The sequence below is a fragment of the Netta rufina genome (genome assembly GCF_964035555.1).
Source record: "Netta rufina genome assembly, chromosome: 2".
Lineage (NCBI taxonomy): Eukaryota > Metazoa > Chordata > Aves > Anseriformes > Anatidae > Netta > Netta rufina.
In genome coordinates, this window is record NC_140124.1 from 123,336,698 (window position 1) to 123,546,650 (window position 209,953).

Sequence of the window (209,953 nt, forward strand, 5' to 3'; positions counted from 1 at the left end):
CAGCTGTCATTTCAAACACATTCACCGCAGGTACTAGCACTCGTCTTTGGGAATTGTCTTAACAAGAAGCAACTTTTAAATTTCTGTCTTGCTTGACCTGAATATCACAGATGATGACAGCTAAAAATAGAAGTATCATATGCTCTTAATACTAATTTATTTCAGTAACAGAGTAATAATGACAGGTACACATCAGATCTTTACTCACTGTTTTGTATTTTCTGACACTGGTGCTAAATCACTTGCTAGCTTTAGCAGAAGCAAACAGTTCCTTGGAGTTATAAGACCACCCATTTGCTACCTTAGTTTTGGAAACCTGCTTCTTTTCTAGAGACAATAAATGTTTTGTTACTTAGGGGGAGAATGAATACAAGAGTTAAATTTATTTGATTCACATTTACTAAAAGGTGACAAAATATAAATGGTATCAATACACAAAATATTAAATGCAAAAAAAGCAGATCCTGATTTCCTTATGCGGGAAAGATTCCTTTCTTATTTCAGAGAGGGTCTCAAGCATGAGATGTTGAGCTGACATTCATACAGAGACACTCCACTAGGAAAGATTTCATTCCAGGGGCTATTTACAGCCCATGCTTTCCTTATCTGCACATCTGGATTTTCCTATATCTGAAGTCTTGAGCTTCATTTAATTACTCAAACTAGTGCAAAGCAGCCAAACTCAAGTCCCAGCTACTTAAGGCAGAATTTGAAGTCAAATTCATTTGTAATATTCCCAACCCCAAAATTCATCAGTACAGGTCTCATTAATGTCATTGAGCCTTCTTTTCAAACTACTCCGCATCATTTACTAGAAAGTGGAAAAATTAAAATGGTGGAAAATATATTTTACAGATCTTGTACAGATCTTCTCCAAAATCATGTGCTAACAGCTCCTTTTTTTTCTTGCAGTACGAGACCATTAGCATGCCTCTTCATAATTATTAAGAGTATCCTACACAGAAGGACCCAGCCTCGTGACCTCACTCAGGTCACAAACCAGGTAAGACAGTAGCTAAAAACAACTCCTTTTTTGAGGAAGTTTAAGGAAAAGGCAACCAGTTTAGCCAACCAAGTGCTAATATTTTTACATGCTTATAACACAAAACATTGCTTCTAAATAAATGGGCCGACGCCTCGTATTGTGGAATGGTCTTAAAAGGCAGTGTTAAGTTCAACTTCATCTTGTCTGGTTTTAAGATTAGAAAGACACAAATTACATATCCAAAGAGATGCCAATACCTTTCTTTTTAAGTTTTGAGGAAGAAAAAAAGAAGAAAAGAAAACAAAAAAAATAATGACCGACTCTGTGCATCCTGTAACTTCTGGCTCTTAGAATTCAGCTGAGTTTTGCCGTTAATTCAGGCTCCTCCTCAACCTACATGAGAGAGATCAGAGAAGACAGATCAGATCTTCGTGCCAGAACCACACCAAAGTCACTACAGCTCCTGTCTTCATCAACATGTCTCAGGACCACTCAACAAACTTTCTACAAGTTTACAAACAGTTTTACCAAAAGCTGCAGATGAAAAATGAACAAAGTATGCATGGTCTTTCCCTCTGGTGAGGAGATCAGGTGAAAGCCCTTTTATTTTTCAATCCCAAACTTGAGGGCAGATCAATCTGAATTGGCATTATTTGCTGATATGGGGTATTACACACACCCTTAATACAAAATCAATCAGCTTTTTCCACATGCAAACAGCACAAAGTGGTGATAGTTAACAATTCTGGCACATAAACCTGTACCAAATACTGTTAATTTTCAAGTTCCACAAGAAATCTTACTAATAGTCAAAGCAATTTCTCATATAAATGAAATCAGATAAGGCTCAGTCTTTTATTCCAAAACATTTTACTACAAACTCTGTGTAACTGATTATACACAACCTTACTGGACATGCAATCAGTGATTAATATGATACTGTAGTATACTAGCTCTCTGAGAAAGAAAGATTGTATTGTTCCAAATCTCTTTCTGAATTAAAATATTAGTCTATTGTATGAATCATTTCACAGCTGGCTCTGATTTGTCTTGGTTTCGATGCAGCAATTAATTCTGCTCAGAATTAAGAGAACAGAAAGATACAGTTATTTCTGGAGTCTCTGGTTACAGCGTTATTTGAGATCAAGAGAGACTCAAATACATCTTTTTTTAGTAGTGAACCCTAAAATCCTTCAAGGCCAGGTGACTTAACAAAATAAAAAGAGTTTTTTGTTTGTTTGTTTGTTCCAATCAAAGCAGAATGTATTGGTTAGTCACAACATCTATCACATAGTGCCAGTAAATAAGCAGGTTCCCATATTCATTGATTCCCTTCAGAGCTCAGTTAGTCAGGGTAGGCACTTTGCACAATACACCACAATAAAAAGTCATAAGAAAAACAAGGGAGAGTTTTCCTTATCTCCTTACCTTCTGACTTGCAGTGACACACTGTCATAGTTTTAGCTGGAACGGAGTCCATTTTCTTCACAGGGGCTCACACAATGCTGTGCTTTGGGTTTTTGATCAGAACAGTGGTGATAACACACTGATGTTTTTAGCTGTTGCAGAGCAGGTTTGCACTGAGCATTTTTCAGCCCCTCGTGCTGCCCTGCCAGCGAGGAGGCTGGGGGTACACCAGGAGCTGGGAGGGGACACAGCCAGAACAGCTTTGCCTAAGGAACTGGCCTTATCTCAGCCCATGACTTCTCGCACTTTTATCTTCCCGATTCTCTCCCCCATCCCACCAGGGAAGTGAGAGAGCAGCTGGGTGGCACTGGGCTGCCTGCGGGGTTAAGCCACAACACAATCCTATGCTAAACGATCTGAGTCCTCATCCTGAAAAATCACCGTGTGCGTCTTCAACACTGACTCCACTTACTAGCCGTGTGTAGTTTTTTTTCCTTCTGCCCCAATGTCAAAAGTGTGGGATTGTGTGGCTTTTTTAACTGTATCACGGGCAGTTCTCTGCACTGCCTTCTACCCACGTATGCTAAGAAATATAAGGCATTAAATTAACTAATATCTAATAACACCTGAAAGACAGATATGCAAAGATACAAGTTTTTATTTTACTATCCTAAAGTAGTACTTTGTTCCTGAAACAGGTTTGATAGAGCCATTTGCGAAATAGAACTCATATTAAAGTCGCTGGATAGCCCTCTGTATGTGCATTCTGCTTAAAAAGAAAATCCAGAAGCGCCCAGGTAATTTCTGGACCTACTGCTGCCTGACAAGTTGCACGTGCCCTTTGGTCTTCTGAGGTCTGGGGGTAACACACCTCCTGCAAGAGGTGCCAGGCGAATGCAAGCAACTGTGCTCCTGCCAGCGTGCCAAGCAGCAGGCACACCCCTCCCGAAATGAATGTGCCTGTAGGATATCGGGGCATCCAGACACGGAGAGGTGTGCGTGGTCCAGCTGGTAATCAGCTCCTGAGGAGATGCGTGCTCTCTCTCAGCTATTCGAGAAAGGATTTGTTCTTTTCAAAGGCTCAGTGGGTCTGTCAGTGCATTCTGTACTGCATGAAGTGTTCTGTACTGCATCTAAGGATCATTTTCCTCTTCCCCAGTTGTGGGCACAGCCAGCAGCACAGGGAGCTGGAGCGAGGGAGCACAGGCAGAGGAAAGAACGGCAATTTCCAAATCAGCAGCCTCTAGGTAAGCAGAACTCATGGCCAAGAAGGGATGCCTTTTATCACTGTGATGTGGAATGCTGTGGCAGTGCTAGGTACTGCAGGTTTAGTGTACATAAAAACTGCTTTTTTGGAATTACCTCTCCTGAAATTTAAGCTTAGGCAGAAGATAATGGCATTTTATAAAATTTTGCATGCTTTTATTGATATGGCTAACTTTTGCCTTCTAAACCCATCAGGAATTAATTATTATGAGCCGAATCACTCAGCACCACATTCAGCCAAACTGAATAAAACATGGATACAGAAAGTACCATGAAGGTATGCCATACTGTAACATTAATTATGGTCCTACAAATGCACTTACCTTTGAAGGTACTGCACATCCTCCAGAAAAAGGCAAGCAACCACCAAATTGGCTGAATTGCCCCCTGAAACCTTGCAGGAACCACAGGAACCACAGGAACCTACATATACCTGCTCTCTGTTCAAATAGCTCTGCCTCAGCAACACATTTCAGAACTTCATCTATTCCTCTTTTAACTTCAACTGACCTAGCATTACGCTGACTCCCCTCATATCCCATCTCATGGCTCTCACATCCCATCGATGGCAAGAAAATTCCTCCCATTTCTCGTCCCCAGCCTTCATAATTAATTGCTGATTGATACTTTCTAGACCTCCCTAAGAAGATGTTTACATTTTTCCTTCAACACCACCACCAAGGAAAGGCAGTGAGATGGGATGTAGCTGCTGCAAAGGCGCTCCAGGCCTGTTGAAAACATGCTCTCAGCTCTGCCAAACTGCTCCAGTTGCAATTGCCAAATATTTAACGCACCTAATTCTGAATAGGGTTGGAGTGCTTGCAGGCAATTCAGTGGCCAGATGCAGCTCTGGGATGTAGAACTAAAATTTCCCTTATTTTTATCTTAACTCTGTATTTCCCCTTTTTTTCCTGAAGCCAAGGCTGAAGATATTCTTTGAGTGTTCAAAAGTTTGCTGAAATCGATATTCAGTAAGAGAATGATATTTAAGGTTGTTGGAGGTACTGTTCCCTTCCCTCCCCCTCTGTAATATGAATTAAATGTATCTTTGGAAGTTATGCTTTGGGTACACGATCATTATAATCTCAGTACCAGCCCTTTCCCCCAAAACTTTGATGAAATAGGCCTTAACAATCCTATTTATTGTATCGTCAGTCAGGTTTATATAAACTAAAGCCCAGTACACACGTAGAACATGCACGTTCCTACCTGTTATTGACTATACATGTAATTTACTCTGTATAGATTTCAGGTCACACAAATCATCTCTAGGCATTTATAAATATCTAATAAATAAAATAAATAAATAAATAAAACGGTGATAAGAGCACCTGCCTGAGAGCTAAGAAGATGCAGACTTAAGGAGAAGGAGAACTAACACTGCCACCTAACAGGTTCTTCCCCTTTGAACGAGAACTATACGGTATGTACGGGGTGGCTCCGAGTGTGGCTTATGTTTAATTTAGCTGGCCCAGTCCAGGGGAGGTGTTACGTGCTGACTGTATCATTTAAATATATTCCCATATTTCCACTTACATACCATACACTGGAGAGACAAAAGGTGACTTTCCCACCAAATTCTGAATTGCAAACCCATTACAATATTTAACTTAATAAGCAAGGAAGTGTGGGCAGAAAGTGCTGGTTACAGTTTAAGCTTACAACATCAGAATTTCAACAACTTCTCTACTCAGGGAAAATTAATAACAGTGTTTCCCATTGGAAGGTATTAGGTGTCTTTAAAATAGTTAAGTTATTTGTTTTCTTTTAATTACTTCCTGCCAATATCTCTAAGTGTTCAAAACTAACTTCTAAAATCCAATATGAAATTGCTATTGTTTTTATATCATCAAAAAAGAAAGATTAATGACACATTTCAGTAATCCAGTAATAACTGGCTTTTTTCATTGTTCAAGCTCTATGTAATCCTCAGTGGATCTTAGATGTAGGTTAAAAAGGTATTTAATGCCTGTTTTTCAGTTGCCAAGGGTCAAACATCACCTAGCTTGTATAAAGAAAGAGGAAACATCTGTTGAAATAATTTATTTGACTAACACAGAGGGTAGGATTAAAATTCACTGATTTCTTTGGTCTGATACTGAATTTCAATTAAACAATGTAAGTATTTGTTTGGTTTGACAAAATTGCCTTGGCTTTACATGTGGGCACATGTATGCATGTCACTAATTACTGGATCTGACTAGGGAATACCGTGATTTGCAATTACTTCATATCTGCATACTCTCTGAGAAAGAGTATTCTTGTATTTTGACTTGATTCTTTTTCCCCGAAATATTTTAAAGAATTCACAAACCTTTCACAAATTCCCAAGACTCTTCAGTTTCCATGGAATTCCACTAGTAACAAGATTAAAATATGTCTTAAGGTCAGTGATTACACATGGACTTGTGATGTACAGCAACCTTTAGCATCCAAGATAATAGTCCTGTTTATAACACTCGTTTTTGTAAATAATAAATGCACGTCATCTGACTCTGGTTCCTTATAATCTTTACGTGAATCAAAGCTGAACCTTCAAGACTAATTGTGAAAATATTTCTTCTTTTACATCGCTATTTATATATTCATTTACATTTGCAAATTAAACAAAGACAGATATTTTATTCCAAACATGGAATATTCAATCTTTGCCTTTCTAGGGTCAGAAGGAATTTCAACAGGCCAGGACAGTACTCCAGCTTCCTAATAGGTGATTTTGTGTTATTTTTTTCAGGCAAAGAAGCTCCACAATTGAACAGCTTTTTAACATAATAGAGTCGACTCAGCATGCTTTGTTTAAAGGTGGATAGCAGAAGATCTTTCATTGAAGAAAATAACTCAGAGGTGCTGTACACACATGTTCCGTTTTTGTTAGGACTAAGGGACATGGTAAGTGAAAAGCTTAGTTTCATTCAGCCTGGCTCAAAAGACAAAATGCTAATAAAGATGAAGTGCAGGCTGACAGAACACTTGAGTGCATTAAGCTCATTTTAGCATTGAATTCCTGCAATTCTTGTTTTGAAACTTCTCCACTGCTACGTACCTTCTCTGCAGCAGGAAAAAAAATAATCAAGAATGGGCACATTTGTGAATTCACTTTCTTTTTAGGACAGAATATATCTATTGCCTTATGAAGAACAAAAATAACAATTCTAAAGGGATTTGTAATTCCTTTTCCCTTCTCAAAGGAAAGGCAGAACAAATCAGTAGGAACAAAAGAAAAAGGAATGGAAAGCGATCAGTTGATAAAGAATAAAATAGTGTTAAATGTTGCTCAATGAAATTTTCCAGCCTACTAATAAATTCTGATTCGAATGTAAAATACAATGCTACGTTTAATAATTTAGTTATGAAATAATAGCTCTGTCAGTTGAATTTATTTATTTTACCTACAACATTGCTTTATTTTATTTTATTTTTGTTAGCCAGTAGAGCTGATAAGTAACAAGAGTTAATAGTAATAATAGGTAATATTAAAAGTCTGGAAGGAGTGGTGTTAGATCCCACATACTGATCTAAACAAAAACACTACTACTGCAGGTTACACTGTTAAAACGATAGGTCCCAAACTGTAAATCCCTATTTGGAGATTTTATTCCCACAGTTGCATGAGAGCTCACAAGGATGCTGATATGAATAAGGAATACATATGCTAAACTCCAAATTGTTTAAGCTCATCTAATGTCTGAATGTCTGTAAGGCACAGACATCAGATTTCCTCTCTTGATTATCTTGATGGTCTTAAGCTGATGCTACAGGAAAACACCAATCAAGTACATAATACACTGGAACATGTCCATTAGAAATAAGCTACAATAATGAGAAGCAATGGTTTCTCCTTCGGCATATCGCTGTGTGTACGGTATCAGCCTTCACCAACGTTGCTGACAGTGACTGTACTTTCAAGAATTAACATCATTTTACCTTTGTTGAAGATGACAATCCAAGTTATACGACAAACTAGTAACACTGAAGTAAGGTTATTACCATCACCTACTCTGCTACACACTAAAATCTATTCTGTCTTTTACGAAACAAAGCCAACAAACATGACATCATTTTAAAAAGAAAAAAAAAAAAAAAAAAGAAAAAAAAAAGATTTCAGATGAAATTCTACCTTCATGTACTTGTTTTCCAACTGACTCAGCACGAACTGTACAAGCAATCACCAACAGCACAGTGAGGAACATACCTGAGTTTTCCTCTGATTTATTTTTTTTCCGTGGTTCTTGGCAGAGGTTCTCGTCTGCGCATCTCGGACAAAATTAAAAAATTTGGTTTTTGTTTCAGAGATGGACTGTAGTAAAAGGGAACAATAGGATACAGTGTTTCAAAGCCAGCTGCAGAAACCAAAGAAAAAAGAATTCAGTATTCCAAGTCAAACCATATCTATTTTAATATTCAGGAGGACTGGTCACAGGTTCTTATTACATAAGGTTAACATCTTATTTATTGCATAAAACAGTACAATAAGACTTAGAGTACAGTACCACAAATCTGATAATTGAGAATGGAAAGAACACTTCATAGGAAACTATGGGAAGTGCTGCAAACACTGATGAAGTTTAATATTCAAGCAGATATTCAGTCAGAGTATTGCAAGTGAGTTTACTTCTCTTGTCATTTCTCTTTAATCTTATCTAATAATAACCAGAAGTAATTGCAGTTAAAATATTACATTGCAAACACAAAATAGTCTTTTATCTTTTAACACTGATACAACTCTTTATGCTTTACTGCCTGAAAAATAATTATTTGCTCTGACGAGAGATTATAAAAGCAAAGACCAAACTAAAAGCCTTTTGACTTTCACTGGTTTATAAACCCCATGGGTACGAACCCATCACAGCAGACGAAAAGAATAACACATCTCTAGGTGATCAGGTAAAGCAGGACAGTTTTATCCAACAGAACCAAGAAATGGAGATAAATAAATCAGAATTCCTACAAGTTAAATGTCTTTAGTCTCACAAAAAGAACAACAACAAAGAGAGAATTCACACAGTGCTTTTCAGTTACCATAAAATGACTGGCATGAACATGAACAGCATTATCTCAAAGGGAATAACTTCAATTCCATAGCACCTCCCCATATTCAGAAGACAGAATATTACTTTCAGAACCACTGTGGTTCACATACAGCTTCCAAGCATTGAGCAGACTGCAGCTTTCTTGGGTCTCAGACTGACAGGCTGAGCACTTTTCACTCCACGTCTTCAAAATGAACTGATCTTCATGAGATTTCATGAAATAATAATTTGAGATGATATGGCTACAACGAACGTGCTTTCTCTTGCAAATTATGTATTGCAGTTTATCTTGGGAAAACTAGAGCGTAACTGTCACCAATTTTATTTTATAAGTATGGTTATTCAGATCATTTTGAGTAATTTGAAGTCTAACGTCTGTTTCCAGATCCTGCAAGACGGCAAGACATGCTGTTAAATCATTTATGTTTTAATCTGCAGCTAACTCAATTACAACAACAACCTCCACCCCACCTCACACCAATTTTTTAAAGACCCTAAAGTTTACTTCAGGTTTTGTTTGCATTTCAAAGCTAATTTGTTTTCCCACTTCAGGAACCTGCTGCCTATTCTTTTAGGTTTAAGGCTTTTTTTCTCAGATATTTCTTTTTCCCAAGGTTAAAACTTTTACTTCTGCTAGCCATGTATCTTGTAAACGTCTTTCACAGGATTGGCAATATAAACTGATGAAATAAGTATCAACAAAGAGTTTTTAAAAAAGTCTGCTGTATTTCATTCCAGAATGTGCCCCCCCCCCCCTTTTTTAAAACAAACAAACAAACAAACAAACAAACAAACAGATATGCAAAGCAATCATGGGTATAGGGTATTTACAAACATCCAAAACATACTTGCTGCTCCTTTCCATAATTCTGGGCAGCTGCAGTGGTGAACCAAAAAAAATCCATTAACTAGCACTAAAATTAAATTTTACATTGGAAAAATCCAGTTGCTACTCGTGTGTTTTTGTCTTACCACCAGTAAAAGTCTCATTTCTATTATATTTACTGTTAGCTGCTATTTCAGAGTTTCTATAATATTGCAAAGTATTGCAAAGTCATGAAGTAATTGATTAGTTTGCTTACAAAAATGTTGATAGTCTGCGGGTCCATTTGTCATTCTTCCTCTGCTTTTTTTCCTGGCAGCTTTGGAGGCTTTCCAATTCATTAGGAACTGTCTTTCCATTTCTTTAATTTCCTTCCCATCAAGGAATTCTGTCAAAGGGAGGAGAACATTTTCTGTGATACCAGAGGTTAACTAAAAGGCTGAACATAACTGTATGCAATTTGTATTTGCTCTTTTTAATCTTTTGCTAAAAACATAATAATAATAAAAAAAAAAAATCCAGTGATACATTACAACTTGGTACTCACATTTAAATTAGCTGCAAGAGGGAGTTGACATGTTTTAACTACAAAAGAAATGACCTATTATTTTTATAGCTTTCAAGGGAAATATACATATTTATATTCAGTAAAGTTCTGAAGAAACAGCATGATCTTACACAAGATATATCCAGAAATTCAGGATACGAGCAAGCCTGTGTAGCTTGGTAAAGAAGGAATCCTACTGATCACGAAGACAGACAGATTTGTCTCTCTAAGATTAACTTTACTCACTTTGATGCCATGAGGCTTATGTTCTACATTGCCTCAGTTGCATCTGCGTTTTTGAGTCAGACCAAAACAAATACCTCATTTGGACACAGATCTAGATTGCATTAGTACTCTCTAAGACCCTGTTATTTTTATTGTGCAGATTGTCTTTTCCTTTCTATTAATAGTCAATGCTTTGTACTCTCAGAAAAAAAAGAAAAACAAATTCTGTAATTACTACTTAAAAGGTGCCCCCTCTATCCAAAAAAGTAAAAAGTGAGCAGGTATTTTTTGACTTTTTTCTACAGTATGAGTACTTGTATACCGAATACTAAGTTGCTTCCTTTTATGCTCAAATTGTCTGCATCACAGATAATAAGCTGCATCAAATAAACTACATCACAGGAAGGTTAAGATACATTTGAAACATAAGTGTTAAAAGGCTGTTACGATGAAGGACAAATGTTATATAGCAGGAATTCGACCGCAGTAAGGTATGAACTGAACAACTGTCACTGTACAACTAAAACACCTACGTAACTCCTATGGGCTGATAGAGGGGCAGACTAAAACTGTCTTTGAAAAATCAGTTTCACATCTGGAGTATGAACACACAAAAAAAATCGTACTGTTTTATAACAACCTCACTAATCACCTATTACTAAAACTAATGTTTACTATGACTACAAGCAAGAGCTGAGTAATAAACTTTGTGCAGTTGATGACACAAAGAGTTTTAGCTACATTACTTGTACGTAAAGTAAAAATTTATCATTTGACGTAAATATGTATGACAGTAATTGTGTTTACAGACAGTGCAATTCAAGAATGGATAATGGGTCAGTTATTTTATAAAAGAGTACGGGTTATGAGTGGGGTTTGGGGTTGGCTGCTGGTTTTATTTTTTACCTAAAGTTTGAGACTGTACAACAATCCTGTCCCTGTACTTTGGTTTGTGGCAGATGGGGTTTCCTGCAAGATCCATCCTGCGTAGCTTTGGCCATTTGTTTAATACAGCCTCCAAATCCTGCAATTAATACAAGAACAGAACGCTGCAATTATTTTTCCCTCGCCAGCATAGAATTCAACAGTAACGTAATTTGTTCAGTCAGGCCCAAATCCTGCATACAGAAGTAACTTGAGTGAGACCATTCATGTACTTTAATTAAGAATGTGCATTTTCAAATAGAGTGGCGTATAGCATTCCCTCAATATATCACAATTGCACAAAAGAAACAGTGATGCATTTGGAAAACTCTTTCCTTTTAAGGATACAGTAATGCCAGCTATGGAAAATTACTACTGCAGTCCCACCTGTAAGCACCTAAAACAGAAGAATCACCACCTGAAAGCTTGTATGATATATAATGTCTCTTAATGCATCCCCATGGGCTCACAGAGCCCTCAGAGTATCACAGCGACCAACTAGATTTTGAAAAATTTGTGGAAGAATAAATATTTTACAAAGAATGGTGTATATAAAAAAACATAAGCTAAGGTAGATTGCATCTCTATTTACACATATGAAAAATTGTATTTTACAGAAGGAATGGTAACCCCCAGCCTACAGTAACTGTGGGTGGTCAGTTATAGCATTGGCCCAAATAGTGAAATTTTTGAAATATACCTTTCTCCATCTGGGTTTCTGTCTGGTTACCCAAGGGCAGTATGACCCAGATGAAACTTCCTCTGTCTTTTAAGCACAATAAATTCAAGCTAAAAGGATGCAAAGCTTAGCAGATTGGTCCTTTTTACTCAGATACCCTACCTTCTGAAATAGATTATTTTCAAAATTTCACTTAATTGTTGTTCTTGTTACGCTTCCTTATATGTGTGAAAAGCTTAAGCAAGGATTCAAAACAATCTGCATGAATGCAAGGGAAGAGACAATTTATTTATGTTGTACAGTTATAATAATTTGAAAATAAAAATCTACTGATTGTGATCTGATAGAGTCTAACTTGTGAAGTCTACAGAACTTTGTAGCTTGACACCAACAATTATATTTATAGCAATGTAGATATCTCTTAGCTCCTTCAAATCTAGGAAATCACGTGGCTAACGTGAGCATGGAGAATTCTGGTTTTAGGCTAGGCCATTAAAAACAAAATAAGATTTTGCAATTGTATTTATTTATTCTTACCTGGCCATTCAAGCATTGTTTTTGAAATCTCTAACACGTTCTGGATTTCACTAGAAATAGATTTTTTCAAGTAATAGTTTTGGAATACAAAATTGTCTACTACTGAAATAAAATGTATACAGTTTAACTTTGATGAATGCATACAAAGAGTCCTGTAGATTTTTGTTAGCTGTTACTTACTTGATAAATGACCCAGAACATGCTTACTCCAGTGTATGTTTATCTAAGAGCACACTAATCCTTTGCTGAAATATGATTACCCTTTCGATACGCTCTAGTTGTTCATTGCCTTCCTGTCTCTAATAAAGTGCTTTCACTTCCCAGCCTTTCAATAAGCTGTACTAAAGGGACCAGACACTCTTCTGGGCAGTCTCCGTTTGATAAATGATCATGTCATGCTATCACTTTGAGGTCTGCTACAAAATACCGACGAGCAAATTATATTCCATCTATGGGGGGGAGAGGGGGAAGGGCAAGTGCCTTAGCAGGCAGCTGGGGTGCTGGCAATAATGTTCTTACCAATTAATGATGGCCGTTTACGAATTGGTGTTTGACCAGTATGCTGCAGTTTTTATCGGAAAAGTCTACTCCAACTGCCCTAACTACATCTACAGACAGCAATTTGTCACCAGTTTGACTGCCTGTCATAATCTGTTTGAGAAAATCTATACTTTCTCTCTTGTTCCTGACTCAATTCTGAAGTGAACGAATTCATCTTTTGTGATATCCTCTTGTCATAATCAATACCGGGCAGAGGTTGAATAAATTAAAGACTTAGGAAATACAAATTTTCATAGGTATTTCTAGCTATATTCTCACTATCTATCTATCCATCCATCCATCCATCCGAACACTCACATAAGTAATAATCTTCCCAAACCTAACGTGTAGTATTTATGTACACACATATACATACACTCTGGCCTTCTGTAAACAGGAATAGTTTATTAGGAATAGCTTTGAAAAAAAAAAAATTCCCCTTAGTATTCCTACCTAAATATACAAAGGCCTAGAAGTCCTCATGAAACTAACTGAAGTAAACAAGAAGCTCAGGGAGTTAAAATAATTGCAGTAGCAAGCAACAGAAAACAAAGAAAAGCCAATTCTATTAAAATTGATTATATTCTTGATAACTGGCATAACATTTTTTTAACTTGTGGTAGCTAGTCACAGTCAGTTATTTTGTATGAAGTGGGGAAAATTACTTAATTTCTGTTCTGTCTACTGTTCAGACTACATTATATAAACTTCAGTCATGTGAAACAAGGTCATACGCCTTGATGTCTGTTAATTATGCTAACAATTCCCTGAATTAGCCAGAACCTTAAGTGCCTGAATTTACTAGCCCTAATTTTCTACTATGCTGAAATCAGCATAGCATCACTGAAAATTGAGGGAGCATGGTTTTGATTTTTTTTAAATAAATATGTGAAAAAAAATAGATAAATGTTTAAATATAAAGTAAAAATACTAATTATACAGAAGTGAAGAAAAGTGAGGAAAAGTGTTTCACTCATTTGTTAGGGTTTCACATTTCCCTCTTTTGCACAGATTCCATTTTATTCCTGCATGCCATCTACGTCTGCTACACAGATCACTGCTGTGAGCATCCCTGCTAAGATCTGGGTGGCTCCTCTACAGCTTCCTTCCCGCTGGGTGCAGCAGAGCTGCAGACTTGCCACTGCTCCTCTGTTTTGTGGTACCACCGTGGTTTCAATGCCAAAAATTCCTGGGGATGTTCTTGATGGCAGTGATGGGATAGTGGGGATAGGAAAACAGGGGATTTAGAGCCTTTGGCATGCAGAGGAGGTGTATTTCGGAGTTTTGAAAACACAGCAGCAAGAGAGAGGGGTATGCAGGCAGATTGTGTCGGAATGAAAGAGCCTTTGCTGCAAGCAACAAGCTCAGCCTGTAGAAGCTATTAAGTGCGTGTAGTACAATTGTGTAGTCACTTTTTTTTTCTTCCAACTATCACAGTTGTAGATTAATGTAAGCCAAGGAATCATGAAATTCAGGAGTGCAAAAAAAATGAAACATACTCAAAACTTCTCTCAACTATTTTTTTTACAGTTAGTGAATGTATAAGAGCATTCTCCTGGTAGCTGTTCAGTATAAGTTAAAGCATTTAACCAGAGAGAAAATTGGCATTAAAAAAAACCAAAACTTTGCATGGCCTACTGCTTATTCAATGCTTTTTTAATTTAAATAAGAATTTGTATGTGTAATAACTAGATGTACTAGTATCTCTGAAACAGTAAATGTAGCTGGCAAGCTGGATATCCAGCTGTGTTACCCTGTATGTTTGTCACATTTAATACGGTCATTAATTTTAAAGGTCTCAAAGAACATGAATAGAAATACGCTACCTGCTCCATATTTTCAAAGTTTGGAGATTGTTTACAGAAAACATAGGACAATCACTTTCAAAATTTATCACAGCTTGATCCAAGTGTAACTGATAGCAGGAGTAGCAAATAACTCAAATGCTAACTACGTAATTTTCCAAAAGCTGTGACCTTATAACACAGAAATTTAATGTCTAATTGATTTGGATAAATATTAATTCTTGCCTATCTGATGATAGAATAATGAAATGCAATAATTAACTAAATACCATACACACAGTTACTGAATAACGCAGTCTTTTTATCCACTTATTCTGTTTCAGAAGATACCGTTTTTTTCCCTCTGAGACACTGAAAATTCTGTCTTTAAACTGGCAACCTCATTCTTAGTAACAATCACTTGTTTGGCTATGACAATCTTCTTTAAGATCATCACAACTGAAGTCTCTTGTACTTAAGGAAGAAACAAAGCCACTGTACTAAGCTTTCATTTGGATAGACTCATTTTTGAGAGGAGTCCTTTTTGAAAGACTACCTATTTTAAAAAGCTTTCAGTTATTTTGATGTAGCCAACACATTCAATATGGTTTTAATTATCTAGCGTAAGCCTACATGAATTGTACTTCTATATGAATTCAGTCACAACCACCAGCCAGAGACACAGCTTGAAATACAAGACATTAATAATGCTCTAGTAAGAAAAAAAAAAAAAATGCATCATTTTTGAATATTAAAATATAAAAAAATAAGGGTCCAAATAAAGTCTATTGACTTTATTTGCTAAATTATGCACTAGAGCACTAAAATATCCTCACTAGCAAACAGAACTGCCAAATTCAATATATAAGGCATTATGTGTTCTAAGAAGTAGTAACCATACTTCTTTTAATGATTACTAACCAATAAAAGTTAACTTTTTCTAAAGAAACAGAATGTACTCAGTTGATAGATGCATGCACAACTGCTCTTTGCATAGGATTACAGGACATTCGGACATCCTAGATAAATGGTTCTCTATTTTTAATCTCAACGAGATATTTGGATGAGAAAAGCATACTCGGAAAGTCAGAGGTTCAGTAACTGTAGAAGTAAAGTTTATTTTTACTCATCTTTATTGTGATAAAGATGAGTTTGACTATTGTTTTAATCATCCATACTAAATAGTACAAATATTGATTTTAGTACCTTCATATGTTGAAGTTGATTGTCAGCTGCTCTAAGATATGAAAGATTTTCCAGAACTGCCAGCTCTTCTAATTCATCAATGTTGTTATTGCTGATATTCAACACAGACAAGGATTTCTGGAGGAAAAAAAAAAGCAGAAAATTTTTTCATGCCATGCATGACTCAATTGTAAATTTTTACAGAAAATTGTCTTAACAAGCAAGTGAATGAAGCAAAAATGCATAAATGCAACTACCTCATACACATTGTTTTCTGTTGACTTTGCATCTTGTCTTAAAATGCTGCTCATTTTGATTTTGAAGTCAACCCAAAGTAAGATTATTTCTCTTTATTTATTATTTCTACTACTTCAGGAATTCTTAACAAATGCAGATTTTTTTTTTTTCCTAAACATGTTCAAATGCTTTACAGAGTTTTGCAAGTGTTGCTAACTTTATGTTTGAAGTAGGTAACAGACACAGAAATTGACTGTTTTTTCCATGGCTACATCTGAACCACCTAGAGCTCAAAGCCATATCTGATACCCATGTAGTCTCATTTAACAGCTGGACTATCCTGTTACTCATTCAGGCTTGATACTGCCAGCTTCGCTGTATACATCTCTCTATTCTTTGCCCCTTGTTTGGAACAGTAGTGAGTCACATAATGCACTTTTGCCTTTGCTAACAGGCAATAGTTACAGAGATCTTTACATTCTAGATAAGAAGTAAATGTGTTTCAGGTATTTATCTCAGGAAATACCTAATGTAGTTTCACATAAAAGCAACAAGAAGCTTGTATCTCCAGAAGATGAAAAAGAGCATCTAATCCATTGAGTTTAGAATTATACCAGATATAGTACTTACTGTTGGTTAGAAAATGTCTGTTTCAGCAGTATATATCCGGAAACATAACCCTCTTCTAAAATCTGAGCTACGAACAAGATCTGCCCTTCAGACAATATCATCCTGATATACATAGTGTAACGAGTTCCTCAGACAAATGATTCAGGATATTGTCATTAGCAAAACATTTGCTCATAGTACACTGAGAACTACATGCCCCTATGTTTCTGGCCCAAAACAGGAGAAGATGACAAAGTAAGAAGTGATGTCTTAAAAAGGGACAAACAGATAAGCACCTACAGGGTTAAAATAGAATGTTTTCACATGTAGCTTTTAAAAAGGTGTTACATGGTCAAGGATGAAAAGTGTTTCTCAAAACAAAACAAGAACAACACAACACTCCTCCCTCCCCCAAACTTAAATAAAAGCTAGGAAGAACAAAATGCTCCTGAGTCTATGCCAGGATGCTGCAAAACACTGAAGTGTATGAGTTACCATGCTGGGAAAATTGCAGCTGTATAATATCTCTCCTTTCATCATCTCTCCAGTATAGAGGGAACAAAATAAAAGTGCTGTCACAGGAATGGCCCATTTCTCTTAGAGGAAAATAGCAATACATGTCTTGGGTTAATTCTTTTCAAACCAGCATGAATTACAGCTAGGTAAAATGTTTATGATACACACATGAAAAGAAGTCACTTCTCAGTGAGCATTCTTTGTTCATCTTCACAAAACAGATCATCAAGCTCTGACTGCATTGGGAGATGCAGCAAGATGATTTTTATTGGAGTATAAAACTACAAACATTAGTAAATAAAGTCTACCTTTTTTTTTTTTTTTTTTAACTTCAACAATACATTTGATGTTTACTGAGCAATTAGCATGTTGACTAAAGCTGACTTTCCTGAAATCTTGGCATACTACAACAGAAAAACAGCAAAACTAGAACTGAATGCTTCAGATTGTGCTCTCAATATCCCCCCCAAAAGTTGTTTGCACCCTTTTTTGCCATTGCATTCTCTAGAGAAATGAAAAAGGTGGTGAATAAATTAATGTGGCAATCAAATCAGAGAAGCATCAATAAACTAATTAATTACAAACTAAGTAGACTAAAATAATTTATTCTGATAAATTCCGACCCCTTTTTTTTTGTTTATTCATATTTTGTTGGGGTAGTGCATCCATACATTTCCTTACTTCCTCTTTATTCCACCCTTCATAGAAAAAATAAATGAAGTTGTTAGAATCTGCTGGACTCCCTGCTCATATTACAACTGGGATGGGAGTCCCTTGGTAGAATTTTTAAGGCTGCTACCAATTAGCAGGAAAAGAATACACGCAATGATCAAGTCCTAATTACTTCTCCTAAAAATACTACCTATTGATTAACAGCCCATTGAAAACCTCAAAATGTACTTACTGCCAAGGACCTAAGAGATCTTGGATCAAAGAGAAGCTTTTCACCAAGGGGGAGATGTTGACTTTCAATATGCAGCTCCCTTATCTCTTCTAATTTATCCAAGCCCTCTACTACAGTGATGTAGTTACCCCCCAAATACCTGAAAAATAGAACCCAAAATAGATTTAACATCATTTGAGTGTAAAAGTGAACACAAGTCTTCAAAATACTTAAAAAAAAAAAATAAAAAAATAAGCACAACATGCAAGTAGATCATATAGATGACAGATCAAAGTCTGTTTTAGAAATTTTGTGCATTGATTCTATTATTAAATAGCTGAACAAAGGAAAACAGTTTAAACGTCAATAAGTATATTAAGATATGTTATTACTTCACTCATTATATCATAAACACTTCATTAAAAATTAATTGAAATGTGAAATTTAACAATTTAAGGGACATTAAAGGCTACATAATTTTTGAATTTCTTAGTCTAATAACTATCCTTTTACCAGTAAAATACATGATTTTCAACTTACAGTTTTTCAAGGTTTTTCAGTGATGAGAGATTTTCTATACATGAAATACAATTGTTTTGAAGGTAAAGGTGTGTTATATTTGCAGCAAAGCCCAAGTTCTGGATTTGACTGATTCGGTTATCGTATAAATACAGAACTCTAAGATTTCTACACAAAGAGATATCACCCTGAAATTAAAAAACAAAACAAAACAACAACAAATTAGTGCTATAAAAAGCATATGCACTACCTGCTTCTGGAAGCTGTTGATTGTTTTTATGTTTAAGTTCCACTGCATTATTTATACATTTTCATTTTTAACAAACACTTTAAACAATAGTTATCCTAGAAAGAATGACTTAGAGTCAATAACAATCTCTGGCATAGATTTATGACAGAAATCTGTCATTACAGTTCTGCTGTGCAGAAGCTGATGATTACTGCTGAGGATCAGCAGGTAGATCACATTCTGTGTGACTTCATTCCCTTCCTTGCCTTCATCTGAATGATTTCAGAAAAGCCCAATTGTTAGTGGAATCGTTTCCATCAAACCTCAGTGATGTAACAAAAATCATTTCTTGGCAAAGGAAAAATGATTCCTACAAAAACTTTCACATCAATGTATTTTCATATATTTCTGATTCTAAGATTTCACTCAAATGTCAAGTTTCTTTCTGAGTATCCTTCTTAAATAACCAAAAAATAGCATGTTTTTATAAGGGTTTCTCTAAAACTTCTCTATTGCATATGATGAACTAGTACTAATCAAAGACTGATCAAATTAACAACTCACTATGCCAAGGAGTGAGCTGAATAAAACCATTTGCTTGCATGGGTGTGTTCCCATGGAACAAGGTATGTAAATTTTGACTGAAATCACACTTTAGTCTTTTAAACAGAAAACCATTACACACAACAATTCAGTTTTTCGGTGCTCAGCAATTTCAAAATGTGCTCCGTATCTTCTTGAGGGAATTTGAATTAACTCGGGACTTACTGAAACCTTATAAATTTCACACTGTTAAGCTCAGAAGGTGGACTGGGTTAAATCTGCAGGCTTAGTCTTTGAAAATAAAAAAGGTCATGGATTATTTTGTAAATGAGTAAGCTCCAGGGAGCAATTAAAAAATGTAGATTTTAACTTCTCTGATTTTAAACAGCCTTTACACCAGTCCAAATCCGTTAACCTCACTTGGTTTATATCCTGTTCCTGAACTCGCCTTTCCTTTTTCAGACTTCCCCTGAAATCTCAGGAATAAACCACAGATTGAAAATATTTCACTGCAAATTAATAACTCTTTGTAAAATTACCAAGAATGGAAAAAATACAGCATTAGAGAAAATAAGCACTGCACTTAATAGAATATAATATTATTATTACATCCTCCAAAAAAAAAATCTGATCTGCAAAATTACTATTTTCTTACATCTCCCTTTATTTCACACTCTGTATTTTTTATAAATGTAACCATCAATAAATACAAATCTTTAAATCAAAAAATAAACTGTTGCTGATAATCTTTTAATTTTTATTTTATTTTATTTTTTTTATTGTTAAGCTCATACCTAAGGTCTCCAAAAGCACTACAGCTAGATTTCAGTGTGGCTAGAGCACTGCCTTCAAAGTCCTGCACCTACTGATTCAGTAGCAACAACCTGGCTGTGTTCAGTGGCTAAAGAGGTAAGCAAGCAGAGCTATTATTTGTATACTGGTGATTTCCTGAAAGGCCCTTTACAATGTAACAACTGTATAAAATAATCAAAATAGCAAATTGTTTACTTTTTTAGACCTGCAAATTTTGATAATAGCTCTGTGAATGACTGCAATAACATTTCACTTTAACACTTCAGTTCACCTTTTTCTTGTATCATTGCTTACATGGATTTTCTGTTTTTTAATGATCGGCAAAAAAATAATGCACTGATAATATCTTTCTTGTCTGCCACATAGTTGAATATATTTCTACAGCTTCCAGTAGGTAAAATATTTCAACAAGATTTTTGCAACAGAAATAAAAAAGTGTCAGGTCAAGAAATAATTTATTATTAATGAGTAATAATATTGTTGGAGTTATAGTCACTTGCTTTGATGTTTTATATAAAAATTTACAGCTAAAAAGTTGTTTACGTGTTTCAGATGCATCTGCATTTAAAATCAATTTATTCACTTTTAGGTACAAGCAGTTTGTTACAAAATAACACCACTTTAAGCAGTGTATGGTGAAGCATGTTTCCACACAAATAGGCTTAACTGCAAATAAATGTAAATGTTAAAAAACATGTAACTGCTGCAAAATATAAACTTTGCTTGCAAGTCTTCACAACTACAAGCAACTCATCAGAAGAGTAACAACAAAACATTTGAATAGACAGGTTAAAAGGAATAAAGCGAAATAAATCTTACAATTGCATCTATATTTTTATCTGATAAGTTCAGATGAGTTGTTTTTCGCAGGTACTGTCCGAAGTCCTCTTCTTTGCGATTCTTGTGACTGACGTTTTTAGCAATTAGGTCTGTTGTTAATTGAACCATAATTCCGTAATAGGCCAAACTGCTCTACCTCTTTTAATATCACTAAGCGTATTCCATGTGCTCTTCCACGTAGCTTTATAAAACGCCTTAAAAACAAAAGCAACATGTTACACAAAATGTTACACTACCAGGTCCTACGCAAAGCTGGTGTATATCCTTCAAGTCTGACATTTCCCAACTCTTTTTGCTTACCATGACACATCCGTGTAGTGTTTGCTGCTTATAAAAACCTCACCTTTATTGCTGCATTTTTTTTTCCAAATTTTTAGTGTATTCAATAGCATTTAAATGCATCATTGTGACTTTTGTTGTTTCAATGTTGTACCTTATTCTTTGTCTTTTTCACGTGGAAACCTGAGCACAGTGATCCAGGGAAGTAATTCTCCTCCATAACTAATTAATAGCAGCTGGGGAGCTGATAACTAGATAAAATCCACAGAGCTGCTTGTGGCAGGTTTTACAGGGCTGTGACAACTTGGAGGAGCGGGGTTGGGGAGGGAAGGCAAGACACGCGTTTTGAGCTGGCTGTGTAAAGTCTGGAGATGAAAACACCACAAGGAAGGGAATTTGACCAGGCAGTACAAACAGGCTGGGTTTTTTTTTGGCCAGTGCATGATACAGCCCCCCCCCCCCCCCCCCCCATCAGTGCTATCAAAACAACTGAGGAGGGAGCAAAAAGCACCCAAACACTCATCTCATGCAGCTACATAAACCAAGGCACGGAGAACCCACCTTATCGGGATTACACTGAGGAGAAACTGAGGAAAAGCGAAGATTAAAACCGTATAGCCGGAAGAAACTTCCTTCCTCCCTCAGCAAGGCTGAAGCTCAGCAGCCTCTCTCTACCACCCCCCCTCCGATCCACGCGCAAAATAGATACTTAAATTTTTTTATATAAAGGTGAAGAGAGCAGAAAGGACATAATTTCGTTTTATTGAGGAGCGCACTTCTTGTTTTTTATCACGAAAATACCTCCCGGAGCCTTTCCGTAGACCGGCTCCCAGCAGCGGCGGGGGTGGGCGCTCCGTGAGGGCTCGGGCCGCGCCGGGCCGGTTGCCACGGCAACGCAACGCCAACAGCGTAAGGTGGGGGGGCCGGTCCCGCCGCCCGCCCTGGCCACCCAATCAGCGGCGGGGAGCGCGGCTGCGCAGCCGCCAGGGCGCCGACGCTGTTTGCGTAACGGCTGTGGGCAGCGGGGCTGAGGGGGGTGATGGTGGCGGGGTGCTGGTTCTGTCAGCGGGGTCCCAGTGGTCAGGAGGTTGTCCAGAGGAGAAAGTGGAAGCCCTGAAACCCGTTAAAATAAATGAACGTTAAACAGTATCACTGTAAAGAGCTCGTTGCCTCGCTAGCTTTTTAATAAGACTGTGGGCACTTAGGTTTTGGTTAGCTGTAGGTTTTCCATCTGGTGTTGCCCCTTCTTGCTGTGTGTCAGCTGCTTCTTGCACGCACAAATTCCCGGCAACAGCAAAGCTAAACTTGAGGGGTTTTTTCCCCACCATGCGTAAAAGAGATAGACTGAATACCATACTTTTCATAATCATTTGATTAGAAAAAGGTTGGGTAATGTTTAATAATATGCTTTTCCAATGAGGAAACGTATTTTTTTAAACATACCAACCTTTTTGGTGCCTGTTTTAATGAATTAGTTACTTGCTGATGACACAATCTGGTATGCGATGCACTAGAAGGCTGTACTGCCACCCATAGCAGCCTCAACAGGAACCTCATAAAGTTCAACAAGAAGTGTAAAGTTCAGGCATCAGCACATGCAGGGGCTTTGCACAAAAGGCCCTGGGTGTCCTGGTGTGCACCAAGTTGAACACGAAGCAGCAGCGATGTGCCCTTGCCCCAAAGAAGGCTAAGGGTATTCTGGGCTGTGTTAGTGTTGCCAGCAGGTGGAGGGAGGGGATCCTTCCCCTGTTCAGTGGAGCCCAGTGACAGGACAAGAGGCAATGGGCACGAACTGGAACATGGGAGGTTCCTTCTGAACATCAGAAAACATTTTTTCACCATGTGGGTGACAGAGCACTGGCACAGGTTGCCCACAGAGGTTGTGGAGTCTCCCTCCTTGGAGATCTCCAAAAGCCATTTGGTCATGGTCCTGGGCAGGCAGCTTTAGGTGGCCCTGCTGAGCAGCAGCATTGGACCAGACGGCCTCCAGAGGCCCCTTCCAATCTTAACCAGTCAGTGATTCTACAAAACAAGCATATAAATAACTCACTGCAAGTCAAAAAAATGTATACAAGTTGTGCAGCTGTTGGATTGGAACATAAAAGTGCATCAGTTGAAGTCAGTGGCAAAATCTATTGCTTCAAATGCAACCAAGACTAGGACTTTATTTCTCTTACATCTTGTAAAGAGCAAGCGTGTTTTAGTTTGACCTTTGTTAGAAATGCAGACAAGGTATAAAGAGTCCTGTCCTTCCAACCTGGAATTTCCTATATTCTTCTTTCAGAGGACACAAAAGATCACAAGATGCCCTTATTTCAGCAGTGGAATCCAAACCGAGCATGCCCTGGAGCTGCTTGTTCTGGGAAATGTTTCTGTTAAAAAAGTACTTTAATATTATGAAAGTTAATTTTGGACTTAGTCTGGTCTCCCTCATAGCTGTAGATTTTGCAGGTGTCTAGGACTGTCTGCTAGTAATTTGATTTAAATGCAGACAAAGCTATGAGAAGTTTCGGAGAGAATATTTATTCATTAAGATCTGAAGTAGGATTCTCATCTAGTGGCATGGAGTATTAAACAATCATCTGTGTACTCTCAGTATGGCAGTAATTTGGCCAAGTACAAGAAGTCCTTGTCTTCAAAACAGCTTTTGGAAATACCTGTATAAAATCATAGATGGCTGTAATTCTCACAATTCTGGATTGGAACATGGAACTGAAATTTATTTCTATGGACATAAAACACCTTAAGAGTCTTCTTTGCATAAACCCAACCCAATTCCCTGTGCTAGGCAAGTTTGAGAAGCACTAGTTTTGAGCACTTTCCCCGCAGTGCCTTCTTCTTAGCATCCTTCCAGTGGAGGTTACATGATCTTCATTGGGTAGTTGACATTAATTGATTTTACTCCTTTCATGATCTAATTTTTGTTTGGGATTGGATAACAATTTTGTTCATACCGACTGCTGATATCAACAGAACTGTGCGAGCCTAAGCAAAACCTAAGCTAAGAGAGAAAATTTCTGAAGTCACTGAAAGTGACTTCTATGAAGACAAGTTGAGGGAGTTCGGGTTGCTCAGCCTGGAGAAGAGAAGGCTCTGGAGAGACCTTACAGCGGCCTTCCAGTACCTACAGGAAAGCTGGGGAGGGACTCTCTGTCAGGCGGTGTAGTGACAGGACAAAGGAGAATAGCTTTAAACTGAAAGAGGGGAGGTTTAGATGAGATATTAGGAGGAAGTTCTTCACTCACAGGGTGGTGAGGCACTGGCACAGCATGCCCAAATAAGCTGTGGATGCCCCATCCCTGGAGGTGTTCATCCAGGCTGGATGGGGCTTTAGGCAGCCTGGTCTGGTGAGAGGTGTCCCTGCCCATGGCAGGGGGTTGAAATTGGATGATCTTTAAGGTCCCTTCCAACCCAAACCATTTTATGTTTCTATGAAGTGAAACAGATTGCTGTTACAAAAGGTTCTGAAATGATTCCCGCAAATACAACTAAATTAAAATTAAAAGAGGTCCAACATCAGCATTAAAATATATTAGAGCCTGGAAGGAAAAATGAAGTTGAAAACTATTTTTGTTATAAGCATCTTTATGATGCTTACCGTGGGTCTTTATAAACATTGTATCTTACCTCCAGCAGAGACTACAATGTTGATTTGGGAAATGCAAGATTCAGTCTCCAAACATCAGCAAAATAAATGAAAATGTCCTTTTAGTTTTCCACCATAGAGAAAATAGCCATTAATTGTGCTGTAAATTTAGCACCAGACAGAGCTGAAGAAGATAACAGATTTCCAAATATTGTTATGAAGTTTGGTAGATAAATTAGGAAGAGAAAGTAAAACTTACTATATGCTGCTAATATTCAGAACAGTCAGAAGATGTACTGGTATCTCAGCATTATTTTGTCAAACACTGTAAAGCAAGTGATCATGAGTATTCACACAGTCTTTGTTCTTAAAGAGCTGTAAGATGTTATCTACATATTACTTGTCCCTGGCTTTTATATAAATATTTGTGTTAAACCATTTTGGCCACTTTGAGATTTTTACCTAATTGTCATAGGATTTTTTTTTAAAAAGGAAAAGGTAGATGTTCCACCAAAAAAAAAAAAAAGTATAATGAGGAGCTGGTTTGGTGTTTGTATCACAATAAAAAATGCACAAATCTCACTTAAGGGAATATTTGCTGATTTAGTACCTCCACATTTCTCCAATTATATCTGCAGTTTTGTGGGACTCGGACTGACAATATCTTCCTTATGAACAGGTTAAAAATACAAGCTTAATTCTAACCTCCAGTGATGTGTAAGTGAATGCAACTTGCCTCCAGCTGGAGAAAAAAATCAGATGGTTGTAATTACCAAAGATTGCATGCCATTAGATGCAGGCACATAAATTAATTTCAGTTTTTAATAAAGTAATGCCACGGCAGCTATACACAAGCCCTAAGGTAACTGTGTCTAAAGCAAACAGAGAAATTCACACAGGAAATGATGGACAAATTGCATAGGAGTTGAATGCATGTTTCAGCTGAAAATTAAGAGTTCCTAAAACAATATATTTATAATCCTCTCAAAGGGCTTAAGCACTTCCTATCCAAGATAATCTAAACAGACAAACTATGCAAAATAGAATAAATATTCTTTGCTAACAGTATTTTTGAGAATTGAGGTGGTTAATATCAGGCAAACTGGAGATGTGGCAATGTTTTTTAGTACATGAAATGATAATACTTGCATATCCTTGTTCATCTGTGTTTTTAAAAGGCTAACGATCAGTCTCATTATTTCATGGAGAGGAAAACAGACACTTGCTCTGGCAAAAACGCTTTGCTAAAGTTTATGCAATCCTGGTTTGTGAGAAGTCAGGAAGAAAACCCAATTCTCCCGAGATGGAGTCCTGTGACCTATCCAGTGGACCATGCTACTTCCCAGAATACTGTAGTTTTCAGAAAGCCCTGTATGAAGCAATTTTTCATAATTAAAAACAAACCAAACGTCACAGCAAATATTTCATATGTTAGAAGTTTCATCTGAAGGTCAACATTAACGTTCCTAAATTACATATTTCCTTATGGATATTATTCCTAGGCTCTGAAAAGTAAAACTACAGCTCATAAAAAATACACCCTGAGGAACAAGTTACTTCATTAATTCCTTAAAGGTTTAGCATAATTGTTTTTAACTCCAGAAAAATCCTTCAACCAACTGGAGGCTCTCTGATGTCTGCTCTTGAAGACTTGACACAAGCTGAAAAAAAAACCCTACATGCATGCAATTAATCTTATATATTATCACTACATATTTTAGCAATTTTCACCTCCTAGGGACCTGCACCCTTACAACAATGCTAGCTCAACTCTTTAGTATTGAAATTTTGCCTACTTCTGGATTCTTGAAAGCATTTGCTTTTATCGTTTTATCTTAACCTAGTTTTACAAAATCTTGTATATTAGGATTTCAATAAATGCTTTAAATATTAACATATGTATATTAACATACGATGTTAGCAGCATAATGAGAATCCAATTCTGGTTTGGACTCCTTGGGGCACAAAAATAAAAACAGAGAAAATAAATGATATGCTTATCAAACAGAAAGTAACATACAGAGCTTATTTTCAAACACTGACCTGAAATAAAGATCACCAAAAAAATCACCACACCCCCCAACACAAAAATTTACCAAAGGGGAGAAACTAAATGGGGTGATTAATGCCTAAGTCTATTTACTATATTTTTAACCTAATTTGGTTAAAATAGTAACATCAGCAATTAACTTTACACATTTTTTCCTTTTTACTAACAATCATCTTTTGTTTAAAAATAATTGAAGCTATAAATGTCTGTATATACAATACCATAAGAACTCCAAATAACCCTCAGAACCCAAACTGGTCCTATTATCTTGCTGCTGCCTAGTAAGCTGGTTACACTAACAATTGGAAAACAAAATAAAAAATACTTTTCTACAATCTTGTGTGAGCAAATTGCAACAGAACTGGCATTATGGTTCACACTAAATTGAGAAGTGCTATGGAAGCACCGTGTGCCTTGCAGCAACGTTCTACTGCTGTGCAAGAGGGATCCAGCGCCCAAGCTCACGGCAACTTAAAAACTTCACAGGCTATTACTGCATCTGTAGGAAGTCTGCCTCACTGCAATTTCATGAAGGACAAGGCAGGCTGAGGTAAAAACAGAATGTCCAAAACCAGTCACAAAGCTTTACAAAGACATAAGTGCAAGAAAATTAAGCTTGGTCTATTCAATAGGAAGATTAAAATGGCTCGTTCGTATTTAATCTGAGATTGTATGCATAAACTACCACTGTATCATTCTTGAGAGCACCTTTATTCATGATTTTTTTTCTAAGTCCCCAAACTTCTTGTTAGAATTATGGTATACTTTCTATGCCCGAATGATTCTCCATTGTTTAGGATCTGTGTATGTGTGAACACACTTGATTACTCACTTGTGGTAGCCATTTTCAATAAACAGAATTCTGATCTCAGTAAAAGGCAGAGTTCAGAACATTGCTAACATTAATGATGGTTGATCAAAGACAAGGGAATTCCTGAACACTGCAGAAAGGGTCCTATACAGGCCACAGATAGAGCCAAACTCACGGCTAATTGTAAATTTGCTGTATGCTCAGCAAGTAACAAAGCAAGTAACTTAATAGACAACTTTATTTGCATCAGCATTTAGGGGAATTAATATTGCTATAGTTAATAAGACAACTTGATATTTTAAAGCCAACTGTGACTAAAAACGTTCATTGTAAGCCTGTGTGTGTTAAATCTCAGCTTGTGGCTATTGTAAAGGAGGACAGTTTAAATATGCCCAATAGACTAATGAGATTAAGCTATTATTTTATATTTCAGGTAGCCACTAGATGTATCCAAAACTTTTGTACCATGTTATGCAGAGAATCCTACAAGGTGATAACCTAGATTATATTTCCAAGTAGGTATCTATCTCACAGAAGTTGGATACTTTATGAAGTATTCACATTCAGAGTGGGACTATGGCTGTATACTACAATTTAGTCTCAAAAACACCTACGGATGAGAGAAAGTAGGGAAAATTACTGGCTAGGTACATTGCTGTGTCTTCCTTCAAGGGTACTACTGTGGGCTTTTGCATTATGCTTGCTTGCATAGAAGGCTGTTCTTGCCATTCCCAGAAAAATTAATAACCTTGAATATTAAAACACCAAAGCATTCTTCTCCTGCCTCCCCACCACCACTGCCATGCTGGAAGAAACATAAAATCATCCTTGTATCAAACTGCACATCTGATAATTATCTGAGCTTGACTTGCTCTGATTAAATGTATTTTCCCTAAACTGTTAGATGCTGCTGCATTAAAACTCTTGATGAATTTCTGCTTCAGGGTATCTGTATTTCCTTGCTGAATGATGTTTCCATTGTATAACTTGCATCTTAGCTTCAAATACATTGGAATCCATTTGAATGAAAAGCCCCAAATGAGTAATAGCTATTAAAATTTCCAGACCAAAACAAAAACAAGACCCACATCAAGGCATAGTTAAGGTTGAAAAGGAATATTAGTTACTGAAGGTATAAAGCATAATGGCATATTGTATAAAGCATGTTATAAATTATCCCAAAAGTAAACATTCCAAAAAACCCAGGAAACTCAGGATTAAGGATAAAAACTTAAAAGAAAACCAAACATCTTGAATTATTGAAATGCAGTATGGAAACCTCCAAAACAAACTTAGATCAGCCCTGCAGCGGCACCATGTTGTAAGACAACAATTATGATTAATGCATTTTGGTATCTGTGGCCCTAAATTAAGCTAACTCATATTTCAGAGATACTGATTTTTCTTCTTGGTCCTTTGCAGGCAGCAAGTGACTACAACAAGCAATAGATGGTAAGCAGGAGAGAAATGGCACTATGTAAACTTCTTGGTAGTTTCATAATTTTACTGCCTACCTGTTTGTAGTTCATATCTAGAAATATAAAACGTCCATCATAACTGTGAAGCGAAAAGTAAAATATCGTTGTATCATGCACAAATGTTTCTTCAGGGTGAGAAGAAACCATTTCTGGCTGGGCCAGGAAAGCTAAACCAGGAATGGCTCCATTAAATTTAGTAACTTGTTAAAAGATCATCAGATGGGATTTCAATTCTTAAAATTAAACATAGGAATGAAAATCCGAGACGCATACTTCTTATAATGCATAGGTTACCCATTTAATCTAAGTGGACAGAGCTTTTCTACGGAACAATAAGAAAAAGAGATTAATGTTTGCCAAAAAATTCAATCCCCCAAACACTCGTTCATTTTTTAAATTGTTTTATTGCAGTTGGATAATGCAGATAAATACCTAAGAGCAAAATCCAGTAAAAGTCACATTTATTTTAATTTTGGAACAATTCTCCAAACTGGTTGTGTTTTATGATAAAGAACAAAAAGTTAAACTACATTTCAGAACATTTTGTTCTTTAAAACTGGTGAGACAGGTGGGAAATATTAAAGTACTACAAATTAAATGAACAATTTTCCACTCCAGCTCTGTTTCCCAAATTGAACAAGTCCAAGTGAAAGAAACCATGACTTTTTCTGCTTTGGAGATGCGTATCAGCTGGCGATGCACTTCAAGCTATATTAATTTGATTAAAAAGTTTATCCTTAATAACCTGAGACATCAATCCATGTATAGCTTCTATGGTGGTCTTGCAGCTGAAAAACAAGCATAAATTCAATGTTGGGTAAACACCGAACTCCACTGTCATTTTATTTGAAGATATTCAGCTGTTTTGGAAGTTCAGGGTGCCCATAACCCCATGAATCTTCCCAACTGCCCAGAAAGGAAAAGTCACACACAGCAATTTAGCCATTGTTGCCAATAGGTTTGAAAAGCCAACTGACCAGCTCTAGACACACAAAGACCAACCCCAGAAAACTTCCTTGTCTAGCAGTTTAGGACATCTCACATGAACAACAAAAAATGAGTGCTGTGGTCATCTGAACAAAAAATTCCCCCAGAACACTGGGGGTGAGAGCTACCAGCTTCTATCAATACCTGAAGGCTCTCCTTGTTCTCTGCTTTATCTCCTTTGCCCAAGCACATGGTAACCAGAGCTCCTCTGAGAAACCGTTTTACAGGGAGCATTCAAGGAGAGTTTATAGAGCTCATCAGGTAAAACATGTAATATGTATATTTTTCAAAAAATAAGAAACACAGAATTAAAAAAAAACAAAACACAAAACACAGCTGAGAGGATTCCTATTGATCCAAGTTTAATTCAATGCCTGGCTTAGAGAAAAGTACTGTCACACTAACAAAAAATATCCTGAAATACAACAGAAAAATACAAAAGATGTATCATCCCTGAAGGCATGAAGAATAGATGAAAAATTACTACTGGACAGATCAAGCAATCCTAGGCAAACGAGGCCAGTTTGGAGAACAGTTTGGCCAATGAATATGTACTCTTATAAAACTGCTCTCAGTAACATGTATGTACAGAAATAGAACATTTCATATAGCCAAGTGTAAATAGCTTTATGGTAATGTCTTACAATATTTTCCCCTAAAACAAGTACACCCAACTTATTCAGCTTTTAGCAAACTTTGCAGCCCTATTTACCCTCAGGGTAATTTAGGTGTCAATCAATCAATTGTTCTGGTGCCCCCACCAGGCTACTCCTGGCTTTTTTTGCTTTTCTTAGGACAAATAACTTTATATTTTCAGAGGAAAGATTATTAGCTGAAGAGAAAGGTGCATCCTTAAAACTTTTAAAATTAATTCTGGGAACTACAGTAGCCTATGTTACACAGGAAAGCAGCACTGAAGAAAGACAACAGCAATCTTTTCCAGTCTTACAATTTATAAACTAACTAGTAAGAAGAAAAACGGGAAAGAAAAACGTCTGCAAATGCTGCAAGAAACAGTAACGATAGGGGGATGCAAAAATACTTTTTAATTTCTTAAAATTTGAAAATAAAATGCTGTCAATCTTCTGGGACACCATATAGATGAAAATCAAAGGCAAAGCACATCAGCAACTCTTTCCTATTATCTTTAAAGTGTTGCTATTGGAACTGTTTCACAGCAGGAACTGGAAAGTATCACTTAACATGAATTAACTATAGCCCTAACTTCACTGGAAGGGTGCTCTGCAAGTGAAGTTGTCTAAATGGATATTAGCTTCTACAAAGCAAAAGAAAAAAAAAAACAAACCAAAAAGCAAACAAACCCACCAGCTCAACTATGTTTGTTGGAAAACTTGTCAGAGCTATTAACTTTCCATAACAAGGACACAGAACACACTGCCACAAGAACATCTCTGATTCCACTTAGTAATGACCATATTACATTTGCGTGCGTTCCTCCCACTGCCTACGGTGAAACAAGCCCTTGACCAACAGCAGTGTTTCAGACTCCTGCTCTTGAAGGCAAAGTCTGTGTTCAGCTGAGTTGTATTGAGCAAGATCTTCCTAGACCTGCCCAAAGTTTAAAAATCAGTCTCTTTACATAAGCCTTCCTTTTTTTTTTTTTTTTTTTTTTCCACCCACCATTAAACTCACTACTCATCTGGTACCTCAAAAATCAGTTTATTCCTTAGTAAAGTTTGTACTGTGGCACATACTGCCAACATGAAGGAAAACAAATAAACAAACATTAAAAAAAAATACAATGAAAACAAAATCATTCAAGATAAAAGGATGAGGAAGAGCACCAGAAACCTCCAAATCTGAAAAATGGAACCTCCCATATTTTATTCAATTTTTGCTGTCTGTTCCAAGTGATTCTATAGAGCTGTTCCTTACTAAATTGAATCATATCTCACACTGAACATTTTTAGGAAGCATGCAGGTGAGTCTTATGTATTCCTGCATTCTCCATAGATGGCCCAAATATTAGCAAGTACTTTTTGGTTTTCGGAGTCTAGAATATGCCAAATACAACATTGTTAACAGCCCACGATACTGTATAACTTCTGTTGGATATTTTACCCAGATTTTACCCAGTAAAAATGGTGACTATAACACTGTATGTTCTAGGCACGTGTATCACTTGACTGTTCATTTGGAGAGAGATGTATTTGTGAGAAGCCATTTATGTTTACTTTTATACTTCAAAACAACACAACAAACAAACAAACAAGAGATAATTACAAATAAGCATGAAAGGAACACTAAGGGAAAACACTGATTTCTTTGAAATAATGCTCTTACCCTATGATTATAATTTCATTAACAGACAAAAGATGATAATTTGGCGTCAGGCAAGGCAGTGAAATATAAAGGCTACAATTTCTGTAACTAGCTTACAACAAACAAACAAAACCACAAAAAGCAAAAAAACACCCTTCCCTATCTGTCAGGAAAAAAAGATGTAATAAGAAAAATGAAAAAAGGGCAGTTCTTGACTTTTAAATAAAAGTATTAGAGAAGTATTTTCTTAAACCTTCAAAAATAACTGGTCCTATTTGGAGTTTCTCATTCTTACCTAGAATCTAATCATTCTTATCCATAATCTTTTAGGTTACAATTTAATTGGTAGGTTAAAGTTAAAGTCTTGGTTATAAAAGTTTAAAACAAAATAACACTTTTTTTTTTTTTTTAAGAGGTAATGCATTCATTATCTTACCTGTCTCTTGTTGCTTTAGCAAGTTTGTCTTCTGATTTCTTATCGTGAGTTTCTAAACCCAGCATAAAACTGCCCCGGCCAAGCTGAGCTTCTGACTGTTCTAGTTTTTCAGACAAATCAAAGACCTGTCCAGTGGTGTAGTCAGCATTCTTAGGAGAAAGAGAGCAATAAACATATTTAATTCTAAGCTATAAATTCAAACATTTATATACAAAACTCAACAACACCTGGAAAGAGTCTGAAGTACTGCACATTTTAACTTGTATCTGCAATTTCAGTACTACAGAACACGAGTGGTACATGAGTGGTGGCTGAGAGAGCAGGAGCTGAACAGCTGAGAAATACTCAGACTGAAATTGGTACCCACCTTTCACCCACTCCCTAAGCAACAGGACCAAGAAAGTGAAAGTAAAACTCAGCCAATTTTGGCTAAGAGAAAAGTTTTCAAATTGGCTTTTGCAGATGGAAAGTTTTGATGCTGCACTGTTCCACTGAAGATCTACCTTCACTATTTCTCTTGCACCCTCATTTTAGCAGTTCTATCTATTAGGTATTAAAAAAAAGCCACAACAGAAGCATTTACCTATTCACTGACATTATTTTAAGGCATACTATTCATTACAGTGCTGTCACATCATGTAATGTTAAAAGGTAAACACTTTGCCTTAAACAAGATAAAGTCTAAATTTATACAGAACTTAGCAAAATTATACATAAGTTATTCCCACCTTTTAAAGAGCAGATATAAGGAACATTTAAATATTTAAGATTAGGGAAACCTTCCTTTATTGCTTAAATGTGACAAACAGAACCTTGATGTGGAATCTGTATGACCTGTCAGTGTCCCAGTAAGCATTTTATAGCACAGGGTCTGTCTTTCAGCACTAATTAATTAAATGTATGCACAAAATAACATACTATGGTACTTACAGTAAGCAAACTTGAAGAACTGAGAGTGTTCACCCAGTACTTGTTCCACAAAAGCTCAAGCAATTTACGATCCAAAGATGATTTAAAGTAAGAGACTTCTAAAGCATAATACCTTTAAAAACAAACATGCACACAAGATAAGCTTCCATGTACCTTGTTGGGCTCTGACACCCAAATGGCATCCCTCTGAAAAAGTCCTTATCAGTGGCAAGTATCTGCAGAAATTCAAAGCACTAAACAATAAGTTACCCCCAGTTCCAATTCTAACTCTACAAGATCGTCTGTAAGTACTTCATTTACAGCTTTAATGCAGGTTTACACTATCCCCATGCATACACTGTGTTCTACTTAGGAGACTGCAAATGCTTTTATTAATTTCCTAACAACTTCTTGTACAATGCAATGATGTCCCATGCTTGGGGTCTTCGGTATAGATTTTTTTTTTAAATAGATGACTAATTTTATATATCTCACCTCTAATTACCTTAGGGACATTTGATAACAGTAAATGTTACTAACAGACAAATAATCTTAAGTTCTATCACAGTTATTTTGAAAGTCAGGCTTTACTGATGCTACAGAATTCACAAGAAATGACAAAGCAGATAGAAAGCTGAGTCATGCAAAATCACTTGTGTAGGCGAATTATAGCAACACGAAAGCCACATGTTAAATTTTATTTTGATTAGGAAATTCAGAAGGGCAGTAACAGTCCTATTATATTTTGATTTCTTTGGGAAGTTCCTTTGCTTGACATTTCTCTAAGACATTCCATGTGCAATAACAACGCTTTACAATCTACCAACACGCTGCACTTTAATATTTCTGTGATAGGAAGTCTTAGATAGACTATCCTTCTGTGATAGATAGCCTGATTTCACATATGATAAGAAAAATGAAGTCAGTTGGTTCAAAGAAATGCGTGCCAGATTCAAAGTAAGAAATCCAACTCATGTGAGAAATAGTGAAATGAACTTAAAAAGACTAAATGGAAGCAGTTCCACATTGGACATTAAATACCAATTACGGGAGAGAAGTTTGACTAAGATTATCCAGACTGTTACTACAAGGCAATCAGTAGTCACTGGCATTCCAAACAGACAAGCTTTAAAAAATAGCTTTTAAGAGAAGTCTGCTTTCCCAGAAACACTGCCAACTTAAAAAATAAAAAATAAAAACAAAAATCAACAAACAAATTAATAATTTGTTTGTTAGACCACCTCTAATAAGGAAAGGATAAAACATAAGCTTCCTCTCACACATAGAGGTGTGGATTTATGGGCAATGCCACGCTTACAATGACTACTCTGAAATGACAGAAACATTACAGTTCAACAAAGACTTCTGTATGGCTGCTGTTTTATATTTTTTTTCAAATTATATAGGTAAATCAGTTCTCATTTAAGTTCGTCTCTTCAGGGTCAAACTCTACATGAACTATAAATGCACTGAAGAACAGATACCCATGCACCAAAACCATGAAAAAAAAATAGGCAACAGCCTACAAGACATGCTGGTGTCAATGAGATCTTCAAATTTTCTGTACACAGTCGCTTAAGCTGTACTGCTTGGCAAACATCTGAAGACAGAAACAAAAACAGGCTCTGTCATTGGAAGAAGCAGTCCCAGCTTTCCCTGGCTGTTCTTCCCAAATACTTCATCTTCACTATCTGCCTCTGTTTTCAACCCTACCAGAGCTTAACCAGCAAGAATGTGTGTGCTGCCACAAGTTGAATCAGATCAGGAGACTGACCTGGCAAAACAAGTGTCTTGCCAAGCATGTAAATGTATGTATGGAGTAAGGAACACACAGCTGGGGACAGAAGAATGGTTAAAATTAAACTGCCTTTTCAAGGAAACTAAACTAGCAGGAGAGACAAAGCTGCAATGCTTCCTGTTGCTGATGGTATCTGTGAAGCAGCTCCACCTTACAATACTACTAGAAACACAACTGAAAAACTGCAGCCCTGTAACTGTAGGATGAAGAGATGCACTGCAGTTGCCACCGCTCAGAAGAGCAGCAAGATAAGTCTACCTAGTCCTACTGCTATATCTACAGCTGACCCTTTCCTCCTTGCCCTAAGAAAGCACCACCACTTAAAAGTGTTCAAGAACCAGCTGCTAAAGCTTTTAACCAAGTTAAAAGTAACTTCATCTTTAAAACGGTTCTCCTTTTAAGCATCTTCTGATAAATGACAGTTACACTTTTCCACAGAACCAACACTGCTAAAGCAACGAAGAACTTCAAGATTTGAAACACTCCAAGAAATGCAGTTTTCCATAACGAATCACTAAGCTATATATATAAAAAACTTTATTTATATATATATATATAAAAGAGAACTTGTGCTGCAGTTAGTAATTTTTATGTTACTTACTGTTTACAATGTACACCAAAGTCTTCTATTTTATTAAGTGGAATAGTTTGGTATTCAGAGGGACCTTCATCTGGAGGCTTATACCCCTAAAATTAAACAAAGAAAGGGCAAAGGTGATACAGTAAGACTGGGACTTCTCAAAATGACGAAGCTCTTTGAAAGCACTTCACAAAATTCTCATTTATGCAAAGGAAGATACTTTCCTAAGGTAAATGAAATTTCTCCCAGTCGGGGGAATTTGGGATTTTCTTGGATTTAAAGTTTACAGTTGGCTTTGCTAGAAGTTACTGTATTTGCATGTCTATTGAAAAGCATGTTGGAAGCAACCTGGTGGTCATAGTTCAGCTTTTTCTGACAGGGCATGTTATGATTAGATCATTTCTTAGATCGGAGAAATAAAGAGTTTCTAAGATAAGACTTCTCTACCTATTCTTGGAAGTGATTTCAATCCTCTTTGGAAAGAAGATAGAAGGTATGAGAAGAGGGAAAAACTATGCCTTGAATATGCCCTAGGGATACCTAAAACTTCAGTTATTTAGTCAAAATAATGCCGCTCACAGCTACTGATTAGGCAGGAACTGATCACAGAACACTCCGTAACAAATACCCCTCGTGCATTTATAAACACCCTCTGTGCAAATACAAAATGTGCATTTTCTATACAGGATTTGGTTTTCAGGCACAGGATTCTTCTCCACCCAAATACTCAAAGCATTTATGAAGTGTTTTTGCCAATCGAAGTAAATACTACTCTGAATCACAAATTGTTCTAGGGAAATCTTTTGTATATTTATCAGCACAAAAATAATGCTTGAATGCAACTGGGAACCTCTCATAAACATTTTGTTAATTACAGTTTTACTGAATGACAGACTAACGTTCTTGATAAGCCAATGATAACTGGAAGTTTGAACAATACAGCTGAACTTCATTAGACTGAAGTAAAATAGCATGATTACATGAGTCGGAAGAGAAGACTGCAATTGGAGATCTAGATCTCCACTATTTATGTGATTTCTTATTTTTTAGCCCAACTCTTCCATGCTAATTAACCTCTTTTGTACATTACTTTGTGAAGATTCATGATATTTATTTAAAAGATTTAAGTAGACAGTTTCACATGATATTTTTCTAAAATGAAAAGCAAATTACAACACATCAAAACTTGGTAGCATGTTTTAGGTCTAAAAATGATAGAAAAATATTAACAAATACTTAAATGAATGTCACCTAGAACTATATCCATTAAAAAATTATATATTAAGGTATATAATTTTAGGACAGCTTTCTTATCTAGATGTCTATTTGATTTAAGGCTGCCAAAAATCTATGAACAACCTAATAGAAGTCAACCTTTCTAATGGTAATCAATATCCAAAGGCACACAATAACCAGCATATCAGCATGTCTTCTAGAATGAACAATGATATATAGCACAGCAAAGTAAATCGAACTGTTAGATGAACAAACCACTAATCTTTACAAAGAATCAATTACTTATTTAAAGACAGTTTATTGATCACACACTAGATTATTTTAAATATTTACCTTAGGATATGTCCTAAATGCGCCAAGATTTACTTTTCCTGCAGATATTGTTCTTGTTGGATCAATCTGTAAAAAATATAGGAAATGCTTGTTATGTAATGTTTTATGAATTACTATAGGCATAAATTAATAGTAATTGCATTTCAGAAGCATAATTAGCGTAAATTGGTTTAGTTTAGTCATTAAAAGTACTTTTTCAGTTGGCATCCATTGATGTGAGACTCTAAACACAGGGAGTATCAATGGCTATGGACCATTTTTTCAAACTCATTTCCTCTTTCCCAAATACTTTAAACAAATCACACTTAGAGCAAGCAACAAACTGCAACAGAAATCCACATTTTAATCTTATAACCATTAGAGCTAAGAAAGAGCATTATGCAACCTACTGTGTTTTGGTGGAAGAGAAAAAAGACTAATAACGGAGCCTCCTTGATAACATATTTATAAATACTCTGCTTCAACTTAGAAGTAATAATAAAAAAAATAGGTCCCAAGGGAAATGTTCTGTATCTGTGAAATGATGTCATAAAATAGGGAAACATGGTGGAAATACTTTTTAGGGGTGATCTATCCTTGTATCCTTGTCTAATGTAATTCTACCATCAGAATTATATCCTTTCTTTCTCACTAATTTCAGTCTTTTTTTCCTTTATTTATTTATTTCCTTTATTTCCTTCAGTAGCAACAGTAGTCCTAGTCATACTTAAAGTAAGGTTTACTTTGATTTAAAATGGGAGCTGATGCCTGGAAGAACTGAAGAACCTGAAGGATTTCTTCAGGTTTTTTCTTCAAAGACTTCCTAGAATCTTCTACCTTGTACTATGCCATTCATTTCATCTAAAAGGCATTTTAGCTTCAAAGTAACAGGACTCTGTGAACATGCTTCCCTCTACTCTTACAGAAAAGGCAACTAAGAGAACAAAAACTGATTTTTGTTTTATTGCGGGAGCTTGAATATGGATTGCTCAATGAATTTTTGCAGAAGTACCATCCTCAAGTTAAGAGTAGCGTATAGATTTTTGCAGAACTACAACATGTGGAACAACGTAGTGAAAACAGCCTCAAAGAACAAGACTACTGGCTTGACTAGCACGTGGCCAACAAAGCAAAAGGGTTGAAACTGATTTAAGTGTTGGATCTAACACTTCCATCATGCAAACCACACACTACTAGACTGTTCATAGACAAAACCCTTAGTTATTCCCCTCTAAGCATAACTTGCTATGCAGTTTTATCAACTATCAGGCAGTACTTACAACCACTGCTACAAAGGGTTCTTGAAACTGCTGGTTAAGCATCTGAGTACTGACATCGATCCCAGAGAGCCAGCAGCCGTAGCCTGGGTGACTGTGATACCAGCCGATTGCGTTTTCTAGACGACCAACCTAGCAGCAGTGAAGGAAAACAAATCCAGTGTTAATTTCCATCCTTAAGGTATCGGCTGCCCTCTGCTGGGCCTGCCAGCATATTACAACACAGTAAGAGAATAAAAACAATAATACACACAGGACCTTGCTATGCTAACTTAAAATACTAAATACACGGCTTATTTTGCTGAATTGTTTTCCAGAAACCATACATTATGTAGTATTTGCTGTTACAGCTACTATATGCTGTTATATACTACCACAAAACAAAGAATTTTAGCTCCAAGGACCCAGTAACAACTTCACTGACAGCTGAAATACAACAGAGACTCCACATGCTGAGATAAGTAAACAAAGTCTTGTCAGCATGGAAATTTTTTAGGGTTGATACGATGCAAGTAATATATAATCTCATATAATGTATAGTAAATTCACAGAGAATAAATGTTCACTATTTAGTGCAACAACACATCTCAGAGGCATATAGTGAGATCATTGGCAGGTTTGCAAAATAGCAGCTTACATAGATGCACATTTTTGACCACCAAAAGTGACAGAACTCATTGCCACAGTATGCTGTGAAAGCCAAAAGATGATTTCTTGAGATTTTTGGGAGCAGAAAAACTCACAGTAGAAGTTTCCAAATAATACTGCTGGATAACTCTTAGATTACCCTCAACCCCCCAAAAAAAAAGAAACACAAAGCAAGCAAGCAACCAACAACAACAACAAAACACACCATGGTTCATCAAGGAGAATGAATACCTATTGCACCTAAGTTTACTGTAATTCATTAGGATTTGTTTCCTGGCTGTTCAGTACTGAGTTGAATGATTTTAGTCTGACTACCCTACATGCCAGTTCTTAACCGAGTGCTTTATGTTTCAATACATCAGCTGCTTCATTTTGCCAAATACTAGGTATGTCAGGCTGAGATAGAACACACAATCTACCTACCGAACTGAACGTTTATTTTGTTTTTGAAGTGGTGAATAATATTTATATTTTCTTGCAACTCTCATTTAAGAGAGTCAAAGAGAACAACAGCACACTAATGCACATATATTATTTTTCAAAGCCAACTAACACTTTCTTTTTTAAAACCATGGCTATATCAGATCCTGCTGATAGAGAAGCAAATAACTGGAACGTTGACTTCTGTGAAGTACTTATGCAGGGGGATATTATCAACTTGCAAGCTAGTAAAAAAAGTTATTCCAGGCACAACTGCTTGCCAAAATCAAATGTGAACAGTTTGCATGCAAACTCTGTCAGAGCACCAGTAAAGCTGAATTACTGTATTTGCACACAAGTTCAATTTCAAAATAGTGAAACTATACCTGAAACTGCACAACATAAACAACTGGAAAAAAAATCTTATCATATGAGCGCTCCCACATAAGCATGCACTGTTTTCAAAATCTAATGAAGTAATTGCATATAGAAATACTCATATTATGATATATAGTTATTAAATTGAAACCCATTATTTCTACCTAAGAACTGGATACTACAAATACATCTTTAGATAAAAACGTCTTTTCACATTCCATACTTTTCTGCAACAGCAATATTAAAATCATGATGTTAAGTTCCCAGATAAACCAGATTAAATAAATTATTTTGAAATTTTCTCATAAACAGGGACGAAAACTTCCCTCCCCTCAAAAAAGCCCTAAAATATACTTTCCTTTGTATTGTTTACTTTTTTCTGACATTATGATCCAGCCTAATTCACATTTATTTAAATATCTTTAACTAGATATAAAGCTGTGAACAGAAGTACAACTCTACAAAATAACCCAAGTGCTTGCTCCGTTATCTCTAGTGACTTGGTAAGGGTTCTCTAATTTTAGCTGGTTTATAATACTTCTGGGATTAAAGGAAAATCAAAGGATAAACTAGGCCTCAAACTATTCGAGCTTGGACAGTTAAGAGGGATTTCAGTGCTTATTCATGGTGTAAGATTGCCCTGTAGTGGAAGAAGCATACCAGTAGGTACTCTGATATACCAGCATGCTGGTTTCTAGATTGGCCGCAGAGCATGTTTGTATTTCTGTCACCCTTCTGCACGTGAGATTTTTTATGGCATGCTCAGGCTTAACCTGACATGCCTAGGAGTACAAGGTGAGGAAATGGGGACAGACTTTGAGTTAATTATATACATTTCTGAAGTATAAATCTGGATAATTAGGTCGCACTGGAAGTTATTTATCCTTTCAGTGGCTTTTTCCTCCAGAATTGTGTTTTGTTTATAATGATAGAAAACAGCAGAGCTGCTAGGCAGTGAGACTTCAGAAAGCAAGAAGGTGCGAATAAATATCATCTTACTGATCTATAAATAATAAAATACTTTTTGCGAGAAAATTACTACGCTATATTTAATTCCGCAAACTGCTTTTAGAGAAGACACGCGTGATAGTTTAGAAACACGCTCCCTTCTTGTTCCGTTGACAAGCCACCAGCCACAGAAACACCTTCTGAGCAAGATGAGTTGTGAGGAAGGCGTAACCCAGGTCCTGAGGAAGGAGTAACCCAGGTTGTGAGGAAGAAGTAACCCAGGTCCTGCGGAAGGGGCAACCAAAACCGTGAGGAGGGCAGGCAGTCAAGCACCTGCTGACCTGCTAATGGAAACCAGCGTGTTCAGGGGGCCCTGCCACAGCTCCCCGGCCACATTAGGGCAGACACAAGGCAAATGGGCCACCGGAGCAGCACGGGGAGCAGGCAGGGGCTCCCATGGCACCCATGCAGGCGGTGAGGAGCGTCTTTTACCTGCTTGGCGTTCTCGATGTAGGCCGCCATGTACTCGTAGGCGGCCGCCTGGGCGTTGACGCGGGTCTCGGTGCCCTCCACCGGCAGGGCGAAGCTGTCCATGATGATCATGGTCTCGCCGTCCACCTTGCCCAGCATGAGCCCCATCACCTCCAGGTTGCCCCCGGACCTGGCGTGCATCACCATCTTGAGGAGGGCCAGCGCCGAGATCTTGCAGTACTTGAAGTAATGGTGGCTGAAAGAGAGGGGCGCTCAGACACAGCCCCAGCCCAGCCCCCCGCTCCCCCCCAACGCGGCCCCGCTCTCACTCCTTGGTCCAGGGCTTGGCCGCCAGGATCTCCTGCTGCTGCTTGCGGTCGTACTTGTAGATCTCGTCGATGCTCTGCGCCTCCTGCATGTTGTTGGCCAGCTCCCACGTCTTCTGCGCCATCCCGCTCCCGGAGCCGCCGCTCCCCGCGCCGGCCGCCGCCGCCATCTCCCCCCCACCCCTCCCCGAGCTCCCGGCCCGGCTCGGCTCGGCCTCACCGCGGCCACCGGCGGAAGCAGGAGCCGCTGGGGGAAGGCGGAGGAGGAGCGGCGGAGCCCTGCGCCCCCAGCGGGCGGCGGCCGCGTCCCCGTCCCCGTCCCCTTCCCCGCTGCGGGGCCCGCCGGAGCCGCAGAGGGCGCTGCCGGCTCCCGGCCGCCGCTTTCCGGGGAGGCGGCGACGGGAGCTGAGGGCTGCCGCCGGTGAGCGGGGCGGTGGGGAACGGGGAACGGGCACCGAGCACCGGGCACCCCCCCGGGGGTGGTTTTATGGGGCCGGGGAGCCGAGGAGGGCTCGGGCGGCCCCGGTGGGGGGCAGCGAGCCCCGGGCGGCTTCCCGGGGGGAGCCGCTGCCTGCGCGGCCGTTGCCTGACAACGGGGCGCCACCCCGCAGCGCCTCAGCGTGCCCCGGGCAGGGTCCGGTTTGCTTTGCTTTGTTTTATTTTGTCTTATTTTGTTTTGTTTTGTTTTCTTTGGGTTGGGTTTGTTTTGTTTTGGTTTTGGTTGGGGTGGCAGCAGCAGGCCGAGGGAGGGGGGAGAGGCGTTGCGCCGAGCTGCCGCGGGGGGAGAAGTGAAGCTCTTCCTCACCCAGAAGGTTTCCCCAAATCTCCTTCTTTTCGGCCCAAAAGGCGGGTTCTGGAGGAGGCAAACTCGTAGGGTGAGAGGAGGTAAACCGGTGAGGCTCGCCGGCGTGGTGCGTTGGTCATTAATGCCCTTCGTAGTTGCGAAACACCTCGTTTTTAATCGGAGTTTATTCGTGAGCATCCAGACCGTGGGTGTTTTGTGCTTTTTCAGATAAGAATCAGAAAGAAAGGAAGGTGAGAGACGCAAAACCCACTCTTCTGACAGCGAGAGGTTCTTCTGCGTGCTACTCAAAGGGAGGAGAGAGAAGCAGCCAGTGCTGCCTGGCCTTAGCGTTCAGGAGGCTCAGGGAAAGCTTTAAAAAATATTTCTGAGTGAAGCAATTATGAGGCCACGTAACCTGTAAGTAGAATTACTACACATGACATATAGCAGCTTCTTTGAAACACTTCACTCCCCTGCTGCCCTTGCTGCAGTTTATTTATATGGAAGGGAATTGCCACTTGTCTGGCTTTCCCGATGCACAAAGTAGACAGGATCTGCCCAATGACATGGGCTGATTTCAAGTCTTCTGCCCTTGCTTTCTTGAGCAAACACAAGAGGAAGAAAGAGTAAAAAGGTGATATTTCTTTAGGTGATAAAATAGATGCACAGTATGCAAACAGGTACAACACACACAAAATAATACATATGCTAATAGGTGGTTTGAATGTCCTGAATGCAGACATACATTATTAATTGTGTTTGGGTGTAGATCCAATATCCATCTCTGTTCAAACTTGAACTCTGTTCAAACTCTTGAATGTCTGTGTGCTTTCCACTCCCTGGTGTATTTGACCAAGTTGAAGTCTATGTAGCTGGCTTTGTAATTATTTGGAGTTGCTTTTATGAAACAATACAATTTAAAAGAAGTAGGCCATGAAAAAATGAATTTATATCTTCTTGAAAGTTAAAATATATAAAATATATGTTTTCTTGGGGGCTTTTTCCAACACTAGTTGAATAAATAGTATATTTAATGTAATTTTCATTTGAATCATACAGTGTTTTGCAAGTGAAAACGCAAGTTTTAAACTGACAGATTTTTGCTGTCAAAAATCTATACTTTGAATAGTATTTACAAAAATGCTGTTTTCCAAAAAAAACAATGAAAAATCTGTTGTTTGCACCTAGTAATTTTGGGGACTTGCAGTTTATTGTTAGGTTTTCACGTGGTCTCACTTTCCCTTCTGTTCTGCACACGTGCCCAACAAGCAAGCAATGCCTTCAAACTTAGTTTTGAGCCTGCTACTTTTGCTGGTAATAATTGCAGGGGTCTAGAAATTCACACAGTCCATTCAGACACCTTGCTGGACTGAAAATAGACTATTTTATTTAGAGGTGAATTGGTTTTAAGGTGGCGGGCTCTACCTCACTCAGTTTCTGCAGTCATATGAGGCCAGTTTGAAATTAATAGTTCACTGTGAATTTAGCACAGTAGCCTTCAATGTAGTTCATTGCGTAACTGGGGGCTGTGATAGCACTCTTTTCAGATAGAAATATATAACTTCTAATTTTTTACTCTTATTAATCAGGATCTCTTTGCTTGATACAGTAGGTCATAAAAATATAATTATTCAGTAAGATATTTGCTTATGTATGTTTTCTGAACTCAGCAATGTGTCACATTCCAATTGTCAGTGCTTTGCTGATAATATATAAGAAAAGGTCTTATTTTTTTCTTTCTTTTTCATTCTCTATCAGCATAATACACTCTTTTCACATATCTCAAAGTTTCCACTCGTGCATGTTGTAGGAAAATGAAGCAGAAGGATGTAAGACATAAAACATCTAGGTATTTTCTGAGATGCATTTGGCCACTTTTCCTTGTTACTTAGCAGGTGTGCTGGACCATCGGTGTTGTAGCGTTAGTTGTCTTAGTGTTCTTTAAGGCCTGGAGTTGTGAGCTTTCTTCATGTCAGCTGAATGTGTAGTTCAACTTCAAAACACAAGGACAAAATAGTTAGGGCATTATATTGCTCTTATAAGCAATATGAAAAAAAGTGTGGAGTGCTACAATATTCGTTGTGTTCCTCGTGCCAGATAGAAACAATGCTGCAAATATTCCTTTCCTTATGTAATAGCTCAGGTTAGGTTTGGTACGGTACCATTCTAATATGAATGTTAGTGTAAATAGAGATTAAAAATTCAGACTTTGGAGTCACTGAGCCTTTGGGAAGTCTTTCTCACAGTGCCTCCTCCACACAGTAATTTATTTTCCTGTTGGTGGGTAAGTGATGGTACCAGCTTGTAAGCTGTTTAATATGACAAGTTGTTTTTTTCCATTCATAACAGGTTTTTCATTACTCTTATGTAACTTAATAGGCTAAATAAAAGTCATCAGTGCCTGGAAACTTATTTTCTTTCAGATTTCTTTTATCTGTTATCACTATTCAAAACTAATGAGATTAAAGATTTAGGACAAATCAGATGGGGGAAATTTATTTTTGGATTTGCTTGTCCTGTATTATCACTAGGAGTTGTAAATAGGCTGTCCTAGTTCTGCCTCCTTTGTAACAATGTTAAATTTCATATTATGAATCAAAAAGAGCACTAATGTAAGACACAAAGTTTAAACCAGATGTATTCCTTAAATTCAAGTAATTGCGTATTAGCTTCATTTATCTGCAGAGGTTTTGACATTTTCTCTTCATCTTATTTTTCATAGAAAACATTTATATTATCCTCCCTGAACACATTATTCTATGTTTTTCTATTTAGTGTCTTATTCTGCTGGGCTTTGTGTCTGCGTTTTTTCATTTCCTTGATTTTCTTCCTGAAAGTGTCTCCTAATATGTTCTTATCATTGGCTTATTGCTTATTTCATATGATCTATAAGCTTTAGGAGATACTGAATTAGCCTTAATAAAACTGCTCTTCAGTCTGTACTTAGATACTGGATGTGATGGGATTGCTTCCTAAGACCTTCCTAAGCCAATGCTGGAGTTGTGTGGTTAGCATTAGAGGGATGTAAGGGTCTTAATTTTCTTCTCAGCTCCATTCTTCCTTTAAATGTAAAATATAACAGATTTTTTTTTATATCCATAGGCTTAGTTTCACATGACTTCTCCAGTGGAGTTGGTGAAAAAGCTGAGTGGAGATTAGGATGAGTGGGCTTCTGTGCAGTGAATCTTCTTTTTTCTTTTTTCTTTCTTTCCCATGGTTACTTAGCAAGCAGTTTTACAGTACTTCTCCTTCTGATAAGGCTGTCTAAACAAAGGATATTTGAAGTCTTTGTGCATGCCCTAGCTTCTGTGCCATTCCATTTTCATTATTTCTAGTTGCATTGATTTTTATTATCGGGTTATCTAGAGGCAGCAGTGTACAGTAATACAGTGCTAAAATTTCAGCTCTGAAGAGCTTTCAAGTTGCATAGGCAAGATGCACAAGTAATGGAAGAGAGGTAATCAGCTGTTTCCCCAGTACATGTTTTATTACAGATGAGTGGCTTGTCTGATTGTAAGGCAATGCTGATGATATCCATATTACAATTAGTGTAGAATAGTAGCTGTTCTTATTACCTTTGCTGTTTTATTGATGCAGAAGGTAACAATACACTGTCAGCTCCAAAAGATTAGAGAAATATCTTCAGACATCATGATTCCTGATTTTACTTTTTTTTTTTTCTGGTGAAACATCAAGTAATATCCTCCATAGATGGGTTTCGTAAGTCTGTTGTTTATTTAACCCAGCAAAGATCTGAGGGCAATACATGAGCATAACTTAACTACTGCCTTAAGCAACTGTAACAGAGCTTTAAGTTTCTGCTGTTCTGACACAGATGCCTTGTTCTTTGTTGTTTCTATAATCTTAGAAATGATGGCAGAAGATTTAGAAAAATTCATTGAAGATCAGAAGGCCAAGTTGGCACAAGATAAGGCAGAACTTGAAAATGATCCACCGTATATGGAAATAAGGGTAAGAGGATTAAATAGCTTCACTTAATTTAAACGCGTTTTGAAGGTCTTGATTTAAGTTTGCTTTTACTATGCTCTTAAAATTGTATTTGTTGTTAAAGTATATACTAAAGATCTGTCTAGGCAAAGACAATTCTACTATAAATGCTCTGTATCTGCATTTATGTAGATTTTTTAAAATGTGTGTGCCACCAGGCATACACAATAACATTTTTTTTTTTTTTAAACAAGTGGGAAAACTCTTGTAAATGCTTATTGTTCTTCCTTTCCCCTGCAGTGGAGTTGACGAGCAGGGAACTGCTTTCTGCCCACTCACAAGAATGGGTGGTGGGATGGAAGGTGAAAATAGTCTCAACATTTCTGATAAGTCAACTAGGAAATTATAAAAGTTAAATTATTTAATACAATCAGTTCAACAAAATCTGTCCTTAGCATGATTTTCCTAACAGAAAGTTTAGTAACTAATTCTAAAGCTATAAAGATGTTGTAATTTGCAGATCCCTGTTGTGTAATAGTGCCAGTACTTGGTAAAACGTTGCACCTGAATTATTTAGCTACAACATCTCTTAGCTAGCTGGAATTAAGTCCTCTGTTTAAAATAACTAAATAAATATGCTTTTGGGGACTTGTCTCTTTTGCCTCCTGTTCGACTCAGCCCCAAAGTGTGAGCTTTTAACAGCAATTATCATATTCAATTCCTGGTTTTGTTTCATCAGAAGGTTATGGAAATTTATTTCCCTGTGTATGGGTAATGTAAGTATTTTTACCTAATTATAATACTTTTCTCAAAAAAGTTAATTCTTAGGGGGCTGTTGGACTTCATTTTTGCGTCCTCTGCTCAGAGCAAGTTTAAGGAGAAAGAGAGTGTTTCCAGCCTATAGTTTGATAAAGTCTTAAGCTATGTGATGGAAACATAGTTAAAGGGAGCAGATACTTTCATCTTGCCCTGTAATACATTGCAATTCTTTTTTGTTTTCAGGCAGAATGCAATACATCAATTCTTCCTGCACAGGAAACAGAGACAGTATGTGTAAGCTGTGAAAACATTGTGGAAGTATATTTTAGAGTGGTTTATGACATGCAACTTACTGAAGTTATCACTTAACCTGTGATATAGAGGAAAAACTACTTTTTTGATAGTATCAGTGAAATTTATAAGCTGTTCTGTATGTTGCTATCCAACATTGTTTTCAATATTTCTATTCTCAAGTGCTAATAATTATGTTAATAATGTTGTTTTTATGTGTTGTTTCTTTCACTTTGTGATGATACAAACTTTTTTTTATTTTTCCAGAATAAGGAATCTGAGAAGCTTTCTGAGACTAGCAAAATGTTAATCTCCATGTCTAAAGAAAATATACCTCCAAATAGTCAACAGAACTGTCCTTTAGGTATAGTATATAATTTTTGTCTGTCTTCAGGGTTTCAATAGCATTTGACTACCTTTGAGAATTTTTGGAAGGGAATTACTGCTTTGGATTTTTAATTATAAGAAGTTCATTATAATTGAAGTGCTTACGAATTCTTTATTCTTCCAAATGTCTTGGGATTGTGTGGCTTTTTGTTTTTGTATTTAATTAGTTTTTCTGAGATTTGAATAAGGAAAATATGCCAAATACTTTTTTTTTTTTTTTTTTTCCACCTTCTTGTAAAGGTAGCTCTGTTTAAAAAACAAGACCAAAAATTGGTTGCTCGTCTACAGTAGATAATCTGTTTATTTCCTGTTATGTTTTGGGTACTTGGAGGAAAAGCTGTGGAAGTCCATCTTTCATACAGACCATCAGCTTGCTGCCAAAGGGTTCTTTCTTTCTCTGTGCTTTGTGCCAGAGAAGCAAGCATAGCTTTTCTTTCAGCCTCGAAGCTTAAGAGGCCCACTCCAACTTGGCTAAAACAAACACAGTTAAATTAATTTTTCTTTTAAATGCTAAATGCCTTTTAAACTTCTAGGCTTAGAGTACTAAACTGGTTTTGTTGCTTTTATAAGAAGAAAAAGTTGTAATGTAGTTACGCATTATCCAAGGAAAGAATAAGCACTGAGTTTTGGCTGAAGTCTAAACTAGTGAAATGTTTAGATTTGTTTTGCGGCTGTGCTGTGACTAGACAGTTTAATCACCGTTTTCTTTAAAAATACGTATTGTCTCATTTTCTTTCTTTTCTCTGTGTCCTTTGTGACTTCTGTTTGAAAATGTGTCTTGGTGTTCGTTTCTCTATTTTATTCTGTATTGCGACAGCCTTGCTTTCTTGTCAAACCATCTGCTTTCTTTAGGCACCGCTACTTTTCCTTTGTTACAGTTGTAGCTCAGGTTTGTTCTGACAGCTGTTGTGTATCCTCCTCCTTGTTGCGTGGTAACTCTTTTCTTTCCTATGTAGACTCTTTGGCTTTGTACCGTTAATTTCCATACTGTATTTCTGGTGTAATTCTGCAGCATCCAGTAAAAGATTTTCTTTTATTTTAAAGAACATGTGTCAATGGATGTTTGATGTTATTAACATAATACCAATCTAATCTTTTAAATAAGTACTCCTACTACGCTTAATGTTATGTCCTTTCTATAATTTTAACAGAATTTGTTACCAGAAACGCTCATGCCTTAATTTAAAAAGGGAGCTGAATGTTTGAATATGAGGGTTTGAACTGGTCTTAGGTGCATAAATAAAGCCATCTCTTTTATGAAGATGTATAATTGGAACTTCTGGCCATCAGCAAGACAAGCTCTTCTAAAACCTTTACAGGAAAAATTCACTAAAAATGACCTGAAATGATAAATGAATATTATTTGCTGCCAGAATTCATAATTGATAGACTTGGTTAGAGGACAAAACACTCTAATAGTGTCTGCCTTACATTTTGGACAGTTTTATTTTGATCAGCAGGTTAGTCCAGGTGGTGATATTTCTTTGCTTAACTGTGGGAAAACACAATGTGGAAGACAGAACACAGCAGGCAGTGCTCTGCTTTTGTATCCCAATGGCTGTGACAGGCCACTGCATATCAGGCTAGTTTAATATTAAAATAATTTTCTCTCTTGTTGGAGGTCCATCATAACACACACCATGATGTGTTTAGTATTATAAATTGTTTTTTTTTATGTTGATATCTAAATATGTTAATGCACAATGAAATATTACAGGTGAGGGACATTCAAGTGATCTTAAATGAAAAGCAGCAAGTAGGTATTGCTATAATAATCATTTGGATGCTGACCACGCTGGGTTATTAGTGGATTGTTATTAGTGTTATTGGCTGGTTCTGGATTAAAGCAATGTAATTTCCTTTGGGTTAAGTTAGATAGGAGCTTGTTCCATGTTACTGCTATAGATCTAACAGTACATATGAGAAGCTGGCAGAATTGAGTGGGGTTGTTCAGCACAGTTATTTCTCAACATATTAAATGCATGCAAACTTTTATGTGAAAATGCATTTGAAATCTTAACATTTTCCAAAAAAAAAAAAAAAAAGTTCAATATGAGTGTGTGCAGTTAATGGAATGTGAAATAAATACAGTAAATAGAGTAGACGAAAGCAGAAAACTATTGAAAAGTAAAATATCTCCTAACAAAAGAATTCAGATAGAAACGCACACAAGTTTAGGATGAACGTTTGTGAAATGGAGTATTTTTGCCCTGCTAGCCTATCTCCCTTAACTTTTTGAAGTAGGTATTTCTCAGCTATCTCATAAATAGGTGAGATAATTGTCTTATAATTGTCTTCTCAGTGCTTTCCTGATGGCCAACCAAAAAGGTCTGCTGTAATAAAATGAGCTTTAAACCATTTTTATTTGAATCGAAGCACCTGCTTCTCACTTCTTTTTTTGTACTGTATTTTACTGGGTTCTTTGAGGTTACCACTAACCTTGAAAATTCCTCTTTTCCCTCTCAGTCCCTGCTACTTGTTTTTACAAAGACCACAAGAAATAGAAATGCTTTCAGTGAAACATCAGGCAATTAAAAAAACAGTCGCAACCTGTTTCTTGTGTGGTTTTCTGGAATTCGCTAGGTGTCTGTGGGGAGTGGTGAAAATTTCAGCAGAAGTGGCCTTCTCAGGCAGAGGGTGTTTCTTATAAAGTAGTTCAAAATGTATTTTGGGAACAACAAACAACTTCCCCAACATTATATTTTAAGAGTGCAGCTTTTACAAGACAGTAACCTTGGAAATGTACTAAATGTATGTTTTGGGCCTGTTACAATAAAAACACTGAAGTGGGAAGAAGTGAATTAAGAAACCACACAGATTTCATGTGTTTTGTGCTGAAGGAGCAGCTTGTTGCTTTCTGGTTGCTAAGTTTGTTGTATCTTGTGTGGTAAGCAGTGCTTAAAATATCAGAGTAATTTAAGAAGTAACATATCAAATAAAAGAGATTCCTTTGAAACATATGTCGCTAAAAGAAACTATGTAAAATAACCTGAATATTGTAGATAGTTACCCTATTCAAGTTATGTTGCTTGTTTTTTTAGTGGGGAGAAAAAAAATGCAAGGATTAGAGAGAAAACTAGCATCCAAAAAAACGATCCGTTCTTCTAGAATGCATAGAATGCTTTCCACCTAAGTAGTCATACAGAGATGTTTTTTATTTCAGTTGTTTTTTAATTTCTGGTTGTATATTTTTTTTTTTATTGCTCATGTCTAACAAAAATCCAGATGTGTCTTTTGCATTATGTGCTTTGTATTGATACCAAATAGTATGATAATAATATTTAAGAGTTAAACTTTCAGGTGACTATGGCTTGAGTTTACCTCTTGGAGAAGAATATGAACGAAAAAAACATAAACTAAAAGAGGAACTTCGGCAAGATTATAGGCGATATCTTTCTCAGGTAAAGGTTCTTGTCTGGTTGCCTGAGTTTAATGAGTCTTTTACAATGACTCTCTCATTTTAATTGAATATAACAGAACAAAATTGTGGAGAATCTTTATAAGAAGTCACTTGTTATGAATGATGGCTGCTTTAGAAAAGTTTTTGAGTAAAAGTAATTTCAAAATGTCACCACTAGGAACAGTTAAGTATTTTAGTCTTCTACAGGTCTCATTGCTATGAGATTACATATTACACAGTGCTTTTTATTCTGAATTCCTTTATTTGTCTCTTTACTTCTTTTGTAGTTTCTTAAGAATTTAAAATATCATTTGTTACTTCCTCGAATATTCTGTGGTCTGTAAATCAGCTAAGGATATTGCTGTAATCAGTGTGACTCCATTTCCTGGCTTCATTTCAGTTTTAGAAATAAAATAACTTTGATGCTCTGCTTAGCAGAACTTATTATATGCAACGATAGTAATTTAAAACTGAAAGGGTATGAAATGAAATGTCATAATCTTGGGAATATTCCCTATCGCTTCTTAATGTACCAGATCTTAGTCAATCAGGAAAAACAAATCAGGAAGCAAGTAATTTCTGTTGGAAAATGCTTATTATTGGTGCCTTTAGTTCTTAAAATGAAAGAATGGATCTGGTCTAAGAAAAGAATTATTTATTGCAAATTCAAATATTCTTGAATAAAAGACACTTGTTGAATAGTATCTTTTCCCTGACTTTTAGGGTATTTCACAGGCAAAAAGAAAGGTAGGGTGCCTGCAATATCTTGTTTTTCTTTTTTTTTTTTTTTTTTTTTCCTTCAAATTAGTGGCTTTTTGCTTTGTTTGAAAGCTTCATGCTCTTTGAATTTAAAACAAAAATCATTACTTTTTTGTGCTTTGTGTATTTGTGTGCTCTGTAGTGATTATTTGTGATTAACAGCATTGTTTGTGTTGTGCAGAATGATTGCTTATTTATTATTTTCCATTAATATGATTTAAAAACATTTACTGATTGCTCTTTTCCTTTGCAATGGCTATTGTTGCTATCCAATGCTAACTACGCAAAGGTTTATTTTAGTAGACATTTGCTGCAAGGCCTTTTGTAGGTTAGATAGGTGTTATAAGGTCAGATAGCTTTAAGCTGGGATAAAATAATGAGCTCTCAAATATTATAATGCCATTGGAATCAGAGTTACAGCTTTTTCCTTCACTATGGAATCTTGTCAGTGGTGCACAGGAGAGCGGTGGAGCCAGTTATTCATCACCTAGTGGTTCAGAATGCAAGAATAAAATACCAGAGGAACATCTTTATGAGCTTTTTTTTACAATTACAGTAATTTTGTTGTATGTTGTTATACAGTCATGTATATAAGATATTAACTTTCATATTTTTAATGTTGTGTGTCCAGGTTGTTCAGATTAAGCAACTTCAATAAAGGACCAGGAGCTAGTGTGGTGGAAAAACAACCTTCTGTTTTTTTTTTTTTTTTTTTTTTTTGAGCTGTGAAAACATGCCTATGATAGAAATTAACTAGATTAGCACGCACTGACTAACAACAGCAATAACAAAATTAACTGGCTTCTTAACTTTTAATCAAAATGATGCTTACATAATTGTTGCTTCTTGTTTAATCTGAAACTTCAGGTTATTTTCCGAATTAGAATATTGTGTGAAAACCTGAACTGTTTTATAATTCCCACCAAAGTATCCAAATAGCATCATATTTATGTTGACTTTTAGTATTTTATTCTCAACTGAATTTCAGTTTTACAAATTTAGGTATACAAGCTTATTTTTTTGTAAGCTATGAGATAATCTTTTTTTTTTTTTTTTTATTGCATAGAGAGTGAGTGCAACTCTTAGCAGCTCTCACAGTGATATTTTGGTTAGTAACTCACTTAGTTGTGCTTATGTAGAAAATGCAATTTCCATATCAGTTTCTGTGTTTTGGCAAATAACTTTTTAACATCTGAGGTAATCTCTACAGATGTTTGAAGTATGAAAAGAGTTATGGGGTAGAGGCGATTACCGTTCATTTCTTTTTGTCTACTAAAAATACTTAGTTCTCTATTAATTTAGTTTTCTCTGTGTTTGAATATTTGCATAGTTATTAAATCCCTTAGATCTTTTAATGTGAAGTTGTGGAATATAATTTATAGTGTAAATGTACCGGAACAGGTAGAGCTCTTACCTGTTTACATGCCTGTAGGTTTTCAGGCTAAGTTACAGCATAGATAATGGAAGGAAACTTCCATTCTAGTGAAATGCCATAACTAACACATTCCCATCATTGGCCATGCCACAGAAGTAGACGATCTTTTTATTAAATGTAATCAGATTTTATAAAACATTATTTGATCGACTGAGAGTGGCCTGAGGATGCTTTTAGTAAGTGAGTGGTGTACGAAGGAACCACTAGACCTGGAAACGAAGGATGTATTCCAGTATTGATAGGTGTTTGGTTTGAAAGGCTGGTATTTTGACTAGCTGTGCAGCCCTGATTCCAAGCTGTGGCCTGGGGAGCTACACTGATCCACAACACAGTGTGTTCAGCTGGAAGGTCTGTTCTGAAAGTGACTGATGGTCCACAAGGAGCAGCAAGGTTTGGTGATGGATCATTATTATGAAAAGTTTGGCGACTACTGTTGCAGAAAACAGATAGTATCGATACCTATGTATATCAAGTGGTGTCTGTGCTGATATTAGCATGGATTCCATTTGTTAAAATAAGAGGTAGGTGTACATCTGAAGTTAGAGAAGTCAGTTTTTCATCTTAAGTATGGTCATGTCTTGGAAAATTCCTCTAATGCTTGTAATTTTACCCCCCAAATCAGTAATTTTTTGAATATCTGATACACAGGCTACGTAATCCTTGTAATAGTGTATTAACAAAGCCCTTTGCTTTCCATATTCCTTCACTTCATTTTTCTGTTCTGAAAGCATCCTGCATTTTCAGAATGTGAAGCTCATCAGTCTTTTTTCATTAAATCGATCAGATATATTTCAAAAAATATAATTTCTAGCAACTGTTTAGCAATAAGATTTGGTATTTTAAAATATATTGAAGGATGCTTATTGTTTTTTTTAACGTAGAAAAATTACCTGACTACTGGCGAAGTAGATCCTTATACTCAGGGATTATCTCTTCCTATTGATGAGCGAAGGTCTGCCAAGGTGAGTGCCTGGAGGAAATTAAGCTTGTGTATAACCTGAAAGTGAACCCAGATGTTTTAACTGACACAAAATATATTTCTACATAAGATTTTTCATTTTTACATCATTTTTCCAAGTGAACATGTTGGAGGTCATAATTAGAATAATTTTCAGAAACATAGTCTTTAAATATTGATATATTTTTAATACCTATCTGGCTTTTTTAATCCTAGGATACTTCTAGTTTATTTTGTATATAATTAGATGTGTAATTCTATATTGATATCAGCTGGAGGTTTGCTGCTTCTAATTCATACATACAGAGCACTTGCTGTGTTGAAAAGCTCTTGTGGTTGTGCTTGTTCTTTATTCAGCAGTCCATATTGATCAAATAAAAGACGTTGTTCTTATGATTATGTACACTTTTCTAATTTGTTACCCTTCGTAGTGCAGTCTGGGGATAAGATCAATTTTCTACAGTGATACTACTGTCACTTCCTATCAGAACAAAAAGAAGTATTCTTTCTGCTATACACAACTTGTTTTGATTTCTTCCTTTGCACACTGCCTGCTTAATCTTGTGTCATTTTTCTTTTTGTACAAATAAATCCAAGAATCTAAATAAAAGCTGATCTTTTATCTCACATATTGCCTGCTGTTAATATAAGTGTCTTCTCACTTTCTGTTTTTCTTTGAGCTTACGTGTATTGGTGCGTTTTGAGAAAAGCACGTGTTCTCTCTCTGCGTTTAGCCCCTTTTGATCTCCCTGAGATTTCTTATCAGTTTATAGTCTTCTTTTCCTATGTTGGAGAAAGATATCAGGCAGAACAGTCTCTCTGTTGGTGGAGGTTAGTTATGAAGATGCAATATGCATGTGTGGAATTTATTAACATCTATTCTATTCTTCTGATGCATCGTACGATTCATTGAAAGCCTAAATAAGTCTTACAGGAGTCACTCTGCTCTTTCTGCCCTCACACAGTTTGCTTTATATTCCCTGTTCCTTTCTTGTGCTCTCTTGGAAATTGATCCAGGAAGTTGAATCAGCAGAAACATAATTTATTAAATAATTTTGCTGATTCAGTATGTAATGATCAGTGAAACTCTAGTTGAGATGCAAGAAAAAGAGAAACTGTTTCTGGATGAGGACTGCACTGTTGCACTTTTAATCTATAGCTATCTATTTTTAAACCTCCGCTGCTTTGGAATTGCATTCTTACTCTGTGTTTGGGGTGACGCAGTCACTGTAATACGGCACAAGACTTGTTAGGGAACGTGTTGGTCCTGCCCTTGCTGTGCTTATTTGTTCTTTCTGCCTCTCTTGTGCTGGCAATAATGTTTGGCCATATGAGGAGCCACATGATATCTCAAACAAATGAAAACTACTGTTATGAAAAAGCCTCAAATCCCAAAATGTATTAGTGTTTAAACAAGGGAGGCAGCGAGAATGAAATGCCCTGGAAAGGGGAAGCATGCGGTTTTGTGCCAAGCTTATGCTGAGTTTAACTTGGCTTCAAGTCCTTCTGAACTTTGTGTTAACCCTTGTTGACAAAACAGTGAACAATAAAGTATCTTAATTTTGTGGAAATTAAAGACATATCTGGACTTGGAACATGTCTGATCTTTGGTTTTATATCATAGCTGTTCAACCTTGAGTTAAGATTTTCTGTACAAGCACGTTTTATCTTCTTTATCCATTTATTTATTGCTATTGTAGAAACTAAAAGCTGCCAGAAGATGTCACACTGTGCCCTGCTAAACAGTTAGTGTCTGCACAGATGATGATTAGAGGCTAACACTTGCATCTTTGTTTTCTGTACTTGGTAAAATGTGCCGTCACACAGTGTACCGAATTTTCTGCTGACTGTTTTTGTCAGCTTTTAACCTTTTGAAGACAATGCTAGTTTCTCAGCTGTGGAGAATATCCCTAGGGCAGCTTTCATAACTGTCCTCAAGTTTTACATTGTCAGTGTCAGAAACCCATTGGACACAAAGATTGAAATGAGCCATTTTTGGGGAGCATTGGTTTTATTTGTAAAACTATTACTAAGCTGGTATTTCTATGCTGATGGAGGTATAAATTCTTTTTGTTTGAAAGCTGGTCATGGGAAAGTAAATTTATACGTAATGTTGAAATTTTTTAATGGCTTTTGCCTTTTATTGGAAAATTCTGCAGTGGAGTGTAGAACATGGTTCATAATACTGTAGTATAATTCTCCTTTTCCTCATTCACATTATACAGGTTGGAATTAGATAGTATAAGAGATGCCCCTTGCTCTGAACATAAAGTACCAGTATCAGAAAACAATCCAAATTAAAGGTTGTTCTCCCTGAAGACTGGTATATTTCTTAATATAGTAAGTTATTAGTGTACAATTCCTGCGTATTTTTAGACCTGAGCCAGCTGTTTATAATGTCACCTTGCAAAAACAGCTAATAATTCTTGCACAAGGTGAAGACTGATTTTTTTTTTTTTGCATTTTTGACACTTCTTGCAGTCAGCTTAACTGCTCATTTAAATTTGACAGTTCAAATTATATCCTAAGCTCTAGTTGACACATCTTGTCTGTACGTGTATTTGTTGTCTTGTTTTAATTGAGTGGGGCAAGTGACAACTAATCCGAGCATAAAAAATGGTGTGTTTTAAAATCACCTTTAAATACATTCATATTCACAATTAGGAATTAACTTCTGATTTCCAAAGAACTAAGGCTCCAAAACAATTTTGGAATAGATGTAGCAGGAGGAAACCTACCTGGTTTTGAGGTGCAACTTGATACACAGTGTTACTGGGGACTAGACTTCGTGTCCAGGAAGCTACCTTATGCTCTGGAGATCTCAAATTAAGAGCAAGTACTATGTGCTGATAATGAACAGCCCACCCCCCAAAGCAATTCAAGTCCTATTTGTGCATTGCAAAGAAGAGGAGGGGGGTTTACAGCTTGCTTGTATTCATTTAATACCGTACTGTGAAGTTAAAAGCTACTTCTCAAAGTGCAAAATTATGATTTACTTCTCAATGTCTGTTTTAGGAGAAACTACGGCTTGAAAGAAACAAGGAGTACAATCAATATCTCAGGGATAAAGAAGAATGGAATGAAAAGATAAGGAAATTAGGGAAGAAAAACACAGAGGTAATACAATTCTACTTATATTGATACAAAAGAGAGCATAAATGATCTTGCTGGTTGTTTTGTCATTGACTAAGGCATACAAAGTAAGATAAAAGAAGCAAAAAACATTGTTTAATTATGCCACAGCTTTATATGTATCTAAGAAGTCCTGTTTACGAGCCATGCAGTAGAGTTCTTGATTCCTTTAGTCATGTCTGTCTGATAGAAGAGTGCTTTCATTCTCTGCATCTCTGAAGGAATTCCCCAGATTGTTCTTGGTGGTGAAAGTGATGGCCAAGGAAGCTGTCTCTCAGGAAAAAATACAGAGTCCTGCACAGTGCTCCTCAGCTTTTTTTGTAGCTGCCTTTTCCTCAGCCCATGTCCAGTCCATGAGAAAGCAGATTAGATGCTAGCTGTCCAGCATGTGGTGCTGTGCAATTGTGAATCAACAAAAACTCATGAATATAGACTAAGTGCATGCATAATTGAACTCAGATTCTTAGCTGAGGCCTTTCATTTATATGTTGATGTGTTACGATGCCAGGGACAGATTTCTCTTCCAGAGATTCTTAGGTTATAGGCACCCATGAATTTGCCACCATTGCCCCATCCTTAATCTATTAGATCTTAGAGAAGGTCTAATGGCAGCTTTGCTTTTCTTTGTACTTTGTCAGACATGGAAGGGAAGGAGTTCAGACTAAACTTTATCCCCCTTTGCTCACCCCCTAATTACTCAAAATCTCAGGTGGAGGACCTGTAAAGATGCAGCTGTTATTACCCACAGCCCATTTGGTGTTTTTGTTACTGTTAAGCTGTAAATAGGTGCGTTCTCTGCAGAGACCTGTTCTGGTAGAAGAGACTATAACTGCATCCAGTGCTTGGTAGCATCTTAGAGGTTTACACCTGCTTGTTGAGATCCTTGCTTCACCTACTCAGTCACCTCAAACTGATTTAAAATAATTCAAATAGCAGAGGCCTATTAAGCTGAGTTATCCTGACTGAATTAGTGAGTTTGACCTGCACAAACATCTTGGCCCATGGATCTTAGGGAACGGTATTCTCTAGCAGGAGAGAAGTGGCACGTTGCTGCAAGCTTTTTTAGTCATCATGCATGGATCTAGAAGGACTGAATGGACTAAGACTTCATAGACTAAAGGAAACAAAGTGCAGATTTAGTTAATAAAACATTTACGCATAATTGTTGCAAACTTAAAACCAATTATTTCAAGAGACATATACATTTGCACAAGAGGCAGGAAGTTCAGATATTCATTACTTCTTACCTGCTGGTGAAAGTTGTGCTGTGGAGTTAAGAATCTCAGAGCCTGGCTATCTCTGCTGTTTTGTTCAGTACAGTTCTCTTCTTTGCTCTCTGGAAATGCATCTTTCAGTAGGGTGCCCGTGGCCTAATCTTTTTGACTTTGAGTGTTGTTCTTCTCCCACTCTATTTCTAGTTATTGTTTGTAAATGAACACAAATGCATCCTCCATTCTACAGGAAACTACCAATATAGAGAGCACTAATTGTAATCAAACGAGATTTTTTATGTCTACTAAAACAAAGGCTCTCACAACAGCGGTAATCTGGAAGCAATATATTGACCTGAGAAAGCCTCCATGCAGTTTGTTAATTTTAAAATCTTGCATAGAATGTATTTTTTTAAATATACTGTTGCCTTGCTTTAGTGATGGACTGTGATAATATTCAAATTCATCTAATGCAGGTTTGCTCTAAGAATCCCATTTCTTTTTAATATGGGGATTCTTATGCATACGGTACTGTGAGAGCGAAGTGGTTCTGTAATGGAACTTGCATTTGGACTCACAGCAGCTCAGAGTTCATTGCCTTTCTCACAGCAGTTAGCAAGTGCAAATGCTCATGAATTTGTAAGTTCTACCTAGAATAATGTTTGTTATCTGTCTCCAGAAAGATTATTTGCTTATGAGAATGATCTTTCCATCCAAGTGCATTGGAGCATCACATACTTAAAAACTATTTTAATCTGTAAAGACAGCTACAAGACAGTATTTGGGCATCCTTGAGATGCTGGAATTCTGTATCTATTTCCTACTGGCTTATTCAAGGGTTGGAGCACTTTGTAACAGTGAGCCTGAGGAAATAGGTGGCAGAAATGCAGCTTTTGTTTGTATAACCGGGTCTCTGAAGTAGGGGTTCATGCATCTGTTCCCTTTTGCCATCTTTATGCTAGAGATGAAAGATTAGTGTACAGAAATACTACATGACTGTTCCATGGGGAAACCCATGAGAAGAAAAAAAATAGGTTAAGAAGTGGTTAGGTTAAAATGTTGTGCTTGTAGCTGAGGTATCATAAACTTGTCTCAGTGTGGAATAAGGATATATAGTGTTTTGATCAGGTGTGAAAAACGGTTTTTGATTCTTTGTGCCCTTAAATCTGAAGGTCAAATCTGTTACCCTTTGGAGTTTGTAAAAGGCCTGTTCAGGATTCATAGCTATTCTTCTGGAAAATGATAGGTAAGGGAAAGTGTGCTTTCTTTTCTTGAGGAGGGAAAAAAATCATTAGCTTTTAAGTCATTGAGGTATTATTCTTATTGCTTACATCGTGACTCTTCTCCAATACCTATTTAGGGAATGTTTGAGCAAAAACTTGGTTTTGTATTTCTTCAGTGTAATTTGTTTATATTCAAATCTTTTAATTTTTTTTTCCATTAAACAGCGTGAGACGGACAGGAATAAAAAACTTATTGCTGCTACCAAGCTCTGGCCAGAACCGCGTACAGAAGTAGAGCCCTGTAGTACAGCTGCAGAACCTCCCAAGAAAGATGCCTTTACTTCTACAGAAGGTTATGAAGAGCTGCTAAATAAGAGACGGCTGGAGGAAGACAGGTACCACAGGCTAGATGATGAGGTTGAATTAAGAAGTCGATTATTAAGTAAAAGACTTGATGAGGATTTGGATGTTCCCAGTAGAAGACATCGTGGATTTCCTAGTCAATCTGTAATTCCCGTAAGAAGGTATCACAGACTTGATGAGGATCGTGATTTTGATCGAAGATACTACAGAATGGACTATGAACCTGAGATAAGTGAAGAATTTGACCCTAGATTTAGATGTGAAAGCGCTTATGAGAGAAAACCTCCCCGATATTTTTATGCTGAAAGGTATCTTTAACTCTGTTTTCTACTTTATTTCTGTAGTGCTTGTTGACAGCCATGATTTGCTCTCAGTGAAAATTACACAAGATTCACAGGTGAAAGCAGAATTTTTGGTCTTAATTTAAAGAGGACTTCTGTCATAGTTTTTAGAAAAGCATTTAAAAATTGGATCAGTACCTAAGAATATAAATCATACATTAGGTAGGTAGCATTTTATATAGCGTGGTGAGACAAGGGTGCTTGTGAAATTACTTGAGAAAAAGAAACACACAATTTACATAAATATATCTGGTAAATCTACGTATTTCCCAGAGTACAGTAGTGTTTGTTAGCAAGCCTCTGTATTGTGAACCGAAGATAAACATGTATGTCCTCATTTTTACTGTATGTCTTGCTAAATAGCAAGGTCTTTTAGACGTGTAATTGAGTTGAATCCTGATGGTGTTAACTGGTCCTAATCTCAGTAGAAACTACACAATATGAATAACGCATTTAAGGACTGCGCCCAAACCAAGCAAAAGAGAGTGTTAAAGGTAAATCTTATAATAAAGAGCACATAATACTTGGTTTATATTAAATATTCTTTACACTGTGTTAACTGATAGGTCAGTTTGGTTACTTTGACATAAATTATTAATCTTTCTTTTCTAGCTCACTGATTTAAAAAACAAAGAAGTGAGCCTTACCAGTCATTCAGGGTTTGGCAGTCTGGCCACATTAGATTCTTCTGTTGCAAAAACAGGTTCCTTTCAAAAGTGGAAGGGTTGTGGTCTGAAATAGTAACAAACTTGAAACAGGCATGTTTTATACAACTACATTCAAATGAAATAAATCAGTAAAGTTTCCTGTAAATAAACTTTAAATATGTGCTTAAGAGTGTTCATTTGTTCAATTTGCAGTTCTTGGGCTAGCATGGTCTTTTTTTTTCTTCATTTTTTTCCCTTCTTTTTGTTAAGCCTGTTGTCAGAATCATTTTACTGCTGTTTCTTCCGTGAAGGAAACACCAGCATTTCTCCCATGTTAGGGAAAATAACCAATTAACACTTTGAGAAAAAAACAGAAGGCAAATTCTACCACTCAACAGCGTTAAATCCTACGATCACGTTTCATTGTTAATTGCTGGTGGACTGGCTAGATGATCTTTTGAGTCATTGTTTACAGGAATAATTTTCTGGATAGTTTTCTGGATAGTAACTGGAAAAAACAAACCAAACCTCTTCTACTGGAAATGCATTTTCTAAATGGAATGAATCATACTTCTCTTCCAGTTTCAAATAGCAGTCAAGTACAGTTACCTCTGTACAAAAATACCTTTCAACATTCCTTCTCAGCCCTTCTAATGTGAAAGTAAATAAAACCATAAAGAAAAGAAACAAGTAGGTATGGGGAAAATGAAACATCTTGAAGCGTTTCTGAGATGCAGGCTAAGTAAATGGGTTATTTCAGTGTTTCAGATGGTATGCTCAAGTGAGCTTCTTAAAAGCCTGGATTTATTCGTATAGTGCTTCTGAAAGAGACTAGCAAACGGAAGCGGTGGTTAAAGAGATAGCAGGAATCAGATTACCTCTTTCTGCTGAATGCAATTTGGAGAAAAGCGCAAAATGCAAAAATTGCTCTTTTCTGCCAGTGTTATACCATGAGATGGAGAAAAGAAGGTTTTCAGGTGGAGTCATCCCATCCGACAACTTTTCAGAATATCATAATGAAACTGCAGAAGCTTGATTCTGTGTCTAACAAAGGTAGACAAAATGTCCATGTTTTTTCAGAAAAAGGCACTTGCTGTTAAACCTGTTAATTAACATCCAGTAATTACCTGTGTGCCTCTGTTTATGCAATTGGATGTAGAGTCTAATATTGAAATAATGACCAGCTGATAAAGTTTGAGGGCTTACTTTTGTTTCTCAAAGAATGCCTTTTGAGCCAAGGGTAGACAGTATTATCCTGCTTCAAAGTTTACAAGTCCCTGGTTATTCCAAGAACACTGATGCTAATACAAATGTGTGAGACCAATATATCACCAGACACTACATTGCTGCTTTGGAGAGACCTCTGAAACAGTTTTTGTTCAAGGTTTATTTTAAAATAAAGTACAGAAGATAGTCTTATCTTTGTTATAGACAAACTTTGTACGTCTTATTAAAAGAATTTGCTTAACCATCACCTGAATTGCCTGAACTTAAAGTTGAATGTAAAATTAAGGTTTATTTATTAGTAGTTAATCCTTTTTTAAATGGAAGATAACCTTTCATCATTTTTATATTAAATGTATTTTGTAATCCAGTATTTTTTGTCCTTCACAGGGAGTGCCACTTATTCTTTTATGATCAGTCTCTCTTCAAGAAGGAAAAACACATCTTTTAGTTACTGACAGCTTCACTTCTTAAGCATTAGTATTTTATTTCCACATTTCAGCTAGTCAGCCTTTTCCAGATCACATTTGATTTATAACACAAACTAAATAAGAAGGAACACTTTTTTGCTGCACTGAAGTTTTTTTTTTTTTTTTTAATGGGTTTTATTAATTTGAAGAGGCAGGTGTTTGGCAGGATTTTCCAGAAAGGTTTTTTATCTGATGGAGGCGTGAGGTCTGTGGTATTTCAGCAAATAGAAATGGTGATGGGAGAGTGAGAGGAAGAGCCAAAGTTTTTTGTTCTAGTCATCTGATTGCTTTATTCTATCCCCAGCACCAGGTCTATCCTATATACAAGGTATGAGAGTTTCTTGATTGAATTGAGTCAATGTGTCTGGGCAAAACAGAGCGGTTTGTCGGAGACCTGCCATGCTAAGTTTGCTGCTTTTTACAAAAAAAATGACCAAAGCCGACCAACCAAAAACCAACACCCATTCCCCCCACTCCAAACAAACAAACAGGTTGAATCCTGGGCTTTGGCTCTTTCCTTCCTCCCTCCTTCCTTTCATCACACTGTGGACTTAGGCTTTGTATTCCCCAGTTGTGTTTGTTGTGCGTGACCAGCCTTGTAAGTAACAGGTTGATCATTATCAAATAGATGATCTGGATCATGAAAGAAGACCGTGTTATGCCAAGAGGCTTTCATGCTTGCATCCTTTTGCCTCTGATTATTGGCTATTACTTAAATTGCAGGGATGGGCAGAGCTGTGGCTCTTACATGAAAGAATATAATGTTTTTTTCTGTTTACTGTGGATTTTTGTGGTTTGTTTAGTAGTAAGTCCCTGTGTTTGCCTGGCGTTGGAAAATATATCTTTGTCAGCATCTATTGCTTACTTTTTCATTAAATGTCTCTTCCTGCCTCATTTTATCAAGATAACTTGAAGTCCTCATTATAGAATAATTAGTTTGAAAGGTTAGAAAAGCCTGTACGTTCAACTACCCCAGACCTTTTCAGGAAAAGCTCCCTTGTGTTCATGCAGTTTTTAGCATCTTTGGAATTAATTGAATTTTCGTTTGTATTACTTTCTTCAGGTGTAGTTGCTTTGAATTTTAGCTCCTGAATTCTGGTATTCACCACATTACCTGTCTTTAATCTTGATCAAAAATCACCTCTCTCTTTTAAATAGTATCAGATACATGGTGAAGGACAGGGTGTCATTAAAGAAGCTTTTCATATCTGAATCAACTATTTCACCAGGCTTGTGCGATAGTTGTTGGAGGCTTCGTTGGCTCATTAAGAGCAAGATCAATTTCAATCAATGCAATCTGAATGCTAAAGTGTGTGATCCTGCATCACTTCCAAGATCTGTTCCAGGGGTGCCACCAGGGTTGTCAATTTGGTCACGTTTGTATAAACAACAAAAATAATAAGGTTTATCAGGGAAGCTTGCTCTGCAATGAAGAATTAGTATGTGTTTTCAAGGAAAATTGAATTCTACATGGCAAATTCTAGCTAGCATGCAGTCAGCTAGACCTTCAAGTAAGAGGTTTTCTGGGAGCTGTGGTACCCCTTCAGCCTGGAAAGCAGACTTGGGGATCTGCATTTCAGATGGAGGTGCTTTAGCAATGCTAATGAAGTGAATTATTTCTAGAAATTTTGCACAGTATTTTCAGAACTGGTTCTGTTCCATGTGCTGTCAGGCTGAGGATCCATCTGCATGAAAGTGCTGGACCTTCTATTTTGGATTGCATGTTTTTTGGCAAGCATGGCTAAATATTTTCTATTTCTTTAAGGCCCAATCTGGATGGAGTAGTACGAGATCTACCTGCAGATTATGAAGATGAATTAAAGGAAAGATCACATGTGCAGCAGGTTCCAAGAACTGGAAATTTTAGGTCTGGTATACAATGTATTTTTCTGCTAATTACACTACAAATTCATGGTGAGAGGAAAATGTTTATTTACAATCCCTAATATGCTATCCAAAATGGTGAATTCTTTTCCTACAGCTAGTGTAATATAGGGCAAGAATGATGCATTTGCTTTGAACATAGCTATGGAAGATTGCATGCCAGTGTTGTTTTTTGAAATGACAGATCACCTGTTCTCTAACTGAGGTTGAAGTTTTAACTGATGTTTTTTTTTTCTTTTTTTTTTTTCCTGATAGTAGTTTTAAAATTCCTTTTTTAGTTTTCTGGACTTGCAAAATTAAGACATGATCTAAGAGGCAAAAGCAAAATGTGTGTAAAGACCTTATATAAACTCTTGCTTGGCACTGCTTTTGTCTGTCAACACTTTTAAGTGCTCGACTGCGTCAGTGTTTCTGAGAGCTTCAGAAACCACAGGCAAATGAGAACTGTGAGAAATGCCTTCTTTTCCACAAGGCTTCTTATTTTGCTTGCGATGTTTCTTTGGATTTTAGAAAGGTCTCTGTCATAAATATATCACATAATGTTGTAAATCTGATCTTTCCATTTTCTTTTTTTTGTCTTTGCCAGAAATCAGGCACAAATTAGCTCTTCAGCTAATGAACCTTCCAAGTCTGCTCCTGAAATGACATATGCAACAGGCCTCGTTCTTGGTACGTATAGAAACCTAGCTCATGACACAAAGTTATTCTTTCTTTGCATATTTGACTTTTCTTTGGGAATAATTAAAAACCTTGAAAATCTAGCTGTTTCTTCATGTTAGTTTTCCCTGGTGCCAGTAAATAAATACTATTAACATAGAAAAAATTGAAAAAGAAAAAAATATTCCTTCTCCCAGTTAATGCAATATGGCTTTTGAATTAATTTTGAAGAGCCTGAGTTTCTTCTTAGTTATCATTAACAGTGTAAGGCCCATATACCTTCTTTTTGATACTAATTACTGTTTTTTTATTAATGACTAATGTTTTTGATACTAATATCAATTGCAGAATTATGAGGAATAGCAGTGTTCGCAACTGTGTTCTGATTATCTCTTCCTGGTTAAATGTAGCTATTATATTTAGCAGTGAAAATTATTGAGCTTAGTGGAAAGAAGTGTTGGTGAAAAAAAAAAAGCATTCCTAGCATAATTCAGAAAATAAAGACGAGTGAGAAAACTAGTTCTTCAGATGCAAGCCTTTGAATGCAAGGTAGGTTTGAGTTGATGGGAAAATTGGCTAACAGGTGTGAGGTGTACTTCCTTTTTATTTTTATATTTGAACATACCTGATCTTCAGTGCTATGCATGGCAGGACAGTTTTCTGTTTGAGGACAGCATTAAAACCATGGTGGTGTAACTGTCAGTCTCCCTGATCTGTTCATAGCCATCTCACTGTAATAACCTACAGTACACAAAGTCATGAATTAGTCTTCCTTGCAGTCTTCGTTAGAAAAAGAATATTATGTTTTATAAAGATATGATTTTTTTTTCTTTTAAGTTAGAATTGATTTCAGACTCCCCCAGAATCACAAGCCATGAGGTTATCTTACCTCTTTTGGTTGCTTTACAATCCTGACATAATAACTGAAAAAAAATAATCTGTCATGAATCATGTAGGTGCTTTTTTCCTTTCTATTTCTTTTATTTCTTTCTCCTACTTTGCAGCCTACTTCACTTTATTGCTCAGGTTTACTTCATTTGAAATCTACTGAGTCCGTTGTGTCTGATGGTCATACAAGTGGTGTTTTGTTTTTTTTTTTTTTTTTTTATTTTTTTTTTTTTTTATTTTTTTTGTTTATTTTTAATAGAAAACACCACACATACTGTGGGGAGACCTACCAAAAGTTGTAAGGGCTTTTTTGGGTTCCTCAAAATCCGTGTGAGTTGTGATCACCGTTTCCTTTTACGCACACGTATCAGCCAATACTTTTCTAATTTGTAGTAGTCATGGAAACCATCTTAAAAGTGGAGCACTTTGCTTTCCTCCCTGTGGGTTTTTAGTTTTACCTTTCCTTTTTATCCAGAGCAGTGCTTCGTAATTTTGGAGTGCTGTAGTGTATCTTCCTTAGTTGAGCATTAGAAAGAAAATAATAATAATACAACAATGAAAAAAAAAAATATATTTTTTGTCAGATAGCTTTGAAATTTGTAGCTCCCTGACTGTACAGAAACAGGCAAACTAGAAAAATAACAATGAAAATTATAGTAGTTCTTATTGTCATATTCAAAACAAACTTCAATATTAAAACCTCTTTTTAATCAATAAGGATAGCGTTGTTATACACATTCTCTGATTGTATACTCTGCTGTCTTTTATGTTTTGACTTGACTGAAATGCAGTGTTTTTATCCAGTATGTTTGTGTAGTTTGTGGAGCACTTACACACTGTACGACCATTTCCATTAGGTGGTCAGGACCTAGAACTTCTCCAAAGGAAAAAAGAGAAATACAGGCAAGAACTAATTGAACAGATGGCTGAGCAACAGCGAAATAAGAGACGGTAATGGAAAGTTACTACATATATTTTTTAAATAATAGCTGAACTTTAAAGGAATTTAATATGGAATATGGTACAAATAATTTTCATAAATAAGGAACTTTAGCTAAATAGCTAATACTATACCTAATTAAGCTAGTTGGCATGAGAGCTTTAGTTTTTAATAATAATAAAAAAAAATCACCAGCTTTCAGTGAAACAAAGAAAAAATTGATTTTTCATTTTAAAAATTGATTTTCAGTTTCTCAGGGATAAAGAAGCTCTAGGTGGATATATCTTTCTTGGTGGTACAAAATTACTTTGCAAAGTTGAAAATGATTTTTCATTTCACTTTCCAGTTTAGGAAGGGAACCTTTTGCTTTCAAAGTACTGGATTTATGCAAAATAATAGAATAAAATTTCTTACTTATGTATTAGTAGCTGCTTGCTGAATGGTAATAGATATAAATATACAAACACACAGTTATATTAATGAAAGGATAATGAATGAAAGTTACTCTTGACAGCTTCGCTGTGATTGAAAGCTACACATGCTGAAATTGCTTGAGGCTTGAAATTACAATATAGTAATTATTGTTATACTTCTGAATAATTTGAATACATTTATTATAAAGTTTATATCACTGTGATGTGAATAAAGATAGATTTTTAAGAAATAATCTGAAAAGTTGTAGTAAAAAAAAAAAAGCAATGTGTGGTTTTTCATTTTTTGGTAGTTGGAATTTAACTAGGTGGAATAAATGATGGCTGAGTACTTCTTGAGTTCCGTTTATGTACAAAGGATATACAGTATCCTTATTCCCTGACTCCAGAAGAAGTCAAGTAGAAGCATGTCTTGTTACTCTGTATTTGCAGAGTTGTGAGGTCTATGCTTTGAAAAAATGAGTATGGCTTATTGCTTTCTGATGTGATTTTTTTTTTTCCACAAAAATAGTGAGAAGGAACTTGAGCTCTCAGTTGCTGCTTCTGGAGCTCTAGACCCAGAAAAGAAGGTGAGGAGTTTGGATTTTTTTTTTCCACTTATATAGACTTTTTTCTTATTATATGTACATTATGGTTGTTGATTCACAAAACTATAGGGCTTTTATAGAATGATAAATGTGTATCTTTTTTCTAATAGGGCACTAGGATAGAATAAAACTCAGGCCAAGGATGATAAGACTGTCCTCATTGCACATACTTTCAGCTTAAGAGGAAAATATGTTCAAGAAAGTTTTAAAACATTTTCTTTTTTCTCTTTGACCAAGTGTTCTGTAAAAGCACTAGATGTCATGGAAAAGATATTTGGCGTGCAGTGGTAGCCTGTACATGTGCACAATAGTGAGTCTTCTAGGGGAATGTAAAGTTTGCTGCTGAAAGTTTTTCTCTGTATATTTTGTTCTTTTTCAGTTAAAAAAATCCAGTTGTTTTGCAGCTGATTTTAACTCAGAGTGATGACTTTTTTTATATTTCAAAGTTGTATTTTTTTTTTTTACACCATCAAATATAAAAAGCAAGATATTTGTTGTGTTACTTGTAAGAGTTAATGCAGTTAACTCTTGTTAACATGTCTCCATGTCCTTATTAAGGTGATTATTGTACCAAGAATTTTGACCATCACGTATGTAGGAGTAAGATTGTCGGTGCTAGCAGCATTAATAGCAGTTTGATTGTCACATAACTAGTATGATTTGCATGGGTGTGTTTATTGAAGTGGCCAAGGCCAGTGCATCTTGGGAACAGTAGATATTTGCAGTTCAATATGAAGGACAGATAATTTGCTCAAGAAATAATAAAGTAGTTAATGACTTAACTGGTTGCGAGTTTAAATGATCAGTGGTGCTGTTTTTTGAGGGAGGCTACAAAACAGAAGGAAACTTGAGCTACTACTTTTGGATGTGTTCAGTGGATGTGAAAGGAGTGCTCATTTTCTAGATGAAGATGAATGAATTTCTATAACTTATAATCAACAAAGCAGTCGGCATTTGAGGCAGGCGACTGGAAATGCACATAGATAAGCAACTAAGCTGAATCAATTTTTGCTTCTGAATTGAAAGAAGGTGGTCAAGTGGTCTAGCTGCATGTTCCTGCCCTCTCTACTTAAGGCATCTGTGGCATGTGTTTGATCCCTTTCTGTGAACCAATTTGGCTTGGTTAGCTGGCAAAAGTCTGAATCGTTTGTTGTTTGTTAGCTTAGAGCTAACCATGGATTCAGATGGTGAAAAGGAGAGGAATGGAGTACATGGTTGGGAGCAAGACAGGAAAAGAGGTAAAACTGAGCAGAGGATGCTGGTGCTTTTGGCTGCAGCAGGCTGAAAAGTCAGCATAAACAATCATATCTGATCAGACGTGAACAGCCAGAAGCATGCTGTGGTGAAGCATTCCACATACTGCATCTTGCTCAGAGACTGAAAAGTGCTTATTGTATGAGCAAAATTATATCCAGAGCAAGTCCAGGACATGTATATTTAAAACCATTAATTTGGCTGAAAGCCTTCAATTAAGTAGAATTGCTGCATTCATTAAGCAACAGTCACTGCTAGCTTCAAATTGCTTCTTGGGGAGAGATTCTAATTAGGTGGATTTCTTGATTAATTACAGGTTGGTTAAATAGCAATGCCTGTTTCAGAGCATGTAGAAGTAGACTGTTGTATATACTGCTTGTTTAAAAGAAAACAATCCCCAGGATGAACCTACTGCCATAGTTACATCTTTAATTAGCCACAGAGCTGAAGTCTGGGGCACTTTGGGAACAGTTGACATTAGGCTTGTTAGTAAGAAAGACTGTTTAAATGTTCTCCTGCTCAAGATACTGGATTTGAAAAGATAAGTTGAAAGACAAAAGTCTGTAGACTTCTAAATAATTTTAAATCACTGTAGTTTGTATGCTATCAAATTTCATTCTCACATCTGGAAATATGAAGTTAAATATTGTAAATGAATATTAATGTCTGGTAGATTTTGTGAATTGTTTATCTTAATGCTGTAGTTCATGATTGGTGAGTACTAACTGCCTTGTATATACTATCTTGCAGCTAAGTGATGAGGAGGTAAACATTTAATATTTTGCTGAAATACTTTAGGGTATACAGTTTGCTGTTAGATCTTAAATATGTAGTTGGTGCTGGTATCACTGTCTCTGCATGCATGTTAGTTGAAGCACTGCAATGTCAGGACTGGTAAATTCAGAAGCATAATCTGGTTTTATTTATATGGTGTATAGTTATGTTTTTTTTTTTTTGGGTCTTTTATAGGCTCATTTAAACAGAATATTTATGCATAGAAGCTGGTGTAAGGGCTTTCTGGGTGCGATAGGATACCTCTGAAACTAACTGATTTGCATGCCTTTGCATTACTTGCATGTTGCCTTTGAGTAGTTTCTGAGGCTGCCAGTTATCAATAAACATTTGAAACTTTATTAAAAAAAAAAAAAAAGGAAGAAACTAAACTAATTTTGTTATGTTTGTCCTTGAAAAACTCTAATCGAATCAAAGGAACCTGAAAAATAATGGTACTGCAAGGAAATGTTTATTGGAAAAAGTCTCAGTGTATGTTTGTCTTTACTCTTACTGATGATGAGATGTTTTAGTAGGGGGAGGGCATTCATAAACTTTTTTCCTGTGCATAATATGAGAATACTGTCAGCGTAGGAACTTGGCAGCTGTAGATAACTTGTGCTACAGCCAACTGAGTAAATGCTTTTATTTTTTTTTTCCCCCTGGATCCTTTTCCCCCCACACACAACCATATACTTCTTAAAACTTGCCATGGAGGTTTTTTTTTTTTTTTTTTTTTTAATTCTGTGGTAAACACGGTAGATTTCCTTGTAGCAGTAGATTTCCAGTAGGTCCCTGTGAGGGGAGAAAACACAACACAAAAAAGCAGTTATTAGAAATTTGAACAGGTAATTGAGAACTAGTAGAATATTTAATGCAACCTAAATGGAGATTCAGAGTATTTCATGTTAATAACAAGTTAACTGCTTTTTTCTTCTTTTCTTTTCTCCTTCAGCCAAATAGATTGAGGCAGTTTGGCTTGACAGCAAGGGCTTCTGAAGAGAAAGTGCCCCCTGAAAGGCCCAGGGTTGCTTTCCAAACTCCTGTGTCCATGCCTTCCGTCTCTCCAGTGAATGAAGACTTTCACAGAGGGCTTGCCAGCACTCTTGGTGAAATGGCAGCTCCCAGGTGCTTCCTAATGTCTAATCTAAACCTCCCCTCTTTTAGCTTAAAGCCATTCCCCCTTGTTCTGTCACTACACTCCCTGACACAGAGTCTCTCCCCAGCTTTCCTGTAGGCCCTTTTAGGTACTGGAAGGCTGCTGTCAGGTCTCCTCAGAGTCTTCCCTTCTCCAAGCTGAACATACTTGAATACGGCCCTCTTAGTGAATGTTTGTGTAGAAGAAGAGTTTTACTGTAGAAATAATGTCTATACCTGGGACTTTAAACTGTGTTGTGAGGGTGCTTGGGCACATGCCCAGCAGTGTCTGTATTGCTAGGTGGCTGCTCTGGCATGAGCTTGGACCATACCAGTTTGAGGTCTCCCAGGGCTAAGGTCAGGAATTCAGGGAATTCCCCTCGATGTTGTGGCTGAGACTAAACCGTTTTGGGAGATAAAGCTTTAGGAATGTGGCTGAAGCTGTGCTGTGCCACTTGCCCTCTAATCAGAGACCAATCCTTGGCTTGTTTTATTTACTGTTACAGATGTAACCCGTTAAGTGTCATCAACTGAACTAGTTAAAGAAGGTGTCCTTGTTTTATGCTCCTTAGATCTCTGGAATAGTGTGGGTTCATGTACGACCCCCTAAAGGAAGGTTAACCCCTTATTGAGGTTTATCATGTCTCATTCCTGCATGGCACTAACGTTAAAGAGGTCTTGGACTGAGCTACATCTAGAATTTTTCCATAGTGATTTTTTTTTCTTTGAATGATCTTTTTTCAGTTGTACAACAAAACAGAAATTGTTCCTTTTTTCTTTAAGGCTTGCACCTATGCCACCACCTCCACCGCCAGTTTTGACAGACAACTATAGAACACCTTATGATGATGCTTATTACTTTTATGGGGCTAGAAATCCTTTGGATCCCAATCTTGCATATTGTAAGTTGATGATTTTGGGTGAATTGGTTGTTAGCGATTCAGATGACTGCTTTTAATCTGTTTAAATGATGAATAATATAAACTAGTAACAACTATGTATACGGAGTGCAAAGTTGTGTATTGGTACCTTTACAGAAAACTTAAAATGCAGGACAAAGAAACCTTGCAACAATAATTTTTTTATGTATTTATGTGAATGAGATTTGCATCAGTTGGTGATATTAAAGAATGCTAGAGAAATAAAAGCAAAAGTTTTTTTCTTGTTCTGCCCTCCCACCTCCTGTAGGATTTTTGAAGTTCCAAAGAAAAGGTAAAATAGGAGCTGTAATCTTTAATTCACAGAAGCTTTTTTTAGCTTTGTTATCAATGCAACTTTCAGCATAAAATGGCTTACACTTCAGAGTATTAAACAAATTAGTACTTAAAATTGACATACAGGATCAATTTGACCTCAAGGTTGTTATCACAGAGCAAGATTTCAAAGCATGGAATTGTTTTAGAGATGCATCCCATATTATCTTGAACATAAGCAGTAGTAGGTACAGTAATTTCAAGCCTTGCTGTGGCAGAATGCTGTCATTCCTATTTCACTATGAGTACAAGTGTCAAATACACTGTAGTGTATGGTGTAGTGTGGTTCTCCTCACAGTACAGGATGCATTTTGAAAAGCATGTGGTCAAAAGCTGTTAAATTAGTTACTTTTTGTTAGTTCATTGTAAATTATGCTAATGAAGACACTTGTAAATTTACAAATTTAAGGGGTTTAGCTGATTTTAAAAGTAAGAAATGGAGTTGTACCTTTACATTGTTTTTCTTGCTTTAGGGGCATTAAGCTTTAGCTGTGTTTGATGTAGAAGTTCAAAGTCCTTGTGGTAATCATGCAGCTGGTCTGAGCACTGAGAGACATGCTTTTAAGTAATAGCAAATGCTTATTTTTAAGCATCCAAAACTTAAAATAGTATTTTATTTTTATTGTGCAGATGGTACAGGTATGATGGGAATGCAACCCACACCTAATCTGGATCCTCCATTAGTTCAAGCCCCAGTAGAGCAATCTCTGTAAGTATTAAGTGTATTCATATTCTTGTATTTGTATCTGTATTGTTGTATTTGTCTGTATTGGTATGCTTCTCATGTTGGGAGTATTTTGCTAATGAGGTGCCTTTGTATTAAAGCACGTTAAAGACAACTCTTCAAAATTCTAATTAAGAAGTCTTATCTAAACAGTAATTCAGTGATCTCCTCTGTTTTGTATAGATTTATGAAAATGTTTCAGACTATAAACTGTCAGGCTATGGAAAACAAGATGTTACATATTTCAGGCAGGGATTTTTTTTCCTTTTGAACCTGTGATGTTTTCATGATGTTTTCACATGTGTGGTTTTCTAATTTAGAAGTAACATTGGACAGAGGAATACAGGAGACAGACAAAGAAGCAGAGGAGTTTTTTCTGAAGAAAAATCAAAGCCTTCCAAAGAGGCAACATTATCTTATCAACAAGAATTGCAACAGCAGGTACTGTGTTATAAAGCTTCTGATATTTTCTTGTTGTTAACGATATAGTGGTTGTAACTGTAATACGGTTTCATTTCATATTCATTCCATACATATGCATTTAATTTACAAGTAAAAATGTTTCTTAACCCTTCCTTCCTTCATTATTTACTTTCTTCTGGTCCTCTGACCTTTCTTTAGTTCATTTTAGATACTCAGTTGAACAGCAATCTCTTCAAACTTATTGTCTCTTCAAGAGGCAGAGAAAATGCAAAGCCTAGGAGCAAACACATTACTCCCACAGATCAAATTATATAAAATTATTTTCATAAACATAAGAAGGTGTAGCTTAAATGCAATGAATTGTTTTGCTCTGGTATTTTCATTGAAAGATTGCTTTCAAGCGTTATTGCTTTAATAATTAAGAGCACTCTAATTTCAATAAGTTCTTCATGATTATTTGGTTACTAATTCAAATGCCTTGGTTTTAGTGAGTTTGTATGTGATGTCTCATCTCTTTTCAACTTCCTTTTTGATAGACTAGACAAATTTGAGTTCCATGTCTTCCAGTAGACATCCTAGTCCTCTGCTCATTTTAGTGGCATTTTGTTGCTGCACCTACATTTATAAAATGTATTTGACCATGATAAGGACACATTTCAGAAGAGATTTTGCTAGAACCCAGTTCAGTGGCACTAACGTTTTCCTATCTGATTCATTATGCTTTTCTTCAGTTGAGGCAAATAATTGCTATAAAAGTGTTATAGTTAAATTATGATTGTTTGTAGGGATACTGCCAGCCTCTACTGACAGTAGAGGCTGCCAGTCAAGGCCAAATTAAGAATAAAATAAACATTTAGGAATAGTGTTTGATACTGCACTTGTTCTTAGGCTTCTCTGAAGGTATTTTCTCACTATAGTATTAAGAAATAAATTCTATTTTGCCATGTGAGGGACGGCACAGCTTGATGTAAAGTTCTAATAAACCTGGCACAATACACCTTTTCAAAGCTATTATGCTGCTTCTCGTTGTAAGTGAACAGAATGTTCAGAACCATTTTTTTCCCCTATAGGCAAGCCTGACTTACCATTTTTGGAAACAGTCTCCAGGACTAGACAGGTCTTTGTTTTGACTCGCTGCATCTCTTATGAAATTGTCTGACTATGAGATAAAAGGAAACATTTATTGCACAGAAGGAACAAACTTAAGAAAATACGTTAACATATTTCAGCAACAGAAATAGCAGCTAATGTTTCAAAAGCTTTGAATGGAAGTTTGACTTTTTTTTTAACAGCTGTTCATGTTATAAATGCTGTATGAAGTAAGGAGTTCTAGTTGCATACATTTAACCTGTTGAAAAAAAGAAGGAACAAACCGTATGAGCAGTTAAATGTTCTGTATTGCTGCACAAAAAATATTTCATGAATAGTTACAGAACTGTATCACATTCTCTTAAAACATTTATGGGTAAAAGTATTTATCCCATCTCTACTCTAAGTTTAGGCTAAACAAAATCAGGTTGAGAGAATCAGGTGCTGTAATGCCGTGGAGCTTTGCCTGTTTAAATTTCAGGCAGTACAGCCTTCTGTACTGCAAAATCCAAGGATATGGAACTTTTGATCTACTGGAAGTGTCAGACGTGAATATTTGGAAGTCTTATAATGTGTATCTCTGTACGTTGTGACACCAGTGTTCAGTGCTCTGTCTGCAGTAAAGGCAATGAAATGTTTGTGATTTACTAGATACAGATGGGATAACAGTAGCACTCAGCTTGTTCTGTTAACATGTTGTTAAAATTATACTTCATGTGATATTTTTATGCAACTGACTTGGGACTGCTTCTTCTTAGATAAGAGAGAGAGAGGAAAGACGTAGACAAGAGAGAGAAGAGAAGGAACGCTATGAAGCCAAGTTAGAAGCAGAAATGAGGAATTACAATCCCTGGGGAAAAGGTGGAGGTGGCGCTCCTCTCAGAGATGCAAAAGGAAATCTGATAAGTATGTTTGCCAAAACTATGTGTTGTCTTTTAAAGATTTTTTTTCTTGCTCCTGTAAAAGCTCTATTCAGATATGTTTCCTTGTTTTATAACACTGATAGCACTTTATTGACAAATAGAAATACTTGTTTTAAGCATATGTACTCTGGGAATATTTAAGTAATTATTTTGGTTTCAGAAGAATCAGTCACAGGGCACAATTTAAAAAAAAAAAAAAGAAGCAACAACAACAACAACCAAAAACAGGAAACAGGATAATGTCAACTATAAACAAAGTAAAAATGCAATAGTAAAAGGAGAGGGAAGAAAAGAAGCTGTTAGAATCATCTGCAATGCAAATATGCTGAAGACTGTTGTGAAGACATTTATGTAAACATTTTCCAGGAACAGTTTATTTTTTTTTATGTTATTAGTTTAGAATCACTGCTAGTCTTAGAAAGTTCTACTTGTGACATGGAAAATGGAAACATATTTGAATAAATATATAAAGCTAAATGGAATATTTAAATCTCCCCAAGTAACACTGCTGGCAAATGAGTGTTTAAGTAGCAGTCAGTCAGCAGTAATGTTTTTAAGCTTTATTTCTTTCCAAGTGCTGTTTTATAGAAGATGGGAGTACTGAGCTGGGAGATAGATAAACAACTTGCCCAGATTATAGCTATCTCTCCAGTAATTTGGAGGTAGATGTAAGATTAAAACTCAAATTCCTGATTGTGTGTCCTGGATTTGGGCCTTGTATTATGCAAAGCTTTCTCAATTTGAAGATGTACAGTTTAGGTGCTGTAGTGGACCCCATGGCAGTATTTTTTGTATAAATAAAAATAGTACTCTGTAGTCACAGTTAGATTTATATCTCTCAAAATAAAACTATTAACATTAAATTCCCTTAAGTGCCACAGATTCTGTTTTGTTGAACACTCGCTCCCACACAGTCTACAGAACAGCTTTGGAAATCCTCTTAATGGTGGCTGCTTCTTTTCAGCTGAGTGAAGGGTATTTGCATGTTCACATTTGATCATGTGGCTTTAGGACCTATCCTGCATCTCACTAGCCAAGTATTTATCTCTTGTTGGCCTGTGATAGCTCTTTTCTTTCCTTCAGCGTCTTGTCGTGAATACGGCTCTACTGCCTCTTTAACAGATTTGTTTGAGATGGATTTGTTTAAGACTTAGCATGATATATGGGACTGAATGTAGGCTTCCTGTGGGAGGATTTTAATGCCATGTTAATTCTTCATCAGATAAAACCTGATCTGAGTGTTATGGATTCAACCTCCTTCATGATTCAATGGTTTATTCAAGAGGTAACAGTGGTTAGAACACACTGAAACCATAAGCCAAATGGACTTGAAACTTTTTGCTCCACCTCTTCCCACCTCCAGAAATTTAAATGTTTCCAATTAATCTGCAAAATAAGAGAATTCTTAATGAATTACCCAGAGGAATTTAAACGGGGTCTACGAGACGAGCATTTCTCATGCCTGTTCAGGGGTATAGTATCAGTTGGTTTCCTTCTGTGGAAAGCTGAATAGGTTAGTAGAAGCAGTAGTAGTCCAAAACAAATGCAGCAACTTTTAAAGTCAGTGAGACTTCAAGCTTTATAACTGTTGATTTCTAGTGTTTCTAGTGTTCTAGGTTTTTAAAATGTTCTCTGGTAATAAATTATAAGAATTTTCAATGCATGGAACACTTACTGGATAACAGTTTATATATAACGTGTGTATATTTATATATAATTAGTGTCTGTTTTATGATACCTTAGTGGCATGTGGTTAAATTCACAGAGTAGTTTAAAAGTCTAAGGGTAAAATTCAAAGGCTTTGTGTTTTAAAAATAATAATAATAAAAAAAATTGTGCCCAAATAGTAAGTTTAGAAGCTTATGTTTATCCCCGGAGCAGATAAAAGTGATGACACTGTCAATCGATAAGCAACACATTTGAGTGTCTGTCTTCTTTCTCTGTGTGTTATGATAGTGTGAGTAGAGTGGGGCAGAGGAAAAGATGGGTAACTTATACTAGCCTGAAGTGTGTATATGCCTCTTGAGAAACTTATCTCTGTTTTTAAATGAAGAACCAAGAGAAAGAAGTTTCTTAACCTGTTTTCCTGAATTACATACATAAAGCTATTTTTCCCACCCTACTTTAGCAACTTGATGGATAAGCTGTAAGTCAAATGTCATCAAACACAACGTGCTGTTTCTCCCAGGTCTCTATTTCATGCAGTGTGACTTGTCTTTTATCTTCCCCAAAAGGGCTTTTGAGACTCCGATGCAAAAGCTGCTTTACAGAGAGAGATGTAGTTTAAAGGTTTTGGAATCTGTGTTTAAATGACTACAGTAATTCATGTTTATCATAAACACTGTTTAAAAAGATAATTCAAAAACTGCATGTTGGTCTTTTTCTGTTTTTCTTTTTTTTTTTTTTTTTTTAATTGGCCTTTTGAGTGTAGCATAATGAATATTTCAAGGTGAAATTAACATCTTTGATCAGGATTTTTATGGTACAATTTTGATGTAAATTTTGATGGAAAAGTGTTTTAAAAAACTATTGGATGACATTGTTTTGCTTATGTAGAGACATCTACACCTGGACTTTTACGGAATACATGAAGACCAAAATACACCTTTATGGTTTACTGTGGTTATTGCCCGTAACAGATATCAAATGCAGTAGAGAGTCAGTACTTAAATGCCAATACTAACCTGAAAAGTATTTTACAGCTCTAAGGAAATAGAAATGGGTGGTTTCTAAATACATACTTGTCAACACAGACTTGTCAAACTTTTTTGTCTTTGAGCTCTTTGTCTTCCCATTTCATAGCTTTTGTTGGGGTGGAGGTTTGCTGTGAAGAATCATTCCTGGTAAAAGAAAGCCAACAAAATAAATACTTCAATCAATGAATCCCTGACAACTGATATTTAACCTATAGCATATATATTCTTGCCTTTGCTTAAATTATTTGTTCCTGTAGTTGCTGTGACCACAAATGGTGGAGCTGCTGAAGCAGACCTGTATTTTGGGGAATCTGTGGTGAACATGCCTTTTATGAGAACAAAATGCTATAAACAGTTATTTCCCCTTTCCTTTAGCTGACTTGAATATGATGCACAAGCAAAATGAAGATGCGTATCATAATCCAGAGGCGAGACTATACGAAGATAAAAGGGCTATTGTATCTGTTGACCTAAGTTTGGCCTCCCCAAGACCTGAGAACGCAGAAGCATCTACAAATAAAATAGCAGGTTTTTAAGAACACTATTACAGCTCTAATTACTTATAGGTCTTAGTGATCAAACTCCTCTAGTTTCTTTACTCTTCCCTTGTAGTCCTATAATAGACGTAGTGCCTTCCACCACTGAAGTCAACTATCATGATTCTTTTGCAGACTTCTCTGTTGCTATCATTTGTGTGCACTGAAAAATGTACTTTCTGACCTGTATCATCAATAACAATAATATTTTAGTACTTGACAGTTAGGATTAGTACATTAGTTTTCTGGGTTCAATTTTATCTAATCAAATCTTGATACATATTTATTTTACTTTCAAATGATACAGTGAAATAAAACTGTACAGTAGGAGGAAAAGACGGAATAAGAGGATGGAGGAAGGTCTGCAGGTGGATGAGGTTGTAGGTTAAGATGAAACAGGTACGCTATGGTGGTTAACAAGTTCCAAAAGGTTACAGGTAAATTAGGTACGCGTGCAGCCCTGTGCGCTGCCTCCAAGTTTTAGGGATTTTGTTTTATTTCCTACTAAAAACTAATGCATCTTTTTTCTCTCTTCTTATGTTTTGTGAGATATCTAAGTGAGAGCTCTTGGGTACCAGGCCTGTCCCCAACCTGGGATGGACGAGGGTCAGGATCTGTCGTGATGCCCTTAAAATAGCCTATATGCTGTATTTCTTTCTCCTGTGCAAATGGTTTCACTTCTTTGTAAAGAATTACATGATCATTGGAACAGTGTGCTTACTTGGTTCTGCAAGCTCATGCTTTTAAGGCTAGGCTGTTGCAGTAAGCCTGTGCACTTGTATGGGAATAAGTGGATATATTATTTCTGCTTTCATCTCACTTAGGTGGTAAGGCATTGTGTAGGGAAAGGTAAGGGTGGAGCATGAGAACAGCTAGCAGCTGTGTTCATCTCAGCTCAGTGGAGCTATGGTGTTTGCACACCCCTGAGGCACTATCCCCTGGAGTAGACTTGGTAAGAATGAGGAACATATTGTGTCAGGTGAAATGTTAACGCAACTTCTTCTTTTACTTCTTTCTCCTCTACTTCCTGTAGAGATCCTGTCCTGCAGAGGCTGTTCTGATTGTTATCCGAGTTAATCACCTTTTGTAGCGCTTTTGGGACTGTAAGGTTATGACACATTCTTACCTCAGGGAGAGTAACTTGGCAACTGGTCCCCAGTGATGTTGTTTCCAGTACAGTGGAGGAAGTTGCAGAGATGGAAGAGACCTGACACTTCAAACTTCAGAGTATAGAAGGTGCCTTATAATGGCAAAGTTCAATATTCTGAGTGCTCAGAAGTCTATCTGCCAGATTTTGGCCCTGTTTTTTTTGTAGCATCCATTGCTATTTTACCTAATATTCCATGTCTAAAGATTGAATAAACCTAAGGAGCAGTACTATGTGTGTTAAGTCAGAGTAACGGCAAGCAATTAAGTTATGAAATGTAAAATCTTTGCTATTCTAATTAATTTAAATGTGGCATTTTTTTAAGAGATATATTCTACTGTGCAATCCGCAGTTTAATGTCTTGCTTTATGATATCCTGTAATCTTTTGTAGATGTTGTTTTGTAAAAAGACATCTGGCTTAGACATTGTTAATTGAGCAGTTAAAATGTTCTAGGCAGACAATGTGAAAACTGTTAATCACAGCTATTGTTTTCAGCTAAAGCCTTGAATTATGGCTGTCATAAACTACCTTGTGAAAGAAGTGTTTCAGATTCCTGCTTCTTCAACTCTGCCTTGCTGTCTTAAATTTGCTTTGATTTTTATCTGGAAACTTTTTTTTTCTCCCTCCTTAGGTTTTACATTTGCACAGACCTCTCCTTTTGCTCGGGGTAATGTGTTCAGCGAACCCCTATCTCCACAACAACTTAAGCGACAAGAGTCATACAAGAACTTCCTTCGTCTACAGGTGAATATGTACACCAGTTGTCATCTTAAATAGTAATAATAATAAAAAGAGGGGTTACGGGCAAAGTAAGTCATCAGATTCTGCTAACCAAAGACTTCCAGGCATAGCCGATTCTGTACAGAGGATGTGTGCTGAGAGCTGTTTGCTATTGAGTCTCTTTGGTTTTGCCTTATATGTAACAAATACCTATAAAAATGATGCTCTTAATAGTTGGCTTCACTAACTTAGATCATCATTTTTCCTAAATATGACTCTCTAAATATAGTTTGGAGCTCTCAAACTTTGCATACAGTGGAAATTTACGTCCATAAATATATAAAGAAAGAAAAACATTTGCCCTTAGATGTCAGCGTGCTACAAATGCATGTTTGTCAGAGTGAAATAGTGATCACTGAGACAAAAATGAAGTGAGATTGTTGTTCTACCAGTTCCTGTCTTCTGTCCATAAAACATTGCATATACTTCCATGGTATGAAAATTAAATATTAATTTAATTAAATGTCAATATCAAGGAAATCCTAGATAATTTAAGAGTAGAAATGTCATACAGTAGTTTGGTATGAATCTCCTTATAAAGAAAAGATTGAGTCCTTTTCCATGTACAGTGCTGCCAAAAAGAATAAAGAATAGGCAGACCTTTAGCTTCAGTAAGTCAGTACTGTGTCTATAAATATAATTGTGGAAATGCAAAAGATTATTGCTGTGTCTTTTTTTTGCTTGTTTGTTTGGGTTTCCTGTCTTCCATTATTTATTCCATTAAAAATGTGTTATTCTGGCATATCCAGAGAAGAGTAAGTGTTAAGGAATGTTCAGGTTTTACTTTCACTTAAAATCACTGTCCCTGAGGGTGTGCAAAGAAGGGATGGACCTGGTGCTTAGGGACATGGTTGACATTGTTAATAGGGAGATGGTTGGACCAGGTGATCTTGGAGGTCTTTTCCAACCTTAACGATTCTATGATTCTATTGTGGTTACAGTATATAAGAAAGAAAATGACCAAAAAGAAATGATAGAATATTGTCTCATTTAAAATGAATTTTGAAACTGAGTTGTAAGACTGGCTTTAGAATTCTTTCAGTTGATCCTTACAGCCTTTGATTGCACAAGTAGGGGTTCCAAATTCTGTAGAAAATCATGGTGGTAAACATTGTTTATCAGATTTTTGCTGTCTATTGACAGCTGAATGCTTCTTTATTTTCTAGATTGAAGAGAAGAGGCGTAGGGAAGAAGCAGAGCGAGAAAAACTTAGAATAGAAGAAGAAAAAGAAGAAAAACGACTGGCTGAACAGAGAATGAGAATTCAAAAAGCATATGAAGATGAACAAGAAGAGAAAAGAAGGAAAGAGGAGGAGGTGTAATATTTTGATCCCTTTTTTTTCACCCTAAAGTAACCCTTTGTAATATTTGCCCTCTAGATTAAGGAGGTAAACTGAGAAGTGTACTGTGAAATTCTTTGTTTTTAAAATGGTCTGTTAGCCAGAGGAGAGGTGGAAAATCGTCAGTATTAACAAACATATTCTTCACTCTTTATGGTATGCTACCAACTTGAAATACTGTTAAGTCTTTTAAGGAAAATTGCAGTTTTGTAATTGACAGTGGTGATCTCCTATTTAAAGGAGATTGTTAATGAGGCCCATAAAAAGCATTATCAAATCAATGAATTAAAAATAAATGCTTCTTTCATTAGTCCCTTACATCTAGCTCTCAAGCAATTATTTGCATTCTTAATGTAGCTTATTTCAGAAAGAATTATTTTTTTGAATTGACCAGGATGTATCTTTGAGATAACAATACCACTTGTTTTGGAAGAATGCCAAGGAAGTCTAATGAGTGCTTTTCATGGAGGTAAACTTGTGATTTAATTCTAATTGAAAAGCTTTATTTATCAGGTTTGGAAAAAAGGAAATAATCTGCATAATTCAGAATTGCATAAATAACTATAAGACAAGGACAATGTCATCAGAGTTGGAAAAAATCTTTGATTACCACGCGTAGTTTTGAAAGATCAGTTCAGGACATAGGACTTCAGAAATTCTAAGACAGAAATTCTAGATTCTTTTCTCTAGTATGTGCAATTTAGTTGGATGAGTTTTCTGGATAAGTAGAGCAGGACTAGCATAGTGTAGGAAGCTGACTGGTATCATCTTCACAGACACAAGACTAAAACTGTGACTGGATGATAACTTTTCTCTGTGGGCACTACTATTTTATAGCACATGTTTTGGAAACGACTCCTATGGTTTAGCTTCAGCTGGGGACACAAACTGGTGTTTATTGAAGTTATTAGAAATTCTGTTATATGTTCGCTGGGCCGGGACTGCAGATGTTTAATATTTGCATAACATGGTTTTTTATTTGAATGTTTGAAGTCAGCTTAATGAAATACGCTTTTCATTTCATGCTAACCACTTTGATGTGTAGCTTTAACTTCTCAAAGACAAACAAAGCAAAACTTTAAAAATGTTGAGTCTTTATAATGTAATAATAATGTTTCTATTACAGCGAAGATTGAAAAATAAAGAAATAATTCGATTAGATGAAGAGAGACAAAAAGAGGCAGAAAAAAGAAGAAAAGAAAAAGAAGAAAAGCAGGATGAACAACTTAAATTATATCTTGAGAAGGAAAAATTAGCAAAGATGGAAGAGGAAAAAAAGATGGTATGCTTCAGTTACTTTCTAAGATACAAATATTTTTCCTAACTTTTAAAATGACTGTTTTAATGAGAGAGAATGATTTCTTAGACCTCTGCCAGAATCGCTCCCCTGTTAGTCTCCCCAGCTACAGTATACTTAGCACACATGGAGAACAGCTGATTGAAAAACCAGACATACTACAGTGGAATGTTATCTTGCTGATCAAGTTTACATTAAAAATACAGTAAAACCATATACATATGAGTAAGCTGCACTACATATTTGATTTTTAAATCTGCTGTGAAGTTCTGTGGCCTGTTTTTGTTGAGGCCCAAACGCAAAAAGTTACATAATTTAGAGGACTAGATGGGACTGCTCATTATCAACAATGATGCTCTTTGTAATTTAATTATTTTCCCTTGACCTGAATGACGTACAAGTCCATCAGAGAAGTTTGACAGACAAAATCTGTGTAAAGTACAGAACTGTTTCTCTTTTATACATAACGTTTCTCTTAAATGGACAAATACAATGGAAGTAACTAGAGGAAAAAAAGAAGTATAACTTAATCATAGATGAATGAAAAAAATGCATCACAAAAAAATAGTACTTTTTTTTCTAGGGAGTAAATGAAATCTCATGAAATAATTTTTGCAATCATTTTATGAGGTTAAAAATTGAAAGCAAATTAAATACAAATTTATTTCAACACATAAATAAATCATTTTCCTGTCAAATGAAACATATTAACAAAACCCTTCCTGTCCATAATAGTTTTTTAGAATCTATAAGAATGTATTTTATCTTACTTTTCTACTTGCAGTTCTCAAGGCAGCCATCTCCCATCATTCCTGCTCTTCAGAACAAATCAGTAAGAAAAGAAGAGAGGATTCCATCTGCTGAAAGCCACATATCTTACTATACACAAGTATGATTTTTCTAGTCAACATATACTTATTTGTGTAAGACAGTGAAGTGTGTGAAATCCTACCAGGTTTTACCTGTTTGCAGCTTGTTCAGTGGAATGACTAGAGACAGTGTTTACTATTAGCCAGTCTTATACCTGTGATGTGTCATGTTCAATTTTATTCAAAATGTAAGAATTTTTTCGGGATGTCTGATTTTATTTTTTGCATGTGTGCACATTTTCTGTAGAGATGACCACCTCATTTTTTGAGGAGATGCTCTGTTCAGCTTACCAAGGGTCTAACAATCCTTGCTATCCAGCCAATGGAATTGATCGCCTTGCTCTGTGCTGGTGTGGCCTCACCTCAATTACTGTGTGCACTTTTGGGTGCTACAATATAAGAAGGACATAAAACTATAATAGAGCTGCCAAAAGAGGGCAGCAAAGACGGTGATGGGCTTAGGGGGGCAGTTACTGAGGTACCTTGGGTTGTTCAGCCCAGAGCAGAGCAGGAACTGAGAAGATAACTTAGCTCAGGCATGAAGTTTAATCTTGATTTCTAGCTGTGCACATTATTTTCTATTTCTGAAGATACAAAAAGATTATAAATCCTAATACAATTTGCCTTTCTTTTTTTTTTGCATCATAAATGAGTTACAATAGTGGTCCCAAGTCCACTAGATTCTTTCACTTTATTTAATCTTTCATGTGACTTTTTTTTTTTTTTTTAACTTCTTCCTGTGAGGAGTAGAGTAGAATAAATAATTATGATATTTGAATATCAGGCTACACTTCTGACTTTTGATTGAAAACTGTTTTTTAGTAAATGTACGCATGAACTGGGCTAAACGTTTTTAAAATGATTATGTCTGGACATGATACAGTGCAATTTCAGAAAATGTTTTAAGTCTTCTTATTTAAAACTGTTATTTTCCCAATATGTTACGAAAGTTCTGGAAGAAAGTTGGTTTATTTGTATGTCCTTGCAGCACTTAGTATAGCTGTGTCCAGATCTCTGAGTAGTGTCTTGTTAGTATTATCATAATGACTTGATTTATACTTTTAAAGTTCAGATTTAAAAAACAAAAACAAACAAACAAAAACAAACACAAAATAACCCTACATATTAACAACCTGTTAGGTTACTATTCTTTCTTCTAGTAACAGTGATAGTTAATATGAATTGAACATTTTGTTTCCTTATTTTATGTCTGTTATAGTTGCTTACTTTGACACATTAACATTTCATATTTATTATGGTCACTAGGATCCTCCACCTCCAAGGGCTCCTTCTCCACCTGTCCCTGCTAGAAGAAACCAGTTGCGTGCACTTGGTAGGTATTGCCTTTATTGCAAGTTCACTTTCTATTACAATTGAATTGGTCTCAGTTACAATTCTCATTTCTTTCCCTCAAAGGAATTCTTAGGAAGTTTTTATATATAACTGTGTATTTATTATATGACTTCATCAGGAAATATTTTTTCTGTTTAAAAACAAAACAAACACTCTTTGATAATGGAGTAGTGATCGTGGTAAGTGCTGGAATCTTTCAGTGACAGCTGTGGTGACTGGTTCTGTGACAGAACATTGCAGAATGGGAGAGTTTTGTATTGGCTGAGTAGTGGATTAGACTAGCAATCTGTAGAGTATTTCCTTCCTGATTTTTAAATTCTTATTTCCTTCGTTTATCTGCCTAATTCCTCTTTGCTTTCACTGGTAGTTTTAAAATTTAGACATGCAGGGAGGATCCTCTTTGCTCTCTCTTGATATGTTAGTTGTATTGGGAAGTAGCGGGTAGAAAGCAGTAATTTTTCTTCGGATACTTTTACAAGTATAAAGCTAAAAACCACATGGAATATAACAATGAGTGTTGTCCTACAGATGCAGTCAGCACCTGGGTCCATTATGGGGAGGATATGGCTCTTCCACTGTACAGAAGGAAAATGGGTTCCCAGTACAACTTTTGGAAATTGAGTGACAGACCATCTGTCATGAGAGAAATTAAGAAATATGAATTAACACGTGTTGGAGTATTTAAGCTAATAAAACTTGCTTTCCTACTAGGTTCTGGATGTGGGCTAGAAAATGGTCACCAAGATTATTTAGTGTGTTATTTTGAAAACCAAGGAATTTGTAGAACTTTTAACTTTTGAAGGAATGCTGTCCTGACTGCAAACAGACAGCTTAGACACAAAGTAGGCTTAAAAAGTCAGCATGAACACACACTGAAAGTAGGTGTTGAAGTCAGAACTTTTTAACAGTTAAGAGACTGCACTAGGCAGATCGATCGATCTCTCTTTTAAACTATCCAGTGGGAGTCAGGAAACAGAAATGGGTTTTATGTGCTGATAACCACCTCAACTCCTGTCTTCTGTCTCTAAGGACTGTACATTTGCTAATAGCAAAATAAGGTTATTTACTGGCAAAACCACTTGCCTCCTAGCTTTTCCTGTTTGAAATACAGTAAAACATTTCTATTGAAGTTGGGATGCTTTCTGCTGTTGTGGTGATCTGGTCCTTCTGCTGTCTTAAAATTCAAGCTCTGCCCTAATTTCTAGTTTACAAAATTATTGTGTTTATATAATCCTTGTTTCAATTAACAGTTTATCAGATTTTTTTTCACCTCACACTTCTGAGGTAGGCGGAAAAGTGTCTCTAGCACTTTTTACATTATTGGTGTTAAATTCCAGAGGAAAGAAAGAATGTGATAAATGAGTTATCAGAGATGAGGAAACAGCTCCGTAGCGAAGAGAGGCGGCTGCAGGAACAGTTGCTAAATGTGGCTAGTGATGATGATATACCGATTACGCGGTAAGAATTTCATCTTAATTTTTAAAAGTTAGCTTTTGCACAGTAACTCAAAGCTACTGTGTATTGGTAGCTAGTATTAGTTGGCTAATATACACAAGTGAAATGAAAACATAAGGGCATGCATAAACTTGTATAGAAAATTCTCTTCATTTTTCTAACGTATGTGGTTGGTTGGTTGTTTATTCCAAGAATCTTTCTAAATTTTAGTGTAAGAATGGCTGTACTGGTAACACTGGAAGTTATAGTAGTCTTAGAGAATGTTCCAAAAACAGATGTCAAACGTAGAATTTTATTGCATTACCTTTCTTCCTATAGCTTGTATCTGGAGTCATATTCCTATGACTTGTATCTGGAGACTGCATTACCTGATGAATAGTATACTGCTGTGGAAGTACTTATTTCCTTACAGAAAATCCTGCCTCTTTGATTTAAAACTTTTTGGTTTGCTTCCAAAATGTATTAGGTAATCATACCAATTAGTTGGAAAAGACTCATCAGATCAGCAGTATTAATTCCATTCCATAAAGAGGATTTTTTTTGTTTGTTTCAAGTAGATTATTCCTTCTTATAATGCAATATATAGTGTTGTTATTTTCAAAATTATTTTCTTGTTGCAATAGCTTTATTTAAGGAATTATACTAAATGAATAAATGATATAAGTAGTATTAAATTATGTTTTCATGGAATTCATGAATATCACAGTTTTAAACTATATTTTGTTTTACGCATTTTTCAAGTGGGAAGAGAGAGAAGAATCCAAAAGACATATTTGAAATGGCCAGACTTCGTCTGCAGGCTCCAGTAAGGCGACCTTCATCAAGGGATGCACAAGATCCTGTCAATATACAGAACATCTGGGATTTTAATGAACTTAAATACAAAGGTAGGTAGATCTTGTTGAGGAAGGAAGGCTGTGAAACATCCGTTATTATCTTCCATGCTACCCAGCATTTAAAGACAAAAGCCCAAAGCAAAAACCAGTCACTTCACGGCTTCTGCCCATACACGACACACTCTGTGGACAGCATTTTGTATGTGTGTGTCTCTGTGTGTGGCCATTTCTTCAAGTGTCTGCAGTTTAACTGTTGATACATAGATACTGCACCATGAGATGGTGGCTATGGCCAGTCACTGCACATCCACCTGACATTTAGTTGATGAGGAAACCTTTCAGATTTTTTTTTATTAGCATTTGTTGGCACACTGTATGTGGTCTTCTAAAGAATGCATGTAATTTTGATTGAGAAATGTTTTTTTCTTTTATAAAATAATTGTAAACTTCTATTAAGTTTGGATTTATAGAATACCTTGGAAATTTTGTTAAATTTTTATTATCTGATTCAATCAAGTCACGTAAAATTTATAGTTAGATTTTTAGACACACTCTAAATTTCTAATGCATTCTAGATTTTGGGGGAAGAAAGTATTACTCTTTTTCTGTAAGGGCCTTGTAACTAGATATCACATCCTGAAATTAAACAAGAGCTCAAGCCATTTCAAGTGAAGGTATGTTGACCTGCATCTCTTACACCTATCATAAAAAGTGATATATAGTGCCTTGTAACACTCTGGGAAAGAGCACACCCATCCTTCATTAGTTCTGCTTCTGGAGTTGGACTATTTTCCTGTCACGTACATGAGGTCCAAAAGAGATTTGGCATTGTAATATAGAATTATCAGTTAGGACGTGCACTTAGCTTCCAGTCCTTGCTTCCTAGATTTATTATGCATTTGGTACTGTGATGTTATTGAAAGTAGAATGAATTTGATTTTTACTCCCCAACAAAATATGATTCTATGTAACTTTGTTTCTACTCCAACAGAAAAAAATATTTTTGGTATTGTAGTAAAGTTATAAAACTGTTGCTAGGGTGGCTCATCATCTTGGTCATTGTCACCATTTAAAAAAAATGTTTCTTATGGCTTTGTGTCTGTATATGCTTCTTCAAAGATGTTTTTCAGAAGTATTAGTTTAAATCAAAATTGAAATTTCCTATTTTGGTTCTAGATTCTGAAACGCGCATAGGCTTGAGACACATGTACCCTGACCCTCCAAAAGATGATCAGACGCTAGAGATTCAACAGCAGGCACTGTTGAGGGAGCAGCAGAAGAAACTTGACAGAATGAGAATGAGGAGAGAAACAGGAGGTAAGGACTGAGATAATTTCAGTGATTTTGTTTATTGTTTTTGTGTTTGGTGTTTAAAAAATGCCAGCTCTACTTTTATTTCCTTGATGTTCACTGTCAGCACTGCAATACAAAAGAGGAAAGCACCAGAATGCTGAAATTCTGTCATAATGTAGAGCATGGAAGTATTGAATGGCTTTGTTTATTAGTGTGACTGCCTACTTTAAGTAAATTAAAGTAATTTAACTACCTTTTTGTGTTAACTTCAGAAAAATGCAAGAGAAAAGTAGGCTGGTAACTATTTCATAAGGAAAAATGTAGAGCAAAAAAATATATGATTTGTGATAGAAGCGTTAGCAGGTAAGTTGGTAAGTTCCTTATGGCATTTCTTCAGTTCTTCACTGAAGAAGTAGATGGCTTTGAAACTGAATTGGTTAAATTGCAGCCAATGTGTCTCTTTTTCCTGCTTTTTGTAACATATTAGATTTTTTGTAACATATTATTTTCAGTCATGATTTCACTGCTTCATAGTTTCAGAAATCTGTATCCTTAAACAGGTTTTGCTTTAGAAACCATGTATAAGATGTCATGGCAGGCTTGAGGTTCTGGAATTAAATGTTCCTTGTCTTGCTTGACAGAAATCATCCTATTATAATAAAATTTTAACAGCCTAACATAGTAAAACTTTTTTTGTTGCATATGATGAACAGTAGTGAGAAATAAATGTAATGCCCTGCTCTTGCATGCTTTGTTTAACTTCAAATGCAGTGTTCATCCAGATATCTTTTACAGTCGTGAAAAGAGTAGTATCCCAAGTTATTATTAATTAAATTAATTCAATAATTTATTATTAATTCAAATATTTAATTACTGAGGTGGGGCAGCAGGAAGTAAATGATAAACATTAAAGAGCTTTATGGAATACGGAAAATTGTGAGATGTAAATACGAAAAATATTCAGAAAAGTTGAATGCCTCTTACTATTGGTCATGCTTTGAGGCTTGGTGGTGGTGTTAGCAGTTCATATACCCATAGATGAGAGACATTAACAAAACAGATACCAAGATGTAGAAGGTGAGAGTTACTTGAAGGGTGTTTTATTTGGTACCCTGGTGAGCGTTGCAGGGTGTCCTGTTTCTTGGACAGAGGTTTTAGTGTTCAAGTGATGTGTGTAATACTGCTAAAGGTGTAATAGAACATTGCAGTCTCAAGTAAGCCTATCATTGTCATCATCTGAGCTGATTACAAGCTCTCTGGTATCACGTAGCATCTAAATTTTGTGTATAGGGTTGTCTTCAGTCTTGCCCTTTCCTGGATTGACTGAAACGATGAAAAAGAACTTGCTACCTTCAGCTGAGAACTGTGTTCTTGATTTTTATTTATTTTTTTTCTCCATTCGAATATTTTTCAATAGGCCAGTCTGAGAAGGCTTCAATCTAATGTTGTCTGGAGAGGAACCTCCGCCAGCTAGAAAGAAAATTTGCCTTTTTTCATTAATTTTAAGGATGAGCAGTCATTTTAGACAAAAGCTAATGCTAAATGGGTAATGCAAGCTTGAATGGTTACAACCTAAACAGGCATTTCCTGCAACAACTTAGATTAGTTACTCAAGCAGCTGATTTTTAAAATGACTTTCCACTGATGCTTATGGGGGATCCTTGAGCAGCCTTTCCTCTCTCTCAATCTCTCTTACAGCTTTACAACATCATTTAGCTTTATGGCCTGTCGCTGTGTACTGAGCGAGGTAATTAATTAGTTACCATGTTATCTCTATATTTCCAGCTCATTTTCCTCAGAGACAAGTTCCTCATCTTCCCCTCACTGAAAATAGATGAGTGGTTTTATTGTCTGATTCGAGGCAGAAAGGAAGATGAATTAAAGCAATATGTGGTTTTGTACTGTGGGTAAGATGCCGTATTGTAGGCTGTAGTGGCAGAGGCTTGCCTGTTTTCCTACGCTATATGGAAATGTCCTTTACCTTACATGCTTACTGTTATGTTTGTTTTTTTTTTTTTTTTTTTTTCTCTTTACATTACAAGAGAAATATTTTGACTGTTAGTGGAATCTGAAAAATTAGTATTTTTTATATGTCCAAAATATTTTTAAATGTTTGGTATTTCTCTATAAACAAGGAAGTTTTTTTTTTTGGTCTTCTGGATGATTATTTTTTGGGGAGACGGGAGAGGAGGCACAGGTTTGACATAGTTGTACTGAAGCTCTGGGCTCTGCTTGACTTAGGAGTGCCTTAGCAGGAGTGGGCTGTTGGTCAGTCCAGGAGGAGTGAAAGCCAGTGTGCTGTGATTTTGCGATGCTAGACAGGGTCAGCTACACACTAAGTAGATTTGCTAGACAAAGTTGCAGGAAATAGGAAAGGCATTATAAAATCTTCAAATTAAATATTTAAACTGTAGTTTCTCCTGTTGCTTGGGCTTGCTCCTTTGTATTTCCAGTCTGCATGAGATCCTGTTAGGTTAACGTTCAAGACGGTCACCTGTGCTCTCCAGACTGGGGATTTTTGTCCTTAGACAGGTACTTTTCTCTGTGAAATGATATGTATGCTAGGGAAGGGAGGATAATGTTTATTGGAACTAGTTGGAAGACCTAGTACTCGGAGTTCTTGTGTATAGTTTGGAAAATTTAAATTCTGTCTTATCTGGACTTAGTTAACCTGGTGTGCTTTCTCAGTTCCATGTTCTAGTTGCGTTAGGATTCAGCAGGGTGCAGAACATGATTTTATTTAATTTTATTTTAAAAAGTCTTGCTAGCTGTTCAGCTGGTTATCTTTTAAGATGCGGTAATTCAAATAATAAATGAGGATCTTAAGGTCTCAGTAAATGAAACACGAGAGGGTAAAACAGAAACCCAAGTGTTCATGCAGCAAACTTTTGCGCCTTAATGTGTTGATTTGATGGTTTAGGCCATGCTGCCATCTCACAAACAGACATTTTTCTTACTATTTAGACAACACTTGGACATGAACCATCTATAACAAGTGTTTACAGCATTGTTGTAAACACAGCACTGAACCAGTTCTTACTGTTGCATTATAGAGAACTTTTTTTCAGAAATCAGTACAATTTAGTGGGATTTTAAAGTTGAATGAAGCATAATTCTGTCTTCTAAAGGAATTAATTTCCAGTAGTAACAAAAATAGTTATACTTCCTTCTGCCGAAAAATGTGTTTAAAGTCAACAAACCAGGTTTTGAGCGATGCAAGAAATGGCTGATTTTGTTAGCTGTGAGCCACATTGTTCTGGTGTGAAAAGTGTGCTTGCTGATTGGGAGAGACTGGTAAGTGCAGCCCTAACAAGGTGCACACGTGCCCAGCATGCTCAGAAATAACATACTACTGAGTTCTGTTTGATTTTTCTGATACTACTTAAATTGACATAAGGAAACTGCCATGACCATTGCATTCAAATGTTTTGAAATGATTCATTAAAATATACAGAATTCTTAAGAAAGCTGTAGTAATGCATATATATATATATTTGTAATATTACAAGTTTTATCAGCATATTATGTTTTGGTATTAACCGTTTGTTTTTTTTTCCAATATTATGATTTTGTCCCTTGTGCATGTGGTTGTTGATGAAGATGATTCTGCTTCTGGCTGTAACCTACAAACCATGGGACTGGTAAGAATAAAAGTTTTTTTTTTTTTTTTTTTTTAAATCATATTACTTTGTTTTTTTCAAGTGTGAGACATAATTGTTAAATTCTGTGGCTTATATAGAATTTGGAGGAAAGAATAACAGGCAGGTAACAAGACAACAAGACTACTTATTTCTCTTGCTTGTTAATACAATGAATAACAGCTTCGTTACATTTGATGTACAAGTTGTTTATCTTTGTATACAGAGATAGTTCGATACTCAAACTTTTTTTTTTTTTTAATATTCATCTGTACTTTGTATTCATGTGATCTGGGGGCGTGAATTAGTAGCAAAAGCCAAGCCAGTAGCAGTTGCTGTGAATTTGGATGACTCAAGTGATTCACACAGCAGTAAATAATTAGACTTAGTGTCTCAAATTAGATGTTTATATTCTGATGTAGTGAGAAGAGCACAATAAAGTGCTGTCAATTTGGAATTTTTTTTACTAACCCAGCTATAGAACAGCAGAGTTCAGTGGTGTCTCATGGGATTGTGGGACCATGCAAGATAAAAGACTGTGCAATAGCCAAGCCATTCGCCTCAAGGATAATACTGTAACCATATACAGAAGGGGAACATTATTTAAATAAAACCCAAACCTTAATGCATTTTAAAGTTGTAAATTATTACCTGGAATTCTTCTTCAGAGCAGTGATTTACCGTAACAATTTTCTCTTGTTCCATTTCCTCTGATAGTTCCCATTACTTTGATTTTGGAGTGATTTTCAATATAAATTTTCCTAGTAGAATTCCTGTAACAAATGGTTGCGACTCTGCAATGAGCTGTAAGCCATGCTCTTAAGTGCTTGTTATTACTACACAGATATTTGCTATTTTAATGCCAGAGATTGTATGTGGTGGGATTAGTGAAACATAAGGAATCTTTCTTCATTTGATCAGAAGTTTGTACAAACCTTGGAAGCTGTCTTTAGGTTTGCACCTAGCGTTGACTTTTCTAAAACTCAAGCAGAGTGACTAGGGTGCATTTATTGGTGGATGTGTGGGTTACACAAAGCACCACAATAGTGGCCATGTGTAGATGGTTTCAGCGCATGATGTTGCTACAGAAAGTCAAAAAAACCAATGCTTACAGAGAACTGAACTATATTTAAAAAATGCATTGTTTTATAGCTATGAAGTAAAGCCTTTATAGCCTACAGAGCACTGCATAGCTGCTATTTATTTTGCAGAGCTTCAGCAAATGTTAAATTTCTATTATTTATCATTAGGTCTCCAAAAGACACAGCGACATCTGACTTGGCATGTTTTCTGTTTCCCTTTTGTAGTTCAGAAATGACTCTGATGAGTTTTTGAAGAATTCCCTGCTGGAATCCGACAGCGCTTTTATTGGTGAGTTTATAGCTCCCTTTAACTGTGGGATGATGCATGTACAAACACGCCGTTAAATATAATGATGTTTCTCTACAATGGTTATTGCTGCTTTAAAAGTTGCAATGGGTACAGCAATTGTGATTTTTAGTGTTATAAAATTACTACTCAACATAAAAATGTAGATCTTTATGGGGTTGTACTGCAATAAATTTGGGTAGATCATGCCTAAAATTAATGGTGCTGCTAAGTAGCCTCACACTACTTCATATCTTTTCATGAGAAAGCATCTTCCTTTGTAGTGCTCCGATTGGGATCTTAGTCTTGTTGAGGAACTTTATCTGTTTTGTTTTTGTGGGTTGTTTTTAGTGGGATATTCTGGGTTTTGTTTTTTAACTAAAAATCAGAAATGAGGAAAAAAAAAAAACACAGCTGAGGTCTCTAAGTGCTATTTTTCTATTAATAGGTATTACAGAGCCTTGAAATTCTCTTGTATCTTCAGTGGGAAATAATGTTACAAGGCTTTTTATTCTTTCCTGTCAGGGAAATGCAGTTGGTTCCTGCAAAAGCTTTTTAATGAAACTAGATATATTTCCATATCCTGATGATTATAATCTCTGCTTTTGCTTAAGAGCAGGATTTTTCGTTTGAAAAGTATTTCTAGCAGGTGCTGGAGTACACAGCAGAACCTGGCCTTAGGAAGGGCTTTCAGGATATTGCTTTTAGACTTTTCCAATGTATTTGGTACTCTCTTTAGTCTGCATTAGACTCTTCAGATTAGGCAATACTAGTTGTTATCTGCTGCCCAAATGATGAAAAGGTGTTTAGTGTCCCTTGATAATGAGGGTCTGGAATCTGTCAAAATATCCTGTGTCTAATAGTAGCCAGAAGAGGTGCCTGGGGAAGAATATGAGGAGGGCAGGCGTGTAGCGGCATTACAGAGTACTCTTCAGCCTCAAGTGCTTCGTGGCTGAGGGGCTTCCCGAATCAAATGTGTTTGCATTTAGTAAGTCACGAAAAGCTGGGTCCTCAGCAGGTTGCCTGCCATGAATTGGGATCAGAATTTCTGAATTCCTGTGGCTGTTTAACATCAGCAGCATGGTGGGGATGAACTTCCACATCTGTCACTGTGTCTTGTGTGAAGCATCTCCTGTCATCTGCTTCACCTGTGCAACGTGGTGCTCCCCGTTCTTTTATTAGCCGATTTCATGAAGGTTCATGGATTTTATAGTCCTCATTCTTCTCCTCCTCCTCCCTTTCCAGTTGATTTCTGCAACTTAGTGAGGTGGTGGAGTTAATGTAGGATACTATTCACACTTTTTTTTCTTTTTTTCCCCATAAATCATTTAATGGTTTTAAAAAACGTGTTCTGTGGACACTGACAGAAACTTTTTACTCTTTGTGCTATCTGGCTTTTAAAAACAGCTACTGAAAATTTGAATATGAATCTGGTGACTTCTGTCCCTGAAATGAAGATAAAAAAACGTTGTTATCAGTAGGCTACCGGCTCAGTGAATTGTGCTGACGTTTTCTGGGGGCCTTTTGGGAAGCAGTTTAACTTGGGGTGCATTTTAATAACGCTTTTCATTTCCTAGGAAAAGCAGTAACACTTTATTTTTTTTTTTAACACAAGATTAAAATATAACTCAATTTGATAATAGGTAGCAGCATCACAAATGAATTTGTCTTTCCTACAGTCAGAAATCTTAATTGGGAATAAAGAGGGTTATCAGTTTTTTTTTTTTTTTTTTTTTGGTCGCTTGAAACCCTACAGTTCGGTAGTGTTAATGCAGTGATTTGAAAGCATGGCTGCACAGCAGAAGGAAAGATGCTTAAAGGACCTAGTAGCATCTTACACTGACAAAGCACTAGGGGTAAAAATAAATATTTCTGTAGCTTCTTGTTTGTTTCTGTTGTGATAAATTCACATGCTTAAACAAACTGTTGTACTCTAATAGCACTGTCATGTTACTTTCTGACTCAAAGTCTGATAAATGGATTGTTAGCCATGTACCCTTCAAAATTATGCTTCGTGCTCTGCCTCTGGTGAAACTGGGGGGGAGGTAGAAGAGGAAAAGGGACTAAAATCTTTATTTCTAAGAGGAAAAAAAAAAAGTAATATGAACATTTTTTTAAAAATTACCTGTTTTTGTGTCTATGAACTTCCTTGTTATTAGTAGAGATCAAATTTGTTTTTCAAAACATAAGTATTGCAGGCTTTAACCATAAAAAGTTAATTTCTAAATTTAAGTTGAAGGTTATTGAAACTCGTGAATAATGAAATATTTAATATTTCATCACAATTTTGTTTTGAAATTGCTAGCAAATGAAAACAAACGTTACTTGCATGGTTGTGGTTTATTCTTAATATCACAGTGTCCATTAAAAAAAATAATTTAAGACATACTGCAGAATTGTTCTTTAGTGTGTGTACATGTGTATGTACATAGATATTTATCTTGTTTTTAACTTACTGTGTCACACTAGACTAAGAGCCTTCCCAAAAAAACATCATTTCATTGTCACAAAGTAATTGGTGGCAATGGGTTCTGTATTCCCCTTCATTCAGGATCCTTCCCTCTTTGTGGAGGCTGTGTTTTACTGGGGTATGAGAGGGACTGAACTAAAGCACAGAGCCTGCTGACTGCACCCAGCCAGCAGCAGAGCCACAAACCAGCACTCAAGCAGCAGTTACTGGTGCAGGAGAAAAAAACACTGTTTCAAACAGTTTGCATTTGAATTAGTTTCCAGAATTAGTAAAGGAAGGGGAAATCAGCAAAATAGTTTGAAGCAGAGACATCACCTTTGGCTTCATTTATATTATAAACATGGATTTAACCCCCCATACCACTGCTGTCATGTGAGATGTGATCAAAAAATTAGGATTTCTTTTTTTGTATGAACAGATTCTAACACTTTATTTCATGAAAAAGCCAGGATATGACTAAGATGTGATTAAGGAACTGATTACATTACCATAAATCCCATGCAACTTACTTACATGCATAATTTAGTACACTTGTAAAGCAAGTGCATTACTGAAATGCATTGCTGATTTCATTCCACCCAAACATTCTTGCCATCTGATTATATCTTTTGTGCTGTCAATTTGCCTCGTGTTCTCCCTTGTTCTCACTTGAGCACTCATTGCTTTCACGAAAGGTCTCGGTATAAACAAGATATGGTGAAGTCAGGCACTGGATTTGTGGGACGGGAAATGCCTGCTCTCTGTGGAAGCTATTCCTTGCCTTTGCTTGAAGCTCATCCCTTGCTGCTGTTGTGCTACCTTGGTCTTTTTTGTGCCTCTGGGTAGCACTGGTGCCATGCAAGAAGTCCGTGTTAAATATGTGCCTCTGATACCTGTGGTTAGGTCAAGCACAATACACTGACCTGTTTTGAAGCATAAATGGGTTTGAACACTGTAGAATTTTGGTCTCTTTGAAAATGATTTCACCTTCTTGCAGGTGCTAATGGAGAAACATTTCCAGCCTTAGGAGAAGTTAATTTATCATCACAGCCTGCACCTTCTGCAAGGGAGAGGAGACGAATAAGGAAGAAAGCATTGGAGTGCACTGTAAGTATGATAGCCAGATGGACTTAAATACGGAGGTAGAGCCCAAATCTAACCTGGTCAGACAGCTCCTGTGGTTCCTTAGTGGCTGGATGATACGGGTACTTTTAAAAAGGACAACTAGCTTATACATGTGCATTATTGCTGTGGTTTAACCCGGCAGGTAGCTGAGCACCACACAGCCATTCACTTAACTCCCCAGGGTGGGATGGAGGAGAGAGTTGTAAAAGGTAAAAGTGTGAGAACTCATGGGTCAATGTTAGGACAGTTTAATAAGAAAAAAGAGTAAACAAAACAAGAGATGCCCAATGAAGAAAATTAACCCTATCCCAGCCAAAAGCAGCTTTACTGAAGGATTTGTGTATGTTTGTGTTTTCGGCAGGAAGATGTTCCACGAGACCAGACCCCGTTGCTGCAGCCTGACGACTTCTCTTTGCACTCCAACTTCAGCCTTGATGTCGATCAGATGAAGGGCAAAAATGAGGAACGATTGCGCAGACTGACTGAACTCCAGCAGAAGTCTGCTCACCTAGGTATGCTCTGTGCATTAAAGCTGATGTAGGAAATGCTAATATTAAGTAATTACATTAGCTAGAGGAACAAACATTAATATATGGCCTGTAGTTAACAGGGAGCATCTGCTTCAAACAGGAATTAGTTACAGAGTGCTGTACCTGTTGCAAGAGGTTGCCCAGAAAATTTCAAGAGTATTTTAGAGTAAACTTAGAAGAGCAACTCCTGTCTGATCAGCCTGGACAGGACTGTGGTACAGACAGGACTTCTACCTGTCCTGTGTATATTGTACCTCACGTGGCAGTGTGTCCCTGCTACCAGGAGGATGTGGGTATCCAGCTGCATAACTGAAATGCTACTGGAAAGAAATCAAACTTCTGACTGATGTTGACAAGATGCCCAGCCTTTAATTTAGCTGATGCAATTTGTGCTAATGAATTCTTTCATATGAGACTGAAATCTTTTTTTTTTCTTCTTTTTTTTTTTTTTTTATTCAGTAGGGCAGTTGCTATGCTGTCTAGGTAATTACAGTATCAGTGTCCTTTTTCTAAACTTAATGAGAGTGTAGATGATGGCAGGTTTTTTTTCTGATTCTGTTTCTATGGGTACTCTTACAACCAGCTCATTTTTTTTTGTTTATTATAGCCATTTTACTGTGATTTTTCAGTTCTTAAAAAAATAACAAACACAACCCAAACCACCATTCATATTCATTGCTTCTGTATTCTAAACAAATGTATTACCCAAACCCTTCACTACTTTTAGTCCATCCAAACATTTTTGCCCTGTGAACTCCTTTTGCTTCTCTGCCCTTGTTCTCTATCATCTCTTCTTTATAATTGTTCTTACTTCCAGCTTCTGGAAAATTTAAATAATTACTTTATCTTAGGATGCTTTTCAGAATGTCTGTGCCTTAGTATTATTAGCTGTGCTGCAATGTGATGTGTACATTCATTTGCATTTATGCTGTTTACCAGTGTTAAAATACTTCTCTTTCTTGGGCTTAAAGAGGCTGTCTCTACAGGAGTGGCTGTAACGCTGTAATTTAATGGCTTTATATTTATATAGGCATATATGCAGTAGCAGATCTGAGTCCTCTCTGCAAGAGGAGGCTTTAGGAAAGCAAGAAGTCTGCCAGGTGCATGCCGGTTGCCTGTACCTGCCCCGTGTCAATCTGATGTGGGGAGGAACGGTTGGCATTAGCCATGGAAGGCCTGCAGGATTTACCGACTATGCTGGGCCCGTTCCCCAGAACATCTGAAATGTGTGTTAAGTAGAAACAAACGCCACCTGAAGGCATTATGCCTTGTGCCTTTATTCCAGATGACCATGTTCAGTGTGGCAGTGATGTTGTGACAAGCTGCGTTAAGCTTTTTCTCCTTCAACATGTTTGCTGCCCTCTTTCCCCAGGTGACAACATTTCCTTAGGGGACACGGACGACCTGTTGAAGCGCTCTCCATCCAAGGACGGCCAGCGGCCCGCTTCTGGTGACTCCATTGCAACAGAGCCCTGGCTGCGCCCGGGCACTTCGGAAACGCTCCGAAGGTTCATGGCCGAGCAGCCGAGCCCAGCAAAGCTTTCCCCCGAGAACACGCTGCTGCTCAGCTGGCAAGGCCTCTCAACCGCGCATGGCTGACCCAAACCCGCCTCAACACCAGCTGTGCCTTTCCACGGGGAATGGACTGTCCCGGCCCGTCACTACTGCACTTTTATGGTCTCTCATAGGGGTAGTTCTACTTCATGTAAATAGCGGGGAGCTCTCTGTGTGTAATTTAAATGATAGCAATAATGAAGAAAGAGACGCTGCAGCATAATGGAGACTCTCAGAGCAGGGATGTTTACGCATTACATCACAGTGGAATTGGAGTCATAGTCCAGTGGTTTTTGCACTTTTTATTCGAGTTAGTTTCAGCCTCAGATGATTTACCAGAAAAAAACTGTGTGTGTGTGTGTGTGAATTTGATATTAAATCAGAGTTATTTTTTAGCTTTGTTTATAGCCTAACTCAAAAACTGTTTGGAAAGAGGAGCCCAGCAGCAGGGGTAGAGGTTAAGCTTTTACCAAAAGAGTAAATAACTTGCGAGGAGGGCACTTGCTCCTTTCATAGTGATGAGTGCCTGCCCTGCTCAAAAGGTCAGCAAACAGTTTTATGGAAAAAAAAGTCTATTAGCATTGTATCGTATGTTTCTAACTTGTTATGTGCTGGAACTGCAGATAGTGTTGCATATATTTAATTTATGTTTCCGATTTAAGAGTTAATAAATTATTTTGTTACTAAAGACTGTGAAAGACAACTTTAATTTTCATTTATCACTTGCTTCAGCTTGCTGTTACTAATGAACAGACTAGAAAGGCCAAGGCAGTTCTGTGATGAAGGCAGGTAACAGATGCTTGCTTAAGGTTGTGGTGCCAAGCTTCTTTGTGCATTTAGCATGTTTCTTCCCAGCAAGAAGTGCATCAGTGTTACTCATCAGCCCAAACGCTTGTCACATCCATCAGTTTGGGTAGGACAGCAGTGGCTAGAAACACATCTTACTAGCATAACAGGATACCCAGGCCAGCATATGAATTCTGTACATCAGGGCTGCCTGATTCTGAATTTCCCAGAAAGGTAGGAATCCCAAAATAAGTTTAAGCAAAAAGAAAACTTTTTACAATAATCAGAGTCCCTCACGCTGAAGCCCACCTTACATGTCTCGTAGGTCAAAATACATCACGTGCCAGCCTTCCCCTGAGTTTTGATACCTGCTAACTCTTCAGGTGCACTGCAAGTTGGTGCGAATCAGTCACTGTATAACCTCTTGGTCCTTCAGAAAGGATCCTCCCCATCTTTCCTTCACCTTTTTCTGTGTGTCAAAAGTTCAGTTACTCTTGCTTGTCAGGATTTGAGAAAGAAAAAAGTAGGGAAGTCTACTCTGCAAAATAAATGCAGCTACAACCCCCTGACCTTCCCTCCAGTTCAGCATGAATAAAACAGTATTCCTGACACCCAGTCCCCTTTGCTGATAATGACTGTGGCTGTGAGCTTGTAGAGAGCTGCACGTTGAACTTGAGAGCCAGAGTAGCTCATACAGTTTTGGTACTTCAAGAACTAGAGAGGTAGGCAGAAGAGTAATAATACAGGGGCTCTGCTTTCAGCGAAGAGAAGGCTAAAATGGTATTAGACATTTTCCACTCAAGCAATAAAATAAGATAGGGCATGAAAAGGCCATCTACTTAAAAATCATTACTAAAACAGGAGCTGCACAAGAGAACAATAAAGCAGTATGGATTAAATCAATAAAACCCTCACCAAACTCCAGTAGCTATTGTACTCAGTGACACTGCATGCTGAATCTTGACCACAGATTTAAACAGGAACTAGGCAGATAACATGGCTAAGACACATGAAGGGCTGTTAACAGTGCCCTGGCTACCAGTATTAAGAACACATCAAAAACGGTACCAAGGACAGTTTGGTACAGGCATGAGGGACAGGAGGACATGATTAGGGATGGGACACTTTGGGCTTGCTCTAAGAATTATCAGTGGTCACTGGCAAACAGGTGAGCAAGACCTCAGGTCTGGCCCAGTAAGGTGGTTTGAAATTGAAACATTACACAACAAATTGGAAAATAATTAAAAAAACAGCCCACTAGGACAGACTGTTCAATTAAAATTAATTAAACTCACCTCAGTTCTCCAAGACCAAGAAATTCAATTTGCTTTTGCTCCACCCCAATTAACATTATGAGGGAAGAACTACTCACAGGTCATACCTTTTAATTCCCTTCACTGGCTCCTCCAGAGCTATTCCACTGAGCTGCTTACGCTTGCTTTCAGAGCCTGCTGCAACGTGCTACATTTCCCTCCTCTCTCAGTTCAGCAGGGAGAGACAGGTTCATCCCACGCTGAGGTCAGGCTCCCTCATCTACCTTCTCAGTCTCCATATAAGAACTTGCTGAAGAACAACCCAATTCCACTCTTACTTACAAACCAAAACACCCCCAATGGCTGGGGTTTCGTCCTGGGAAGCATGAAAAGCACAGGAAGCTATAAAACAAGTGCTGTGGGTTAGCCTGGTTTTGATTGCACTGATGAAAGAGTTCAAAAACTTTATTGACCTATAACCTGATTAGAATATGCCAGATGAGAACCAAATATTGTACAGAAAGTTGTACAGAATTTTTTTTTACATAGAAAACTTTACATATCTGTACCATATACATTTTGTCCATCTGAAAAAAATTTCTACATCCATTGTAATACAGAATGCTTGACAATCTTGTCTTTTAACCATCAGAGCACAATTCACAGTATGAATACATTGCCAATAAATTTAACCATCCCCAAACCATGCCAGATTTGTTACTTGAATATATTCAACATTAAATTCTGTACATAAGAGTGAAATCTACATCAAACAAAAAACATGTGACAGCAGACACAACCTAGACTTGTTTGCAGTGATTCAAGTTCCAGTCCTTGAAGGATCATCATTTCAATGGCTCATTATATTGAAAAGCCCTAAAACAAGTATATTACAGGTAGTTATGTCAGTCGTGATATTTCTACCTCTGTTCTTGACAAAAGTCAGCAACACTAACTGCTGGGCTACAATGAAACAAAAACAAAAACAAAGAAAATCACAACCCCAAAAAAGAAACCCAAACTTCTAGTGCATTTGGTAAACAATAAAGTGTTATGGGTTTTCAGCAAATCAATAATACAGAAATAAAACAATTCAGGAAGAACTGTATAGTGTTAGAGAGTTTATATTACAGACCTGCATCTCTGTACATTTTTCACAGAAGGATGATTACCAATGTCTCAGACAGCCTGAGTGTGCAAAAATCTTAGAATAAGAATATCAGACATAGTTGCTAAATATCTTTTACCATGAACAATAATCTCCATTTTCTTTTCACTATAAACATTTTATCCTTCAAAATACAGCTCTCCTGAGTTGTACTTCTTGCAGAAGCTCAAACCTTTACATATATAGTTCTTTGGGTACATTTTCCTTTCACACCCTCCATAAACATCTGTTGCTATACTGCTGTCTAGGACAGTAAAGGATATTGCAGCCCGTGCTGACGAGAGGACTGTGCTAAAAACCGGCTCTACGCTCAGCATGAGCCAGGTAAGAGAAACCGATAGAGATAATCCATCAGGAAATAAAGGGACTGGAGTGTTGCAAGCCTTAATTACAGTTGTAAGCATCTGTACCATTAATCCTCGGATACACACTGCCAGACAAAGAAACCATTGTTATGGATACCCAGACAGAACGGCTCAGCTACCTGGTCCTTTTATTTAGCTGAGGAGTACAAACTTCTAAACAGAGCAATACCCAGTCACTCTCTGCTACTGCTTGCTTATTGCAGACTCTTGTTCTGGGGGTTGGGATATCTGAAAAACCACACCAATCCGCAGAAAAAACCTTCGCAGAACAGCTCGAAGTTCAGGAATAAGATCAAACTGCATAATTTCACACAACAGGGGATAGTAGAACGATGCATGAGCCTTGAACTGAGGAGAAAACAGACAGAAGAAGTTATTCTGATGCATCAATACACCTCAGAAGCCCCGTTCAAAGTGAAGAATTTTAAATACCCTCCCAAGTCGAGGTGAGAAAGCCACAATGACAAGCAGGAACATGGTTATAACTGAAGCTGGCAGTGCTAGAATAAGACGGCTGTGAAGCATTTTGACAGATCGCACTAGCTACACACAGATCCCTACAAATCCTCGTTCTGCAAAGGAGGAATTTTTTCCTTATCAGTTAAGTTTTTTTTGTTGTAGTTGCCCCCCTCACTGGTAACCATCAAGTGCTGTTGCAATGCAGATGTAGATTCCCACAACAAACACTGCCTATAGAGCAGCAGGAACTTTACAAGTATGTGACTGTGTGTGATGAACCAGTCTTGAGCTACTTATTACCTGAATTCCAAAGTTACTTACCCTTTCATCACTTATCTTCAGGACTTTAGTCAAAAATAGCAGTAGCAGATTAGTCCAGGCTTCCCGATGACTTTCTGATGTAAGAGTGAGAAAGTAACTCAGAGCCTCACTGCAGACACTGGAGAGAAAAGACAAAAAACTAGTAAGTAACATTTTATTTTGAGCTCTACTCCAAAGAGAGCTTTGGCATTTTAACTACACCAGTCTAGAGCACTGGTGTGCAGCAGCATCATTTTATGAAAAGTACTGCAAGCCTGACTATTGATAAAATATGGTGATTTTGCTCAACTGAAAACCAAAGTCTTAGGACCTCACTGTTTGCAGTACACTTAATGAGGAGTATTTAAATGCATGTGACAAAATGATATGTAGACTTTAAAAATTAAGCTCATGCTGATGTAATTAGGTAGTTTTTCAGCTTTGCTCCTTGGTCTATAAACCTTAAAATACTTCCATTGTGTTACCACCATGGTTTCAAGCCCTCTGTTATCCCAACAATTGCTTGAAGGACTTTGTAAACTAAAAACATTCAGATGAACCTTAGTATTCAAACTCATGAAAAATCAACAAGCCAAAAGCTTGTGTGCCCACAGGCTCCTGAAGGCCAGTGTTCAGTTCTACAGATGAAAACAAACAGCATCAGTTCCCTAAAATTGCCGAGGTTTACTAAAAGGAAAAAAATCAGACAGCAAGGTTTAAGTGATGTTGTTTTTTTTTCTTTTTAAAGAACAGCAACCTTTTACAACAATCTCTCAAGTACCCACACGCTATAAAAAAAAAAAAAAGACTGTGATAAAACCTTTTTCTCTCACGCAAAAGGTGTAAGATACAAAAAGGACAAAAAGCAGAGACAACATTAGTAGCTGCAGGCACCCTCCATACAACATAAAAGCTCTTAATATTAGCTGCGACCACCACCATATAGTGTTAGCTCTAGCAAGTTTACTGCAAACAAGAGTTAAAAAAACAAACAACAACAAAAAACACATTCTTTTATAAACCAGAGATAATACAAACAGGTTCAGCTATGTGGCCCTTACTTTAGTAGTCTTTGCTGGACTTCTTCCCATGCGCTGGTACGGCTTTCATCCATGTACATACGGAACAGAATGCGCAGCCCACAGGCAAGACTACTCGTCTCCTGTTTCAGAAGATTAGGCTTTGATTTGCCTTTGAAACCTACAGAAATTAAAAAGAATCCATTTAGATTTTTTATTTTCATCTTCCATGTTTCCTAACTGTCCCCTACCTCTCCTGAGTATGGTCTGCATATAGTTAGAAGAACCACCTCAATGTTTTATATATTATTATTATGTATTTATACATTTCATATATTTCTATATTAATACAGCTAACTTTGGTGCAAGGAATAAACCACAGGCTACAGAGATTCTATTTTAGATCTATTTTGGAAAACACCATATATTTCAAGCTTACACTTGTAAGTACAACAACCCTCCTGAAATGGTTGGGGGGTTTTGTACCTGCAGCTTGCAAACACGGGACTCACAGCTACAGTGAGCGATCAGTTCAGCAGTTGTATACACTGAAAAGTAATGCAGCGAAACCTTAAATTTTAAGAAATTAAAAAGGTATTTGCACCTGTACAGATGAGGTCTCCTCTCCTTAAGGATTTCTAAGGTCATAAATTTACAGCCTCATTTTGAATATTACATTTCAGCATCACAGCAATTTTTGACCTATTTTTGGGGTGAATTCAAAGCACAGTAAAATGTTCTTGCAAAAATATTTCTCCAAAGAGACTGACTCACCTGCTTTCCAGAGAGCAGTTCTTTGTTCGTTGTTTGAATTAAATGCTTTAGCAAATCTGTGAGATTCCAGCAGACAATCGAGAAGTTTGAAAAGCTGCTGTGATGTTAGGAAACGATACATCCCTTGATCTTGTGTATCCACATGGACATCAAAGTCTACTGCATCTCTCTATTAAAAACAAAAGAGAGATTTCAAGTCACAATTAAAAAATGTCTTCATCAAGCTCTTTGATAAATTCATCCCACCCTGTTTTCATCTGTACCTGTATTTAAACTTAAAACTGTACTAAGTTGTATCCACAGACCAGTTACTGAAATCTATGAACAATAAATGTTTAAACCTCCACAGCATGCTGTATCAGCATAGCAAATCCAATATAACACAAGTTGTAAAAGATCTCAACAGTTTGCTGAAAGTTCTCTAGCACTTCTAAAACTGTAAATTCGAAGATGTTACAGGAGTTTATGAAAACTTACCCACTACAGAAAAGCTGTTAGACACCAGTAAATTCTACTTACTTGTGCTGCTGCTAGATTCTCTGCATCCTCTTTTTTGCTAGTTGCTGGGAAGAACACAATATTGTCGATAGTCTGAATGAGTTCCAGCTGTACAACACACTTGATCAAAAGAGCAGCAAATAGCTTCTGTTCTGGAAATTCTTAAAAAAATAAATAAAAAAGATAAATTGCTTCTTATCTTAAAACACTTCTGTATTTTTTCTTTTGTTAAAGCCATTCTTAACTTTACCCCTAAAATAGCTCAACTTCAAGGATGTTCAAAAAACAGGTCTAGAATCCACCCATCCACATTACTTTTTTGAAAACAGGGCTGATCACCATGTTATCAACTGGCAGGTTTTAAAAAATTATTTCAGTACTTTGAAGTCACTTGCCATATACTGGACAAATATTACACAAAAATCACCAAAATCAGTGACCTTATTGTTAGTATCACTGCAATGGTAAGAAATTCTTACCAATGGTAAGGAATTCTATCATTCTACACAGAGTCAAAAATGTAATCGATATAATTTTCTCCATGCCTTGTTTCTTAAATTACAGTTGGGGCTACAACTGAAGATACAGATATTGGTAAATAGTACTCAACAGATACAAAATACCAAACCACTAAGAAATACGCACTTGCTGCTGGCCTGGCTTTACTCATTTCTTCCCCTGCTGTGGACACTGCACTGGGCTGAAGTGGACGTCCATCAGAAGATCTTGGCTGAATAGAATCATGAATATCTACAGACTTCTGAGAGATAGTATCCTAAAAAGAAACGCCCAAACAGTTACTTACACAGTGAGAACAAATTAACTCTTGTGAGCTAATCATTTTTATAAACGTTTTTCTCTCAACAGAAAGTACTAGTATCAACTATAACATCCATTGTTTTCATTTTGGAAAGCATTCATTGGAACAGGGAAATATAATTATTGTAATTAATAATAAAACATGTTATATTAGCTACAAAGTAGTTACATATAGCAACTACTGTCCCTTTCAATAACCCAGTATTTCTAAAGGCATTTCTTCCATAAATGCTGCTGGAGTTGCATTGTTAGCAAGACTTAAATCTAGGCATACTGTTCCTATAAGGATGTATCTTCTAATACCAATAAATAAAGATTAAAACCTTGGTCATTAAGCATAAATATACTTTTAATGGATATTACGTCTATACATAGGCTCAAATATTACTAGGTATTGTACTAATTGGAAGAAAAACAAGATGAAAACACCTACAGCCTTCAAAAATTCTTTTACCAAAAGAAAGCATCCAAAATAACCTCCATTAACACTATTCTACAACTTCTGTTACTTTTGAAGTAAAGCTGTAAAGTGTCTTTTTACACTGATGACAAAGGATGCTTTGAAAACAATAACGCTAAACTATTTGAAAGAGAAAGGATATTTCAATTTATTCAAGATTAAGACACTTAATGTTTGCCATGTTTGTGTGCTATTATATTTGATATAAATGGATCAAAAACTTAGTCAACATTTAGATCAAATGTTTTATACATTAAACCACTACATATGAGCAAGTGAAGATGTAACAAGTTACGCTGATGTAAGATACTTGTACAATGAGTATTAAACATTTACATCCTGTTGCAGTTAAATTATAATGGAGAGAGTTAGTCTCTCCTAGTAGAACTGTTTCAGGACCCTATCCTCAAATGTTTTATTAATCTATACAGAACTTTCACCCATAAGTCTCAAGGAGCTTCACAGACATCATCTCCACTACCATTTTTTGTATGCTGGGGAAAGAAAGTAAGTGGCTTGCCTGAGAGAGACATGCATCACAGAGACATGTGAGGATGTACAGGAACATTAGGCAACTATTCGTGGGAATATCCAAAAGCTACGTTATTTGTCATCAGTGGTAGCTGATGCAGGTACAGGACTATCACTTACAGACAAATCTAAACTTTCTATCAGTTTATTCAATAAGTGCTAAGAAATCTGATGGTTCTATGTCTTTTGATGGATCTATGTATTTTCTGTTTTAAACACTGATGTTTGAGTTTTTACTACAATAGAAAATTCTGGGGGAAAAAGTCCGTCTGATTCTGGCAGCATTTTCTCATCATGCTAATATATCAAATAGAATATTTAACAAAACAAATCAGAAAACAGCCCCTAAACCAGAAAACAACCCAAACCTTATGGTATTGCAGTACTACCTATGATGAAGACCTGCCAGACACAGGACATTACCCAAAACATATGCAGGTAATAAACTATAGTCAACACTCAGAAGTCTACTTTGGACACTGCAAACCAACACAGCCTTTTCCTTCTCAATTCCTTGCCTATTTTAATAATTAAGCAGAGCTTTAACTGGAAAAACGTCTCCAACTAAATCAAAACTAAAAGGTGGGTTTCAACTAAGTATGCTTTCCACTTACTCTATATCACAACACATTGGTACTGAACTCTTGCAAGCTTTTAAAGTATTTATTAAGCAACTTACCAGTTTTTCTTTTGCATCAGAAGGAGATACAGGGCCAAAATCCCCACTGACTGGTTTCCAAGTCAGAAGCCTTGAAAACAGAAAAACAGTAATAAATAAATAAAAACTAGTAAGTGTAAAATAATAATCAGCACTGACACTATAACAGGCTACTTAACAGGGTGGTTTGTTTGTTTTTTAAAGGAAGCAAGCCAAAGTTAGAGGTGAATATAGATACTTCTATAAATTAAAAAAATAATTACTATTTTTTAGCAGTAAAATATATATTTTTTGGTCTCTCACAGGTACTGAAAAATGTAAATATTGTGGTTTTGGAAGTAAACATTTCTGCCAGTTGCCTTTGATAGACAGCTGAATTCTGTGGAGGTGGATTAATTTTTCATCGAAATACTAGAGATTTGGCTCTAGGCAGAATACCATCAACTCTAGTCTCATTAGCGGGCCTTGTTCCCTCATACTGCCATAAGCTTGCACTGGAATCAGGAATAAACCTACCCCAGGCCAAATCAGCATGTTGTAGAGACACTGCCATTCTTTATTTGGGATATATTCCAGCATTGTGGTTTGATTTCCACTTAAAAGCAAACATTTCTTAAAATTCAACATGTCCACTTCATTGGTCAAGTTCATTGGTCTTTGGAGGGACCAGGACACTGACAGTATTTCTGATCTTTCCTGCTCTTTTCCTATAGCCTGTTGCTGTCTTGAGGCTCATTGCCTTAAGCACTAAAAATTTTTGTATTAATTGTAATTTATTGAGGCTGTCCGTGTCTGCCAAGAATTGAACAAAATCAGATTAAATAACCTAAGTGGTCACATCCTTGCTTGTTACAATATATTTATTGCTAAAAAGTAAAGTTATTTGTCATTGTTAAGATCTCACACTATTTAGCAGGCATTTATGAAATAAGGCCTCTATCTGTGTGAAGCAATGCTTCATGGACATTTGTGCCTGCATTTCATGAGATCTTTCCCACTATATAAAGGATCCTAACTTATCCTAACACGTCACTGATCTCCATAGAACTAAAATAAGATGAACATGAGAAAATGAAAAGCTAAAAATCTAGAGGCATGTAGCAAGTCCACAAATAGAGTAGAGCAAATGTAGAGCAAAAAACTGAGCTGATTCTTGAAAGCTACCAGGACACAACTTGCAGATTATTCTGGATCAGAGGTTAAGACTTTATAGCCCCAAATAAATTATATTTGATTTAAACTTCCACCTGCCCAAGGCATGTATTGAAATATTGAGTGAGATCATCACAGTTTGTGCAGGGAACCACCTTCCCAGAACAAGAGGGCATTCACCCTGGCTTTCTTAGTGCCAGCAAGCCAAGACTTTCTCTCATGAAGCTTCAAAATATTTCATTAAAAAAGAAGAAGTTATGAACAGAACTGAAGTAAAACAAGAAACTGTTAAAATCAGCTGTTGAAGTTTGGGCTGGATGAGCAGACAGTGAGGTGCACTGAAACCTGGCTGAACAGCAAGGCCCACCGGGTGGCCATAAGCAGCACAAAGCCTGCTTGCAGGCAGTATACCCCCAGCAGCATACCCCAGGGGGATGGATCAGGTCTGCTCCTGTTCAACACCCTCATCAGTGCTCTGCATGAGGGGGCAGAGCATGCCCTCAGCAAGGCTGCTGATGACACAAACTGGGGTAGCGGTGGATATGCCAGAGGACGTGCTGCCATCCAGAGGAACCCCACCAGCTGGGACAAATGGGCCAACGAGAGCCTCATGAAGGAACACAAGGAGAAGTGCAAAGTCCTGCACCTGGGGAGGAATGGCCCCAGCCACACGGCTGCAAAGAGAAGACCCTGGGGGTCCTGGTGGCACCAAGCTGAACACCAGGTGGTGGTGGGTCCGTGCCACACAGGTAGTCTGGGCTGTGTCAGGCCAAGTCCTGTCAGCAGGTCAAGGGAGGTGGTTCCTCCCCTCTGCTCAGCACTGGGGAGGCCACACCTGGCAAACTGTGTCCAGGTCTGGGCTCCCCAGTACAGAGAGACGTGGAGCTACTGGAGAGAGGCCAGCAGAGGGCCTCAAAGACGTGAAGGGACTGGGGCACCTCTCCCGGGAGGAGAGGCTGACACTGGGACTGCTCGGCCTGGAGAAGCTGAGGGAGGGTGCCATGAGGATGGACCCAGGCTCTGTTCAGTGGTGGCCCCTGACAGGAGAAGACGTGACAGGCACAAAGAGGAACACAGGAGGTTTCTTCTGAACACCAGGAAGCGCTTCACTGTGTGGATTACTGAGCACTGGCACAGGTTGCCCAGAGAGGTTGTGGAGTCTCCCTCCTTGGAGATACTCAAAAGCTGCCTCGACATGGTCCTGGGGCAACCTGCTCTGGGTGGCTGGCCCACCTTGATCAATGGGTTGGACCAGATGACCTCCAGAGGTCCCTTCCAACCTCAACTATTCTCTGATTCTCTGACAGTATCCGCAGCTATTAACACCTCAGTGAGTTTGTGTAAGCTTGGCAGGCGTACTGCTGGGCTTTTCTCTTAAGTAATCCTTGCTGAATGTGGTAGTTGAGTAAATTAACACATTTTCAAACAAGGAAATAGTATTATCACACTACCATCTTTCTCTTTGCAAAAACGTAACTTGCCAAAACCCGGCAGAATCTACTACTGCAACTAAGAACTCCTACAGCCAATAAAACAACCCTTAAATCAGAGAAGCATGTTACACAAATATGTGGAAGATGTTTTATATGAATGCTAGCAGAATAAATGCAATCGTACCTGATGAGATTAATAAAAAAACTGTCCCAGAAGATACTTCGCACTCCAAGGATTCATAGCATCTTACTATTACAAGACTATTATCAACAAAGCACTCACTCATAAAGCTGTCATATATACCTCTGTGCAACTTATCTCTGCCTTTATTTCAATGTAACTATTGTGTCACTTCCAGACACAGTAGGTAAAAGGAGTATCTGCCTTTTTCCCTGAGACAAGCTCCACAACAAGCTGGGTACTAAAACTTTGTTATTAAGAAGAAAAATTAAGGGATGGAGGGCAGGAAAAGCTCTACTGCAAAAAAAGATGGCTTATACAGGGACTAAAAAAATACAAATTTGAAATGCAAGCCAAAGCAGGATTAACAGGAAAAGAACCAAATCCCATAAAGAGAAAGAGAAAAGGAGCTGTACAGAAGGAGAAAGAAGTATTCTCCTAGGGCTCAGGAAAAAAACAAACAAACAAACAAACAAAAAGTACAAAAGTCTCCATTAAAAATAAGAATAAGATACCTACATATTATTATCGTATTTTTTCTTGCCCACATGAAAGCTTCTGCTTCATCAAAGCTTCAGCTTTAATAAAACATGGTAAAGGCAAGAGACTGTTTTGAGTAGTTTTCTGTCACCCAACAAGTGTTTGGAAAAGAGCAAGCATACCTTCACCATGGGAAATGAGACTGATTACATATGCTCAGGGGAATACTATGCAGAGAAAATCCAAGTATGATTTACTTTACCCTGCAAAAGTTAAATCTCCCAGAAATATAACGTGAAATAATGAAGTTAAAGAAGGCCTAGAAAGATTTAAAAAGATGGAAAATAAATAACAGAAATTTATCAAAGGAGTCAGATACCCTCCTAGGAAAAATAACTCGCCTGAAAAGCAGAAATGCCATAAATATCAAAGGGAATAATGCACATTTTCCAAAACACATCATATAGCTAAAGGGAACAAGAACATTTTAAATGTGTCTAAAGCTTAAGATATCCCGAATGCTGCTCTAAAAGGGTTCCTAGTATTCAACTATAAGAATACTCCGTAGTGTAAGTTTTGATCTTATGTGGGAAAAAAAGCTGGTGCTCTGCTAGAAAACATTCTGCTTTTCAAGTACAGGTTATAGTAAGCTAGGGCTAATTTAATCAGACTTCTACACCTAGAGATTTGGTTTCCAATTTTACCTTTGGCAGTTATCAAAATGCACACACAAAAAAAGCTCTAACATAAGGGAGCTAGCAATTTGGTATTACTTTCCTGGATGCAATTAATTCATAACTACTCATGTAGAAAAGCAGGTGAGGTAACATAGGGATTAAATTATGTTTTAAATATGAATGAAGCTCTCTTACAGTGCTATCTGATACATAATATTGAAATTAAGGAATGCCTGGCATGGAGAAGATTCCCTTTTGATTCCAGTTTCTTCAGGCCTGAACTAGGTGATACCTGGAAGTAAATGCTATGAACTAGCTCACAGGCAAAGAACAAGCACTAATGTAGTAGTTTAACATTAAGACGATCAGATTTGAAAATAAGTAGTGTTTCACCTCAGTGGTGACTGTGGAAAAAAATAGACATGTAATTACAAATTGCAAATTCTGCCTATAACTGGTGTTCTTCTATTAAAAAGATGATGACCAAAAAAGCAGGTAGTACACTTCTCCAAACAGCGACCATTTTAAAATTGAATAAAGCTAGAGATACCACAGGTCCAATAAGGTGTTTCTAGTTTTTAACAGTTTATCATGTATAACAGAAAAAATATATCTATCAGCTAACAGTATCTAGCACATAATTTATGATTATATTCTGAGACAGACTGCTTCTATTCATAACAGTTTTTTGTTCACCTCACCTATTAGATATCAGTTTGAAATCAGTAACAGTCATCTAGCTAAACTATTTTACAAAGTGTAAGTATTAAGAGTCCTCTTACGCATGAGGGATTGTAGTTTTGAAAATATCCAGCATGCAAGTGCAAGTTTTATCCCAGATTTCTAGGGTAAACTTTTCACCATTTAGGATGACAACATTCTCCAAACAGTTTGTACCAGACCGTGCTAGTTGTTCATTGTCTGGAAAAGAAAAACAGTTCACTTGTTTATTGGCATTCAACGTAATAAAATGTCAGCATTGTTTAACATAATTTGGTACAGTCCTACCTTGCTGCACACACCAGTACAGCTGTGAGAATATATCATCCAAAAGAACATCACTAAGCACTTCTAAATACTGCGTGAATACATCACATATTGCATAAAGTGCATGGTTGCAAGTAGTCGTCATCCATTCAGCTTTCTAGAAAGGAAGGGAAAAAATAAGTAGTAACTTGGTTTAAGGTGCAACCTCTTCAGGATACACCTCCCTGCAGGTATACAGATACACATATTTATACAATTTTAATTGCTTTATAGTGACATGCCATTCCTTTCTATCTCAAACCCCCCAAATTTAAAGGGTTCTCTAATTTCACTTCGCTAACTAGCAGGTTTAAAAAAAAGTGGAAGCAGACAAACAACTATTCTCAGAGACCAGGCTGCAAGACTGACAAATATTTACCCTTGTATAAGACACAGATTGAAATCAAACTTAGTATCCACCCTAGCTCAATAGTTTAACACCAAGCTAAGCTTTTTGTGTATATTCTATATATTTTTCAGAGAATAAAAATTTAGGAAGTGAAACTTGTGCTTCTATAAGTAGTCCAATACGGACTTCTAATCAGTTGACGATTTTGATCAAACTTCTAATACTAATAATTTACATCTAGTTCAGCCATTTCTGTTTCACTTTCTTGTCAGGACAGTACCTATTTTCAGGGTCAAAAGGTGCAGTGAAAGTACAATGTTTTTTTTTTGTTTTTTTTTTTTCCTAGTCATCAAGAAGTTTTGGTCTAGCAGAATTCACTTCTAATTGTGACTTCACTCCTGATTAATAGCCTCATCCATTGAGCTTGTTGCCATGAACTGTTGTGTGTATCAGATTCAAGACATCACATGTTGCACTTCTTACAAACCCTAGGTATGTTGCATTTTACACTATTCTTGTACTGTGAACCGCTGCTACTTTGACACATGGCTTAAAAAAAGTGAGATGACAATACATCTGACAGAATGGTAATGAGAGGCAACTAGAATCACAGGTCAACCTTTCAAGTTTTGAGGGCTGCCCTTCATTAGTTGATAAACTATATTACCCATCAGGTTTTCTACCATAACTACTCATCTCATGTAAATTCTCTTCAATTTTTTTCTCACCTCAGTCTGCTGTTCTGGCAGTTTCATGTTGTCAAATATCCTAAAGACAATACGAAATAAATCTTGCCACCAGTGCTTTTCGTAAGTATGGCCGTATGTCTTCATTATCTCAAACATTACTGTTAAACCCCTAAAATGAACAGAGAGCAACATTTAAGAAGACTTATAAAAAGATGCGTGCTAGACCAAATATGTCAAAAGCTGCAACAGCAAGAGCAAACTCAGATATTGTAAAAAATGTTACATTTTGATCTGCCAAATGTGTGCTTCAGTCACACTAATACACTAACTATAAAATCAGTTTGTTTAAAACATACTTTAACAGGAAACAGCAAGAAAATACTTTTGAGAACTGTGGTCATCTCAAAGAGGAATACAATGTCTTTGCAAAGACCACAAAAGCAAAGAAACGAATATTTCTAGAAAAGCAATACATATTCAGCATCAGAACGAAGACAGAACATAAATTACAAGCAAAAAAACCCACAAACATATTCAAGGAAAATAAGCAGGTTTTATGTGAAATCAAACTACAACGTTGCTTTTTCAAGTGTCTCTGCAATCATCAACCAAATAATGAATCTCTGCATAAAAAAGTTTTTAAATCTTCAAAGTAAGTATGAAGGACAAGGCAGGAAAACAGGCAAGACTGCCATTGTGAGCTCTATTAAAACAAAAAACATTCCAACAGAATTTAGCTGTAGGGTTCTAATAATACAAATCCACTCATTGCATGGAACATTTTACATTTGTATAGACAAAAACAAAACCAGAAATGTGACAGGAGGCTTAGCAAGGTCAACTATTACACATCACTAAACTGAAATGTGTAACAGGAGCACCTATTATGGAATCAAACATCACGCATTTATATTTACTAATGCAAAGAATAGAGGATCAATATTACTGCTAAAAAATATGGGCTTGGATATTAATCCAATATAACACCTTACTTAAAAAAAAGATTTAATGCATGTTCAACATTTACAGTTGACCTTCCACATCTAAATAATGTTTGTTAGATATTAGCAAAGTTAAAAGGTGAGTGCTACGTTTTGTTATGTTCTATGTTTAAACTGCCTCCATACCATCTAACGGTAAATGTTGAGCTGAGCTGTTTTAAATAATTTACAGGTTCAATAATAAGTCAACTGTTATCGACTGCTTCCTGTTGAAATTTGAACTTTTTTTCAAATTAACAATTTAAACAGTTCTTGTCTTTGAAATTTTATGGTTACTCATCCTAAACTGCACCAAAAACATGCTCAAATATTTAACTTCAAGAACATATCATAATAATGTGTTTAACATAATGCAATCACAACCATGTAACTTTATTGTTTGCTACAACAGGGGATAAAAACGTCTTATGATTTAATTTCTACATTCCAGAATCTATTTAAAAGGTGTTTTTAACAAGTCTGGTCTTCCCACTTAAATACGTAAGTCATTTTAAGCTCGTTACATTTACAAAGAGAGTTGTTTCTATTTTAAAAGTGCAAAGTAAGCCTTCTAAAATTTGAATTACAAATACTGATTGTTACCTGGTTCTTACATCTAATTTGCATCTATTGATGATACAGGATAACTCAAACAGAATTGGGAACCATCCTCTCACCCACACTCTGTCTTCAGGAGCTACGTTCATATCATCACTTGTGTATTCCTTGAATGCCTTTAGAAGCAAACACAGGGTTATACAGAGCCATATGAGAGAGATTCTTCAAAAATAAAACAAGCTGGACTGCAAATAACAACCTCTACTGTACTGGTACTGTACTGATACTACTGTACTAGTAGTACAGCCTGATACCTCAGGTGAGCTGGCAATCACAATAGCAACACTGAGAAGGTAAATTGTGTATTTGAAGCAATGCTTAGTACACTATGAAAAATAAAGTCAAAATATAAACTGGCTAATACATTTAAGACTGTTCAGTCTAACACTCTTACTCTGCTCTGTAGAGACAGCACTGGAAGTAAGGATCTACTGTAATTTTTTTGTAAGGAGATCAAATGGTTTTTGCTTATGCCATTATCCATTCTAACAACATTTCTTAGGAGAAAGAGATATGTTGATCTCTGGCAGTTCTCAGCAAAGTTACCCAACAGATGGACTGGGGAAGATGGCAGGATGGAGATAAGAGAAAAGAAATTTGCTGATAATTTTAAAACCAGTGGCATTTTTTATTCCTGTTCTTTATGAATAAAGTACATTTCTCATTAATCTCTGAAAAAGCGAAGGCAATAAGGTTAGCACAAGTGATTTTGTCTTTATAAATGCATTGTTCATTAAAGCACTCATAATTTAGTTAATACAGACTATACCTGAGGTCTATCAGATACGTATTTTGCACAGTGGCGAATGAGGCGGATCGCTTCCATACTGGTATCTGGAAATGCTGCATTGCAGGCAAATTCAGACAAGCACTTTACTGCATCCTGGAAAGAATCTATGGTTGCTGGGAAGTGTTTTTCAAATACAATTGCTGGGAGAAAAAGTGTGAACAGAAAAGAAATGTCATGCTTTAAAAAAATCTATTAATTCTAGTATGAACTGACTGTAACAGAAGTCACGAGAGGCTGGTTCATTGATTGGTGTTGTCAAGTGCTTGAGTATTAATAAAAACTAAAAAATGAATGCTCGATAACAACAAAAAAGTCAGCTAGAAGGCATTCATTCGATTTTAAAAGCAAGTGTCTAAAATAAATCACGGTAGTGCCTGATCTAAAGGAGGGTAATTTTACAGTTAAACAAGAAGAGAGCAATAGGTTTACTGCTTAACACTAGATCTATGTTTACAGCTTAAGAGGGCTACCTAAAATATTGAGTTTCATCAACCAAAGGTCATCCCTTAGCAATTTAGTCCTCTTACCTTCATTTTAAAATAGTCACGTTTCAAGGCACATTCTTAATCAATGCTGAAAAAGTTTTAGGAAGTTGCAGAAGTTGTGACATAGTAAGAGATCCCTTATGGCACTTAAAGCCTGAGGGGATCTAGATCAGGATGGAACAAAATCATAGTTCCACCTATCTCAGCTAAATAGGATCATAAACAAGCACAATTCAGAAACAAGGAAAAAGATAAGCAAACAACATAATAGTAAAATGACTTTTTTTTTTTTTCCTGGAGAAAAAAAGAATTGCTTCACTAAAATGAAAATGTACACAAAGAAAATAATCTAAGGCTTGACTGATTTTGCTATAGAAGATTATAAACAGTGATTTTTTTTTTAAAGGGGTAAGGGAAGACAGATAAATTTGTGAATTATTACAGACAACTGTTACAGAGAATTATTATTACAGAACTATTTCCATAAGTAGTTTCCCAGAAGATCATTTGGCAAGTATAAAATATTGCTTCCAAAGTATGAAGTGAGCTTTACTATGCAGGCTGTAGAGCCAACAGAAAAACAAAGCTACTCAGCCTCCAACAGAAATACAAAGCTTCTCAGCCTCCAGAGTCACAAACGCTTTCATGATGCTTGAACATCATCAGTACTTACTGACAATGTGTCCTGTAGTCTGGAATGCAAGCTCCACTATACTTTCATCCTGATCTGAGGCAGCCAAATGAAATACTGAAAAAATGTTCTTCCAACCAGAACGAATGTTAGCAGCTTGGGAATTTACCATCTGTGCAATACACCGTACAACCATGTCTCGAATAGTAGGAGACCTGAATTAAGATGATAATAAATAGTAATTGTTTAAACTAAATTACCTAATCAATTAGAAATAGCATAATTCTCCAGCAACTGATTTTACAAAAGCAATTTAAGATTTTAATTGCAAAAGTTGGTGCTTATGGTCCCAAGTGATTGAATTAATTGAATGTTATTACCTGTTTCTCTTCATTATATGTTCAAATGGTCTTAAGAAGTCCTTCTGGAATCGGAAATTAGCAAGTTCTCCTTTTTCTAAGAACTTCATTGATAACTGCCTTAATGAGTCTACTGCAAAAATAGCTACATCTTCATTGGGATTGCAGCCAACCTGACAACACCGGGTAGAAACGCACAGTAAGTTTGCATCAGAATTCTTATGGATTCAGCCCAAGCTGTCTTTACATTTGGTAATAGAAAACTGAGCAGTACTGGAAAATTAAACAGTAGCCAATTCCATAAACCACACTATTAATGTAATTCAATAATCCCGTATCAATTCCAACCACTTTCTACATTTCATATACTAGCATTACAGCTTTCTCAAACAAACCACCTAGGAAGACTTCAACACGCTGATTAAAAATGCTTATCAAGCATTTACCTTAGAAGGAGTCAATTTAGACTTGAACATAAAACAACCCCTTATCCCGAGCTTCATAAAACATCCACACATACAGAACAAAGAATTAAAGGAAACCAGTTCTAGACTCAGATCATGATAAATAACTTCAATGTGTACTCCTGCTTTTGCATTAATTATACTGTGCACCTCTGCCTTCTCACAGGTCTATCCAGCTTTACAATTTGTTTTTTTAAACTACTTATAGAGAAGGACAGAAAAATTGGTATAATTCAGATGCGAACACGCTTTTCCATCAAATCTTTAAATAAAATTTACTTTTATCAATACTTCAAGCAGTGTAATTAACAGAGATACCTTATTAAAATGATCTCCAATAACTTCCCAAATTCTAGACCACTGTAGCCTTATCCGACCCATGTTGTAGTAAGAAATCTCTACTATCTTTTGCAGGCTAAACATTCGAGGGTGAGTAGCAGACAGCAGTTCATCCATAGACACAGCACAAAGCCAGCGAACGAAATCCACTGTTAAATGACCACAGATATTAATATAATATTTTTCCAAGTTTCATCACAAAGCTGTTTTGTAGTTTACAGGGGAAAAAAAGATAAAACCTACCGATAGCATTTCCATCCAACCTTGTAGATCCTGTAAATATTCTGTAAAGTAAAGTTTCTGACATTATTACTATGTCTTTAAAATACATCTATTAAATGTGTATGCAAGATTTTATATCCCAACTAATTTTATTTATTCAAAAATAGCAACTGTGGAAAGAGACTGAACAATGAAAATAAAAGTAGCAATATTTCAGTTACTTCTAATATTTAAAAATAACTCCACGCATGCACTGAGACTGGGGGGTTAGCTGTTATCTGCTGTTACCTGCCCACTGACAGTGACAGATGACTAACATCAACAGCTTTATAAACTATGCAGCCCTGCTCCAGAGAAGACAAACTTTTCCAGAGTACACAATTCCTACTTGCCATGACAAATAGATACTTGAAATACGGCCCATTATGAAGTGCTGAGAAACACTGCAACCCTAAAGAGCTATTATGTGTTTGACATTAAGCCTCCAAGTAGCTTGATACCATTTCACTGCAAGGCAACCTTCATTAAACTGACATTGATCTCGCTGCCTATACTGAAACACAGAAAGCTTGTAAACCTTCAGAATGTACTACTTTGTACTGTGATTGTCGATTTTGACAACCATTTAGAAAATGATACTTTCTGATTTCTCATATGCTGAGATAGCAAGATCCATTAACACCCCAGTCAGATCAGTTCCATCAGCTATAAACAGGGAATTTTTATGATATGTATCAAATCCAGTTAGCATAAATATGATTCACAGAAAAGACGACTAGAATAATAATATGGTAATTTCAGACATCATCTACATATCCTGGAGGAAAGCAAGAAATCGGTAACTACATTTAGGAGAAAAGCTGTCTGTCAATAATGCTCCCTATACAAAGGTAAAATAAGATTTGCTCTGTGTTACTATATATAACAAATCGAGATTCACCAGACGGTAGAGCAGTCTTCATTCTGCAGCTTCCCTGTAATAATTTTATAACAGTAAGAGGGCTTCTTGTCTCATCTTTCTGCTTCTTCTTGAAAAAAAAAAACACAAAAACTTCTGCTCCATAAAAAAAAAAGGAAAAACCTGACAAAACCTCAAAGCACTTTTATATGGTTATATTTATGTAGTGTTTTGCAAATAATGGTAAACTAATAATTTCCTATTATTTCAGCATGGTATTCAAATACTGTTAGAAAAAAAAGATGGAAAAAGCAAATTCAACACAGTACCTGTCTACAGCAACAACAACACTCTGGGAGCTAGTTTCACCAATGGATTCCTGAATGCTTGCTATTTGCTTCCAATCCACGTTTCCACCAACTACAGTAAACAAAAATTGAAAATGGATGAGTGATAACACAGAAAGGGCAGGGAAAAAAGAGGAAGAGAAGTCATGTCACTATAGTGTCTTTAAATATATTTCAAATTCACAATAAGAGAAGTAGGCTATTAATTTCCCATGCATGGATGGGCATCTCAGTGAACTGCTGCATACTTGTAAGTCCTAATTCTCTAGATTCTCTATCTGTGTATAAGTTTGTTAGTCCCATAAAATTGTCCACATTTGGAACTATTATATGAATAGATGCAAGAGGAAAAAAATCAAAAGCATATGAACCACCTTTTTCTCTCCATCTTTAAATGGATCTTTGGTAATTCTGCTACTGGAAAAAAAAAACAACACAGCAACGCACCATATGACAGAGAATACTACACAAAAGTGAACTTTTCACACTTAACGAGCAGCAAGTGAGTAAATCCATCCTGATAGGTTTTCTTTTTAATCATTCATTATGAATGATGAAGGAGAGGGAGAGAGCAGCTCCCAGCAAAACCGCATCTTAAAGGTATGTCTGAAGTACAGCAGCGTTATCACTGAACAACAGTGAGGCAAAACTGCAATACAGAAAAAAAAACCTGCAAAACAGAAATATCTGTTTTGGAAGCTAGAAACTGTAAACCACACCTGGCAAACCTCATGCTAAAATGCTAACTTCACAGTGAGCAAATTTCTGAAATTTCTGCTGACCTCTAAGCTTGTTTCTCCCTACTACCCCCCCAAAAAAGAGAGTAATCTTGCAATCGTTCTGGGTATTTCTACCTATGCTGCACACAAGTTTTTTCTCTTAGGCAACCTATCAGAAAGATAGGGGAGAACAGAAGGCTCAAAGGAGGCCAGAGATTCTATTCTCAGCTTTGCAGGGACAGGAAAGTTCCTCTGTTTCAGACTGCCTCCCCAAAGTCTGCCACTTAGTCTCGCTGTGCTCCACAGCTGGAGGAGGCTTGAAATGACTGGCTGTCAGATCGAGATAAATTGGCCCATCTGAAGATTTTTTCCAGGACTTTTATGAACTAGCCTTTTCTGTACACACACAGACACACACACACGTGTATATATATATATATATATATATATATATATATATATATATATAAAACCTTACGCTAGTCTTTCAGCAACTTGTAATACTGTTGGATTTGATCAGTGTTTCTTTTAAGCACTTGGGCTGCCAGGATCAATTAGTTTGAATATCAGTAATGTGTCAGCTAAGAAACACATCGCCCTGTGTGAGGTTGGAAGGGGGTATTTCCAAGCAGTCAGATAACCCTAACCAATACTGCCAGTTTACGTGAAAATTCATTCCTACTGTAGTGTAGGATTTATGATCAATGCTGTAAAGATGCCACAGACAGCAGATTTCTTTGTTTATATATTTCCATTCCAACATTTCTGAGATCTTTTACGAGGAAACATAGTCAGCCATATAATTCTGCTTCAATAAAAACTGATCCCTCAGATTCTCGTTGTCCAATGAGGATTTCCAGTTACCTAAAAACTACAGTTTGACTAAAACTTTTTCACAGCAGCAGCTTTTATCTTACGACTTTGCAAATAGGAATTAGAGTAGAAAAAGAGCTGAATTTTCCAGTTACAACTCCAAGTAAGATGACATTCCTACTAAAGAAGAAAAGGAATAGATGCTTATTTCTTTACTTTTTCAACACAAATGCATGTGATGTCTTGAATTCTCAAGTAAAGCAGAAAAGGTCTACAGCAGAGAGATAATGCAATGCGATGACTGAATCAGTAATGCAGTAAATTAGCCTTTTTGTTTTGTTTTTAAACACACACCTCTAGTTCAGCAGGAAGAGTGAATGCTGCTGCTTATGTGAGCGTGATTTTGTAAGCACATTTCAAAGACAAGGCTTCTGTTTCAGCCTGCAGCTTCACTTACTCTAATTAAACAGCTATTTTCCTGTAAAACGTATGTCTGATCTACGGGCATATACAGGTTCTTCACATGAATACAGGTTTGTAGGAAGATTGCTAAAAAGCTGTAGTTTTAAATGATACTTCAGAGTCATCACAGAAAGAAAATTTAAATATCTGCGACACCGGATTTGTGGAGAAGAGTGGAAAACACTGGAAACAATTGAGAAAAGGGCTCTGTTAGAGCATACTCATTTAGCATATAGTAAATTCCAGTGAGATTGGCATTTTCCTGTAAGATTAAAATGATATTATTAAAAGAAGAGAAAATGGTTAAATTTCCATGTGTGTGCTGTAACAAGCATTCCAGAAATTCAATTCAGGCAGAAACATTTTTATGCATCTGGGCACAGGCAATCTTCCTTAGAAATTAAGTTGACAGAAGGAAAGAAAAAAAAAAGAAGGTCTTTATGAGCTGGATCTATACCAATGACTAGCAAGTATGATTTAGAGACACCTGACTACAGTTTACATTCTTGAGCTATTAGGACTTAAAATTTTTAAAGGCCAGTCACTTCAGCACAGAGAAACTGCCAATACTTGGAAACAGCAAAGCTGGATGGGTCATCGGGGAGCACTAAATGGGAGGATGCATATTAAAAGGGCAGGGAGAAGCTCAGTATATGAGATGTTGGCAGATGCAATAATTTCCAGGGATAAGGTTTCCCTTCAGCAAATCTTGGCAATGTGAGGTGAGCACATAAAGGCAGGCCAAGGCAGGGCACAGTGGAAAGAATAGGACTGACTGCAGAATAGGAACAACTGTATTAGGAGGACACAAAGCCTGACAATGAGGATGAGTTGAGGGGTAAGGTCAGAGAAATAGGTAAAATTATCATTACTACTCTTACTAATGGACTTCATTTTGGCTCTTGGGCCAGCCTATAAAAGGCACTCGCTCACTACCAAAATAATCAAAAGAAGAAAAAACAGAATTTCAGAATTTAAGTTGATTTCCCCTCTGGTTTGAATGCTGCATATTTCTCATGAAGGTACGTAACAAGATGTTTTACCTATACATATTAACTTGCCTGTTTGGTAAAATATTTGGGGCACTGACTCTGCAGTATTATTAAATCTGATCATACCATCAGGAATACATCCTTACTTGGTCAGTTGTATTTTAACGGAAAAAAATAACATTTTCTTACATTTCACACTCTCCCATCCTAGCGGTAATACCTAACAGAGCAAAACAAATATTCCAAATATGTCTATTCAAAGTGTAAGACAAACGTAGACAATTTTAGACTACTTCACAGTTACATCTCTGAACCTCATAGTCACCAGTAATAAAAGCAAAGCACAAACCAGTATGTTCTTGCACAAAGACATTTAAATGAAATACTTCGTATCTGTATTACTTACCCAGTCCCAGCCCCACAAATTCATCTGGTGCCTGATCTTTTGTTCCAGTAAAAGAACCTTCCCTGCCACGCACTGTCCCTGAGATGTAACGAGGTTTTACTCCAGTTCCTATTAACTGTGCCAGCTCAAGTTGACTGATGCATTTCAGAATCTAGTCCAGAGAGTAAAGAAGTTGTTTAGCAACAAAAAGTATTTTGAAGCAGTAAAAAACAAAAACCTGAAGGCAGATCTTTATTTATATATTATATATATATTTTAAGTACTCAAGGTTAGACAAATATTCCTGTTCTTCCACCTAAAATGAAAAGTAATTTAAATATTACAGCATTAGTGTCTCATAATTTTATTTCTAAACTGGACACATTTTTCTACTTTAATCAGCTGCACAATGAGTTCATTATTATACATAACCTAAGTACGAAAGTTTATACTTGACAGTTTTCTAAAAACACTGTATTTATGCACAAGTACATTCAAGATCACAACTCATTTTCTTACAGTTTAAGAACAAATGACTTTTGTACCTCATGCCAGGAATTTCCTAAATAGTTTCCATCTGTATGAGCCACTGTGATGAGAGTTTTAATTGTGTCAATATTCTTCTGCTTCATTTCAGTAATACCAGAGCTCACTGTAAGTAACGTAAATCTTGCTAGTGCTTGGACATACGCATCTCTTTCAAGCTACAAAAGAGAGGGGACAAAGGAAAAAGAAAAGATGAGATTTACCTTGTATTTTCTTGGCTCTTGCTTTTAGTAGAATGTGTAATTTTGGCAACTATATCATTTACCTTTCTCTTCTTAAAACTGAATTTCTAACGTTTTACAAAACAAAATTCCCTCCTGTTTTCTGTAGTAAGCTGCAGGATAAAGTCAGGCTCCCTCTACTCAGGAACACCAAGTGTAACGTGTCAGCCTAGAACACATAGTTTGTTCTCAACTTTCTGGGTTTATTTTTCAGAGCCTTTTTTTGGAAAGAGGATGCTGTTTCAGAAGAAACGTAGCTTCTTAGCTAAGCTTTTTCTATTCTTACACTGCACCTGAATGTGCTCTCATAATGCTGCCTTAGCAGATTCTCCCAAGTTTCATGATTTTTGGCAACAGAATCCAAATAATATATCTAAAAAGCACATTTTTCCAATCCCACAGAACTACTCAAAACGTATTTGATTTAACCTACACAAGCTGGAGCACCTCAGAAGCTCGTGAGATGACTCACAGCTGTGTGAACAGCAACTGACCTATAATCTAAGCAGATGAAATCGATCAATAGGGTACAAAAGTGAGCGTACCACATACAGGTACCTGAGTTATGAACAGGATATATATAAACACCAAATGAAAGTCCTCAGGTCTAATATGAACCTATTACAAACACAGAAAGGGGACTACAGTTGAGCTCAAAAGCTAAATTCATTCTCTTGTTATGATCTGAAGGTGATAAAGTGAAAGTCGTAAATCAGAGAAACAAATGACAGCTATGAAATACATTTAACGATTTGGATATTTTAAACTGTTTTGAAATCAAAAATCCTTCAGCACATAATAATATCAAATATAAAATGTTCAAAAAGAAATCAAACCAGAACATCTGTTTCATAGGGAAAACACTAATATCACGACAGTGGGCAACAGTACAAGAGATGGATTCCCACGGAGCCACATAGCATAGCTGCCACAGTCAACCCCAACTACTATCACAGCACATGCTGGTAAAGGCACAGCACAAGAAGTACAAGCACAATAACGAAAGTTTCACGATAAGAGTAACAGCAAGCAAATAAGATTTGGAGTCTACAAAGCGTGCGTGTATCTTCTGAAAATGGGCGAAGTTTTCAGTCCTTCCATCCTGCTCTGTTCCATACATATATTACTCCTCTGAACCCTTTTCTAAGCCATCATAAAATAGAAAAACTAAGCAACGCATCCATCAAACAAAATTAAAATAGATAAAGTAAGCAAATTAAGCACATAATTTTGATGCACATCTTCTCCCAGACAAGATATCTTGAAGGCAAAACCCAAACTGCGTGACAGTTTAAGACTGAAAAGATAAATAATGAAAACAGAATTTTTAGTTGAGATTTTATTGTAGTCAGAGGTGAGCATGCATAACCTCAACTATACTGTGTCCTTGTAGATTTTTTTTTTTTTTAACACTAAAAGTGTCCAGCTCCCTCCATCAATTCTCAAGGTACGTAAAGTAATGGTATGTGTTCTGAGACACTGATCTTAACTTTTGTGTGTTTATTCAATGAAACAGAGAAGTTTCCAGCAACAATCAATCACAAGGGAATCATTTACTTCCAACAGCAACAATCCTTAAGTTAGTAGATGTACAGATTTGCCAGACTCCTTCAAACCACCACAGTTATCTGGCTCCTGCAGTCAGACAAAACTTGCATCTCATCAGGACCCTGTGCAATGGAATCAAGTCCTGTACTGCACTGAAGTCATCAACAAACCAGTACTGTTTAAATGGCATCAACAAAACAGAATTGCCATAGAGAACCAGGAAGGAATATCAGTTCTGAATTGAAATACAAAACAAACAAACAAAAAAATAATAAAAAAATTTGAATTTCAACAAACGAGAAGAGTTGCTTTTGGGAACACCAAAAAGTTCAATGAAGTTTGTGCCAAACCAATGGAAGGTGCAACTGCTTCTGGTACATTCTTGGAGCACGGGAATCTTACAGCAAATGTGTCCTTGCCCTCCCCAGCCTGGGCAGACCCCTGCAGGACTGGGAGATAATCTTTGCAGCTGCTGAAAATGATATTTGCACCAGATCCATGTTTGCAATTTAGAAAAGAGAAAAAAAAAAAGAGGAATGTGAATTTCATTGAACAGCTGTAGGCTCCAGGGAAGGCTCTGTTAATCAAATTTTTAAGTCCGTTCAGTTCAGGAAAATAAAGAAGAAAAAATGAAGTGAAGGAAACCTTACATGATCTCAAAATGGATTTTTTAAGCAGCTGTATCAGAACTCCCAATGCGCCTTACCACATCAGTTATAAAAAATTACCTGATTTGTTGAATTAGAGTACATGAATAGAAGTAAGAGAAGCATTCGCTATCGTATCATAGTTTAACAGTTTTTACTTCAAGTTAATCTTACATGTTGTTTTTTTGTTTGTTTTTAAATGTTTTCAATGTAGACAAGAAATAATACAATGTCAAACATGAATTCTGCTTACTCCTTTAGTTATTCCTACAAAGGTTTTTAATTATCCCTACAGAGCATGGCAGACTAGCACATCTTTCTGTATTTGAGAACAGTATTTCAAACAGTTCACAGCAATGCTATTTTACTTATGAAACAGCCTAGAAAGACTTATTTAATGTAACGTCACTTAGTAAAAAAAAAAAAAAAAAAAAAAAAAAAAAAAAAAGCTAAAAAGAAAGTACTCTGACAGAAGAGCAGCCACTGGTAGGGAAACAAAAAAATAAATCAGTATATGGGCATGACAGCACAACAAGCAGGAAAAATGTTACTTTATTTAAAAAGTTCTTGTGAAGTATCACAGAATCATAGAATGATTTGAGTCAGGAGGAACCTTTAAAGATCAACTGGTGCAAGAATGCACAGAAGTGAGCAGACTCTAGGTACTGACATGCATAGCTTCAGCAAGAAGGGCTCTTTGAACTACATTAACACTATGGTGGTACATGAAGTATTGTCTCAATTTTAAACTTTTTTTTTTTACCTGAATGTTGAAAATGCAGGCAATCCTGATAGCACATCGTATACCCTCCAGACAAAGAGATGCAACCTCTGTGTCATCGCAGTCTTGTAGACCCACACTGAATGCGGCTAGGAAAGGTGTCCATGCCAACTGGAACACATGCAAAATGAAAGTTACATTAGCACCTGCAAGCACTTGAAAGGAATAAACATTACAGTTTCAACAGCTTGCTGAAGCTTAAATTTAGACCTCAACTCATATAATTAACCTTGAAGTTGCCTTTTGCCCAAGGGAACAGTTAGGAGAGACATCAGACAAAGACCAGAAGTAATATAGATAGACAATCCCCACAAAACCACTCTCCCTGTGTCCAAGCAACCCACAAAACCCCCGAATTTATGTTCGTTAGATGTCTGTTGCAGTTTTGGTATGCCCTAGATAACTTTTATCTGTTCTACAGGAACACTTCACACAGCAAGGAATAGAAATAGAGCCAATAATTATGGCAAGAACCAACATGTTCAATTCCGCAGTGTGTAATACTTTTCATTGTAAAGAAATCTATGTACTTCAGTAAGCCAAATTTGTCCTGGGAACACAGGAAGAGAAAAAGAAAAAGAGACAGGACATGACTCTGATCTCACCACCCTTAAATTTGTTGTCTTCAGCCTCTTTTTGCCTCTAAGGCCACTGCTGACGTTTTCTCCTGCCTTAGGTGGGACTGAAAGTATATTATACTCAGCTAAAAGTTATTGCACGAGAGACCTCACAGTCTTGTCCTTGGGGCCAAGGCTCCCTCTCCCACATGCAGGAAAAACAAGCAGAAGATGCAAAGGATCCTGACATAACTACATGTGGCTATGGAGAAGAAATCCCAGGGTATACAGAAGGAATTTAAAAATAATTACCAGAAGTCACCCTGGATGCAATACAGAATCGATGGCCAGAGCAGGTAGCAATAGATTGCACACTTTATTTCAAATCAAAATGATGTATCGCAGAGCTTCGGTTTTGTTTAAGCCAGCAATTCCAACAGCACTACCTCAGAAAACTGTTTAAAACTTCATCAGAACATAACCCTAGTAGTGCATTAAAGAATACAGACAAACTTCTAGATCCAGCACTTAACTTCCTGATGCACATTCCAGAAGTGTGTATTTCTTTTGCTTTTGTCCCTTTTTAAATTTTCATTCCTAATGAAAACAAAACTAATGTGAAATATTGCGGAATTGAAATACTTTCCCCTGTTAAGAACTCTTTAGAGGCCTGTATGATATGCTGTATAACTAGATTTAGGCTGTTATTTATCACAGACTTTTGTCACTGAAGGTGAAAATTGATCTTCTAAAGTATGCATTCAGTTTTGAGGGGTGCTCAGATGGTTACATAAACTACATTTTTTGTTGTTGTTGTTCTGATTTAATTATTTGGCAAATCTCTCTCTAAATAAACTATTAATGGTAAGTTTTACTGTAGCATCAGTGGGTGAAGGAAGTATCTATAAATTTAAAATGTTTGTTGAAAACTAAACTAAATAGTCTAAATAAACAATGCAGGATTAGATATACGTAACATCCATAGCTCTCACTTTTGAGAAGACAGTTCTCACTTCAACATATAACACTGTCATCAGTACGTTAGTTTACGAACATCCTAAAGCAAGAGAACTTCTCTTATCACCTTCACAAAACATGTTTAGGGTGTTAATTTACCCACATGCTTCATATTTAGCTCCTTTGAAAGAAAAAATGGATTTTGCGAATGTACTTTTCAGATAGTAAAGGGTAGGAATGTTAGAGAGTAACAGGGCTGGTATTTTAAGGGAAAAAAATAATCTGTGAGTATTACAGATGCCTGTACACAAGTTATTTAATTTCTGCCTTTAAGAAGACAGTAGAGAAATGATGTACAGCATACCTCTGCTAAGTCATCTCTGAAACCAGAGCTTAAACAAGGGCTTCACTGAGTATTATTCTATATGGAGTTATGAACCTACTTTTACTAATATGGTGATACAGAACTTAGAATTTTGCCTCACAGACAACAGTCTTACATGCTCATTCCCTCTTTAGCCAGGACTCAGAGCTCAATCTGACCTCACAGCACACCATTTCAGGGAGCTCTGTGTCTCTTGCAATGGTGATCTTCTGAGAACTCCATGGAGCAGTTCACAAAGGGGTCACACAAACACCACTACTGGCACAAGGGCAGCAAATGAGAGCACATGGTGAAAGCAATCTCTTCCAGTGTCCATTTACCAGAATGAATTAGTTACGCCAAAGATCATACCCAATAGCATTCTCAGACACAGTAAGCTATCGAATGCATTTTATAACTATGAATAGTAAGCATTGGTATGAAAAAGGCATTTGGGTTGCAGGTAGTTTTGTACCTACGCAAAGGTGATGACAGGTGTTTAGAATGATACAAATAAAAAAAAGACTCAAACACCACTCAAGTTTAATACAGGTCTAGCTACCTCTCCCTAAACTAGATGACAACCCCTAGACTCCCTGAAATACTCATTTGGAACAGACATTAGCCAGAAGCTTATTCTGACAACTGCTACCCCAAAATGCAATGAAGTAATCTCTCTTAGGAGCAGCAGGGGGGACTCAAACAATGCACCTGAGATTGTTTTGACTACACCTCTATACCTGAAATAAAAATTCTATTACTTCAACTTCTTAATTACTCTTTATACTTATGTTCCCCCATTGTACTCTTCGTAACTCCCCCATTATTAAATCATAAAGTTATCTCTATCAGCATAGAGCTTCTTAAATCCCAGTGTAAGTGAAACTGCAACAGAAGGCCCAAAGTCCATCCTTTCCTGTTACAAGCTAAATAACCTACAAAATAATCAACACACAGCTGATACAAACCTTTGGTAGTATTTTCAAGAATTCATGTCAGTCAGCATTTTGTATTAAGAAGAAACTAGGTTAAATATCTAAACATGCAGCTCACCTTAAACATGGGTCTCACATGCTCCAGGTGTGTTGCACTGGTAAAAGGTGCCTGGACATGGCTCACTGCCTCCATAAGAGCCTTAGCTGTCTTAGCCATTTGTTCCATTTCCAGATTATACAGCAGTCTTCTCTGTTTTTCACTAGCAACACCTATAAAGACATTTGTTTCCTCTTTACATTTGTGCATCTTTAGCAGCTTCATCTTCAGGAATAACAGAATTTTAAACATTTAAGTGCCATACTTAAACATGGCTTTTTAAAATTCTTTACTTCTGAAATTGCCACACAACCAAAGTATTTCCTTTAGAATATTGACACAATTTAACTTAAGGCAAGCTTATGTACGAAAAGTAACTGAATTTTAATCCTAAATGAAAGCTTAAAGATTTGCTCAAAAAGCATTCCTTCTCTATCACCTCAACTAACAACATAAACGTCACACCCACTAAGCTAAATTCACACTGAATCGAAGTTTCAGAGCAATCCATCACCACAGAAAACACCAGTAAGCGGACACACTTTTCCTTGGAGAGAACTACTTTATCACTTTTTCATTTCAGTAATGGAACCTCCATCTTAGCAAGAAAGAAGAAATGAAGCCAAATACAAGCAGCTTCTTTAAAATTATAATAAAAACATTAACAGAATGATTACTGAAAATTGGATGGGTACTTTTTTCCAGATGCAACTTTCCTGTGAACAACCTGTTCTTAAGACTAACCTAGGACTTGCTTGAAGCATACAAATTTGGCTACACTGGGAAAAAGCCAAGTCTCTTAATAGTCTCCATATAACTAGAATGAGTAACATCTGAATCTCCACATTGCAAAACACAAAAATTTTTGTCCGGTATTTGAGAGAGAAAAACATAAGTAAATTAGGGCCCTGTAAATGAAGCAATGTAAGATTTTTGAAGAAGCCTGCTTATCTGAAGGGAAACACAATGTTTTCTCCGGAAATAGAAGGTACAACTACTGTGTCTGTTTTGCACAATGCCTATCAACAATACTGCTATTCAATGAAGTCCCCATATACACTTCCCTATGTTGCTGGTCAACGGCTAAACCCGTATTTGTATCACCAGTGCACTAAAAACTGCAAATTCAGTAGCACAGGGAAGCGAAAATAAACATCTGCACTTAACACACATTTGAAGGTAGCATCATGCATTTATGCTAAAAGAAAAAGGATATGAAATTAAAAGTTAGGACTAATTTTGAGTTATGCAAGTCACGCTGGTTTCATTCATCTCTCATTTTAAACAGGAAACAGAGTGCCAGCATTAGCTTCGATTACTTACTTTGCTTACTGGATTTTGTAGGTATTGTTAATTCCTTTGTTTCTTTCATTGAAATCTTCTTTCCAGCTATTTCATTATAGATGGCAGACAAATATTCTTCAGGGAGATCTTTACTGTCATTGATACCTCTGTTCATTTTAATATACTGTTCTTTTGTCATCTTATTCTTAACCTGAAACCCAGAAGGAATCTATTAATATGAACATGAGGCATGTTCATTGCAGTTAAAATTCTGCCTACAAAGCAGCCAAACAGACGAGTAGTTACCATGAAGGATGAACCTGCTGACTCTCAAAAGAAATTTTTATGCAAGACTACACCGACAAATCTACAAAATCAGCCATGGACATGTGGGCATTACAACACTCACAAATATTCAAGTAGGATCTGCAGATTTATTAGCCATATGTTAAAAAAAATAATTGTTTTGTCATAGACCAGGCAATTTTAAATATAATTCCTGAGTTCACTACTTTTTCCAGATTTATTTGTTTTTAAATAAATGATGGTAATTACTACCAGTTTGAAAGTTATGTGCTGCAAAATTGAGATTTATTGAAATATGTCTGCATTATTTCTTCAAACTGTCTGAAATAAGGAGCAGATCTGTGTTAAAATCAATAGGTAAGCAATTATGTAAGTCCTGCCCTTTGATTGTAGGCTAGAACACTACTTTGAGCGTTGTGTTCAACACAGGGTAGGCAATCAATACCTTATAGCAAGGACTAGCCAAAACAACTTAATCCCAGTATCCATGGAAAAGAATACTGTTATTTAACAGGTGTACAAACTTAAGCTACCACATTTCTTACATGCATACTGGTGTTAAATTGAACGTCAAGCTTTTACAACCACACTGTCACAAAGCCTGAAAGTTAGACATCCATAGAGTAGACAAATATTCTTCTAGCAACATACCTGTGGACTGTGAAGATCTGTTGTCAACATGATGATTGAGTAAGCTAAGACATATGCAGTATCTGCACTAGCAAAAAGAGTTTGCCTGAGTTGAGAAAAGAAAAATAACATCAAGTTTAACATATTACGAATTTTACTTATTATTCAGCTTTCTGAAATTCTTTAGATAAAGTATGGCTTACCCTTGGTTACATTCTAAGTATCTAGCAGCAAATTTCTCCATTAGGCGATCAATTTTTTGAGCCTCTCCTGGAAGACGAAATCCCTCTAGAAACATGCGTAGAGCTGAAACAAAATCCTTTCCTGAGAAGTCGTGTTGGTCTACATATGCATACATGACTTCTTTGTTAAATTTATCATTGTCTCCCAGGAACTCCCCAACCTGAGTCTAAAATAAGAATAGAAAAGACAAACTAGCACATTTACTCTGGGAAAAAGAAAAGCAAGTTAAGCGCACACTGATACTGCCCATGCGTCACAAAAAGAGAGGCTCATACATAGCTAATGAAGACACACTGCTGCTTCTTCTCTACTCTCCAAAGTAAAGTATTTTGTCCACATATTCCAATGGTCTCTTACATGCTCTATATGCCTGCTTTTCTCCTCTGATTTTATTCATGTACAATTTGATTCTATTAGATACATTCCACATGTGCAAAGGACAGTTGGTATTAACAGTGAGTGTTCAGTTTCCTGCTGTAGTGCTCTTTGTAGTTAGGAAACTTACTGTAGGAATGAAAACTACTGAGCTACAGTACAAACCTCAAAAACCAGCAGGTGATGCCTAAATATATGCAGCTGATACTCAAATACAGCCCACTGATCACTCTCAATGCAACACAACACACGGAAAAATACCTAACGTTCAGATAAAGGTGGCTATGTATGTAAACTGAGATTAAAATTTTGTTTTGATGGCTGATTCTAAATTTTAATATGGAGATTTGTGACTGCAGCCACAGCTACAATGCTATCCATAAGCTATATGCAAGCCTTTCCCTGGAAAAAATAAAAAGGGTGGCTAGTAAGCATAATGGCATACACTGCTGTTTCAGAAAGCTGTGTCTTTCATGACAATACCAACGTAAGATATTCCCACCCTCTTCTGCCAGACACTGCAGGACCCCCCCCAAACCCAGCAACAGCTTTTAGCTGTACATCATATCAAAGAATGAAACTAGATTAAGTAACTTCCCATTGGGAGGCAGCAAAAATGCTTTTCATGTTGTAGTGCCACATTACTTTTTAGCTGCCTATTAACTGCAGTTAATTCTAGCAGACCCTTTCTGGACTAAAGTAAATACAGTTTAGTAAACTGCTCCTAGCAACACTAGCAAGTCTCGAGTCAGCTCAAGTAGGTCAGTCTTTTCCTTTACACCCTGCTGAACTGCAGGATGCTTATACTACAGGGTACAGCTCTCTCACATATTCTGTTTTAAATTCCTTGACTTCCCAAATTATCAAAGAGAGAAAAGTTTCCTTTTTTTCTCATTGTACAAGAATGCTGTATGTTTTAAAACACTCGTGATTTGCAATTAAAATAAAAACATCACCATGAGCAAAAAAAAAAAATCAGGAAAACAATTTTCTTACTGAATCTAATCTCTCCTCTTGATGTAAGAACTGAGCAATATCTTCAGGGGTAGTGCCAAGCATTCCTTGTTCTTGCAGGTACTGAATCCCCCTCTTTGGTTTCTTATTGAATCTGTACAATCAAGACCAGGAAAGAATGAGAGTTAGCACTTTTATGTATGTGCACAAAACCTTACTTGCTTAATCAAAGAAGATTCAAGAGTTTTGGCTGAGATATCAAAAATCTGTATATTAAGTATTTTTCCTTTATCAAGCTATGCATTAGATAGGAATAAGCTACTCCCTTCTGCGATTATTGCCTTCATAATTTTTTATTTTTTTTTGTCTGCAAACAGCCACCTCTTTCTCTTTCCTACACAGCTGCCAGCATGGCATCCAAGCAGGTCTGAGTAAAGACAGCTAAACACTATCATTTGCTTTGGGACACAGTTTCTGCTCTTCTCTGATCTAATCAAAACCAACTAGAATTCCACGTCTATTGTACATCCCTGAACCATGTATGTGTGTATACATATATATGTAGATACGTTAAATATATACAAATATATACACAGAGACAAAAAATAGATAGATAAATACATAATAAATTGCACATTTTAAAGTGTTCTCTCTGTGAAGAAAAAAAATACTCCACAAACCCAGCAAATCCGTAGTTTGGAAACGAATAATTATGCTTCATTGTTTTTTGTTTTAATCTCAATGAATCACTCTAGAAATCCATGAGTTAAGGTTGGACTAGGTGATCTTACAGGTCTTTTCCAACCTAAATGAATCTATGAAAGAGGTGCCTGTAAGAATGAAAATGCACTAGACAAGGAACTGAAATAAAACTGAAGCCCTGAAGGACTAAGGCATGTTTGTTCAAGGTCTGAAAACTCCACTACAGAAAACTTATTTTTGAGTGATTGACCTCACTGAGGTGAGGTGACTAGGCTGAAATCACATGGAAGTTTCATCTCAGAATCCACTGAGAAATTATACCATCCTACAGTTCAAATTATGAAAAGTTAATGAATTAGGAGAGAGCAGTATCTTAAACTATAGGCACTTCCATCAGTAATGTGCACAGTAAAATAGGTAGTATTCAATTGATCGCATGAGTTCAATGTTCTTTTTATCCAAATACAAAAGTCTTATTTTTAGACAAGCAGGTCTGGAGAAAAAAGAACAAACATTCAGAGTACTCATCTTCTAGCTGTGAGGAATTAGGTTAACACAAAACACTGTTGACAGGCTCCAAAGGGGACACCATTCAGCACTCTTTCACCAGAGGAAGTGCTGTTACATCCAGAGTTTTTTTCCTAACACAAGATGAGTATCTATGAGGAGAAGGAAGAAAAACCCAGGAATCTTCATAGCTCCAAAAGAATCCACCCTCCCATGGGTGATAAAAGGGCACTCACAAGTCAATTCCTTGTTCTATTATTTCCTTTTGTTGCTTTAGGACCTCAAACTGCTCTGGGTTGTCAGTGCCAGACATCTGTGTGCTGTAACTGCCAATTCCTGATGAAGCAGTAGAATCCAAGGAATTTAAGCTTCCATATCTATTAATTGTCTCAGGGTGTTTGGTTTCATTGCTGTCTTGTTCTGTGGGTTTTTCCTGGCCTATAAATTGGAAAGGATTACATAGATACAAAATACATACAGAGAAAAGAAATTAAGATCACAGGTTACTCTTCAATTATTTTTGAAATGCTCTCCAAAGGCTTCTGAAAGTTACTAGTTATCTTCAATGACCTGTTCATCTTTTATATAAATATTCTGGTTTTGTTTTGGTTGGGGAAACAACCAAAAAATCACTACAATATATCAAGGAGGATTCTTTCAGTACATCATGTATCTGAAATGTAAGCCATAAATTGCAGCTATAGTTTGTAAGCGCTTGGGAAAAAATCAGAACTTAAGAAATCTACTTACAGATCTTTTTATTGTCAAGGCCACTGTTACTTTTGACATGAAGCAAACCACACTAGAAGGTTTTGAAACTGAGAACCTAAAAGTGTTTATAATCACATCAGCCAAGTATCTGGGGCCCTCATTCAGTTCAATGATAGCAGTGCTAACCATGTCTAAATTTCAACTTCCATTTTAAATTGGTAATTCAGCTACCAACTTTAAACCCTTAATCTGAAAATTCTGGTATAACTTTAAGACTTTTAATCTGAGGTCAGACAGAAACAAGATTAAAGCAAGTAACGATTTAGTTACTTCACTGCTTGCAACATTGATTTTTTTTTATCTATTAATGCATAGCTATAGAATTTCCACTCCCCATCCGGGTTGCTTTAGTAGTAATTTAATCAATAAGAAATTAGAAGTGCTTCAAAGTACATTTTATAGTCCCTTTAAAGTTAGAAATGTGTGAAATAACAGCATTTAGTCATTTTCAATGTAGTAGCATTCCAGGGATTCAGACAATTAAGAAAAACAACTTGTTCAAATGACAACAACCAAAAAATGTGTACTGTATACTACCCCAAAAATATACAAATATTGTGCCTCCCCTCTCCCCCTCCCCCGCAAGGGGTTTTACCAATCTAGAAACTAAAAATATCAAAATACTGGAGAAATGCACTAAGTTCCTGCAACATCTCATTACTAAAACCATAAGAAGGGCATCTCATGTCTTACCAAGTGTTGTCTGAGAATTGGGATTTACGTACTGATCCTTACTCCATTCCACCATGCACTTCAGGATCGATACTAAGCATTCCAATCCTTTCTTTCTCAAGCTTAATTCCTAGAATAGATTTCAAAAGAAATACATTAGTTGACTGAAGAGTTTAGCCCTAATTTACCATTCCAAGGAACATGAAATTTCATAAAGTTTGGCAGAATTTCTTTTACCTGAACATTGGACATGCCAAGCTCTTGGCTACCCCTTCCTTGAGCAATCTTCGACAGGTCATTAACCAGCCTTTCAAATATGTTTGCAGCATTCAAATCACAATCATAGTTCACGTAGATGTCCACTACACTCTGGGCATCTATAAAAAAAGTGACATTGTCAACCTTGGAACAAAAACTACGTAGCTCGTTGAAAGGCAAGTACAATTTTGTTCTTCAGCATAAAAATGTAAAAACCAGAGCCAAGCAGTCCTTAGTACCTGCACATATCCGTGTCAGAGTTTGTATAACCATCCATTTATGATCAAATGAGCTAGTAGAGGTTTCCAAGATATACAGGAAAATTTCTTTGAAGAATACCTATGAAACATTTCACGAAGAGGGAAAAAAAAATCTATTACAAACATCATAATGAAATTTGACAGCTTACATTCTGATGCATGTAGTTGTGAAAGCATACAGACAATATGGAAGAAGCATTCTAGAAGGACAGGAGAGAGGGGTAAAAACTGAAAGGTGGAAAAACAACTTATGTCTGACATGCTGAAATTAGGACTTCGCTACTTACATACCAGTGCTGTGAAATCATTAATGTCAATTTAGTCTAACAAGAATTCTACGCTGCTCTCAGAGTTCAGTATCATTTGAGGTTTGGAAAGAAGAGATTATTACCTTACCACAAAAGACCTTCCCTACAAGATGATGATATGGCACAGATGTAATAAACAGCAAATCATGCCAATTTAAAGTATCAGTATCATTAGAATGGGAAACATCTTGACACAGAATAATCACTCTATAGTATCACGCTGTTCTAAGATGAGCACTGGTCAGGCACAGCATAAAAAATGCAGCACGTCCATTAATAGGATGACCATCTTCCAAAACGGACAGTAGTTTTCTCTGAAATTGCTTCAGTGCGGATGCTTTTATTCAGAACAGTGACTATTTTACTCTCCCTTAATTGGTTCCTCACCAGATACACTAGTATTATACCCTGCATATTTCAGCTGAGCATGCTTAGCAGCTACAGCAGGCTTTTTTCTCTTGCTTCTTCCCTAAGCGGCGGCAAGAGCTGTGAGAGCATATGAACCCAAAATGTGAACTGCTCTATGGTGTTGCATCACCATCCCACGCAGCGTTACATCACTGCTCTGCACCCCTGAGCGCTCACCTCTCCGCAGCCAGTTGTGGCTACCAAATCTATCAGCGGGTTTCTTCCAGAATGGTGCCAACAGCCCCAGGCCTTCAAGCTCCTGTTCTCTGAGAGCAGCACCCAAACATCCAAATACATAACTACCCCTGCTTTTAATATTAGATATTCCCTCATATGACAGTTTTGTGTATGTGTATGTGTTTTATACAGAGATTTCATGCTATTGGATAGGTAGAGATAAGTACAAGGCTAATTTTGCCTTGTCACATGTTTGGGGAAAACTGGCAGCATTGATTTTCAAACATCCTTGATGGTACAGATATCGCCCCAAGCAAAATTCACTAGCAAAATTTACATTTTGTTGGCCTCCTTGGAGGAAAAGCATGAATACACTGCAATCCCAGTTACTTTTTTAGTAAGGATCCCTACAAAACACAAGGAGTTCAACACATAACATACCAAAGACTAATTTAAGTGGAATATAATTTCGAGAGCTTAAAAACACTCAGAGTACTGATTTTAGCCACAACTTTGTGAATTCAACAGAGGAAGACAAAATTTTAATAAAGATCATGCTAAAAGCAATCCTTAGTTACATTTTTATTTATTTGTTTGAAAGACCGTAATGTTATATACACTGTAGAATCAGGAAGACTATTTTTCTTGTAGAGAGTTTAAAAAAAAATCACTGATGAAGCAGAGAAACATTTCAAGTATAAAAACTAAGCCCAAATCTTTAAGCTACAATTAAATGCATGGGCTGCATACTACGGTGACACTTTAAATCCCTATGCTTCTTATACAAGACTTCTTGCTTTTGGTATCATCTTTGGACAAGAGTATCTTGGGATGAACAATTTCTCCAAGCAGTACTAATTACGTATATTTAAGTATTTAAAAATAGTATGTAGCACTTATTGCAAATAATGTTGAGTCGACACTTTATTTCTAGCATATCATGAAATTAAACCAGAAAAGAGCTCATTATTTAGTTTGGTCAACTGAAAATAGAGAAGTGATAGCTTATTTACTGTTGCTGAAAAATGGTAAGTACAGTCAAGTGACACCTGAAATTCATTGATATGATACCTATGACTGGATTTGCATGAAAACCTTTAAGCATAAAAGTGGGGGGAAGGAAAAGTGTGTCAGAGTTAGCCCATACATTACTGCAAATATAACCAGTGACCCATTTAAGAAATACAGTTACAAAATAATTCAGGTAAGACCCGCTATTTTAACTGTCAGAGGACAGCATTAGCTGAAAACTTATGTCAAAAGACCACGTGAGGGTCACTTGCAACAGAATCTGAAATTACATTTTAAAATATGCCAAGAATTTCTTAAACAGATGAAGAATACTGCCTCAATCCCAAAATATATAGATTTTGCATATTGTAAATCAGAGCATATGGCTCTCCTTACAGCTCCAAGACAAAAACTGAATGTGAAGATATCTACTTGTCTACCCACATCTTCCGAATAACCTTTAGGATCAGCAGCTGAAAGAAGAGGAATTCTTTATTCACAACCAGGAAAAAGAATAAATTTCTTGAAACTGCTGTCCCCTGTACTTTGTAATAGATAATGAGTACCATCAGACTTATGAAAATTAGGTTCTTCCTCTGAAGCTACCATGACACCAACTCATACACTGACATCCATGAAAGAAGAAATCCCTGAAAACAAGGTTCTGTAACAAAAACATTATTGACATTCCCAACATCATTTCACACTTCACTTCCACACTTATGAGGCAATCTGTAAATCAAAGCACATTTTGCACAGTAAAAATTATTAACTTATGTAAATGTCTACTATTAAGTGATGAAATGGCCTACTTCGTTTTAGAGACTTCATTTTATGTTTAAGTTAAAATATGATGGATTTTATTTCCTTTGAACAACCCTCCCTACAAAAGTTTCCCATCACTTTCCACTTCACCAATGAACTTGTCACTGCCTCAAGTGTCACTTCTGATGTTACAGAGCAAATCTTATTTAATCTGTAAGTATATCAAGGGAAATGCTGCTGGTTTACTCAAACGGGGTTTCAAGGGCATTTCACCCATTACCACTGGATGAGAAAGAGCTTCTGTGCATGGGTAGATCTGGCAAACCTTATGCAAAAGCTGAGATTCAGGAAGAAAAACAAATTTCTCTGAGCAAGACATATATCAATATAGACTTAACACCCCTCCCTCCCCTTTAAAATTAGAAAGTCATGTAACGTACCTCGATCTGCATCTTTAGATGAGTCTTGAAGTTTGAGAGGAGGGTAAGAAATATGGAAAGTGAAAGTTCAAAAACTTCTGGAACTGATGAGACTCCATTTTTTGACAGTGCAACACAAAGATACTGCTTAATAGCATTAATGAACATCTCATTTGTCCTGAAGACAGGTCCTGCATTTTGCAGAATGGACAGAAGCAACTGCAATGAAAGAATCTTTGATCGCAGTTCATGAGATCTGGAATGAAACAATACAGCATGTGTCAGCCCAAGGTAAGTCATAAAACAAACAAACAAACAAACATTCTTTTGAGAAATCAATACTCCACAGTGACTTTTTATGTGGAACACTCATGCAATAATCACAAATTTGAAAAAAATATGGTATAGAAAGAGTCATGAAAAGATGATTTTTTCTGTTAGACTAGTCACCCTTCAGCCAAGAGGGTGGGCAAGAATAACCTTTACCAGTTACTGTTTCCTACCACTACTACCAATCCTCTCTTCTATAACACAGCACACCTCTTAACAGTGGCAAGAGCAAGCAATGCTGTCCTTTCTTAGTCAAAGGATGAATGGAGTACTTTTTTTCCCTCCCTTTTAATAGTTTGGAAGATCCCGTATATAACATCCATCCTATCTACAGAATCCTGAGTACTGAAAGGTGAGAAGTGACTTTAGAAATTCATTCTCCTTCTCTGTTTTCACCAGCATGGGAAGAGAGCTGAAGGACAACAAAGACAACAGCTGTAACTGCCTGACCTACTTCCTCCCAGCACTGACATCTCTTTCCTCTAACTGTGGTATTTTACATTATGTATCAGTCATTGGCCCCATCCCACTCCAAGAGCAGCTAGGATGCATTACGTGCCTATTTTAAGTGTGGCATTAGCAAAATCAGGCAACTGTAGTGTAGTCAAGAGCTCCACGGTAACACCATGCTTCATTGCAGACTGAAAAAAAGCTAGATTTCGTGTCAGAACAGAGCTACTATTTATGGTAAAAACAACAAAAACGTGTAGAGGATGGAAATCTGTATCTATGAAAACATAATGCAATTTAAATGGCATTCTGGGAGAAAAGCTTTCTTTCCTCAGACTCCCAAAGCTCCTTCCCACTTCTGATCATCTCAAAAAAAAGTACAGACAGAAATGGTTTTCCCAACAAGACTGCCCAGCTTTTGTTGAACAACCACCCACTGACAGAGGACAGTTATGAAACGTGAGGAACAATGAAAGGACATTTTTCAAATAGTACAGCCCAGATATGGTACGGATCTCTTCTCGCCACATGTCACACACATAATACTTCGTTATTTGCTCTATTCTGCAAAAATACCAGCTTAATTGAAATAGACTGGCTAAAATAAAAGCTCAAATTCATAACAAACATCTTATGAATAAACTTGATGGGTCCTGCATGCTGGCAAACAAAGCAGGCTGGAGAAACAATCACTTTGCCACCACTTCAAACTCCTTAAATACAATCCTGAACTTAAACTTCTTGTCTGAAGACACTTTAGAGTAGACGAAGTGAGTGAGGAATTTGCTCCTCTTGTTTCTCCTAATGACCCCAGAGTCAACATAAAAGCCCCGAAACAGCTCTCAGTATGAGTTCTTCATGAAAATGCCTTTCTTCAGGGACTGCGCAACTACATGTAGCCTAATATAACACTCTTCGATGCAAAAAGGCTTTATTTTTGTGTGACATTGCATTAATAGTACAGACAGCACTTGACCTTGTCTTACTTTGCTATTCATTTAAGAATTTAAGTATAAAGAGAATTTAAAATGTAAATAAAATATTAAATATTGACCATTTCCAGTGAGCATCAACTCATAACCCAAGTCTAAATTTGTTGGCCTTATCAGTTCTGTAGGGATGCATAAGCCTACTTAACTTAAAACAAGCTTAAGGACTGAAATCTAATGCACAAAACTTCAGGATATTTCTCCCACATCTTATTTTATTGTAGGGAAAAAGGAGACAAAAACATCAGCAAGTTCCCAAGGAGCACAATCCTGATCTTAGCTCGCAGCCTTGTGACTACGCTAAAGCTCTACATCCAGTTAGCTAAAATTTTAAAGTAGTTTCATTAAACACTTCATGGCTAATTTCACTGTCGAGAGGCAGACAGATTTATTTATTTAAGCTCTGTAGGTATCCTATGCCTCCTTTTCCAATTACAGCATGTTTCTAATAGTTCAATAAAGCCATCAATGCCTCAGAAGCACAGAAAAATTCTAGATGCTTCTCCAAACACAGGACATCTTTGAATGTCTCTGCAGATAATTCCTGTTGTCCTAAACATCATTTCCTCTCATTTGTTCTAGATGGAGAGCTTAATCAGGTCTACTATGAACATCAAGGACTCCATTGATTCAGATGAGATGCTCTAAGCACCTTATTAGCTATTGCTGCCCTTCCAGGGTGAGCTAATCCATTAAAGCCTTTTATAAATGGACATTCTCAGTGTCAGAGAACTGACTAAACCCACAGGATTTTCATGGCACTTCCTGGAAGACAAATTCTCAAATAATGGCGAGGAAAAACCTCATTGTTTCAACCTTCGCTCCTGAACATCTTGACTTTCCACAGTGCATTGGCAGATAACAGTTTGAAAAAGGTTCCGGACTAACCCTTCAAACCCCTTTCTACTATATTATAATTTTCAGTTTATTAAACCTACCACATTGATATTGGTGATTAAACTAAGCCATCTTAAAGTTACCTAATTTATAAGTTAGACCCTGGAACAGTAAGCATGACTTTATTTTAAAGGATTTTGGGCCTTTCATCACTGCTCATTTTACAGTTTTAGTACCTTCGGAACAAAAAAGGAATCTTCTTGAAAATTATTAGTAAGTTTTTCTAACATGCAGAACAAAAGAGGCATATGGATTCCATAAGAGATCAGAAAAGCAAAGTTCATTGCCACCAGACATGATAATACTGGCACCCAACCATAGAGGACAATATCTTATTTTTGTTGTTTAGCAGCAAACATGTAAGAGAAAAGAGCATGTGGGGTGTAACTGACTATGGTTATAAACATATGTATTACCTAAAAGCAGAGTAACAATAGCTGAGACCTAAACCAACTTAAGACCTTCTTTACAGACCCTGCTGAAAATCATTATACAGGGGAACTAGGAAGAACACGATGTACTTACAGGCAGTGAAGGCATTATTAAGAAACTTCTAGAGAACAGATGGGTAATAACAGATGCTTTCATTTCACATACAAAAAAAGTATTAGAACATAGAAAGTACCTTTTTGAAGTTTCTTTAACCATACTGTTCTTCTTTCAGTAACTGTGGAGCCTCAAAAACGTTTAAAATATATATATATTTTTATTTTCAAATTTAAAAAAAGATTTATTATGAGAATTCTTAATTCTACTTACTTTGGATCTGGTGGTCCATCTGACAGGGGCTTCATGGAGAGTTTACACAGTGACCTGAATACAAGGAAGGCATCCTTTTGTAAAATGTGGGAAAACTTAGCACCAGGTGTAGGTCCTGAAGAATTTCCAGATTCCTAAAGAAGTTAACATATTTCAGTATTCCATTTTGCATTAGCAGGGTGTGTAGGGAAATCCCCACCTCCTAGCAACAAGAAGTTAAGATATTATACAAATATAACCAGTTCACTATAGATTTATGGTCTCAAGACTAAATTAAAACAAAAAAGAATTCTGCAGTCCAGTTAAAATGAATAAATTCCCTAATAAAATTTGCTATCTTGATAAAATCCAGAATTACATTAAGCTGTAATGTCATGAAGCTATGTGGGTCAAGTTTAAAAAAGACAACTTGCAAGGGAACTGCCTTCAGTCATTTTTACTAGATAACTAGTTTAAGAAAAACGACTGACATTCACATAGAATGCAAGCAGTTACATATCTGTGTCAACATACATCTGGCAATACTTCTATTGTATGATGCATTGCTCTAAGTTCATGCCATTTGGTATTGTTTTCCTTACATCAGCAAAATGCTTAGTGTTAATCTTCCACTTATATGGCATGTGTGACTGTTGGTTTTCAAGCTTGCAATCTATTATCCCCAAACATAATTATTCAGTACTTTGATAACAGAGACCCTCCGTCAGTTGATACTATGCATATGCTGTTATCTGATACCACAGTAGTAGTGTGTTCTCATATCTCTCTTCTTAATGGAAGAAGACAAAGCTTTTTATCCAGAATCATAGCAGTACAGCATGCTATGGGCTTTCAATTTATATTTATCATGTGAAAAAAGCATGTGAAAATGATCCAAGTATGTATATAACAGGTTACACTCTTTACTAAATGTGTATTTGAATGCTAGTTTTATTGCTTCTTAGGAGCATTTTGAAAAACCTAACAGTTCCTTAATCTTGAAACACTTCTAATACTGCAGCTAAAAATATGGTAGTCACGATAAAAAAAGTAATCACATACAAATATTTATTTACAAAAGATAAATGTATATACTGCACTAAAATAAAATTATGTTTAGAACACCACAATACTTGTACTCATCCGAGTAACTTATTTTACCGACTTACATCAAACATTCTCTGCACAAGTGTTGGGCAATACTTCAAATATCCTACTCCTTTTCAGTATTTCCTAATTTATACCTGCCTGTACCTGAGTATCATTGGAAGAGACAGATAATCTGTCATCTGGTAAAGATGGTGTATAAGCAACAGAAATTGGAGTCCCTGGAATTCCATTTGCCTGAATGTTTTCACTGTCACTGCCGTCCTCTAATGTTACAATCGTGCCATCACCACTCGCACTTTCAGAAGTCCCTTCTATATCTAGTAGAAAAGAAAAAAAAATTATAAGAAAGGTTAAGTAAGAATGCAAGGTAAAAAGAGCTTAAATCAAATGTTTAAATACAAAAACTACCAGAAGCAAAAGTATCATAAGGAGGAGCTGAAGGCAGAATTTATATGGCTTTATATAACTAAAAAAAAAAAATCCAAATAATGAAAATTATGATCAAAACCAACTTAGAACTTTACATTGCCAGGTTCACTATTCTAACAAGTTTCCTACAAGTATCAGGAAAGAAAAAGTCACAGATTATAGATACAATTCTCAACAAACTCAAAATTTAATGCTTCTCTGCTACTACAGAGACGGACCCATTTTTGAAGAGATTATGCAGGAATAAAACATAAAAATAAAACAAACTAGATTTTTTTTTTTTAACATAACATTCATCTTCAGTATAGGAAGTGTAAATTAATGCATGAAATCTTGCCCATTTAACTGCTAAATAACACACAACTAAGGTCAGACAACTGAAACTATTTTCTTTAGCATATAAATATTATATAAACAATGATGTATTTTAGTTAAATATTCATGTTAAAATAATCTTTAATGTCAAGATTCATACTGCAGTCATATATTAATGTAGTACCTCCAGCTACTATGTTCACCATTTCCTGCACAATACTTTCCACAATTTCTTGCGCCTTCTCTTCACACTCATTGCTTTCACCATCATATGTTCCTCCATCAGCTTTAGAAAGATCTTAAAAAAAATAAAAATGAAACACTGAGAAATTAATAAATTAAACACATATTTTGCTTGCATTTAATACTTAAAATTCAATTACAAATCTACTAATAGAAGAGTATACATTAAAAAAAACAACATAGTTTCTGGATGTTTTGAAAGCAGTATTTGTAGAGCACAAACATTCCAATGTTTAACTTGTAAACATTGTAAACGCAGGCCTATGCCAACAGAAGACAAATACATCCGTTTTGTATTTTCACATACATTAAACACCAAAAGCTGCTGGCTTTGAGATGTTATTTTCAGAACTTTCATAACACCACACACGTGCAAAAAGGCATCTGCTTCAGGAGTACAAGAGCCTAAGATTAAAGGATACCAGTGATAAAGCTTAACAGTGATTAACAAGGACTATACTCAATTATTAAAAAAATATCTATATGCCTGACTCTAGGCTTGGGAGGTGAAAAAGACAGTCCTCAGCCTTTCTTTTTACAGACCTTTTCCCTCCCTCCATGAAACAGAAATACACACTGATTACTTTCTGCTGCTGTGGCTTGGTCGGCTTCTGTCTGTTCATTTTCAGCACTAGAAATATCAGATCCATTTTCTGCCTCTAAATCTTCCTGAAGGTTCTTGTCCACATCATTTGTGTTGTGGTCAAGCTCTCTCTCGTGTTCTTTAGACAGCTGATCAGTCTGTGTTGGAATATGTCTCAACTGAGGTGACTCAGGCTCATGATGGCTTACTGGAGACTGCTGTAGATGGTGTTGCTGCTGTCTGTGTCTTTCCTTTTCCATCTGTTTGGCTTCCTGAAGCTAGAAATACATTGCAATGACACAAAGATTTTATCATCAAAACAAAACAATGAGCTATATACACATTGCATGTTATTTAATAAACATGGAATCTCTACAGGCTCTGCTTAGACATTGCTTTCATAAACCTGTAATAGTTTAAGCACATATATCGTTTATGTTATTATGAAAAAATATAATATCACAGGCTAAAGTCTTTGCAAGAGGGCTGCTTCCCAACTATGCACATTACACTTACTGTATCTTCACTATGTATAATGGATAACCAAAGTACATTCAGTATACAAGGTAGAGTTGTCTGCCTGTAGAACAAGGAAGTTCAACCAGGAGGCGTGACAGTATACAAGGCTTGTATGGCGTAACGTAAAGGACAATTTCTTATTTTTATTTTTTAAAGCTCTCAGTAAAAGAAACACATAGGAAAACTTAAGATTCATTTTCTCCTATCCTGCAAACCTGTGGTGTTAATGGAAAAGAAATTAGCAAGCTGACTGAACATACAGGAAAAAATAAACTTAAAAACAGGAGATAAAAGTGAGAAGAAAGGGCTGCACTTCCACAGGACTTCAGAGGACAGATCCTTAGAAAGAAACTGCCATGCCAAAACAAAACAAAACAAAACAAAAACACCACGAAAAGCAAAACACAAAGGTTATTTTGAATTTAATGATTTCTCACACTGGAATCCCTGAAAAGAGAAGAGAATCTGCAATTTGTCTAACAGACTAAGACAACAGTTACTGAAGTCAAACCAAAGCTGGGTGTCCTTTGAGGTGTCCTCTAATGACTGGCTTTCTATCCCTGCAGAGACCAGCATTTACAACGTTATTTTGGCTAGTGTGATCTAAGCCCTTTACTCTTCCGCTTAAAGCTTTCTATGATGCATCTTTTGGGGTGCCCTGAGTAGATACTACCTTTCAAGTTACAGCTTAAGTAATTCCTTCCACCCTTTGGTAGCTATCATATTAAAAAAAGTTGCCCAGAACGAGCAAAAGAGCATATCAGCTTGCATAAAGACTAGACTTAGAGTCCAGCAAAAACAAAGACTGCCGGTGTAGGATAATAATAATCCTTTTCTTTAATGAGTTGGTTAAAAAGACAGCAACTACATTGATTTCCCAAAGCACGCGTGTAACTGGATGGCTTTTGCCATTACGTCTTATAAATGTATCATAAATCTCTGAGTGTGATGGCATTGTGTTCCAATAAGCAGTTGCTTCTGAGAGGGAGTCAAGTACAAGCTTCGATCCACTACATAATCTTAAAGAAAACTTATGAGTTTGTAATAGTACAGCAGAATTACTTCTACAACTAGATTAGAATTCAAGCAGCTTTCCTATCTGAGCATGCACTTTTGTTATTGAAATTTAATAGGAGTAAGGACAATCACTTTGCCTTATTGATCTTTATTATGACCAGCGGAAGCCCCAAGACATTTGCTGGAGGTGTTCCTTTTGACCACTCACTACAACAATTTCAGTGGCAGAAGTATCTGAAAGTGATTACATGATTGGGAAGGGTTCTGTGGTGTGCTTTTTTTTTTTTTTTTTTGGTTATATCTGTTTTAATTATGAATTACTTCTTCAGTGTTTATCATCACAACATTTGAGTATTTCACTAACACTAAATTATTCTATATTCAGTGTTAAGCAGGTAGCGTGGCACTTCTTGACAGCCTGAGAATAGAAACTGAAGTCAATTACATCCATTAAATATAGAGGCCCACTTTCAGAATTTTAAATCCTATACAACACCCCTCCCCCCCAGCACATTTCACACCTATTTTCAGAGAGCAAAATGCAGAAAGAATAATATAAGATGCCAGATTCTTTTTCGAAGTTACATAACTTAGGAAAGACCAGAAGCTTTAATAACAATGACAAATTTCTCAAGCTGGTTTTAAGAACCATTTTCTACATAAAAATACTGATACTCACTGCTTGGTTTTCCATACGTGCAAATATGACATTCAGCATTTGCGTTAGAGTGGCCTTGGCTGTGGTTTGATTTATGAGATTTTTGCTTGCTAGGTAGATATTGTAACATGTCCTTACGGCTTGCAGCACTGTTCCTTCGTGGATTTCTATGTGTTGGGATGTTACTGCAGTGAGTAACGCCTAAATAAACAAACACACATATTTTAAAGTCAAAGAAATAGACTGCGAAGCCTAAATAAACAAACACATGTATTTTCCAGTCAAAGCTTTTCTGTCAATGAAATAGTCTGCGAATGAATAAACATCAGTTTTGGATTACTTTTAAAATATAAATAATTACATATCTTTAGCTGTAATTTAATCAAGTTTTTCAAGGAATTTTTTTGCCATATCAGAACATCATACATACCAGTTATGTTAACATATGCTAAGCAGAGTGTTTTAATCAGTGTATATAGGAAATGTGTTTCACAGCATGTAACTGCAGTACGTAACCAATGGAGTTATCAGGTGGCTAAAAAAAGACACCCTAGAATTTTCTAAACACAGAACATGAATGACAAACTACCTGTGAAAACACAGAAAGCCATCCAAATTGTCCAACAGCTGTTTTACAAATAAATACAAATCTGAAGAACAGAGATTAAGTATATGCTTAGGCAGTTACGAGTGCAACAATCACACTTTCTAAACATTCTTTCTGGATGTATGTTAGAATATTTTATTGCTTTCTCCACAGAAATTCACTTCTTTCTTTCCACTAGAGCTAGTATCTGCTTTTTTTACTTCACAAAAAATATGCGTATGTGCTCCTGAAAGATCGAGTAATAAAGAATTAAAGAACACACGTGAGGTAGAGTCAGGCTGGACTGAAGAGCAGAAACAGAGACAGGTACAGCTGAGGACTAGATGCAAAGACACTCAGAAGTGTGTGTGGGAAAGCAGAAGGAAAGGGGAGATTTGTTTGCAACAGCACAATCATGTACACTGATCAATGGACTCCAGAAGAAGGTGCCAGAAAACAGGGAAGAGTTTAACGCACTGAAGACTTTGACAGAGTTAACAATTACATGGGATGTTTAGGGAAGGTAACACTGGGAGCACCAGAAAGCTCCTACACTACAAAAGGTATTTTTAACTTTAATCAAGGTTAACCTTTAATCAAAGTTAAGCACAGAAGTTCTTTGAAGTGCCGTGTAATTTATACATCAAACCATACCTAATTTCACTCACAGGATCATCAGCATCCCTGTCCACACACGGTGCCAACAAGTGGAGACAGAGCACCCATCTCTGACTCAAACACTTCAAAAATCAGAGACCCATCTCACCGAGCTGCCACTCTGACTTCTGCTCCTGGATAACCAGTTTGCTGAAGGTCCCTTCTTATTCCACGTGTGGTGCCACAGTTTTCTCATCAGTGGAGAAACACAAGCTTGACTGTGCTTGCTGGAGAAAATGCACTTATCTGCATGACCATTAAGGAGCATCTCATGCTACAACCTACAAACTAGTAGTACCTAAATGCCACTAGAAAGCTTTTCTTTAAATTAATAAAGAAATAAAAACAAAAAACCAACACGCAACCAACTAACATAAAGGTATCACATGGGCGGACGAACTGTAGACAACAGTTTCATTAAATGACCTGAAGTCTCTCATTACTGATACTATTTTTCCTCCCAAAATCCAGTTTACGTCACTGACTGACCTTCTAAAAACCAGGAGTCGTAAACTGAAATTCACAGCACCATCCTGAATTCGGACCCTCTCTGTGCAACAACTCAGTATCTCCACAGAACATTTAATGCCCTGCTTCTGCTACTGGAAAGCATAGTTTAGGGATGAGGACATATAAAATCTGTAACAAAATCCAGTGCCACCAAAATAAAATCTTCTGCCAAAACCTATTAATATATTTAAAATATTCACCACCTGTCCCATCCCCTCTGTCCCCATATAAACATATTCTATACTGCCCTAGCACACCTACTTCTATGTATTGTATTTTCCCTATCTTTCATTAAGTACTTGGTACTGCTCCACTTCTCCCTTCTAGTTTTTGGTGGCTTCATGAGGCTTGCATTCTGAGATACTGAGTTAAAACATGCTGAATCCCATTCTTTATACTTGCATGCCTCTTCTGTTCATGTAACATACCTACATGCTCTGTATTACAGGTATTCTAGCACTCTGCTTTTAAAGTCGTGTGTGTCACCGAATGAGGAGTCCTGAGAGGTCAACACAGACAGCTCCTCAAAACGTTAATTAATAATTCTGTCAGAGGAGTAACCTTGAAGAACTTTGTCTATGCTAGTTTAAAAAAAAGTAAGATCAGCAACTCTTCAGAGGACAACCTAAACAAGTGGAGCCCAGGCATAAACAGACAGCTCTGCTCTTTTTCCCCCCCCCTCTTTTCCGAAGCACTACTACGATCACAAAGCCACAAGCCACAAACAGCTTGTAGTTGTCATCCTTGTTAAACTCAGGTGATGAACGATTTGCTAGCTGAAAGTCCAGTTTTAACTTGCATTGCAGTTCACTGAAGCCTTAGTTTTTTCATCTTTGTGTAACAGGAGATGATGCTTACTAGTAGAAAAAGTTGACAAGGCTACAGATGGATTATGTACTGTTTTAGTTAGCTCAACAGCCTGAATTTTAAAAGTTTCTTCAGTATTCGTGTTACGACTACTAGAGCTTGGTTCTTTTCATGCCACATGGTAAGGAGGTGTAGAAACAAGGCACGTAGAGGCACTTTCCTCCTGACAGTCCAACATATTACCACAAATTCGCTGAGCAACTCCATCCTCTATGCCAACTGAGAAATCAGTCTTACCAGCAGGCAATCTCCTTGCAGATGCCTGTTAGTGAGCTTAACATGCCTACAAATGGTCCTGACGGCCGCTCCTCTGGCTTTCTTTCCTTCTCAGGCACTTGAAAAAACGAACCCTAATGACTACCATCCATAATTGTAAACTGACAGGCATTTTTAACTTTGATCTTTCATTAAGGGTTCAGCTCGATGTTCTGCCCTACATAACGTTTCCTCATTCTGTGTCACAGATAAGCACACCCCTACCACAACTGACGTGACAACTAACCCTGAGAAACCACAGGCTACCATCTGGAGCAGTGGTACTGCTCCTCTGAAACCCGTCAGCTCATCTGTTAAAATACCAATCCTTCCCTTTCTCACTGTATCAGTTCTCATCAGATTACTCTCTTACCTTTCTCCGTGGCCAACAGCTCCTAGATCCAATACAGGGAGCCAGACAGAGGAGCCCGATGAGTAGAAGACAATCACTGTATCAACAGCCCCCAGTTCAGAGGGATTATATAAAAACTCTAATTGCTACGTGGTGATGTAGGTCCTTGAGAAGCGCAACAACAAAAGGTCTGCTTTTCTCCCAGCCATGCCCTTACTGCTTACTTTGCAACAGGCATGAAGCCACCTGTGCCATTTTAATGACAATATGTTAATACAATTAAAAAAAGAATAAACTAAAACAAAACACCAATCGCCCTACCTTTTCTGGCAGGGTTTTTTGGTTTACTGTGTTTTAAATTGGGTTTAACTGGTTTACGATATTAAATGCATGTCAGAACAAGGGATGAGTTAGGGCAAGGGCAACAGCTGGGAGCAAAACCTGAACAGAAAAACGCCTCTCTGCAGGGAGAGACAACAGCAAGCTCCTGGGTTGGCTCTGCTGACTGCAGAGCTGAAGTATTTGGTTGCTCTTTTCTAGCAAGGTAAAGATTTGCAACCAATTCCCATTCTGGACACACTTAGCTTTACCTGCTTTCATTTAAGTACCTTCAGCGTACACTGCGGAGAGATGATTAAAAAAATGCATACTTCACTGCATTACTCCCTTTTGCTCTTCTGTAGGCACAGAAGAAATCATTGTACAGACTGTTAGCACTACCTTATTAATCTTCAGGTCCTTCCATAAAAAACTTTCTTTGTCACAAAGCCTGCAAAAATACCAACAGCAATCAAGCCCTCATTGTCCTGAGGCTACCGGCTATCATCCTGACTGTGAGATCGTTTCCTTCTGCTTTCCTTCCAATTGTTCGCACCTATTGTTCTGTGCTTGATAGAGACCCTATTGTTTTGTGCCTCTACCTAGCTCACAGCAACAAAGCTTGTTTATTTTTATGAACAACCATCAGGTGGGTTTGGGAAAGGAGAAAAATCTTCAGGATATCTGAGTTACAAATTACCTTATTTTTGTGACATCCACATTGCTTTTTCCTTCAGCCTGGAGCACGTTTGCATATTTAGTGAATTTAATATTATGCAGAACGAGTATATTAAAACTCTAAGTACTGTAATTTGTGATGCAGAACTAACTTAGTTTAAAAGGTAAACAAAATTAATATTCTCTGTTAAAAAAACATCCAGCAGCTATCTGCACCTGTAAGCTTTTCATGCCTTTCACACTGAATACTCTGCAAGAACAGAATGGTTATGGTAAAAGAAACAACCAGGAGAAGTGATTTAAGAACACACAAGAGGCAGGTACACCTACATACATACTGCTTGAAAGCTTAGTTTTCAACTGAGCTCATTCTTTTCATCCTCTCAGCTAACTATGTTATCTTTGGAAGATTTATGACACTGTATAGCAGTCATCTGATCAGCACAGACCTTTTTGGGGTAAGATACCATAATTCAGTTGACTGGGGACTCTCAATAACTGGAGACAGAACATAAAACACAATGGCCCTAATACTTCGCTGTAGTGGATTGGCCACTGGAACCACATCATTCAGTTTTCTTTGAGAAAGGCTATCGGGTTATTTTAAACTATAAACAAATACATTTTTAAAAACAGCATTATCTTTTTTTTTTTTTTTTTTTTAAATATCCAATACTCTACTTGAAGTCTGAACATCAATTTATAAAGAAATAATGTGTTATAATGTGTTACTAGGAACTGACTTCTGGAGAAAAAAGGGGGACACAAATACTTAAAGCACAGAGCAGCAAATACGTTGAAAAACCTTCAAGGACAAATCATTTTTCAACACGAATGACACCAAAAATCACACAACGCAATGTTTGTACAAACCACATTTTCTTTGTGAGGAAATAAGATGATGTCCTGCTTTACCATTCCCAAATTATTCAGTCATATATGTTACACATTCACCATAGCCTTAGAGACCTGTTTTACCTAACCTAGTTTACCAACTTTAAAGTCTTAAGGACACTGTAAAGATGTGAAAAATTGAAAAACAGTGTTTACTTCCAGAGCGCTTTCACAGTCAAGACAGTGATTTAAAATCGGAGTTGTATCCTAGATTCTACACCAGATTCCAGTAATAATGGATTCTTAGTTAACACATTGTATTTAATTAAAACTAATTTTTTTCCCACGTAAGGTTAATCTTAAAAAAAAATCCACCATTCACAAGCATGCAACCAGCTACCAGTCTGGAAACACATGAAGGATTAGGACTGTGGAGACTGCAAAAGAACAGAAGAACTATGTGCCAGTAGGAGTTGTGTGGAAGAGGATATAAATAATGTAAAGTATATACTTTATAAAGCATATATAGATCATAAAGTTCTGTTTGGTTTTCACCACTGGAAGACTGGGTGTTCAAAATTAGCTAGAACCAATGGATATGTGTTTTGCAAAACAGAAGTCCAACCAAGTGTAATCTTCTAAAAAAGGCAAAACTACAAACCGGCAGGACAGCATTTGCAGGTTAGGTAACCAGTCCTAGCCTTGAACTTCTGATGGATGCCTAAAAATACAAAGAATCCAAAACAAACCCTCCTACACCATTATTTTGATTCTCAAATCCTTCCATAATCCACAGCTTCTTTTAAACTCAGCAGGAAAAATTAAACTTTCGATGACCTTTTTATAGGAAATAATAACCACACAACTCCAGGATACTGCAGATGAATGAGTTATTTTGTTAGCATTTCACACTACGGGAACACAACAGGATATTGAGCTGAGAAGTTTTTTTTAGGGTCTTCTGGAATCTGCTTTCACACAAATTTCAGTAAAATTCATTCAAAGCTATAACCATTCTCCTTATTCCTCTGAATTCGTCAGCGCTTACAGTTTTCCCATTCTGTAAACCAACCATTCTTTATTTTTTAGTTAGTTTCAAAAGGCTGTTTTTGTGGTCAATGTTTGATTCAACTTTTCTTCCTCTACTGATACTGGTCAATAGAGAGCATGAGTGCCGGGGCTGACCTTACAGTTTACAGCACACGGAGGACTCAATAGGCAGTCATTCAAGTGACATTTAATTTCTCAAATTTCAGATATCAAGCAAACAAGTATTTTTTCTTTGCCAAATATGATCGAGTTGAACTGGGAGAGTATCTAGTTAATAATACTTGCTATACAGCACGCCAAAGAGAACACTTACGAGCAAAGTTGATCTCATCTTCTTCCCCTCCCCTATTGTTTTTGTGCAACTTGTTTTTTGTCACACGCAGTAGTTATTCAGGAACAGTAGGGCCAGACAGAAACACAATTTCAACGGAAACCTCTGCAGGTGTCAGGAGGAAGTTTAGGGACACAAACCACAAATACCATAGCAGCCCCAGCAAAACAAGCCTGAAGGCAGAAATGTTTGAAGCCACCTCTCTTCCTAGAACCTAATTTTAACAAACACCTTCCAATGGCAGCACTAGCCTAATTTCTTGCTTTCCTTCTGCTCCTGGCAATCCTCACCATTACAGCTGAAAAAGCATTTACGTGGCTTGACATCAAAATTACATTAGATCAAGCTGAACTACAGGAGGAAGGAGGGGAAAAAGGCCAATTTCTCAGTGTGGCTCATCGTGGAGCCTGCAGATGAAGAACGAGGGGATTAGAGATGAGACCAGATGAGCAGAAACAGGCAGATAAGGTAAGCTGCCCACCCACCGTCAGACATACCTACACCGAGACAAGCTACACTCCTCAGCAGGATTGTTTCCTTGCAGGTCAGCAGAAAGGTTATTTCAGAATGCCTAAGCTGCTCTGGTTGCTGGGAACATGCTTAAGATGACTCTGCCACTAGAAAGCCTCCCAGAAACTAGCAAATAGCTCCAGGTGTGAACTCTTACCCAACCCTGGCTCACAGGCCTGGGGTGGATGGCAGCACACTCCGTAAGGGCTGTCTACTCAGCATGCAGAACCAGGATAATCCTCCAGGGAGGAAGGTGTCAGGATGATCAGCGTCCTGATTTTACAGTGGTGCTGGTGATGTAGCTGCCACACAGAAGCACTGCTCATGTTATGAACAATATTTTGGGAGTGCCAGTGCAAAAAGTGGGAGACCGAGGTCCGCCACCTTCTATCTCCCTGTTGGAATTTAACTTTTTCAAAGAACATACTAATTGCCACAGAACACTTTAAAAGGCACGTGATCTGTCCTTCATCTCATACAGAAGAAGCTGGGTCTACAGACAGCCTGGACCCAAAGAGTTATGAAGCCTAATACAATATGACTGACTATTAAGTTTCATTATTGCCCATGGAGGAAGTCAAAAGCTCCAGTCTTCACTAAGATAATTCATTTTGATGCTTTTTATAGTTTACAGTCACTGGACAAACCTGGAGCCAAAGCAAGACTCTCCAGCTGGCCAGGAATTCCAACATACTAATTAGCAAAGTCAAAAAAAGAAAGCGCTAAGTTAATTTATATGCTTAATGCATTTTCCAATTGTTGAAGAGTTGACTTTCTCAACTGTTTTCTTGAACAGAAAGAATTCCAGCTCGCAGACATCCCCTTTCAGGCAGGAAGTTAATTTTGTTAGCATATTGGCCCAGGTAACAGGCTAAGGGCTGAAAGGACCAGAACAGGAAAGCATCTGGAGAGAAGGCAAAAGGGAGATAAAACGGTTTCAGCCTTTGAAAATAAAAAGCAACAGAAACTTCCCCCTGCAAGACGAGAAATGTCTTAAAATGCTTGGGCAAAATGCAACAACAAACTTAAGACAACTAGGAGCAGAAACACTTTTAACAACCACCTGGAGAAGCGGGGTGTCAAGAAAAAGGAAGATTGGAGCAATGAAAAGGAACAGGAGGAAAAAGTACAATCTTTGTAGTAAAACAAGTAAATATAATCAGCAAGATTATCAACACCTCAGGACACCTATACACAAGAATATGAGCTAATAAACACTCCATTCCTTTTAACTGCTTTTTACTGTATTTTTTCACTACTGCTCACATCACAACCATTCCAAGACTACTGTTACGGGGATAAAGTACGGTATTTCCCTTAGCTAAACTCCATTATTTGGTATAATTTCCCATTGTAAGTTCCCATAATTAATCAGTGCAATCAGGAAACAGCTAGAGTCCCCCCAAAAAACTTATTTGTACAAATTCCACATGTAGTGTTTCCGTAAGCTATGGAAAGAAACCTTAAATCTCTTTCAAGCACACGTCTATGACACAGCAGCACAAAGCTACCATGGTAACAACTGTCTGCCAGGTCTAATTGCATTTCACAAAATAATTTCAAAATGGATTTAAAAATCTGTTTCTTAATTACCATCTTCCCCACTGGGAGTACAGGATTATTTGATAGTAATTCTTTACAATTAGAGAGCTCCACTGATTTGCTGTGAATGAAACTTCATCCAGTGGTCTATGCACAAGACTTCGTGTCACAGCCACAAATTCACTCGACATGCAACAGCAGAAAGTAGGGAAAGGAGCATAATATAGGGAGTTTCCATCTCAAGCAAACAGAACCAAGGAAGCACTTAAAAACTATCATTATATTTACAAATTAAACATCTCTGCTTTTGAATTCTGAGGTCATGAATCTCTTCCTGTTGTTACCACTATAAATACTGGAAGTAGTGGTTAATTGTATTACCTTTATTATTTGTAGTTGAACCCCCTCGTCTGTTTGAGGACCTTGAAAACAGCCACATATTGTCTCAATAATCCTATCAATTAATTTTTTGCCTGGAGCTGTACTGTCTGGAGCATTCCCTGTCAGGTGCCCATATGCTATAAGTTTCTGAAAGAAAGAAAAACATAAATTAAAGCATAAAAAAATAAGTCAGCTTTTCATTAGAATAAATAAATGTATTTGATAGCTCTAATTTGCACCTTGGAACCAAAACTACCCCAACTCTCAGTAAACATAAAGGATGTTTTTTTAAAAGAAGGTCCCCAGATTTATTCAATTTTCACTGAGCATCTGCAATACAAAGTTTGTCAAGAAGCTTAACATTAAAGCTTTTGGTTCAATAATTAATAATGTTTTAAAACAAACAGGATTTGAAAAGAACAACACCACATCACACAAATCAGTTGTCACCAGCACACGTGTTTTTAATAACAGATAAACTGGCTACAGATGTTTTCTATTTAAGCCACTAGCTAGCCTTCTCTTTTTAAATGTTCTCTTTCTCTCTCTAGGTCTTCAATACTTCAAATATGAATATATTACAAAATTAACAATATTCTGTGCCAATAGGAACAGTATTAGGCATGACAGTATTTATAAATCCCCATGGCCTCCCCATACTTTAAGGAACAGAGTAGCAAGGCAGCACAGTGAGACAGCACAGCAGGTGTGTATGGATAGGCCTGTGAATGTAAATAAATATATACAGGGAGTTCAAGTTTGCTGTTGTTAGGCCACTCAGGAGGAAACAGTGACTAAATTCTGTGCTGAAAACATCGTATGTGCCGATGAGCGTTGAGAAACTAGACATCTCATATTTACAGTATTTTATTGCAATTATAAATAGAATAAAGGGAAACTGGTAACTATATACCTGCAATTAGTGAAGCTTCAGTCTTTCATTTAGGCTATTGACAGTATTTCAATTCATAGATATATAAGTGAAAACAGACAGTTGTTCACTAACATAATAAAATTGATCCAAAAATGCAACTAACCTGTGGCAATATGTATATACAAAAATAAACATAGATGCACTACATTATAAATAGGACATAGTCACCTATTGTCAGATATATAGTTGATTTCACTGTGTGTGCAATAAGGTAAAATAACAAAATCAACAATGTTATTTGTTACATATAACTGTTACTCCCCCGTCAAATCAACACGATTTTGTAGTTGACAGTTGAAACATCTTCATACAGACCTGTAAACAATCTAGAGATGTGCTGACAATCCTGGGGCACTTGGACTGGCATGCCAACTCAAATGGTAGGAAGTACTTGTCTGCTTCAATAAAGCTCGTCTTTGATTTCACCGGTGGAAGAGTGCTTGAACCAGGCTTTGCTTCTCCATGAGGGGGACTAAACAGAAAGATTTAATTAGGATGCTGTAAGTCACCGCACAAATAGTTCTCTCCACTGCAACATTTATGAATGAAATGAAATATCAAGAAAGTCAGCATTAGGAAAGAATAACTGCTATGAAATTAACACAAAGGTAATATGCTCATATAAATATTCCTTAAAGCTTTTATACTACATCTATGTCTTTTATGGATGAGTGCCGTGACATACTTGCACACTAAGTAGATGTTCAGTGGTCCCTGCTGGTTTGAAGGCATAAAAAAAAAAAAAGACTTATTTTCCCTGAAAACCAGAAAAGCCCCTCCTCAAATGGTGGGTAAAAAGTGGGGAAGGCATTCAATAGCACTTCCACAGTCAATGATAATTCCTGGAGAAGTCTAGGAAGAAGTTACACTGTTGGAACAGATCAAATGCCAGCTTGCCAAAATAACAAAACAAACAAAATCCAGAAAAAAAAAAAAAAATCTTTGCTCTTCTTGTGCTCCAGATGACACCACAGGATTTCAAAGTTCAGTGGTTATCACTGTATCTCACATGGGTGAGGTATGCAAAAAAACTGTAAGTGTACAATATTTGAGATGATTATAAAATGTCGAAGTCTTATTTCCTAAAGCATCTTTAGAAGCAATGTGCTTATTAAAACTAAGCAAAAATGGACAATTAAGGGTAGGTAATTTTTCATTAATTCGTGTGCATCAGTGTAGTCTGCCTTTGACTCGAAGCAAGATGTCTGGGTTTTTATTTCATAAAATGGCTCATCACCTTTATAAAAGCATTCTTGATAATTTTGTGCACACATCTTTACACTACAGGTAAACTACAAAACTACAGTGTCTTCCACAGATTTGATAAACGGTATGAAGAAGAAAAAAGAACACAACCTCCTATTCTGTAGTGAGAGACTACAACATTCTCATTCAAATGTGTATTTACAGAACTAGTCGAAAATGAAGGTCCTTCACATTTGTTGCAAATTAAAGCAGACGCTTCAAGGAAATTCTTCATACCCAGATGGAAGAAAATAAATGTTTTTCACGTTGATGAAATAGAAGAATGAACTGCCAAGAGCTTATTATGAATCCAAAGAATGAATGCAATCCCATGCATCACGGAGAAAGCCTTAAACTAACTAACGTGATAAAATATCAGTACTCCAGCTTTTCAAGGAGCAATCTGGATTGTCCTTGAGAAGATGTTTGGTAGCACGTTCAAACAGCCCTCCTTCTGTAGGCTGCTTTAAAAGGGCACCTAAATTCTAAGTCTTAATAGTGAATAATTAGCGTTAAGATTTTACTTTTCTAATACATAATTTCTCTTTTGAAGGCTTAAGGATTTCTCTATATTTTTGTTGCAGAAAAACAGAGGTTTGTTTTTCCATCATCAGCTACATAACTTTATTTATTGCCCAATATTGTTTTGCTGGAAACAGAGCTCTTTTGGACAAAACCCAGACCAGATAAATTGCAGAAGAAGAACATGATTCTTCTACGTTCTTCAACCTTTCCCAAATTCCTATAAGAGCTTTTCTGTGAAGAATGGCAGGGTGGTATCTCTCGCTCTTGTCTGATGACAAACTGTTCTTCATCTGTTGATTATGTCTACTAATATCACTGAAATTAGGTTAAAAAACCACTCCAGAAATACAACTGGAGTTTTTCAGAAACGAGGAACAGGCCATAATGTGACTCAGAAAATTAAGAACCTGTGCCACACAAAGCTACTGCAGAAGCCTGAAGCTTCTCTTAACTGAAGGCCAGAAAAATTCCCCCAAATAAGAAATAAGTACGGTGACATTACATTTGTCTCCAGAAAGATAACTCAGTAAGTTCATCACCTCACTGATAACGGAAAGGAGGGGGACAGCAGGGAGTGGGGAGCAGAGTAACCCAAAAGGTCTTTCCTTCTTAATGTCATTCAAGAAATCACTTCAGATCTTTTTTTTTTTCCCCCTCCATCAGACTGTGTAACCAGAAACTGTTCCTAACAAAACCTTCTTCCACCAAGGGATCTACCAAGCATCAGGAATATGAAATATGCTGATATTTACATATCAGTCATAGAAACAAGCTAACCTAGGTATCAAACAATAAATTTTTAAAAAGATTCTGGCAGCATCTGCTGTGTAATGGTTACATAAATCAGCTCGTCCTTTTCCATTCCATTCCCCTCTGTCCCACTGCCAAACACCAGTCCTGTTTAAAAACAAAACAAAATAGGCAGTATTCCATGCGAAATTCTGGGGAATTACAAATGATCTATTTTTCAGCATATACCAGGTTAGCAGTGAGAGCAGTTTCCTGTATCAGGGACTGGAAAAATTATTGCTAGAAGTCCCTTGTTAGGATATTCAAATCTCAATTACAGAAATAAAAAACTGAAAATACTTTTACAAACTAAGAGGTTTTGCTATTTTAAGACCTAGAAAAAGAATGTTTTTTCCTGCATCTAAAAAAATTGACTATACAGTAAGAATGGGGTAAATCCATTCACATCAATGCCTTCAGAGAAGTAAAAGGCTACTGTCAGATTAAACACAGTACCTTAGAAAAAAAATCCAAAATCTATTTTAAAAACGTACATGGACACATAAGACATACACATTATACCTTGAAATCACAACTTTGAATATTAATTGGACAGAATTTAAGCACTGGAAAGTTCAGAAATGGCTGAACCATGCTTATATACGTCATGATAATTCAGCTCTGCCATTAGTTTTCATGTGGTATTTAATGACAGGACCAGATATTATTTTTCTTTATTTAACATTATGCATTTCTTTCTTATCATTCTTCAAATTTTGTACTTTGACTTTATTTATACTACTTTAAATAAAGCTTTTTTTATAAAAACACATCATGACTGAGACTGCCTGTGGCGCTTTGGGCAATGTTATCTGAACACTACACAAATATTAAATTTGTTTTTACAGCCTTACTATGAGCTGATAGCATAGACTTTATTTTGCAAGTGGGAACTGAAGCACAATGACTCAATCAAATGCATCCATTAATTTTTATATGCCCAATTTGAAAAGCTGCGAGAATAAATTGTTTATGTATTTGATATTAAATAGTCCTCGACATCTTCTGAAATAAAGTTCCCACTTGTCTTCTTTCCAGCTAGAAGTGCTTGAATTTCCCAAGCCAAAACTTGTAGCTCTCTGCTTGAATGCCCAAAGATAAAGCACAAATCACCAGCAGCCAGTTTTGACATTTGCAGTTTAAATGATTTGCCTAAAACAGGAATTCAGTTCCCGGGCAGAATGCAGGCCCCCAAACGGCATTCAACTGCTTAAGCTGTAAGACAACTTTCACCATCAGTCTCATCCACTGAGCTGGTTCTTTCAATAAGTAGGTACCACAGCACTGCCCTGACTGCCCTGATGATTAATAATGTACACTGAATGATGAAGAAGATCCTGTGGAATGTTTAATTTCAACACTAATAATGTTGAAAGTCTACCAATATTTAAAAACTTACTTGCTGATAGGGGAAGGGTGCTGAATGCCAGTTTTTGCTTCTGCCATCACTTCTGGACGAACTGACTGCAGGAACCTACACCTATTCCCTAACAAGATCTCTTCCAATTACACTAGTCTTCTCTACCTGTTCCCACTTTCTCACCTCAGCTGCCCTCCTCTTGCTCACTCACAGTTCATGTTCTTTATTTGCATTCCAGGCCTTTGCCTTCCTCTAAACCCCTTTCAAATCATTTTAAACTCAGGCCCCTCCACCACTGCCTTCCCTTCTGCGCTTCCCACAAAGTCCTTTTCTAATCCTGACCCTTCCTCTACCCTCCCCAGCCAGCTGATTGCAGCCCATTCCCTCCCTCTAAGCCATCTCCTGCCTGTACTCCCAGGTCCTGTGCCTTGCATCCCAACAGCCAGTAACAAAAGCTGCACTTTTAGCACATTTCCAGATATCACCAACCTTACAAATAATGTTGAGAATGCTTTTCAGAGTGAGCCATGTTCACAGTTCAGAATAAGCATGGTACACGTTTCAAGAAGGTAAAGCGCGATCGCTCAATATGATGAACTATCACATACCTTTGTTTTTCTGTTTCAGCCTTTATTTCCTCTGTAAAATGAAACAAAGGCAGAGTTACAGAAATGGAATCATAACCACAAACACAAAATGAAATAACGTAAAGTGATTGGAAAGCAAAACTATTTAGGCAATCATCTGAAAACAGGATTAGTTTACAACAGTACATACAAGGTTACAAGCAGTTTTGTGCAGGTTTCTACTGTTCAATTGCACACGTTGCAAACTATATAGAAACTACTTTACAGATCTATATTACAAACTTAACATTTAAGCTTGCATCCAGTCATGTCAGCTAAACACCACGTCCCCAGAATGTTTCTGCAAACATATTTAGATTAATAGGCCTCCGTAATTCCCTCCCCCCTTTTCACAGTTCAGGTATTTTAAAATGAGGAAAACTTGAATATTGAAACTATTCATCTACATGATATACCACTTGTTAAACCTGGATTTTTACAGACAATAAAGAAACCACCACTGCTGGTTCATACTTAAAGCCCTTCATGACTAATAATTGTCTTTGGTTTTAAACACCTGTAGACACCGAATAACTGGAGCTGGGAGAGTGTCTGAAGCACCTCTATTTCATACTGTGTTATAATGAATTAAACAAGAAGACTAATAGCTTAATGCTGCTGACAAGACTTTTTAAGTACCTTTCTACAATATGTTTTAAAAGTAGTTTAAAAATGCTGAAACTGACTTTAGGAAACATCTTCCATTTCAAGAGTACTCGTGTTTGCATTCTCTGTTTACTAAAACACATGAATCATATGAAGAAAGTCTACAAAGACTAGGATTTCCAATGCTGTAGGAACACATTTTTATAACAAAATCTACAGAATCAAGCATGACTATGTGTGTGTGTGTGTGCATGTGTGTGTGTGTGTATATATATATATATATATATATAATGTTCTAAAAATGATCTCAGGAAATCTATTCTAACATCAAATGCTTCTCAAACATGCAAAACCACAATCAGCTAAAACAAACACTTCACACAGATTTTTGTTTATACCTTTTGAACTAGTGGCATGGATTGATTCTAACAACAAAAAAAGTATTAAATATTTCAAACTAAGCTCCCATACAGCGAAAGTACACTATGTTTGTGTACAGTTTACCATTTTACACATCCATTCTGTTTCACTTGCTAAAGACAGGCTCCTAAGTTTGATTGTTCACCACAAATCACTAGCATTGCGCCAACTATGCTTACCAACAGACTTGCTCAATGTAAAGAAAGTGAACATAACCCGTGGACACGAACCCAAAATCTAAGCATTATTTTTGATATGATTGGTATTCTTGTTTAGCCCCAGCAACACCCAGTGGTTAGCAAGCCAGTGGTTTAGCTGAGAAATTCTAGTCTGGGTGTAGTTCAAATCCATGTTATCCAGGACTAGGAAAAAAATGCAAGTAATTCCATACTGCAGTTATCTAATATTCCTCAACATGTAACAATCATAAATAGAAGAAAAAATCCACAGTCAAAGTTTCAGGAAAGTACACCTTCCTACCAGTCTATGAAGCTTCATCTGCTTACACACTTGAAGATAAACTTCTGACCAACAGAAAGAAGCCCTCTTCTTCCCTTCCAGTGTCTTTGCATCTTTATTTTACCTTCTGCCTCAGCATTCACACCCAGAAGTGATGCTCTGTGAAGTCTGTCCAACAAACTGCACTGCCAACCTAAAGGTACAACTGCAGAATGGCTTCCAAGGTCAAAGTTTTCAACTGAAGTGGCAAAACTGAGCAGATTCTTGCCCAATACCTTATTATTCAGAGCACAAAATGAAACAGTGCACAACAGAAACTAATGGTATCTTAATGATCTGCTTAGACAGTAATCTTAATAATGCCAGCAAAATATTAACAGATTCTGGCTGTAAGATAACACACGGTATTAGTGTCATTGAACAGTAGGGGACAGACACTTAACACTGAAGTAGAAATTCAAGTACTGAGCTTGAATTAATTTGAGCACACAGAAGACTTAACAGCACCACTCTTTTAAAACCTCATATTTATTTATTTTTTTTTAAGATTAAGCTCACATTGAAAACAACACAAAAATTTAGACGCTTTAGAAGAAGGTGATCTGGAGTGGTCAGCATGAATTCATGAGGAGGACCCATGCCTGATCATCACCTTCTATGATGAAACGACAGGTGAAGGGAGAGTGGTGGACATTGTCTGCTTACACTTTGGTAAGGCTTTCAACACTGTCTCCTGTAAGATTCTCATAGAGCAGCCGATGAAGTTTGGGCTGGCTGAGCAGACAGTGAGGCGCACTGAAACCCGGCTGAACAGCAAGGCCCATCAGGCACACAGCCTGCTTGCAGGCCAGACACCAGCAGTGCACCCCAAGGGATGGACCAGGTCTGCTCCTGTTCAACACCCTCATTAATGCTCTGCATGAGGGGGCAGAGCATGCCCTCAGCAAGGCTGCTGATGACACAAACCGAGGGAGCGGTGGATATACCAGAGGGATGTGCTGCCATCCAGAGGAACCCCACCAGGCGGGAGAAATGGGCCAACGAGAGCCTCATGAAGGAACACAAGGAGAAGTGCAAAGTCCCGCACGTGGGGAGGAATGGCCCCAGCCACCCGGCTGCAAAGAGAAGGCCCTGGGGGTCCTGGTGGCACCAAGCTGAACACCAGGTGGTGGTGGGTCCATGCCACACAGGTAGCCTGGGCTGTGTCAGGCCAAGTCCCGTCAGCAGGACAAGGGAGATGGTTCTTCCCCTCTGCTCAGCACTGGGGAGGCCACACCTGGCGAACTGTGTCCAGGTCTGGGCTCCCCAGTACGGGAGAGATATGGAGCTACTGGAGAGAGGCCAGCAGAGGGCCTCAAAGATGTGAAGGGACTGGGGCACCTCTCCTGGGAGGAGAGGCTGACACTGGGACTGCTTGGCCTGGAGAAGGGGAGCCTCAGGGGGCACCTCCTCAATGTACACAAAAACAGATTAAATTTCAGATTACAATTTTATCATATTTTAATAATCTGAAACAAACACAATAGTTTATGCAACAGTTTTACTTCAGGTCACTCAGGTACAAGAGTCAACTAGTCTTTATTGATAACACAAATATTTATGTATTTGCAAGTTACTTATGTATTTGCTAGTGGAAGCCAAATAATCTATAATAAGAATCAATTCAAATTTGTACTATAAACAAAGAACCAAGCCAGACACACAGAAAATTTTAGAGAAAGCAAAAAAAAAAAAATAAAAAAACTGAAGATGGAAAATGAGTATTAGTATTCTTCCATGCATCAAATGGCAGTAGTAAAACCCTTCTTAAATAAGAAAGGCAAAAACTCCATGATCTTCTCTAGAAATTTAGTTTGGGATTTTTTTCTCTTCTAAGAAAGGAAGCAGTTAAAAATAAGTAAAATCAAAAACCATAAAGACTGAGTCCTTTAAAAAGGATAAATCAAAAAACACATAAGGAATCAAGTGTTCTTTCCTTTCCACAAACACCAGAATGCAAAGCTCTGCTTCAGCAGCTCAGCTTGCACCGTACCGTTGGCATGCTGCACCCCTTAGGCTGACTACTTGCCCTTAGGAAAGGAACAAATTATAGCTGAACTTTTCCAGTTTTCAGAATAGAAACAGTTATGATTGTTAAACAAGTGTGAAAACTGCTTACGGAAGAGAGCCAGCTCTCAGCTAAACTTGTGTGTCCCCAGCCTCTCCCTTTCCCCATGCACAATAATAGTTTTTCATTAAAAGCACATCTTAAGCGCAAATATTCTTCCTGTACTATTTAAAGCAGATGTGACAAGAGGCAAGTGTTCAGCTCCTCCAGGCAGTTTTGCAAGTTCGAAAACCTGTGTTCAACTGTTACTTAAACAAATTTCTTCCCCTGGAAGCACTGCACGAACAAAGACAGCCGCTGGCAAACAGAAACATGAAATAACATTAATGAAAAGATAGATGAGAATTAGTGGCTTCTCTTTGCATTGAGTCCTTTTATTCCTAAACTAAAAGAATGTATCAAACCCAGCAGGCTTTCATCGCGGTGCTACATGGGATTATTTGAATTTAATCTCTTATTTGTAAATCATAACACTACTTGCAGACATGACTAAAATTAAAAAAAAAAAAATCCAACTGATTACAACCCTCATTGTACTGCTGATACACTAACATATTATCACTATTATTTATTGAAATAGTGCAAGAGGCTGTCTTCACAATAGGTCACAACAATTCGTAACAGAAAACAGCAGCTTTTGCAATTGAAGGAAGTATACTACAATTAAAGGGAAACATTTCTGCAAGTGTCAATCTAATTAAATGTTACTGCTATTTCAAGCAGCATTGCATCACTCTAATGTGAAAGCACAGGTTACATAACCTTAAATAAAAACAAAGGTTCTTTACAGTAGCCAACAGCAATTCTTTCAGGAGGCTAAAAGATTTTAAATGGCTGATAAGTACATGACAAGATACCACGGCTTTTAATGAGGCAGGTATCAGACTTTGAATTCACTTTTAACCTTGAGAGTGGGGAAACCCTTATTTCCATCACTGCCTGACTGCTCCCCTCACCTCTCCGCACCAAAACACGAGTCAATCACTGTACAATTTCATAGTCATGTAATAACCATATCAAATAGGAAGCATACAGAAATTTGAGGAGCATCAGCAGAAAAACAGATTACAATGAAGAAAACTAACAATTCTTAATGCTAGCTAAATAATCTACTAATGGCAGATGAACCAAAACACCGAGATATTTTTTGTAATGTAAAAAAGTACTCCTCTCCCTCCCCCCCCCCAAAAAAAAAAAAACAACAAACAACAACAAAAACACCTACAGATGATCTAGAAAAGAGAGAGGAGCCAACTGTGAAAACATTGTCTGCTTCCTTGTTTTGCTCTCTCCCTCTCCAAAGCATACACACAAAACCACGAAGGAGTGGAGTCAAAGGCTGGAAAACCTTATTGCCTGAGGATCACCATTCATTTTGAGAAGGAAGAGCAAGAGAAGATATAAGATGCTAGAATAAGGGAGGAAGACCATAGAAAAAGACTACAGGTTCCAGAGTCTCTGCGTTACCTGTGATAAAAATACAGAAAACACACAGTGGGTATCACAGCTCAGAATATTTTATGGCATTGAAATGAAGTGCAGTAGAAATATCAAAATAAATCCCTCCTGAAATCTCACTTTCATACACAGCTCCACAAAAAGACCTCTTTATAGAGCTGTTTCACAAAATCAATAGAATTGTGGCTTTTGCCCACAGAAAAGAGAGCTGATTAAATAGATGCATTATTCTGCAGTGTCTTGCAATGGTATACATCAAATATGCCACAACGCAGGTAAAGTGTGTAGTGCAAGTTTCAACATAATGTTCCATTTCATTTACACTTAGACTATCACCACTGGTTGAAAACTGTTGTTGAACTGTTTGAAAAGACCTAAGAACTTAGATTATTGTATATTATTATAATATATATTATTCCGTTCTCATCACTCCAACTTCACTATTTCAGCATGTGATAATTTTTAGTGCCCTCTTCAGAGTGTTAATAGTTTCTACTAAAAATCCAAACCAAACCAAACCACCCCAACCACCTAGTTTCTCGTTTTCTCCCTTTAATGCCCTGTAATCAGTTAATCTTATCAACAACTATGTCTGTAATGACAACTGGTAACACCTAAGCACCAAGGTCAGAATGGGCCAAGTAGGTCAAGCAGGTGCTGTGGGCCATCCTGACCTGTCTATAAGGCTGATCAAACTCCAACTTAGAACTAATCAACTGTTTGCCCCACAGATTTGGCACAATGGATGATTTACACCTTGGCTATACAGAAGGATCGAAGCTCTTCTCCAATTCCCATCTGAAATTCAGTTATGACCGGGCTGTTCTCTGGGTTCCTGTGCCTCAGTTCTCCGACATCTCAAATGGACCCCTCTCCTCCAGGTTATCTTGAAGTTCCACGTTTCTATATAAAACTAGTTCTGTATTTCTTTCTTCATTCTGCATACCTCAATATGCTGTATTTTCTCCTTCAGTATCATGTAAAATTTAAATATTCTACAGTTGTATTTTGGCAGAGGTCATGGATGGTCATTGTTAGCCCTGGGAGCTTATGAATCTTGCTATTTGGAAAAGAGCAAACTATTTACTGTAAAATTGCAAAGTACATCACAAGTTCATTACACAGTACGATGGCAGAAAAAAACACATACACTTAGAAGCATTTAATACATTTCTCACACATTTTTCCATTCTCACATCAGACTTCTCACATCAAAAACAAAAGGACATGCTATGTTTCTGCAACTCCATATTCCAAACAAGTGATTTTGCCAGCCAGAGAAGCACATGTGTAAGTCAATTCTAAAAAGATTTGTACATCTGAAGACAAATATTTAGAGTAAACAGCAGAATTCAAGCTTATTTACCTAACTGAAAGTCACCTGGAACAGGAAACATCCTGTATTTCCACTGGAGGAAAAACTGTTGGCTCATAAAAAATCACACCCTGAATTTACACACCTGTTCCTATGCTCACTGGGGCAAGGTAGAAGTAGCTTTGCTTTCACTTAGCATTGAAAAAATTGGAATTTCCAACTCTTCTTAATGCCAAAAGTGCGTGGAAATTACTGAAATTCATAACCCTATTACAACTGGAAAAAAAAAAGCTATTAACATAATGAACTGATGATAGTGGGTAGTGGCATTTTAAAGAATTGTAACCATCCTGAGTAACCAGAAGATAGAGCTCGCCAAAGCAGTGCTGAATGCAGTCCTCTAAGGAAACAAGTCAATGTTTGGAGTTCATATTACTTATGCCATAGAACATTAACATGAGAAGAAAGCAATTTGAATTCATTTATTTTGAGTCAAAGCACATGAATGAGATCCAAGGAATGTGCAGCAAAGAGAAATTTAAATTATATTAATATCTGCATTAAAAAAAGCTATTAAAATATTAAAGGCTTCGCTTGAATTGACTTGGCTTGCTTCCTTCTATGCAGGTATTAGTGATTGTCTCCAGTGTCATGCAAAACATTGTGGAAATTGAGGATTATGAAACCCACATATTTTTTTTTAATCATTAATAATACTGAAATTGTCCTTCATGTCTGGGTATATGGAAGCCCTCAACGACCAAGCAGTCTAAAGGTACACGTCAATATGAAAGCACAAGATAAAGTTAGCTAGACTGTAAATAATAAAAAAGTATAAAATTTTATTTGTAGACAACTTTAATGAATGACATCCCAACTATGTAATATGATTACAATATATATGGTGATAGTAGTTAAAGAAATTTTACCAAGTTTCAACTCACAGAAGATGTATAAACATAACGGGAGTGAAGAAATTTCCCCCTCAACCTCTCCCTCAAAGAGAAAAAAATCCGAGCAGCCCATACTGAACGTTCTTTCTTTCAAAATAGGATGTTAGAATATATTTCTAGATATACATCCAAAATGTGTTTCTTTTCTTGATATCTGCTACTCAGTTATTTCAAGCAGTATCAAAAAAAATAATTCTCTGACCTATTCAGCTGAAGTAAGGAAGCATTAACTCCTGAAAGTCAACAACAGACTTCAGAAAAAAATAAATAAAAAATAATTAGGACTGAGAAGTCCAGACAATAGAACAAGAGAAACACCCAGCCACTTTTAACTCAAGATCCCTTGCATTTGGACAATGATGACTCGCGGATGATCTCCATGGGACATTTCTGCCAAGTTAGTAGGTCTGAGATAAAACAGAGAGCACGGGTAAAGGTATGTGTAGCAAATCTGGCACTTGTTCTTACCTAAACATTGTTCCTAACATTTAACCCCCCTGCAGGTCTTTCAAATAGCTGAGGATTTGCTAAGAGATGAACCATGTCAAGCACAGACAGCACAAAAGTCTTCTTCAGGCTTCCAGCTCACCACTTTTCTTGCTCTGACAGTCTCTAACTAACTCCCTACCTCTGAACTACTCCAGTTCCAACATGTTTTCTTGCACTGACGATGTATGGAGAGTAGTAATTGGCATACAGATTATGTTATTTTCCTCTCCCATTTCTTTTTTAATTGTATAGGCATACTAGACTTCCAGTAGCTTTTAATAATTCTCTTCCAGTAACTTTTAACAGATCTATCTGCAGTGTTAATTTCTTTCAGTGTATGTAAATAGCAAACAAAAAATTAAAGCTTTATAAAAAGATTCACTTGGACTCCAAATTACCATAAAATAATTAAACAGTTTAATACAACACTGTTGTTCTCGCTGATGATCAAATCAAGTTGACCTCCCTAAATCTGGTAGAAGTGTATGCAAATTCATTATAGGAAGATAGTACCAAAATGATCTGTATTTTACCCTCTTCAAGAGATGGTTATTCACAATGAAAGTTGATTTTTTTTCCTTAAATGGGATTCCCAAGATACACACCATAGCAATTTGTCCTCCTGTAAGCCCTACAAACAGCTTTCCCTATCACACCTTCCAAAATGCAGACACCTCCTCCCTTCCCCCAAATCCTCCCAAACACAGAGACTATGCAATGGCCAAAAGTCCTATTTTGGGGGTCCACAAAGAGGCTGATAGCAGCACTGGACCTTCAGGGGTGCAGTTTTTGTTGTTTTAACCTAGAAAGCTAACCTTAACCTAATGAAAAACAGGAGTGGAAAGAATACAGATAGAGATACATACATAGGACCAAAGTGTGAATTTCAACTACGTGCACTCTCCCTGTTGTAGGATACCATGTTTGTTTGTTTCCCCTCAAACTCCTGAGCCCACACCTTAGCACAGACCCTCAGATTTATTTTATTTATGCATCTGCTCTTCTGACTGCTGTTATTTGTTGTGGTCCATTAACTTTCTTTCTTCTCTCCTTTGTCTCCTCGGCAAGATCACAGCTCACACGGCTACAGTACGAGGACAGAAAAGAGCAAAGCTCTGTGCAGATTTAAGCAAGTCACGGCTATGGTCTTCATCCAGCATATGATTGAGGCCATCAAACACATAATAAATAGCAAGTAGTTCTTGCATAGACTTGCAAAGCAGACATAAGAGTACAGTTGAACACTTTACCTGCTTTCCATCACAGCTTATTACTCCAATTTCATGTTTACAGGTATGGAGGGAATAACTAAGGAAGCACCAATTAATCACACGATTTAAGAAATGCTCCAAACACCAGTTATATTTCAAGTCTGACAACTCTTGATGAAATTCAGTGTAGATCCTCCTTGCCATGCTCTTACAAAACCCCGAAACCTCGAACCAACTGAAGTACTGCAGATTATCTCGATAGGTTAGAATATAGGGAGTGGTACCCTCTGAAGTGTGTAGAGATGTAAGAATGTGTATGTGTGCACACATACATAGGAACACAAAAATGTGTACAGGTGAGGTGCTTAAACTTCAAACTGCACTAACCCTCTAAAGCAAGAGCTAATATAAGGAAGGAACATGGTGTGTTGTCATGTCCTATGCCCTATCTTCTGATCTGTTGGAGGTTTGCAGCAAGTCGCATTGAAGTATTTTTTTGCTTTCACATCTGCAACTCAAAACACAGCAACTGTGTCTGATGGTCCTTGTTGGGCTTTTCATCTGCAAAGCAATCTTCTGAACTTCATTTACAGACTGTCATTCATACAGACAGCACCAAGCTCTCAGCTCCATTGCTCATGATAGTTATCATTTGGGAACATGCAACTGATGTAAATTCAGAAACTCGACCTGTCTCGATGCAGCCAACCTCACTACCTACTCCTTCGGGTCATTACGTACGACATTTTCAAACAGAGCATCACTGGCAAATCTCTTCAAAAGAAGAAGCTACTCTACTGGCCTCTTTCTGCTTAAAATTAATTCAGAATAGTTCAATCCAGGGTGTTTCAGGACTAGGTTTTCTGTAATAACCTTTCTACTTGCTAAGCCCCAAGTCTAAAATAGTGTCAACTCAAGTTGCTTCACTCTTCTTCACAGGGAAGGGGGACACAGATGTAGGTCACGCATTGCCGAGAATAACTGAATTGCACTCACTAGCATTTCTAGTATGTGGCAGAAAAGCTCATTTTCTGTAGCAGCAAATCCCTCTGCTTCCCTCCAGTAATTTATGAGTCCCCATCTTTTCTTAAATACACAGGAAACTCCCAGCAGTATCCAAACTTGGGTCTTCACTCCTCAAAGAAATTTCTTAGATCAAAATCAAAGCATGGAAGCAGATTTTATTTACATCTTTGAAACACAGTTAAGAGGATAGCAACAGATCTTTATTTTATCAAACAGCACACACCTTTAAACTACACCTTGTTCCAGCCCTTTGTGGTATCTCTTCCCACTACCCCCAGACCCTGGTTTCACATTCAGAACTGGCAGCACAAGCTGCTCAAAAGATGGGTTAATATGCAAGCAATTTGCTTTCTTACCAAATCCAGGCACCTAACGAGATTATAGAAAAGATCTTGCTGAGAGGCTCGGTTTCCCAATATGCTTTACCCAATCCAACAGAGGGTGACCACTGAAGAAGGCGGTTCCTCCTAACTGCGTGCTCCTTACACAATCGCTGCCAAGGCACGAGGCTTAAATAGCTTGGTAATTTGGGTTTTCATTGGGTCTTCTTTCTCACATACTACGTTAAGGTTCTTGTGAGGTGTGTAAGTCCTCATTCCGGAGGCTTCTGCCCCAGCACACAAACACAGCAACAGCTATACAAAAAAAAGAAGCCAGTAGCAGTCTGAAAACAGTCCCCTCAGATATTTTGATTTTTTTAATATTTTTTTTCCTCCTTAAACTAAACAACATATTGTGTATAGATGAATCAAAACACTACACAGGCCAAGCAAAGACTTCTCAGAAAGAAAAATTTAAGACTATTGTTCAATGCATCAAATGGCACAAACCTTTTTGCTGCTTTATGTAACATGACCTTCCTCATCACTGCAGCAGCTGTAATACGGCAGTACGATTCTGTGCATGTTTACACAGGGCCCTTACCAGTTGAAAAGCAAAACAGTTATGCTGTATTAAAAAAGTAAAAGATGAAGTTTTAAACTTGAAGTTCAACTTTTATTTTTTTATTTTTATTTTTTTATTTATTTATTAAACTTGGATTTGTTCCTTCAGCTGGTTTTACCATGTGTCTGAAGGTAAAAACACAAGAGAAAATAAGTGCTTTAGCCAGGATTGCTGCTACTGATGGGGAAATGTGGGGTGTTAATTATAACAGAAATCACAGAAAGAACAGAAAACTAAATTCAACGTGGAAACATGGAAATGTGTGCCGAGGGAGATAATTTATTTCTTTACTATGGAATATGGGAGGACAAAATACTGCAGAGATACAACCAAATTAAGACAGTCCCCTAGAAAAGTCTGATGAAAGGATATACTACAATTAGACTGGAGTAACTGTAATTTAAAGAAAGCACAATTCTACTGAGTGTAATAGCATACATTACACTGATTAGAGTATGAGAATTTGGTTACCATCTCTCTTACCTAGTACCAAGTTGCTAGGAACACCACTGCAAGTCTTCTGAGACAAATAAGCAGCTTTTCTGCCTTAATAATTGATTTGACTTTTCAAATACCCTTGCCAAGAATTGTAAGTGCTGTCTAACTAACCCATAACAAGTTAAGAGAAACTAATTAAGAATTACAACTTCTATAAAATTGGAATTATAAATCAACATAATTATGTCTTCAATGAAATGAAACTTAGGACAGACATTATATCCACATCTTCTCAACACAACATTATAAAGCACTCTGTGTGTATGAGGCTCATGGAAATACCTAACTCCACTAGAAAGACTTCATCTACTCACAAAATTAGGTTTCAAATTTGAGGAGGAAAAAAAAAAAAAAAGAAAGAAAAAAACAAGCCTTAGGCCGTGACAGAATTTAATGGTTTATAATACTGCATAATTGTCCTAGGTTTCGCTAGAGTTGTTTGTACACTTAAAAATGACAGTATAGGGGAAAAAAAATGCTCATCTGATTCAACTGATGTGATGCATTAGTTCCTCAATGTATTTATCAATGGGAAAACAGAGAAATTACTCAAAAACATCTAGTCCTCTATCGATTTTCTCAGCACTTCATCTGTGTGAAGATTTTCTTTCAGTCAGCAGAAGTCCAGCTTGTGCCATGTGTAAGAGCAGGACTGCAGACGCTCTCTGAACACGTTGGCTTTACGCTGCCTCAAAGCCAGCAGGAAACCTAAGAGGTCCTGCTAAGCAGTTCCTCTGCTGTTTACCATTGTGCAACATTTGCCTGGTTCTAGAGGAGATGAATCACAACTCTTCATGTGCCACAACAGCTTGATACGTTGCCCTCATGATATTCAGAGAAATCGAAATCCCTCAGTTTTTCTGATGCATCTTTTAAGAAATTAATTTGGATCTAGGTCTTTATACTTTCCTTCGTGCACTGAATATAATATAGCTACTTCACAGTAAAAAGAAGTTTCAGGCTATACATCCCTCCAAAATTCGAGTGCAGGTATATATATATATATACACACAATTTCACACATACACACCTCTTTATTTAATGCGTGCCTAATCTAATCTACAGCTTGGAGAGGAAATTTTAATGCAGCAGAGCACAAGATAAACCACAAACATTTAACTAATAGTTTGATTCAGAAGATAGACCAGGGCTGAAACTGCAGTCAGAAGATATATTTCTAGCCTCTTCCACTGTTTATCAGGCATCCTGATAAACTTATGAAAAATATGCCTATCTACTCAAAACCAACATATACTTTTTTTTTTTATTTTGGAAGTTAAAACTGAAATTTGTAACGGCAGGCAAATATACAAATTGTTTATATGGTATTCCTGGTGAAAGCTATCAGAAACATAGCACAATTTCTTGCACAGAAAGAGAGCTTATGGTAATCCACATTGTCCCTCCTTATGTCAGGCCAGACCTTTTTTCTCCCTTAATACAGTAGGCTATTTTCCCTCGTTTTTAACATCAAAAACTGAAGCACATCCCTCACACTTTGCTTTGAACAACATGAGTTTCTGCCAGAATACAAACATGAGAGACAGAAACAAATTTTGCAGAAGTAAAATTACATTAAAAATAGGGGAAAACATTTTCAATCCCATCACTTCTGTCTGTCTGAAAACCGTGTCTGAAATCAAACACACACAGAACAGAAGCTTCCGAATCCATCCTTCATCTGAAGGGACACAATGAGCTGCTTCTTTCTGAAGATCATCTTTAAGTCTGACCTTTTAAGCTCAAAGGAGGCAAACACAAGCAGCTTGACTCAAAAAAAAATATAAAAATCAGAGACTTGATAGGAAGAAATTACCTCACCCATGTGTAATATAATTGCTGGTGTCTTCTGTTGTATACATCCCTGTGAGAGAGAAATTTCTGCATAGGCTGATGCGCTGCTGGCACTTTCCTACCTTTTTGTAATAGGCTGCCCAGAGAAGTGGCAGTGCCCCACTGCAAATACACTACTGCTTGAGACAGCCCTCAATCTAATCTCAGGCCCTGCTTTCAACACAATCAACATTTCTCTGTTTTTGCTCTATACCTTTCTAAAATACCTCTGTTACACAAGAACACTTCATCCGTATTCCTTTGCAGTTGAACAGTGAGATAAATAAAAGGCTCAACAGAAGCAATTCTCTTACGTATCTGAGTAACTCTTAAAATTCAATTGATATTAATATTTTTGTGTGTATTGATGAATGAAATATCATCCCAATCACTTAACAGAGCCCACATCCAGAAACACAAACTATTCAAGGTAGGATCTGGTTTGATATTAAGATATTTCCATCTGTGTGCTTCCACATAAGCTGTCTAACCTCTTGTAAGGCAGGTTGTCCCAGCAATCAGCAGCCGAGAAAGCCACGTGGTGTGCTGTAGGACTTGCCGAGCCTTTCTCCAAAGGCAGCACAGAGCCAACCAGGACAGTCAGGGACATGTGGCAGACCCGATGCACACGAAGACCCCCTAACCTTCAGCACCTTACTTTTTAACTGAGTTGTTTCAAGAGCTTATGGTCCTGTGACAGGACCAACAACACAGGAGCAGAAGAACAAATGACAGATAACGTGCATTAAAGTCACAAAGCCAACTCCTCAGTTTTTCTTTAGCATCAGTCCCAACATTTTAACAACAACATTACAGCTGCAAATGCGGGATTTTATGCAAATACAATACTATATAAGATAAAGTCATATATATATATATATATATATATATATATATATATATATAAAAAGATCATTTCACCTATGTAGTTGGCTTATTTAAGAATAAAACTTTGTGATGAAGTATTAATTAGAAAATGAAGCTGTAGCATATTTTGCACCACTTCAGCTCTCCTTGCATTACACAAGCATCCTGTTCTTCCTGCTTCAGATACAACACAGCTGTTTACACCTACATGCAAAGTTTCATTCCAGAATTAGTATACCTTCAGCTCATGATGCCATTCCCAGAAAAGCAGTGTTTTTACTATAATTGCATGTCACGAGACAGGAATTTTCATGCAGGAGCTTGAATACATTTAGCTAACAAAACACTCTTTCCTTTGTAGTTAAGCGTGCGTTTTAATACATAAAACAACAAAAAACTCAAAGACGATTTAGTAACAACAGTTCTGAACTTTTGCTCTACCCAGCTCAAAAGCTATTTCACCACAGACTGCAGATGTAATGAGCTAAAGGAGCGTAAATTTCAAATAAGAGGCACAATGGCAACTAATTAAGCTTGCCAGCCAATGAATGTCTGATGAGCTGCATAAGCAGAGCGGTGTCGTAAACTCTGAAAACTGGGAGAGCAAACCCAAAAACCAGAACTAAAGGCAGTGAACTGGATTGGCCAGAAAAATACAAGTACAGCAAATTGTTCCTAACCCCCTGACAACTAACCTGTAGTTTGCTGCCATGAGAAGCCAAGAGCATAAGCTTAAGGAAATGCGGATGATGAAAGCAGGGCAAGAATGCTGCAGCTGCCCCTCCTACCAGCACCAAGCCACCCCTGGCTCACGCTCTTCTGCACAAGGACGGTTCCTTCAGGTTTGACAACCCCTGCTAAGTTTCCCTGTAATCACTTGAGCCATTTCGACTTTGGGGATCAATGTAATTAGAAGGTGCAGGCAATAGTGTTTTTTGTTTCACCTTAAATAAGCTGAGTTCTTTACAGGTTCTCCATACCTGCATAATGAGAAATTACAATTAACCATTCTCCCTTCTTGTCTGTGCCACTTACAATCTCACAGACTTCCTCTACCTCCATCTTCCTTGCTTTTTAATGCCAGGAAGCAAGAGGCATAGTCTACTCGATACCTTCTGGAATACTTTTGATCATTCTTGTTGACCTCCTATGCATCTTTTCTAACTCCACCATCTCTTCAGCTGACAGCAGCGAGCAGAACTACGTATGGAATACATGATATCTTTATAAAGCCATTTTACAGCTTCATTTTTTTTTTCTTTCTTGTTTTCCTATTTGTCTTTTTGAAAAAGGAATCAATATTTCCACTGAATCCCTCTCAGCAACTCCAATTCTTTTTCCACCAACGGATAAAAAGTCTTACTGAGAGCCCGTGCGTGCACACAATTTAGACCAGCAAACCTCCTTCCACCTCCCCTCTCCTGTGTGGATGGATTAGTTTGCATTTATCACCACTCCTGCCATTTTCTCCACAAATGGATCAGTGTAACACAACTACAGGTTGCAACAGATTGATTTTGCTCCTGGAAATATTTACTTTTGTCAACCTCTGTCGCCTCACAACTCACCCCAAAACAGCACGAACCTCTACGGAGCTGTAATACCACTCGGTTGGGAAAACATCACGTTTACTCCCCAGCAGCTCAGTACCTTCAAGAGCCGTGGCTGAGCAACCTGGTTATGGTTCAGTGGATCTGAGGGTACTGTACAACTGGACTACCACATGCTTATCTACACACTCGCTGATGCTGCCTTACAGGTCCGTGATGGTAAGGTCTCCCCCATGAAGTATGTGCTGATGCTTCCTCACTGTGGCACACGCACCATTCTGTTCTCCAGCAGCTTCATTCTTTGTTACGATTCAGATTTGCCAGTCCAAAGCTCTTGAGGTTTACCAGCTTTTTTATTCTCTTAGCACTTTTGGATTAAACTTCTAATTAGGAAAATTCTTCTAACTCATTGCTTGGAATTTCTCTGTGAGAAGCTTCCTCAGCTTCCATATACAACAAGGCAAAAAATACATGTAGATTTTGGTCTCCCTTTAAAACCTTTATATTCCTTGTATGCTTCTGTTATGTTATCATCATCTACAGGCTGTACAGACATAGGTCCATTTTTTTCTTGCTATTTATTCATACTGACTCTATCACAGGCTTTTCATAAGCTTTTATTAATAGCTGGTATACAGTTACTCTAAGCATTGACAAAGCACATGACAAAGAATCACTGTTAGCTGCTAACATTTTGCTCCCTTCCAAGTGCCCTCAATTCTTTATTACTTTTTAGAAATAAAAAGATGTGTTTTAATGTGTCGTTTTCATGACTATGAAGCTGGATTTGAGGATATTTTAGCATACACTTGAGCATGTCACGATGAGAAGGCTCACAATTACAGACCAGGTCTCCAGAAGGTACATCCTGAACCAGTTCCTGCTCGAGTGGGACTCGAGAGCTGCTTGTTCAATGTTACCTGTAACTGCAGTTTATTTATTTACCTAATATGACTAAGCTTTCTGTAAAGTACAGCACATGAAATGTTCATACCCACATAATTAACGCTGCATAACTCAGACTTTTCCATAGATAATCCCTCCACATTCCTGACCTCTTAAGATAGCATCTCATTTTAGAACCGCTGATATTCGAGGTGACCATTTTTAAAGACGTCTGGCATTCACAGGCAACTGCACATACATTTGCTTTTGACATAGTTACCTAATTATGAAAGTCTTTCTTGGGACTTCTCTGTTATTTTCTGCTTTGCATATTTGCTTCACTGGTCACAACTGAAGACTAAAATAAATGTTTTACTAATGCCTTGTACTCATTCTGGCAAGGACAGGCTGCTGCTGCAGGAGAACAAGACCATCATTATGCTCTTGGTCTTGTTTCTGGACCATTTGGCAGCATGCACAAAAGCCAGACATCCACTTTTCACAGTCCACCTCTTCATTAATACTTTGTCAGGTACCATGATCCGTCAAACATCCTCATTCGTTCTGAAAGTTTCTTTCAGGAGTAAGCACACGTGCATACCAATGATGACCCGTTCTTAATCCATACTTTAAAGAAACAGCTACCACAAGCTACTGTTATGTACACCTTCACACTTTACCCAAGGTAAGAAAAGCCATGTCCCCTCCATCAACACAAGTTATTAAATATGTGCAATAAGCATATAGACTAGGCTCATGCAATAAAACAAACCCTGGCATCTAATGATGATTATTCCAAGCCAGGCATGTGAACATACTTATCTTAAAGAAGCTGTTTATTTTGATGGGTTTCTTCAGAACCTTTTGTTTTGTTTAAATAAGATCCAGAGCCAAAACTGATCGAGCTGCTTTTAGATAGCGACCTGACAACAGGGGCAGTCATTTGCTGTAATGTTTTCAATGTCTAGAAGAAGGTTTCCCATACCTTTCTGTTAATGTTAAGCAACAAACAGCGTGAATCGTTGAAGACTAGACACAACCTAGGACAATAAATCCTGTGCAGTGTGAAGTGCTAGGAAAAGCTAGAATGAAACTGGAAGATCCCTTTGAAATATGGGAAGATCTACATTTTATTTTTAACCATTCCCGCTGTAGAGATGTCATTGAAATTTTTTGTTCTTTTAAATTGCCTTTTAAACTAGCTATTTCCAAAAGTCCCAGAATTTCTATTCTTCATTTCGGACTGGAATGAAGTTACACGATACCTTCAGAAATGGTCAAAATGCACAGTTCCCATTAAGTGGCCTGCTCACTTCAAAAGCAATCTACAAGTAGGAATGAAAAAAATGAGAAGCAAAACAAATGATGCTGCAAGACTTTTACTCATTTCAAGCACTGAAACTGTAAAGGTCACATGAGAGTCCATACATGAATTATGCTACTGGCACACTTCTAATTAAAAAGCATTCTGCCATTCCCCCCTCGCCATGGCTCTGAAACACATGAAAAGCATAACAGCATCTTTTCCAGAGATACAAGACAGCCATAACTTAATGATTATCTATAAACTTTGTCAAACCACATTTAAGAGGAAAAGAATATACTGAATAACAAAGAAGTGCAGACTGAAGTTTATTTTTATGTCTCTGGTATGCCTCCAAAAAAGGCCACAGCCATACCAGCTCTGTAATTTTCACTTGAGCAAAAATTCCCATTTGCAGTTGAAAGCTCAAACTTGAAATCAAAAGTCCTGATGTGAGTGAGATCTTTCAAACGAAGCTTTCAAAGCGATCACGCTATTATTAAAGATTCTGTGATTTCCTCATTACATTTTGATACAGGAAGCAGCTCAGACTAAGATGAATGAACACGAGAATTAAGAATATGAGCATGGAAGCGCCATGAAAGCTCCAGTGTCGCCCCTTTCATTCCAGCCCCATATGCATGACATTATTAATACAATGGAACCTTTACTTCCCCATCTCCTATCTCTCATTCACATCTCAAAGAAATACTTCGGAAGTCCAGGCTGCTTAAATTGAGCCAACTACTCATATGACGACTTTTCCTTCTTTTCTCAGGTTGAGATCAGAAGATGTGTGGAAGAATACTTACAAAAGGTCACCAGCACACGGTATTGTTAAGTCCATCCACGTTGTATGCTGTCTTACAGTGAAGTACTTCTTTGACCCCTGCTTACTGCAGCCATGAAGAACAACTGTTAAGGCATTCAGTTCAGTATTAACTGGGTCCACGAGTTCATAATAAATGACTGCTACAAACTATGCTTGCATTGACTAGCACAGCTGATTTTTTAAACGTGTAGCATTTCTGTGTAACAGCAATTACCTACACTTTCTACTGCACTGAGTTTGTGTCCCTCCTACTTGTTCTTTCAAGGCTTTGTCACATGCAAGATAAAATATACTCTGTTACAAACTAGAAAAAGAATTTCCAAAATCATTGTCTTTGTTATACAAGGGCATTTGGTCTTTCTAGCTATTTGCTGTTGCAAGAATGATGGAAGTTTCCTCATATTTCAGAAACCAGAGCATAATTCAGTGGCTATTTCTAGGCAGTCTATTTGGGATCAAATGCATACAAGTGTGGATCATCACAGACATCTATTAGATTATATCTAATCTCTGCTGTTCAAGCTTTTTTTTTTTTTTTTTTTAAATAGATATTGTTAATAAAAGGTAGATGAACTACTAACATTTTTAAAAAGCTCCTCAAAATTATCCTTGTATTGTTCTTCCATAGAAAAACCCTTCCTTTCATTGTGAAGATGCCTCACTCTGACCCCAGCCTTGCCTCTGATCCAGTTTCACAGAGAGGCTTGAGGCAGGAGGAGGTTTTCTGGTTTGGAGGATGTCATTCAAGTGGAATCCTACCCAGATCCATAACAGAAACTCTAGGGGTAGGTAGGAAACATCTCAGTGCAGTGCCACCTGCCTCAGGTTCATCATTGGAAGGACTGGAGAGCAACCACGCAGACAGACCTCAGCTTTTCCTTTCAGGTGAAATGGAGAACAGGGAACAAATGGCCCAAGAGCTGGTTCTCCTTCAATGTAAAGAAAGGAATGTTGAGAATTTTCATGTCATTTCTGACAGGAGCTGAAGTATACAGATTCTAGGATGCAGGTCAAATTTATCTCCTTTTCCTTTCTGCTTCTAAGGCACAATCCTACAGCTCCTCCAAACCGCTAACCATCACAGTCTATTTTCCCCATAGTTGTGCCAAGCGTGAGAGAGCATTTCAAAGAAGAAAACTCTTCACCGCAAAATCTCTAAGCAGTCTAGATCTATTTAAATGTGTAATTTTGAGCACACAAGCACACAAAAGAAAGTGTCATGTCCTAAATTACGAGGAGAAAACATTTAAGAGTTTCATTCACCGCAGCTAAAGAAAATTTTAATCATGCTTCTCAGGCACTTAGGCGATCTTTACCCAGCTTTTGGAATTTTATGCAAACACGGCTGTCCTATTCTAGCTGCTTTACATATAGCAGTTATAAAGCTCTGTTTCCATTTCAGAGTAATGAAAACAGAAGTTAATTAATTCCTATCCTCTTTCCCATATACCCCACAAGATCCAGCACTGCATTCTTGCAGATGTCACGGTCCATTAGCCAAATGAAGCACGCTGAGTTCAGACTGGATTTTCCAGCTTTCCTGAGCCCCTGCAAAACCCACCTGATTTTATGCCAGCTGCAAAGCTCCTGGTATGTGCAACAGCACCATCCAGACCTTCACACACACTGCTAGAACCTGAAAGGCTGTGTGCGAGGCATGCACTTGTGTGTTATGTTTTACACAACAGGACCACACCTTTGCAAAAAACATCTTGATTTCAATGGCCACTACCATTGCTTTATGCTTATTACCTGCATTAAAAATACAATTTTTTGTTCAAGTACAGCCATTTTAATTTGTAGCACGGTTTTAAAATTAATGTCATTTGGAGCCATCAAAGAAATCCAACAAGTGCCACCCTACTTATATCACAAAATGATTTCTTAAGTATTTAATTTGCAGAATTGATTTACAATTGTGCAAGCATACCTCAACTGTACCTGGACAGCTGAGCTCTGCTGAACGAAATGTTACTTAACATTTTCCTAGTAAACCCCAACATTTTGATCACAATTTAAAACTCTCTATGTATGTTCTCCCCAGTTTCTCTCTAACTGCAAAGCTGCACTTTGCAATCCTGAAGCACAGGGGTTATTCAAACATTCCTGGTTATTCAGAAACATCTGCAGTGCTCATGGATGCTCGAGATCCCTGCATTTACACCAAGTAAAAAAGTAGTAAAGCTTCTCTGTATCCAGCACTGACTGAAATCTGTTGCCATGAAGTATTTACACACCTAGTCGCACTGTTATTTGTAAGCAAAATGCAGAGTAACGTTCCAAAAACCTGTTAAGATTATCAGAACAGCAAGCGCTGAAGACGAGTGCAGAATTTGCATTAGCAATGGATCACCTTTTTCATATTTATCTCCCTTTGTGCTTGAGAACAGGCACAAAACACAGACTGAATAAACCCTGCTTACATGAAAACCTATATTATTTTCAATTCTCTTTAGAATATCTTCCTGTTTTTTCTGACCCAAGAAATACATGAAATGAAAAAAGATTAAGGAGTAGACCGCAGACATTGCACATTTGAACAAAACCTAAGTAGTAAATGGGGTAACATCAATAACCATGCAATCTCATACCGGATTAGTTTACGTAGTGCGTGGGGTACCAGAAAAGTCGGGGGGGAATAAAAATAATACATTCTGAACTGAAATCAACAAAAAAGAAAAGACAAGACAATAAAAGAAAAGTCTACAGCAGTCATGCCAGTGATCAGTGATGCCCTAAGAACTCTTGGTTTTGGTAAAATTTAGCTGTTTGTACGTGTATGTAATTTTACAGTAAAAATCTGGAGTATAAGGCAAATATGTGATACAAAAGACATGCATCACACACACAAAAAAAGCTGATTAGATAAAACAATTAGAACGAACTCTGATTAGCAGAAAATTAAATAACACAAGAGCAATATGCTTGCAGAAAACAAAGGCGACTTTGGTGAAGTGCAAATCTGTTTCAAAGTTTTTTTCTTTTCAAGTCTCCCCAAGATGCTATTGAAAAGTTGTGCTTTTGTTCAATCCCCCCAAATCACAGGAGGATAGCATAGATTAAAACAACTGAACGAGGAGGTATTTTAGAAATCTAATCAAACACTGCAATCAAACACATTACTGCTTAGGGATCCTTCACCAGCAAGTGTGTGTTTGATCACAGCTTAGAAAGAAGCTAGGAGTGGCCCGCTTTGCAGAATAAACACTCATGTGCAGCAGCAATCGCTCAGTTCAGGAAGTTGTCGGTATTTGTCAGCCTTGAAGAGTGGAAGATCAGTGGGCAGGTGACTAAGAAGGAAATGAAATTCCCTCTCAAAATGAAAGTTTTATTTGTTATTGTGTGTGTGCGAGTGCACACCCACCTCAAACAGCACCTCCCCAACAGATAAGCAAGCAAGCTTCTTGGGACTGTGCTTACGAGCGGAAGCACTATTTCATACAATTCCCATGAAATCAAGTGTGCCTTTTTTTTTTCTGGATTAAGAGGAAGCATCCAGTGGGACTGCATTTTACAAACTCCCACAGCCAGATGCAAGACAACTCTGAAACAATTTTTCCTCGAATTCAAACACACTTTAGGGGGAAAACCAAAACAGGACGTGATACTCATAAAACCAGCCCACTGTTTTCCTACCCGGAACAGAAGCAGCGGATTTAAGAAACTTAACTCTTGGGCTGTGTTTTGTTTTGTTGGTTTTTTTCTCCCTATGCAGCTCTTCAAGCGTGCCTCCAGATAATAAAATCCACACGCTGCTGGAACCAGGAGTAACATTACTCTAAAAGCTGTACCAGGTGTGGAGTCAGCAGAACCTTCCCATTTGCTATCCAGGCTTCAAAGCTACAGCATCATAGCAAGAGCTCATGTTTCTCAAGAGTTCAAGTTCTTTTAAGATCTCTTGCTCCCCCAACTTAACGCTCATCATCTAACCCAGAAGCCCACAAAGAAACACAAGAAAAATCCCCAATACCAAGAAGGGTACCTTAAAGCTAGGATACAGTGAAAAGAAGCAACATGGGGGGGCAGAACAAAATTTGTCAACATTTAACAATTCAAATAAAATGTTATCAATTCAAACAAAATGTTTCCTACCAGTTTGACAGTTACTACTTCTTATTTTGTAAAATTAAGAACTGAACAACACAGGAGTTACAGAAGACAAACGTGGAGGAGGTTCCTTCTGATTTATTCTAAAATCTTAACCTAGTAGAATTTTTTTTTTGTTGTTTTTTTTGAGGGTGGGGAGACAGGACAGGGGGACATTAAATCTTTCTCAAGTTGTTGCTGACTGGCAGTTTTGTTCACATTTGTGTCAGCTGCTCCGCTGCCCTGCCTAGGACCAACAGCAGGCCAGTCCCCCAGCAATTACCTAAGTCAACCCGTTCAGCCTTTTAACACCGCTGGCGCAGTAGTAGATTTCCTCCCGTCCTCTGGAGTTTTCTCAGTGTCCTGAGACGTATTGGAAATCAATAATGGAGTTCTGCCAGGTATTTCAAACTCCTGGGACTTGACAGGCCTATTTTTAGGGGCTCTTTTACATTTACACTCAAGATGTGAAGTAGCATGTAAGTATCCATCTACCTTATTCCTCAAAACAGTTATTTTAACAGTCCCCTGTATCCATGAAGATAGCTATGAACTACCCAAACAAACAAAAAACCCAGCATATATAAGTTTGAAGTACTGACACCAGGTGTGTTTCACAGAAACAAAGCATACCAGCACAGTTCAATTCACCCAAACTTCATTTTTTCGACTGTCCTTGTACAATATTCTCTTTCCATAAAATCCCACAAGAGTATTTTTTGTCTTCCCTGGCTATATGGAGACTTTCTGGATGTGCTGTATTTTACTTTGAGATTTGGTTTGCCCAACAATAACCTACAGTTTCTTCTGTTTACTCACGGAAAGGGCATGGTGGCACTGCCAGCTGTGCACAGATGACTTGCCCCGCACCTGTCTGACTGGCACAGCCAGGTCACATATTTTCTGCTTGTAGACCCACGCAATGCACTTTCGCCTCCTCTACCAGATGAAAGCTTCTTCCTTGCTTCTGTTTCTCTGATACCTCTCTCCTGCCTCCTCTAAATGTGCAGCTGTGTTTCCCAAGTCACTTCAGGCCCTGATGATCGCTGTCCTTCCCAGACAAGTGCCCTGACGTGCGTCCCTCTGATGCTCAGCTGTCTTTCCCAGACCAAAATACCTTCTCCCAGCAACCCATCAACTCACACACCACACAGGAAAACTCGATGGCTTGATGCAGGAAACAAAAAACAGTTTTGCTATGCTTTTTTTAAGTCATAGTCACTGACCTACTGTTGGCTTTCACAGAACTGAAGGAGATTTGTGGCAGCATTTGTTTCCTTTGAGGTACTAACTCAGCAAAGATTTAAAAATATGAACACCAGTGACAAACCCAAACCAGACAGCCAGGTTGCCCCCCAAAAAGTCAATGCTTCCTCATCTTGGCCTTTGCAAACCCATGATTTCAGCTTGGAGTTTCCCTCCAAACAGGAAAGAGACTGACTAAAATACCCCTGGCTCACGCTCCCTGTCTGTAAACACCCACGAAACCATCCCCCCTGACAGCTGAACAAGGTAGGGCATTGAACAGCATGCTATCAAAATGCTACCTCAATCCTGGTTATTCCCTGAAAGCCTCCAGAAAAGGTTTAAACATGTATTTGATGTCAATGGCTAAGTTATTTCTCATTTTTAATTTTATATGACAAAAACCCGCAAGAAGGGATACCATTGTCATGCTAAAAAACATAAATGAAGCAGTGGCGAGCTGGAGATAAGCAAGAAATACAGATGAAAACCAATGGAAGAGAAAAAAAAAAAAGAGATGACAATTAGAGGAATAACATACCAGAAAACGTTTTGCAGAAGGATCAACTTAGAAAAAAAATCCACCACCAAACGGGAAACACATTTCATTATAAGAAATAAATGCACAGCAGTCACATGACAACAACATTTCTTTTTAGGCTCCAACATTTCAATCACTGCTCTAAAATAAGCAGCAGAACAGATATATTTAAAAGCTGCCCTGTGATACAAAGATGTGTTAAAGTCTCTCACAGTTAGATTTTTAAAAGATAGTGAAAAACAGCATTAAAACTTTCAATATACCAAGATCTTTAATTGAGGGTGTATTTTAAAGTCAGAGTTCCACCTGAAAAAAAAAAGTACCCTTTTTTTTTTCATTCTAAGACAAAAAGCAATTATTTGCTACTCATTTGCCATTTTCCCAACCCAAATACGATCTACCTTGTTTTCTACAAAAACGTTTGTGAGCACACCCTGCCAACCATTCCCTTTCCCAAGGGAGCTTAAGGCTTGTCAGCACTGCCATTCTGCTCAGCCAACAGCTGATTACGTTTCCAACAACGACACTTCCCACTGTACACTGCTTCTCATAAATTAGCCCCATAAATTTGACATCAGCAGCACTTTACACCTCAAATGCAGAAGGCAACCTGAAAAGCAGTTTATGGGGCCACCTAAACCTTACTGTTACCAGGCCTGAAACCCCTGCAGAGTGCACGAGATGTGAACCACGCAAACCCTGCTGGTTAAAGCCTAAGCACAGCGTGCAAGAGGGACGGGCAGTCATAACATTAAGGATTTTTTTTAATGTCTCTTTTTATATGAGCAAAAAAATCTCCATTTATCCTCCTTGCTTACCCTGAAATGTGTTTCAGAAGAACAATTACAGCCAGCGAATAAACTTTGCGTGGACAATGGTGACTTGTACATTGTGAAAGTAAACGCCTATAGCGCACGCAGACAACAGACAATGGTACAATCCCATGCCGATCTCCATAGAAAAGAGCTCTAAAAACTCAGGGTTTGCTTCTAAAAAGGACAACTGATTTTGATAAAAAATGAAATGCAGTCTATCAAGAAGAGAGAGACATTACCCAAACTATGAACAGAAATTTTGCTCATTCAACACTTCTCCAGTAAAATTAAATCCAGAGGACTTTAATTGTCGTCAAAAAGGCGTCTTTGACTGTTGATGAAAAAACTTCCTGAACTTGCAATGCGCTCAGCATTGGCATCAGGTCCATGCGCTTCAATATTGACTACTAACCCAGCTTGCTTGGCTACTAGAGCATGAGTATCTATGTATGCACAGGACATGAGAAAATGACACTAAGAAGGGGAAAAAAAAAAAAAAAAAAAAAAAAAGAGCAACAGGGAAAATGATGCCGGTGACAGTCCCAGGCCATGCAGCAACCTGTGCAAGTAAAGATAAATCTTCCCCCTTCTGCAATCAGAGCTCTACTTCTAACTTCACCTTTTCTCAGAAAAAATAAGAACACCTTCCTTTAAAGGATGTACCAGTTCCTTATCTGTATCGTTTCCATTTTTTGCAGTTTGGGGTTTTAAAGCGAGTTGAGTTCCCAGTCTGCACATGATCGAGCAGCCTTTATAACAGGGAATTATGTTTTGCTCAGCTCAGTCCTGCTCTAAGCCACCTTTCCAGGCAGACAAATCCACACCCTGGACTCTGACAAAGCACTAACCGTTTCTGTTCACTCTATTAAAAACTTTATATTCAACTAGGGAGTTGTTTTTTTCGCCACCCCCCCAAGACCTTTTATGGACTACGCACAATGCAGTGTGTTTACTGTAAAGTTTCCTCGACTGTAGTATGGCTCAAAACCAACACAGAAACAGCAGTGCAGGGAACTGGCTGTGAAAGGAATTCTAATTCCAAACCTGCAGCTCGCTGCCTGATGCTCTGCAAATAGACAATTGTAAAGATAAACTCATTCCTTACATAGCTTAAAAGCAGCTGCTCTCCAAGTACAAAACGTGAAGTTCCTAATTACCTGTATTTTGTTAGGTGACCAGAGAAAGAAATGTTTCTCACACACAGAAAACATTTTTCATAAAGGACAAACTTGTATGAAAGGATCCATGAAAGCTGGAGTTGACTGTTCTGCATTAACTGACAAAACCTGGTGAATTGTTAGAAATAGGATGTGATAGATCCTGTATCATTAGATAAAGGCTTAATTTCCTATGTCATGATGTCAAAATATCCAGGAAAACAAACACATACACCTTTGTATTAGTAACTGCTGCTAGTCAGAATCTGTTATACTAAAAGTAAGCAACGTTTCACTACAGTTGTAAAGTTGAAAAAAAATCTTAACAGAAGAGTTTAGTACGACATCACAATTTCAGTGAAGACTAATCAATTAAATATTCAGACTGAAAAATATTATTTTGATTTGAGGATGTGTTTGCCATGATTTTTAAAAGCTACATTTTATTCAAGAAGCATTAAAAAAAAAAATCCAGCAAAACTTTAGACTGTCAGAGTTAATTCCAAACTCACTTTAGCTTATTATGTTATTGAAGGTTTATCATTACTTTCACTGGTCTATGTAAGAAAGCAGTTTCTCAGGAATAAGAAGCATTTATTCCTTGCTTAAGGTGGCAAAGTGTCCAGTCAAGTGTTTTTCAGGATGGAAGCAATCTGAGATGAAGAGCTGGATGGAGAGACCAAAATTTGGGCGTTCTATTTCCAACCCCGCTACAAAAGACAGAGGCACTAACACTCAGCTGGCCTACATGTGAAATAGGGAGGATATTTACTTTTATCTGAAAAGCTTTTTATAGCTGGCTTAGACGCGAGCACTGTAATCAGGAGTTATACATTGCCACTTCTGAACTGGGTATCCATGATACAGAAAACCAGACAACAGACCATACTACATTCACAGGCCATCAACGACGGTATTTAATTGTGCTATAATCTACCATCACTGATTTTCAGGAAGGCTCTGTGGTAACTAACATCACTTTTTATCTTTCTTAGGCTGATGATGCCTTTTTTAATACACATATACACATTAGCTAATACACACAATCTTGTATTTCTTTCTCCCTGCTTTGCCCTCTTGTAACCCCACATACCACACAATTTTCCTATTTGAGGCCCAATCATGCAATTAGATCCACAAGATTTCAATGAAGCTGTAGCACAGAGATCACTGGAATACGTGCTTGGGGGGGGGGTCTCCACCCACAGATCCCTTTAGAAGATAAAAGATGCAGACTGCACAATCTGGAGGGCTCGCTGCACAACGTGCGTGACACAATGGAGCCGTGCTCGAGAGGGATCTGGACGATACCTAAGACAGATCTGCCTACTGAGATAAAGTACAGCAGTAACTCAAGATTAATACTGGTGACTAATTCTGTGGATGACATACTGGCTGGATATTTCTCTGTTTCTAACTTGAATACGTCATACAAGGTCCATGGAAAAACCAAAGGGTTATTGGTTTAATCCCATCTGTCTAAATTGTAAGATTATTATGAATACATTCTGTTGATAAGTGAGAGATGTAAGACATACCCTTTCCAATCTCCTTGAATTATTAATAAATAAATAGTTGAGCTGCCACCATTTCTCCCCCTCCATTTGCCTGGGCCTTTCACAGACAAAGAGAGAAAGAAAACAACAGAAGTCCTGTTCTTTTTTTTTTTTTTAAACATGAAAAATGTTTTTAAAAAGATAAATGAATAGATTGTGTTAAGAACAGAGAGCCTGAAATTACGCGGGCTTCATTTTGCAAGCAACCAAGTTGCGTTTCGCATTCTCTCTTTGACCGAATCTATTCGAGCAGACATTGCTACTGCACAAAAAAAAAAAAAACAACAAAAAACAGGAATTCCTAAAATAATTATCTGCAAACCCAGGAGCCAAACAGGAGGCCGGGAGGGCCGTAACCCCTCTACGTGTGCTTTAAACGAAGCGGGCACCCCCCCAGCAGAAGCCTCTGCCTGGTGCTCGCCCAGGAGGGCCGCAGCCCAGCCAGGCAGGCTCTCAGAGCCCCGCTCCTCCTCGGCTCCGGCACTTGTCCTGCTTCTGCGGATGGTTTGGACACAGCAGCACCTGGAGAAGGGGGCGTCCTGTGTGTGTGTGTCCCTATGTTACCGCAGGGCCCCCCCCCGGGCACTGTCGCTGCCTCCCTCCCTCCCTTCCCCCGTCGCCGCCTCGCCTCGTCCCCTCCCCGCTGCCTGTCACCTGCCGGCCGTCTGCTTCCAGGTCACCTCGGCTCGGCTCAGCTCGGCGCCTCCGGCTCTGCCTATTCATCCTGCGAGCGCCAGCAGGAGGAGGAGGAGGAGGAGGAGGAGGAGGAGGAGGAAGGGGAGGAAGGAGGAGGAGAGCCCACCAGCGCCCTCACGGCCGCTGCCACCCGGGGGGCGCCCCGAGTTTCCCCCAGTGCGGATCCAAGCACCCCCACACACACCCTGCTCCCCAAAAATCCGTGTCACGGCTCGGCTCCCCGCGAAATGGAGGAAGGAGGAAAGAAAGGGGGGAGGGTGAGGAAGGCCCCTCGGCCGCCCGCCCGCACGCACCTAGGGCCACCTCGCAGGCTTTGCGCAGCTGGCTGTGGTGCGCCTTCTTCACCTCCTTGTCGGCCAGGATCTTCTCCAGGGCCCGGGTCAGGAACATGTTCTTCGTCTTCTTCCCTTCATACATGGGCGCGATCGAGGAGGAGGAGGAGGAGGGGAAGGGAAGGGAAGGGAAGGGAGGGGAGGGAAGGGAAGGGAGAGCGGGGCACCGGCCGCCCCGAGGAAAGGCTCCGGCGGAGGAAGGGCTCCCCAAGGGGGGGGGGAGGCTGTGTCGGCAGCCGAGCCCCTGGGCTGCGGGAGGGCGAAGCCTTCCTCCTCCTCCTCCTCTTCCTCCTTCGCCCCCCGCCGCCGGGGTGTGCGCGGAGGCTCAGTCCCCGAGCCGCCGCCGGCCCGCCTCCATTAGCAGCAGCAGCAGCCGCGGCGGTGGCGGTGTCGGCGGCAGCGACCTGCCCTCGCCATGTTGGAAGGAAGCGACGTCAGGGCCGCGGCTGCCGAGCGGGAGGAAGCGGCCGCCCTGCCCCGGCCCCCCGCGGGGCTGAGGCGGCGGGGAAGGAGGGAGGGAGGGGAAGGGAAGGATGGAGGAGCGAAGGAGGGGAGAGGGAGTGGGGGGGGGGGGGAGAGGCGAGAGGCGGCCGCCGCTCGCCTTCTGCCCGCCCCGTGGGCGCGCTACAGGTGGAGCGGAGCCGCGGAGATGGCTGCTGCCACCTGGGAGCCGGCTGGGGAGAAGGAGGGGCAGGGCTTCCCTTCCGGGCCAGCAGCGCGGGGAGGGGAGAGGAGGGAGGAATGGAGGGAGGGAGGGAGGGAGGAATGGAGGCTCCCCCCGCCAAGCGCCACCTGCCCCTGAGGGCGAGGCGAGGCCGGGGGGGCGCCGCCGTCCCCCGGCGAGAAGCCCCCGGGGCCGCCCCTCACGGAGCAGCGGGCGGGGAGGCTCTCTCCGGAGAGCTCTTCCAGTCCTACCTGCGCTACGACCGCCGGATTACTTGTTTATTTTTTAATAAAACGCACCCTGACAAAAGCGGGGATGTCTGTGGGCTCTCACTGTGTGAAATCACAACTTATTTCTGTCGCGTTGTTACGGTTTGTGTGCGCTCTCAGCGTTTACCCCTTGTAAAGGGGTGAGGGGGTCTGAGGAAAACACAGACCGGCCCTGACCCACTGGTAACCAGCGAGAGCATAATACATCAGGTTTTCTGCTCTAAGGTGCAAAAAGTAGAATTATTTCCAATAAAAATAGGAATTCTAGTGTCTAGTAACATTGCTAATAAAAGCAGTAGAATTTGGCATTAATCATAGCTAGTTCTGGTTTAGTTTTTTTTTTTTTTTTTTTTTTTTTTTTTGTTTAACCTTAACAAATACAAATTAAAAATTATCCTGGAAATTAAAGGATGTAATTTCCAGATCTGCCTTTCAGGCAGGTCAGGACAAGGCCGTAACAGAAAGCAGACGGCTGGGGAAGCCAGGGGTCATCTCAGACCTGGCCGAACTGGGAGCCAGCACGCAGCCAACTGCTCCTGTTTGTCCTCTCCTCCTGTCGTCCTGCTTCATCAGGCATGACAACAGCCTCCAAGGAGGTTAATCCTGCTCCCTTCCTCATGGTTGGTGGGGAATTCTAGGGCCTGCCCAGGCTTTCATGCCACCGTGCTAAGGCCTCGCAAGCAGCCTTGCCTTCTTGACTGAATAGTTTATCTCAGCACGTGCTTCTTTGTCTGCAGCAGAGCAGTCGTGGCTGTATTAGTAAAAGTACAGCGAACCCAGTCCTCATAATGAAGAGGCAGCTAGTGCTTCCTATTACTGCTTTAACCAGTTTCCCAAATGGAAAATGATTCATACCAAAAAGACTTGTTGCCACAGAGGTATCTATACCTGGACTTTTTAAGAAATACCCTGGCCTGGGGAATTCCGTTAAAGCTATAGATGAATGCCAGACCCAACTATTAAAGCAAACCACATTATTATTATTATTGTTGTTGTTGTTGTTGTTGTTATTGTTATCATCATCATCATCATCATCATCATTATCATTATTTTCTGAAATGACTCAAACTGCTCCCTGAGCTTTTTCTAGTCATTCTCAGTTAGAAACTGAAGGCAATTTTATACCTGACTGATAAACATTACTGAAAATATTAAGAGGGTAGATCTGATTTTCGCTTTAGAACACCTCTCATCGAAAGTCACATTACCAAGCACACCGATTCTTGCAAAAGAATACACAAGGGTATTTGATGACCGTATTCAGGTTAGGCTGGTTTACTGAGAAGACCGTACCTTCAGCAGCACAGTTAGAGTATACTTGAAATTATTTCCAATCCTTCATTTAGGGAAAAACATTTTCCCTGGTGGTCAAATCTCAATTTTGTTATACAGAACTTCGGATGTCAAAATGACCTTGGTCTTTCAAAGCTGACAGCCATGAACACATGGCAAGAATAAGAATTTTCACAGACTTCTTGCTGGTAGTTTTTACACAAACCACCTGAGTCCAAATTTCCATAGCCAAGTCAAAGCTTGAAAATGTTATTTAGCAAATGGAGTTTGCTATTGATTTTCACGGTCCATTTGGCAGAAATAGACTTGCAATTATAATATCATGAAGACAATGGCTATCTGTATTTAAAGAGCACCAAGGACTGAAGTTATCTGCTTTGTTCCTATTAATGCCTATTTTCATATGTTGTACACAGGATGATTTTGTACGTGTATTTTAGTCGGGCATCAGTGTTTTAGCTGGCATATAGAATTGCTGCTGAGACATCAGACTACTTAAAGAAAAGACCTGTCAAAAAGACACTTACGCATCTTTTTCTATTTTGCTCCTTCTGTAATATGAACAGATTAAACTTTTTTTTTTTTTTTTCTTTTTCTTTCTAACGTGGTTTGAATCTTCAGTTTCTGTTCTCAGGTTCAAACAGCTGCTGCTCATGTCACTCAATTTTTAGCTTGACACAGCTGGTATTCTACATCTCCGTGCTAGTCACAAGGCAACTCCTGCCTAAGCCCCACAACAGTGTAGAGCCAGTATGTCATCAAAGGACTGCTTCTGAAATTGTCCAGGAAGATCTTGTAAATCATCTATTGAGCAGGTTGACATCCAGTTTCCTTCCAAGAGCTGAGCCAATAATGATGGAAATCACAGGGGAACAATGATATAAGCACTGGAGATAGAAAGACAGTCCAGTGCCCTCATTTAGGGCCAAGACGTGAATGGTTGCCAGCTCATGTGCAGGCTCCCAGTGCTTTGGATTTGAAGTCATTTGTTATGCCAGCTTTATTTACCAGGAAAGCCAGGTATTAAAATAATGTTTGGGCAATTATAAAGAATTTTATGGACTTTGAGGAAGCATTACAAGGTCAGATTTTTTTGGTGCTAGAGACTACAAGCCATAAAGAACATATGTTTTGCTGATTACTTTAAAAAGCTAAGCTTTTATCTCTGGTGAAAGAAGAACAAGAAAACTCGTGGGAAAGAAAAAGCGAAGGTTTAGAATATTTTTGTTATACATGGGTTCCTGAGTAAATTAGAGACAGTCTTACATGAACTGGAGCCTTGCAAATAATTCCAAAATGGTTGTTAGATGCAGTAATTCCAGTGTCTGTTTTGGTTTCAGCATGCAGATTTCGGCTTTGCTGGGAATTTGCATCAGTCGGTGGCTGACAAAGGACTGGAACCATTGCAGCTGCAGAGATCCCTGTTTGCTGGCTGCTGGAGTCCTGAAGATACTAAACAAGAGTGATACTTGCCTTTTGTTCTCAAACTGTTAAGTCTGTGGGCAACACATATGAAATACTATAGTTGTGCTATCAAACTCGAGAAGTGTTTTCTGACAAACTTAAGAGAGACATGGTGCTAAGTATGCACAAAAGCATCACAACTTTGTTGGAGCCTTTATGCTTAAAATTAAAATAGCAGAAGAGAGAAAATGTATTTGAGAAACACCCAAAAAATAGAATTACCATCTAGTGCTTTTTTATTTACGAGTTACTTGGAGTGTTCCAAATGCTATTTATATTGTTTCACGTATTTAAAATATTTCCAGACTCTAAAACTCTAGAGAACTTTCTGGCTCACAGAGAACTTCTAGCACCTGGTTCTGATACTTTTATGTACAGCAATCCCAAAGGTGATTGTACGTGGTGCTTGTCTGAAAATGCTGAAAAGCTAGGATTGAAGCCTTCCCTTCAGACAGACAGTAAAATGTGATATTAAAAGTGCAGTTGCAGGCTTGGAACAAGCTGATCCATGAATGTTACAGCCTCCCAAAGGGAGCTCTTTCACCTGTATGAGTTCTGACACCCTTTGTCGTGTAGCTCTGCGTAGCTCTGCAATGAGTCAGTTCAGCTCAATGCTCCAGCTGAAAATAAGTCTTACAAAAAAAATAATAGTTTTCAGTGGGGTCAATGAATTGATCAGTCTTACCTGCACATTCAGTAATCCTTAGATAGGAAAGGGAGCGAGTAAATGTGGTCAGGGCTGGTAAGGGGGTTGGACTGTTGCTCATTATGGCACTGTGTTCTTAATTTGTCTTGACGAGCTTTGAAACAGCATGCTAATAGCTAGAGTCTGATTGCTTTAAACCAGAATAAGACAGAACTGCCACCAAAAGAAGCAATTGGTCTCCCTTCTCCTGCCTCTATGTTTCTTGCTTCCTTGGTCAGCACAAGCATTTGCACTGTCATATTGTGAATTATGTGCTGAATTATGTTCAGAATTTAATTAGGTTGAAACCAACCTGACAAGAAACAGAGCGTTTTTAATCCAGATATATTCTGTACCCTGCTTCATCAGGCAATCTCACAAAAGCTTGTTAGCTCAAGGGGGTGGGGGATAACACAAGGACAGGAACAAGAAAATGAGCAAGAAGAGGGCAGGCTTGCATTTTTTGGCAGCAATACAGGTTTATGCCGACTTAAAGCATTGTATACAAAACTACTGCTTTATATACAAAATTTCATCAGTATCTCTTTCGCACAACAGATGGCTCAGCGCTGCTCCTGTGCGTGAGACCCTGTGTATTGGACGCATGGGTCAGCAGACAGGACCAGTGCATAAATGCCCCTTTAATCACAGTGCCTCATTGCTGGCACCTTCCTTAGCTGCAGTACAGTTCTCTGCTCCCGTTCTGTTTTCATGTACCAGACGCAGATAATCAGCGCGTGATGGATCAGGGTCCAGATGGATCTGGCACATGGGAACATGGAACAGGAGAGAAGCTATGACTGCTCTGCAACTGCAGCCACCTTGGTTGAGAGTCTTGTACTGAATTTTTACCCTGTGGTGCTCTGTTATCTAATAATGAAATACAAAGAAGACATTTCTCTGTTTCTCTTTGTGGAGTCCTAGGCCAGCTACCTTTGTAAAAATAGAATAGAATTTGAATTAGATTAGATTAGAATAGAATAGAATAGATAACTGAAGCATAATTCTAAATATCCACTGTATCCATTATGACACTCACTATAAACATGCTTAGACATTTGTAGGATTATTATTATTTTATTTTTTTAGATAAATCCAGGAGCTCGGGGTGAGAGTTCACAGTTTGTTCATAGGGTGAATATTCTAACAGGTTAAAACAGGCTGCAATATATCTGCTGCAGCACTGAAAGAGCAAGTAGCAAATATTTATTAGCACAGGGAATGTTAATCAATAGGTAATTCCTAGGTTGCTTCCAAACATTTGTACAAAAGCATGTGACACCCCGGAGTGACCAGTAATGAAATAAATACCCATCACTTTGAGGAGGTTCTTGCAAAGTGACAAACCTATTCCTTAAAGCTAAAAAGTGCAGGCATATGCTGTATTGTAATACATTCTCAATACTAATGTTACCTGAGGATACACACTCGGAGTAAAGCATGACATTTTTCAACTTGTGACAGCTGCAGGAAAAACATCAGCAGTGAAGGAAAAAAAGCACCTCATGTGGTTGATAGAATAACATTCTGAATTGGGGCTGGAAACTGTGGAAGATAGCAAATGCTCCAGACTGTAGCTTGCATTCATGTGCTGGGAAGCTTTATAACACTGCATTTGTGGGAATGTGAGCCCTTTTTGCTAGTACTTTTTCTATTGGGAATACATTTTTTCTTCTAGCCTACCTATAGGACGTTTCAATAAGTTCTTTCCTCAGCATTTTGCTCCTGCCAGCAGATCAATAATTCACTTCCCAGCCTCCATGGCACCTCAGCATACCATTCCCTAATATTGTGAATGAAGAAGGAATATGACAGAAGGAAATAAATAGTTCTAAAATACGGTTTTATAGGTTTCCTTTGAAGTTTCTATAGTCATTTTTCAAACTTACAGACCTGATTATGGACAAATCAGCAACCTACTTCTGTGGTTATGGTATATGGCTACTGTTGTATGTGCGGCTGTGCAAATGAAAAGGGAAATTCAAGCCAATGTGGTACCCCCTGTGTAATGGAAAATATTCCAGGAACACAAAGTTCTGGCAATTTCCTGAGAGCCTTGCACTGCAAAAGAAGATGTATGGAGGATCTGTGGCAACGATAACACTGATTTATGGCTTCTCCTAGCCAACTCCAGCAGATAAAATTGCTAAGGAACTATTACTGGATATTAAGGAGAAACTGTTGAAGGGAGGGACCCACAACATGATTGCCTTCTTTCCTGGGAAGTGGTGTTGCTACTGTTACAGCTCACTGAGATTACTTTGTGGTGCGGAATCTGGTTCATTAGTTATGTTCCCAAACACCTGTAAAAGCAAGGACTACCATATGGTTATGGCAAATTTTTATCTCCAGTTTGGAGTTACAAAATGGGACTATTCTGATTGATGGCAAATTAGAAAAGTAACAAATTCCCTGAAAATGATGATCCTCCTACCTTTAAATCCTAGCTTCAGGCTCCTGCAGGTCTTTGTAACTGATGTGACACGACCAGCGTAATGCATGCTGAGTTGTCTTACAGATCAGGCATTGAATAGCCTAGCTACTGGAAGCACGAAGCATTAGCTTTAACCTAACTTTTGTGTTCTGAAAGACTCCCTTCCCCATGATCCGGGCTGAATTCTGCGTATCGCTTTAGAACTTGTGCATTTTCAAAGGTTTATGCAGATCTCTTTCAATAAGCTGATAATAACAAAAGAAGGTCTGAAAATGAAAAAGGAGTGAGAAAAGTTGAATGGAGTTTGGCTGGATAAATCTCCCTTGAATCTGCGGGTATGGTAAGTCAAATGAATGACAAGGATGGTTTCCAAGTAGTTTAATATCCGTGTTGAAAGGCAGGGACCGAGAGGTCATAAAAGTCACGTGAATTAAGGTGGCAAGCAATGAGGCTGGAGCAATAACCACTTTACACTGCCATCAAGTGATCTTTGAATCTGCCTGATTGCTTCCTCCAGCAACTGCAGTGGGTTATTTGCTGTCAAAAATGCAATAACTGATACTTCAGCCTGTATATTACAAACCGTGGGCTTCGTGGCAGGAATGAAAGATTTTGAATATGAATAACCAGAGAGATAAAATTGAATGGGGGTTGTGGTTACTCTTGCCTAGAAGAAAGATATTAAAGAAGTAGAAGGAAGATATTAAAGAAGCACTGTAATGGTGATTCATTCTAGGATCCTAGTTAACTCGCTAAATATTTGCTAGGTGTGTATTCACTCAAATAACTTCACAAAACATTTTGAAATACCTATGACAGTTTTGGTTGGACTTCCGAGATGTTTCTAGTTTCAAGTCAAGTGTCAGAGGTGATGTGTGATCCCCATCATTAAAAACTGGACTCACTGGTTCGCAGCACGTAGGATGGATGGCTTCTCATGACATTCAAAGCTGCTGCTGTCTGAGTTCAGAACCAGGCACAGGTGGAGTGGTTAGTTTTGTATCTGAAGGTCTTTATTGCATGCTGTTTCTTTCTAAAAGCTTTTTGACCTCCTCCTGCAGGAACAGAGATGGTGGCTATAAGGAAGTGTTGCTGTGCCGCTGGTGGGGCTGTTGAGGTGCGATTTATAATTGTTCACAGCTGAGAAGGCCAAACAGAACAAACGTTGTTGGGCTGGTAAAAATCTCCTTTTTCATGATTTGTGAGACAGCCAACAGCTAATTCTTCAGGACCTGTTTTCTACAAATCCATAGAGCCGTTGCTGATTTTTGTGACTGCTTCTGTGCTCAGTTCCTGAGGAGTGTGATCTGAAGTAAATTGTGCTTACCAGTACTGCAGTCCTTGCTTAAACAAAGTGTGAAGAGGGGTGTGCAGGGCCCTTATGATTGATACATAGTGATATATAGTCAAGACTAATGATAATGTTTATGGTGTTTCATACATGCTTGAACCAAACTTGCTTCCTTAGCTAGCACTGGGGCTAGATATATTTTGCAATGGAGGCTTACTTACATGAATTTAGTAGCAAGTTATGGCAGTGGAGCTTCAGTTGGTCGAGTTGTATATGCATGAGATGGAGGTCATGCCTCTGGATAGCTGCAGTTATAGTCCTTAAAAGGCTCATTTAACAAACCACTTCTATTCTTTGGTTAGCTCTTCCTAAACTTTTCCTTGCTTATACTCGTCAGCACATTGCTTTCCCTTTGTTCACCATTTTAGAACAGAAATAGAAGTTGGGATATTATTGTACACAAATGCACAGAAATGGCACGAACACAGATGTAAGAGGGAAACAATGTGGTATATTTTTTCATAATTGTGCTGGCATTAAGCTCCCTCACATGAATAAGGTCAACCAAATGTGGATGCTTCACTCTTCTTAGAAACCAGAACGCTCACCATGGGCAACTGGAATTTTCCCCTTTTTGAGCAGTAGTTTGTATGCAACCTACAAAATAACTTTCTTAATCTTAAGACATATTAGTCTACAGAGAAATAGGTAAAGCAGGTTAAACTGTTGTGCATCATTTTAAAATATCATTTTGAACTGCTCATATCACAAAATGCGTGATAAGAATTTTCCCCGATTTTGTGGAGATTTAATTTCATAGTTTCACTTCTTTTTATTGTAGTGCTGGATCAAAGGTAGAAGATTAACATCCAAATTGACTTTAAATTCACAGTATACTGTATTAGAGTGAGGCTGAGTCCTTTGAAATAGGTGTGAGTCCTCTGTGGAAGCTGACTGTGCTCTGTTTTAAAAATCAGAGAGGTAACAGCAGTGTCTTATAAGCAGGCTTTGTGTATTTGTGCATATTTAGTACATGTGGTCACTGTGTGAAATACAATGCCGAAACTTTCTGGTGTATTTGCAAACCTAAATGTTACTGCAATAATAATACAGCAAACATATATAGCAATACAGCAAACATTATTTTGTTTAAAAATCACAGAACATGGGAATCTGTATTCACTATTTCGATGTATAAATCTCTGATTTTGAGATTATTTTTACCATGTCACTTACTATTAAAATTTTAATAAATATTTTACCATGAAGCTATGACTGCATTTTGTTTTTCTTGCTCATGATAGGCTCTTAGCACAGTTTCATTCTAATGAAGGTATGATAAATCAATCTTTATTAGAAGATTGGATTCTGCAGGGGCAGGCTGAACAGGCCATAGCTTTCTGTGAACAGCTGTTCACTAGTCTTGATTACTGATTGCTTGCATCAAAAGTGAACTTCTGCATTCTTGTAAAAGGTAACATTCTCACTTTAGGTTCAAGGACCGCCTTAAACTCAGTAGCCTTTAAATATCATGTAATGCCTGCTAGAGACGGGAAAAAGAGAAAAATTAACAGAGGAGGCAGCTTTAAGGGGCGTCTCATATGGGAGGGAGCCAGCAGGGAGCTGGCAGCCAGTCAGCTGCCGGATAAAATCCACAGGGTCTCACCAAACCTCGAATTATCTGTTTTCACTGACAGATTTGGAACTGCCCTCTGATGGGTTTTGAATACTCTACACTGCTTGATTATTTATGTATTGGTATGTTGTGTGTCTTTGGTATTGTTTGTGTGTTGTGTAGTAGCATTTGTTTAACTTGTAAAAAATCTGTCCAGCAAAAAATATATATATATATAAATGCATCAAGCCAGCTAACTCATAGTCTCATAGTTAAATAGATGATCTTTATTAATGGGGAATACCAAAACTATTTGCTCTTACGATTCTGGTTCCCTCTCCAGCAATCTACAAGGCAGGAAGAGAAATACACATATAGAGTAACCTAAATTACCGTCAGGATTAAAAGAAGCATGAGAGAGAGGGATAGAAAGGAAGATGCCTTCATAGTCCACAGCACCAGCCTTCACTTGTGGTGGCTGAATAAATTAAGCCTGCTTGATTTACTGTTGAAATTCCACGGCAGAAATGCATGTAATTATTCCTTAAATGTCCCGCATGTCATGGACAACCCTGAACGAAAGAACTTCAGGCATCTGAATTGAGCCAGAGCTAGATCTACTGAAAATTAAGGGCTAAGTCCCATCCTCAGATGGAATTTGTCTCAACTAATTTTAACAGTTATAAAAGCTAAACTCCTAGTCTCAGCTGTCATTTGGGCTCTTGCTATGCAAAAGGAGCAACACATACAGTAGCAATAATGAGGAACACATACAGTAGCAATAATACCACGTCTATGGTAGATTAACATCTACATCCTTTATTTTCCCTACTCACTGTATAGAGGGAACCAAGTTGATTTAGTTCAGATGAATAGTTTCCATTCAATTTACATCAGATGAGTTAAATCCCACCTTCAGAGCAAGAGGAGTGTGAATTTCTTCTCCCAGACAGGTGAAACTTCAGGTCTGCCACCCCAGGGGACGTATTCAGGAAAAACAGAAGGTGAGTGGTGGCATAGGTAAGCCTGTAACTCTAACACCTCGAGCTTCCACAATACCCAGCATTATTATCCTCCGGGAGGAGGCACAAGGGCTGCCTGTTTTGTTCAGCCACAAAAGAATGGGTGGCTTTAGTGGGATATCTCAGAAATCTCAAGTGTGCTTTTGGCTGTAGGGTTGCCATTTGTTGTCAAAATGCTGAATAATAGTGAATGCTAAAGGCTTTGGTCCTTTTCATGGCAGTGTATATAACTGACAGGGAACACCTAAGGCAAAAGCACTGCTATATTTATAGTTGATGTGTATGTGAACTTTCAAAAGTAATATTCTTTTGTATGACAAAGTATTTTTCAGAGTTCAAAGACTTATTTATTTATTGCTTCATTTTTTAAATGCTATGCACTTATATCTTAAATAAATAAAATGACTTGCTGTGTTAAAATAATTTCCCACACTGAATAGCAAGCAAAATGATAGATATCCAGCAGTTTTCCCTTTCATTGTAGCTTTGGCTTCTATAGTGTAGTGGATTTGAGCATAATGTGCCATATAAATAGACGTACATTGTTAAGATTAGTCAAGTCTGGGAGAGCCTTCCTTGGAAAGATTCCCATATACGTCTCATCTTCTGGGTTCCAGTGATGCTTTTTTGGAATTTCTTGCATGTCTGTAACTTCATGCTGTACATTGACGGTGCTGCAACTATATCCTTTTCACTTACAGTACAAACCTATTCTTGAAAAGCTGTGTACTTACAAAAATGCATTGCAATGAAGAGGAATAGAGAAAAATCATGTAATGGATTTCTAATGAAAAGTGGAAAAGAAATGCTATTCTACTATGCAGCGGGATCAGTATTTCGATTAATTTTATGGCAAGCAAGGTTTTCTGTAAAGGAAGCTAATCTTAACTCTCTTTACTTCTCAGTCTCCAATATCTTGCAGCAGATACATGGTGATTTTTACACTTTTCCATGCGCCCCTGCGGAAATACGCCCCAAATGTAATGCAGATTACTTCTGCTACCTCTGTGTGGAATCTGCCACTCTGCTTCTTCACACAGCAGATAGGCATCCACTTCTGCTGTATTGAGGTTTATCCCCATGTACAGCTGGAGAGGTGGAGATAAAGGTGCCAACCTGTGCAGAGTGAGAAATGCTGTGATTGAGGGGGAGGCATTACTGTATTCCTTCACCTCTTTGCTAATATCCATAAGCATTAAAAATTAATTATGTCAGAGGATTCCTGAATATTAGTATTGTCCACATGGGAGTACTGCAATGGTAAGTTATTTGACATCATCGGATGAATGGAGAAATGATTTTCTAGATTTTAATGTCCTTTCAGTCCTCTGCTTTTTACCTTAGAAATAATCCCACCAGTATCCATTTACTTACATTTCTTCATGATGAAGTTATTTTTATGCTTCTCACAGACTGCAATTCAATCTAAAATGTTTAATTTTTGCTTGTTTGCTAGTTTTTGTCTAACTTTTGTTTTTCATCTGTTTCTAGCCATTTGCTCTCCCAGTAAGCCATCTGACCCAGCAGTCCTCTAATTATCCCACATAGTTGTTTTCCTTTCATCTTTCTTAAGTATTGGTGCTTCACTATTGGTAGTTTAAAATTAAAATGCCTTTTTATACTCATCCAGGTAATGTCTGCTGCTTTTGGGGCCTTGCTATTTAATTTGGACTTTTTCTCTTACCCCATGTTAGACTGCTGTCCTTTGCCTTTATTTTTAGTCTACCTGACAGCGAGTGAAATGGGAAACATGCTCCAACCGGTCTGCCCTGGGTCTGTGCATTCAGAATAGGAGTATGAAGATGATATATACTGTACTTAGTATGTCTGTGGATAAAACTTTTCACAAATCGTTTGCCTTCCAAGTTTTATTTAATTTTTTGTACATACAGACTGCTGATTTTCTGCAAAATGGAAATTGCTGAATCCAAAACAGGAGAAACGGGAGTTTTTAAGAAATCAGCTTTTTCGCCGCCCTTCAGCAGACACCTAAATGGACGGGAGTTACTCTTGTGCATATTCAGGCTTTAGCACTGATGGATTGTTTAAGATACAGAGGCAAAAGAAAAACAAGACAGTGATTCCAGTGATTTTAAATGCTGCTCTTTCTGACGGGCTGGGTGTCGGTGGAAGTGCAGCCAGGCACACCAGCCAAGGAGCCTTCCTTGCTGATGAAGTGCAGGGAAGTGTGAAATGAACGGGGACCTTCCTTGCTCTGTTAAAATTCTGAGGTAGAGTTTAACGTTTTTTTGAAAAATGCAGTCCTGACAGCTGTGGAAACATGATGTTCCTACTCTCTGCTCAAGAGGGGAGATTTATAGACAAACTTCCCCACATTCATCAGCATCAAAACGTCTCTCTGAAGAGTAGCCTGTTCTTCAGACAGGTTTGCTGTGAGGTCTCTGCTGAGACATCTCCTGAAGGCTGCAGTTATCATCTGCGGGGTCGGCAGGTGTACATTTGAAGGGAAGTGGACTGCATCTGCTGAATCCCTAAACATCCTTCAGGATAACAGCAGCTTCAGGTCACTTCTGCCTCAGCTTCATCGAAAAGAAGCCTCATTAAAGTAAGTGCAACAGTTTTAATATAAGAATTCTTTTCTTGTTTTGTTTAAAATTATGATTTTAAAAATGTGTAGTATATGGAAGAATTGCTCATGGGCTGAAGAAGACACAAAATCCTGGTGGCCTGTAGGCTCCCCCTGAAGCACTACCAGTCTCTACAGGAAGAGCTCAGACACCCCTTTGGTCACTCTGGGCAGTGACACAGGACCTTCTTTGTAACCCACAAGATAACAAAGGCTTTCTGGGATGTGAGTTGAGGATGTAGCAGCTTATCACAGCATCTGCCCAAAGCTGTTCAGGCAAACCTGACCACAGGCCATACCCATGAAGGGGATCTGTGGTCAGGACTCTTAGGTGGTAATGATAGCAGACGCACAGCGGCCCTGGGTGAATAGTTTGGGGTTTTGCACCCATGTAATAGCGCAGGGGGCTCTAAGGCACCAGATGAAGTGGCTGAACTGGGGTGCTCGCAGCGTGTGGAGGGGGGAAGCCCAGCACACGCCGCCTGCTACCCGCGGCCTTGTGTCTGCCATGAGCTGCAGCCACGCCGTTACGTAAACCCTCAGCCAGCACACGCTGTGCAGACAGACACCTTGTTTGTGTGTGAACCGAGCTGCGTAGGTATGTGGGGAAGTTCACACATTTTAACAGGTTCACCATTTAAATTTAGTCCCGAAAGTTAGGAGCTGTTAGAGCCCAAAGTCATCACTGACAGACAGGACTCACGTCGGTTTTGAAATGGAGGAGGAGAAATGGAGAAGCGCACAGCGTGATGTAGCAAATTTATTCTGTGAGATAAGGCTCAAGTACATTTTGCCTTTTTGACAGATTCTGTGCTAACAAGGCCAAACAGCAGCTCTGCTTCTCCTACCACAGAGGCAGGCATGCCACTCATTTAACCCTTAGGAGGCTGCCTGGCTCCCAGGAAAATAACAATACCTCAGCCCAAACCGTGTTAAGCTCTGTGAATGCGATAATTAAATTCAGAGTAAAGCAATTAGTCTGTATAAAGAACATAAAGTATACTTTTTTTTTTTTTTTTTTTAAGAAACAAAACAAAACAACCCCCCCAGCTATTTCTAGCTAACTAAGCACAGAACACTTAACACAGATTTTTGACTGAACTGCTTTGATTCAGCCCAGTCAACCCAGATTTTCTCCATCTAGAAACAAAATAAAATGAAACAGTAAGTGGATCAGTCATTTTGGCAGAGATTTTCAGACTGCTATACTTTTTTTTTTTTTTTTTTTTTTTTTTTTATTCTTCCAGTTATAGCATGCTGAAGAAAATGAGCCATCTAAACACTGGTTGTGATTCAAACAGATAAATTATTTTCAAGAAAACTGAAAATTCTGTTATAAAATGAAACTTTCTCAGACATATGTAACTTTGTATTCTGCTCAGAATTGGTTTAAAAAAAAAAAAAAAAAGGTTAATTATTTGGTTAAAAAAAGCAACACTCCCACCCCCTCCTGCACCCAGCATCAAGCTGTACTGGTAGGCAGAGGAACAGCCTGGCACTTAGTAGTCAGCACAAAAGACTAAAACACCTGCTCACAGTCATACCACAATATTTATTTCAGAACCAGTTATCTATTATTTCAGTTAAAGTATGCACTCCTACAGACCTGGAGAGAGATTAAAATAGCTCCCTGTTATGGCTATTCTGCCCACATCTTTTTCATTAATGCTAAACAGTGGTAGGGTAGCAGGAATCTCAGAGCAGACAGGAACTATGATGAACATTATCCCTTGTCTTTATTGCAAAGGATGGATCTTCATTGTCACAGGCATGCACTTTTTGCATGGCTGGGGACAGTGGCAGAATTTTTTAATTATCATTTGAATCTATTATATATGCGTGCATTCCCTGATGTCCCAGTCCAAGGGCAAGCCCTGCTGTGCTTGACTCACTCTCTTCAGAGAGCATTTGAAAGGATCTGCACATGCAGAGAGCTGCAACTTTCTGGCGGACCACTGCTGCCTGTTGGGGAGGGACAAGCATTTAGGGTTGTCTTCTGGGTTGAAGATACACTTATTGCACCACACACTTCCTTATTTGCTAAGAACAACCCTGTATGAGCTCACTGCTCATACGGGGGTTAACCCTGGTTATCCCAAATTTGCAGATACTAACAGAAGACCTTGTTAAGGCAGGCCCCTTTGACACCACTTAAAGGTGTGAGCTCCAGGTGTTCCAGGTGTGCATCACAGGTAGGGTGATGGGCACATTCAGGCAAGGAACGTGAAAGTCACTCTGGAGTAGTTAACTTTCATCCTTGACAGACCAACAACCAGCATCAGTACACCTGACTCCATGGTGCTGATGTGGATGGAGGGTCTATAGATATAATCAAACAGAACACAGGGGAGTCTGCACCGAGATTTCCTCCTACAATGATTTCTGTGGACAGAAGGTTTTTAAACAGGTATTTGGCATGGTGAGTGTTTAAAAATGTTTTCAAAGAAATATAATCAATGTAATGAGGTTCATATTTTAAAGCTCTCTCTGAGGTTTTGTTAGATTTCTGTTCTCCTTAGATTTCTGTTCTCTTCAGCAGAGGTGTAGTTTGATCTCTATACATTTGATATATTATTCTGGTGTTTTACCAACACTTCAGAACTGAATGAAACTGGTAACATTTGGCTTTTAGTCACA

The 209,953-nt window shown here is 37.6% G+C and overlaps 4 protein-coding genes across 4 annotated transcripts; 1 reads left to right on the forward strand and 3 right to left on the reverse strand.

Moving 5' to 3' along the window:
• Nucleotides 1-7,867: 7,867 nt before the first annotated feature.
• Nucleotides 7,868-21,229, reverse strand: PPP1R42 (protein phosphatase 1 regulatory subunit 42; the record flags this gene model as incomplete). Its single annotated transcript, XM_084306625.1, has 7 exons — nucleotides 7,868-7,998; nucleotides 9,771-9,899; nucleotides 11,190-11,307; nucleotides 15,954-16,070; nucleotides 18,199-18,337; nucleotides 18,718-18,884; nucleotides 21,101-21,229. The coding sequence occupies 7 exons, from the start codon at nucleotides 21,227-21,229 to the stop codon at nucleotides 7,868-7,870; spliced, it is 930 nt and encodes a 309-aa protein (XP_084162751.1).
• An 8,486-nt stretch (nucleotides 21,230-29,715) lies between these two features.
• COPS5 (COP9 signalosome subunit 5) lies at nucleotides 29,716-42,583 on the reverse strand. Its single transcript, XM_084282206.1, has 8 exons — nucleotides 42,338-42,583; nucleotides 42,030-42,264; nucleotides 39,147-39,275; nucleotides 37,888-37,953; nucleotides 36,340-36,425; nucleotides 33,962-34,073; nucleotides 33,032-33,180; nucleotides 29,716-30,113 (listed from the first exon to the last, which is right to left on the reverse strand). The coding sequence occupies exons 1-8, from the start codon at nucleotides 42,502-42,504 to the stop codon at nucleotides 30,029-30,031; spliced, it is 1,029 nt and encodes a 342-aa protein (XP_084138332.1). The 5' UTR covers nucleotides 42,505-42,583; the 3' UTR covers nucleotides 29,716-30,028.
• An 812-nt stretch (nucleotides 42,584-43,395) lies between these two features.
• On the forward strand, nucleotides 43,396-101,551 carry CSPP1 (centrosome and spindle pole associated protein 1). Its single transcript, XM_084282205.1, has 32 exons — nucleotides 43,396-43,535; nucleotides 46,987-47,090; nucleotides 48,069-48,113; nucleotides 48,384-48,480; nucleotides 51,804-51,904; nucleotides 52,627-52,650; nucleotides 54,979-55,059; nucleotides 58,071-58,172; nucleotides 60,847-61,292; nucleotides 65,432-65,533; nucleotides 66,137-66,219; nucleotides 67,953-68,046; nucleotides 68,978-69,035; nucleotides 72,034-72,206; nucleotides 72,999-73,117; nucleotides 74,099-74,177; nucleotides 74,513-74,633; nucleotides 76,463-76,610; nucleotides 79,699-79,851; nucleotides 81,640-81,752; nucleotides 82,955-83,104; nucleotides 84,255-84,410; nucleotides 85,210-85,314; nucleotides 86,561-86,627; nucleotides 87,985-88,105; nucleotides 88,844-88,989; nucleotides 90,115-90,255; nucleotides 93,832-93,872; nucleotides 95,177-95,240; nucleotides 98,684-98,793; nucleotides 99,173-99,323; nucleotides 100,714-101,551. Exons 2-32 carry the CDS (start codon nucleotides 46,989-46,991, stop codon nucleotides 100,938-100,940), a joined length of 3,720 nt encoding a protein of 1,239 aa, XP_084138331.1. The 5' UTR covers nucleotides 43,396-43,535; nucleotides 46,987-46,988; the 3' UTR covers nucleotides 100,941-101,551.
• Nucleotides 101,552-103,384: 1,833 nt separating this feature from the next.
• Nucleotides 103,385-194,463, reverse strand: ARFGEF1 (ARF guanine nucleotide exchange factor 1). Its single transcript, XM_084281245.1, has 39 exons — nucleotides 193,954-194,463; nucleotides 164,790-164,820; nucleotides 160,578-160,734; nucleotides 159,329-159,475; nucleotides 150,479-150,658; nucleotides 148,265-148,541; nucleotides 147,622-147,735; nucleotides 146,838-147,010; nucleotides 145,605-145,738; nucleotides 142,201-142,435; nucleotides 139,071-139,170; nucleotides 138,811-138,950; nucleotides 138,595-138,703; nucleotides 137,367-137,568; nucleotides 135,964-136,075; nucleotides 134,553-134,758; nucleotides 134,371-134,455; nucleotides 133,453-133,624; nucleotides 132,151-132,302; nucleotides 129,202-129,330; nucleotides 126,022-126,180; nucleotides 125,498-125,648; nucleotides 122,088-122,178; nucleotides 120,882-120,922; nucleotides 120,618-120,787; nucleotides 119,857-120,008; nucleotides 119,519-119,691; nucleotides 118,340-118,500; nucleotides 117,556-117,686; nucleotides 116,012-116,141; nucleotides 114,917-115,052; nucleotides 114,691-114,829; nucleotides 110,007-110,076; nucleotides 108,163-108,292; nucleotides 107,539-107,678; nucleotides 107,020-107,188; nucleotides 106,288-106,426; nucleotides 105,248-105,365; nucleotides 103,385-104,815 (listed from the first exon to the last, which is right to left on the reverse strand). The coding sequence occupies exons 1-39, from the start codon at nucleotides 194,075-194,077 to the stop codon at nucleotides 104,651-104,653; spliced, it is 5,544 nt and encodes a 1,847-aa protein (XP_084137371.1). The 5' UTR covers nucleotides 194,078-194,463; the 3' UTR covers nucleotides 103,385-104,650.
• Between the last annotated feature and the right edge of the window lie 15,490 nt (nucleotides 194,464-209,953).

Bases quoted from the DNA above. Each gene is read 5' to 3' on its own strand.
- COPS5 (XM_084282206.1), bottom strand. From the start codon at position 42,504: ATGGCGGCGGCGGCCGGCGCGGGGAGCGGCGGCTCCGGGAGCGGGATG. The intron at 34,074-36,339 runs GTAAGTAACATA...TTGTTTTTAAAG, and splicing joins TTTGGTGTACATTGTAAACA to GTATTATGCTTTAGAAGTCT. The intron at 30,114-33,031 runs GTAAGATAATGA...CTTGTTTTTCAG, and splicing joins GCTAAAGCAACAAGAGACAG to CTGCAAGACCACCATAGAAG.
- CSPP1 (XM_084282205.1), top strand. From the start codon at position 46,989: ATGATGGCAGAAGATTTAGAAAAATTCATTGAAGATCAGAAGGCCAAG. The intron at 48,114-48,383 runs GTATGTGTAAGC...TTATTTTTCCAG, and splicing joins CTGCACAGGAAACAGAGACA to AATAAGGAATCTGAGAAGCT. The intron at 90,256-93,831 runs GTAAGGACTGAG...TTGTTGATGAAG, and splicing joins AATGAGGAGAGAAACAGGAG to ATGATTCTGCTTCTGGCTGT.
- ARFGEF1 (XM_084281245.1), bottom strand. From the start codon at position 194,077: ATGTATGAAGGGAAGAAGACGAAGAACATGTTCCTGACCCGGGCCCTG. The intron at 147,736-148,264 runs GTAATCAGTGTG...ATTTTTTTTAAG, and splicing joins CCAAGCCACAGCAGCAGAAA to ATCTTTCTAAAGCTGATGGA. The intron at 115,053-116,011 runs GTGAGAAAAAAA...CTTCCTTTCTAG, and splicing joins TGCCAGAACAGCAGACTGAG to AAAGCTGAATGGATGACGAC.